This window comes from Ranitomeya variabilis, chromosome 2 (genome assembly GCF_051348905.1).
Source record: "Ranitomeya variabilis isolate aRanVar5 chromosome 2, aRanVar5.hap1, whole genome shotgun sequence".
Taxonomy (NCBI): domain Eukaryota; kingdom Metazoa; phylum Chordata; class Amphibia; order Anura; family Dendrobatidae; genus Ranitomeya; species Ranitomeya variabilis.
The window spans coordinates 754,149,897-754,438,254 of record NC_135233.1 but is presented as its reverse complement, the minus strand read 5'-3'; the positions used below and the strand labels follow the sequence as shown (position 1 = coordinate 754,438,254).

General features: G+C 43.7%; 2 protein-coding genes across 4 annotated transcripts; one reads left to right on the top strand and one right to left on the bottom strand.

Moving 5' to 3' along the window:
- Positions 1-60,346: 60,346 nt before the first annotated feature.
- USP45 (ubiquitin specific peptidase 45) lies at positions 60,347-245,627 on the bottom strand. Of its 3 annotated transcripts, XM_077289668.1 has the most exons (18): positions 245,332-245,627; positions 233,708-233,810; positions 223,228-223,397; positions 221,122-221,225; positions 219,584-219,684; positions 170,133-170,269; positions 154,350-154,442; positions 150,637-150,767; positions 100,879-100,966; positions 84,001-84,082; positions 83,620-83,711; positions 80,746-80,802; positions 79,241-79,366; positions 70,336-70,966; positions 69,257-69,354; positions 69,015-69,101; positions 68,275-68,428; positions 60,347-62,376 (listed from the first exon to the last, which is right to left on the bottom strand). In XM_077289668.1, the coding sequence occupies exons 2-18, from the start codon at positions 233,808-233,810 to the stop codon at positions 62,246-62,248; spliced, it is 2,385 nt and encodes a 794-aa protein (XP_077145783.1). In that variant the 5' UTR covers positions 245,332-245,627; the 3' UTR covers positions 60,347-62,245. The 3 variants fall into 3 exon arrangements, with proteins under 3 accessions (XP_077145783.1, XP_077145784.1, XP_077145785.1); XM_077289669.1 differs by lacking the exon at positions 223,228-223,397 and having other exon boundaries at positions 245,332-245,470; XM_077289670.1 differs by lacking the exons at positions 221,122-221,225; positions 223,228-223,397; positions 233,708-233,810; positions 245,332-245,627 and adding an exon at positions 216,791-216,932 and having other exon boundaries at positions 219,584-219,658.
- Positions 245,575-260,540, top strand: LOC143807761 (thiosulfate sulfurtransferase/rhodanese-like domain-containing protein 3). The gene is made up of 4 exons (XM_077289671.1): positions 245,575-245,763; positions 248,959-249,132; positions 257,710-257,869; positions 260,020-260,540. Exons 1-4 carry the CDS (start codon positions 245,676-245,678, stop codon positions 260,084-260,086), a joined length of 489 nt encoding a protein of 162 aa, XP_077145786.1. The 5' UTR covers positions 245,575-245,675; the 3' UTR covers positions 260,087-260,540.
- Positions 260,541-288,358: the final 27,818 nt, after the last annotated feature.

Here is a 288,358-nt window from a genome sequence, read left to right as displayed (position 1 = left end):
CAGGGTTGTTCATGCAGGGCTTGATGAGGGGTGAGCTGGAGTCAGAGGTGCTGAGTTCATTAAGAGACATCTGTCTCTTATTGAATCCTGGGGTGTCTGACATGTACTATGTGTGGACTGGAGTAGGACTTGTAGCATTACATATGCTGCAGCGCATGGCCATAGCTCCCAACCGTCCCTCATACTGCGGGACTGTCCCGATTTTGAGGCTGTGCCCCGCAATCCCGCACAAGAATCTACTTCTCCTGCCCAGCCAGCAGAAGTAGCCGACATGCCCCCCTGTATTAGGCCATGCCCCCTCCGTGTCTTCTTCCGGGCCGGTGGTTCAGAGAGGGAGAGAGGACATGCTGAGGTGTGTGTGCGTACACTGCACACATACATGCAGCTGGCCCTCCTCTGCTGTGCTTACAGTTCAAGGCATTATAACCAGGAGAAGTGGTAGCAGTTAGAGTAATCCAGTGCCATTATGCAGTATGGAGCATCATGTGTGGCCAGTATACAGTATGGAGCACTGTGTGGCTATTATACAGTATTGAGTATCATGTGTGGCCATTTTACAGTATGGAGCACTGTGTGGCCATTATACCGTACTGAGCATCATGTGGGGCCATTATACAGTACGGAGCACTGTGTGGCCATTATACAGTACGGAGCACTGTGTGGCCATTATACAGTATGGAGCACTGTGTGGCCATTATACAGTATTGAGCTTCATGTGGGGCAATTATACAGTACGGAGCACTGTGTGGCCATTATACAGTACGGAGCACTGTGTGGCCATTATACAGTATGGAGCACTGTGTGGCCATTATACAGTATGGAGCACTGTGTGGCCATTATACAGTATGGAGTGTTGTGAACTCTGTTTTTGGGCTCCCTATTGTGGTCACAAGTGGTACTGTGTGAGTGCTGTCTTTGGGCTCCCTCTGGTGGCTCTTTGTGTCATTCTGCAGGTCTGAGGTTGGATCAGCTGTCTCGTTATCTGGTTTCCTATTTAGCTCACCTGGACTATCAGTTGTTGCCTGCTGTCGATGTATTCAGTGCTATTTTGATCTCTCCTGAATTCCTTCGCTATCAGTCTCTTCAAGAGAAGCTAAGTTTTCTGTTCGGTTATTTTTTGCTCATCAGTGTTCAATTTGTTTCTTGGTTATTTACTTGTCCTTGTCCAGCTTGCTTATATGTGATTTCCTTGCTTGCTGGTAGCTCTGGGGGGCTGAGTTTCTCCCCTCACACCGTTAGTTGGTGTGGGGGTTCTTGAATTCTCGGCGTGGATATTTTATATAGGGTTTTTTACTGACCGCACAGTTCCCTGCCTGTCTTCTGCTATCTAGTATTAGTTAGCCTCATTTGCTGAATCTGTTTTCATTTCTATGTTTTGTATTTTCCCCTTACCTCACCGTTAATATTTGTTGGGGGCTTCCTATATCTTTGGGGTCATTTCTCTGAGGCAAGTGAGGTCTTACTTTCTCTATAGGGGTAGCAAGTTTCTCGGGCTGCGTCGAGACGTCCAGGAATTTAGGCACGTTCACCGGCTACCTTCAGTGTGTTTGGTTAGGATCAGGTTTTGCGGTCAGTCCAGTTACCACCTCCCTAGAGCTCGTTCTATGTTCAGTTACTTAGCTAGTTCATTCTGTGATCCTCAGCCACTAAGGATCATAACAATGGAGCATCATGTGGGGCCATTATACAGTATGGAGCACTGTGTGGCCATTATACAGTATGGAGCACTGTGTGGCCATTATACAGTATGGAGCGCTGTGTGGCCATTATACAGTATTGAGCATCATGTGTGGCCATTATACAATATGGAGCACTGTGTGGCCATTATACAGTATGGAGCATCATGTGGGGCCATTATACAGTATGGAGCACTGTGTGGCTATTATACAGTATTGAGCATCATGTGTGGCCATTATACAGTATGGAGCACTGTGTGGCTATTATACAGTACGGAGCACTCTGTGGCCATTATACAGTATGGAGCATCATTTGTCAGTGGCCATTTCTGTATGCAGCATCATGTGGGGCCATTATACAGTATGGAGCACTGTGTGGCCATTATACAGTATTGAGCATCATGTGTGGCTATTATACAGTATGGAGCACTATGTGGCCTTTTTTTCTGTTTATGATTATTGTTTATGAAACAGTGTAATCAGCAGTGCTAAATGGGTGTGGTTGGGGCATGGATATACTTGACTAGTTGTGAAATGGGTGTGGCCAGGGGGTGGCCTAAAATTTGCCGCGGCGCGTGCGCCGCTGCCTTTATCCCTCTTTGCCTTCTTCAAAAGTTGAGAGGTATGCGCATGGCTTTTACTCCTGCTCCAACTCAGCTCTGCCCACTTTGAGCCAATATGCCAAAAGTTGTAATATTTTTGCACAACCTCAAGCTGTACACAAACTTTGCAACTTGTGAAAGTGTTTTACTCCAGATTTCTGACTGAAAACCAACACTTTGATGAATCAGGGCCCATGTGTCTCTGTCCTCTAACATCTCCATATACTGTATCGTTAAAGGGAACCTGTCACTTGAAAAAAGCAATTAACCTGCAAATATGGGGTTCATTTGCAGGTTAAGTGTTCTGACACCATGCGGCGCTGGCATTTAGATCCTCGATGCTGGAGGAAATTAACTTTATTATCCCCGGCAGCATTCAGGTTTCAGTCACGGGGATGGCTCTGGTGCGGTTCAGTCACCGCTCTGTGTATCATATGCAGTGCCTGTACCTGTACCCGCAGCCCTGATTGACAGTAGGATCAGCTTGAGGCCATGTGCACACGTTCAGTATTTTTCGCGTTTTTTTCCCCTATAAAAACGTGATAAAAACGCGAAAAAAACGCTTACATATGCCTCCTATTATTTACAGTGTATTCCACATTTCTTGTGCAAATGTTGCATTTTTTTCCGCAAAAAAATCGCATCGCGGAAAAAAAGCAACATGTTCATTAAATTTGCGGAATTGCGGGGATTCCGCACACCTAGGAATGCATTGATCTGCTTACTTCCCGCACGGGGCTATGCCCACCACGCGGGAAGTAAGCGGATCATGTGCGGTTGGTACCCAGGGTGGAGGAGAGGAGACTCTCCTCCACGGACTGGGCACCGTATAATTGGTAAAAAAAAAAGAATTAAAATAAAAAATAGTCATATACTCACCTTCGATGGCCCCCGGAGTCTTCCCGCCTCTCAGCGGTGCATGCTGCCGCTTCCGTTCCTATAGATGGTGTGTGTGAAGGACCTGCGATGACGTCGCGGTCACATGACCGCGATGACGTCACGGTCACGTGACCGCGACGTCATCACGGTCACGTGACCGCGACGTCATCGAAGGTCCTGCACACACACACTATCTATAGGAACGGAAGCCGCTGAGGAGATCGGCTGTCTGCAGGTGAGTATAACCATTTTTTTTATTATTTTTAAACATTCTATCTTTTACTATTGATACTGCATAGGCAGCATCTATAGTAAAAAGTTGGTCACACTTGTCAAACACTATGTTTGACAAGTGTGACCAACCTGTCAGTCAGTTTTCCAAGCGATGCTACAGATCGCTTGGAAAACTTTAGCATTCTGCAAGCTAGATTCGCTTGCAAAATGCTAAAAAAAAAAAACGTGAAAAAACGGGAAAAAAACGCAAAAAAAAAAAAATGCGGATTTCTTGCAGAAAATTTCCGGTTTTCTTCAGGAAATTTCTGCAAGAAATCCTGACATGTGCACATACCCTTAGTGCCAGCTGTCTGTCAGTGCCGCGGGTGCGGTTACAGCCACTGCTGAAATCCCACCGATACCGCATGTTTTTTCATGTGACAGCTTCCTTTAAATTTAATACAGTTTTAGAATACTGCATAACGTATAAAAATATGAACACTTAGACATACATTACATAAACATGCACAGCACACATATGCTGGACAACAAATGCTTATTACTTACAGATCATATGGTCACTGTGCTGTTAGCTAATCTTTTCCAAAGACTTTCAGCCATTACAGACATTTGCCTAATGTTATATGGTTTAATTCTATTATCCATTCTATGTGTTGTACTTTGCTGCCATCTACTGGCCATTGTTATATTATGTTGGTCATGTATTTTTACTGTGTCATACCACCTTTGTGCAACTCCTCCTATCTTTATCTCACTTCCTTCACCTCCTTTCTTTTGGAAACAATGGTGCTATATAAATAAATAATAATAATTATAATTGTCATCTTGGACAACACATGCTTCAGAAATGGAGAAAGGAGTCTCTTGTTACCTCTAACTCCGTGCTTCTAATACCAACTCTAACCTCGTGCTTCTAATACCAGCTCTACCCTGCAGTTCTAACTTCTACATCATCTTCATCCCTTCACCTTCACTGATATCTCACCTCATCTTATCAAGATACTGTGAATAAAACCTGTTGAATTCTTCACATCCTTCCGGACTATTCACGTGCAGCTCATCAAGAATAGGAACACAAGTTAGCGAGTAACACTATCTGCCGTTGCTTATATAGAGATCCCCTGTTCACATCCCTCAGGCACATCTCACCTATGTACATCGGTGGCAGAATAGTCACACATATCATTCGCTGATTGGTCGAGGCCGCCTGGGCCTCGACCAATCAGCGACGGGCATAGCATGGCGACGATGATGTCATAATGGAAATCCCGCGTCTCTGATTGGTCGAGGCCGCCAGGCCTCGACCAATCAGCGACGGGCACAGTATCGACGTAGATGTCATAATGGTTGCCATGGCGACGATGATGTAAAAAAGGTTGCCTCGACCAATCAGCGACGGGCACAGTCGGAATCATCATTGTCCATATACTACGGGGACATGTGTTATGGTTCTCAATGGCAAGAGAACATAGCCCAGCAAACATACGAACTAGCTCTTGGAAGGATGGAAACTAAACTGACCATGAACTAAACCTGCCGCACAACTAACAGTAGCCGGGTAGCGTAGCCTGCGTTTTATCCCTAGACGCCCAGCGCCGGCCGGAGGACTAACTAATCCTGGCAGAGGAAAATATAGTCCTGGCTCACCTCTAGAGAAATTTCCCCGAAAGGCAGACAGAGGCCCCCACAAATATTGGCGGTGATTTTAGATGAAATGACAAACGTAGTATGAAAATAGGTTTAGCAAAATTGAGGTCCGCTTACTAGATAGCAGGAAGACAGAAAGGGCACTTTCATGGTCAGCTGAAAACCCTATCAAAATACCATCCTGAAATTACTTTAAGACTCTAGTATTAACTCATAACATCAGAGTGGCAATTTCAGATCACAAGAGCTTTCCAGACACAGAAACGAAACTACAGCTGTGAACTGGAACAAAATGCAAAAACAAACAAGGACTAAGTCCAACTTAACTGGGAGTTGTCTAGCAGCAGGAACATGCAGAGAAAGGCTTCTGATTACAATGTTGACCGGCATGGAAGTGACAGAGGAGCAAGGCTAAATAGCGACTCCCACATCCTGATGGAAACAGGTGAACAGAGAGGATGAAGCACACCAGTTCAATTCCACCAGTGGCCACCGGGGGAGCCCAAAATCCAATTTCACAACAGTACCCCCCCCTCAAGGAGGGGGCACCGAACCCTCACCAGAACCACCAGGGCGATCAGGATGAGCCCTATGAAAGGCACGGACCAAATCGGAGGCATGAACATCAGAGGCAGTCACCCAAGAATTATCCTCCTGACCGTATCCCTTCCATTTGACCAGATACTGGAGTTTCCGTCTGGAAACACGGGAGTCCAAGATTTTTTCCACAACGTACTCCAACTCGCCCTCAACCAACACCGGAGCAGGAGGCTCAACGGAAGGCACAACCGGTACCTCATACCTGCGCAATAATGACCGATGAAAAACATTATGAATAGAAAAAGATGCAGGGAGGTCCAAACGGAAGGACACAGGGTTAAGAATCTCCAATATCTTGTACGGGCCGATGAACCGAGGCTTAAACTTGGGAGAAGAAACCCTCATAGGGACAAAACGAGAAGACAACCACACCAAGTCCCCAACACAAAGCCGAGGACCAACCCGACGCCGGCGGTTGGCAAAAAGCTGAGTCTTCTCCTGGGACAACTTCAAATTGTCCACTACCTGCCCCCAAATCTGATGCAACCTCTCCACCACAGCATCCACTCCAGGACAATCCGAAGATTCCACCTGACCAGAAGAAAATCGAGGATGAAACCCCGAATTACAGAAAAAGGGAGACACCAAGGTGGCAGAACTGGCCCGATTATTGAGGGCAAACTCCGCTAAAGGCAAAAAAGCAACCCAATCATCCTGATCTGCAGACACAAAACACCTCAAATATGTCTCCAAGGTCTGATTCGTCCGCTCGGTCTGGCCATTAGTCTGAGGATGGAAAGCAGACGAGAAAGACAAATCTATGCCCATCCTAGCACAGAATGCTCGCCAAAATCTAGACACGAATTGGGTACCTCTGTCAGAAACGATATTCTCCGGAATACCATGCAAACGGACCACATTTTGAAAAAACAGAGGAACCAACTCGGAAGAAGAAGGCAACTTAGGCAGGGGAACCAAATGGACCATCTTAGAGAAACGATCACACACCACCCAGATGACAGACATCTTCTGAGAAACAGGAAGATCCGAAATAAAATCCATCGAGATGTGCGTCCAGGGCCTCTTCGGGATAGGCAAGGGCAACAACAATCCACTAGCCCGAGAACAACAAGGCTTGGCCCGAGCACAAACGTCACAAGACTGCACGAAGCCTCGCACATCTCGAGACAGGGAAGGCCACCAGAAGGACCTTGCCACCAAATCCCTGGTACCAAAGATTCCAGGATGACCTGCCAACGCAGAAGAATGAACCTCAGAAATGACTTTACTGGTCCAATCATCAGGAACAAACAGTCTACCAGGTGGGCAACGATCAGGTCTATCCGCCTGAAACTCCTGCAAGGCCCGCCGCAGGTCTGGAGAAACGGCAGACAATATCACTCCATCCTTAAGGATACCTGTAGGTTCAGAATTACCAGGGGAGTCAGGCTCAAAACTCCTAGAAAGGGCATCCGCCTTAACATTCTTAGAACCCGGCAGGTAGGACACCACAAAATTAAACCGAGAGAAAAACAACGACCAGCGCGCCTGTCTAGGATTCAGGCGTCTGGCGGACTCAAGATAAATTAGATTTTTGTGGTCAGTCAATACCACCACCTGATGTCTAGCCCCCTCAAGCCAATGACGCCACTCCTCAAAAGCCCACTTCATGGCCAAAAGCTCCCGATTCCCAACATCATAATTCCGCTCGGCGGGCGAAAATTTACGCGAGAAAAAAGCACAAGGTCTCATCACGGAGCAATCGGAACTTCTCTGCGACAAAACCGCCCCAGCTCCGATTTCAGAAGCGTCGACCTCAACCTGAAAAGGAAGAGCAACATCAGGCTGACGCAACACAGGGGCAGAAGAAAAGCGGCGCTTAAGCTCCCGAAAGGCCTCCACAGCAGCAGGGGACCAATCAGCAACATCAGCACCCTTCTTAGTCAAATCAGTCAATGGTTTAACAACATCAGAAAAACCAGCAATAAATCGATGATAAAAGTTAGCAAAGCCCAAAAATTTCTGAAGACTCTTAAGAGAAGAGGGTTGCGTCCAATCAGAAATAGCCTGAACCTTGACAGGATCCATCTCGATGGAAGAGGGGGAAAAAATATATCCCAAAAAGGAAATCTTTTGAACCCCAAAAACGCACTTAGAACCCTTCACACACAAGGAATTAGACCGCAAAACCTGAAAAACCCTCCTGACCTGCTGGACATGAGAGTCCCAGTCATCCGAAAAAATCAAAATATCATCCAGATACACAATCATAAATTTATCCAAATAATCACGGAAAATGTCATGCATAAAGGACTGAAAGACTGAAGGGGCATTTGAAAGACCAAAAGGCATCACCAAATACTCAAAGTGGCCCTCGGGCGTATTAAATGCGGTTTTCCACTCATCCCCCTGCTTAATTCGCACCAAATTATACGCCCCACGAAGATCTATCTTAGAGAACCACTTGGCCCCCTTTATGCGAGCAAACAAATCAGTCAGCAGTGGCAACGGATATTGATATTTAACCGTGATTTTATTCAAAAGCCGATAATCAATGCACGGCCTCAAAGAGCCATCTTTCTTAGCCACAAAGAAAAAACCGGCTCCTAAGGGAGATGACGAAGGACGAATATGTCCCTTTTCCAAGGACTCCTTTATATATTCTCGCATAGCAGCATGTTCAGGCACAGACAGATTAAATAAACGACCCTTAGGGTATTTACTACCCGGAATCAAATCTATGGCACAATCGCACTCCCGGTGCGGAGGTAATGAACCAAGCTTAGGTTCTTCAAAAACGTCACGATATTCAGTCAAGAATTCAGGAATCTCAGAGGGAATAGATGATGAAATGGAAACCACAGGTACGTCCCCATGCGTCCCCTTACATCCCCAGCTTAACACAGACATAGCTTTCCAGTCAAGGACTGGGTTATGAGATTGCAGCCATGGCAATCCAAGCACCAACACATCATGTAGGCCATACAGCACAAGAAAGCGAATAATCTCCTGGTGATCCGGATTAATCCGCATAGTTACTTGTGTCCAGTATTGTGGTTTATTGCTAGCCAATGGGGTGGAGTCAATCCCCTTCAGGGGTATAGGAGTTTCAAGAGGCTCCAAATCATACCCACAGCGTTTGGCAAAGGACCAATCCATAAGACTCAAAGCGGCGCCAGAGTCGACATAGGCATCCGCGGTAATAGATGATAAAGAACAAATCAGGGTCACAGATAGAATAAACTTAGACTGTAAAGTGCCAATTGAAACAGACTTATCAAGCTTCTTAGTACGCTTAGAGCATGCTGATATAACATGAGTTGAATCACCGCAATAGAAGCACAACCCATTTTTTCGTCTAAAATTCTGCCGTTCACTTCTGGACAGAATTCTATCACATTGCATATTCTCTGGCGTCTTCTCAGTAGACACCGCCAAATGGTGCACAGGTTTGCGCTCCCGCAGACGCCTATTGATCTGGATAGCCATTGTCATGGACTCATTCAGACCCGCAGGCACAGGGAACCCCACCATAACATCCTTAATGGCATCAGAGAGACCCTCTCTGAAATTCGCCGCCAGGGCGCACTCATTCCACTGAGTAAGCACAGCCCATTTACGGAATTTCTGGCAGTATATTTCAGCTTCGTCTTGCCCCTGAGATAGGGACATCAAGGCCTTTTCCGCCTGAAGTTCTAACTGAGGTTCCTCATAAAGCAACCCCAAGGCCAGAAAAAACGCATCCACATTGAGCAACGCAGGATCCCCTGGAGCCAATGCAAAAGCCCAATCCTGAGGGTCGCCCCGGAGCAAAGAAATCACAATCCTGACCTGCTGAGCAGGATCTCCAGCAGAGCGAGATTTCAGGGACAAAAACAACTTGCAATTATTTTTGAAATTTTGAAAGCAAGATCTATTCCCCGAGAAAAATTCAGGCAAAGGAATTCTAGGTTCAGATATAGGAACATGAACAACAAAATCTTGTAAGTTTTGAACTTTCGTGGTGAGATTATTCAAACCTGCAGCTAAACTCTGAATATCCATTTTAAACAGGTGAACACAGAGCCATTCCAGGATTAGAAGGAGAGAGAGAGAGAAAGGCTGCAATATAGGCAGACTTGCAAGAGATTCAATTACAAGCACACTCAGAACTGAGGAAAAAAAAAAAAAAAAATCTTCAGCAGACTTCTCTTTTCTCTCCTTTCTCTGTCAATTAATTTAACCCTTTTGGGCCGGTCAAACTGTTATGGTTCTCAATGGCAAGAGAACATAGCCCAGCAAACATACGAACTAGCTCTTGGAAGGATGGAAACTAAACTGACCATGAACTAAACCTGCCGCACAACTAACAGTAGCCGGGTAGCGTAGCCTGCGTTTTATCCCTAGACGCCCAGCGCCGGCCGGAGGACTAACTAATCCTGGCAGAGGAAAATATAGTCCTGGCTCACCTCTAGAGAAATTTCCCCGAAAGGCAGACAGAGGCCCCCACAAATATTGGCGGTGATTTTAGATGAAATGACAAACGTAGTATGAAAATAGGTTTAGCAAAATTGAGGTCCGCTTACTAGATAGCAGGAAGACAGAAAGGGCACTTTCATGGTCAGCTGAAAACCCTATCAAAATACCATCCTGAAATTACTTTAAGACTCTAGTATTAACTCATAACATCAGAGTGGCAATTTCAGATCACAAGAGCTTTCCAGACACAGAAACGAAACTACAGCTGTGAACTGGAACAAAATGCAAAAACAAACAAGGACTAAGTCCAACTTAACTGGGAGTTGTCTAGCAGCAGGAACATGCACAGAAAGGCTTCTGATTACAATGTTGACCGGCATGGAAGTGACAGAGGAGCAAGGCTAAATAGCGACTCCCACATCCTGATGGAAACAGGTGAACAGAGAGGATGAAGCACACCAGTTCAATTCCACCAGTGGCCACCGGGGGAGCCCAAAATCCAATTTCACAACAGACATGCATATTCTAGAATACCCGATGCGTTAGAATCGGGCCACAATCTAGTACATCATATATGTACTTAGTACGCACACGCTTTACAACAAAAGCTCAGCAGGTTCACATCATATACACCGGACATGCATGGTGGACAAGTGTACACACAGACACTACAGATGCCTCACATACAGGTAGCACACTCTGTGCTGCAGGGGAGGCTGATGTACAGCTCCTCCTGCTCTCAGCAGCACTGTCCCAGCACCTCCCCACTTCCTCCTTCTCTGTGGTGACTGCCAACCATGGACTGGAGCTGCTTCTTTAACTCTCCCCGGGAGGACACACACACACAGGTTGTTAGACTTATCTGGCAGCTTGGTTGCTGGCTCTCCCTCCTACTTTTCAGAGACCCACCATGCAGGAGGACAGGAACACTGGCCAAACAGATCTTCTACCTGTCTGTGGTGAAAGCGTTATTTGGCCACTGTTCTCTTGCAGGGCACACCTGACTTTTGAAAGGCTGAACCCACAGCAGAGAAGCAGCCACACTAAAGTTATAATTTTATGAAAGGTGCATCTACCCCCACCCAACCTGATATGAAGTGGCGCCATGAGCGGGTGGCTACCCCTCCTCCCAGGCCCAATTACAGAGAAACTTACAGCTGCAGCCTTCTTTTGTTCTGTCTCTGCAGTCAGTGAGAGATCTTCAGTGCCAGCAGGAGACGGCTGGAGGCGTAGTCTGTCATACTCAGGCTGGTGGACAAGACGGAGCTCAGCATACAAAGTGCTGAGGTCAGGATCGCATCTGCATTGTTGCTCACAGACCAGCGAGATAATAAGGACAGAGGCCAGGTGGCCCATTTTATCAGCGGCCTATCGGGGTTCTGCCCGGAGATGCAGATTGTCAGTCCGGGTCTGCACAGATAGCTGGTTACAATATCCAGGAGTTTGAACCCCTTTCATCTTGCAGGATTAATTTAATGGAATATCCCAGTGAGGCTGTTAAGTTTGTGTTATGAGCCTCATGGCGGGGTGTGTGAATCCAACCTTATATCCTTTCCCATATACAATATTCAGAGTCAGAGACTTCACAAGATCTCTGAAGATAAGAAAACATCAGCAGCAGAATGTCTGAAGGGTTGTTCTCATATTCTCTGTTGATCCTTCAGATACACGGGACTTTAGTGGAGTCCCCAGAGGCACCTTGTGTTACAAATCTCTTTATCTTATATTTTGAATTAATTCATGTCCTAACAAACAAGCTGAAAAAAATGCCCATTTTTTATTTCCACTTTGATCATTACCCTGGCCCTATATACAGTTGAAACTAGAAGTTTATATACAGTATATAAAAAGACACATATGCCTGTTTTTCTCAATATTGAACGTGAAATAAGAATAAACCTTTCCCGTTTTAGGTCAATTAGGATTACCATAATCTATATATATATATAATCGTCTAAGGTCCACTTCCGTCTGTTTGTCTGTTTTGCACTTCCGTCTGATTGTCTGTCACGGAAATCCCGGATCGCTGATTGGTCGCGGCCGGCTGGGCGCGACCAATCAGCGACAGGCACAGCCCGGCCACGAATTGGCCCCTCCCTACTCCCCTCCAGTCAGTGCCCCCTCCATACTCCCCTCCAGTCAGCGCCCACATAGCGTTTTAGCAGTTACCTGCGTTATAACGTGGTGTAACGCAGTCCGTTAACGCTGCCATTAATCATGTAAGTGTGACCAACTTTTAACTATTGATGCTGCCTATGCAGCATCAATACTAAAAACATATAATGTTAAAAATAATAATAAAAAAAATCATTATAATCTCACTTTCCGGCGTCCGCAGCAGCCTTTCCCGCTCCTCACGACGCTCCGGTCCCAAGAATGCATTGCGGCAATGACCCGTGATGACGTAGCGGCCTCGTGAGACCGCTATATCATCACGGGTTAATGCTGCAAGGCATTACTGGGAACGGAGCATCGCGAGGAGCATTGCTAAAGGCCTGGGCTGGATCCCGGGGCCGCCGGAAGGTGAGTATATAATTATTTTTTATTTTAATTCTTTTTTTTAACAGCGATATGGTGCCCACATTGATATATACTACGTGGGCTGTGTTATATACTACGTGGACTGTGTTACATACTGCGTGGGCTGTTACATACTGCGTGGGCTGTGTTATATACTGCGTAGGCTGTGCTCTACACTACGTGGGCTGTGCTATATACTACGTGGCTGTGCTATATACTATGTGGGCTGTGTTATATACTGCATGGGCTGTGCTCTATACTGCGTGAGCTGTTATATACTGCGTGGTCTGGGCTATATACTACACGGGCTGTTATATACTGCATGGGCTATGCTATATACTATGTGGCTGTGCAATATACTACGTAGCTGTGTTATATACTATGTACTGTAGCTGTGCTATATACTACGTGGCTGTGCTATATACTACGTGCCTGTGCTGTATACTATGTGGCTGTGCAATATACTACGTGGCTGTGTTATATACTATGTAGCTGTGCTATATACTTCGCGGCTGTGCTATATACTTTGTGGCTGTGCTATATACTACGTACCTGTGCTGTATACTACGTGGCTGTGCTATATACTAAGTGGGCTGTGCAATATACTACGTGGCTGTGCTATATACTATGTGGCTGTGCAATATACTACGTGGCTGTGTTATATACTACGTGGCTGTGTTATATACTATGTAGCTGTGCTATATACTACGTGGCTATGCTATATACTACGTGGCTGTGCTATATACTAAGTGGGCTGTGCAATATACTACGCGGCTGTGTTATATACTATGTAGCTGTGCTATATACTACGTGGCTGTGCTATATACTACGTGGGCTGTGTTATATGCTACGTGGGCTGTGTTATATGCTACGTGGGCTGTAACACTCTTTCGCCCGGGGCCCATCAAAAACCTGGAGCTGGCCCTGGCTTCACTGATTGGTCGCGCCTGGCCGGCTGCGAACAATCAGCGAAAGACGCAGTCCAGCCGCTAATTGGTGCGGGATTTGAACCACGCTTCGCTAATTGGTCGTGCCCGGCCGGCCGAATCCTGTGTATTCAATGTATTATTCTGAAATCTTCATAAATAAACTACATAAATATTCTAGAATACCCGATGCGTTAGAATCGGACCACCATCTAGTTGTTATTAATTGCCAGAATAATAAGAGAGAGAATGTTTTAAGGCATTTTTATTACTTTTTGCAACGTCAAAAGTTTACATACACTAAGATTACTATGCCTTTAAACAATTCTGGACTGCCCATATGATGATGTCATGTGTTTGGAAGCTTCTGATTGTTTTTTTGGCAACATCTGAGTTAAATAGAGACACACCTGTGGATGTATTTTAACTGAAACACACTGCTTCTTTGTGTAGCATCATGGGACAGTCTCAAGAAATCAGCCAAGATATCGGGAAGAGAATTGTGAACTTGCACAAGTCTGGCTCATCTTTGGGGACAATTTCAAGATACCTGAAGGTGCCTCGTTCATCTGTACAATCAATTATGCGCAAGTACAAACAAGATGGGAATGTCCAGCCATCATACCGCTCAGGAAGGAGACGGGTTCTGTGTCACACATCATGAGAAAAGAAGATTATGTGGCAATACCAAAAGCAACATCTCAAGACATCAGCCATGAAGTTAACCCCTTTACATCTGAGGGTGGTATACACGTTAATGACTGGGCCAATTTTTACAATTCGGACCACTGTCACTTTATGAGGTAATAACTCTGGAACGCTTCAACGGATTCTAGGGGATTCAGAGAATGTTTTTTCATGACATTGTACTTCGTGATAGTGGTAAAAATTCTTCAGTATGACTTGCGTTTATCTGTGAAAAAAAACTGAAATTTGGCAAAAATGTGGAAAATTTTCCAACTTTAAATTTTCATGCACTTAAATTACAGAGATATGTCACACAAAATAGTTAATAAGTAACATTTCCCACATGTCTACTTTACATCAGCATCATTTTGGAAACAATTTTTTTTGTTAGGAAGTTATAAGGGTTAAAAGTTGACCAGCAATTTTTCCAGCAAAAATGTACAAAACCATTTTTTAGGGACTACATAACATTTGAAGTCACTATGAGGGGTCTATATGATAGAAGATACCCAAAAGTGACATCATTCTAAAAACTGCACCCCTCAAGGTACTCAAAACCACATTTAAGATGTTTATTAACCCTTTAGGTGCTTCACAGAAATTAAAACAAATAAATAAACATTTAACTTTTTTTTTCACAAAAAAATTTACTTCAAATCCAAATTTGTTTACTTTTGACAAGGGTAGCAGGAAAAAATGGACCCCACAATTTGTGTAATTTCTCCTGAGCATGGTGATACCCTATATGAGGGAGAAAACCACTGTTTGGGTGCACCGCAGAGCTCGGAAGGGAAGGAGCGCCGTTTGACTTTTTGAATGCAAAATTTGCTGGAACAATTGGCAGATGCCATGTCGCGTTTGGAGAGCCTCTGATGTGCCCAAACAATGAAAACCCCCCGCAATTGACACAATTTTGGAAACTAGACCCTTTAAGGAATACTTTTTGATGTATGGTGAGCGTCTTGAACCACCAGGTGCTTCACAGAAGTTTGTAATGTTGAGCCGTCAAAATGATAACATCACATTTTCTCCACAAAAATGATATTTTGCATTTTCATAAGGGTAACTACAAATTGTATGGTGCAATTTCTCCTGAGTACGCCGATACTCCATATGTGGGGCAATACTACTTTTGAGGTACAGTGCAAAGCTCAGAAAGGATGAGGTGCCATATTGGAGTTCAGATTTTTTTGGAATGGTTTGAGGGTGCCATGTCACATTGGCAGAGCCCCTGAGGTGCCAAACAACTGAAACCCCTATATGTGAACTTATTTTACAAACTACTCTCCCCAATGAATTCATCTAGTGGTGCAGTGATCATATTCAAGAAGTATCGTTTCTCCTTGCGGAGAAACGATACTTCTTGGATATCGGTTGGACACCTCTCAATCAGCCAAACCAGATCTCCACTTTGCACTGATGAGGGGCAGTACCCCGAAACAGTGTCTGCACATTGAGATTCTGGTTTGGCTATTTTCCTAAGTCATGTGACAAGGCTCGTTAAAGGATCGACATTAGAGTTCTAGTTCTCTTCCTCTTTGAAGAGAATTTGCATAGTGATCATATTGACACAACATGTGCCTCACAGAATTTTATACCACTGATCGGTGAAGAAAGAATAAATTACATTTTTACCACTAAAATGTTATTTTAGCCTCAAGTTTTATATTTTTGTAAGGGTTAATAGGAATTTAACCCCTTTACCCCCAAGGGTGGTTTGCACGTTAATGACCAGGCCAATTTTTACAATTCTGACCACTGTCCCTTTATGAGGTTATAACTCTGGAAACGCATCAACGGATCCGGGTGATTCTGACATTGTTTTCTCGTGACATATTGTACTTCATGATAGTGGTAAAATTTCTTTGATATTACCTGCGTTTATTTGTGAAAAAAACGGAAATTTGGGGAAAATGTTGAAAATTTTGAATTTTTATGCAATTAAATCACAGAGATATGTCACACAAAATACTTAATAAGTAACATTTCCCACATGTCTACTTTACATCAGCACAATTTTGGAAACAATTTTTTTTTTTTTGTTAGGGAATTATAAGGGTTAAAAGTTGACCAGCAATTTCTCATTTTTACAACACCATTTTTTTTTAGGGACCACATCTCATTTGAAGTCATTTTGAGGGGTCTCTATGATAGAAAATAACCAAGTATGACACCATTCTAAAAATTGCACCCCTCAATGTGCTCAAAACCACATTCAAGAAGTTTATTAACCCTTCAGGTGTTTCACAGGAATTTTTGGAATGTTTAAATAAAAATGAACATTTAACTTTTTTTCACAAAAAATTTACTTCAGCTCCAATTTGTTTTATTTTACCAAGGGTAACCGGAGAAAATGGACCCCAAAAGTTGTTGTACAATTTGTCCTGAGTACGCCGATACCCCATATGTGGGGGTAAACCACTGTTTGGGCTCATGGCAGAGCTCGGAAGCGAAGGAGCGCCATTTGACTTTTCAATGCAAAATTGACAGGAATTGAGATGGCACGCCATGTTGCGTTTGGAGAGCCACTGATGTGCCTAAACATTGAAACCCCCCACAAGTGACACCATTTTGGAAAGAAAACCCCCTAAGGAACTTATCTAGATGTGTGGTGAGCACTTTGACCCATTAAGTGATTCACAGAAGTTTATAATGCAGAGCCGTAAAAATAAAAAAATCATATTTTTTCACAAAAATGATCTTTTCGCCCCCAATTTTTTATTTTCTCAAGGCTAAGAGAAGAAATTGGACCTCAAAATTTGTTTTACAATTTGTCCTGAGTACGCTGATACCCCATATGGTGGGGTAAACCACTGTTTCGGCGCATGGGAGAGCTCGGAAGGGAAGGAGCGCCGTTTGACTTTTCAATGCAAAATTGACAGGAATTGAGATAGGATGCTGTTGTGAAATTGGATTTTGGGCTCCCCCGGTGGCCACTGGTGGAATTGAACTGGTGTGCATCATCCCCTCTGTTCACCTGTTTCCATCAGGATGTGGGAGTCGCTATTTAACCTTGCTCCTCTGTCACTTCCATGCCGGTCAACATTGTAATCAGAAGCCTTTCTGTGCATGTTCCTGCTGCTAGACAACTCCCAGCTAAGTTGGACTTCAGTCCTCGTTTGTTTTTGCATTTTGTTCCAGTTCACTGCTGTAGTTTCGTTTCTGTGTCTGGAAAGCTCTTGTGATCTGAAATTGCCACTCTGATGTTATGAGTTAATACTAGAGTCTTAAAGTAATTTCAGGATGGTATTTTGATAGGGTTTTCAGCTGACCATGAAAGTGCCCTTTCTGTCTTCCTGCTATCTAGTAAGCGGACCTCAATTTTGCTAAACCTATTTTCATACTACGTTTGTCATTTCATCTAAAATCACCGCCAATATATGTGGGGGCCTCTGTCTGCCTATCGGGGAAACTTCTCTAGAGGTGAGCCAGGACTATATTTTCCTCTGCCAGGATTAGTTAGTCCTCCGGCCGGCGCTGGGCGTCTAGGGATAAAAAACGTAGGCAACGCTACCCGGCTACTGTTAGTTGTGCGGCAGGTTTAGTTCATGGTCAGTTTAGTTTCCATCCTTCCAAGAGCTAGTACTTATGTTTGCTGGGCTATGTTCTCTTGCCATTGAGAACCATAACAGTTTGACCGGCCCAAAAAAGGGTTAAATTAATTGACAGAGAAAGGAGAGAAACGAGAAGTCTGCTGAAGATTTTTTTTTTTTTTTTTTCCCCTTCCCTTCAGTTCTGAGTGTGCTTGTAATTGAATCTCTTGCAAGTCTGCCTATATTGCAGCCTTTCTCTCTCTCTCTCTCCTTCTAATCCTGGAATGGCTCTGTGTTCACCTGTTTAAAATGGATATTCAGAGTTTAGCTGCAGGTTTGAATAATCTCACCACGAAAGTTCAAAATTTACAAGATTTTGTTGTTCATGTTCCTATATCTGAACCTAGAATTCCTTTGCCTGAATTTTTCTCGGGGAATAGATCTTGCTTTCAAAATTTCAAAAATAATTGCAAGTTGTTTTTGTCCCTGAAATCTCGCTCTGCTGGAGATCCTGCTCAGCAGGTCAGGATTGTGATTTCCTTGCTCCGGGGCGACCCTCAGGATTGGGCTTTTGCATTGGCTCCAGGGGATCCTGCGTTGCTCAATGTGGATGCGTTTTTTCTGGCCTTGGGGTTGCTTTATGAGGAACCTCAGTTAGAGCTTCAGGCGGAAAAGGCCTTGATGTCCCTATCTCAGGGGCAAGACGAAGCTGAAATATACTGCCAGAAATTCCGTAAATGGGCTGTGCTTACTCAGTGGAATGAGTGCGCCCTGGCGGCGAATTTCAGAGAGGGTCTCTCTGATGCCATTAAGGATGTTATGGTGGGGTTCCCTGTGCCTGCGGGTCTGAATGAGTCCATGACAATGGCTATCCAGATCGATAGGCGTCTGCGGGAGCGCAAACCTGTGCACCATTTGGCGGTGTCTACTGAGAAGACGCCAGAGAATATGCAATGTGATAGAATTCTGTCCAGAAGTGAACGGCAGAATTTAAGACGAAAAAATGGGTTGTGCTTCTATTGCGGTGATTCAACTCATGTTATATCAGCATGCTCTAAGCGTACTAAGAAGCTTGATAAGTCTGTTTCAATTGGCACTTTACAGTCTAAGTTTATTCTATCTGTGACCCTGATTTGTTCTTTATCATCTATTACCGCGGATGCCTATGTCGACTCTGGCGCCGCTTTGAGTCTTATGGATTGGTCCTTTGCCAAACGCTGTGGGTATGATTTGGAGCCTCTTGAAACTCCTATACCCCTGAAGGGGATTGACTCCACCCCATTGGCTAGTAATAAACCACAATACTGGACACAAGTAACTATGCGGATTAATCCGGATCATCAGGAGATTATTCGCTTTCTTGTGCTGTATAACCTACATGATGTGTTGGTGCTTGGATTGCCATGGCTGCAATCTCATAACCCAGTCCTTGACTGGAAAGCTATGTCTGTGTTAAGCTGGGGATGTAAGGGGACGCATGGGGACGTACCTGTGGTTTCCATTTCATCATCTATTCCCTCTGAGATTCCTGAATTCTTGACTGAATATCGTGACGTTTTTGAAGAACCTAAGCTTGGTTCATTACCTCCGCACCGGGAGTGCGATTGTGCCATAGATTTGATTCCGGGTAGTAAATACCCTAAGGGTCGTTTATTTAATCTGTCTGTGCCTGAACATGCTGCTATGCGAGAATATATAAAGGAGTCCTTGGAAAAGGGACATATTCGTCCTTCGTCATCTCCCTTAGGAGCCGGTTTTTTCTTTGTGGCTAAGAAAGATGGCTCTTTGAGACCGTGTATTGATTATCGGCTTTTGAATAAAATCACGATTAAATATCAATATCCGTTGCCACTGCTGACTGATTTGTTTGCTCGCATAAAGGGGGCCAAGTGGTTCTCTAAGATAGATCTCCGTGGGGCGTATAATTTGGTGCGAATTAAGCAGGGGGATGAGTGGAAGACCGCATTTAATACGCCTGAGGGCCACTTTGAGTATTTGGTGATGCCTTTTGGTCTTTCAAATGCCCCTTCAGTCTTTCAGTCCTTTATGCATGACATTTTCCGTGATTATTTGGATAAATTTATGATTGTGTATCTGGATGATATTTTGATTTTTTCGGATGACTGGGACTCTCATGTCCAGCAGGTCAGGAGGGTTTTTCAGGTTTTGCGGTCTAATTCCTTGTGTGTGAAGGGTTCTAAGTGCGTTTTTGGGGTTCAAAAGATTTCCTTTTTGGGATATATTTTTTCCCCCTCTTCCATCGAGATGGATCCTGTCAAGGTTCAGGCTATTTGTGATTGGACGCAACCCTCTTCTCTTAAGAGTCTTCAGAAATTTTTGGGCTTTGCTAACTTTTATCGTCGATTTATTGCTGGTTTTTCTGATGTTGTTAAACCATTGACTGATTTGACTAAGAAGGGTGCTGATGTTGCTGATTGGTCCCCTGCTGCTGTGGAGGCCTTTCGGGAGCTTAAGCGCCGCTTTTCTTCCGCCCCTGTGTTGCGTCAGCCTGATGTTGCTCTTCCTTTTCAGGTTGAGGTCGACGCTTCTGAAATCGGAGCTGGGGCAGTTTTGTCGCAGAGAAGTTCCGATTGTTCCGTGATGAGACCTTGTGCCTTTTTCTCGCGTAAATTTTCGCCCGCCGAGCGGAATTATGATGTTGGGAATCGGGAGCTTTTGGCCATGAAGTGGGCTTTTGAGGAGTGGCGTCATTGGCTTGAGGGGGCTAGACATCAGGTGGTGGTATTGACTGACCACAAAAATCTAATTTATCTTGAGTCCGCCAGACGCCTGAATCCTAGACAGGCGCGCTGGTCGTTGTTTTTCTCTCGGTTTAATTTTGTGGTGTCCTACCTGCCGGGTTCTAAGAATGTTAAGGCGGATGCCCTTTCTAGGAGTTTTGAGCCTGACTCCCCTGGTAACTCTGAACCTACAGGTATCCTTAAGGATGGAGTGATATTGTCTGCCGTTTCTCCAGACCTGCGGCGGGCCTTGCAGGAGTTTCAGGCGGATAGACCTGATCGTTGCCCACCTGGTAGACTGTTTGTTCCTGATGATTGGACCAGTAAAGTCATTTCTGAGGTTCATTCTTCTGCGTTGGCAGGTCATCCTGGAATCTTTGGTACCAGGGATTTGGTGGCAAGGTCCTTCTGGTGGCCTTCCCTGTCTCGAGATGTGCGAGGCTTCGTGCAGTCTTGTGACGTTTGTGCTCGGGCCAAGCCTTGTTGTTCTCGGGCTAGTGGATTGTTGTTGCCCTTGCCTATCCCGAAGAGGCCCTGGACGCACATCTCGATGGATTTTATTTCGGATCTTCCTGTTTCTCAGAAGATGTCTGTCATCTGGGTGGTGTGTGACCGTTTCTCTAAGATGGTCCATTTGGTTCCCCTGCCTAAGTTGCCTTCTTCTTCCGAGTTGGTTCCTCTGTTTTTTCAAAATGTGGTCCGTTTGCATGGTATTCCGGAGAATATCGTTTCTGACAGAGGAACCCAATTCGTGTCTAGATTTTGGCGAGCATTCTGTGCTAGGATGGGCATAGATTTGTCTTTCTCGTCTGCTTTCCATCCTCAGACTAATGGCCAGACCGAGCGGACGAATCAGACCTTGGAGACATATTTGAGGTGTTTTGTGTCTGCAGATCAGGATGATTGGGTTGCTTTTTTGCCTTTAGCGGAGTTTGCCCTCAATAATCGGGCCAGCTCTGCCACCTTGGTGTCTCCTTTTTTCTGTAATTCGGGGTTTCATCCTCGATTTTCTTCTGGTCAGGTGGAATCTTCGGATTGTCCTGGAGTGGATGCTGTGGTGGAGAGGTTGCATCAGATTTGGGGGCAGGTAGTGGACAATTTGAAGTTGTCCCAGGAGAAGACTCAGCTTTTTGCCAACCGCCGGCGTCGGGTTGGTCCTCGGCTTTGTGTTGGGGACTTGGTGTGGTTGTCTTCTCGTTTTGTCCCTATGAGGGTTTCTTCTCCTAAGTTTAAGCCTCGGTTCATCGGCCCGTACAAGATATTGGAGATTCTTAACCCTGTGTCCTTCCGTTTGGACCTCCCTGCATCTTTTTCTATTCATAATGTTTTTCATCGGTCATTGTTGCGCAGGTATGAGGTACCGGTTGTGCCTTCCGTTGAGCCTCCTGCTCCGGTGTTGGTTGAGGGCGAGTTGGAGTACGTTGTGGAAAAAATCTTGGACTCCCGTGTTTCCAGACGGAAACTCCAGTATCTGGTCAAATGGAAGGGATACGGTCAGGAGAATAATTCTTGGGTGACTGCCTCTGATGTTCATGCCTCCGATCTGGTCCGTGCCTTTCATAGGGCTCATCCTGATCGCCCTGGTGGTTCTGGTGAGGGTTCGGTGCCCCCTCCTTGAGGGAGGGGTACTGTTGTGAAATTGGATTTTGGGCTCCCCCGGTGGCCACTGGTGGAATTGAACTGGTGTGCATCATCCCCTCTGTTCACCTGTTTCCATCAGGATGTGGGAGTCGCTATTTAACCTTGCTCCTCTGTCACTTCCATGCCGGTCAACATTGTAATCAGAAGCCTTTCTGTGCATGTTCCTGCTGCTAGACAACTCCCAGCTAAGTTGGACTTCAGTCCTCGTTTGTTTTTGCATTTTGTTCCAGTTCACTGCTGTAGTTTCGTTTCTGTGTCTGGAAAGCTCTTGTGATCTGAAATTGCCACTCTGATGTTATGAGTTAATACTAGAGTCTTAAAGTAATTTCAGGATGGTATTTTGATAGGGTTTTCAGCTGACCATGAAAGTGCCCTTTCTGTCTTCCTGCTATCTAGTAAGCGGACCTCAATTTTGCTAAACCTATTTTCATACTACGTTTGTCATTTCATCTAAAATCACCGCCAATATATGTGGGGGCCTCTGTCTGCCTATCGGGGAAACTTCTCTAGAGGTGAGCCAGGACTATATTTTCCTCTGCCAGGATTAGTTAGTCCTCCGGCCGGCGCTGGGCGTCTAGGGATAAAAAACGTAGGCAACGCTACCCGGCTACTGTTAGTTGTGCGGCAGGTTTAGTTCATGGTCAGTTTAGTTTCCATCCTTCCAAGAGCTAGTACTTATGTTTGCTGGGCTATGTTCTCTTACCATTGAGAACCATAACAGGATGCCATGTTGCGTTTGGAGAGCCACTGATGTGCCTAAACATTGAAACCCCCCACAAGTGACACCATTTTGGAAAGTAGACCCCCTAAGGAACTCATCTAGATGTGTTGTGAGAGTTTTGAACCCCCAAGTGTTTCACTACAGTTTATAACCCAGAGCCGTGAAAATAAAAAAAATTTTTTTCCACAAAAATTATTTTTTAGCCCCCAGTTTTGTATTTTTCCAAGGGTAACAGTTGAAATTAGACCCCAAAAGTTGTTGTCCAATTTGTCCTGAGTACGCTGATACTCCATATGTGGGGGGGAACCACCGTTTGAGCGCATGGCAGAGCTCGGAAGGGAAGGAGCGTCATTTGGAATGCAGACTTAGATGGATTGGTCTGCAGGCGTCACATTGCGTTTGCAGAGCCCCTAATGTACCTAAACAGTAGAAACCCCCCACAAGTGACCCCATATTGGAAACTAGACCCCCCCAAGGAACTTATCTAGATGTGTTGTGAGAACTTTGAACCCCCAAGTGTTTCACTACAGTTTATAACGCAGAGCCGTGAAAATAAAAAATCTTTTTTTTTCCCACAAAAATTATTTTTTAGCCCCCAGTTTTGTATTTTCCCAAGGGTCACAGGAGAAATTGGACCCCAAAAGTTGTTGTCCAATGTGTCCTGAGTACGCTGATATCCCATATGTTGGGGTAATCCCCTGTTTGGGCGCACAGGAGAGCTCAGAAGGGAAGGAGCACTGTTTTACTTTTTCAACGCAGAATTGGCTGGAATTGAGATCGGACGCCATGTCGCGTTTGGAGAGCCCCTGATGTGCCTGAACAGTGAAAACCCCCCCAATTATAACTGAAACCCTAATCCAAAAACATCCCTAACCCTAATCCCAACGGTAACCCTAACCACACCCCTAACCCTGACACACCCCTAACCCTAATCCCAACCCTATTCCCACCCGTAAATGTAATCCAAACCCTAACTTTAGCCCCAACCCTAACTGTAGCCTTAACCCTAGCCCCAACCCTAACCCTTGCCCTAACCCTAGCCCTAACCCTAGCCCTAACCCTAATGGGAAAATGGAAATAAATACATTTTTTTTATTTTTTAATTTTTCGCTAACTAAGGGGGTGATGAAGGGGGGTTTGATTTACTTTTATAGCGGGTTTTTTAGCGGATTTTTATGATTGGCAGCCATCACACACTGAAAGACGCTTTTTATTGCAAAATTTTTTTTTTGCGTTACCACATTTTGAGAGCTATAATTTTTCCATATTTTGGTCCACAGAGTCATGTGAGGTCTTATTTTTTGCGGGACGAGTTGACGTTTTTATTGTTGACATTTTCAGGCACGTGACATTTTTTGATCGCTTTTTATTCTGATTTCTGTGAGGCAGAATGACCAAAAACCAGCTGCTATTCATGGATTTCTTTTGGGGGAGGCGTTTATACCGTTCCGCGTTTGGTAAAATGGATAAAGCAGTTTTATTCTTCGGGTCAGTAAAATTACAGCGATACCTCATTTATATCATTTTTTATGTTTTGCCGCTTTTATACGATAAAAACTATTTTATAGAAAAAATAATTATTTTTGCATCGCTTTATTCTGAGGACTATAACTTTTTTATTTTTTCTTTGATGACGCTGTATGGTGGCTCGTTTTTTGCGGGACAAGATGACGTTTTCAGCGGTACCATGGTTATTTATATCCGTCTGTTTGATCGCGTGTCATTCCACTCTTTGTTTGGCGGTATGATAATAAAGCGTTGTTTTTTGCCTCTTTTTTTTTTTTTAGGGTGTTCACTGAAGGGGTTAACTAGTGGGACAGTTTTATAGGTCAGGTCGTTACGGACGCGGCGATACTAAATATGTGTACTTTTATTGTTTTTTTTAATTTAGATAAAGAAATGTTTTTATAGGAACAATATATATATATATTTTTTTGGGGATTTTATTTTTACACATGTGAATATTTTTTTTTTTACACTATAACATTGCCCCACATGGGCATCATGTTATAGTGTAAGATCGCCGATCTGACACTTTGCTGTGCACTGTGTCAGATCGGCGATCTGATGTGCACAGCTCCAGGCTTCCCGGCGCCTGCTCTGAGCAGGCGCTGTGAAGCCACCTCCCTGCAAGACCCGGATGCCGCGGCCATCTTGGATCCGGGCCTGCTGCAGGGAGGAGGAGGTAAGAGACCCTCGGAGCAACGCGATCACATCACGTTGCTCCGGGGGTCTCAGGGAAGCATGCAGGGAGCCCCCTCCCTGCGCGATGCTTCCCTATACCGCCGGAACACTGCGATCATGTTTGATCGCAGTGTGCCGGGGGTTAATGTGCCGGGGGCGGTCCGTGACCGCTTCTAGCACATGCACATAGTGCCGCATGTCAGCTGTGATAATCAGCTGACACCCCGCCGTGAGCGCGGCCGATCCCATATGACGTACTATCCAGTCGGTGGTCATACGGGCCCACTCCACCTCGACGGGATAGTACGTCTAATGTCAGAAAGGGGTTAACTTTTTACCACAAACTGAGGTCCATTTATTCCTGAGTGTGCCAATACCCTACATGTAATCGGGAGGATACAATAGGGAGCAAAGGATAAATGAGCCTTATTGCGATCTTTGGGAGACAGAATGAAAAAAATCAACAGCAGGTGAAGAACTGGTTTTATTTATTTTTTATGCCATTCCTCATGCGGTATAAGTGATTGGGCGACTTTATTCTTCGGGTTAGTGCAATTACAGCGATACCAGATTTATATTGGGTTTTTATGATTAGCAGCTGTCACACTAAAAGACGCTTTTTTATTGCAAAAAATAGTTTTTGCATCACCGTATTTTGAAAGCTATAATTTTTCATATATTGGCCCACAGAGTCATGTGAGGGCTTGTTTTTTGCAGGACGAGTTGACGCTTTTATTGGTACCTTTTCAGACACATGACATTTTTTGATTGCTTTCTATTCTGATTTTTGGGAGGCAGAATGAACAAAAACAGGCAATTCAGATTTTTTTTTAAATTTTTTTTTTTTTTTTGGGGGGGTGTTTTTTGTCGTTCCGTGTGTGGTAAAATTTATAAGGCAGTTTTATTCTTCGGGTCAGTACGATTACAGCGGTACCCCATTTATATTTTTTTATGTTTTGGCGCTTTTACACAATAAAAACTATTTTATAGACAAAATACTTATTTTTGCATCGCTTTATTCTGAGGACTATAACTTTTTTATTTTTCCTGTGACGGAGCTGTATGGTGGCTTTTTTTGCGAGACGTTTTCAGCTGTACCATGTTTATTTATTTCCGTCCTTTTGATTGTGTTTTATTCCACTTTTTATTCGGCGGTATGATGATAAAGCATTGTTTTTTGTTTTTTTATGGTGTTCAATAAAGGGGTTAACTAGTGGGACAGGTTCATAGGTCGGGTCGTTACGGACGTGGTGATACCAAATATGTGTACTTTTATTGTTTAGATTTTTTTCATGCAAATATTTATTTAGAGATACAATATCTTGTTTTTTTTAATGATTTTAGATTTTTTTTTAAAAAATGTACAATTATTTTACTTTTTCCCACTATGGGATTATCATTTTTAGCAGGCTGGTCGCTTCTACAGCATGGGGATCTACAGCATGGGAAGTAGCATCCCCATGTTGTACAAACTGACCGCTCTGCACTGACAGAGAAACTTGCTGATTGTGCACTACGCATAATCAGCATGTTTCCTACTTCTGGTGACCTGGATGTCATCATGATGACATCGGGTCACCACAGCAAAGATTGGGACCCCGCATCACGCAGTGGGGTCTACTATCCAAAGGCAGAGGGGCTGTCAGCCCTCTGCCGGCTCCTAGAATGCTGCGATCTCATTTGATACCAGCATTTTGGGGGTAAAAGAGCCAAAAGCGGTGCGAGACCACTCCTGGCACTTAGTGCCAGCTTTCTGAATCAGCTGACACCCGGCGGCAATCGCCCGTGCACCACCTGTGTACGCGGGAGATTGCGCACTCCTAATAATCCATCACTGGTCAGATAGACCCACGTTACATGGACTAATTATTACGTCTAATGTCAGAAAGCGGTTAAAGCTTGGGCAAAAATGGGTTTTCCAAACGGACAATGACCCGAAGCCTACTGCCAAAATGGTAACAAAGTGGCTTCAGGATAACAAAGTCATTGTTTTGGAGTGGCCATCACAAAGCCCTGATCTCAATCTTATTGATGGGCAAGGCTGAAAAGGCAGGTGTGAACAAGGCAACCTACAAGCCTGGATCAGTTACACCAGTTTTGTAAGGAGGAATGGGCCCAAATTCTGACCAACTATTGTGAGAAGCTTGTGGAAGGATATCAAACGTTTGACCCAAGTCATTCAAATTAACCCCTTCATGACCCAGCCTATTTTGACCTTAATGACCTGGCCGTTTTTTGCAATTCTGACCAGTGTCCCTTTATGAGGTAATAACTCAGGATTCGGAACGCTTCAACGGATCCTAGCGGTTCTGAGATTGTTTTTTCGTGACATATTGGGCTTCATGTTAGTGGTAAATTTAGGTCGATAATTTCTGAGTTTATTTGTGAAAACAACGGAAATTTGGCAAAAATTTTGAAAATTTCGCAATTTTCACATTTTGAATTTTTATTCTGTTAAACCAGAGTTATGTGACACAAAATAGTTAATAAATAACATTTCCCACATGTCTACTTTACATCAGCACAATTTTGGAAACAAAATTTTTTTTTGCTAGGAAGTTATAAGGGTTAAAATTTGAACAGTGATTTCTCATTTTTACAACAAAATTTACAAAACCATTTTTTTTAGGGACCACCTCACATTTGAAGTCAGTTTGAGGGTTCTATATGGCTGAAAATACCCAAAAGTGACACCATTCTAAAAACTGCACCCCTCAAGGTGCTCAAAACCACATTCAAGAAGTTTATTAACCCTTCAGGTGTTTCACAGCAGCAGAAGCAACATGGAAGGAAAAAATGAACATTTAACTTTTTAGTCACAAAAATGATCTTTTAGCAACATTTTTTTTATTTTCCAAAGGGTAAAAGGAGAAACTGGACCACGAACGTTGTTGTCCAATTTGTCCTGAGTACGCTGATACCTCATATGTGGGGGTAAACCACTGTTTGGGCGCACGCCAGGGCTCGGAAAGGAAGGAGCGCCATTTGACTTTTTGAATGAAAAATTGGCTCCAATCTTTAGCGGACACCATGTCGCATTTGGAGAACCCCCGTGTGCCTAAACATTGGAGCTCCCCCACGGTGACCCAATTTGGAAACTAGACCCCCCCAAGGAACTTATCTAGAAGCATAGTGGGCACTTTAAACCCCCAGGTGCTTCACAAATTGATCCGTAAAAATGAAAAAGTACTTTTTTTTCACAAAAAAATTATTTTAGCCTCAATTTTTTCATTTTCACATGGGCAACAGGATAAAATGGATCCTAAAATTTGTTGGGCAATTTCTCCTGAGTACGCCGATACCTCTTATATTTTGGCGTAAACCACTGTTTGGGTGCACGGCAAGGCTCGGAAGGGAAGGCGCGCCATTTGACTTTTTGAATGGAAAATTAGCTCCAATCGTTAGCGGACACCATGTCGCGTTTGGAGAGCCCCTGTGTGCCTAAACATTGGAGCTCCCCTACAAGTGACCCTATTTTGGAAACTAGAACCCCCAAGGAACTTATCTAGATGCATAGTGAGCACTTTAAACCCCCAGGTGCTACACAGAAGTTTATAACGCAGAGCCGTGAAAATAAAAAATTATTTTTCTTTCCTCAAAAATGATTTTTAGCCCGGAATTTTTTATTTTCCCAAGGGTAACAGGAGAAATTGGACCCCAAATGTTGTTGTCCAGTTTGTCCTGAGTACGATGATACCCCATATGTGGGGGTAAACCACTGTTTGGGCGCACGGCAGGGCTCGGAAGGGAAGGCATGCCATTTGGCTTTTTGAATGGAAAATTAGCTCCAATCATTAGCGGACACCATGTCGGGTTTGGAGAGCTCCTGTGTGCCTAAACATTGGAGCTCCCCCACAAGTGACCCCATTTTGGAAACTAGACCTTCCAAGGAACTTATCTAAATGTGTGGTGAGCACTTTGAACCCCCAAGTGCTTCACAGAAGTTTATAACGCAGAGCCATGAAAATAAAAAATAATTTTTCTTTTCTCAAAAATGATTTTTTAGCCCACAATTTTTTATTTTCCCAAGGGTAACAGGAGAAATTGGACCCCAAAAGTTGTTGTCCAGTTTCTCCTGAGTACGTTGATACCCCATATGTGGGGGTAAACCACTGTTTGGGCACATGTCGGGGTTCGGAAGGGAAGTAGTGACGTTTTGAAATGCAGACTTTGATGGAATGCTCTGCGGGCGTCTCGTTGCGTTTGCAGAGCCCCTGATGTGCCTAAACAGTATAAACTCCCCACAAGTGACCCCATTTTGGAAACTAGACCCCCCAAGGAACTTATCTAGATGTGTAGTGAGCACTTAGATCCCCCAAGTGCTTCATAGAAGTTTACAACGCAGAGCCGTGAAAATAAAAAATAATTTTTCATTCCTCAAAAATTGTTTTAGCAAGCAATTTTTTATTTTTGCAAGAGTAACAGGAGAAATTAGACCCCAATAGTTGTTGTCCAGTTTGTCCTGAGTACGCTGGTACCCCATATGTGGGGGTAAACCACTGTTTGGGCACACGTCGGGGCTCGGAAGGGAAGCAGTGACGTTTTGAAATGCAGATTTTGAGGAAATGGTCTGCAGGTGTCACGCTGCATTTACAGAGCCCTTGATGTGCCTAAACAGTAGAAACCCCCCACAAGTGACCCCATTTTGGAAACTAGACCCCCCCAAGGAACTTATCTAGATGTGTGGTGAGCACTTTGAACCCCCAAGTGCTTCACAGAAGTTTATAACGCAGAGCCGTGAAAATACAAAATCATTTTTCTTTCCTCTAAAATTATGTTTTAGCAAGCAATTTATTATTTTCGCAAGAGTAACAGGAGAAATTGGACCCCAATAATTGTTGCCCAGTTTGTCCTGAGTATGCTGGTACCCCATATGTGGGGGTAAACCACTGTTTGGGTGCACGTCGGGGCTCGGAAGGGAGGGAGCACCATTTGACTTTTTGAACGCAAGATTGGCTGGAATCAATGGTGGCGCCATGTTGCGTTTGGAGACCCCTGATGTACCTAAACAGTGGAAACCCCTCAATTCTAACTCCAACACTAGCCCCAACACACCCCAAACCCTAATCCTAACTCTAGATATAACCCTAACCCCAACACACCCCTAACCACAACCCTAACCCAACACACCCCTAACCCTAATCCCAACCCTAACCGTAATCCCAACCCTAACCGCAACCCTAACCCCAACACACCCCTAACCCTAACCACAAGCCTAATCTTAACCCTATTTCCAACCCTAGCCCTAATTCCAACCCTAACTCTAATTCCAACCCTAACCCTAATTCCAACCCTAACCCCAAGGCTATGTGCCCACATTGCGGATTCGTGTGAGATTTTTCCGCACCATTTTTGAAAAATCCGCAGGTAAAAGGCACTGCGTTTTACCTGCGCATTTACCGCGGATTTCCAGTGTTTTTTGTGCGGATTTCACCTGCGGATTCCTATTGAGGAGCAGGTGTAAAACGGAATCCGCACAAAGAATTGACATGCTGTGGAAAATACAACACAGCGTTTCCGCGCGGTATTTTCTGCACCATGGGCACAGCGGATTTGGTTTTCAGTAGGTTTACATGGTACTGTAAACCTGATGGAAAACTGCTACGAATCCGCAGCGGCCAATCCGCTGCGGATCCACAGCCAAATCCGCACCATGTGTGCACATAGTCTAATCTAACCCTAACTCTAGTTCTAACCCTAATTCTAACCCTAGCCCTAACCCTAGTGGGGGAAGAAAAAAAATAAATATATTTTCTTTATTTTTATTATTGTCCCTACCTATGGGGGTGATAAAGGGGGGGTTCATTTACTATTTTTTTAATTTTGATCACTGTGATACATTTTGATCACTGTGATAAAACCTAACTGGAACGAATCTGCTGGCCGGCAGATTCGGCGGGCGCACTACGCATGCGCCCGCCATTTTGGAAGATGGCGGCGCCCATGAAGAAGACGGACGGACACCGCGAGGCTCGGAAAGTATGAGGGGGGGAGATCGGAGCACGGGGGTGGATCGAAGCATGGGGGGAGCGGACAGGAGGACGGGGGAGCGGACAGGCGGACGGAGGGGAGCGGACCACAGTACGGGGCAGAAAGGATGACTGGGGAGGCGATCGGTGGCGGTGGGGGGGGGGGCAGATTAGGTTTTCCAGCCATGGCTGCTGATATTGCAGCATCGGCCATGGCTGGATTGTAATATTTCACCATTTTCATAGGTGAAATATTACAAATCGCTCTGATTGGATGTTGAAAGTGAAACAGCCAATCAGAGCGATCGTAGCCAAGAGGGGGTGAAGCCACCCCACCCTGGGCTGAAGTACCAATCCCCCTGTCCCTGCAGATCGGGTGAAATTGGAGTTAACCCTTTCACCCCATCTGCAGGGACGCGATCATTCCATGACGCCACATAGGCGTCACAGGTCGGATTGGCACCGACTTTCATGACGCCTACGTGGCGTCAAAGGTCGGGAAGGGGTTAAGGGCAATGGTACCAAATACTAATGAAATGTATGTGAACTTTTACTTTGCAGTAAGTAATAAAGATGTCTTGAAACATTCTCTCTCTCATTATTCTGGCATTTGGCAAATATTAATAATTTTGCTAATTCAAACTGACCCAAAATGGGAAAGGTTTATTCTGATTTCATGTCAGATATTGAGAAATACATGCATATGTGTTTTTTATATAGTGTATGTAAACTTCTAGTTTCAACTGTAAAATACTATTTTAAGGTAGTGGCCAATGTTAAATAGTGATCCTAATTATAGTATGTTGTGTTGGGGTCTCCCTCTATTTGTCTATTGTAAAATTTGTAACTACTTTACAGAAAATAACAAAAAATTAAAGGGAACCTGTCACCCCGTTTTTTCAGTATGAGATAAAAATACCATTAAATAGGGCCTGAGCTGTGCTGGACCAATAGTGTATTTTGCGTACCCTGATTCCCCACCTATGCTGCCGAAATACCTTACCAAAGTCGCCGTTTTCGCCTGTCAATCAAGGTGGTCTGGCCAAATGGGCGTGGTGAAATCGCTTCTTCTCCCCCAGATCTTGCTTATCTTTCCGTTGGTGGCGTAGTGGTTTGCGCATGCCCAACAGCGGAATGCACTGCGCAGCTGAAGAAAAAGAGCGCGATCTGCGCTATTCACCGCTTTATCGCTGGTGGCGGCCATCTTCCTGAGGCCGCGCGTGCGCAGATGGAGCGCTCTGCTGCCTGGGGCTTCAGGAAAATGGCCACGGGATGCCGCGCGTGCGCAGATGGAGATCGCGGCGGCCATTTTCCTGAAGCCGAGTTCGCATATCAGGGTACGCAAAATACACTATTGGTCCAGCACAGCTCAGGCCCTATTTAATGGTATTTTTATCTCATACTGAAAAAACGGGGTGACAGGTTCCCTTTAACATTGGGCTGTTAAAAAAAAATAGTGTCTGCATTTGTCTTTACAAACTCATAATATGTACTATTTTTTATGACGATTTAGCATTCCTGTCCACAAAATGTTTCTCCATTTCTCTTTAGGCCAGATGATGTCTGTCACAGTACTCACAGGTAACTTGAGACTGTCTTTGATCATCCTGGAGCTGATCATTGGCTGAGTCTTTGCCATTCTGGCTATGCTTCCGTCCATTTCAATCGTAGTGTTCCACATCTCTCTGGTTTGGCTTTCTATTTTAAAGAATTGGAGGTCATGTTAGCTCAACAGCCTATCATTGTCTGCACTTCTTTATTATTATTATTATTATTATTTATTGTTATAGCGCCATATATTCCATGGCGCTTTACAAGTGAGGAGGGGTATACATAATAAAAACAAGTACAATAATCTTGAACAATACAAGTCATAACTGGTACAGTAGGAGAGAGGACCCTGCCCGCGAAGGCTCACAATCTACAAGGGATGGGTGAGAATACAGTAGGTGAGGGTAGAGCTGGTCATGCAGCGGTTTGGTCGATCGGTGGTTACTGCAGGTTGTAGGCTTGTCGGAAGAGGTGGGTCTTCAGATTCTTTTTGAAGGTTTCGATGGTGGGCGAGAGTCTGATGTGTTGTGGTAGAGGGTTCCAGAGTAGGGGTGATACGCGAGAGAAATCTTGTATACGATTGTGGGAAGAGGAGATAAGAGGGGAGTAGAGAAGGAGATCTTGTGAGGATCGGAGGTTGCGTGTAGGAAAGTACGGGGAGATGAGGTCACAGATGTAAGGAGGAGACAGGTTGTGGATGGCTTTGTACGTCATGGTTAGGGTTTTGTACTGGAGTCTCTGGGCAATGGGGAGCCAGTGAAGGGATTGACAGAGGGGAGAGGCCGGAGAATAGCGGGGGGACAGGTGGATTAGTCGGGCAGCAGAGTTTAGAATAGATTGGAGGGGTGCGAGAGTGTTTGAGGGGAGGCCACAGAGCAGGAGGTTGCAGTAGTCAAGGCGAGAGATGATGAGGGCATGGACTAGGGTTTTTGCAGATTCTTGGTTGAGGAATGAACGGATTCGTGCAATATTTTTGAGTTGAAGTCGGCAGGAAGTGGAAAGGGCTTGGATATGTGGTTTGAAGGAGAGATCAGCGTCAAGGATAACCCCGAGGCAGCGAGCTTGTGGGACTGGGGAGAGTGGGCAGCCATTTACTGTAATGGATAGGTTCGTTGGGGGGGTCGCGTGAGATGGGGGAAAGTGTCATGGTTCCCAATGGCAAGGGAACGTCAGAGAACTTAAATAGCAGACTAGCTCTTGGGTGATGGAATCTCGAGCTGACCGTGAGCTAAACCTATCACACAACTAACAGTGGCCGGGTGACGTACCTACGTTTTATCCCTAGACGCCCAGCGCCAGCCGGAGAACTAACTAACCCTATTAGAGGAAAAAACAGACCTGGCTTACCTCTAGGGAAATTCCCCCAAAAAGGAGACAGAAGCCCCCCACATATATTGACGGTGAGTTCAGAGGAAAAGACATACGCAGTATGAAGGTAGGTTCAGCAAAGCGAGGTCCGCTTACTAGATAGTAAGAAGATACAATAGGGAACTTCACGGTCAGCTGAAAACCCTATTAAAATACCATCCAGAAATTACTTTAAGACTCATGTGTCAACTCATGACACCGGAGTGGTAATTTCGGCCCACAAGAGCTTCCAGCTACAGAAACATAACATAACTGTGAACTGGAACAAAAATGCAAACAAACTTAGGACTAAGAGTCCAACTTAGCTGATAGTAGTCTAGAAGCAGGAACATGCAACAGAAAGACTCTGGTTACATTGATGGCCGGCACTAGAATAACTGAGCAGCAAGGCTAAATAGGATACTCCCATATCCTGATGGAAACAGGTGAACAGAGAAAGTGAAGCACACAAGTCCAGTACCACCAGTGACCACCGGGGGAGCCCAAAAACCAAATTCACAACAGTACCCCCCCCTCAAGGAGGGGGCACCGAACCCTCACAAGAACCACCAGGGCGATCAGGATGAGCCCTATGAAAGGCACGGACCAAATCAGAGGCATGAACATCAGAGGCTGTCACCCACGAATTATCCTCCTGACCGTAGCCCTTCCACTTGACCAGATACTGAAGTTTCCGTCTGGAAACACGGGAGTCCAAGATCTTCTCCACAACGTACTCCAATTCACCCTCAACCAACACCGGAGCGGGAGGCTCAACGGAAGGCACAACCGGTACCTCATACCTGCGCAATAATGACCGATGGAAGACATTATGGATAGAAAAAGATGCCGGGAGGTCCAATCGAAAGGACACAGGGTTAAGAATCTCCAAAATCTTATACGGGCCGATGAACTGAGGCTTAAACTTAGGAGAAGAAACCCTCATAGGGACAAAACGAGAAGACAACCACACCAAGTCTCCAACACGAAGACGAGGACCAACACGACGACGGCGGTTAGCAAAATGCCGAGTCTTCTCCTGGGACAACTCCAAATTGTCCACCACCTGTCCCCAAATCCGATGCAACCTATCCACCACAGTATCCACTCCAGGACAATCCGAAGACTCCACCTGACCAGAAGAAAAGCGAGGATGAAACCCCGAATTGCAAAAGAAAGGAGAAACCAAAGTGGCAGAACTAGCCCGATTATTGAGGGCAAACTCCGCCAACGGCAAAAAGGCAACCCAGTCATCCTGATCCGCAGACACAAAACACCTCAAATAAGTCTCCAAGGTCTGATTAGTTCGCTCAGTCTGGCCATTAGTCTGAGGATGGAACGCAGACGAAAAAGACAAATCAATGCCCATCCTAGCACAGAACGCCCGCCAAAATCTAGACACGAACTGGGTCCCCCTGTCAGAAACGATATTCTCCGGAATACCATGCAAGCGAACCACATTTTGAAAAAACAGAGGAACCAACTCGGAAGAGGACGGCAACTTAGGCAAGGGCACAAAATGAACCATCTTTGAAAAACGGTCACACACCACCCAGATGACAGACATTTTCTGAGAAACAGGGAGATCAGAAATAAAATCCATAGAGATGTGAGTCCAAGGCCTCTTTGGAATAGGCAAAGATAACAACAATCCGCTAGCCCGAGAACAACAAGGTTTGGCCCGAGCACAAACATCACAAGACTGCACAAAAACTCGTACATCTCGAGACAGAGAAGGCCACCAGAAGGACCTAGCCACCAAATCCCTGGTACCAAAGATCCCGGGATGACCTGCCAACGCAGAAGAATGAACCTCCGAGATGACTCTACTGGTCCAATCATCAGGAACAAACAGTCTACCAGGCGGGCAACGATCAGGTCTATCCGCCTGAAACTCCTGCAAAGCCCGTCGCAGGTCTGGGGAAATAGCAGATAATATCACCCCATCCTTAAGGATACCTGTAGGTTCAGAATCACCAGGGAAATCAGGCTCAAAACTCCTAGAAAGGGCATCCGCCTTCACATTTTTAGAACCTGGTAAGTATGAGACCACAAAATTAAACCGAGAGAAAAACAACGACCAGCGCGCCTGTCTAGGATTCAGGCGCCTGGCAGACTCAAGATAAATCAAATTCTTGTGATCGGTCAATACCACCACCTGATGTCTAGCCCCCTAAAGCCAATGACGCCACTCCTCAAAAGCCCACTTCATAGCCAAAAGCTCCCGATTACCAATATCATAATTTCGCTCGGCGGGCGAAAATTTTCGAGAAAAGAACGCACAAGGTCTCATCACGGAGCAATCGGAACTTTTCTGCGACAAGACCGCCCCAGCTCCGATCTCGGAAGCATCGACCTCAACCTGAAAAGGAAGAGCAACATCAGGCTGACGCAACACAGGGGCGGAAGAAAAGCGGCGCTTAAGCTCCCGAAAGGCCTCCACAGCAGCAGGGGACCAATCAGCAGCATCAGCACCCTTTTTGGTCAAATCAGTCAAAGGTTTAGCAACATCAGAAAAACCAGTTATAAATCGACGATAAAAATTAGCAAAGCCCAAAAATTTCTGAAGGCTCTTAAGCGAAGAAGGTTGCGTCCAATCACAAATAGCCCGAACCTTGACAGGATCCATCTCAATGGAAGAGGGGGGAAAAATGTACCCCAAAAAAGAAATCTTTTGAACCCCAAAAATACACTTAGAACCCTTCACACACAAGGAATTAGCCCGCAAAACCTGAAAAACCCTCCTGACCTGTTGGACATGAGAATCCCAGTCATCCGAAAAAATCAAAATATCATCCAGATACACGATCATGAATTTATCCAAATATTCCCGGAAAATGTCATGCATAAAGGACTGAAAGACTGAAGGGGCATTTGAAAGACCAAAAGGCATTACTAAATACTCAAAATGGCCCTCGGGCGTATTAAATGCGGTTTTCCACTCATCCCCCTGCTTAATTCGCACCAAATTATACGCCCCACGGAGATCAATCTTAGAGAACCACTTAGCCCCTTTTATTCGAGCAAACAAATCAGTCAGCAGTGGCAGAGGATACTGATATCTGACTGTAATTTTATTCAAGAGTCGATAATCAATACACGGCCTCAAAGAGCCATCTTTTTTAGATACAAAGAAAAAACCGGCTCCTAAGGGAGATGAAGAAGAAGGACGAATATGTCCCTTTTCCAGGGACTCCTTAATATATTCTCGCATAGCAGCATGTTCAGGTACAGATAGATTAAATAAACGACCCTTTGGAAATTTACTGCCCGGAATCAGATCTATGGTACAATCGCAATCTCTGTGAGGAGGTAGTGAACCAAGCTTAGGCTCCTCAAAAACATCACGATAATCAGATAAAAATTCCGGAATCTCAGAGGGAATAGATGACGAAATGGAAACCAAAGGTACGTCCCCATGAGCCCCCTGACATCCCCAGCTTAACACAGACATTGCTTTCCAGTCAAGAACTGGGTTATGAGATTGTAACCATGGAAATCCGAGCACCAAAACATCATGTAGATTGTACAACACAAGGAAGCGAATCGTCTCCTGATGGTCTGGATTCATACGCATAGTCACTTGTGTCCAGTATTGTGGTTTATTACTAGCCAATGGTGTAGAGTCAATACCCTTCAGAGGTATAGGGACTTCCAGAGGCTCTAGATCAAACCCACAGCGCCTGGCAAAGGACCAATCCATGAGACTCAAAGCGGCGCCAGAGTCGACATAGGCATCCGCGGTAATTGACGATAATGAACAAATCAAGGTCACAGACAAAATAAACTTAGACTGTAAAGTGCCAATTGAAATAGACTTATCAACCTTTTTTGTACGTTTAGAGCATGCTGATATAACATGAGTTGAATCACCACAATAGAAGCACAACCCATTTTTTCGCCTAAAATTCTGCCGTTCGCTTCTGGACAGAATTCTATCACATTGCATATTTTCTGGAGCCTTCTCAGAAGACACCGCCAAATGGTGCACAGGTTTGCGCTCCCGCAAACGCCGATCAATCTGAATAGCCATTGTCATGGACTCATTCAGACCTGTAGGTGCAGGGAACCCCACCATAACATCTTTAATGGCATCAGAGAGACCCTCTCTGAAATTCGCCGCCAGGGCGCACTCATTCCACTGAGTAAGCACAGACCATTTACTAAATTTTTGGCAGTATATTTCAGCTTCAAAATAAAAAAAAAAATGTAACAAAACCAGCTCACCTACTAGGCATTTGTTGTGGGGAAGCCCGGATAACGTGCAGTCTTCACGTAAGGCAGTGGAACAAATAGAGGAGAAAATCCAGCTTCCAAAAATATCAAAATTTATTGAAGATAAAATCCAAGATCCAAAAACATGGTTCACAGGAGAAGATATGGCAGCATGCTACATGTTTCGAACAATAAGTTCTTTTTCAAAGCTGCTCACCATGCACCAGAATGAGGTTTAAATAACAGCTGTGACACATCACAGTGAATCAATCTACCACCTGATGCAACAGTGATTATATACAATAAAAACGCAAAAGTATCACAAAAAAAAAAAAAAAAACACAAAAAATATATAATGTGCACATATAAAAAACATACAATATAATTAAACAATGTAAATCTCTCAGTAATGAAACATAATTTCCTTGCGAGCATTTAAGCCCATGGGATAGCAAGTGTTAAGGCAGAACATCCAATAAGCTTCACGCGTCATTAGCCGTCTTTTCAGATCTCCTCCTCTGGGTGTCATTCCAAGCTTCTCAATACCAACAACCCGAAGGAATGCAGTGTTTCTTTGGTGACTGGTGATAAAATGCTTAGAGGCATAAGACACATTGCGATTATTATTAGTGAGAACAACAATATCAGTGATGTGTTCAGAAATACGCGTCTTTAACATGCGAGTGGTGCAGCCTATGTAGCTTAATTTACATTTAATGCATGTTATCATGTAAACTACATTCTTACTATTGCAGTTAATAAATTGCTGGATTTTATGTTCTTGTTTATCACTGCTATCAAAAAAAGAGTGCGTGACAGCAGAATGGGCACATGTGCGACATTTGGAAGCGCCACAATGATAAAAACCTCTATAATGTAGCCATGTGTGGGAGACTTTACTAGATTTGAATAGGCTGGGTGAAAGAATGTCAGACAAAGTCGTAGCCTTTTTTGCAATCACCTGACAGCCAGAAGACAAAATTTCGGAAAGAATCTCATCCTCATACAAAATGGGAATGTTTTTCAAAATAAGAGACTTTATGTCGTTGTATTGAGGGCTATATTTGATAGAGCAAAAAGTTTTTTGATTTTGATACAATTTATTCTCCTTATTTTTTGGTAACAGCATATCGCTGCGTTTTTTTTGTTGTACTATGTTTTTAGCTCTATCAAGAGACCACTTAGAATAGCCTCTTTTATCTAATTTTTTACAACACAAGTCAATCTCTTGCTTTAAGATACTAGTATCATTGCAATTCCTAGTTATTCTGGTGAGCTCGCCCACTGGTATGGACTTTATTGTATGTCCAGGATGGCTACTGGACGCATGTAAGATGCTGTTACCAGATAAGGAATGGAACATGATCCTAAGTAATTGCTCTATTCAGCTAATGCAATTAATTATGAAATATGAGGACACTAAGCGGAAAAATATCCAGTCAGAAATTAATGACATTAAAACTAGCTTGGTAAATAAAGACACTATCAAATTTAATGAGGAATTAAAAAATATTAAAATATCTCTATCGAAATCAGAAGATTTAATCATGAGTCGCAAGAAAAATAAATTTCAACGTGACTTAAGAGATTATCAAACAAATCAGGTATATGAATGGGGCAGATGGCAAAAAACATATAAAAGCCCTCGCCCAATCCTGAAACGTACTAATTCCTCTGATACATCCGAGCGCCAAGTTTCTTTCAGCTCCTCAGACATGGATTCTATGGACAACGGGTCTATTGAAACTGGTGGTAATGAAAATATCAATCAAAGTATGGACAACACCAATACCCACTACCGTAGACCAAGAAGATTCAATTCAAAAAACGCAAGAGGCGCGGGGGCCGCAAACACCGCAGGAAACTCTCGCATGGCTACCCGCAACAGGAAGTAACATCTTTTTCAGGTGACTTTTCTAATATTTTAAATATTTCTAGTTGTGATCTCTCAGTTGAACAATTGCAAGTGTTGTCCTTGGGACTTAAATATGCACCGGATCAACGGTTTGATTTATTTCATACACTGATGGATATCAACAGATTTATTCGTAATTTGACAGTCAAAAGACATTTTTTTAAACAGGAATCAACTGCCGCTGTGGATACTTCTGTTGTCAGGAATGAATTTTGTGACCTTATGTTTAATGAACAATGTATCTTGAGAAATCTGAATGACCTGAACGGTTCCAATGTATCCTTAATTCGAGATATAAATCAAGCTGACCAATTTATTACAAAAAATCCATCATTTTACCCCATTCAATCAAGAGTGGACTGTATGGACAGATTTCAAGCTGTCACTGAACGAGATTTGAGATCTTTAGACACACATGTCCAACAAAAAACATATAAAGGCAATTTAAATTGGAAACAGCGCAAGGCTCTCCAAGAAATTAAAAAGATGGATGAGATCACTATAAAGAAGGCAGACAAAGGTGGCCTGATCGTTGTCATGGACACATTGACTTATAAAGATCAAATGAATAATCTTTTGAACGATAGTACAACGTATAGAAAACTGCCTTCAGATCCCACATCGGTTTATAACAAGGAACTGCTCAGCTTGATTGATGATGGTGCAGCTTTGGGTGTTCTAACCTGAACACATATCGAGTACCTAAAGGTTGATTGCCCTACTATACCTACAATATATGGTTTACCCAAGGTACACAAAGGTACTACACCTCCACCTATGCGCCCTATACTATCAGGGATGGGCTCTCTAACGGAACATCTAAGTCAATGGGTGGACTCCCTTTTACAGCCATTGGTTGTGAGAGTTCCAGGTTTCCTGAGAGACTCAAGAGATGTTTTACATCAGCTCTCCAATACTGTATGGCGTGATGGATTTCAATGGATAAGTTGTGATGTCATCTCATTGTATACCTGTATTCCACAAAATATTGTTATTCAAGCACTTGAATTCCATCTGTATAAGTATAGTAATTACACTAGCGATTTGTGCAATTACATTATACAGGTTATCTTTTTCTTAATGACTCATAATTACTTTTCCTTTGATCAGCAGCTTTTTCTCCAATGTAAAGGAGTTTCTATGGGAGGTAAACACTCACCATCCGTTGCAAATTTGGTTATGTCATACTGGGAGGAATTGTTTTTTTATTCGGATTGTAACCCATTTCTGATGGACATATTCTGGTATGGTAGATACATCGACGATTTACTCATCATATGGAGTGGCGATGTATCTGCCATACCAGAGTTCCTTACCCATCGTAATTCTAATAATTTTAATCTTCGCTTTACATGTAGTCATAATCCACATGTGATTTCTTTTTTGGACTTGACATTGCGCAGCACTGTGGGCCATGTTAGTACCACCTCTACATTTCATAAACCCTTATCTGGTAACAGCATCTTACATGCGTCCAGTAGCCATCCTGGACATACAATAAAGTCCATACCAGTGGGCGAGCTCACCAGAATAACTAGGAATTGCAATGATACTAGTATCTTAAAGCAAGAGATTGACTTGTGTTGTAAAAAATTAGATAAAAGAGGCTATTCTAAGTGGTCTCTTGATAGAGCTAAAAACATAGTACAACAAAAAAAACGCAGCGATATGCTGTTACCAAAAAATAAGGAGAATAAATTGTATCAAAATCAAAAAACTTTTTGCTCTATCAAATATAGCCCTCAATACAACGACATAAAGTCTCTTATTTTGAAAAACATTCCCATTTTGTATGAGGATGAGATTCTTTCCGAAATTTTGTCTTCTGGCTATCAGGTGATTGCAAAAAAGGCTACCACTTTGTCTGACATTCTTTCACCCAGCCTATTCAAATCTAGTAAAGTCTCCCACACATGGCTACATTATAGAGGTTTTTATCATTGTGGCGCTTCCAAATGTCGCACATGTGCCCATTCTGCTGTCACGCACTCTTTTTTTGATAGCAGTGATAAACAAGAACATAAAATCCAGCAATTTATTAACTGCAATAGTAAGAATGTAGTTTACATGATAACATGCATTAAATGTAAATTAAGCTACATAGGCTGCACCACTCGCATGTTAAAGACGCGTATTTCTGAACACATCACTGATATTGTTGTTCTCACTAATAATAATCGCAATGTGTCTTATGCCTCTAAGCATTTTATCACCAGTCACCAAAGAAACACTGCATTCCTTCGGGTTGTTGGTATTGAGAAGCTTGGAATGACACCCAGAGGAGGAGATCTGAAAAGACGGCTAATGACGCGTGAAGCTTATTGGATGTTCTGCCTTAACACTTGCTATCCCATGGGCTTAAATGCTCGCAAGGAAATTATGTTTCATTACTGAGAGATTTACATTGTTTAATTATATTGTATGTTTTTTATATGTGCACATTATATATTTTTTGTGTTTTTTTTTTTTTTTGTGATACTTTTGCGTTTTTATTGTATATAATCACTGTTGCATCAGGTGGTAGATTGATTCACTGTGATGTGTCACAGCTGTTATTTAAACCTCATTCTGGTGCATGGTGAGCAGCTTTGAAAAAGAACTTATTGTTCGAAACATGTAGCATGCTGCCATATCTTCTCCTGTGAACCATGTTTTTGGATCTTGGATTTTATCTTCAATAAATTTTGATATTTTTGGAAGCTGGATTTTCTCCTCTATTTATTTCAGCTTCATCTTGCCCTTGAGATAGGGCCATCAAGGCTTTTTCAGCCTGAATCTCTAAGTTAGGTTCCTCATAAAGCAACCCCAAAGCCAGAAAAAACGCATCCACATTGAGCAACGCAGGATCCCCGGGTGCCAATGCAAATGCCCAGTCTTGAGGGTCACCCCGCAGCAAGGAAATTACTATCCTAACCTGCTGTGCGGGATCTCCAGCGGAGCGAGATCTCAGGGAAAGAAATAATTTACAATTATTTTTGAAATTCAGGAAACGAGATCTATCCCCGGAGAAAAATTCTGGTATAGGAATTCTAGGTTCAGATATAGGAGCATGAATAACAAAATCCTGTAAATTTTGAACCTTCGTAGCAAGATTATTCAAACCTGTAGTCGAACTCTGAGGATCCATTTTACTCAGATGAGATCAGAGCCATTCAAGGATTAGAAGGAGAGAGAGAGGCAAAGGCTGCAATTAGAGCAGAAATGCAACTGAGTAAACTATAGAGCAAGCTCAGAAGAAAAAAAAACAAAAAAAAAATCTGAAGACTTCTTTTTCTCTCCTTTCTTCTGCCAACGGTTTTAACCCTTGGCCGGCCATACTGTCATGGTTCCCAATGGCAAGGGAACGTCAGAGAACTTAAATAGCAGACTAGCTCTTGGGTGATGGAATCTCGAGCTGACCGTGAGCTAAACCTATCACACAACTAACAGTGGCCGGGTGACGTACCTACGTTTTATCCCTAGACGCCCAGCGCCAGCCGGAGAACTAACTAACCCTATTAGAGGAAAAAACAGACCTGGCTTACCTCTAGGGAAATTCCCCCAAAAAGGAGACAGAAGCCCCCCACATATATTGACGGTGAGTTCAGAGGAAAAGACATACGCAGTATGAAGGTAGGTTCAGCAAAGCGAGGTCCGCTTACTAGATAGTGAGAAGATACAATAGGGAACTTCACGGTCAGCTGAAAACCCTATTAAAATACCATCCAGAAATTACTTTAAGACTCATGTGTCAACTCATGACACCGGAGTGGTAATTTCGGCCCACAAGAGCTTCCAGCTACAGAAACATAACATAACTGTGAACTGGAACAAAAATGCAAACAAACTTAGGACTAAGAGTCCAACTTAGCTGATAGTAGTCTAGAAGCAGGAACATGCAACAGAAAGGCTCTGGTTACATTGATGGCCGGCACTAGAATAACTGAGCAGCAAGGCTAAATAGGATACTCCCATATCCTGATGGAAACAGGTGAACAGAGAAAGTGAAGCACACAAGTCCAGTACCACCAGTGACCACCGGGGGAGCCCAAAAACCAAATTCACAACAGGAAAGATGATGAATTCTGTTTTGTCCATGTTAAGTTTGAGAAATCTAGCGGAGAAGAAGGATGAAATAGTGGACAGACATTGAGGGATTCTGGTTAGTAGGGAGGTGATATCTGGTCCAGAGATGTAGATCTGTGTGTCATCAGCATAGAGGTGATACTGAAAGCCATGAGATTCTATGAGCTGTCCCAGGCCAAAGGTGTAAATGGAGAAGAGCAGGGGCCCTAGGACTGAACCTTGTGGGACTCCGACAGATAGGGGGCGAGGTGAGGAGGTGGTGTGTGAGTGGGAGACGCTGAATGTCCGGTCTGTTAGGTATGATGAGATCCAGGATAGGGCCAAGTCTGTGATGCCAAGGGATGAGAGGGTCTGTAATAATAGGGAATGGTCCACTGTGTCAAAGGCAGCCGACAGGTCGAGGAGGAGGAGAACAGAGTAGTGTCGCTTGCTCTTGGCGGTTAAGAGGTCATTGGTGACCTTAGTTAGGGCAGTTTCAGTGGAATGGTGTGACCGGAAGCCAGATTGTAAGCGGTCAAAGAGGGAGCAAGCAGAGAGATGGGAGGACAGTTCAAGGTAGACGTGTTGTTCCAGTAGTTTTGAGGCATAGGGGAGAAGTGATATAGGGCGATAGCTAGATACAGAGGATGGGTCAAGAGAGGGCTTTTTGAGGATAGGTGTGATGGAGGCATGTTTAAAGCTTGAGGGGAAAACACCAGTTGTTAGTGATAGGTTGAAGAGATGGGTTAGGGTTGGGATGAAGATTGTGGTGAGGTTTGGGATGAGGTGGGATGGGAGCGGGTCAAGTGCACAGGTGGTGAGATGCAATCTTGAGAGTAGAGTGGCGAGTTGATCTTCTGTAATGGTGGAGTAGTTGGTTTTGGAGGTGGAGGGTAGGGAAGTTGGGAGGAAGAGCTCTGGGGCTTGTTGACCAAAACTGTCTCTGATGTTATCAATCTTCTGCTTGAAGAATGAGGCAAAGTCTTCAGCAGAGATAAGTGGGGAGGGAGGAGGTGCTGTGGGACGGAGGAGAGAATTGAAGGTGTTGAATAACTGTTTAGGGTTGTGAGACAGGGAGGATATGAGAGATGAGAAGTAGGTTTGTTTAGCTGTGGCGAGTGTGGTCTTGAAAGTAGTGAGGGACTGTTTAAATGCGATGAAGTGCTCTTTGGAGTGGGATCTTTTCCATCTGCGCTCAGCAGCCCTGGAAGCTCGCCTCAGTTCTTTGGTCAGGCTGGTGTGCCAGGGTTGTCTGTTGATTTTGTGAGCTTTGGTATGTGTAAGTGGGGCAGCAGATTCCAAAGCTACAGCTATTGTGGTGTTATATAGAGCGGCAGCGTCATCTGCATTGTGTAAGGAACTTATGTCTGTGAGAGGGAGGAGGGATTCAGAGAATTAATGTAGGTCAAGATGTTTAAGATTTCTGCGAGGGTGTGAAAGTTTGTGGGGTGGGGATTGTAGACATGGAGTGGAGAGGGAAGAGAATGTGAGAAGGTTGTGGTCAGAGAGAGGAAGAGGTGAGTTAGAGAGGTTAGATAGGGAGCAGAGGCGGGTGAAGATGAGGTCCAGTGTGTGACCATCTTTGTGAGTGGCTGCAGAAGACCATTGAGTGAGGCCGAATGAGGAAGTAAGAGATAGAAATTTAGTGGCAGCTGAGAGGGAAGTGTCAATCGGGATGTTGAAGTCGCCCATGATGATAGTGGGGATGTCCGCCCATGGATTGGAATGGATCCATGGGCTCAAATATTCGTGAAAACATATATACAGTATATATATGTCAGTGAGACACACATATATATATTTCATACAGAGCTAGATAGCAGAAAAGCCGGCAATTGAATTACCGGCCCGACAGGATATGAGACATGGTTTACATACAGTAAACCATTTCATATCCGTTATATTTTTACATATCCCTCACTAATAATGTTAGTAGTTTGTGTGTAAAATTTGGGAGCTCTAGGTGTTCAAATAAAGGGTTAAATCACGGAAAAAACTGGAGTGGGCTCCCGCCCAATTTTCTCCGCCAGAGTGGGAAAGCCAGTGACTGAGGGCAGATATTAATAGCCTAGAGAGGGACCATGGTTATAGGACCCCCCCGGCTAAAAACATCTGCCCCCAGCCACCCCCAGAAAAGCCACATCTGTAAGATGAGCCTATTCTGGCACTTAGCCACTCTCTTCCCACTCCCCTGTAGCGGTGGGATATGGGGTAATGAAGGGTTAATGTCACCTTGCTATTGTAAGGTGTCATTAAGCCTGGTTAATAATGGAGAGAGGTCAATAAGCCACCTATGCATTATTAATCCAATAGTAATAAAGGGTTAAAAATACACATACACATGATGAATAAAGTAACTGACGACCCTCGTCTTCTGAAAAAAAAGGAAAATAAAAAAGCAACAATATCCCATACCTGACTGTACGGCGGACATGTCCCACGATGTAAATCCATCTGAATGGGTTAAATACATTTACAACCAGGAGCCTGCTAATGCAGCCGCCCCTGACTGTAAAAACTGGGGAATGAATGGAATACAGCGCTCAGCTGTGATCAGAGGTATAACACATTTGCCTCCGGTCACTGGTGTCAACAGATAGGACTACTGCTCCCATCATCCGACGCCTGATGCCGCTAAAAACAGCGAGAGCAGGAGCGGCTGATGGGAGTATTCATCAGCCAGCTCCTGGGCTGTAAATAATTTAAAAAAACTGGAGTGGGTTTCCCTGTATTTTTGATAACCAGCCAGGCAAAACTGAGAGCGCGGGGCTGCGACCCTAAGCTGTCAGCTTCATCAAGGCTAGTTATCAAGAATAGAGCGGTCCCCACGCCGTATTTTTTTAACCCCTTTCTGACATCGGACGTACTATCCCGTCGAGGTGGCGTGGGCCCCCATGACCACGGACGGGATAGTACGTCCAGCGCGATCGGCGGCGCTCACGGGGGGAGCGTGGCTGATCGCGGCCGGGTGTCAGCTGCCTATCGCAGCTGACATCCGGCACTATGTGCCAGGAGCAGTCACGGACCGCTCCCGGCACATTAACCCCCGGCACACCGCGATCAAACATGATCGCGATGTGCCGGCGGTGCAGGGAAGGATCGCGCAGGGAGGGGGCTCCCTGCGGGCTTCCCTGAGCCCCCCGCAGCAACGCGATGTGATCGCGTTGCTGCGAGGGTCTTACCTCCCTCCCTGCCTGCTCCAGACCCGGATCCAAGATGGCCGCGGATCCGGGTCCTGCAGGGAGGGAGGTGGCTTCACAGAAGCCTGCTCAGAGCAGGCACTGTGAAGCAGCCTGCACTTCTCGCAGATCGGTGATCTGTCAGAGTGCTATGCAAACTGGCAGATCACCGATCTGTATTGTCCCCCCCTGGGGCAAAGTAAAAAAGTAAAAAAAAAAATTTCCAAATGTGTAAAAAAAAATAAAAAAAAATATTCCAAAATAATGAAAGAAAAAAAAAAATATTATTCCCATAAATACATTTCTTTATCTAAATAATAAAAAAAAAACAATAAAAGTACACATATTTAGTATCGCCGCGTCCGTAACGACCCGTCCTATAAAACTGGCCCACTAGTTAACCCCTTCAGTAAACACCGTAAGAAAAAAAAAAAAAAGAGGCAAAAAACAATGCTTTATTATCATACCGCCGAACAAAAAGTGGAATAACACGCGATCAAAAAGACAGATATAAATAACCATGGTACCGCTGAAAGCGTCATCTTGTCCCGCAAATAACGAGCCGCCATACAGCATGATCAGCAAAAAAATAAAAAAGTTATAGTCCTGAGAATAAAGCGATGCAAAAATAATTATTTTTTCCATAAAATAGTTTTTATCGTATAAAAGCGCCAAAACATGAAAAAATTATATAAATGAGGTATCACTGTAATCGTACTGACCCGAAGAATAAAACTGCTTTATCAATTTTACCAAACGCGGAACGGTATAAACGCCTCCCCCAAAAGAAATTCATGAATAGCTGGTTTTTGGTCATTCTGCCTCACAAAAATCGGAATAAAAAGCGATCAAAAAATGTGACGTGCCCAAAAATGTTACCAATAAAAACGTCAACTCGTCCTGCAAAAAACAAGACCTCACATGACTCTGTGGACCAAAATATGGAAAATTTATAGCTCTCAAAATGTGGTAACGCAAAAAATATTTTTTGCAATAAAAAGCGTCTTTCAGTGTGTGACGGCTGCCAATCATAAAAATCCGCTAAAAAACTCGCTATAAAAGTAAATCAAACCCCCCTTCATCACCCCCTTAGTTAGGGAAAAATAAAAAAAATTTATTTATTTCCATTTTCCCATTAGGGCTAGGGTTAGGGTTGGGGCTAGGGTTAAGGCTACAGTTAGGGTTGGGGCTAAAGTTAGGGTTAGGGTTGGGGCTAAAGTTACGGTTAGGGTTTAGATTACATTTACGGTTGGGAATAGGGTTGGGATTAGGGTTAGGGGTGTGTCAGGGTTAGAGGTGTGGTTAGGGTTACTGTTGGGATTAGGGTTAGGGGTGTGTTTGGATTAGGGTTTCAGTTATAATTGGGGGGTTTCCACTGTTTCGGCACATCAGGGGCTCTCCAAACGCGACATGGCGTCCGATCTCAATTCCAGCCAATTCTGCGTTGAAAAAGTAAAACAGTGCTCCTTCCCTTCCGAGCTCTCCCGTGTGCCCAAACAGGGGTTTACCCCAACATATGGGGTATCAGCGTACTCAGGACAAATAGGACAACAACCTTTGGGGTCTAATTTCTCCTGTTACCCCTGGGAAAATACAAAACTGGGGGCTAAAAAATAATTTTTGTGGGAAAAACAAAGATTTTTTATTTTCACAGCTCTGCGTTATAAACTGTAGTGAAACACTTGGGGGTTCAAAGTTCCTAGGGGGGTCTAGTTTCCAAAATGGGGTCACTTGTGCGGGGCTTCTACTGTTTAGGTACATTAGGGGCTCTGCAAACGCAATGTGACGCCTGCAGACCATTCCATCTAAGTCTGCATTCCAAATGGCGCTCCTTCCCTTCCGAGCCCTCCCATGCATCCAAACGGTGGTTCCCCCCACATATGGGGTATCAGCGCACTCAGGACAAATTGGACAACAACTTTTGGGGTCCAATTTCTCCTGTTACCCTCAGGAAAATACAAAACTGGGGGCTGAAAAATAATTTTTGTGGGAAAAAATTTTTGTTTTATTTTTACGGCTCTGCATTATAAACTTCTGTGAAGCCCTTGGTGGGTCAAAGCGCTCACCACACATCTAGATAAGTTCCTTAGGGGGTCTACTTTCCAACATGGTGTCACTTGTGGGGGGTTTCTACTGTTTAGGTACATTAGGGGCTCTGCAAACGCAATGTGACGCCTGCAGACCATTCCATCTAAGTCTGCATTCCAAATGGCGCTCCTTCCCTTCCGAGCCCTTCCATGCGTCCAAACGGTGGTTCCCCCCCACATATGGGGTATCATCGCACTCAGGACAAATTGGACAACAAATTTTGGGGTCCAATTTCTCCTGCTACCCTCGGGAAAATACAAAACTGGGGGCTAAAAAAATAATTTTTGTGGGAAAAAATTTTTGTTTTATTTTTACGGCTCTGCATTATAAACTTCTGTGAAGCCCTTGGTGGGTGAAAGTGCTCAAAACACATCTAGATAAGTTCCTTAGCGGGTCTACTTTCCAAAATGGTGTCACTTGTGGGGGGTTTCAATGTTTAGGCACATCAGTGGCTCTCCAAACGCAACATGGCGTCCCATCTCAATTCCTGTCAATTTTGCATTGAAAAGTCAAACGGTGCTACTTCCCTTCCGAGCTCTGCCATGCGCCCAAACAGTGGTTTACCCCCACATATGGGGTATCAGCGTACTCAGGACAAATTGTACAACAACTTTTGGGGTCCAATTTCTTCTCTTACCCTTGGGAAAATAAAAAATTGGGGGTGAAAAGATAATTTTTGTGAAAAAATATGATTTTTTATTTTTACGGTTCTGCATTATAAACTTCTGTGAAGCACTTGGTGGGTCAAAGTGCTCACCACACCTCTAGATAAGTTCCTTAGGGGGTCTACTTTCCAAAATGGTGTCACTTGTGGGGGGTTTCAATGTTTAGGCACATCAGGGGCTCCCCAAACGCAACATGGCGTCCCATCTCAATTCCAGTCAATTTTGCATTGAAAAGTCAAATGGCGCTCCTTCGCTTCCGAGCTCTGTCATGCGCCCAAACAGTGGTTTACCCCCACATATGGGGTATCGGCATACTCAGGGCAAATTGTACAACAACTTTTGGCGTCCATTTTCTCCTGTTACCCTTGGTAAAATAAAACAAATTGGAGCTGAAGTAAATTTTTTGTGAAAAAAAGTTAAATGTTCATTTTTATTTAAACATTCCAAAAATTCCTGTGAAGCACCAGAAGGGTTAATAAACTTCTTGAATATGGTTTTGAGCACCTTGAGGGGTGCAGTTTTTAGAATGGTGTCACACTTGGGTATTTTCTATCATATAGACCGATCAAAATGACTTAAAATGAGATGTGGTCCCTAAAAAAAAATGGTGTTGTAAAAATGAGAAATTGCTGGTCAACTTTTAACCCTTATAACTCCCTAACAAAAAAAAATTTTGGTTCCAAAATTGTGCTGATGTAAAGTAGACATGTGGGAAATGTTACTTATTAAGTATTTTGTGTGACATATCTCTGTGATTTAATTGCATAAAAATTCAAAGTTGGAAAATTGCGAAATTTTCAAAATTTTCGCCAAATTTCCGTTTTTTTCACAAATAAACGCAGGTACTATCACAGAATTTTTACCACTATCATGAAGTACAATATGTCACGAGAAAACAATGTCAGAATCACTGGGATCCGTTGAAGCGTTCCAGAGTTATAACCTCATAAAGGGACAGTGGTCAGAATTGTAAAAATTGGCCCGGTCATTAACGTGCAAACCACCCTTGGGGGTGAAGGGGTTAAATTATTTAATTAAAAAAAAAACGTAGTGGGGTCCCCCCCCATTTTTGACAACCAGCCTTGCTAAAGCAGACTGCTGGGGGTTGGTATTTTCAGCCTGGTAAGGAGCTATAGATATTGGCCCCCCAGCCTAAAAATAGCAGCTCTCAGCCACCCAGAAAAGGCGCACCCATTAGATGCGCCAATTCTGGTGCTTTGCACGGCTCTTGCCACTTGCCCTGAAGCGGTGGCAAGTGGGTTCATATTTGTGGGGTTGAAGTCACTTTTGTATTGTTCGGTGATATCAAGCCCATGGATTAGTAATGGACAGACATCTATAAGACACCTCACCTACCCATTACTAATATTATAGTCACATGGTAAATAAAGACACAGCCAGAATAAAGTTCAGAATAAAGTTTTTTATTTGAAATAAAACAAAACTTTTACTTTTTTATTTAAAAATAACAAATACAGTTATACTCACCTAATGCCTAATTCCATCAAATCCCTCGACTCCTGTAAGAAGACAAAAATATAAAACAACAATATCCTTCACCTCTCTGTTGTTCTGTCCCACGCCATAATATATGTCTGGGAGATAAACAGTTTTCAACCTGGATGGTAACAAGACACTTCCGTGTGCCCAAACAGTAGTTTTCCCCCACATATGGGGTATCAGTGTACTCAAGAGAAATTGCACAAATTATATGGTCCATTTTTTTCCTGTTACCTTTGTTAAAATGGAAAAGTTGGGGCTAAATCAACATTTTTGTACTGGAGAAGTATACGGCACTCCCTGGTTTGGAGTTCAGGTGCCCGATTGCAATTCCAGCCCGTGTGTAAGTGAGGAACTGGGCACTCAAATTTGCAGTGAAACATTCTTTTTAATGGCAATCCAAATAGTCATAATTGACGTTTCGGTCCTAGGATCGGGACCTTCAGAATAGTTTGCTGTTTGGTGTCCTCTTGTATTCAGCCAGTGTGAAACACGGATGGGAACACGACATGCAGCACTACAGAAATGCACTTTTCCCACATTTTGTGGCAAAGTGTTCATTTTTAACTTCCACACTTCTTTAATTTCTTTGAAGTACCTGAACGGTTAACAAATGTCTTGAATGTGGTTTTGAACACTTAAGAGCGGTGTCACGTTTGGGTATTTTCTGTGGTATTGGCCCCTCAAAGTCACTTCAAATATGATTTGGTCCCTAAAATTGGTTTTGTAAATTTCGTTGGAAAATTGAAAAAATTGTGGATTAATTTTTAACCGTTCACACAATGTTTGCTGAGATCACTTTTTTAAATTTCTCAGTGCAAGTCTGAGACTTAGAATAAGGCTTCGTAGGTTTAATCTGAGTCTCATACGACAAAGTAACCCCTCTCCACACAGTAGGCATTGTGTGATGTGGCAGACTACAAATGCGGTCACATGACGCTAGAACAGACCGAAGCACCGCTGAAAATGGCAGTTGACAACAAACGGTGAGCATGTTACTACTCATACATACTCACAAACTTCTACAAAATGGAGAAATAAAAAGTTACTGAAGCGATTCTTTAGGCTAAGTGCACACGTTGCAGAATTGCTGCGGAAAATTCAGCGGCAATTCCGCAACTCATGCCGCGGGTATATCGCATGCGGAATTAGCATGCGTATTCCTGCTAAACACTAGCGTTTTGCAAGCGTAATTAGCTACAGATCGCTTGGAAAACTGATTGACAGGTTGGTCACACTTGCCAAACACAGTTTGACAAGTGTGACCAACTTTTTACTATTGATGCTGACTATGCAGCATCAATAGTAAAAAGATCTGTTAAAAATAATAAAAAAAAAATTTAAAAAAATGGTTATTCTCACCTTCCAACGGCCCCCGATCTCCTCAGCGGTGCACGCAGCGGCTTCCGTTCCCCGGGATGCAGTGTGCGGAGGACCTGGGATGACGTCACGTGCCACGCCGCTGGGAGGCAGGAGGGATCCGACGGCCATCAGAAAGTGAGTATATCACTTTTTTATTTTAATTCTTTTTTTTTTTTTTTTTTAACAATTATATGGTGCCCAGTCCGTGGAGGAGAGTCTCCTCTCCTCCACCCTGGGTACCATCCGCACATGATCCGCTTACTTCCCGCATGGTGGGCATAGCGGGAAGTAAGAGGATCACTGCATTCCTATGTGTCTGACTTGCGGTGGACACAGCGTCCTGCCTTCCTTCTCCCTCCCGCAGCCTTTTCTGTGATTTGATTGGCCATTCTACGGCCCTCCACTATATTACCATCATTTTCTCTTATATCCCTTATGCTGATGCAAATGGCCTTTATAAGGTTTTACAACCCTACACACCCATTCTTTGCTATCATTAGCACACTGATGAAGGTCCTTGCAGACCGAAATGTATGTGACTACTGTATGTATTAAATACCCCCATTTTTGCATCACATTTATGGAGTGTGCTAAGTATAATTATTTCAGAGAGCCTGGTGACACTTGTGCATGGGTCTTTAATCTCAGTAGGTGTTGTGTGTATACATGGTGAACTCTGCGAGAACCCGACAGTGATCTCATTTGTTACTCCCTGCAGGGAAATTAAACATGTGGTGGGGGTAGTGAAGACCCTTCCATATGGGGCTGTCCTGGAAAGGGATTTGCCCCTCTTCTGGTCGCCATGGAAAACTAAAATTAACCCTCCCTGGGTAAATGTTATTCTGGTTGCAGAACCCAAAGATCACGAATAAGGGATAACTGCCGTAGGGGTCGCCAACCTAGGGACAGAGTGTACCCCCGATAGGTTTCCCCTAGAGGCATTGGCAGGAGAGGTCAAGGAGACCCCATCGATCCCTGAGCTGGAAGTGTCCCCGGGTACGTTTGGGACAGCTCAGCTCCAGGATCCCACTCTGATCCTGGCATGAGAAAGAGTAATCGAGGTAAATGGAGTGGCTCAGCAACCGGGTGCGGAGACGGTGTTCCCACATATGGTCATCAACCAGGTGTTACTATGAGGGATTAATAAAATCTGGGACGAAGTGGTAGAACTGGTAGTGCTCCAATCCTACCATCAGGCGATGCTCAAAATGGCTAACACCCATAAGCTGGGAGGGCACGTGGGGCAAAAAAGATTTGGGGTCACATATTGCAGCATTTTTTGGCCTGGGGTATATGTTGAGGTATAGAAGTATTGCAAAACATGTCCTGAATGCCAACTAACCTCACCCACCACAAAGGCATTATAGAGGTACCTTTTGAGTGGATTGCGATGGATCTGGTAGGGCCGATAGTAAAATCTGCCCAGGACCACCAACACATAGTAGTGTTCGTAGACTGCGCCACCCAGTACCCAGAAGCCATTCTGTGTTGGCACACCTCGCCTGGGAGTTGTTTGCCATGTTCTGTCGCTTTGGGCTACCGAAGGAGATCCTTACTTTTCAGGGGACTCCTTTCATGTCCAAGGTGACGAAGGAAGTGTGCAAGCTTCTAAAAATAAGACAGTTGCGCACATCTGTGTACCAGCCCCCGACTGATGGACTAGTCGAGCGCTTCAACAAAAACCTCAAATCCATGTTGAATAAGGTAGTGTCCAAGGATGGAAGGGACTGGGACATGTTGCCCTATTTGATGTTCGCCATTCGCGAGGTACTGCGGACTTCCATGGGATTTTCACCCTTTGAGCTACTGTATGGCAGGCATCCTAGGAGTCTGCTGGACGTAGCCAAAGAGATGTGGGAGCAGGAACCTACGCCACATAAGAGTGTCATTGAGCACGTGGCCAATATGCAGGACCGGATTGCAGCGGTCATGCCTTTAGTAAAAGAGCATTTGTTGGATGCTCAGGCAGCGTAGGGCCGCGCAAATAACAAAAAGGCCATTGTCCGCTCCTTTAAAGCAGGAGATCAGGTTTTAGCCTTGGTACCCACCGCCGAAAGCAAGCTTATGGCCAAGTGGCAAGGGCCACATGAAGTTCAGGAAAACTTGGGGGGAAGTAAACTACCGAGTTTACCGGCCTGGAAAAGAAAACATGAACAGCTGTATCATGTCAATCTGTTGAAAACGTGGAAGGACTGGGAGTGTATGCTTATGGATGTGACTCCAGACATACCATCTGGGGACCCTCCATATCGGGCCGGACGGAGGCCGAGAGAGAGAGGTAAAGATAGGAGACACGCTCTCGAAACAGCAGCGTCGAGAGGTGCGGAAATTCGTACAAGAGAATAAGGATGTATTGTACTACCCAGTCGCACCTCTGTCATCCAGCATGACATTGTCACTAAGCCTCATGTAAGGGTACGAATGAAATCATACTGTGTGCCTAGGTCTGGAGACAAGCCATTGCGAGTAAGTTAAAACAAATGCTTCAGCTAGGAGTAATTGAGGAGTCCTGGAGTGACTGGACTAGCCCCATTGTGCTAATCCCAAAGCAGGACGGATCATTACGATTCTGTAATGATTTCCGTAAGTTAAACAAGGCGTCGAAATTCAATCTTTATCCAATGCCCCGGGTGGACGAGCTGATCGAGTGACTGGGTCAGGCCCAGTACTTTACCACGCTTGATCTGACCAAGCGTTATTGGCAGGTGCCTCTTACGGAGTCAGCAAAAGAAAAGACCGCCTTCATAACACCGGAAGGTCTGTACCACTAGGTCTATAAAGGTACAGATGATTGACCTCGTGGAGACCAAAACATCCAACACCGCGGAGACACCATCATGTGTTTCTCGTGAGAAACACGTGATGGTGTCTCCGCGGTGTTGGATGTTTTGGTCTCCACGAGGTCAATCATTTGTACCTTTATAGCCTTTTTACTAGGCACTGCTCCTAATAGCCAGTTTCCTACTCCACACTGATGAGGAGCAAAAACCCCGAAACAGCTGTCTGTGGATGGATACCATGCTTGGCATAGGTGGTTTTCCTTTATTGGATGTTTTCCTTTATCGGATGCTGCCCTTCCCGTGGTTGTTCCTTCCCGGGGAAAGGCCTGGCTATTCAATGCTTACGTTGAGAAACACGTGATGGTGTCTCCGCAGCTACTCTACATGCATTTGCATATTGGGGCAGTGTTCTGGATCACTGCGTAAAATGAGAAACATGTGATGGTGTCTCCGCGGTGTTGGATGTTTTGGTCTCCACGAGGTCAATCATCTGTACCTTTATAGCCTTTTTACTAGGCACTGCTCCTAATAGCCAGTTTCCTACTCCACACTGATGAGGGGCAAAAACCCCGAAACAGCTGTCTGTGGATGGATACCATGCTTGGCATAGGTGGTTTTCCTTTATTGGATGTTTTTCTTTATCGGATGCTGCCCTTCCCGTGGTTGTTCCTTCCCGGGGAAAGGCCTGGCTATTCACTGCTTGCGTTGAGAAACACGTGATGGTGTCTCCGCAGCTACTCTACATGTACCACTATGTCGTCTTGCCCTTTGGACTACATGGGGCACCAGCCACGTTCCAAAGCCTGATGGACATAGTGCTAGAACCCCATCGGAAGTATGCATCAGCGTACTTGGATGACATCATCTTTAGTACTGACTGGCATACCCACTTTTTCCAGGTACAAACGGTAGTAGATTCTCTCAGAGCCGCGGGCTTGACGGCAAATCCCAAGAAATGTGCGATAGGGCTGGAGGAAGCCCGGTACTTAGGATACGTGATCGGGTGTGGGGTTATCAAACCTCAAATAAATAATATCGAGGCCATACAGAACTGGCCCCGACCTGATACCACCAAACAGGCAAGAGCACTTCTTGGCATTGTTGGGTATTACTGGAGGTTTATACCTAATTCCTCTGAGAGAACAACACCGCTAACCGATCTCCTAAAGGGGGAAAAAAAAAAAAATGGTCACGGTGCGGTGGAAGCATACCAGTCTATGAAAATGGCGCTGTGTGGACAGCCCGTCCTCATCAGCCCCAACTTCAAGAGAGACTTCACTGTGTAGACGGATGCATTTAACATTGGCCTAGGAACGGTCCTGTCGCAGGGCAGGAGGTGAACGGAGAAGAACATCTGGTCACCTACCTAAGTAGAAAACTCACACCGGCCGAGAAAAGTTATAGCGTAGTGGAGGAGTACTTGGCCATTAAGTGGGCCTTGGAGTCCCTATGCTATTATTTGCTAGGTGGACCGCTTCACTTGGTGACAGATCATTCATCCTTGGACTGGATAAGAAGTGCCAAAGGGAGGTATGCTCGGGTCACCAGATGGTTCCTGTCCTTGCAAAATTTCAAATTCACTGTGGAACATCGCGCAGGGAAATGTGGATGCCCCGTCACGGGCCCCCTTTATGGTGACAAGTGTTCAACCCTGCAAGTTTGAACGGGGGGGTTGGGACATGTTAGGCAGTGAGGGGGATCATATGCGAGGGTCGATATGTATCCCCCAGGATGCGCATAGAAGCATATTGAGGCCACTGGAGTGCATTGCAGTCACGGGCATAGCTGTGATTGCATTGCAAAATAATAGTTTGGACTAGGGCAAGTTATTTGCCCAAGGCAGATTTAAGAAAACCCAGCATGGGCTTTTATTTTTGGAGCAAATTTTTTGGTAGTGGGGCAGTTCGCTCCCTCCAGACTGGATCTTACAAGTGGGCCCATGGCCGCTGATTCTATTTAAAAAACCCTGCAGCAAGGGTTGGGTGTGTCAGTTTTGGTTTGCAAACTACAGAGCAGGTGGCTCTGCAGCATCCAGCTGGTGTGAGGTAACATGGAGCCAAGTGAAGCAAAAACACCTCGTATCCTTCAACATGACACGGCGGTGCAGTCGTCACAGGAATTGGTTTCTGATACGGACTGTCTTGACTCCCTGGCTGTGATCCGATGGATACCATTTGTTTTTCATTTGTAAGTTTTGGACATTAAAGACACTTTGCTTTGAACTTTCCTGTGGTCCCTGCCTTTCTGTCGCACTGCACCAACCCCGCTGTACTACAGGTCTTTCATATTTTTACAGCTCCTTGCTTCAAAATTGTATCCAACTGCTGCATTTGTTGGGCTAATAACAAAAATTGCCTTCCTAGATTTTGAGGATATTTGTAACTTTACATGTTGGAATTCCTGTAGAAGTGATTTTTCACATAGAATAACTCAGGCTGGCACAAGGTATATGTACCCGATTATTGACTGATCATGCACAATAGTGACAGACTGAGTAAATTAACTTAAGTAGAGTAAAATCCAGCTCCATTATGCCAGAATACTTTGCAATGACTGCAGCGGTGTCTGTTCATTACAATCGAAGGAGCAGCACTGGAGCATAAATTGCATTTTTATAGACTAAAAAACTGTGTAAAGAAAACCATTATCCATTTGCACATTAAATTATTTAAATGGAGATGTATTTTAAAGGGAGTTGGTTAGCACTGAATGACTATTAAAACCAAGTACAAGTGCTCAGTGCACCCTTGGCATAGCCAAACATTTAAGTGCATCTTTCCACCTACTTGTTTTCCATATCTCTCTCCTTTCTTTGGCTCTATAAAACCGGAGCTGTCAATCAAAAGGGAGGGGTAGAGATAGAGGGAAAACAAGTAGGTGTGAAGGTGCACGTAAATGTTTGGCCACACCAAGGATGCTCCGAGCGCCTGTACTTGGTTTCAACAGTCAATCAGTGTTGACAGGGACCGTTTGAGGGTTTGTGACTACAAGATTCTTAGGTCCATGATTTTTAGCCTGTAGAGCTTGATGATTTAGCTTGATGATTTGGCTTGGCTCTTCTGACCACCTGGTCTTATCTCACTGATAAGAAGCTATATAATCATGTACTACTAATGGATAGATGATTTAACATTTTGACTATATCACTTTTTTTTATGAAGACAATTGTTAAATTTATTGTAAACTGTTAGGACATAAGGAAATCAGAGAGTGGAGAACAACTGCTCCTGTGGATTCATTATCTGCCATGTGATGCTCTAATTCCTCAGCAGATGATTACTGGTGTTTCTAAAGCTGGATATCAGTGATCTGCTGACCACAGGACCACCTTCAATACCTAAAACAGAAGTCAAGATAAGCAATTCAAAATACCAAGGCCGAGAAAGGCTACAGTCTTGCTCCCAAAATAGATGCATAAATTACATGAGCTGATGGAATACTCCCATATATATGAAAACCAGAAGAAATGGACTACATGAAAACCTTCAAGAGTATCAAAATCCAAAAAGTTTTATTAAACAAAATTACATACATGAAGAATAAGCCATACATACTGGCAGAAGGAGGGGAATAGGTGTAGAGACAGAAAGGGAGCGAGACATACACAAAATAGTAACCAGAGGAAAGTAAGGTCACAACCCATGTAAAAAAAGTATAAGACCATAGGTAGTAATCCACCGCGGTTAGTCCAGCTTACCCATTGTATCTGGTAGTGTCAGTGCGTCCCCCTGCTGATCCCCTAGGGACTAACGGCGGTGGATATACGAGTCTGGTGTTCCATTGAATTCTTCATTTTTTGACTATTCACCAGTCTCTGCACCTTTTGCTACCTATGTTCTTATACTTTTTTTTTTTTTTTTTTACAATGGGTTGTGACCTTACTTACCTCTGGTTACTACTTTGTCTCTGTCTCACTCCCTTGCTGTATCAGCATGTCTCCACACCTATTCCCCTCCTTCTGCCAGTATGTATGGCTTATTCTTCATGTATATAATTTTGTTTAATAAAACTTTTTGGATTTTACTACTCTTGGTGGTTTCCATGTACTCTATTTCTTCTGGTTTTCGGCTTCAATACTGAAAAGTCTACTTTTCACCACCTTCTTTCTTCTCAGGTGGTGAAAAGTAGACAAAACAATGGACTACTTTTAGACAGGATTAGAAATAAAACACATTGCAAAAATGGCAAGGATATTGATTTATTTTTGTCTTGTAAAAAGTTTCTAAAATGGCTGCCAAACAAAAATCCCTGTTGCTTTTTTTTCTCCCTGTTCCCCAAGCTGAATTTTGTTTTAAAAACTGCAGGGCGCTTTACTCACCCTCCACAGGTCCTGCGATGAGTCTCCGCCACTTGTAAGCGCTGCAATGTCTGCAGCGCTTACCTGATGCCACCAATGCTGCAGCCAATAACTGAACACAGCGGCCTCAGTTGATTACACAAGTTGAGGAGCTCAGTTAGAGGCAGCACAGTGCTGTCGACAAGACATCAATGGTAAAGACATCAATGCTGCAGACAATAGTCACTGGGAGCAATTGTGAAAACTTAGCACTTGATCCAGCGACAGTGAGTAAAAGCAAAGTTTGTTTTTCTACAAAAAACAGCAGCCGATGAAAGGAGTTTTGGGCCACCAGAAAACCCCTCTAAGGATTATGATACCAAGATCCTGCAAAAATGTTCAGCCTCTGCTGACATAAAAAAAAAAGAACACATCACAACCTTTCAAATGAGAACCATACATCAGATTTACTTGTCAAATATAGAATTTTATTTACACATTGGCGTCTGTTGTATTTGCGTCATGTGACACGTCAAGAAAAAACAGCAAATTAGACAACAATGTAAACACAGAATTTGCAAAGTTTACAAACCACATCTAAAAATAAATAGCACTTTTGAGATAATTATATTTAGTTTCAAATAAAATATCAGTTCTTAAAAATACAGCAGTTTTCATTGTGCAGGAATAACATTGCTTACAAATTACATCTCTTTCAGTTTAAAAGGATTAAGGCGGAATCAACATCCTGGGGAAACCCTACTGGACAATATAAAAGGGTTCCCCTGCTTAGGAACCCAATTAGTTAGCCAAAACAGTATTTTCTAGCAGCACTGCCCATGGTTCCACACTGCTTTTGTGCTTTCCAAAGAAGATTAAGTTTGGCTCAGAACATCAGGAGGCCAATTCAAACTATTTTTGCCAATTCTGGTGTAAAACGGTTTTAAATATTTCTGAATAGAGAAATCTTCTTGTGGTGGTAGCAAACTTATTAAGAGGCACAGTCTCTTCATCAGAGTGAATCTATCAGTAGGATCAACTCACCTAAGACTTCTATTTGATCATGCAAGACAAAAAAGGTTGAATAAGATGATACCTTTATATTTGCAATCTGATGTAAATGCAAATGAGCAGTTAAGATCAACAGGAGCAACAGAAATCTTCCCAAGAGTCTGCCTTTGGGGGTGTGTACTTCTCCCCCCTGTATGACATTGACCAATCATAAGAAGGCAGCAACATGCAGTAGAAAAGACAACAGCAACTACATTAGCCTAAAGCAGGTATCTTAGTGTGATCTATGATCTGCTGGGAAAAGAGGAGAGAGGAATGGGACAGTACAGCAGAGCTGAGGTCACTTCTATGAGTTATCCACCAATAGTGCTGTCAGCTGTACTACCTCTCTAGCCCCCACAAAGGCTTTTGTTATGAAAGCTGAAAAAGTGTTAGTAATGACACTTCTTTCCAGGCACTTTGTAATAAAAAAAAGTTCTGCAGTGAGGAGAGTAAACGGTCATTAAATGTCTCACAGTAAGGAACCTGCTCTAAGCTATTGTGGTCAGGTGGTATTCTTTCCCTTGCATGTTACTGCTCTGTGATTGGTCAACTTCATACAGTGACAAGAAGTACATGCAGTCAGAGGTAGACTATAGGAAAGATCTGTGGAATAAGACATCAGAGTACAGATTTCAAAGTATCATCTTATTCAGCTTCCGATGATCTGCATACCCATATAAATGGAGGGTAAATCATTGTTTTTTCCTCTAGTGCTTCTACATGTAAAATCCATGTACAAACCAGAACAAAACCGGCTGAACCTGATGATTTCAGTGGGACCAGCAGACCCTCTAATATGAATGGAGGCCTACTGACTCTCCCTCAACAAAGATCTTATTATAGAGATGGCAGAATTTTCTCCACAACTATAATAAATGTGGAGGATGTTGAAGATTTTTTAATACAGTATAAATTAAAGGCAGCAGGCAGAACAATTAATCCCACGGCACATACTGTGTGATAGACTTTGTGTTTTTTGATGGACAATTAGGGTACATTTACTTACAGTAAGCCAAACGAACGTAGTGTAAGTCAGTATTTTACACCAAAATTGGCGTACACAGCACTAACATCTGGTGGATTTTAAGACAAAGCTTAGCCACATCCCTCGGCTCTAGTCCAGTGCGAAACGTGTATAAAATATATAAATTTCTGCACAGCATGAACACGGATTTCCACATTTCTGGCATATTGACCATAGTGCACCTGCCCCATTGTTTCATGCGGTCAGATGATCAGCAGCCTTTTTCCCTTCTTTTCTTTGCCTGTATTGTAAGGTGCACACCAGGATATGTAATATGTAACACTAATTTTAACACAGTCTTTCGTAAAATAAAAGATATGCTTGTGAGCTCAGAACTCTGGATTCAGAAACCACTTGTACATGTGTATCGCTGACATACACCCACTGGCTGGAAGGTGACGTAGCTCCGTCCTTTGATACTACAAAGCAAAGAAAATGGCAGGTAAAACTTTATTCCTCATTTTGACACAAACAAAAATGAAGTTCTACGCTGGCATATACTGGGCATATGAAAAAGTCTTTAGTTTCCAAAATATAGTACAATATTGACACATCTAAGAAATGCCTTCCTGTGACATCACACTAGCGCCTTGTGGCAGCCCTGATTGACCATACATTTCTCTTGCATGTGTAGCATTACATGCCTGTTAATCAAATTGAAAACATATTCAAGATAAATGCATAAGCTGTGCCTAACAGAGTGAAAGCAGCTTTTACGTTATCCCTGTGGCTCATGTAGGGTCAAGCATAACATCGATTTGCATTTTCCGTTAAGACAGCCACTTTCAGAACCTGGGTGTCACAACTCTGCTGTCTGGTATCCCAGGACCAGGGGCTCCTTCCCTCTCCCTAACGCTATGGGCGCCCTAGCTTGCCCTGTTCCCCAAATTACTTGTGATGGCGAAGACACCAGGGCCATGTACCTTGCTTTAGCGCTTGAATCCGCCCCCAGTCTGTACTCTTCCACCACCCAGGGAAGAGGGGGTAGTAGTGTAGCATAATACATTAACCAGACTAACAAGGTAATACGAACAGGAATAACGGAAAATACCCATCATACAAATATACACACACACATACAACAGAGGAATGCACCAGGGAGTGGAGGATGGGGTAAAACTAAATTAGGACAGGAAGGCAAATAGCACAAACCCAAAACCTAGCAACAGACTCGCAAACGCCTTCTCAAACAACAACAACAAACCACCATCTCCTAAACATGCCGCATGAAACTAGCTCCAACAATGAGTGCTTGCCAGGGCCCAGATTATATAGGAGGTGGGAGTGGCAAACAGTGAACAGCTGAGCCTTCATGCAGGAAAGTTTCCAGGAGCTCTCAACTGAGCAGAATAACCCTTGTACTGCTAAAAGAAATCTGCACCATTTATTATGAAGGAGAAGTTCTTCTAGTCAGTGCAGGAGTAGGAGAAATCAGACCCAGCGGTCTTCTGGCTCCTCTCTGTCGTGGTAAACCCGTGACACTGGGCTGGTTAACATTTCAAAAGAAATGGCCAGATCTATTATATATGTAATAATATATATAAGATCCCCTTCTATGAGCCAGAGTGACAAAATAAAAGATGCCCTCACTCTGTCAGACACAGCCGCCTGTGTATCAGAGGATTTGCTCTCAATATTCATAGCAAGTCAAATAAGAACGCGGAGGCACCAAAAACGGCTAAATGATTATAGCATGTGCATTTTAATTATTTGCTATTTTTCTGTTAATTGTTAATAAAGAATAATTGATTTTAGAAGTATGGAGGTGCCACATTCCTCCATTGTGAAGGTCTATAACAAGGTTGGCACACATTACACTGCTAGAAATACTGGAAAATCATAGATGTGGTAAGTCTATTTTCCCTCTTTTCCTACACTATTTTCTGTAACAAAATTATTCTAAAAGGTTCCCTTTAACCCCTTAACGACCGCCGATGTGCCTTTTAATGGAGGCAGTTAAGGGTACTTAATCTTCCGCGCCGCTTTTTAACGGCACTGAGAAATAAGGTTATAGCGCCCCCAGCGTTGGAAATTCTCCAGGTTCTCGGCTACCAAGGGTAACTGAGATCCCAGAAAACATGATTTGGGTGGGTTTTTACCAAACCCAGTGTTGCGATCACCGTTATACACGGAATAACGGTGACTGCAACAAAAAAAAAAGTCTTATTTCCTATTTAATTTCTCTCTCCTCTGACATGATCTAGCACATCAGAGGAAAGAGAAATAAGGTCCCCCGAACCCCTCCCGGGACCACCGGTGTCCCAGGACCCTCCTGCATCCCCCTGCCCTGTCCCCCGGCCGTCGGTGTCTTCTTCCAGGAAGAAAAAGGCGGGCGCATACGTAGTGTGCCCGCCGAGATCTGCCAGCCGGCACCCGGACAACAATAGTAAATTTTTCCTATTGGTTCATTTTGATCACTGCGATAGACCCCATCACAGTGATCAAAATTAAAAAAAAAAGGAAATCAAACCCCCTTTACCACCCCCTTTGTTAGGTAAAAATAATAAAATAAAAAAAAAATATTTATTTCCATTCTTCCATTAGGGTTAGAGTTCGGGCTAGGATTAGGGTTGGACTAGGGTTTGTGTTGAGGTTATGGTTGTGGTTACGGTTGGGATTAAGGTTAGTGTCGGGAATAGAGTTAGAGTTGTGGTTAGGGTTGGGATTAGGGGTGTGTTGGGGATAGGGATTGAGTTAGAATTGGGGAGGTTCCACTGTTTAGGTACATCAGGGGGTCTCCAAATGTGACATGGCGCCCACTATTGATAACAGCCAATTTTGCGTTCAAAAAGTTAAAATCCCATCTGAGCTCTGCCATGCGCCCTAACAGTGGCTTTCCCCCACATACTGGGTATAGGCATACTCAGGAGAAATTGCACAACAAATTTTGTGGTCCATTTTCTTGTGAAAATAAAAAAAATTTGGTTCCAAAGTAAATTTTTTGTGAAAATAGTAAAATGTTCATTTTTTCTTTCCACATTGCTTTAGTTCTTGTGAAGCACCTGAAGGATTAATAAACTTCTTGAATGTGGTTTTGCGAACCTTGAAGGGTACAGTTTTTAGAATGGTGGTACTTTTGGGTATTTTCTGTTACATTGACCCCCCAAACTCACTTCAAATGTGAGGTGGTCCCTAAAAAAAAATGGTATTGTAAATTTTGCTGGAAAAATGAGAAATCGATGGTGAACTTTTAACCCTTATAACGTCCTAGCAAAAAAAAAGTATGCTCCCAGAATTGTGCTGATGTAAAGTTGACATGTGGGAAATGCTATTTATTAACTATTTTGTGTGACAACACTCTCTGATTTAAGGGTACAGAAATTAAAAGTTTGAAAATTGCAAAATTTTTGCCAAATTTCCATTTGTTTTTCATAAATAAACGCAAGTTATATCAAAGAAAATTTACCACTAACATGAAGTACTCACCAAATACAGTTGTGCAACAATGCTGAAACACACAAGAGCAATGAAAACCTCCAGGCTGCTGCTCCACGTGGAGAGCTAAATCTAGAGCAACCCCTGGAAAACCAGTAGTAAATGTGCATAGGAGACACAGGAATGTGTGGGCGCTGGTGATATTGGGGATATTACTTTGAATTTTTAGGATACTGCTCATTAAAAACATATTTTCTGCTACAAAAATGATAACGCAGTTCCGACCCAGTTTGGATTCTTCAGTTAATTACGGTACCTATAGGAACCAAACTGACTCCAAACTTGTATTTTTGTGCAATGAAATACTTGTTTTAATGACAGTTACCTGAAGAAGGAATCTGACTAGCTCCAAAGCGCGAAGTACTTTTGTGGATTATACACAAATCTCAAGGCAAGGTATACATATGAATAAATAAATAAATCAGAAAAAAATCAAAAACACAGAGAAAGATTTCTCAACCATCACCACTATGTATACCAAAATGGACAAAGTGACGGACAACTCGGCTATTGCAAGCAAAGGAACGAGAACAAAAGAACCGAAATAATGCCCAATAATTTGGTGAATAGTGATATTTATTAAGGATATGGAACAACATAGGGTAGGGGGGAAAACACAATACCAAAATGAGGGCACTATGCCAGGGGACGAACAAACCCGATTACAATAGACTGTGGTAACACAGAAAACTGAATTGATTAAAGTATTTAATTAAAGGCAAATTCATGTCACTCATTGATTATTCCCATATATAATAATAATAATAATTTTTATTTATATAGCGCCAACATATTCCGCAGCACTTTACAATTAAGCGGGGACGTGTGCAGACAAATTCAATACAAGTTAAGACAATTTAAACAGTGACATTAGGAGTGAGGTCCCTGCTCGCGAGCTTACAATCTATAAGGAAATGAGGGGGACACAATAGGTCAAAAGTGCTTGTTATTTCAGGTCTGGCAATTATAATAAATAGGGATTTTCATATATTAAGCTGCATGATCTGGTCATCAGCCCGTGTGTTTATGTGCAATAGTCAAGTATCAAGTGCAGTTATCGTGTGCATGGAGGGTGCGGAGACAGATGAATAGTAGGGTGCAGATTCAGAGTAATATTTGGAGGGAGGGAACAGGGCAAAGTTAGTTTACTGAGTAGTTGATGTGGTAGGCTTGTTTGAAGAGATGGGTTTTTAGAGCGTGCTTGAATAGGTCGGGGCTAGGTATCAGTCTGATCGTCTGGGGAAGTGCATTCCAGAGAGCTGGCGCAGCACGAGAGAAGTCTTGGAGACGGAGGCGCGAGGTTCGGATTACAGGGGATGTTAGTCTTAGGTCCTTTGCAGAACGGAGGGCACGTGTAGGGCGATAGACAGAGATGAGAGAGGAGATATAAGGTGGTGCAGAACTGTGGAGAGCTTTGTGGGTAAGAGATGAGTTTATACTGGACCCTGTAGCGAATGGGTAGCCAGGGTAATGACTGGCACAAGATTGAGGCATCGGTGAAGCGGTTGGACAGAAATATGACCCTGGCTGCCACATTCAAGATGGATTGGAGAGGAGAAAGTTTGGTAAGAGGGAGACCGATCAGAAGAGAGTTGCAGTGGTCCAGACGCGAATGAATAAGAGCGACAGTAAGAGTCTTAGCAGTTATAAATGCCACAGTTGAAATCAGAATCAATGAAAGAGTGGTATAACAGGTGTATCTATTAGTGCATAGATAGGTAAAGTGCTGGTGCAATCATGCTGGGGGCCTAAGCAGCCAATTCACAAGCAAGCAACAATGAAGTACATACAATTATGTGCTGCTGACTAATAATGAGTCACATATGAGGCCGCATCTGCCTTCGTCACCCCCTGATGAAGGCAGACGCCGAAACGCGCGTCGGGGTAGGGCGCATCCAGGGGACGGCTCCCATACAAACAACAGGTAACTATCATGCGGCCTCATATGTGACTCGTTATTAGTCAGCAGCACATAATTGTATGTACTTCATTGTTGCTTATGAATTAGCTGCCTAGGCCACCAGCATGACTGCACCAGCACTTTACCTATCTATGCACTAATAGATACACCTGTTATACCACTCTTTCATTGATTCTGATTTCAACTGTGGCATTTATTTATTTATATATGGGAATAATTAATGAGCGACATAAATTTGCCTTTAATTAAATATTTTAATCAATTCATTTTTATGTGTTACCAGTTTATTGTAATCGGTTTTTGCTCGTCCCCTGGCATAGTGCCCTCTTTTTGGTATTGTGTTTTCCCCCCTACCCTACGTTGTTCCATATCCTTAATAAATATCACTATTCAGCAAATTATTGGGCATTATTTCGGTTCTTTTATTCTCATTCCTGTACTTTTGTGGAGTATAGGACTTTTTAAGCGTGATAAGTATAATAAGCAACATCCTCGAAATCAGCAATGCACAGACATCCCTGCGTTTCCAATGAAAATGTATTACTGGCTTGTTATTACCTTTTAAACTACAAAAGCTCTAAGATATTTGTCTGAAGGGTCAAATGTAACATCTTAACATGATGGAGACCTCACAAGTGAAGGGACTCCCCTTGTATTAGGCTGTATCTGGTCACATTCACATAATAGGTTTATAATTCTCCACAAAGGGTAACGTTTCTCTTTGTGGATAGTGACAAGCCAAGAGTGAGGAGACTTACAAGCCATGCTGATAGATGCTATGTCTATGGAACCTGATAATCTATGACAGACCCTGCTTTAGGGAAAACACACATTACAAATGGGGGTATTGTGAGAAAATTGTTTGATTGCTGCTTTATCCTCAGCATGCACACTTTGTAAGGTTTAATAACCATATTATAGTGGCTGTGGGGTTCAATAGTCGATTTGGATGTATACTGACCAGAAGAATACTTGACGTCACTAATGTTATCCAACTCCCTTTTGGAAGGTATCCGGATCTTCACATATGCAACATAATGTCCTCCTTTCATTGACCCGCTGTGCTCTACTACTCCATAAAGACTGTACTGAACCTGTTTTTCTTCTGAAATATTCTATATAGTTGCAAAGATAAAGGTTAGCTCATGAATAAACAAATCACTAAAAGCATCAATAACGGGAAACTAAATGCTAATAAAGGTGCTAATATGTGAGACACTTGTAGACAGGCTGTTTAGTTTCTGGTAGCTTTCCCACACAATACATTGTGCCTTCATGATACACCACTGATCGGACATGTGATTTGGCACCAAGAAGAAATTTACATCACTTTTGCACTTGTTCCTGGGGTGATCCTTAATTTTTTAACCACAATATCTGGATATGGGATTGTTAAAAAAATTAAAAAGTCCAACTAAAATCAGTTTTATGTGATCCAACAGTGTAAATTACTATTTAGTCATAGGTCAACGCCTATAAACTCCTTATATGTTCAAAAACTGCATATATTCACCAATATCAGGAACGTTTTTTGGGGGGTCAAAGACAATTAAAAAACAAGACAATTTCAGGAAACTCAAATTCTAGTATCCTCTTTTTCCATTGTAGGGCAGTGTGTATCCGACATAGGTGCCATATTTAGATATTTAGTTACCACTGCCTAAAATTACAGACAGTAGGTAGATGCTAAATATGCCATACCTTGCAAGTCACAGAACAAAATGGAGCCAGGTCTAATATAAAAGGAAAGTCCACATGCCTATTGATTTTACGGAGCGTTAACCCATTCTGCAACAAAACAAAATGTCATTCCTTGTTAGTTTCAAAGGAGGAACAATTTAAAAGAAATCCGATGATGTACAAGCTACACTTTGTTTGCCGCTACAATTATACCAATATATATTAAGGTGTGTGCTCCACTGTATCCAGAGACTACATCTTACCTGACAAAACCTTTTCATGTGCAAAATGAGATTGGCCGGCACTGCGGATATTAGGAGCTGTTTTCGAGCATTGGTATACACACTATCACGCCTCTCGTCTAGAAGATGTGAAAAAAAAAAACTTCGGTCAGACAAATGATTGTGCACATTCAAAATGCATACTTGTTAAGAGAAAAAAGTCTCCCCGAGACCCAATATTCTGTAGAAGTTGTGCTCATCACAAAGTTTGGTTTACTCTATGAAGAGCATATGGGTTTTTATTTGTATGCTAGAAAGTCATGGAAAGGGAACCTGTCAGCTAATTCATGCATCCCAAACCATGGGCAGCATGAATCGGAGCCAGGCATGCTTTTCTCAAAACCACTCTGATGACGTTTCAGAGAAAACCGTTTATAGACCCCTGCATCATTCTAGTTGATAGACTATTTCTTCCTACGTTCACACAAGGGAGAAAAGTATCAATCACATGGAGCAGAGAAGAGTGATCTTTAAAGTAGGTTTTCTCTAAAACGCAAGAACATTAAAGCGGAACGTGTGCAAACAGGCTCCGGTTCATGCTGCATGTGGTTTGGAACATATGAATCAACAGACAGGTTCCCTTACATGAGATTTTCTGGGACCTGGATATGGATGGGCTATCTTTATGAGTAGGCCATTAATATAAGATTGGTGGGGCTGGGGTGGGGGGGTTCCTGGCACCATTTCAGATCAGCTGGGTGTTACACCGAGACCACCAAATTTCTTATTTTTTTCAGTGATCGTTTACCAGGCAAAACTCTACATTTTGTAGCCCAGCAGTGCTGGGCGGGGAATAGAGCTGGAGTGACAGAGGCTTCATATCTACAGCATCATTTACATATCAATTCAAACATGGATTTCTCAGTAACAGAGGAACCGACTGGCCATATAAAGTTGTTGCTGGAACTTGTCGATGAAAAAGCTACATGCGCTTGTAAATAGTTTGGGGGGTGAGATTCCCTTTAAGCTTTATTTATAAATCTGGAAATCTCTACTCTAGAACACATGGTTTGGCAGAATTGAGAGCAGCTCTGTAGGGCCCTGTGACGCAGCCCCGTTACCTGCAGAGGGAGCCTTCCTCGGATCTTCCATCCGGCTTTCAGCGCACGTCTCACACAGCAGCTTGTTGTTCCCCATTAAGAGCTCGACAGATGTGAACTGGTAGAGACAGGACTGGACAGAGCATTCTTTGGAGCTGGTTACGTAGGCCTGGGAGAGTGTTTGGAAGGCATTTTGTGGGTTCGGGGATGGCACACACTTTGCATGTGAACAAGGCTGATGGTTTGTGCTGATCCCATCTTTACAGGATTCCAAATTCTCTGCCATTTCATTAAGGTTGAACTTGGCTAAAGAGCCTGTGACTGCACCAAGGCCAACGTTGTTATTAGTGGACTGTGGACTCTCCACCGATGCACGCGCTTTACGATTATTACATTCCCGCTTTGCATCCGTCTGAATGAATGACATTTCCCAGTCTGAAGCCTCACTATCCGCATCTCCACTGCTCTCGCCATCCCTTTCACCGCCATCTGACTGGCTGCCAGTCTGTACACTCCTGGAAGAAGAGTTTAGTTCTGGTAATAAACCATCTCTTCCATCCCGCTCAGACTGATCATCGCCTTCCTCGGTATAGTTACTGTGGCTGTTCTCAGAACTACATTTTTGTGACGCTTTCTGTTCTTTTAAGTTATTCTAAAGATAAATTAGATACGGTGAATATTAGCAAATTTCTTTCAAATCAGAACACAAGTGCAACCATTAGGGTACGAACATTTTTACATAGCCCGAGGAATGCATTTACGTCAAACTAAAAGAGGAGGTCAGCCGACAAGCATATTTAAAGGGAACCTGACCTGATGTAGGGGCAGACTGCAATGTGTCACTGGGCTGCTTGCTGCACTGTTTTCTCCACTGAGCCCTGACACCACTGACTGGCAGCTTTCTACCTATATAGTGTGTTCATGAAAACAAATATGGAGGACTACATGACAGCAAACTTATTATTCCTCTAGTAATAATCTCCTGCTGATTTGATTTTTACCAAAACTATAGCTGGGATCCCAGTAAGTGACACATCACTTGAATCAGGGTCGCTGTGTCTACATTATACAACAATCAAATTTAGTGGCAAAAACTTGGTGACAGATTCCCTTTAAGTAAATACTTCAGCTCCACCTACAAACCATATACCGTAATTGGTCTACTACAATCCACAACAAATTTTATATTATTCAATAAAAATATTTAAAACACTAATTTTAAAAATGATAAAAAAGCAGTAAAAAATAGAGAATTCAAGGATTCATAAGCACACCTGCACAACCAGGATTGAGTTTAGGGATTCAAGTCACTTAGTATAAAAAAACAGTAATTCCCCAAAAAATAATCTGGTATAAAAAGGCAATGTCAGGGCTAAAGTGTCCCAGAGAGTACAATCAAAAAATATAGTTCTTACCGATAACGGTATTTCTCTGAGCCCACGACGGCACCACGGAGAGAGGGGATCCAACCACCAAGGACAGGAAACCTACAGATAAAAAGGCGGTACCTCTCTCCTGCATCAGTTTGTTTACTAGAGAACGATGGGAGACTATGAACAGAGACTTGTTTTAAACATTACTTAACGACTGAATTTGAGATACCGCGTAACTATTTACACTATCAGCATAAGGCACTAAAATAACGTGCACACCCAAGAAGTGAAGGGAGGGAATGTACGGGTGCCGTCGTGGGCTCAGAGAAATACCGTTATCGGTAAGAACTATATTTTTCTCTGACGCCCACGACGGCACCACGGAGAGAATTGCAGAGATTTGTACATTAGGGAGGGACCACCGCTTCCAGAACCCTTTTACCGAAGGCAAGGTCTGAAGAGGAGATAAGGTCCAATCTATAGTGCCTATAGAAGGTGGACGGTGAAGACCAGGTAGCAGCTCTACATATCTGCTCAATTGTAGCTCCGGCCTTCTCTGCCCAAGAGATTGCCACCGCTCTCGTTGAGTGCGCCTTGATATTTCCCGGGACGGGTACGCCACTCGATGAGTATGACAGGCTGATGGCTTCTGTAATCCATCTCGCCAGGGTGCTCTTAGATGCTTTCTTCCCCTTCCGGGGACCCTGGAAACATACAAAGAGAGAGGAATCCTCCCTACTCTCCCTAGTGGCTTCTATATAATGCATCAGGCATCTCCTCACATCTAATGTATGTAATGCCTCCTCATCCTTGTTTTTGGGGTTAGGACAGAAGGAGGGCAGGGATATTTCTTGTGTCCTATGAAAACGGGATGCCACTTTTGGGAGATATGCAGGGTCAGTTTTTAGGATGACTCTATCATCCAGGATTTGCGTGAAAGGGGGGTTGGCGGATAAGGCCTGGATATCACTGACCCTACGTGCGGAAGTGAGCGCGACGAGCAAGGAAGTCTTAAGGGATAAAATTTTAATTGAAGCATCCGCTAAGGGTTCAAAGGCAGGTTTAGATAATGCCCTGAGAACTAAATTTAAATCCCACTGAGGGGTAGATTTCACGGGTAGAGGCCTTAATCTACCGGCTGCTCTGATGAATCTAGATATCCATCGATTTCCTGCTAAATCATAGTTGAATAAAGCCCCTAAAGCCGCTACATGGACTTTCAAGGTGCTTGTGGCCAAACCCAACTCTAATCCATTCTGCAGAAATTCAAGAATGGCTTTCAGGGGGACGCCCTCCCTCATTTTGGCACCTGAAGATGAAAGGAATTTTTTCCATACTTTCCCGTATTGTCTGGTTGTGACGGGTTTTCTACTTTGTAGCAGTGTAGATACCAGCCCTGGGGAAAACCCCCTGCTTTCTAGTAACTCCCTTTCAAATGCCAAGCTGTCAAGTGCAAACTTGCCACCTGTGGATGAAGAACTGGGCCCTGGGAGAGAAGGTTCGGGAGATCCGGCAGTACCCATGGATCGGAGATGGACATTCTCATCATCCAAGAAAACCAAGGCCTCTTCGGCCAGAACGGGGCTATCAGGATTATGTGAGCCCCGTCCTCCCGAATTTTCCTCAGCACCGCTGGAATCAGAGCAATAGGGGGTAAAGCATATGCTAGTGGATGGTTCCAGGATATCAGGAACGCATCTAGGGAAACAGGGTTCCCCAACGGCGTTATTGAGCAAAAGGTGTTCACTTTTTTGTTTAGATGGTTTGCGAAGAGGTCTATGTTTGGTGTGCCCCATTTTAATGAGATCTGAGCGAATACTGACTGATTCAGCTCCCATTCCCCTTGTTTTAAGCGAGTGCAGCTTAGGTAATCTGCCCTGTAGTTGTCCACCCCCTTTATGCAGGCCTGATAGGGATTCAAGGTTGGTTTCGGCTATGTGGAAGATTGATCTGGTTATCTCCATCAGACTCCGAGAACGGGTACCCCCTTGGTGGTTTAGATATGCTATCACCACTTTGTTGTCCGACATAACTCTGACATGGTGAGACCGGAGGGGCCCCAGGAACTCTAATAGTGCAAATTTTACCGCCAGAAGTTCCTTCATATTGGAGGACACTTTTCTCAAATATGGAGGCCAAGCCCCCTGGGCTAGCAGGTCGTTCAGGTGAGCCCCCCACCCGCTGGGACTCGCATCTGTTGTTACTATCTGAGATACTGGAGTTACCCACGGGACTCCTTGAGCAAGATTGTCTTGCGAGGTCCACCAATCTAGTGACTGAATCGTGTTTGGAGATAAATTTAGCCGACCTTCTAAATTTCCTTTTAGAGAGACTTCTTCTGACAAGATCTGCCATTGAAGCTCCCTTGAGTGTAATTGAGCCCATTGGACTGCCGGGAAGCAGGCCGTCATGGATCCCAGGAGGGACATTGCTTGGCGCAGGGTTATGGCGGGGTTGTCTCGCCTTCTGGATACCAGATTTATGATGTTTTGAATTTTTTCCTCTGGAAGACGGCATACTTTGATTTATAGAGTCCAGAGTGAGACCCAGGTACTCCTGGATCTGGCACGGTAACAACCTGGATTTTTTTAAGTTCACCAACCAGCCCAGTTTTTCCAGTGAATGTCTGATTGTTTTCAGCTGTTCCTCGCAATGTTGTGGAGAGGAACCTATTATCAAAAAATCGTCGAGGTACGGCACTATCAAGGTATCTTGCTCCCTCAGGTGAGCCATTACCTCTGCAACTAATTTCGTGAAGACCCGTGGGGCTATAGCCAGCCCGAAGGGTAGGGCCAAGAATTGAAAATGGTATATCACCCCCCTTATGTGGACTGCTATTCTGAGGAATTTCTGATGATCTTTGTGGACAGGGACGTGATAGTAGGCATCCCTTAGATCCAGGACTACCATAAAACACAGTGGAAACAACATTTTTATCGAGGTTTTTATTGTTTCCATTTTGAATGGCTGGATTTCTAGAAATTTGTTTAGGCCCTTCAGATTTATAATAGTCCTGAAGGAACCGTCCGGCTTCTTCCTCAGGAACAGAGGGGAGTAATACCCTTGACCTCTTTCTTGTGGGGGAACTTCCATGAGAACCCCTTTGTTTACCAGTCCCATGATCTCTTTTTCTAGTGCTAGTTGCTCTTCCTCCGAAGATTTTAGCGACGTTGTCATGAACGAGGGATGAGGGGGCTTTTGGAATTTTAATTTCAGTCCTGATCTTATTATGTTCAAAACCCAAGGACTGCTGGTAATTTTCTCCCAGGCTGAGAGGAAGAGGGCCAGTCTCCCCCCCACCTGGGGCAAGCATTCATTGTGCGGGTTTTTTGTTGTCGTTAGGGTTTTTGTTGAATATGAAACCCTTATTTTTGTTTCGCCTGTCCTCCCACCTATCCTGGTTTTTCCCCGGCTTCCTTCGGAAGCACCTCTTGCTCCGAAAGGGCCTTCTATATGAAGGGAAACCCAGGGAGGGAAATGACTTCTTTTTATCTCCCACTTTCTCCAGTATATCATCTAGAGTGGGCCCGAAAAGGAACTCTCCTTCACAGGGGATGGTACACAATTTAGACTTCGTCTGGAGGTCTCCCGGCCAGCATTTCAGCCAGAGGGCCCGCCTTGCAGCATTAGAAAACACTGCTGACCTGGCAGATAGTTTGATTGAATCCGCAGAGGGGTCAGCCAAGAAGGCGGCAGCTCCACGCATAACAGGTAACATTTTTAAGATTGAATCTGGGGATGATCTGTCTTTGAGCTGGCTTTCTAATTGGTCTAACCATACCATCAGGGAGCGAGATGTACATGCGGCAGCGACTGCCGGTTTGAGGCCTCCACCAGCCGCTTCCCATGAACCTCTGAGGAAGCCATCTGCCTTCTTGTCCATTGGGTCTTTCAAGACCCCCATGTCCTCAAACGGAAGGGCATATTTTTTTGGATGCCTTAGAAATTGCCACATCCAGTTTGGGCGCCTTATCCCAGAAGGAACAGGATTGATCATCAAACGGATACTTCCTTTTCTCAGTGAGTAGTGACTTCCTTATAGGCTTTTTCCATTCTTTCTTAATCAAAGCCTGGATTTTTTCATTAAGGGGAAAGGCCCTTCTCTTTTTTTTGGTCAAGCCCCCCGAACATTATATCTTGAACGGATCTTTTTGGGTGAGGGTCTGCCAGCCCCATAGTGTTCCTAACGGCCTTAACCAGGCTGTCAGTTTCTTCTATGGGAAAGCAACTACGGCCCCCCGAGGAAGAGGATGATGATGACGAGGATGATGAGGAGGAAGAATTGGATGTGTCTGAATCCATATCTTCCCCTGAATCACGAGATTCAGGAGACGGAGATCTATGCTTAGTCTTCCTTCGCTTTTTTCCTCCTTTGAGGGATTTAAAGGTCTCTTCTACCTGGACTTTAATCAGATTTTTGAGGTCTGCTGCGAACCCAGGGAGGCCTTCTGACACTGTCTGCTGAATACAGATACTGCACAGTCTTTTTTCCCATGAAGATGGAAGATCTTCTTTACATAAGGCACATATGTTATGTTTGGTTTTACTTGTGCTTTTCTTCCCCTATAGTAAAAAGACACAAAGATAGGCCCTCACTATCGCTAACTTTCACGAAGATCACTTACCACCTTATGGACCCATAAATACCGGTTGGGAACGATCTATGTTTGTTGTCGATTTATCCCTTGAGCCGGACGTCACGCTGGACCCTTTGCTACGCAGTGATCCAGAATGCCCTTTCCCGATAGAGTCCTGGTGGCCTTTCTGGGTTTGTCGCTTCTGCTGCTGCTGTGGAGATGCCCTGGGTAGGGGGGATACTTGCTCCACATCGCTCAATGGTGAGCACTGGCCGGTCTCCATTTGGAAGCGTTCTTTCCCCCCAGGTGCTCGCTAAAATAGCGGTGGAAGGCGCCATTTTTTTTTCTCCTTTGCGCATGCGCAGTCAAACTCCGCGCCCGAAATCCCGCGCCTGCGCAGTTTGCATCGTGCGCGAAATCCCGCACCTGCGCAGTCTTCCAGAGGCTGTGCGCACAGGGCAGGGATCGCAGTGCTTGTGCACGCGCCCTGAAATCTCGGTGTATCCCGCGCGTGCGCAGACGGGGGCAATATGGCGCCGCGCACCGCCGCATGCTGACTCCTCGGAACTCCCGGGAGCTGCAGCCTTCAGACTGACGCCAGGGAGCAAGACATCGGCTCCTGTCCATAGAGGGACCCCCCTGGACATGGCTGCTGCTGGTGAGTCTTACCTAGAGAGGCGGCCGTTGGTCCTGCCACCTCTCCCCGCGCACCCTAAAAGGCCCACTAGCCCCTAGCGGTGGCGCTTCGGGTCACCACATCTAGCCGAGGCAGGGGGGCCCCCGCTGCCTGGATCGGCTGATTGGCCCCGGAATTCCCACGAAGAATCTTTTTTCCTCTGATGGAGGTGAATCTGTAGGTCTCCCATCAAGGACAGGAAACCAACTGATGCAGGAGAGAGGTACCGCGTTTTTATCTGTAGGTTTCCTGTCCTTGGTGGGCGGATCCCCTCTCTCCGTGGTGCCGTCGTGGGCGTCAGAGAAATAGTATTCTACGGAGTATAATAAATACCATGATTTGTCCACTTAGAAACCAGTTGAATAAGTAACCATGACTGTGCATGACAGAATGACTAAGTGGTTGACCCATACTATTAGTTGATTCCATTCAGCCCTTACCAATCAGAGAGTACTAGTGCTGGACCTGAAGGTTAACTACAAATAAATATTAATTAAGTACAAATTTCCCATGAAATATCTACCTATTACACCATTTGTTTACAATGGTTAGACTGTTCCTCTTCGAAATAAAGGATAAACTGACAAATGGGTGTTCCCATTCCATAACTATGTCAAAAGGGCATAGTTCCATACACTCTGTCACTGTCTAATCAGCAGCAGAATGTTGGCACTATATAAATTGGCATGTGTAAGTATTCTTCCTCCCACCACGGCATTTTTCATGTTTTGCTACCTCACAACCTGTAATCTCACTTGTTTTTTTGGAGGGTTTGCATCAGTTCATGAAAAGAACATGCCTACAACTGTGAACATTTGGTTTTCTTTTCATTGTGAAGCAAACAACAAATAGAACAAAGTAAATGAAAACTTCAGTGTGCATAACTATTCACCCCCTTAAAGTCGTTACTTTATAGAGCCTCCTTTTTCAGCAGTTACAGCTGCAAGTCGTTTTGGGAAAGTCTCTATGAACTTTCCACATCTGTCCACTAGGATTTTTACCCATTCGTCAGAGCAAAACTGCTCCAGCTCCTTCAAGTTAGATGGTTTCCTTTGGTTAACAGCATTCTTCAAGTCCGACCACAGATTCTCTGTTGGATTAAGGTCTGGGCATTCACTAGGCCACTCAAACATTTACACGTTTCCCCTTAAACCACTCAAGTGTTGCTTTAGCAGTATGCTTTGGGTCATTCTCTTGTTGGAAGGTGAACCTCTGTCCCGGTCTCAAATCACTGACAGACAGGTTTTGCTTAAAAATATCCCTGTATTTTGCACTATCCATCTTCCCCTTGACTCGGGCCATTTTCCATGTCCCTGCTGCCGAAACATGTTTTGCTGTGGAGACGGGGTTCTTGGGGTGATGAGCTGTGTTGGTTTGATGCCAGACATAGTGTTTACCTTCGTGGTCAAAAAGTTCAATTTTGGACTCATCTGACCACAGCACCTTTCTCCATACAAATGTCTCCCACGTGTCTTTTGGCAAACTCAATATGAACCTTACAATTTTTGGTGTAAGGCTTTTTTCTGCTCACTCTTCCATAAAAGCCACCTACGGAGTGTACAGCTTATTGTGGTCATATGGACAGATACTCCAGTCTCTACTTGAGAACTTTGCAGCTGCTTCAGGGTTACCTTTGGTCTCTGTGTTGCCTCTTTGATTCATGTTCTCCTACCCTGGACTGAGAGTGCTGGTGGGCGGCCCTCTATAGGTGGGTCTGTTGTGGCACCATGTTCTTTCCATTTGATAATAATGGATTTGATGGTGCTCTGGGGAATCATCAGAGATTGTATTTTTTTTCTTTTACAACTCAACCCTGACTTGTACTTCTCAACAACTTTGACCCTGACTTGGGTGCACATCTCCTTGGTCTCCATGGTGTTGTTTGGTTAGTGGTGCATCTTGCATAATGGTTTTGCAACCTCTGTGGCCTTTCAGAAAAGGTGGGTATATACTGACAGACCATATGACACTTTAATTGCACAGAGGTGGACGTCCTTTTACTAAGCATGTGACTTATGAATGTAATTGCTTGCAACAGATATTTTTAGGGGCTTCATCGCAAAAGGGGTGAATACATATACACATGCCAATTTTTAGTTACCGTACTTGATCTCATAAATTGAATTTATAACGATATTTTTCTCAGTTTACTAACTTAGACTATTTAGTGCTGATGTATCGCACACAAATCGGATAACAAAAATGTCTAAACATAGGTTGCAATGTAACAAAATAGACAATAAACCAAGGGGGAGAATGTATAGAAAACGTTGTTATACAAAGGTATGAGATATCCTTACATTGTTATTCACTTCAGGGTCTGTCTTGTGCATCCTCTCTGGTGAGTTGTCATTACAAGGATATGATATACTATCTTGAGTCATTTTGGCTTTCTGTCCTTTTCCAAAGATTACAGGTTTGGAGACCTAAGTTAACATCATAAGAGAGAAATATAGTTTGCCGTTCACTGAACAAAAGCGAAGAGTGAGAAGAGTGGATTGGCATACTCTGAAGACACGTGGTACTAGAAAAGTGAGGACAAAAATGACACAATGGGCTTATAAAGAAAATAATGCACTTTTAAATTAAAAACCCATTTTTGGCTGCACTCCTGCAGTGTTCCTGGATAGACTCACATTGACTTCTGCAGGACAGAAAGATGGTGATGCTAATGTAATATTAACTGCAGCTCTAGGCGATGAAAATCATACTGCACAAGTTGTTGCAGAGCTCTTCTATGCCATAGAGGTACACTTGTTATGGCTACAGGTGGTGTTAGACGATGTTGAAGCATCTTGGTTATACAGCATACCTGAGTGAGGCCCTCTATTTTACTCAGTTTGCTTTCTCTCTAAGTACAGCTCACTTGGTGCAGTACCCGTGCCCCCGGCCTGCCTAGTCTCTCTTCACCGATGCTTCCAAATTCGGCCTACAAGCAGCCTCTATCCACTTTTTCTCCTGTAACGTCTCAGGGTTCCCGTTAACCCGCACCTATACCTCTTGGACCTCCGGGTCAGGACCATGGAAGCTGAGCTTGACTGTCTGTTTCCAGACTTTCTCCTCTGACTACCCAGCTGTATTCGTATCCAGACAGCCACGTGTTCTATCCAGTTGCAGGCTTGCTATCTGTATCTTGTTTACACACACACACAAACTGCAGTCTAGTCTGTCACGCTCCCCTTATCTAACTTAACTCTAGTTAATGGCCGTTTGCGAATGATCCGGTACAATGAGACGGCTCCCATCTATGAACCATTGGAGCAGGAACCCCAGTGAGAGCTACTTACTGCCTCCGAATGGCTCCCAGTGGGGTAAAATGACAATGATCAGCAGACAAAACTCCGCCAACCCAGCCATTTCATTGGTTAGCTGTAGGTGGAAGGGACTTCAGTCACGAGTGAGGGTGGGTTCCGAGGGTGTTTGTTTGTGGTGAACACATATGGGCAGCACGTATCAGGTACTGGCTGTGCTAAGTCAGCCAGGTAAGTTTGACTCTGAAACACTACGGTGTTTGAGAGAAAAACATACATAAGAGCTGCTGGTGACTGAGCGGTGCTATAGAATAGTCAGACAGGTGGGTCCCTGGCGGCTTCTCCCAGTCCAGTGCCCTGGATTAACAGGGCTCCGTCTACGTGTGCATACATACAGAGACCTGTCAGTCCTGGCCTGTGGGCAGTGAGTAAAAAGCCACAGCGCATCAGAGCTTCCCGCGGATTGGACAGCACATATCAGCTGACAGGTTCACATTACGTAACATTTGCTAAAATACACCACACGGTGGAAATGAATGAAAAGTTTCACTTACCCTTCCCTCTATAATTGGCAGAGAAAGATCAATAAATGCCTCTTTCACAAAGGAAATCTAGAGGAAGGAAACCGCGAATCGTATTTATAATCTTCTACTCAACGCTCATTTGCAAAACTGATTTCAGCAAAATACATAATAAATATGGTTACTGTTCATTTCATACTTCTAGACAATACTCGGCTTTACTTGTTAGGAAAATATAATTTAGCACTAGACTCAGGTTTGTTACTTGTTTTCAAGAAGTACAGTCCAGAGTCAAATACAAACCACCCCAAAAAGTGGGTCATTGCCCCCTCGTAGTCCCGTTGTCACTCTGATGGTACATCCTGTGGGGTAGATACTGACTGGATTCTCCACTGCTTATTACAGTAGCTACAAAATCTCATACACACTGCAGAAAAAATCCACAGATTTAAAGTGGGTTTCCAGTTTCAGAAAACCCCTGTCCTAAGGAGGTTTGTTTAAGGAAAAAACCCACAACCAAAACGGTGCTTTGTTCCCCCTCGGTCACTGCTCCTGGTGTATGTTACTGTCTGGCCTGCTGATGTCACGCTAACAGCGCTGCAGCCAATAACCGAGCCTGATCCAGGAAGTGGGATGGGGGGTAGTGTAGTGGGGTGACGTGCTGCGGAGCGAAAATTTGCATCATGTCAATTTATGAATAGAAGTAACCAAAGTCTATGCCAATATCAGACAGTCAACACATACATTCCATGGAATTCATGACCAGAGCCTCACATAGCCCATGTCCCAACACAGCCTTATACGTGTGTTATGGGTGGTGTCGATGGTTCCTGAGGCAAAGTTATTTTAAGAAGACCATTTACCAAATTGTTCATGTTGAACAGGACACACAATCTAACAGTGGTCACAGAGCAGAATAAAACCTTTTTTTTACTTTATTTTTTTTATTTTGCCTATGCGTTGTAGATATATTGGCAAGCAAATTATTTGACACCTAAACAGTTAAAGGGAACCTGTCACCAGGTATGACAGATATGCGACATGGCCACCACCTTTCAGGCCTGATATACAGCACTCCATAATGTTGTACACAAGTACTCACCTGTGGGGTGGTTCAGTCCGAGGGGTATTGCTGGTCTTGGCCCGGCGCCTCCATTCTTCTCGCAATGCCGTCCTCCTTCTTGCTTCGTGTGGATGACGTATCCCTGTGTCATCCACACAGTCTCCCCGATATTGTGCTCCTGCAACAGTACTTCTCTGCCAGGGCTCTTTGACCTTTCCAGATGCATGTGTACTGCAATACATTGCTCGGACCTCGTCAGGGCAGAGAAGTATGCCTCCACAGAAGCGTGATGCCAGGGAGACTGCAGATGATGTAGTGACGCGTTATCTAGCACAGCAGACCTGAGTGTGACTAACTGACAGCTTTCAGTGATCATCCCTGGAGGTCAGTGTTGGAAAGAGGGGCAGTACTGCAGAGTTGAGTCTCATTACAAACACTTCTAGTAGCTCTCATCTCAAATACAAGTGATCTTTATTGTCAGGATCAAATACACATTAGCATTGCTAAAGCAAGTAAACTGCTGAACTGCCCCTCCCTGCACACTGACTGCTGTAGATTAAAGTTGTCAGTTCATCAAACTCCGTTCTGCTGTGCTTCAGCACATCACTATGTGTCACACAGAACTTATAGTGGGGTGGGGTGGGGGGGTGTTCTTTTTCCCCTTGTATGTGGATGCCTGCTTATGATTGGCAACGCTGGCACTATGAGAGGAGATCTACTAGAAGTGGTTGTAGTGAGACTCATCTCTGCAACACTATCCCTTCCCCCACACTGACTGCTGGAGAGGAGAGCTGAAAGCTGTTAGCGAAATGGAATCTGCCAGCAAGTTTTTGTTATGGAATCTAGGAGCTGCATAATATAGGGGCATAGAGGCTGATTCCAAAGATGTATCACTTACTGGACAGCTTGGCGTAGTTTTACTAGAATCCCTGTTTTCTCTGCTGCAGATGTAGCAGTAGTCAGGATTCTAAACGGTCTTTAACCCCGCCCACACCACTGATTGGTATCTTCCTGTGTACACTATGCATTCTCAGCAAGTTGCCAATCAGTGGTGGCAGCGAGGTTACACAAATCAGCCTAACTGGTCTGCAAGTAAGACCTAATCTGGCAGTGATAATCTCCTGCTGATAAAACACTGATAGCATTGAAACTACAGCAAGCTGCTGAGCAAGTGACACATCCATGGAATCAGGCTCTCTGCCCCTACATTTATGCTGCTCTAAGATTGAATAACAAAAACCTACTGACAGGTTCTCCTTAACATTCAAGTCTGCTGTGCTCCAGCATGTCGTCACTATGCAGTAAGGAGAGCAATGCTTTGGCGGGTGTGTATTCTTTCCACATTGTGATTAGTCAGTGTCAGAAAGAGGAAGGAGTACACAACATAACTTAATTACACTGGTAATATTTACCTGGATTTAGATAACAACTGTTGAGGTGCCAGATACTTTGATTGCAAATATCTACGCAACTGTATCAAAACTAATGTAATAATTAAAAAAAAAAAATTATTCTGCTCAGAAGCACCTATTACATTATGGGCTCAGTTCAACATGAAGTTTGGTGAAAGGTCCTCCAAGTCTTTAAAATACTGTAGCACTGATGGTCTATCAGAAAAGGGTTCGATCACAGTAGTCATGGACAAATGGAAGCCATAATGCTAACCTATAACGCGGATGTCGCTATCAAGCTCAGGTCCATTGCTGATATAATGTCATGTATGGCTACAGAAAGTAGCTTGTGGCTCTGGGCATTATGTCCTTTTCCATACCAAGTTATGCAGTCATTACTCACACTTATGAGATGTTCCTCTCTGTTTCTCACACAGAATGAGATGTACTTACATTCTCGCATTCTTCACACATGACTGTGCTGGTTAATTCTCCCACAAATATTCTGTCAATAAAATTAGCTCTGATGCCTTCTCTTCCATACGCTAGAGATGCACAAAAATACTGGTGGTCAATAGCATAGAATATCTGCAATACTATAGTATAGATTCACATTATGTGTTCCAGAAAGTCTGGGCACTAACCACTAGATGGCACTAAAGAATCACTAGCCCACGTCCAGGAAGCTATGCCAGTTCCAAAAATCGGAAGGTATCAAACCGACTACAACTTGGAAGTGAATCATGAAAAGCAGCAAGTCAACGATGTCATCCTGGTAGTGACAAATAACTATATATATGTGTGTGTGAGGGTTTTATTCAGATGACACAGTACCTTTGACTTTTCTCTTTGTATCCTCATCTGCAGTTTTAGTAGTTGGGTTGTTAAATGCTTTCAAAATACCTGATTGTATACGCTGCAAAGTCAAGAAAGTGCTGGTGAGGGTATGCTCAAAGTAAAACACCTTAACATAAGACGTCAATTTAAAGCATGGAAGTGTGCAAAACTGTTCATTTTGGTCATCATTTTCTCATAAAAGGTGCCAAGACATTTAGAAATAGTGCTGCTCGCCCCAAGTGATTCTCTGTAGGTTTACTGCCAGCACTCTCAGTCCCCATTGGCTTGTGTTTTCTTATGCCATCCTTGACACATCAGAAATGACAACTCGCCCACACAATGGCCACATTGACCCACCTAAGCCAGTGACTAGCTGAGCAAACATTTCCGGTCTGTTAAGGATAGGACCAGGTAGCACAGACTAGCACGACCACCAGATTGGGACTTCGAGGGATATCTTATTGTGCAGATTATTTCTTTTATTATTTATAATTGCTCTAAGCTCTATTATGAATAAAAATTGTTAAATGGAAAACCCCTTTAAACAGGTGGTTAAGGTTTTGCACAAAAGTCGGCAATCAATTTGTGACTGCAGACTTGAAAATCCTCACAGCACGCACACACAATGTGCGCTGTCAGGATTTCCTGGTGTGAGTGGTCATGTGATCTCAACTATGTCCGACTAGACGTGTGCAGCCTCGCTCAATAAAAGTGAACTGAGCCAGGCCCTGCACAATCGGTCAAAATGTGGATGAAAGGATGCATATCGCATACTTGTGGTCACATGACCGCCTGGTCTTGCTGCTGGCACCGGAGAATCTTGACAGCGCACACTGTGTGCGAGGTGAGCAATCACAAGTCTGCAGCTGCATAGAGTGACTGTAAACTGTAATGCCAAACCTGGACAATCAACTTAAGTATTTCACCCTTTATACTGAAAATATATACAGTGCAGTATTCCAAATGGGTCCCTTATCACCACCTGCATAAAACAGGTTTCCTGACTGGCCATGGCGGTCTCAAGCCCCCGAGTTGGGATGTCACTGCTGCAGCAGACGATAAAGGCAGTTTGGGCATGGGAAATCTGCAGGTAATTAGCGTTTCAACGCTGCCCGGCCATCTTATTGTGCAATTGACAGCTTGATCTGTTACAGATGTGCTGCTGCACCCTCTGTCAATCAAGGAGCTTGGGAATGCTTACAGCCGCTGCTCAAAGTATTGTGACCGATGATTGTAATCGCCATTTACCTTGAAAGTAACACTCTCTCTGCAGGTAAAGAGCATTTTCCAAGATGACAGGCTAAAGTAATGTGTGCCCCTTTCATCATGTCATGAAGGCTCGAGACAATACTGCAATGTCACAGATTTCGATTAAGTCTACCTGCATTCAGGCCACATTAACTGTCGGGAAAGTATTTTTAGGCATTATTCAGACATCCATGCTTGTTCACAAAAATTGGTATGAGTGCCATCAGTATCGAAGTTCCATCAATGCTTGGTCAGTGGCAGTTTTAGTGTTCATTCAGACATCAGCGACATTTTAGCAGTATTTCTATGCCTAAACCAGGAGTGTCTCCAAAGCACAGAACAGGGGTGAATCCCTCAATTATCGTTTATCTCTGTAAGTTCCAGTCCTTGGTTCGGCCTACAAACGTCTGAATGAGCCCTTACCATCATTGATTTTCACGTCTGGATAAATTACAAGCTGTTTCTATCCTTTGCAATGTTAATCATGAATATCATACGGATGGCACATTGATGGCATATGTGTGCAGTCCGTGATTTTCACAGATGTAGTTTTAATCCGTGCGGCTGTTAAAAAAAAAAAAAAAATGAACATGTCTCCATGATTTTTGCTTGGAAATGCTTTCTGCAAAATAACACGGACATTTGAACAGTCCATAGACTATAATGGTTTTTTGTTCAATCTGTGAAAATCACAAATCAAACACATACATTTGAAACCAGAAGTATACATACACTACATAAAGAGACACATACATATGTTTTTCTCAATATCTGACATGGAATCAGAATAAACCTTTCCCGTAGTAGCTCAATTAGAATTACCATGATTATTAATATTTGCCAAATGCCAGAATAATGAGAGAGAATGTTTTAAGGCATTTTTATTACTTACTGCAAAGTCAAAAAGTTCACATACATTTCATTAGTATTTGGTACCTTTGCCCTTAACCTGAATGACTTGGGTCAAATATGCTTGGGATATCTTTCCACAATATTCTTACAATAGTTGGTCGGAATTTGGGCCCATTCATCCTGACAAAACTGGTGTAACTGATCCAGGTGTGTAGGTCGCCTTGCTCTCACCTGCCTTTTCAGTTTTTCCCTATACATTTTCAATAAGATTGAGATCAGGGCTTTGTGTTGGCCACTCGAAAACATTGACTTTGTTATCCTTAAGCCACTTTGTAACCATTTTGACAGTATGCGTCAGGTCGTTGTCCATTTGGAAAACCCCTTTCCGCCCAAGCTTTAACTTCCTGGCTGATGTCATGAGATGTTGCTTCAGTATTGCCACCTCCGGTGTTTCACAGTTGGGATGGTGTTCTTTGGCTTCCAAGCTTCTCCCTTTTCCCTCCAAACGTAACAATGGTCATCATGCTCAAAAAGTTCAATCTTCGTTTCATCAGACCACAGGTCAGGTCTCCAAGAATTAAGGTCTTTGTTCCTGTGTGCATTTGCAAATATTAATCTGGCTTTTTTATGTTTCTTTTGTAGTAACAGTTTCTTCCTGGCAGCGTGTTCTTTCAGCCCATGTTAATACAGTACTCGTTTCACTGTGGATATTGACATAATCTTACCAGCTTCCGCCATCATCTTCACAAGGTCTTTTGCTTTTGTCCTTGGGTTGATATGTACATGTCGGACCAAAGCACATTCATTTCTGGGACACAGAACTCATCTCCTTCCTGAATGGTATAACGGCTGGACATTCCCATCTTGTTTGTACTTGCATATAATTGTTTGTACAGATGACCGAGGCACCTTCAGGTATCTTGAAATTGTCCCCAAGGATGAGCCAGACTTGTGCAAGTTCATAATTCTCTTTCCGATATCTTGGTTGATTTCTTGAGACTTTTCCATGATGCTACACAAAGCAGCACTGTTTTTCAGGTGTGCATTAAAATACATCCACAGGTGTATCTCTAATTAACTCAGATGTTCCCAAAAAACTTATCAGAAGCTTCCAAACACATGACATCATATGGGCAGTCCAGAATTGTTTACAGGCATAGTAAGGTTAGTGTATGTAAACTTTTGAGTTTGCAGTAAGTAATAAAAATGCCTTAAAACATTCTCTCTCTCATTAGTCTGGCATTTGGCAAATATTAATAATTATGGTAATCTTAATTGACCTAAAACAGGAAAGGTTTATTCTGATTTCATGACAGACATTGAGAAAACCATGCATGTGTATTTTTATATAGTGTATGCAAGCTTCTATTTTCAACTGTACTTGAAACACAGACGTTTGACTGAGATCTTAGGGACATCTTTGTCAGTGAATTTTGTGTTATTTTTTTCAATTTATTTAGTTGTTAAAGTTGGAAAGTCTTTTCTAGCAGAAATGCCTCAAGGACTGAAGTGCTTCTTTTCCACATGAATCTCCCCCCCTCCCCAGCACATAGTGCATTTCAGACACAAGGAAGCTTATTCAGTTAGCATTAGAGAAGAATTTGCAGTAAAAATCCATGTAATAAATTCTGTGCGATCGTGAGCTTATATTGCTGTAATGTCTATTGTCTGTACAAGTCCCCTCTATAATTTGTAAAGCGCTGCGGAATATGTTGGCGCTATATAAATAAAATTATTATTATATTATATATACACACAGATACTGTATATAAACACACACATACATATACACAGTGTATATCAGATACAACTATTTTTCTTTAATCCAAAATCTTAGCAAATGATTTTGATGCATCAATATAAACAGATCCACAAAGAATATACAAACATAAAGGTATGGCAAATGATCAACATATCCACGTTAATGTTTTGTATTCTGATTCAAAATTATGCCTCCAGGACAAAACAAACAGTTAGAATATATATATATATATATATATATATATATATATATATATATATATATATATATATATATATATATATATATACACACACACATTTATTTTAGTTCCGAAACAAAACAGACACAAATTATAGGCCTGTTTCAGACCTCTTTCTAATCTGGCCAGTGCAAATGCACAGTCCTAAATTAAGAAAAAGTGTTGCTCAGTCTTCCAATCCCCCACCTTGTTCCGGTGGTCTCCACCAGTACCGTACATGATAATGTCAACAAATTAGTGGGCTCAGCGTTCAGATGACTAATGCAAATAGACGTATCAATTCTAGATTTGGATGAGGCCTCTTGAACAGCAGGGAATTGGAAAGAAATGTAACTGAGCATTCCATGTATATAATGATCCCCTCTACCTAGTCAGTTTTGAAAAAAGGAGTGGAAGCCCCTTTAACGCCTTAAAAATTACAATGTACAACTGCACGTGGTATGAAAAATTAAATGCAGACTGATGACACATCCATCACAGAAAGATACCTGATATAGCGCTCTTATTACATCATAGTGGTAGATCCCCTTGAAAGGTCCACACCTTCATCACATATTTCATCATTTTTATGAAAAATAAATATTGTGGTATTCTGCGCCTTTATGAAAATTACGGACACAATGAAGAAAACTTGACATAGTGCATTGTATTCAACTACAATGCAGTCTGTCAAATCTATGATGGAGGTGTGGACCTTTCAAGGGGATTTACCAATATGATGTAACAAGAGCGGTATATCAGGCCCCAAATAACTTTAGAAATCATGTCTGTATTACAAGTAACTGGTAGTAAAAGAACAATGTTTAATCCCGATGCCAATGAACCGAGACTGGTCCTGGAGCGCCACCACTCATCCCTGCATTTTGTTTCCATCATGCCCACAGCGGTATGATTGACAAACAGTGGGTGCAGGGAGAGCATGGATGAAGAATTCCATCTTCTCTTCCTCTCTGATCACATTGGTTTGTCAATCATGCCGCTGTCATTGTCATACAAGCAAAATGCAGCAATGAGTGATGGCGCTTCCAGACCAGTCTGGGTACATAAGCATCGGGATTATACATATTGCAGTTCATGAAAAAAAATAAGTAAATAAAATGGTAAGCTCCCTTGTTACGAGAAGCGTGTAGAGCAGTTACCAACAATAACTATGGCTCTGGAGCCCTATCCTGCTGTGCCATATTGTAAGAAACAAGATTTCCTTGATCTGCTGATCAGGACGAATCCCTGAGGTGAGACGCCACCGATCAGCAAGTTATCAGCTACCCTGGATGTGGGTGAAAACTTGTTTTCACTAGACAACTCCATTATTACGAGCTTACATATTTCGGCCAGAATATAAACTAATACCTCACATATTTTTATATGTGTTTTTTGCATTTTTTCGGGGTGCAGTTGGGCCCACTCTGTCTTGTAAACTGTGGTGTCTGTTCACATGGGATGCATCTTAATAGCGCTGGGCAGCCCGCCTGAGCTAATAGAAGGATGTCACTACTAGGCTGTTAACCTAGATGCTGTGCACTCCCATTGTGTGAACAGCGCCACATACAAGTCTGTGCAGTCATATGCCAAGCAGCCACCCCCTCCATTAATTTGGTAGGTTTTGAGTGGCTGCCTTATTGGTATTTCTGCACCTGTGTTGCCGCCATCTTAACCACATGGGTCCACTGCATCCTGATAATGCATTTGTTCGGAGGCCTAGGCAGGTAAGCATCTCTGCCTTTTTTGCTATTTTTTGGAATTTTTGGAGGATCTCTGAATCCTTTTTTTTGTGCTAGCAACTCCATTATTCCTACAAGGAAAAAACAGTAGGTAGCAGGGCTTTAATGGTTGTCGGTGTGTGGTGGGCAGAAAGCCTACAGTGGCATTAGCACTTGTATTCTATGTTCCAGAACCAAAGAAAATCTCTCCCATTACATACACACGAGATCATTAAACAAATTAGCACACAATAAAACTAATGCCTATATGTTCATAAATAATGACCATTAAAAACTGGTGGCAATTTCACCGTAATGGAGTGTAGTTATTCCATCCAAAATAACTAATCTATGTGAAGCTCATATTGCTTCACCCACTCATTCACTTTCCCTAGAATCTGACCATTAACCATTTTACTACTGGTAGGAAATATCCATAGAAGGTTTTTTCCTCCCAAAGTAGTCTGACCCAATGCTTTGAACATCTGCAGAAGCAAAGAGGCAGCCATATCCGGCCACTTTGTAAGAGAATCTGAGAGCAACAAAATTGCTAAATGACATTTACGACCCCAATCGCCAATATCATCAGTATCGCCTTACTTGAGAAGCCTTCAGACTGGCGAAATTTCGAAACGATTTGCTATACCTGAACTACCTTCCAATCTGAGCAGACAGAACAGAAGACTAGTAACGCACAATGCTAACCTCGTGCACTCGAGATCTTCACAAGATGAAGCAGAGGAGGAAACCTTGTGTCACAGACTGTTTCAAGACCTATTCCATGGTCAGTCTTGTGAATCTTCAAAGCAAAATAGGGTCGCACAACATCAAGTAAAACAATAGATTTTCTAAGGTAAAATGTAGCAGAGCAACTAGTCTTAACTGCAATCTAAGCCTTCTTCAGAGAAGCTCTTACACTTGTGTGACAAGTGGCCTCTGCAGTGCGTATAATAGCTTTACAAGTAAGACATAGAAACAGAACAGGCATGTGGAGTTTCAAGGAAAGCAATTATTTAGTGTTATGTTTGGTACAATACAGCTAAGGGTCAATTGTCACTTACATTTGAAACCTCAGGTCTCAAGGTCTGACACCTGGTTCAATTTGCTTATTTGTAAAAGGGAAGACCTCAAGACCTACACTTGGAAATAAAAGGGATGCTAAATGAAATCAGAATCTGCTTGTCCTCGTGCATAGAGGTGTATGCCAGACATGCAATCTTCAAAATTGGAGTTTTGGTATAGAAAACCATCCTTTATTAAAGGAAATTGCCTGTCTTGCTCATAAAGTAAAGTGCTGAAAATACATATAAATGGAGTGGTAGCTGATTGTACTGATAAAGAGAGGATTATATGTAGCTGCAATATGTCACAGCATTGTATCTGCCCCTACCAAACATTGCCAGGTAACGTCAGTGTAATAAGTACTAAGCACATTGGACCCAATCAGAAGAGTTTTCTCCACATTTCTGGCAGAAAACACTTTGTAAAGGTCGCAAAAATTTAGAAACTTTTGGAGAATGCTGTTGTTTCTGGATTGTGTAAATTTTCACCCAAGTCCCAGCAAGAGCTGCCAAAATGGGTGGAGCACGGGCAGCTCGTGGCGAAGCTCACCCGCCTCACAAAGTTTCCAAAAGTTACATCACCATAGTGGAGTAGCTTAAGCCTGAAATGAACTCCAATCCCTCACTGGTGAGGCACATGCCAATGGTAAGTTGTGTTTAAACCATTAAAGAGGTTACGTGGGACTTATTTTTTCTACTATTGGGTTAACCAAGGAAAATAGTAGAAAACTACCTATCTGTTCTGTTGTGTGCTGTTCCTGGGTCCGAGCAATCACAGAAACTGCTCCTGGTGACAAATCTTTCACTTCATGTGATGTCACGACAGAGCAGTTTCTTCTCTTCCGCTCTGCTCTGTTGATGGGCAGTCAATGCTGATGTCAAGTTGAATGACAGCCAGCTCCCTGCTGTGACTTACACTACCTGAGCTGGCACATCAACAGTGCAAGGAACTCTGCACATGACTTATTCTGAGGGCCTATGCAAGGTATCAGTGTCACTAGCAGATTTATCCCACTACAATTGCCCATGCAATTTAAACTACACTAATTTAGCATGCCTACGCTGAGTTAGGCAGTGGAGAGCCAGTTGTCAATCAACATGATTTATGCAGTGATGCCCCTTCGTCAGAGAAGAGCAGAAGAAATGAGACCTACAAGAAAATTACAGGGATTTTCCGGGCACAAAACAAAATCTGGCTATTCTTGTCATGAGTCCCCAAGCCCACATTACTTACAAAGATATGTTTTGGGGTGATTAGCTCCCCTTCAGGCCTCCTTGTGAACAGTTATGGTTTACAGCCTGAACTTCCAGACAGCTCTCCCTTTGTGCTCACACACTACCACCCTATGCGTCCAACCCACTCCACTTAAATTGAACCATCCTGAGACTCTTATATAGTCTCATGATGGATAAATCACAGATTCTCCTTCCTAACATTCCTCCCACTTGACCTAATATGTACTGCTATGACACTCCCACAGTCAATAATATTCCAGGTGCTGGAAATAGCACCACACAGACTCAAAATACTGTAGGGAAGTAATGAATCAGAGTATTCATGCATTCCAATGCACTCTGGCATTTTGAAAGCCCGGCCCCATCCCCTTTGTCCAAGTCTAAAGTTGATAAGATTACCTGTTCTATGTAGAGCCTGCAATGTTTCTGTGCTCTCCCTCCCTGTACATTATACCAGCTGGTGAGGATTACTGACCATGTCCCCTAGACATCACTGTTTAGAGCTCACTGCAGAGCTGTTGGCTTAGGCATTCATAGAACAAACACAAAATCCTTAAACGGACTGTTGCAGAAATTAAAGATACGGACCACTACTTTAACATTGATGACCTACCCTTATTGATTTGAATAGAGAGCAGATGTGCAGTACCGGGCTGCAGCCACTATCAGTTGACGGAACAGATCAATAACTGCACTTCCAGCAGCCACCGGCACCTAGAACCAGAGGTGTATCTAGGCTGTCACCGGGGCAAGATTCACTTTGGTGCCCCCCCCCCAATGCCCCAAGCACATCTGTGATTTGCACACTTAGTCACATACTGATGAGCTGTTCTTCATAATTCTCTCAGTGTTAATGAAAAATTGAGATAAGCACGAAGACAAGCTAGTTGCCACATGACCGTAAGATTGAAAATCGCATATGAGTGAAGTGGCCATGTGATGACTGATAGAACCAGCAAGCAAGAGCTGAATCCGGACAGTGACAATTTTACACGCTGTTAGGATTGGAATCCTTCTCCCCCATATTGTGTTGTTCCTTCCTCGCTCCCCAAATTTGTGTCCTCAAATCTTTCCCCATTACACTAAATCTCCCGCAGCCCCGTTACACCTCCCACACACAGTAAATCTCCTCCCCCACACACACAGTAAATCTCTACCCTCCCACACGCAGCAAATCTGTACCCCCCCCCCCACACGCAGTATATCTCCCCCGTTACACTTAATCTTCGGTGTCTTCAGCTCCACTAGTATGGAGCACTTACCAATATCCTTAGTGCTTCCGCATGTCGATGAGTGATATCTGCAGCTTGATCACATAAGTCTGATCACGCTGCTGACGTCGCCCTGACCTGGTGGTCAGAGCTGCAATTGTACTCGCATCTTAAAGACATGAATACAATTGTTTACTGGGACTGGCTGTCAGTTTGGGGAGCAGAGAAAGGCTGACTCCAGTCCGGGGGATGGCAAAATGCAAGACAATTTGGACCGCCGCTTTACGCGACCCGACAGCCCCCCAGAAACACCTCTGCCTAGAACAGATGATTGATGGGGTTCTAAGTGTCACACCTTCACAGATCACAGATCATACGTTTATGGCCTATCCTAAGAATGTTAATGTTAAACTAGTGGACAACCTCTTTAAGGAGCTGGAGGTCACATCATCAAATGTCAGAACTCCGTATCAGAGTAAGTAAATTATGAAGCTTCTTCATATGTGACAGGCTTTACAATGTTTTAATAATCTATGTGACTAGAAAACCCCTTTAAAAGAAACTGCCACCATTGCGATACTTTTCTGCTTCTATACTTGCCAAGGCTGTATGTACTAGCCCTAGCCCATGGCAATTATTTCAGTTTAAAAAAAATAGTGTAAACTGCTTAATGACTTCAGTTTGTGTGTTTTTTTTCCTCAACTTCTTCCAAGAGACATTTTTTATTTTTTCCATCGACATAGCCATATGTGGGCTTGCTTTTATTTTGTGGGACAAGTATCAAGTTTTGAGCGACACCATTCATTGTAACATTCAATATACTGGAAAGCAAAGAAAAAAAATTGGTGCAGTAAAAATGGCATTATGCCATTGATATTTGTGGTTTGTTTCTTACGGTATTAACTCAGGTCAGTACGATTACAGCAATACTATACTTGCAAAAAAATTAAATACATTTTTATTTATGTGGTTAAAAAAATTGATATGTCAAGTAATACCAAAGTATCTGGGCAGACAAAGAAGAATAGTTCAAAAATAGATTAGATTAGCTTTAGGTTATCAATTGCAGGAGAGGGAGATAACTAGAAAAGAAAAATTATTTAATAATAATAAAAACAAACAAAATGATGACACCCTTTAAATATGCAGAGCAGCGATGGTAAAGTAACTCTTCTCATATGTTTTGCTGGGAGTCATGGCCCATTGGTGGATAACTTCCTTTCCTCTGGTTTTAAAGTCAAAAACTACCAGGGATACAAATCGATAGCCAAGTCACTAAGCTGAACATTAATGGGGTTTAGGGCTATAATTAACTCCCTCTGGTGGGATTAGGGAGTTAAACCATTTATTTAGGTCAAACACAAAAAAAGCTTTTGAATAGTAATGGGGGAGGGAGAGACGTGCAGCGGTAACAAATATAGTCCATATGAATGAAAGCGGTAAGGACAATACACTGGTGACAGGAGTCGTCCATAAACCCTAGTGTCATCTGTCGGGCTGGAACATGCTGTCACCATATAAGCAAAGACAACATTGAGTCACACAGCAACACAAGGACAACGCTATATATGGGAAAATCAAATGCAAAATTTGTGAATTAGCATAAACCGTACACTTAGCTTTACACATTGGATAGATTTTCATATTTGATGAAGAATAAGTTGGTATGGGAGCTTACGGGTTACTAAAGGCAGCACGACGGCCTCATATTATATTAACAAAAAATGTCATTATATCTAACAAACAGGTAAAGCATACAGGGAAACTTGAAGGGAGTTGTCGACTAATAAAGTCTTCTCCTACCCACAATATAGGTGATAATTTGCCGATTGGTTGGTGTTTCACCACTTCGACCCTCGCTGATCGGCATATCGGGGTATTTGATGCATTCTACTTAAAATTCTGGGAGTTGCTCAAACTTTTAGGTCTCATTCACACATCCGGTTTTCTTCATCTCATTTGTGAAAAAAGATAATTATTTCTTCAGGGTGGCAGATGCATTTCTTTTGGACAGTGTTTCAGTTTTTATCTGTTTTTTTGCACATGAAAAATTATGAACAATTTTCAAAACTTTTTCAACCAACTTCTCAGTGAAACATGGGCAGCTCTAGGATGACACACGGATGGCACCCAAGTGCTGTTTTTTCTTTTATTCATGTTTTAAAAGGTCTATCGGATTGGTAAAAAGAAAGCAGATAAAATAATAATAAAATAAATAAATAACCATCTTGCTGCCAAAGGAATATACCGGTCAGCACTGGCATTTTAATTTTCATACCATTAACTTGCCCAATTAATGCAGTGATCCAATAACACACAATTATAAATTCTTTAAAGAAATAGAAAATGATTCTGAGGTCATATTAAATCTAAGTACATTATTTCCAAGGTATCAGCCATACTAATGATTAAGTCTCTACACTCTGCCACTAACATTGTAAAGCGAGCAAATAAAACAATGGTAAACTACACTACATGACGGTAAATGTCTCTAAAAGCATCCTGGTGGCAGACATATTGCTGTGGGCATTGTTACATCAAGTAACACATGGTCCTGACACTCCACTACAATTGCATGGTTCACAGCTGTGGATTTCCCATGGAAGACAATGCAGCCACAGCCAAGGTACTGCTGGGTAAGATCGACAACTGTTAGTGCTTAAGGGCCCCAGACCCCCAGACCTGACATCCTAATTTTGTCACATAGTCTATTGCCATGAAAAGGGGGTTAGGCGGGGAAAAAAAATTAAGAGCAAAGCTGAGCTTTCAATAGTGCTGCTCCCCTGCTGTGCTGCCCTGGGGGGATACAGAGGATGCTCATACTAATGTACCATTATTGTAAAACAGGCTCTGTAATTGTGGCAGAGGGTGGAATCCAACCCTTATCTGACCAGTATTGGCAATGTCTCCAACACACGCACAAAGCCCCCTTTCAAATGACTCATACACGGGTGAGTGCAGAAGTTTAGCATGTAGTTTTCTGACAGACGTCAAGACCACTGGAAGCATAAATGGGGTCACCAGCAGTTCTTTTCCGCAAGTTCATAAAGCGTGGAGGTGACCTCTGTATAGTGGGTTTATACAGCTATTAGCATGTCTCTTGTCAGATCACAGAACGCAGCCAGATGATAAAACAGGTGTATTTATTCACCTAACATGTCATCATGGGTAAATACTAACTACTGGTCTGTGCGACGCAATTACATATAGATTTGGGGGGTTCAAAAAGTAGCAAATGTAGAATATATTAACTTTACACCAAGGCTGTGGAGTCTGTGTCCAATTTGATGGAGTCGGAGTCAAAGTTGGTATAAAATGGACCGACTCCTAAAATATACACTGCTGAAAAAAATAAAAAAGGGAACACTAAAATCCCACATCCTACAGTTGTGGCCAAAAGTATTGACATCACTGCAATTCTGTCAGATAATACTCAGTTTCTTCCTGAAAATGATTGCAAACACAAATTCTTTGGTATTATCTTCATTTAATTTGTCTTAAATGAAAAAACACAAAAGAGAATGAAGCAAAAAGCAAAACATTGATCATTTCACACAAAACTCCAAAAATGGGCCAGACAAAAGTATTGGCACCCTCAGCCTAATACGTGGTTGCACAACCTTTAGCCAAAATAACTGCGACCAACCGCTTCCGGTAACCATCAATGAGTTTCTTACAATGCTCTGCTGGAATTTTAGACCATTCTTCTTTGGCAAACTGCTCCAGGTCCCTGATATTTGAAGGGTGCCTTCTCCAAACTGCCATTTTTAGATCTCTCCACAGGTGTTCTATGGGATTCAGGTCTGGACTCATTGCTGGCCACCTTAGAAGTCTCCAGTGCTTTTTCTCAAACCATTTTCTAGTGCTTTTTGAAGTGTGTTTTGGGTCATTGTCCTGCTAGAAGACCCATGACCTCTGAGGGAGACCCAGCTTTTTCACACTGGGCCCTACATTATGCTGCAAAATTTGTTGGTAGTCTTCAGACTTCATAATGCCATGCACACGGTCAAGCAGTCCAGTGCCAGAGGCAGCAAAGCAACACCAAAACATCAGGGAACCTCCGCCATGTTTTACTGTAGGGACCATGTTCTTTTCTTTGAATGCCTCTTTTTTTCTCCTGTAAACTCTATGTTGATGCCTTTGCCCAAAAAGCTCTACTTTTGTCTCATCTGACCAGAGAACATTCTTCCAAAACGTTTTAGGCTTTTTCAGGTAAGTTTTGGCAAACTCCAGCCTGGCATTTTTATGTCTCGGGGTAAGAAGTGGGGTCTTCCTGGGTCTCCTACCATACAGTCCCTTTTCATTCAGCCGCCGACGGATAGTACGGGTTGACACTGTTGTACCCTCGGACTGCAGGACAGCTTGAACTTGTTTGGATGTTAGTCGAGGTTCTGTATCCAACATCTGCACAATCTTGCGTTGAAATCTCTTGTCAATTTTTCTTTTCCGTCCACATCTAGGGAGGTTAGCCACAATGCCATGGGCTTTAAACTTCTTGATGACACTGCGCACGGTAGACACAGGAACATTCAGGTCTTTGGAGATGGACTTGTAGCCTTGAGATTGCTAATGCTTCCTCACAATTTGGTTTCTCAAGTCCTCAGACAGTTCTTTGGTCTTCTTTCTTTTCTCCATGCTCAATGTGGTACACACAAGGACACAGGACAGAGGTTGAGTCAACTTTAATCCATGTCAACTGGCTGCAAGTGTGATTTAGTTATTGCCGACACCTGTTAGGTGCCACAGGTAAGTTACAGGTGCTGTTAATTACACAAATTAGAGAAGCATCACATGATTTTTCGAACAGTGCCAATACTTTTGTCCACCCCCTTTTTTATGTTTGGTGTGGAATTATATCCAATTTGGCTTTGGGACAATTGTTTTGTGTTTTTTCATTTATGACAAATTAAATGAAGATAATACCAAATAATTTGTGTTTGCAATCATTTTCAGGAAGAAACTGAGTATCACTGAATGAAATATCCCAGTTGTAAATCTTTATTCATTACATAGTGGAATGTGTTGAGAACAATAAAACCTAAAAATTATCAACGTAAATCACAACTAATATCCCACGGAGGTCTGGAGTTGGAATGATGCTCAAAATCAAAGTGGAAAATGAAGTTACAGGCTGATCCAACTTCAGTGGAAATGCCTCAAGACAAGGAAATGATGCTCAGTAGTGTGTGTGGCCTCCACGTGCCTGTATGACCTCCTTACAACGCCTGCGCATGCTCCTGATAAGGTGGCGGATGGTCTCCTAAGGGATCTCCTCCCAGACCTGGACTAAAGCATCCGCCAACTCCTGGACAGTCTGTGGTGCAACGTGATGTTGGTGGATGGTGCGAGACATGATGTCCCAGATGTGTTCAATTAGATTCAGGTCTGGGGAACGGGCGGGCCAGTCCATAGCTTCAATGCCTTCATCTTGCAGGAACTGCTGACACACTCCAGCTACATGAGGTCTGGCATTGTCCTGCGTTAGGAGGAACCCAGGGCCAACCGCACCAGCATATGGTCTCACAAGGGGTCTGAGTATCTCATCTTGCTACCTAATGGCAGTCAGGCTACCTCTGGCGAGCACATGGAGGGCTGTGCGGCCCTCCAAAGAAATGCCACCCCACACCATTACTGACCCACTGCCAAACCGGTCATGCTGAAGGATGTTGCAGGCAGTTCGCTCTCCACGGCGTCTCCAGACTCTGTCACATGTGCTCAGTGTGAACCTGCTTTCATCTGTGACGAGCACAGGGCGTCAGTGGTGAATTTGCCAATCCTGGTGTTTTGTGGCAAATGCCAAGCAACCTGCATGGTGTTGGGCTGTGAACACAACCCCCCATCTGTGGAAGTCGGGCACTTAGACCATCCTCATTTGTGCAGACACATGCACATTTGTGGCCTGCTGAAGGTCATTTTGCAGGGCTCTGGCAGTGCTCCTCCTGTTCCTCCTTGCACAAAGGCTGAGGTAGTGGTCATGCTGCTGGGTTGTTGCCCTCCTACGGCCCCCTCCACGCCTCCTGGTGTACTGGCCTGTCTCCTGGTAGCGCCTCCAGCCTCTGGACACTACGCTGATAGACACAGCAAACTTTCTTGCCACAGCTTGCATTGATGTGCCATCCTGGATGAGCAGCACTACCTGAGCCACTTGTGTGGGTTGTAGAGTCCGTCTCATGCTACCCCGAGTGTAAAAGCACAACCAACATTCAAAAGTGACCAAAACATCAGCCAGAAAGCATTGGTATGGAGATGTGGTCTGTGGTCCCCACCTGCAGAACCACTCCTTTATTGAGTGTGTCTTGATAATTGCCAATAATTTCCATCTGTTGTCTATTCCATTAGCACAACAGCATGTGAAATTGATTGTCAAACAGTGTTGCTTCCTAAGTGGACAGTTTGATTTCACAGAAGTTTGATTTACTTGGCGTTATATTCTGTTGTTTAAGTGTTCCCTTTATTTTTTTGAGCAGTGTATGTATAATACATATAACAATAAATAATAATAACATTGGGTTTGGTAGTTCAGTGCAGGATGTGCTGTAAATGTTTTCATAATTTGGGAAAGTTCTGAAATGTCCTATAAATGTCTGTTCTGTTACTGATCTAAGGATCTGGGCTTTTAGCGAGAGATCAATCTGTGCTGCACTTTATGTCCATGCTCAGTAGTGACCAGTGCTGTGGAGATGAATCTGTGCTGCACTTTATGTACATGCTCAGTAGTGACCAGCGCTGTTGGGATGAATCTGTGCTGCACTTTATGTACATGCTCAGTAGTGACCAGCGCTGTTGGGATGAATCTGTGCTGCACTTTATGTACATGCGCAGTAGTAACCAGTGCTGTGGGGTCAGGAAAACTGAAGAGTTGGAGGTTTGGCTTACCGACTTCACAGCCTTGATTAACACAATTCTCTCTATCCAAATCGGTGGCGCATTATCCGTTAGTTATTGACAGGACTCAAACATGGGACTAAACAGGACATTACATAGTAACAGTCTTTATTAATATATATTTGAAGCTTTATCATACTGTTTTTCTATTTTCTCCAGCCATATTTACTCCAGTACTACAGATACTAAATATGAGCTATAATCGTAAAATTAAAGTCCATTTACACGGACTGACACGACCGCCAATCAGTAAAATTCTACAGATCGACGGTCATGTAACTGCCTGTTTATATATTCATACCAAAGCAAACAAGGTGCACTGAGTGATCTATACTAGATAACTTGGTGTACATAGGCCGCCATGGTTCTCAGCAGCGTGAGTCCTGTTTACACAAAACGATGCACTACCATTAAAATTATCTTTTATGATGTGCAAAAAATCACTATCGATGAATGAGCGGTTTTCTTGATCATTGGGTGATGACAGCATGATATACATTGACATGATCTTAACAGCACTCGTTATTATCCTGCAGTATAAATACCCCTTCACTAATTTTGCATAAGCTTCTATCCGCATGTAGCATAAATCATTCTGTCTTGTGATCTGTAAACTGATCAATAACAATCCGACAATTAATGGGCCTTTATGTACGAACCCCCCAAAAAAGCCACTTACCTTTGTTTCTTCCAGACGCAAAGCATCGAGCAAATAGTGAAGCAGTTCTTGGCTATCTTGCTGCTGGAAAGTTTTAAATCGAGGAGTCCTATATAAGAGAGAAAGGTAGATTGTGCTACATCAAGAGTATGCGTGATGTATTTTATAAGAACATAAAGATCATCACAAATGTTAAAGATTTTTCAGCTGTTGTACAGCTGCAGACATCAACATGCTGGAGAGCCAAAATATTGCAGTCAAATAAAATAATAGTGTAAAAATGAAAGAATTAAATACAATCTAAAAACAAAGATTTTTCAAAACTGTATAAATAAACATTCACATTAAATTAAAACTTTCCTGGTGGTCTATGGTACAAGTGTGTGTGTGTGTGTGTGTGTGTGTGTGTGTGTGTGTGTGTGTGTGTGTGTGTGTGTGTGTGTGTGTATATATATATATAATGTTAATAATTATTCCCAGATGGTCTGGAATAATAGTGGAAATTAATACCTGTTGGACTATGAAATGGGAAGGGTGTTTATTTTCTGCTTTCAAGAGTTAGGCTAGGTTCACATTGCGTTAAGTGCAGTCCGTTCAACGCATGCGTTGAACGGACTGCGCAACGCAAGTACCTTTTAAAGATCGCGTTATGCGATCGCGCTAGTGCAGATGCTCCATCTGTGCTAGCGGTGACAGACCCAAAAACGCTGCAGACCGCGTCCGAGGGTCCGTCACAGAATGACGGCACATCACTAACGCATGCCGATTATGACATGCGTTAGCAATGCGCTACATAATGGCAGTCAATGGGTGCGCTAACGCATCCGTTACATAGCGTTAGTGCCGCTATGTAACGGATGCAGTCAGCGGATTGCCATTAACGCAATGTGAACCCACCTTAAGATAGAAGCTCATTACCACATAGGATCAAAAAGATCCAAGGGAACCTGGTCCAGAGGCCTGTCCTGCTACCCGCCGAAATTCCCAGCTTCTCTTGGATTTGTATGGCAGGTGCAACATCACTGTTGCAGTCACGCCTGCACACATAAGGTTATCAGAATAGGTGTTAGGGAAGTGGACACGTAGAAATAGGTATTCTGGGCTGTAGTCCTTACCCACGCGCTACAAACGTGGCTGCTGGACCAGAGTCCTGTGAATCTGATCATCTCTAATTATTACATGTTCGTCTAAGACAAGGAACAGCAACCGGTGGTTCTACTGAATGCCCTGACAGTTGCATGGTAAGCTGGTTGTTGTCAGAGAAAGCTGGGAGTTGCTTTTATACAACAGATGGAGTGGTTGTTGGCCCTAGGTCTAGGGTGTATCAGAGGGTTAATATGATGTTCCCTTTCAGTCAATTTCCTATTAGATTGTAATCTTATGAGCAGGGCCTTCTCGCCTTGCTATTCTGTAACGTCAGATATTGTCTTTATATGCACCCTCTGACTTGTAAAGTGCTGCAGAATATGTTGGCGCTATATAAATAAAAATTATTATTATTAAGGGGATGATGCTTTGGGTTCTGGTGCTTTACGTATGACCCAAGGCTCAAGCAAAGTGTCATGTGGTGTCCTGACTTTGTGTTCCCTCCGTAAAGTGCACATTGCCTTCCAATTCCTCTCCTGACCTGCACCGATCATACATAAGTTATGGATAGAGCACTTCTGCCCAATCATTGAGGAAACAGATAGAGGTGTCTGGTACCCCTGATTGCAAGCCATAAGACGCATACCATCTTAGCAATGTCTCTTGTATACCGTATTTTACAGATTAGAAGACACACCATACTATAAAGACGCACCCCAAATTTTGAGGTGCAAAGTAGTATAAAAAAAGATTTGAACCCCTTCAATCTCTTCACACTCTTCAATCTCTGACAGCTGCATTTAACATGCACACACCGGAAGCGCGTCACTAACCCCGCTCACCAGCGCTCATGTCACATGTTTTAGGAGACCCTCGTTCTCATCATTGCAGATTTGGCCAACGTTCATATCAGATGAGCATATCTGCTACAAAAAGCAGTGCTGAAGCCCTGCTATGTGTAGCACAAGCGATCAGGAGAGTGCAGCTTCAAGTCTCCTAAGGAGACTATTGAAGCAAGTAAAAAGTGAAAAAAAAAAAAAATGTTTTTAAAAATATATAAATATAAAAAAAAAGTTCAAATCACCACCATTTAAAATAATAAAAAAAATACACATATTTAGTATCGCTGTGCTCAGAAACGAGAAAAAAAAAACAAAAGAGAACACCAGAATTACTTTTTTTGGTGGCTGCAACATTGCAATAAAATGCAATAACGGGTGGTCAAAAGATTGCATCTCAAAAAATTGTATCGATAAAACCGTCAGCTCGGCGCACAAAAAATGAGCCTTCACTCAGCCCCAGAATCCAAAAAAAGAGATGCTATGAATCTAGGAAAATGGCTTTTTTTTTTTAAACAAACTCTGGATCTTTTTTTCACCACATAAATTAAAGAACCTATACACGTTTAGTATCTACAAACTCAAAATGACCTGTAGAATCACATTGCCATATCAGTTTTAGCATTTAGTGAACATGGTAAAAAAACAAACAAAAAAAAAAAGTAAAAAAAATTGTGGAACTGCACTATATAATTGTGAACTTACACCATATGGTAAAACCACTGGTGTCGATGGTGACAGGATTGTTGTTACCCTTAAAATTATTCCAGAAAATGAAGCACGGTCTGTCTCCCAGAAAATTATTGCAATTCCAAATGTTTTGTTATACACATCTTTTACTATCTTTGTGTGTATTGGAGAAAAAAAAAAAAAAAAGGCAAATTGGACAAAATTTCACACAAAATGCCAAAAATGGGCTGGACAAAATTGTTGGCACCTTTCCAAAATTGTGGGTAAACAACTTTGCTTCAAGAATGTGATGCTCATTCAAACTCGCCTGTGGCAAGTAACAGGTGTGGGCAATATGAAAAACACACCTGAAACCAGATGAAAAGGGGAGAATTTACTCAATATTTGCTTTGGAGTCCATCAATGCTAGCTGACTATTGCTTAACACTAAGGCTATGTCTCCAAGTTCAGGATGGCCGGCGGTATCGCCGCAGCGGCGAAGCCGCTCGGCGCTAAGCCCCGCCCCCTTTCTGGGACGCGATCATGCCGGATGTGTTAACTCTTCACATCCGGGATGATCGCTCTCTCCCATAGCGCCCTGTGATATGCCTTGCGGGGACGCTGCGTCCCCGCAAGGTGTACGGGCATGCTGCGATCTGAAAAGACGCACAGCATGTCCGGAGTCGCAGGGCCGCCGCGTGCGGGTTTCCACGCATAGTGGAGACGGGATTTCATAAAATCCCCTCCACTATGCTGGAACATCTGGACGCTGCTTGTTTGACGCTGCAGCGCTGCGCAGCGTCAAACAAGCAGCGTTTCCTGAACGTGGAAACATACCCTAATACAGGATGCACCAGACATTGAGTACAAAGGAAAATCAGCAGCAAACACTTTTGGTTCAATTGAACTGATGCTGTGGGTAACATTTAAATACTTCAGAAATTGGTAAAACACACCATCTCATGTTTCTCCAAATTTCTACGCAACACAGACAATCCGAAATTATATTTCTGCTTAGCTTGAATCAATTTATCATAATCACCTTAAATTTTCAAGGAAGCAAAACTTTAAAAAAATTGTTGACAAGTATAGATGGAAGAGACGAACCCCATTTTGGGGATTTTGTGTGAAATTATGTCCAATTTGCTTTTTTTCTCTTTGTGTTTTGTGTGCTGTTCCAATAGACACAAAGGAAATAAACGTGTATAACAAAACATGTGTAGTTGCAATAATTTTCTGAGAGAAATACTTAATTTTCTAGAACAATTTCAAGGGTGCAAACACTTTCGGCCACGACTGTTAGGCCTTCAGTGATAACAGCACTTGTGCAACAAAAGTGTGTGACGCAGCCAATCATCAATACTTACAGACAAGCCGTGGGCCAGAAGTTCGGGGTCAAATACCAAGAGTGTACATCAAAGTCAGAGGGACAGGACAAGAGAGTGAACAGGTCAGTCCAAGGTCAGAAGTCCAAAACTTCATGAATTGAGACAAAGGGGCTATGTAAATGAATAGTCAAAGGCAGGGTCCGAAGTCAGGCAGCAAAATATCAACACAGCAGAACACTAAAGTACAAGGAACTCACTAAGCCAAGTAAAAGATAAGACAGATAATGGTCTGACCATTACCAGCCATCGAAATAGCCAGGGAATGACCCTGAAAAGGTGGCTGGGCTCCTGGGCAATCCTAAATTTGTACAGGGTCAGCCCAGCATGCCCCAGCTCCTGATTGGGTGGTTGGAATATCCCTAATTAGCATGAGGACAGTCAGCATGCCCCAGCAAGCTATCTTTCCTGATAGAGCGGCTGGCTTATCCCATACACAATACTGACAAGCCCAGCGCGCCCATGCCATCTGGGCAACTGAGCCGTCAGTCACTGTGCCCCTAGGAAACAGGGAGCAGGGGTTTCGTGACAAATGTATACATAAGTACAACAAACATACGCATAAGTTCTCCTATGTTTAGACTAGCTCTTCTGCAGAAAAACAACTAGTGAAAGAATGACAGTCAATAATAAGTGAGGCAGTGAGCACAGGACAATGGATTCTACTTGCATGCTCCTCCTGCGTCTATCATATTTTAGCTTCAATGGTTTAGTGAGAAATATGAAACACAAAATCATCACCATGGCGTCATTTCTCTGTATGACTACACCACACTGCTATAAAAGATGAACGATCGCACTTGTAGAAGAATCGAAGATACCATAAATCATCATGAACTAAATATTACAGATTTTTTTATAGCAGACTAGAGATTCTAAAGAATAGATTCTGAACATTAAAAATGTTCTACAGATTTTAAAGGGTTGTCCTCTCAATGTAGTCGTGAGAAGAACCAGACACCTCCCAACACAAAAGTAAGTTGTGTCTCCACATACAATACCTGATGATCGAGCGAGCTTTCCTATTGATATCTGTAGATGTGACGGAAATGGACGCTGCTCTTCTGATGCTGAAGTGAGAAGGGACAAACAAACATACTATTTCCTGAATTAGTTCAGAAAAAGACTACTTGTTGCAACTAATTGTTCTCCAGGGAAGATTCATCAAAATGAGCTCATGGCAAAGAGGAGCAGTTGCCTCAGGTATCTAAGGCCACTTTGACTTGTCGAGGAAAATTTCCATTTCAAATTTAGATTGAATTTGCCACATAATTCGTATCAACACTGTGAGGTCTTCAATAAAATGGAAAAATTAATAAATAGATAAAAATATATCATTAGCTTTACGACAAGACACAATAGTTCATTTTAGGCTTTGTTTCCAAACGTAACATCCCATGTTGGGTTCTGTACACCAGCCTGTGTCAGGGATAGTACCAGACAGTATTAGCTGTGATTTGCAGAATCCTGACAGCTAAAAGATGTGCTCTCTTCTCTCCTTGAAAATATGCTCCAAGCAAGATGCTTGACAAGACTGGACTGCTGGGATGGTGGGCGAGTTGACCGCTCACAGATGTGAGGACATATGGGAGCCAGTGCCAGTAAGCTACAACCTGTTGTACAGTGTCAGCAGTATAATGACAGAACAGGTTGCACCGCGTCTCATGGTGACACGAAGTGAAGGGCGAACGTCATTGAGAAATGCATGCTACAGTCTCTACTCATGTTAGAAAGTCTATTAAAGAAGCACTCCCATCAAAGTTTTTATCCTTTTACTATATTACAATCATCAAATTTATGGCACTGTGTACTTAAAATTGCTCATAGTGCTTTTCTATCCTGCTAATTCTTCTGCTTTCTCTGCTTTATAACAAAAAAAATTGGGTCACAAGGGCCCAAAGAAAATGACCTACACGTCCGTATGGAACAATATATAAAAAACATATATCTTTATTAATTCAAACACTTAAATACACAAAACACAGAAATACACAGGCGTGTGAGCATACTAGGGGCGCAGGGATCCCGGGACATACACACCCTCATTAGTAAATAAATAGTTTGAACAACAAGAGGTTAATGCTCATCATATACAATCTTTGCAATATATGCATAGTAGAAAGAGCCATAATCCCAGAGTTCTAATCTACACACAAAAAGTCAATTACCTCTTAATAGCAAGACGGGTGAAATGTCCACGGGGTCCGTGCGTCCTCCCCAACGCACGTTTCGGTTGTCACACCTTCTTCAGGGGGCATGATGGGAACCAGCAAAGCTAGTAGTTTTATACCATTTCGTACCGGAAGTGACCGGGAATAAACCGGAAGTGACTCATCGTCACTATGGTAACCAAGCTGCGCTACCCTTTCACCATAATCGGTAGGTATACAAACCAGGTGGCCAAGTGCCCTGATGTGAATCGGCGGGTGTGCCGCACATCGCCGACCGCCAGACAAACACAGGGCCCTGTGAAGTCTGGCGGCGGACGCGCAACCAACACAAACGCCGAGAGGGCACAAAGCTAGGTGCGCATGCGCAGTAAGGCGCGCCATACATCGGTCGCCATCTTGGAAAGGGGAACACAGCAAGAGCAGCCCAAACAAAAAGAACATATGCACAATATCGAAAAAATACATACACAGACTGCTCAAGTACACATGACAGCATGTGGGCACATATATAGCATATCAAAACAAAACAAAATAGGTCTATAACTGCCTAACTAAAACAGCTGGGTGGAAAAGACGGAAATCGGCATAACTAGAAAACTCCTCCTTGTGGAATAAAATGAGCCATATGACCTTAGTCCATTGTCCAGTTATGTATGTATTTTCATGGTCAAGGCTACTGTTGATAAATCCATAGTTTGAGGAATGTCCACCAATTATGTCTTCCAGAAGTCATAAGGACAATAATTAAGCTAGAGAGTCATACAGTACGTTTGTACCAAATGTTGCTCCATGGTACAAACCACATCCAGCTGAATAGCGAATGGCGTAGTAGAGACCAAACGTGTCCACATGTCCACAAACTCCGAACAACGAAAAAGAAAAAACAACTATGCTTAACCTAAAACAGAAAATAACATAAATTAATAAAAAACAATTAAAAACAAAGATAAAAATGCAAACACACAAAAATCCTCTGCAGTGACGCGCAAGAATGTAAAGCAGGTGGGGATCACAAAAAGGACGAGAAACTCAAATGCTCATTGAGGCCCCGTGGGTGGACTGTGCCCAGGGTCCAAATCCATCGGGACTCTAGCTGTGCCAAACGTTGGGAAATATTTCTCCCCCGAATCCCCAAATCAATAGTATCAATACCTTTAACACGTAATCCCTTGCTGTTACACATATGATGTGTCCTAAAGTGTCTAGGTATTGTTTTCAGGAGGGCTACATCCTCCTGGTCACTGGCCGCCTGAATGCCACGTACGTGCTCCCTGACCCTCACCTTAAGTTGACGTGTGGTAAGTCCAACGTAGATCAGGGAGCACAGACAAGTGGCATAATAAATGACATTCTTGGATGAACAAGTAATAGACTTTTCAATTTTAAAGTTCTTCTGACCCGAAGAGTCAGTAAATTAATCACTGTAGTCAATATTTATACAGGCGACACAGCGACCACAAGGCCTGCAGCCAACCCTGACTGGGATATCATTAAGAAATGTTCTGGGGGGAGCCCTGTTGTAGTGGCTACGTATCAGGCGATCGCGCAAATTTCTGGCACGGTGAAAGGTTATAGCAGGTTTATCAGGTAGAATTTTAGCCATAGTTGTGTCAGTCATCAAAATAGGCCATGCCTTCACAAGAGCAGCACGCACTGACTCAGATTGGAGTGGTGAGATTTATCACCAATTTTAACACTCAGAGTCATTAGTGCCGGTATTCGTCTTGTAAAGCAATGAATCCCTTTGTGACCACTTAGCTCTATGATAGATTATTATCTATTATTATAAAAATACAAGGAAAAAAAGTGATAGCAAGTAAAATATGGTATTGCAAAAAAATAAAAAAAAAATCTGCATCCTGATGGCCCATAATAGGCCCCGTTATTAAAGGGTTACTGTATCAGATATTTAGCTGAAGAGAGGCTTGAAAAAAAATCAGCGTTCGAGGGTTTTGCTCCAATTTGCTGAAAGTCGACAGCTAAAAGATGTGCTCTCTTTTCTCCTTGAAAATATGCTCCAAGCAAGATGCTTGACAAGACTGGACTGCTGGGATGGTGGGCGAGTTGACCGCTCACAGATGTGAGGACATATGGGAGCCAGTGCCAGTAAGCTACAACCTGTTGTACAGTGTCAGCAGTATAATGACAGAACAGGTTGGACCCCGGCTAATGGTGACATGAAGTGAAGGGCGAACGTCAGTAACATACATGAGAGCAGCTCTTCATGTTCTTTTTGGAGAAAGAATCCAAAACTCCATTACTTAAAATCTACAGAAGAAGCAAGTGTAAGAACGGCGCCAGTAGAAGAATTTGATTACATTTAAGCCATGAATGAGAAAGCAATGATATCTGTTAGTTCTCGCTTAGGAGTATTATACTAAATGTGTCTAAAGCTAGGTTCACATTGCGTTAAGGCAATCCGTTTAGCGCTAGCGCTAGCGGATTGCGCTAACACAATGTTTTTTAAGGGGCCGCGTTAGGGGTCGCGTTAACGTCCCCGCTCTCGCAGATCCCCAATCTGCGAGAGCGGGGGACGGACCTCGGGCGCGCCGCGGACGCTGCAAGCAACGTCCGAGGCGCGCTACAAAAGAACGGCACATCGCTAGCGCGAGCCGAAAAAAGGCACACGCTTGCGATGCGCTAGAGGGAAACTTCACATTGCTGTCAATGGGCACGCTAACGGACCCGTTGCACGGCGTTAATTGCGACATTTTCGCCGTGCAACGCTGTCCGTTAGCGTGCACACATTAACGCAATGTGAACCTAGCCTAACATAACTGGCTTCAAATGGTCAATTAAACAGAATGGCACTTCTACGCCAAGTAATGCAAGACAAAACAATATTTTTATGTTTTATTTATATAACAAAACTAAACACACAATATTCTGTGTCCTATAACTATTTTAGGTCAGTCCTGGGATGGATCTATAGGTTTTATTGCTACCAGTATAGTGTGCATACACTAAAGTATATGTCATATTTTTATGTAAATTGTGACTCCTGAGCTCTCGCTATACAATTAATTCCACCTTCAAATCCAGCATTGTCAGGGAGCAATAATACAATTAAGTCCTTACAAATGTCGCCATTCCACGTGCACAAACCCATACAGCGGGGAGTGGTTCTAGAAAAGGCCAAATTTTACCCCACGTAGAATAGTTAAATGTTTCTTACCCAAGCGTAAAAGGAACTGAAAACTAACTAGAAGTAAAATTAGAAGTTCTACAAATTACATTTATCACCTATCCCCCAATATCACCATTCCTTGTACATGTAATTGAAACTGAACTAGGCAGCATGGTCACACATGCACTCTACGATTCCATTTATTGTAGATGGAATTAACAAAAATAGCCGAATGCACTACCCGCCTGTCTCCATCAGAAAGCAGCTGCTAAAATACCATGTCCCCATAAGGCCTATAATTATAATATAATAAAAACACAAGACACTTTATAAAGTTTGGAATAAATGGCCGTGAGGTTTTATTTTGAGTTACAAATTCCATAAAATTTAACTAAATAACCAATGAATAATAACCATAAGTTTATAATTCCAAAATTCCATCAACTTCCATAAACCAAATCCACCCAAGGTTGGGTGATTTTTTACCCACAAATAAAACCAAACGACAGGAGAAAATGACAATATAAAGGGAGGGAGGGCGGGATCTTCTTTTCTTCAAGCACCGGCGAACTGAGTATCCGACGCCGGTGCCCCAGTATATATAACAACTAAATCTGCCCAGCAACTGATTGACAACCAATCAATCATCAAAATTTAGGCGGGCAAACAAGCCAGTCAGAACCAGATCTGACTGCTTTAACATGAATACATAACCAAATCTGCCCGGCAACTGATTGACAACCAATCAATCACGGGCAAGAAAGCCAGTCAGAACCCAAATCTGGCTGCTTTTACATGGAGGAAAAAACCTTGACCTTAATTTGACCCCTAGCATAAAACAACTTGCCAGGCCTATGAGGACATGGGACCCCCGCTATATTTCCGCTGTCTGAGCGGGGGGGCTTACATTACTAAGCAGCAAACAAGCATTTCAAGCTGCTGGTGCCTCTGGAGTCCCACAAACCTCAAGGTATAGGATCTGCGAAAGGCTTGCTGTGGTGCATAAACCTACTATTCGGCCACCCCTAAACAGTGTTCACAAGCAGAAATGGTTACAGTGGGCCCAGACACACAGTCAGACAGATTTTAAAACAATCTTGTTTTACTGACGAATGGAGTTGGATGGCGATGGATGGAGTAGTGGATGGTTGGAAGCTGGCCACCATGTCTCAATAAGGCTGTGACATGAGAAAGGAGGAGGCAGAGTAATGTTTTGGTCCGGAATCATGGGGAGAGAGCTGGTAGGTCCCTTTAGAATACCCGAGGTTTGTGAAAATGACCTCTGCAAAGTATTTAGGCTATGTGCACACATTGTGGATTTTGCTGCGGATCTGCAGCTGTTTTCTATGCGTTGCACAGTACCATGTAAACGTATGGAAAAAAAAATCCGCAGTGCTCATGCTGCGGAAAAAAACGTGCGGAAACGCAGCGTTGTTTTTTCCGCAGCATGTCAATTCTTTGTGCCGATTCCACAGCGGTTTACACCTGCTCCATAATAGGATTCTGCAGGTGTAAAACCGCAGGTGGAATCCGCACAAAAACCACGGTAAATCCGCGGGTATTCCACAGTGCGGTTTACCTGCGGATTTTGAAAAAACAGTGTGGAAAAATCCGCATACCAATCCGCAACGTGTGCACATAGCCATAGAGTTTCTGAATGACCACTTTCTACCATGATGCAAAAAGAAGAACCATGACATTCATAGCAAAATCATCTTCATGCATGACAATGCACCATCTCATGCTGCAAAGAATACCTCTGAGCCATTGGCTGCTATGGGCATAAAAGGAGATAAACTCATGGTGTGGCCACCATCTTCCCCTGACCTTAACCCTATAGAGAACCTTTGGAATATCATCAAGCAAAAGATCTATGAGGGTGAGAGGTAGTTCACATCAAAACAGCAGCTCTGGGAGGCTATTCTGACTTCATGCAGAGAAATACAAGCAGAAACTCTCCAAAAACTCACAAGTTCAATGGATGTAAGAATTGTGAAGGTGATATCAAGGAAGGGGTCCTATGTTAACGTGCAACTTGGTCTGTTAGGATGTTTTTGATTGAAAGTGCTGTTGGTTTCAGTAAGAGTGACCTCTTTATGCTGCAAGTTCCCCAAATGGCCATTTTCAGTTCTTTACAACCAGCGTCGGACTGGAGCACCTTGGGCCCACCAGAGAAAATCATTCTTAGGGCCCACTATGTAGCTACATAGAAATAGATAGAAGACCACCAATTGTGGGGTAATAAGGTAGTTCACGTCTTAATCATGTAGCAAGGGTTGGGGTAGCCCCCCTCACAGAATATAATGTAGCCCCCTCATAAAATATAATGTAGTCCCCTCTCATAGAATATAATGCAGCACCCCACAAAATATAATGCAACCCCCTCAGGTATAACGCAGTCCCCACCATAGAATATAATGTAGCACCCTCATAGGGTATAATGCAGCCCCCCTCATATAGTATAATGTAGCCCACCACAGAATATAATGTAGTCCCCTGAGAGAATGCAGCCCCACCACAGAATATAATGCAGCCCCCCATAGAGTATACTGTAACCCCTCATATAGTATGATATAGCCCCCCATAATATAATGTAGTACCCTGAGAATAATGCAGTCCCCCACAGAATATACTGTAGCCCCCTCAAAGTATGATGCAGCCCCTTTCCACCCCCATCATTGTCCTCATCACCACCTCCATCATTGCCTTCTCCCCCTCCACCTCTATCATTCTCACCCACCACCTCCATCACTGCCCATTCCACCACCTGCATCATTGTTTCCTCCCCACCATCATTGTCCATTTCAGCACCTCCCCCCACCACCATCATTGCCCATTTCATCACCTCCATCATTGCCTCCCACCATCATCATTGCCCATCACCTCCATCATTGCCTCCCCCACCACCATCATTGCCCATCACCTCCATCATTGCCTATCACCACCATCATTACCCATCACCTCCTTTATTGCCTCCCTCACCACAATCATTGCCCATCACCTCCATCATTGCCTCCCCCACCACCATCATTGCCCATCACCTCCATCATTGCCTCCCCACCATCATTGCCTATCACCTCCATCATTGCCCATCACCTCCATCATTGCCTCCCCCACCATCATTGCCCATCACCTCCATCATTGCCTATCACCTCCATCATTACCCATCACCTCCATCATTGCCTCCCCCACCACCATCATTACCCATCACCTCCATCATTGCCTCCCGCACCACCATCATTGCCCATCACCTCCATCATTGCCTCCCCACCATCATTGCCTTCCCCATCATTGCCTATCACCTCCATCATTGCCCATCACCTCCATCATTGCCCATCACCTCCACCATTGCCTCCCCCACCACCATCATTGCCCATCACCTCCATCATTGCCTCCCGACCATCATTGCCTATCACCTCCATTGCCTATCACCTCCATCATTGCCCATCACCTCCATTGCCTGTCACCTCCATCATTGCCCACCACCTCCATCATTGCCTCCCCCACCACCATCATTGCCTCCTGACCATCATTGCCTATCACCTCCATCATTGCCCATCACCTCCATCATTGCCCATCACCTCCATCATTGCCTCCCCCACCACCATCATTGCCCATCACCTCCATCATTGCCTCCCGACCATCATTGCCTATCACCTCCACTGCCTATCACCTCCATCATTGCCTATCACCTCCATCATTGCCCATCACCTCCATCATTGCCTCCCCCACCACCATCATTGCCTCCCCCACCACCATCATTGCCCATCACCTTCATCATTCACCACCACACACACACACACACACACACCTCACCGCAGCAGCAGCTCATCACACACACACACTCTCACACACACACACAGGCACACACACAGGCACACACGCAGGCAGGCACACAGCAGAGCTCACCGCCCCGCAGCAGCAGCAGCTCATTCAGCAGCCTCTTCCTTGCTGGAAGCTTTCTGAGTGCGACAGCACGCTGGATGATGACGTCATCCAGCTGGGCTGTCTCTGTCTCAGACAGGAAGCAGGACGCCGGGAGGTGAGCTGCTCTGTGTGAATCTGTGTGCCTGCTTATGTGCATGTGTGCGGTGCTGTGTGTGTGGAGCAGTGATGGGGCTTTACATGCGGGCAGTGTTAAAGAGAAATGGTATTCACACCTCTCGACACCCATAGGGGCGTGGGGAAGCGTGAATATTCATTTTGCTTTAGCAGCGGGGACAGGATCCTGTCTCCAGCTGCTGCTACTGGCACAGGGCAGGCCCCCTTGACTCAGGGGCCCCATAGCCACTGGCTGGGGGCCCCTGGAGCAGTGGGGGCCCTAGGCAGCTGCTGGCCAGTATGCCAGCAGGTGTCAGTGCCTGGGCCCACCGGAGAATCCTCTGGTTCTCCGGTGGGCCAATCCGAGCCTGTTTACAACCTATAAAATGTTTGGAAACTCTGTTGGGGATAATAATTTGGAAGAGTGCATTTTGAGTTTTTTTAGTTTTTTTAAAAAAAAATACTGTTATTATTGGGAGATTTGTCTAATAAAATTTGATTTATACTCTAACGGTTGATGATTAGAACACTAAACGGATTAATTTTCATTGATCATTTACGGAAGTTAAAGAAAAATAGCAATTGGATAATAATTTTGAATGTGGTTTATGATGGTTATTTCTGCGAAAACCACTTTTATACTAGGTTGTTTAATTTATACCATCAAGAATTGCAACCAAATACATTCAGTATATGAAGATCAATATTTTTTGCTTTTCTTTGCAAATTTGCTGCAATTCAGAAGTAACAGTTTTTTCCGCATTAATTGCCTTTTTATGTTTTTACAACAACAGCTGAATGGGGCTCCAATACTTTACTAATGGTATGTTTCCTTTCAGTCATCCTGTAACGTACATTTTCTGTCACTATTGACAATGGAGGAACATGAGATCAACGCCCCCCAGAAAAATTGAGCTCTTTTAATTAACCTGATTAAATGGACAGTGTTGTACACTTGCTTTCCCCTTTTTTCACATCTATATATATAAAAATGAGTATGAGTGTGTGTGAGTGTATATCGGCCATGCCCACTCCACATAGCAACCAATCACTAAGCATCTTTAATTTCTCCACAGCTCTTTATAAGAAGTGGAGCTGTGATTGGTTGTTATGAGCAACAGTTTCCCTTGTATACAGTTGTGGTAACTCAGGCCTATTATTCTTATTTCTATGGTGTTATCGTCCTTCTGTAAAGCTGGAAATAAAAATTTATTACTGCGCCGACACTGACCACCCTCTGAAACAAACGGTAGGGGGAGCCCAGTATCACACAAGATAGGATTAATACACAGCCCAGTATCACACAGTATAGGATTAGAAACACAGCTCAGCAGACGGTATCACACTGGATAGGATTAGATACACAGCTCAGCAGACAGTATCACACAAAATCGGATTAGATACACAGCCCAGTATCACACAAGATAGGATTAGATACACGGCTCAGCAGACTGTATCACACAGGACAGGATTAGAGACATGGCGCATTGCACAGTATCACACAGGAGAGGATCAGATACACGGCTCAGCAGACAGTATCATACAGATTAGAATTAGATACACAGCTCAGCAGACAGTAACAGGATAGGATTAGATACACAGCTCAGCAGACAGTAACAGGATAGGATTAGATACACAGCTCAGCAGACAGTAACAGGATAGGATTAGATACACGGCTCAGCAGACAGTATCACACAGGATAGGATTAGATACACGGTTCAGCAGACAGTAACACACAGGATAGGATTAGATAAACGGTTCAGCAGACAGTATCACATAGGATAGGATTAGATACATGGCTCAGCAGACAGTATCACACAGGATAGGATTAGATACACAGCTCAACAACAGGATATGCCAAAGGAGAGGACCTTTTCATTCCAAGAATTCCTCTCATTCCATCTGATTTGCCTTTTGATTTTAAACGCGTCCAGTTTCCACTTCGACTGGCATTTGCAATGTCCACTAACAAGGCTCAGGAACAGTCCTTGAAAGTAGTAGGGATCGATTTGCAATCTCCATGCTTTTCTCATGGTCAACTATACGTGGCCTGTTTAAGAGTTGGAACTGCCAAAAATCTGTTCATCTTTCCCCCGGAAGGAAAAACCAAAAATTTTGTTTATCCAAAAGGCTCTTGAATGAGTTGAAAATACTATCGGGGCGTGGTTTGCAGGGGACAGGAGCAGACATGTTCTTGCAGAGCTCCTGGAATTCCCTGATATGAAGCTACTATTGACATATGCAAAGTGGAATTTATTAACTAAAAGTCTTGGAAATTCATCTGGATCACACCAGCAACTATGAAAATGAAGAGTAAAGTGGATTTCACAAAGAAAACAGGTTCTGCAGCTACCCTGTCTGCTGTTAGGCCACCAGGCAATATGGTCGCCACACAGGAAGACCTGAGAGGAAAACGCCACGGAGACGCCATCACCCCCTGGAGCAAAGAAAGCTGGAGCTCTGAAGCATTTGGTTCCCACAGGATAAGCTACACAGACCTGTGTGAAGAGAGCTCCTTCTGCTCCGGTGTCAGGGAGGAACTCAGGAGTTCCCCCTGACAGTCGGGACTCAGGATGGAGAAAAGGCAGTGGCCGCGCTGAGTCATCGTCTGCTGCTGTGAAGGAGAGGTGCCGGGTGACGTCAGCAAAGACACCGGTGGACACTGAGGACCAGATGAACGGGATCCAGTGTGATGTGGAGATATCCCCGCCGACTGCCGGTGAAGACAGAAGAGGCCAGGCAAGTACTGCGGTGTCGGCAAGGGAGGAGAGCGTCTTGTCGCTACGGGACCAGCAGGGGCGGATTTCCCTCTGCTCCGGTGGAAGGGAGTTTCTTTGGGGCTCGGCCAGATCGCAGAGACAGGAGTGAAAATTTACCTCATCATGAGGCGGGTGCAGTGGGGGAAGGAGAGGATCAGAGTGGTGTGGATATGCAGCTGCTGCTGGAGGTGATGAGTAGAACACCGCTACAGCCATATGACGCCACACAGCCTCTTTCTATTTTAGGGAGGTGTGCCACCCTTAAACCTCCTCATATCAAACCAAAAATCACTGGGGAAATACATGGTGACCCTGACAATAAGGGGCAACCAAGCAGAAGCCCTTCTGAGAATGGGGCTTTATTAATACATTGGAATGGCTGCGACCAGTACTCTTGTACACCAAGGGATTGTGCCACCCCTAAAGCTGCAAATATTATCCCCAAAACTAAAGAAAGGCAATACCAGAGAATGACCAAAGACATGGGACTATGCAACAATTTGGATGACTCTCCTACTGATAGTACTCAGCTAAATACTAAAACTTTGGATTATAAATCTATGCCCTCTATAAATGAAAGCGACCCTTTTAAACAAAAGTTGGCATATCAAAAATCCATAACAGATTGAAACCAGGCTACTCTGTGTTAAAACCTTTGAAGAATGAATTAAAAAAAAATCTCCTAATTCTACCTGTACTATGGAACCAGTTAATAAAAATAGAATAGACATAGATGATCAAACAGATCAGCTGGATTTAAATCATGACACAGATAATTCTTCTAATCCAATGGAAGGGCTAGAGAGTGTCCACTCAGAAGAGTTTACTGAAATGTAGGGTTCCTCTGAATACGGGGATAGTGATTTTACCACGGATACAGATTCTGACAAAATTTCATTCCAACATTCTTCCTCAGAGAATTCTATTAGTCATGAGATTCATGAGCCCCTACTTCAGCCAAATAAAATTCATTTGGGTCAAGAAGAATTTGGAGAGGGACTTGGGGACCATATCTCTAATATTTCTTTAATAGACAACATACCAGCTTCTGACGACTACCCATCAGAGTGCTTTATGATTAATATCTGTAGAGCCCTTTTAACACCGGCAAATATCTTGGGAAAGGGTACTAATATATTTGAAAATGAATTCAAAATAGCCAATCCTCAACAAATACAGTAAAAGACAGTCTTTTATCAAGAAGCTCTTTAATGATACATTATATTATATTTCATAGTTAAAGACTTTAACAAACTCTACCACGGTCTCTGATGTCCTTCTTCAAGATCCAAAAATCATCAGATCTCACCTTGTATTCATGCTCAAAGTCTACCCATACTCTAGGATTCTCTGGAGAAGATTCAAAAATACATCATCTGCTTTAGAAACTGCATGGCTAATTATGAAGATTTTAAAAGGAACAACAATATAAAAATCAGGGGAATTCCGGAGTCGGTCCATCCTTCTCAGCTAAAGGACTATATTTCTATAATGATTCTTCACTTACTACCTAAAAAAAAAACAAAAAACAAAATCTGATTGAGAAGGTTTTCAGAACTCGAAGGCCGCTCTCTCTCCCTATTAACATTGCTCGAGATGTTATTGTGTCTTTTTATCCTATTGGGGTAAAGAATGATCTCCTTATGCTGACAAGAGACTCAAAACTTCTTCCATCTCCGTACAACAATTTCTCTTTTTTCAAGGACCTGTCTAGAGATACCCTACAAAAACGGAAATCATTCTCTCAAACCACACGGGAACTCTTATGTGCTGGGATATCTTACCAATGGACTATGACTTCCAGTCTACAAGTGAAATTCACGTCAACGTTGTTCACTCTCTTAAAAGAACAATAATAACATCTTCTACGGCCTCTCGTCTCTGTTTTCATTAAACATATATCCCACTTGAAAGGATATTTATTCCACTTGCTATAATACTAAAAGAACCGGACTTTTCCCTCCAACTAGTCTTAGGCTCACCTTAAGGTGTTTCCAGACGCGACAGGCTCTGATGTTTACTCGATATATGTATATTACTCATATATTTCATAATACTCTGTACTTTATGTAGATTTTGCATCTCAATCTTTGTATTATTATTAATACCTGTTTTGATTTTAGGTGCTGAAATATCAAGCTACGCTTAAATATGTGTATTTCTCAAATGTTTGTTTGCCTGTCTATCCCTTTTTTTCTCCTCCTTATTCCTTTTCGCTCTTTCCCTTTTCCCTGTTTCCCCTTCCATTCCCCCTCCCATGCTTTGAAATATGTTGAAAGTTCAATAAAAAATTATTGGAAAATAAAATACTATCAATACTTGGGTAATCTGTGTTGTGTTGCAAATCTGTAGTGTGGAGAATATGATGTGAAATGTTTTTATGTGCAATATAATCATTACAATTTGCTATAACTAACCACAGTTAGTTACTATACCCGGGCAACGCCAGGCTCTTCAGCTAGTACTATTATAATAAGCTGATCAAAGAATGCATGGATGCGGAGACCACCAGATATCAGGTTTAATCTGTAAGGAAACACAGTAAAGGGAGTTTGATTTCCTGAAGTGACACCACAAGTGAAATACAATATTAAACAGTTCTCATTTAAATGAATGGTCAATCCTGTAATGCCTCCTCTCCAAGTGTGTCCATCTTGTGTCTCACTTCTGTATTTACAATAGTGATTTCTGCACCATCCTGAATTCGTGAGCACTAACCTACACTCAAGAATATAGTCTAAACTAGGACACCAAATATTCAGTTATAGTAGGTTAAATGAGTAGTCTTATTAAGACATCCCAGCCTGGCCATAAGCCCCCTTATTGTACAAACTAGATAACGATGTGGCCCGCTACTGGGGACTTTCCAAACCACTAGCATGTCATTGGGTTTAGCAATACAAACATTCCCATGTAAGAGATGCTAGTTTCAGCAACAGGTAGTAAAAGATATACGGTATACATCACTGAGATTAGTATGGGGGAAGATATATACCTCTATATATAGATATATATATTCGTCTAAGGTCCACTTCCGTCTGTCTGTTACGGAAATCCCGCGTCGCTGATTGGTTGCAGCCGGCTGGGTGCGACCAATCAGCAACACGCACAGTCCGGCCGCAAATTCGCCCTTCCCTGCTCCCCTCCAGTCAGTGCCCCCTCCATACTCCCCTCCAGTCAGCGCCCACATAGCGTTTTAGCAGTGCATTAAACGGACTGCGTTACACCGCGGCATAACGCAGTCCGTTAACGCTGCCATTAACCCTGTAAGTGTGACCTACTTTTTACTATTGATGCTGCCTATGCAGCATCAATATTAAAAACATATAATGTTAAAAATAATAATAATAAAAAAAATCATTATATTCTCACCCTCCGGCATCCGCGGCAGCCTTTCCTGCTCCTCATGACGCTCCAGTCCCAAGAATGCATTGCAGCAATGACCCCAGATGACGTAGTGTGAGACCGCTACATCATCACGGGTTATTGACACAAAGCATCACTGGGAACGCACCTGGCGGGAGCATCGCTAAAGGCCTGGGCTGGATCCGGGGGCCGCCGGAAGGTGAGTATATAACTATTTTTTATTTTAATTATTATTTTTTTTTAACAGGGATATGGTGCCCACATTGCTATATACTACGTGGGCTGTGTTATATACTACGTGGGCTATGCTATACACTACGTGGCTGTGCTATATACTACGTGGGATGTGTTATATAATGCGTGGGCTGTGCTATATACTACGTGGGATGTGTTATATAATGCGTGGGCTGTGCTATATACTACGTGGGCTGTTTTATACACTACGTTGGATTGTGTTATACACTACGTGGGCTGTGTTATATACTGCGTGGGCTGTGCTATATACTACGTGGGCTGTGATATATATTACGTAGCTGTGCTATATACTACGTGGGCTGTGTAATATGCTACGTGGGCTGTGTTATATGCTACGTGGCTGTGGTACATGCTACGTGGGCTGTGTTATATACTACGTGGGTTGTGTTATATGCTATGTGGCTATGCTATATTTCTCTGCTGTATCTGTGCATCATGAATCGTGGTATGTGTTAAAGAGGGGGGCCCATTGAGACTCTTTCGCCCGGGGCCCTCAAAAACCTGGAGCTGGCCCTGGCTTCACTGATTGTTCACGGACGGCCAAGCAATCAGCGACAGGCCGCAAATTGACGCAGGATTTGAACCACGCTTCGCTAATTGGTTGCGCCCGGCCGGCCGAATCCTGTGTATTCATTGCATTATTCTTAAATCTTCATAAATAAACTACATACATATTCTAGAATACCCGATGTGTTAGATTTGGGCCACCATCTAGTGTGGGCAGCACGGTGGCGCAGTGGTTAGCACTGCAGCCTTGCAGCGCTGGAGTCCTGGGTTCTAATCCCACTCAGGACAACATCTGCAAAGAGTTTGTATGTTCTCTCTGTGTTTGCGCGGGTTTCCTCCGGATACTGATAGGGAATTTAGATTGTGAGCCCCATCGGGGACAGTGATGATAATGTGTGCAAAATTGTAAAGCGCTGCGGAATATGTTAGCGCTATATAAAAATAAAGATTATTATTATTATATATATATATAGAGAGAGAGAGAGAGATTGCCTTTGGACAGTTTGGGACAGTATTCTTGCATTCCATTAACAGGTTGGAAGGGGGAAAAAAAACACCCGAGTTGGCTCTTCTTTCTCAGTCTGCGCAGTCAGGCAGGGATAAAACAGCCTCTACTGAAATGCTGTGGCCCATGCTGTGATACTGTTTTCAACCTATGTAACTATGTATCAAAGACATGGGTCAATCAAGTTCAACTTTTCTCCACCAGTTATACATTCTCTAGATTATTTATAACCTACAATGCCATTGGTTGTGATAAAAGCATCCAGCCCTTTTTGAAAAGCTGTTATAGTGTCTGACATTACTGCCTCTTGTGGTCAGCATTCCAGTGTCTGACTGCTCTTAAGGCCCCGTCTCACTTAGCGACGCTAAAGCGATCCCGACAACGATACGACCTGTCAGGGATCGTTGCTGCGTCGCTATGTGGTCGCTGGTGAGATGTCAAACAGTGAGATCTTCCCAGCGATCGCTGCTGCGATCTCACTGTTTGACATCTCACCAGCGACCTGTAGCGACCTGTACAACGATGTCACATGGGAGCTATTATGACGATTCAGTGTCTGAGTCGTCAACGAGGTCGTTGGTAAGGTGTCAAACACAGCGATGTGTGCTACCCAGCGGGACCTCAACGATCAAAAAAAGGTCCAGGCCATTCCGACACGACCAGCGATCTCACAGCAGGGGCCGGGTCGCTGCTACGTGTCACACATAGCGAGATCGTTACTGAGGTCGCTGTTGCGTCACAAAACTTGTGACTCAGCAGCGATCTCGCTAGCGATCTCGCTTAGTGAGACGGGGGCTTTACTGTATTCCTATTTATCTGCCAGACTCGCCTTTCCTCCATAAGTAATGAATAGGCCCTGGTCCTCTGTACGGTCTTTGGAAGGAATAAATCATTGGCCACTTCTTTGCATTGACCGCACATGTATTTCTGCATATAAATGAGATCACCCCTGATGCTTCTTTTTCTAAGCTAAACAAGCCCAAATTTTCTAACCTCTCATTATAGGAGAGGCCTTCCATACCTCTTAATAAACTAGATGCCCAACTTTGAACTGATTCCAACTTCCCAATATCCTTTTTATTGGACCCATTATTCAAGACGTGGCTTTACAAGTGATTTATAGAGGGGTAATACAATTGGATCACAGGATTTTCTCTCTCTTAATACAACCTAAAATCTTGCTTGCTTTTGCAGCTGCTGCTTGGCATTGACTACTGCTGCCCAGCTTACTTGTAACCAAAATACTCAAGTTTTTCTCCAGTTCTGTAATGCCTAGTATTCTTCCATTTAATGTATATGCGGCAGTCTGATCATTCTGTCCTAAGTGCAAGAGAGATCCCCAATAATTTATGTATACAGAAATGAGAACAAGGGGTTAACAGCATCAGCTGGATAGAAAAACTTATGGCAAACAATAATGATCACCTTGGTTGACCTTTAAATCATCCAATGTTTGTGGTTCTATTGTGCAATTAACCTTGAGATCTCACTAGGTGGCCCAGTGGCATTGTCTCTACACCTGATCACCTCTTCTTTCTTCTCTTCTTCTACGCCTCTTCAGTTTCCTGAATATATATATGTAACACACACACATATACAGGTGCTTCACACAAAATTAAGATGATCTAAAAGTTAATTTCAGTTCTTCAATACAAAACGTGAAACTCATATATTATATAGAGTCATTACCAACAGATCGATCTATTCCAAGTGTTTATTTCTGTTAATGTTGGTGATTATGGCTTATAGCCAATGAAAATCCCAAAGTCATTATCTCAGTAAATTAGAATAAAAAAGGTCCCTTAGTCAGTATCTGTAGGCTCCACAATCATGGGGAAGACTGCTGACTTGACAGATGTCCAGAAGGCAGTCACTGACACACTCCACAAGGAGGGTAAGCCACAAAAGGTCATTGCTAAAGAAGCTGGCTGTTCACAGAGTGCTGTATCCAAGCATATTAATGGAAAATTGAATGGAAGGAAAAAGTGTGGGAGAAAAGGGTGCACAATCAACCGGGATAACTGCAGCCTTGAAAGGATTGTTAAGAAAAGGCCATTCAAAAATTTGGGGGAGATTCACAAGGAGTGGACTGCTGCTGGAGTCACTGCTTCAAGAGCTACCACACACAGACGTATCCAGGACATGGGCTACAAGTGTAATAATAAAATAATAATAATCTTTATTTTTATATAGCGCCAACATATGGCGCAGCACTTTACAGCTTGCACAGATTAGCATCGCTGTCCCCGATGGGGCTAACAAACTAAATTCCCTCGCTGTATGTCTTTGGAATGTGGGAGGAAACCGGAGTACCTGGAGGAAACCCACGCAAACACGGGGAGAACATACAAACTCCTTGCAGATGTTGTCCTTGGTGGGATTTGAACCCAGGATTCCAGTGCTGCAAGGCTGCAGGGCTAACCACTGAGCCACCGTGCTGCATTTCTTGTGTCAAGCCACTCACGATCAATCGACAAAGCCAGAAGCGTCTTACCTGGGTCAAGGAGAAAAAACTGGACTGTTGCTCAGTGGTACAAGGTGTTGTTTTCAGATGAAAGTAAATTTTGCATTTCATTCGGAAATTAAAGTCTCAGAGTCTGGAGGAAGAGTGGAGAGGCCACAATCCAAGCTGCTTTAGGTCTAGTGTGAAGTTTCCACAATCAGTGATTGTTTGGGAGCCATGTCATCTGCTGGTGTAGGTCTACTGTGTTTTATCAAGATAAATGTCAGCGCAGACGTCTACCAGGAAATTTTAGAGCACTTCATGCTTCCCTCTGCCAACAAGCTTTTTGGAGATAGAAATTTCATTCTCCAGCAGGACTTGGCACCTGTCCACACTGCCAAAAGTACCAATTCCAGGTTTAAAAACAACAGTATCACTTGATTGGCCAACAAACTCCCGGACCTTAACCCTATGGGGTATTATCAAGAGGAAGATGAGAGACACCAGATCCTACAATGCAGACGAGCTGAAGGCTGCTATCAAAGCTACCTGGGCTTCCATAACACCTCAGCAGTGCCACAGGCTGATCGCCTCCATGCCACGCCGCATTGATGCAGTAATTGATGGAAAAGGAGCCCCGACCAAGCATTGAGTGCATTTACTGAACATATATTTCAGTAGGTCAATATTTCAGATTTTAAAATCATTTTTCAAGCTGTTATAAAGTATTCTAATTTACTCAATGATGACTTTGGGGCTTTAATTGGCTGCAAGCCATAATCATCAACTAACAGAAATAAATACCTGAAATAGATCACTCTGTTTGTAAAGACTACATAATATAGGAGTTTCATATTTTCTATTGAAGAACTGAAATAAAATAACTTTTTGATGATATTATAATTTTGTGAGCTGCACATATATATGTATGCATCATGTATGTAGATGTATGTATGTGTGTATAATATATATATATATATATATATATATATATATATATATATATATATACATACACATACACACACACATACACACACACATATACAAACCTATACATACACTCCTCAGCACAGATTGATGTCAAGAAAACAAAGAGGCTTGAAATGAGAATAACAGGGTTGGCATGCATGTTAAAGATATGCAAATGATGAAAAGAATGGATACTAAATTTTCAAAAATTATTTATATAGTATGAAGTATAAGCGTCTCATGCAGATATGGACACATATATGCTTCCGAATGCTATCAGTGAGATTATATAAGTGGTTATCTGAGGACAGTTTTGCCATGCTGAACACATTTGGGCACACATCATCAACTTCTCTTTGTAATTACTGACCAATGACATTCCAAATGTGCTCAATTGGAGACAAGTCCGAAGAAGCTACAGGCCATGCAGTGGCGTAGGAAGGGGGGTGCGGGCCGCCCCGGGCGGCACAATGCCGGGGGCGGGTCCGACCCAGAGAGGAGGAGGAGGAAAAAAAAAAAAAAAGAGAGAGAAGCGGGCCCTTTAAATCTTCGGGAGGCGCCGACCGCCGCCACGACCAGGGTCCCCCCCCCGATGCCAGCGCTGGCATTGGGCCCCCCTTCTACAGCGCTGGCATTGGGCCCCCCGTTCTAATACTCACCTCTCCTGGTTCCTGCGGCAGCTGCAGCGTCTTCGGCGCCCTCTGACTCTGCGACGTCTCAGGGCAGAGGGTGCGATGACGTCATCACTGCGCGCTCAGCCTCTCTGTCCTGAGCTTTGCAGAGCCGGAGAGACGCTGAGTACACCGGACCTGCGCTGGGAACGGGAGAGGTGAGGATTTAACTTTTTTTTTTTTTCTTTATGTCTGACTCAGACAGACTGGGGGTAATATGCTGGACACACTGGGGCAGATAGATTGCTGGACACACTGTCTGGGGGCAATGCTGGACACACTGGGGCAATGCTGGAGACCCTGGGGCAGATTGCTGGACACACTGGGGCAATGCTGGACACTGGGGCAGATTGCTGGACACACTGGGGGCAATGCTGGACACAGAGGCAGATTGCTGGACACACTGGGGGCAATGCTGGACACTGGGGCAGATTGCTGGACACTGGGGCAGATTGCTGGACACACTGGGGCAATGCTGAACACTGGGGCAATGCTGAACACTGGGGCAGATTGCTGGACACACTGGGGCAATGCTGGACACTGCGCCTGTGCGTCCGCCCTGCTTGTGAATCCCAGCCCCGCACTCTGCATAATGCATAACACACTGCGGGGCTGGGATTACCGAGTGGGTGGCCGCACTCGCCGCACAGGCGCAGTCTGCAAGCCTGGCTGTGACGTCAGACGGCCAGAGCTCTCTGCGCCTGCACCAGACAGCGATACACAGCGCAGGCGCCGGCTTTCATGGGTAAACAGCGCTGAGGGGGAGGTGCCAGGCGTTGAGTGACGGCAATGGGGGGGGGGACGCCAAACTCGGGAACAGTCCCGGGCGGCAAAAGCTCTAGCTACGCCAGTGAGGCCATGGTAGCACATTTAGGCCAAGCAGGCAGCTCACAGTAGCACCAGCAACATGTGGCCTAGATTTGTCATGTTGAAAAAAAACCACTTCTAAGTCACTCATGTTCCCTCGTGAAGATCTCTTTATGGCGTGCCCATGTAGTCTCTAGATCAGTCCCTGGTAGAGATGAGCGAACGGGACACCTAGTGTCCGGTTCTGAACTCCGAACATTAAGTTCTTCTGGAAGACAGTTTTAGGAGAGAGAGAGGGACAGAGAGAGAGAAAGTTTGGGTCCTCATTAATTTCTATGGGTTCGGGTTCAAGTCTGGTTAGGGAGGACGAGGGAGGGAGAGAGAGAAAGATAGAGAGTTCGGGTCCCCATCGACTTCTATGGGGTTCGGGTTCAAGTTCGAGTAGAGTTCTGGTACCTGTTCTGAACTTTGGACTAAAGTTCACTCGAACCCGAACATCCCCAATCTCTGGCTATAACTGCATCCAAGGCAAAAGCGGGATTCATTGCTGAAGAGGACAAATCTCTATACCATCCACCATTGCGGTCTTGCTCTCCACCATGGCCTTTAAGAGCTGTGGCATGAGGTCAATAGAACACCTGTACATGGACATCTGGCTAGTAGCTTAAAGTGTAAATGCTTTTTGATGGCTTGACGCATTAGGTTTTTTTATGTGATGTCTAATTTCAATTGATTACAGACTAGATCACTATGTGCCGTTATTCCAATTTGACAAAGCCTTATGTGCAATGCTGTTGATGAGACGTTCCTGAAGGAAGGTCACATGGGTCCTACTCCCAGGATTTTAGTGCGACTTACCATAATTTATGGTAATTGGACCCCTAACTCTTCCTACTAGGTACAGTAGCAGCTCAGCATTAGATTGATTTGGCGGTGGAAGTCATATTATGGCCATTTCTCTAAGGCCGGTTTCACACGTCAGTGGCTCCGGTACGTGAGGTGACAGTTTCCTCACGTACCGGAGCCACTGACACACGTAGACCCATTAAAATCAATGCATCTGTGCAGATGTCATTGATTTTTTGCGGACCGTGTCTCCGTGTGCCAAACACGGAGATATGTCAGTGTTCGTGGGAGCGCACATATTACACGGACCCATTAAAGTCAATGGGTCCGTGTAAAACACGGACCACACACGGACCTTCTCCGTGTGCAGTCCGTGTGGCGTGCAGGAGACAGCGCTACAGTAAGCGCTGTCCCCGCCACATGGTGCTGAAGCCGCCATTCATATCTTCTCTGCAGCAGCGTTTGCTGCATAGAAGATATGAATAATAGTGTTTAAAAGATACATCTATGTGTCCGCCGCCCTCCCACCCCCTGTGCGCCCCCCCGCTGTTCTGAAAATACTCACCCGCCTCCCTCGCAGTGTTCTGTGCTGGCCGCCCCTTCTACTGTATGCGGTCACGTGGGGCCGCCGATTAGAGTCATGAATATGTGGCTCCACCTCCCATAGGGGTGGAGCCGCCTATTCATGACTGTAAATGAGCGGCCCCACGTGACCGCATACAGTAGAAGGCGCGGTCAGACCAGGAAGCATCGACAGCCAACAAGGGAAGCGGGTGAGTATTTTCAGAACAGCGGGGGGGCGCACAGGGGGTGGGGGGCGGCGGACACATAGATCTTTCTTTTAAACACTATTATTCATATCTTCTATGCAGCAAACGCTGCTGCACAGAAGATATGAATCGCGGCTTCAGCACGATGCAGTGTACCACACGCGTGGGTACCACACGCTCCGTGTGGTACCCACTCGGCACACGGGCGGCACACGTGTGCCGCACGTATGGCCTACTGTTGTGAATTTGGATTCTGGGCTCCCCCGGTGGCCGCTTGTGGAATTGGATTTGTCATCCTCTTTCCTGTTTCACCTGGTTCCATCAGTAGTGGGTGTCGCTATTTAAGCTCATTTCTCTGGTGGTTTCTTGCCGGTCAACAATGTTATCTGATGCCTCTCAGTGCTTGTTCCTGCTTCTAGACAACTACTAGATAAGTTGGACTTTTGTCCATGTTTCGTTTTGCCTATTTGTTCCAGTTCACAGCTGAAGTTTTGTTACTGTGTCTGGAAAGCTCTCGTTGATCAGGGATTGCTACTCTGGCGTTATGAGTTAATGCCAGAGTTTAAGGTAATCTCTGGATGGTGTTTTGTTAGTGTTTTTCTGCTGACCATGAAAGTATACTATCTGTCTTCTGCTATCTAGTAAGCGGACCTCAAATTTGCTAAGACTATTTTCCTGCTGCGTTTGTTGTTTCATCTGAACTCACCGTCATTATATGTGGGGGGCTACTGTCTTCTTTGGAATATTTCTCTAGAGGTGAGCCAGGTCTTATATTTCCCTCTGCTAGCTATTTAGGTCTTAGGCCAGAGCTGGGCATCTAGCGATAAATAGGAAATGCTACCTGGCTATTTCTAGTTGCGCGGCAGGCTTAGTTCATGGTCAGTATAGTTCCATCTTCCGAGAGCTTGTCCCTCTATAGGCTTGCTATGATCTCTGCCTGCAGAGATCATGACAGTTTGACCGGACAATAAAGTGTTAAAGACCCAGGTTGAGAAAGGAGAGTTATAAGAAGTCTGCTGGAATTTTTTTTTTTTTTTTTTTTTTTCCTCCAGTTTGCCTTGCTGCAGTCTTTTTTTCTCTCTCTCCTCCTAATCTCTGTATGGCTCTGTGTGCACCTGACAATAATGGATCTTCAGAGTGTAACTGCGGGTTTGAATAATCTCATCACGAAAGTACAAAATTTACAAGATTTTGTGGTACATGCTCCGGTATCTGAGCCGAGAATTCCTTTGCCGGAGTTCTTCACAGGGAATAGAGCTAGCTTCCAGAATTTCCGAAATAATTGTAAGCTTTATTTGTCCCTGAGGTCTCGTTCAGCTGGAGACCCTGCTCAGCAGGTTAGGATTGTGATTTCCTTGCTCAGGGGTGACCCTCAAGATTGGGCCTTCTCATTGCCAGCAGGGGATCCTGCGTTGCGCGATGTGGATGCGTTTTTTCTGGCCTTGGGCTTGCTTTATGAGGAACCTCATTTGGAACTTCAGGCAGAAAAAACTTTGATGGCACTATCTCAGGGGCAAGACGAAGCTGAAGTTTACTGCCAAAAATTCCGTAAATGGTCTGTGCTGACTCAGTGGAATGAGTGCGCCTTGGCGGCAACTTTCAGAGAAGGTCTCTCTGATGCCGTTAAGGATGTTATGGTGGGGTTCCCTGTGCCTGCAGGTCTGAATGAGTCCATGACAATGGCTATTCAGATTGATAGGCGTCTGCGGGAGCGCAAACCGGTGCACCATCTGGCGGTGTCTATGGAAAAGACGCCAGAAAGTATGCAGTGTGATAGAATTCTGTCCAGGAGCGAGCGACAGAATTTTAGACGGAAGAATGGATTGTGCTTCTATTGTGGGGATTCTACTCATGTTATATCAGCATGCTCTAGGCGTACAAAGAAGCTTGATAAGTCTGTTTCCATTGGCACCATTCAGTCTAAGTTTATTTTGTCTGTAACCCTGATTTGCTCTTTGTCATCCATTGCCACGGACGCCTATGTTGACTCTGGCGCCGCTCTGAGTCTTATGGATTGGTCCTTTGCCAATCGTTGTGGTTTTGATTTAGAGCCTTTGGAGACTCTTATTCCTCTGAAGGGGATTGACTCCACCCCATTGGCTAATAATAAACCACAATATTGGACACAAGTAACCATGCGTATCAATCCGGATCACCAGGAGATTATTCGTTTCCTGGTGCTGTATAATTTACATGACGATTTGGTACTGGGATTGCCATGGTTGCAGTCTCACAATCCAGTCTTGGACTGGAGAGCAATGTCTGTGTTGAGCTGGGGATGTAAGGGTATTCATGGGGACTTACCTTTGGTTTCTATTTCGTCGTCCATTCCCTCTGAAGTCCCTGAGTTCCTCTCTGATTATCAAGACGTCTTTGACGAACCCAAGCTTGGGTCGTTACCTCCGCACCGTGAGTGCGATTGTGCCATAGATTTGATACCGGGTTGCAAATATCCAAAGGGTCGTTTGTTTAATCTGTCTGTGCCGGAACATGCTGCTATGCGGGAATATATAAAGGAGTCTTTGGAAAAGGGACATATTCGTCCATCTTCTTCTCCCTTGGGAGCTGGGTTTTTCTTTGTCTCAAAAAAGGACGGCTCTTTGAGACCATGTATTGATTATCGGCTTCTGAATAAGATCACTGTTAAGTATCAATACCCATTGCCATTGCTTACTGATTTGTTTGCTCGTATAGAGGGTGCTAAGTGGTTCTCTAAAATTGATCTTCGTGGGGCGTATAATTTGGTGCGGATCAGGCAGGGGGATGAGTGGAAGACCGCATTTAATACGCCCGAGGGCCACTTTGAGTATTTGGTCATGCCTTTTGGTCTTTCTAATGCCCCTTCAGTTTTCCAGTCTTTTATGCATGATATTTTCCGCGATTTTCTGGATAAATTTATGATAATATATCTGGATGATATTCTGATTTTTTCTGATGACTGGGACTCTCATGTCCAGCAGGTCAGGAGAGTTTTTCAGGTTCTGCGGTCTAATTCTTTGTGTGTGAAGGGGTCTAAGTGCGTTTTTGGGGTCCAGAAAATTTCCTTTTTGGGGTATATTTTTTCTCCCTCTTCCATTGAGATGGATCCCGTCAAGGTGAAAGCTATTTGTGACTGGACTCAGCCCTCCTCTCTTAAGGGTCTTCAGAGATTTTTGGGCTTTGCCAACTTTTACCGCCGATTTATTGCTGGTTTTTCGGATGTCGTTAAACCACTGACTGATTTGACCAGACAAGGCGCTGATGTTGCTAATTGGTCCCCTCATGCTGTAGAGGCCTTTCAGGAGCTTAAGCACCGTTTTGCCTCTGCCCCTGTGTTGCGTCAGCCTGATGTGAATCTGCCTTTTCAGGTTGAGGTTGACGCTTCGGAGATCGGAGCTGGGGCAGTGTTGTCGCAGAAAGGTTCCGACTGCTCCGTCATTAGGCCTTGTGCCTTCTTTTCTCGCAAATTTTCGCCCGCAGAGCGGAATTATGATGTTGGGAATCGGGAGCTTTTGGCCATGAAGTGGGCGTTTGAGGAGTGGCGCCATTGGCTAGAGGGGGCTAAGCATCAGGTGGTGGTATTGACTGACCACAAAAATTTGATTTATCTTGAGACTGCCAGGCGCCTGAATCCTAGACAGGCGCGCTGGTCTTTATTTTTTTCTCGCTTTAATTTTGTGGTGTCATACCTACCGGGTTCTAAGAATGTTAAGGCAGATGCCCTTTCTAGGAGTTTTGACCCGGACTCTCCTGGTAATTCTGAACCCACAGGTATCCTTAGGGAGGGAGTAATTTTGTCGGCCGTTTCTCCTGATCTGCGGCGGTCCTTGCAAGAGTTTCAGGCGGATAGACCGGATCGTTGTCCGCCTGATAGACTGTTTGTTCCGGATGATTGGACCAGTAGAGTCATCTCTGAGGTACATTCTTCTGCATTGGCAGGTCATCCCGGAATTTTTGGTACCAGGGATTTGGTGGCAAGATCCTTCTGGTGGCCTTCCCTGTCACGAGATGTGCGAGTCTTTGTGCAGTCATGTGACATTTGTGCTCGGGCCAAGTCTTGTAGTTCTCGGGCTAGCGGACTGCTGTTGCCCTTGCCTATTCCTAAGAGGCCTTGGACACACATCTCGATGGATTTTATTTCAGATCTGCCTGTTTCCCAGAAGATGTCTGTCATCTGGGTGGTCTGTGACCGTTTCTCTAAAATGGTCCATTTGGTTCCTCTGCCCAAGTTGCCTTCTTCTTCTGAGTTGGTTCCTCTGTTTTTTCAGAATGTTGTCCGATTGCACGGTATTCCTGAGAATATTGTTTCTGACAGAGGTACCCAATTTGTGTCTAGATTTTGGCGGGCATTCTGTGCTAGGATGGGCATAGATTTGTCTTTTTCATCTGCTTTTCACCCTCAGACTAATGGTCAGACCGAGCGGACTAATCAGACCCTGGAGACATATCTGAGGTGTTTTGTCTCTGCTGACCAGGATGATTGGGTTGCTTTTTTGCCATTGGCAGAGTTCGCCCTCAATAATCGGGCCAGCTCTTCCACCTTGGTGTCCCCGTTTTTCTGTAATTCGGGGTTTCACCCTCGATTTTCCTCCGGTCAGGTGGAATCCTCGGATTGTCCTGGAGTGGATGCGGTGGTGGAGAGATTGCATCACATCTGGGGGCAGGTTATGGACAATTTGAAGTTGTCCCAGGAGAAGACTCAGCGTTTTGCCAACCGTCATCGTCGTGTTGGTTCTCGGCTTTGTGTTGGAGATTTGGTGTGGTTGTCTTCTCGTTTTGTCCCTATGAGGGTCTCTTCTCCTAAGTTTAAACCTCGGTTCATCGGCCCTTATAGAATATTGGAGATTCTTAATCCTGTTTCTTTCCGTTTGGACCTCCCTGCGTCCTTTTCCATTCATAACGTTTTTCATCGGTCGTTATTGCGCAGGTATGAGGTACCTGTTGTACCTTCAGTTGAGCCTCCTGCTCCGGTGTTGGTTGAGGGTGAGTTGGAGTACGTTGTGGAGAAAATTTTGGATTCTCGTGTTTCCAGACGGAGACTCCAGTATCTGGTCAACTGGAAGGGTTACGGCCAGGAGGATAATTCTTGGGTCAATGCATCTGATGTTCATGCTTCTGATCTTGTTCGTGCCTTCCATAGGGCTCATCCTGGTCGCCCTGGTGGATCTGGTGAGGGTTCGGTGCCCCCTCCTTGAGGGGGGGGTACTGTTGTGAATTTGGATTCTGGGCTCCCCCGGTGGCCGCTTGTGGAATTGGATTTGTCATCCTCTTTCCTGTTTCACCTGGTTCCATCAGTAGTGGGTGTCGCTATTTAAGCTCATTTCTCTGGTGGTTTCTTGCCGGTCAACAATGTTATCTGATGCCTCTCAGTGCTTGTTCCTGCTTCTAGACAACTACTAGATAAGTTGGACTTTTGTCCATGTTTCGTTTTGCCTATTTGTTCCAGTTCACAGCTGAAGTTTTGTTACTGTGTCTGGAAAGCTCTCGTTGATCAGGGATTGCTACTCTGGCGTTATGAGTTAATGCCAGAGTTTAAGGTAATCTCTGGATGGTGTTTTGTTAGTGTTTTTCTGCTGACCATGAAAGTATACTATCTGTCTTCTGCTATCTAGTAAGCGGACCTCAAATTTGCTAAGACTATTTTCCTGCTGCGTTTGTTGTTTCATCTGAACTCACCGTCATTATATGTGGGGGGCTACTGTCTTCTTTGGAATATTTCTCTAGAGGTGAGCCAGGTCTTATATTTCCCTCTGCTAGCTATTTAGGTCTTAGGCCAGAGCTGGGCATCTAGCGATAAATAGGAAATGCTACCTGGCTATTTCTAGTTGCGCGGCAGGCTTAGTTCATGGTCAGTATAGTTCCATCTTCCGAGAGCTTGTCCCTCTATAGGCTTGCTATGATCTCTGCCTGCAGAGATCATGACAGCCTACGTGAGCTCACGGGCACACGGACACGGATAACTCCGGTACCGGAATTATCTGGACGTGTGGGACAGCCCTAAAGTGTCCCAGGAACCATTTTGAAACACAACGCCAGGCCGCATGTTGCTCGTGTTACTATGAGCAACCTGAGAGGCTGAAAAGTGCTACCATAGCCTACGCCGTCTCCAGACTTGTCTCCCATTAAGCACATCTGGGGCATCATTGGTCTTCAATTGCCAAGTGAGCTATAAGTATCGGATGTTGATAATTTGCGTGCCCAAATGCATTCACTGTGGCAGAATATTCCTCAGACTTTTCCTTCTTGGTGTTGGAATTCCAATATTAAGGAGTGTATTAGGAGTGTAGTGGATTATTTTCTTATATACTGTTTGAATATGGGATTTATAGACTTTCTTGCAGTAAGCGTTTGTTAACCACTGATAAATGTGACTTGTCTTATACAATGGAACTGTGATTAGTAATCTATTATTCAAATCACCTTAAGGATTGTCGCTATGCAGCGATTTTGACCACGATATGTTTAACAACTACGGTAAATAAAACGATATTTGAAAAAAAAAAAAAAAATCATGACAACTGTTATAGTCATACGAGTTATTGCATTGTCTACTTTCTTTAAAGGGAACCTGTCACCCCCAAAATCGATGGTGAGGTAAGCTCACCGGCATCAGGGGCTTATCTACAGCATTCTGTAATGCTGTAGATAAGGCCCCGATGTTACCTGAAAGAGGAGAAAAAGACATTTCTCCTCTTTCAGGTAACATCGGGGCCTTATCTACAGCATTACAGAATGCTAGATAAGCCCCTGATGACGGTGAGCTTACCTCATCATTCATTTTTGGGGGTGACAGGTTCCCTTTAAAAGCCAGAGCAAATTAAAAGAGCAACAGTACAAGTCAGTTATCTAATTAATTATTAAGATATAAAACCATAATGGTGACTAATTGATCCTGTAGGTTCCATATTCAGATCGTTTCCATATTCCTAATCACAATAGATGTATATTTAACCCCTTAGTGACGGAGCCAAATTTTTGAAATCTCACCAGTGTCAATTTATGTGGTAATAACTCTGGAACGCTTCAACAAATCCCAGTGATTTTGAGATTGTTTTTTCATGACACATTATACTTTATGATAATGGTAAAACTAGGTTGATATGTTTTGTGTTTATTTATAGAAAATTGAGAAAAATGTTAAAAAATTTGCAATTTTCAAACTTTGAATGATTTTCCCTTTAATCCAGATAGTCATGCCAGAGCAAACCATTAATAAATAACATTTTCCTCATGTCTGCTTTGCATCAGCACCATTTTTAAAATGTTATTTTATTTTGTTAGCATTTTAGGAGGTTTAAAAATGTAGCAGTAATTTTTCATTTTTTCAAGGAAATTTACTAAATTTATTTTTTACGGACTTATCCATGTTTGAAGTGACTTTAGGGGTCCCATATATTGGGAAACCCCCAAAAGTGATACCATTTTAGAAACAGCACCCCCTGACATATTGAAAACTGCAGTCAGATAGTTTATTAACCCTTCAGGTGCTTTTCAGGAATTGATGCAAAGTGGCATGACAGAAATGAAAAAAAATATTTTTACCACCTAAATGCTTTACTTCTGAACAGATTACTACAGCCGTCAGACTCTAAGGCCGCAATTTGGTCATGAATTGCCATGGCAAACATCAGGACCACACAATCATGATCTGAGGGCACCAATTGGGATAAAGAGGAAGCCCCCACACTCTGTTAACCATTTATAATGATGTAGTCACTTTTGACAGCAGCATCTAAGGGGTTAAACAGATTTGGACGCTGCAAACACTGATCGTGGCTGATACAGCAAGTTGTCAGCTATAGTGTACAGCCGACAGATGCTGGATTGTCACCTGTATGGGGAGGCTATTCTCTTATATCTCAGGTCAGTTAAAAGACGTATTGGCTGTCATTAAGGGGTTAAATGCAATGTGTAAAGAGGAATTCCGTGTTGTGATTAATTCATACTAGGAGACAGAGGCATATTTTAACATTATTAGTCTTGCCTGTATTCCATTTAAGGAAGCACTGGTATCAAAAGTTTTATTCTCTTAATACATTGCAGTCATCATATTATATGGCACAGTGTACTTACAATTGCTCATTTTGCTTTTGTACCCAGCCAATTCTTCTCTTTTCCATTAGGCCTATGACATCACGTGATTAAAAACTTACTAGGTGAATCATTCTAAGCTCCATGTAGAAACAGGAGGTAAATTTTCCCTGTCATAAGTCACAGAGTAGAGAAAAGAGAAAAAATAGCTGGGTAGAAAAGCAAAATGAGCAATTGTAAGCACAAAGTGTCATCTAATATGATGATTGCAACATATACGAATTTATACAAATGACACAAAGGATATGCTTTTTTTAACGTGTCGTTGACGATATTTGTGATTCTTTAAACAAAAAAAGACTCCTCTTTTACAGAATGTTACAAAAAGAAGTTGTTTGTTTCTTTAAAAAAAAAAGAAAGAAAGAAAAAAAAAAAGATTTTGCAACTTTTGCAATTCTTAAAAACAGCCGAATCATTAAACCCTGCCCACAAGGCAGGAAAATCAAACAAACACAGGAGAGCACAAATAAACTGCAAAAAATGCAAGTAGAATATTGAATTGGGTGCAAACAAAAAAAAAAGACACAAATCAAGCAAAATGAGACCAAAAAAGGAGTAAAGGCAATGATGAATTGAGTAGAGTAGATAATGATCCCCCATCTCACACGGAAAAAAGAAAAATTGTCATTAAAGTCATGTGGGACATCATACAGCAGTACTGAGCAGTGTTGTTCCGAATCCAGCACTGTGCAGCAGTGTCTGTGCTTTCCTTTCTCTCGCAGCAGCTGCTCCCTCCTTCAATATTCTCTAACATCTATAAGAAGCAGCTGTAACCTGATCGCTAAGTGAGTTTGAAAACCAGTCTCATCTCTGCCTCTATCAATATTGATTTTACCAGTGAAATGAAATAAACGATCAATGCAGGAGGCAGAGGAAAGTTAAGAATAAGAGGAATGCTTCTGTAATAACTTAAGTTAACCGTTTTTGAGTTACTCTTTAAAGTCAAAGCAACTTTTGGGCTCACGTCAAACACCAGGACATGGCTGCAACTGCTCTGCAACCTACGATCCCTAATGTTTTTCCAAATGTGCAAAGTTTTTCATATTTATCAAACTGTCTTTGGAAGCCAATTATTGAAGTTTTCCAAATAAATATTTTAAGACAACGGAGGAGCTATCATCACAGTAGGGGAAATTTGGTAGTACATGGTGACCAATCTAAATTATGGCTGCACTTGTATCAATGAGTCTGGTGGAACAGAAGCCCTTGTGCAAAATTCTGGCTCAGAGCGGAGGGTGCCAAGTATGAAACCCCACACTATGTTGTCTGAAAAAAAAAACAATTGTGCATAAGAATGGGATGGCCTATATAAGACAATGCCTGTCATCCTTGGGCCATACCATTAAAAAAAAACACTTTTCAAAGCTCCCTTGTCCATCGCATCTTTACAGTTGTCAAATAAGGAGTTCTGATTAGACTACATGGCTTGAAGAATGAATGGATTTGTACAAAAAAGTCAACACATTTGGGCTGCATTAACTTTACCTTTTAATCAATTAAAATGTATAGTAATCGTGGGTTTAGGTCTTAGTTGGCTCACAGCATGAAAAGGTTAATATATGTCAAGCACTATCTCTCCATATAAGTTAAAATGAAAATCTGCGTTCCTGATATTCAGAGCAGTGGAAAACAAACAGACGGGCCCTGTAGCGATATATCCAATCTGTCCCAGCAAAACGTCTGACAGCTGCAACACTAACAAAATTAACAGTGGATGAATTAGTACCAGACGCTAAACAGTTGCCATGGAGAGAATCATCCTCCTAGTTTTAGGTTCCAGCATGGCAGGGAGTAGGAGCAGAAAATCCATAGAGGAAAAAGAAAATTGGCTCCCTTAATGATGTCTTCATCCATCGAGTGTGTGGGACTGAGTATTTGCAGCCCATGTAACAAGACACTAAAATCTCAGTCTTATTTCAAATGTGTAAAATAATTACATTATTGCTATATTAATTAACAGTCTTCAGCAGAATTACTGAAGAAGCTCAATATGAATACCACACAACTTGAAAACAAATCACTAGACCCACTTTTATTCAGAAACCTGATATTTTCCCAATTATGACATGATCTAGATTATCAGATGGTCATAGAAAAGTTTATAAAACTTACTGATACAGGTAGACACTCCATGATTCAATGACTTCCTAAAAAATGTTTGTTTTGTTTTTAGTAGACCTGCCTGATTAGAAGAAGATCCCATCTTTGGTACCGATACCCTACTAGAAAAGTAGAAAGCAAGTAACTCTCGGCTCTTTCCCTATGTCTTACTGACTTCACTGAAGAATGAAGTGGTTGGGAGTTTGGAGCCTGCACCCATCAAGCATCCATAGCAACATCACATCTAGCATGGAAGTCCCACAGTTTGGTCACTGTACAATCTCCTGCTTCTCACCAACATAATATCAGGGTTAAAGCTACCAGAGAAAAGGAATTTTACTGCATCTATTTTAGTCTTCAAGTAGCCAAATCGGGAAGTGAAATCTGATAAAAGAAGCATCAGGGAACAAGTGGATTTACCAGCTCTACTGAAGGGGTTGGCCTACTTCTAGCCATATTCCTACAATGCCATCAACTGTTGCGTCCTGAACTAAGCAATCAGAAATGTGCCCACTGTTTACCGCATGCCCCCAGATCAGTAAGGTCAATTCTGGACAGCAATGTTTAAAGCAATTATGCTACCGATGGGCATGAGATTTACTCAAATGACCTCTTCTCTGAATCCGTCCGCTCCTAGGTGATGAAATACTTTGGTGCATTCGCAGATATCTGATCAATCATGGATCACAATCATTGGCCTACACTGTCTCATACTTCCTGCTTTCACCACTGAACCCAGCAATCGCTTTAAGCATATGTAAACAATGAAGACCAATGTAAGCATTGCTTAAGGGACCCGACAGCTGATTTAGAAAGATTCTACAGGCAAATGGAGTCATTTGCCCCGTTCACATATAAAGCACCATGGAATGAATGGAGCTATAAAAATGTATAATAATAATAATAATAATAATAATAATAATAATAATAAATTGAAAGATGTGGTCTAACATTTCAATAAATATTTTTGAGACATGAATACTTGTCATAAAATACAAGAAAGATATATATTTTGGTACCTTGTTAGCCAGTGGATAGAAAAATATTTAGGATTGAGAGTCCTCAGTGGTTGATACCTTTTAATGGCTAACTGAAAAGATGGTAACATATTGCAAGCTTTTGAGACTACTCCGGTCCCTTCGTCAGGCATAGACTAATAGAAATTCTGAAGAATCACATTATTTATGCACAACACAGCACAGAAAAATGCCATCGATAAGACAGGTGACATGAAGCAGAATTACCATTATGTGAGGGATAAACAGTTATGTCCATAAATATTGGAGGAGTTCATAGATAAGGAGCATGAATGTTTTATTGTCCTCTGATTGGGGTCTGGTTCTGTGTCATGACATATAATAAACGGAGGTAAACTCACAGGTTAGCACCACCACAGCTGGCTCTGGAGGTCTACGCCGGCTTCGAAAGTGATGTCTAATTCCTACAGTGGTCCTGGTGACTTCTGAATAAAGAAGAAGTCACTTTAAGAGCCAGATCAGACCTCAGTAGCCAATGGATGTGCAGGGGTGCTGAAGGGCAAGAGTATTTTTATGTTTATTATTTTAAAACCATGTGTCGAACCACACCTTTAAATATATATATATATAAAAAAAAAGAAATGTTCAGGAGTTATTTTCAAAATAACTGACCATGGGGAGCCCATCAAACCCAAGAATAAGGCTCTGCTGCCTCATCTTGAATGAAGTGGAGGTGTGCGTGCTCAAATTCTGCTCCATTCACGATCTATAGGAATGCCAGAGCCTTGAAAGTTTAAAGAGTCGGGGAGGTCTGCTTATCACTCCGCAAGGACATTTTTAATATCCTCGTAGAGATAACAGCTGCAAAGAGTCTATGCAGCCGCGAGACAGACAGATTGAAGACGGTTTATTATGGCCTCTGCCTGCCTGACCGCTGTATACACATAGCTGAATGAGCGATATGTACACAGGCCTGAGCGAGTAATAGTGCATCCGTACCCCATCCCAGTGATGATATGATAGCAGGCTGCCAGGAAAGTGCAGTTTCTCAGTCTTCCCATAGCCAGATCAGCACTGACAAGAATACAGGAGGTGAAAATTGCCCTGTAACTAATATGCCAACTCCAGTTACAAGGGAAATCAGCAACTTGAGAAAATACATTGTGACGTTGAAATGCACCCCAAAAAATCCCTACCTTTTATAAACTTATGGGAGGTACTCTATTTGCAATAAAATGAAAAAATAAAAACAAAACAAGAAAAAGCCTCCGTGAGCCAAAAACTGCAGTTTCTAGCTCTGACGATAAAAAATAAACAACTAAATATCCCATATATAAAAACATTTTACTGGAAAGGGTTATTAGGGGTATTTTAGTTTTAACTTGATCCATAAAAAAAAAAGAAGACTACATGCATGTTTAATTTTTTTTCTTTACATTTGTACTCAATTTCGCCAACAAAATAAAAATATTTATATAACAATGACAGAAATTATTCTTAAAAAAAAAATAGGCATAATGTATACAAATATCTGAATAAGCAAAAAAAAAAAACATTTTACAGGTCCTAAAACTGCATGTACGTGAAAAACAAAAATGAACAGAGATTAATGCTCCAGTCTTGAACTAAATAAGGACTGCACAGAGCTCGGATTTTGTTGAGCGTTTTACCTACGTGGGCAGCACAGTAGAATTTTACATGTTTTGAGCGGCTTTGTATTTCTCATGAAATATAAATCTTTCCTTCTAAATGGCCCATAGACTGTCTTGTTCGTCATGCATTTAGATCCACCTTTACACTTAACAAAAGAGCAAACGCTATATACCTTCTTAGTCACAATGATATTATACCACTCAGTCATAAAATCAAAGGCTGTAAACACTGACGAAACGTCAGAATCTGAAAATTGTTAATTAATGTTCGTTATACAACACAATATAGATGCCAAGACTATCTCTGCTGCTTTTCCCTCACGACAAGTAAAGGCTCTCGCAACACATTGCCTTCATATACATGGCTAGTCCCTCTGGTATACAAGGAATGTAATGCTTCAGCAGCTAGTGAAAAAAAATATGTATGCCTCCAAAGGCCGAGGAGCAACAGACTGGCATTTGCTGGCCAACTTCTATCTAATGTGAGCAGGCGGAAGTAATAAAACCTCCTGCTAACCCTGGTGGGGACTGCAGCTTGCTGTGGTGGGGGCACTGTCACTGTGCCATTTCACCGCGGTCTGTTCAGCATTGGCATCAGACAGGCCTGGTGTGCAGCTTGAGACTTGTTCAAATCAAAGATACAATTTTGAAGAGACCAGTTGCAACATACCACTCATATGGGTGACAGGGTCACAACAGGACCAGGGCTGATAGTATTAATGTAATTACTCAAATCTTGTAACAAAGATTACATCACACCATTATCACTTATCAATTCTGCATGAACAAACTAATGTAGTGCAGTAGAGCATGGGCAACGAGGCCAGGACTGCGCCTGTGCAGGCAAAAACGGACATTCTCAGGAATGGCGGGCATCCCAGAAGACTTATCCCCATTGATTAGATAGCGATAGCATATCTTGGCAATGTGACATTTCTTTAATGGGAAAACCCACATTAAATTTCTAATGAAAGATACAGGCTACTTTAGCCATAACAATGAAAATCGTACACAAAATTCTATTCTGGCATACACAATGTCAATACAGAGTAAGGACAGGGCTCCCCATAGAGAATGCAGATACGGTTTAATATCATCTCTGCCTTCATGATTGCGGTACAAGGGCAATGTATACAGATTATCACAGCTTTCTTCTTCAGTCCCAGCAATCATGTTATTGTCAGGCCCAGAGGGAGAAGTCACAACTAACCTAAGGCCTGTTTCACACGTCAGTGGCTCCGGTACGTGTGGTGACAGTTTTCTCACGTACCGGAGACGCTGACTCACGTAGACACATTAAAATCAATGTGTCTCTGCACGTCAGCGTGTTTTCACGGACCATGTGTCCATTTGAAAAACACGGAGACATGTCAGTGTTCGTGGGAGCGCACGGATCACACGGACCCATTAAAGTCAATGGGTCCGTGTAAACACGTACCGCACACGGATGCTGTCCGTGTGCCGACTGAGTACCACACGGACCGTGCAGCAGACAGCGCTACAGTAAGCGCTGTCCCCCCCAGCGTGTGGTGCTGAAGCCTCCATTCATTCCTTCTCTCCAGCAGTGTTCGCTGGAGAGAAGGAATGAAAAATCAATGTTTTTTTAAATTATTTTTGTGTTTAAAATAAAGATCCTTGTCACCTGCCGCCTCCCACCCAATGTGCGCCCGCCCACTGGCATTAAAATACTCACCCAGCTCCCTCGATGCTTCCTCTCAGCGCCGCAGCTTGTCCTGTATGAGCGGTCACGTGGTGCCGCTCATTACAGTGATGAATATGCGGCTCCACCCCTATGGGCTGCTGGAGAGAAGGGATGAATGGTGGCTTCAGCACCACGCTGGGGACAGCGCTTACTGTGGCGCTGTCTCCTGCACGGTCCGTGTGGTACTCAGTCGCCACACTGATGTGCCACATGAGCTCACGGACACACGGATAACTCCGGTACCGATTTTTCCGGTACCGGAATTATCTGGATGTGTGAGACTGGCCTCACAGATCCAGATGAATACCGATGTGCAGCAGCAGGCCGAATTTACTTTGTAAATGTGGCTAATAAACCAGCCCCAGTTACAGGGGAAATCAGCAATATATACATGTATTTAAATGTTGACATGAACCAAAAAGTTTATGACGACCTTATGAGGTGTGATAATGTGTGAAGTGAAGTTAATGTACAAAACATGTTTTTAGTGGTCCTTGGGGGGTCATCCCCAAAAAAATATCTAAAAAAAAAAAAAAATCTGTGATAAACAGACATTTATTTCCTTTTTCTTTATAATTTTCTTAGATATTGGCAAGTAAAAATTGAACTCTTAGCTTACTTTTTCCTCCTTTTAGACGAAACTGAAGTGTAACTGTCACTTTATAAAACGTTTTATATATTATAGGCTCGGTATATTGCTGCTGATTAGTTGGGGTCCAGGTCCCTCCACAGAGTATTGTACGGGCTGAACAGAATATCTATGGGTCCATCCATTCATTCTCACAGAGCTGTGTATGGAACCACATACAGCACTTACTATTAAGCCCGTACACCACACTGTACGCGCTGAGCATATTCCGAGCCTATAAAATATATACACTACCGTTCAAAAGTTTAGGGTCACCCAGACAATTTTGTGTTTTCCATGAAAACTCATACTTTTATTAATCAAATGAGTTGCCAAATGAATTTAAAATCTAGTCCAGACATCAACAAGTTTCGAATGATTTTTATTTGAAATAATTTTCTCCTTCAAACTTTGCTTCCGTCAAAGAATGCTCCCTTTGCAGCAATTACAGCATTGCAGACCTTTGGCATTCTAGCAGATAATTTGCTGAGGTAATCTGGAGAAATGTCACCCCATGCTTCCAGAAGCCCCTCCCACAAGTTGGTTTGGCTTGATGGGCACATTTTGCGTACTATACAGTCAAGCTTCTCCCACAACAGCTCATTGGGGTTGAGACCTGGTGACTGCGCTGGCCACTCCATTACAGATAGAATACCAGCAGCCTACTTCTTCCCTAAATAGTTCCTGCATAATTTGGAGGTGTGCTTTGGGTCATTGTCCTGGTGTAGGATGAAATTGGCTCCAATCAAGCTCTGTCCACAGGGTATGGCATGGCATTGCAAAATGGAGTGATAGCCTTCCTTATTCAACATCTCTTTCAGCTTGTATAAATCTCCCACTTTACCAGCACCAAAGCAACCCCAGACCATCACATTACCTCCACTGTTGTGAACTATACTTCTTGGCTCCCTCTTGTGGTCACTAGTGATTTGGCACTTGGATTGTCTTTTACCAGGTTGGTACTCACCTGCTTCGTTAGGCCTGGGGTGTTGCTATTTAAACTTCCTGGATTCTCAGTCCAGTGCCTGGCATCGTTGTAATCAGTTCATTTCTGTTTGCTCCTGTCTTCAGGTCCTGGTTCTTTGCAAGATAAGCTAAGTCCTGCTTTCTTATTTTTTGTTATTTTGCTTTGTTCATATTTTTGTCCAGCTTGTACAATATGTGATTCCTGATATTGCTGGAAGCTCTAGGGGGCTGATATTCTCCCCCCTCACCGTTAGTCGGTTTGGGGGTTCTTGGATATTCAGCGTGGATATTTTGCAGGGTTTTTTGCTGACCATATAAGTCATCTTACTATTTTCTGCTATTAGTCTGTGGGCCTCTCTTTGCTAAAATCTAGTTCATTCTTACGTTTGTCTTTTCTTCTTACCTCACCGTTATTATTTGTTGGGGGCTTGTATTACTTTGGGGTCTTTTCTCTGGAGGCAAGAGAGGTCTTATTTTCCCTGATAGGGTTAGTTAGTTCTCCGGCTGGCGCGAGACGTCTAGGATCAACGTAGGCACGTTCCCCGGCTACTGTTAGTGTTTGTGCTAGGATCAGGTATATGGTCAGCCTAGTTACCACGTCCCTATGAGCTGGTATTTATGTTTGCAGACTTTTGCTGTAATCTCTGAGATCCTTGCCATTGGGATCATAACACTCCACCATGCTTGACAGATGGCGTCAGACACTCTTCCAGCATCTTTTCAGTTGTTCTGTGTCTCACAAATGTTCTTCTGTGTGATCCAAACACCTCAAATTTGGATTCATCTGTCCATAACACTTTCTTCCAATCTTCCTCTGTCCAATGACTGTGTTATTTTGCCCATATTAATCTTTTCCTTTTATTAGCCAGTCTCAGGTATGGCTTTTTCTTTGCTACTCTTCCCTGAAGGCCAACATCCCGGAGTCGCCTCTTCACTGTAGACATTGACACTGGCGTTTTGCGCATACTATTTAATGAAGCTGCCAGTTTAGGACCTGTGAGGTTTCAATTTCTCAGTTGTGCTCTCCTCTGAAGGGAGTAGTTCACACCATTGTAGGAAATCTTCAGTTTCTTGGCAATTTCTCGCCTGGAATAGCCTTCATTTCTAAGAACAAGAATAGACTGTCAAGTTTCACATGAAAGTTCTTTTTTTATGGCCATTTTGAGATTTAATGGAACCAACAAATGTAATGCTCCAGGTTCTCAACTAGCTCAAAGGAAGGTCGGGTTTATAGGTTCTCTGATCAGCCAAACTGTTTTCAGCTGTGCCAACATGCTTGCACAAGGGTTTTCAAGGGTATTCTAACCATCCATTAACCTTCTTACACAGTTAGCAAACACAAAGTACCGTTAGAACACTGGAGTGATGGTTGTTAGAAATGGGCCTCTATACACCTATGAAGATATTGCATTACAAACCAGACGTTTGCAGCTAGAAGTCATTTACCACGTTAACAATGTATAGTGAGTATTTCTGAATCATTTGATGTTAGCTTCATTGGAAAAAACTACGCTTTTCTTTCAAAAATAAGGAAATTTCTAAGTGACCCTAAACTTTTGAACGGTAGTGTATATATAATTCCGTGCCCCAACATGTCCGGTTATCCACCACATTTGGATCCTTCAAAAGAAACTTGAAAACCCACCTCTTCAAAGAAGCTTACAGGCTATAATGACCACACGGCCACCTCAACATAATCAAAGCTACCACAACCCTTGACCTACTGTCTCCTTCCCCATAATCCTGTAGAATGTAAGTCTGCAAGGGCAGGGTCATCTCCCCTCTGTATCAGTCTCATTGTTAGTTTTGTTTACTGTAAGTGACACTTGTATTTTGATGTAACCCCGTCTAATGTACAGCACCATGGAATTAATGGTGCTATATAAATAAATAATAATAATATATACACACACACACACATACATACACACACTGTATATATGTTTTAGTAGAAGAAAAGAAATTGCGACCCGCACCAGAGTATAAAATTCAGAGACTATTTTTAAACACAAAAGTAACAGCAAAGTAGTGAATGGCATAGTCCTATGTACGAACAAAAGCTGTTTCGCACCGAGAAGGTGCTTCTTCCTGGTCTCTGGCTGTTGTCCGTATATCAGAGTATGCTATTCACAAACAACCTTTTACATTTATCTATTTAGAAATAAAGTCTCTGAATTTTCTGCGCAGATGAGTGCTGTGATTTCTTCTCTTCTACAATACTATTGGACTTTCTATGTATTCATTGCTGAGCACCATCAAAAGGGAATGTGATAACATGGTTTTTGTGAAGCAGTGATATTTTTTCTTTCTATTGAACGTATAAGTATAAATTCAATGATGTATCATCAAAAATGAGGAGTATAGACACAACCTGGGAAAGGGCTAATGTCTTCGATTATGCCCCTGTGAAGATATGTGCATAATAAAGTTACAAATGCCAATTCCTACCTCCTATATTGCTTGTATACAGGAACATAAGGCCATATATGTATTAATTAATCTGTCCTGTCCTAAATCAACAACATTGGGTACTTCGTAAACACTGTTTTTGATAATAAAAAAACAAAAGGTGTAAAAGCATTTTACATGAATACCAACCAACTTGTACTCCATTTTTTTTTCAGTTTAGTTTTAGGTTTCTGCATTTAGTGCAGGTTAGGGTGTGACACTCCTTCCTTTGAGCTGGATATTACATTTAATAGAAACTTTTTTTTCCGCTTTGTTTCAGTTTAACAGCCTTGCCCCATTAAGAGTTGGAAAGTTTCTTTTAGACTGGTCACAAACTTACTCTGTGATGCTACCAGTTTCTTACATGAAGCAACACGTCTGCAGTAAGCAGCTATGTGGGAAATCGGTTTCTGAACAACCTGCTGACTGAACGATCGTGAATGGTTACCCTTGGAATAAGAACTTCTGATATGGCCTTCCTATATGAATGCTACCAGGACAAATAGGATTCTAAGTGATGCCCAGAATGATTGGGTCACTGCTTTCATTTCATCAGGGAGATCTCTACCCATGAATATCCACCTCCCAATTAAAGTCAATCAGCGAGAGCCAAGAGGCGACTTCTCATACACAAACACTTTCCTAATTTTAGTGAGGACCTGGAACCATTAGTTGAGGACATCAGTGGAGATTCCAGTTTAGAAGATCTTATTGTGGAAATAGACGATTAAGCTTCTTAAATAATTTCTAGTTAAAGCCACTGATTATTCTGAAGACTACTGTTACCATTATGTTAATTTTTTTTGCCTGTAATTTTAGCAAAGCACACCCCAAGTGCACAATTTATTAGCAGCAGTAATTTTTAAAAGAAGCTATCCGCACAGTGTCACTTGACCTGAACCAAACAAGCACCAATAAAGCACTATTGCTTGGCAGCAGAACCTCTTAAGAGAACAAAACGTCCCACTCGGTCAGGAAGAACCACATCTGTGTGCCGGCAGAGCACATAATTAGGTTGGTGATTAAGTGATTAGCCATCTTCTGCCCAGTTTTGTTGAAATAATAAATTAGGACTAACAAGCAGAATGAACTCGGTACACAAGCTACAGAAGAGCTATTCAATGACTACATGCTCTGGTAGTTTACATGAAATGATCACCACCAGGTCTGGCCAAGGAAAAAAAATCAGAAGCTGACATTTACACAGTACTTTACAAGGTATTTAGTGCTAACATACAATCACCATGCTACATGCTACACCATGTTGTAAATGTGGAAGGGAGTAGTGATGAATACTGTGGAGAGTTGCTTACATAAGAAGTATTCAGACAAGCACTGTACAACTCAAATGTGTTTCATGCTCAATCAGTTATGAGTCTGAGCTTGTTCTGTTTTTCACAGACTCAATGCGGAAGACAAGTACGAAAATTGGGCAAAGGTTGTGATTCTCTGTACATGGAAACACAGTCCAAGCAGAAAATAATGAATTGGTTCATTGAATTTCAAGGGAATCAGTCACTGGATTCATGGTGCCTGAACCATAGGCAGCATAGATCAAAGCCTGGCTGTGAGATAGATGCCAATTATATTTTGTTTGGAGACACTGCAATGTTCAGAGAAAAGATACTTTGAAAAGCTGACTGGGGACTTTAGGGAGAGACCTGACTAGTCTGATGAAATTCCTGTATGGTGTTCCCCACAGGTCTCGCCCATGTGTATACACAGGGAAAGTCCAGTCAATCAACTGGAGTGGGGCAGGAAGAAGCAGACTGGGGACATCACGTCTCAACCCATGGTCCCCAACCAGCTTTACAAACTATGCTTTCAGAGGAAATATACATGGAGCAATCATGTAGCCAGGCTCTAATTCATGCTGCTCATGGTTCGGCAGCAAGGATCCAGTGACAGGTTCCCTTTATTTGGTCTGTTCTGTATTTCACATACACCAACTCTGTAGTCACACCACAAGAAAAAATGATTCAAATGCTAATCTAATAGGGTCCAATGGCTAGTTGGATTATGTACCATAACCATTTGCCATTAGATTACCGTATTTTTCAGACTATAAGACGTACGTTTTTCCTCCAAAAATGTGGAGGGAAAATGGGGGAGTGTCATAGTCCAGATGTACCCGCTTTGGCTGTGGTGAGGAGGTGGGGGAGCGGCAGCAGCGGGTCACAGGAGGCAGGAGCCGGCGGCTGCAGCTAACTCCTGTGCCTGCTGCTAAAGAGAAATTAATATTCTCTGCATTCCACGCCCAAGGGCTTGGAGGACAGTGGATATTCATTTCTCTTTAGTAGCATCCTGGTATGGATGGCCGTGTTATAGAACCCCCCTGCACCCAGAATATGTTGTGCAGTCATATGTATGTATAATAGGTTCTATATGAGATTCATGTCCCTAATGCATCAGACCACAGGCTGCGCCCCTGGGCAGAGGGGACAAGATATTCTCCTTCTGACGTCCCCCACCTTTGTCATTCCCACAGTAAATATCGGCAGGCTCCGGCCACCTGCGGCTATTGTAATGTATGTCTGGCCTGCCACTTTTGAATTGGCCTGCCCTCTGTATCTGTTGTGATATATATATTCTGTGTCCTGTGAGTAAAGAGTTGTCACACTGGAAATACGTGGAGAAGCAGTGATATTTTATATGCGCTCATGTAATGAAGCCATTCCAGTCAGCGTCCTTCATTCAGAATCCAGCCAAAGCAGAGTGGACCTCCTGAAACACGGGGTGGTACTAAAGAGGTACTCCAGCACAGCAGACTCCGTTACAGCCCCATCCTTATCCTGGTATGATTGACTCCATCAGAAAAACATAAAAAAATTGAAAAAATTACACTTACCTTCCTGCGCTACCTCGCAGCGTCTTGTTCCAGTGCCGGCAGCAGCATTATGCTTGTAAATAGTGCATGGCAGTGACGTCATGAGTCCTTACAAGCCGACAACAGCTGCTGGAGTATTCACTGCTCTGCATGCCGGGACTATGTGCGTGGAGGGCAGTGAGTATTCATTGCTCTTTAATAGCGGGTACAGCGTCAGCCGCAGGCTCCCTGCAGCTGCCAGGCTTTCACGGGTCCCCGTTACTAAAGACAATGAATATTCACTCCATTCCAATCCCATAGGCGTGGAATGCAGTGAATATTCATTACCTTAAAAAAACGGAACAGCCCGGCGTCCAGAGCAGTGAGTATTCCGGCAGCTGTCCTTGGCTTGTAAGCAGCGCATGACGTCACTGCCATGCACTGCTTAAAGCAACTGCTGGAACCGGATTAAGATGCTGAGAGGGAGCGCAGGAAGGTAAGTAGGATTTTTTTTTGTTTTTGCTTTTTTAAAATATTTATTCATACCGGGATAAGGATGGGGCCAAACATACCAGAATGTGGATAGGGCCAATCATATAAGGATAAGGATGGGGCCATGCATACCAGGACGAAGGTTGGGAGCCCTGCATACCAGGAAAGGGATGAGGGGGACCATGCACACCAGAATAGGGATGAGGGGGCCATGCATACCAGGATAATGATGGGGCCATGGATACCAGAATGTGGATGGGGGCCAAACATATCAGAATAAGGATAGGGCCATGCATACCAGGACAAAGATTGGGGGCCCTGCATTCCAGGATAGGGATGAAGGGGACCATGCATACCAGGATAGGGATGAGGGGGCCATGCATACCAGGGTAAGGATGAGGGGCCATACCCAGACCAGCCAAATGCAAGTGTGAACCCAGCCTAAATCTGCTGCATAAGTAGTCCCTGAGTCGGCACAGCCTGTTAGTCTGTAGTACAGCAAAAGTGGCTTCCAACTCCATTTTTACATACATTCTCTCAACAGAAACCAAATTGTCAGCCGAAGGAACAACTTGTAAATTAATTTAGAGAGGACTTGCAATTGGAGGCCTAATGCACGCTTCACGTCATATTTCATTATCTGCTCCTAATCATGTATGTATACTCAGATGATGCTCGTAACATATGTGGGTGGAAAGGCTCTTTACATAATTACTTACTTTTGACAGAGCTGGCTGAAGAGCATTTTGGGAGTCAAGGGTTCTTTTCCAGGCTGCTTCATACTGTGCAAGAATAAGACCACTGCTGATGTGAGAGGACCAGGACTAGGGAGGGTGATCACTAACGGATCCTGAAGGGAAAAATATTATTGAAACACTGTAGTGAATATTTTGTTTGTATATCATCTGATGTGCATTGAGAAGGGTATGCTAATTACTGTACGTTTGCTCTCATTCATATATTGATCGACTGATAGTCTTGGCCGAAAGTGTGTTGGCACCCTTGAAATTGTTCCGGAAAAGGAAGTATTTTGCCAGAAAATTATTGCAATTACACCTTATTTTTATAACAGGGAAAAAAGGCAAATTGGACATAATTTCACACAAAACACCCCAAATGGTCCTGACAAAATTGTTGGCATCTTTCCCAAAATTGTGGGTTAACAACTCTGTTTCACGCTTGTGATGCTGGTTCAAACTCACCTGTGGCAAGTTACAGGTGTGGGCAATATGAAAAACACGCCTGAAACCAGTTAAAAAGGGGAGATATTGACTCAGTCTTTACATTATGTGTCTGGGATCCAAGAAGTATAGTTTCTCCTTGCGGAGAGTGACATGATAAGCATGTCGAGGTGAGGAGACTTAAAGCCACAATGCTTTCTGGGAAATATGCAAATTGTCTCTTCAGAGAGGTAGAGGACTAGAACTCTAGTGCCACCTATTGGAAGTAGCAATCCTAACAGTCAATGTCGACACTTTATCGAGCCTCGTCACGACTTCACCTCGACATGCTTATCATGTCACTCTCCGCAAGGATACTTCTTGGATCCCAGTCAGACGCCTCTCAATCAGCCAAACCAGATCTCCACTTTGCACTGACGAGGGGCAGTACCCCGAAACACAGTGTCTGCAAATTGAGATTCTGGTTTGGCTATTATCCTAAGTCATGTGACAAGGCTTGTTAAAGGGTCGACATTGACTGTTAGGATTGCTACTTCCAATAGGTGGCACTAGAGTTCTAGTCCTCTTCCTGTCTGAAGAGACAATTTGCATTATGTGTGTGTGTTCCACAGTAAGCATGTCGAACAGAAAGACGAGAAGAGAACTGTCTGAGGACTTGAGAACCAAAATAGTTGAAAAATATCAACAATCTCAAGGTTACAAGTCCATCTCCAGAGATATGATGTTCCATTTTCCACGGCGCATAACATAATAAAGATGTTTACAACCCATACCACTGTAGCTAATCTGCCTGGACATGGAAGGCAGAGAAAAATTGATGAAGGGTTGCAACGCAGGATAGTCCGGATGGCGTATAAGCAGTCCAAAACAAGTTCCAAAGAAACCTTATTATTCAAGGTTTTCTATCCCTTATTATTACTTATTTAACCTTATTCAAGGTTTTCTATCCCTTATTATTACTTATTTAACCTCTCCCTGACATCCGCTGCATATATACTGCGCTGCATGAGCTGCGTTACCGCAAAAGCGCAATATATATACAGTGCCGTTATTTCCGATGTGACAGAGTCACTGGTGAAGTGATGGAGGGGAGATTCTTGTCACTGCGCATGATGGCGTAAGTGATGTAAAATCAGAATTGTTTCCTCCAGAACACTATGTGTTGGGTCAGTTTACACTGTGTGCAGAATTATTAGGCAAGTTGTATTTTAGAGGATTATTTTTATTGTTGATCAACAACTATTTGCATTCCTCTGCAAGACATCTCGCAATTTTGGACTTTTCAGAGCCTGTCAAATCTCTCTTCTGACCTATTTTGCCAAAGGAAAGGAAGTTGCCTAATAATTACGCACACCTTATATAGGGTTTTGATGTCATTAGACAACACCCCTCCTCATTACAGAGATGCACATCCCCTGATTTACTTAATTGGTAGTTGGCTCTCCAGCCTGAACAGCTTGGAGTAGGACAACATGTATTAAAAATGTATCATGTGATCAAAATACAACTTGCCTAGTAATTCTGCACAGAGTGTATTGAGAGTTATGTTATGGGCTGGTTTTGGTGGACCTCCATAGAGCGGGTGGGAGGGTGTCTGCCGCATCTCCACATGAAGAGTCCTGACAAGACCTGTGTGATGTCGGGATCATGTGATCAGTCACATGATGTAGAGTCACATGGTCTGGCTTTAAATAACTGAACTCCAGGGTTAGTCTGGGCTGTTGAGGGCCTGGAGAGGAAGACTCCAGGAGAGTGTTTGTGCACATAGTGCAAGGACATTGTTAACCCTGATTGGGCTGACCCCTACTAGTGCAAGGACTGAAGGAAGTGCTACCATTTTTTGATTTGCCCAGAGGGCCATTGTTGTTTTTGTGCTTAAAACCTTGGATTATGCTGTGCTAATAAACCAAGTGCATCCTTAAAGGCGCAGTGTCCCATTGACTACCTCCGTGTGCAACCGAGTGAGCCAATCTACCACACCGATCACTGCGCTTCATCACGCGGTAACTCAGTTAAGATGTATGAGGTTATATCCAAAATAGAAAAAAGACAGCGCCACAATGGACAGTGATGTTAGTCTTACGTTTTTAATCTGCCTCCTGCGGCGTTGTTTCGGTCCAATGACCTTTATCATGCCTGATAAAGGTCATTGGACCGAAACGTTGCCGCAGGAGGCAAATTAAAAACGTAAGACTAACATCACTGTCCATTGTGGCGCTGTCTTTTTTCTATTTTGGATATGGACTTGATACCGGGTTGGACCCCCTGGAATTGACGTGCGTCTACATGCACATAGAGGCTGTATGGACATAGGGTGCGGTTTAACTTCTTTTAAGATGTATGAGGTTGTCCCTACAGATCGCCCCGGGTTGCTGTACCATCCCCCTGCATCGGCAATTGCCGTGATTGGCTGGTCAAAATTGATCAGCCAATCACAGCAATGTTACAATAAAGTTTGAAAAAAAATCCATGTGACATGCTGTGATTGGTACTGTTTGAAATTGCACCAATCACATCAGTCACAGTGGATGGTGTGATCGCGACGTTACATCAGCTGATTAACCCCTTGGCGCTGATTGGCTGAACAATAGTTACTGATCAATCAGTGCCAAAGGGGTTAATCCAAAATAGCAATCATCACTCTGCACGCCATCGTTACCTCAGAGCTGGTGTGCCGAATGGTTGTATACCACCTGTTACCTGAGAGAAAGAAAATAATTGGCAGCCAGTGTGATCCTCATGCGATCTGTCTCCAGCCTCACGCGATTTGTTTCGTGTGCTGGCTGCAGTGTCACCGATCTGTGATCACAGTAGCAGCAGTTCCCTAATCCCGGTTCCAGTTCCCCCACCCCCAATCCCCCCACACTCCCATTTATATTTTGGGCACACTTTTTTGTGCGACATCCTGCACTGAGCATTCATGCTCTCCCAGTGGCCACAGCTATCTGATTAGTATAGCTGCTAATCAGTCTGCACTAAGGGACTTTTTCTTTTTTAGATATAGTTAGAGTAGCGGATGTCGCAGTCTTCGTTGCGTTAGATTTTTTATTTATTTTTTTTTAAATAGTACAGTGTATACAATATGGGACCACAGAAAGCAAAATAGTGTATGGGCGCTGAACGGAGAAGCAGAGCGCATGCAGCCATCATGCTCAGCTTAGTCTCCTAGTAAATATTTTGGACAGCTCACAACATTAATAATACACTGGGACAATGAGGTCACAGCAGAATATCATTGTAAATAGATTTACCAAGGTTTCTTCATTAAGGCAAATCTTCAATTTTGATTCCTTTTCTTTCATTCCAGACAGCGCTTCTGTTAACATGTGTGTATGGGCAAGATTCTGCAAAGAGACAGAAGTCGGCAAATGATCTGCAAAGCTTTCTCTCAATGACTGAAAAGTAATCTTCCTTTTAAAAAGGTCATTAACATGTTTTTTAAACAAATCTTAAAAATGCCAGCTCACAGGGAGACTGACCACTGTACATTCTGTGTATATTATATATATATTTACTAGCTGTACTACCCGGCTTCGCCCGGGTTAATGACTGCTGTTAGCAAAATAGAATGTCTTAACAAAAATTTATTCTGCACACAAAAACAACAAAACAAATAGATAGAAATGTAATTATTAAAAGGCAAAAACTAAGCTAATAGAAGAATTTCACAACATATATTAGCTTTGTTATACTGAGAATGTCTTTGTTGCCTATATTAACCAATCAGAGCTCAGGTTAATTAACTGTAGCAAAATAGAAGCTGAGCTGTGATTGGTTGCTATTGGCAGCCTGGTAAATCCCCAGCCAACAGGAAGCCCTCCCCCTGGCAGTATATATTAGCTCACACATACACATAATAGACTGGTCATGTGACTGACAGCTGCCGTATTTCCTATATGGTACATTTGTTGCTCTTGTAGTTTGTCTGCTTATTAATCAGATTTTTATTTTTGAAGGATAATACCAGACTTGTGTGTGTTTTAGGGCGAGTTTCATGTGTCAAGTTGTGTATGGTGAGTTGCGTGTGGCGACATGCATGTAGCGACTTTTGTGAGATGAGTTTTGTGTGGCGACATGCGTGTAGCAACATTTTGTGTGTCGAGTTGCATGTGACAGGTTAGTGTAGCAAGTTGTGTGCAGCAAGATTTGTGCATGGCGAGTTTTGCGCGTGGCGAGTTTTATGTGTGGTGCGTTTTGAGTAACGTAAAAGATCTACGTTTTTTATGGTCTAATCCGCTGAACATTATTTCCTGTCTGGAAAGTTGTGTTTTAGGCTCTTCCAGGCCCATCGTACCCATGACCGATTTAACTAATTTATCAACCCAGTCCAGAGGTAGACAAAATCGGCCAGAGTCCTCTTCTGATGAGGAGGAAGAGGGAATAGAGCCATAGGAACCTTCTTCTCTTTCTTCCTCCGAAGAATCAGAGATCAAGGGAGCCTTATGTTTTGAACTTCCCGCCTGGGATAGAGACCGCAGGGATTCCCTTACTTCCATATGGATCATCTCCTTTAAATTAGCCGTACTCGCAGATTCTTCCGCTACCTAGGGAAGGACAATAAGGGTGATACCTTCTATCTGACCTGATGTCACTTAACCCCTACCACTCCTGTAGACCTCACAGTCTGCTGTATACAGGGGGCACATAATTTTTTGGGATAAGAATCTGGTAAAGGGATTCCACATAGGGCGCACTCCTTATGTTTCGTCTTTGTACTTTTCTTCCCCTAGAATGACAAAGTATAAGGGGCCCGCGTCACTGAGTGAACATTCACGTAGATCACTTACCAGCGTACGCCAAAAAAAGGTACCGGAACACGAGGGGGTTCTTTCCCAGTCGATGCTCTCGATCCCTGCTTGGATGAGCTCTTACGGCTGGATTGGTCACTTCTGACATGCTCCTTCTCCATGGGCTTCTGTCGCACTTCATCCAGCAGCTGAGGCTGCTGCTCACCATCACTCTCCATGATGAAGATGTGGCAAAAAGCAGGGCTCTAAATCCAACACCTGCTTAAATCCCCCTGAATTCCGGTCAGCAGGCTGCCTGGCGTCACTCTCATTGGTCCCTGCTGTTTCAGGCTGCAGCTGGGAGGTCAGCGGGGTTTTTGAGGAATCCGGCGTCCAGGATCGATGGGCGCCGCCATCTTGGATAGACTGCGCATGCGGCGACCCTGAAGTGCCTGCTGACTCCGCCCCCGACGTCACCGCACCCGGAAACGCTCCAGCACACGCTGAGAGCGGTGCAGGACGCCGGAAAAACATGCAGCAGCGCTCCGGACGGCGTACACCTCCTGCCACCGGTACCTCACCACCCCGCCGCACCCCGCATGGACCGAAGGAGCGGCTATACTTACCGGCGCCGGCGCAAAAAGGAGATCAGGAATCCTCCGGACTCTGCTCCCTGCTGCAACACGCCACCGACGTGCAGTCCTGCTAGGACCACCGTGGCGTCTCCAGGGACTCCCGCACCGGCCGAGGTAGGAGACCCCCTCGCTACCTGATTCGCCCGGCCGGCCTGGGTCCTTTAGGATTTATCTGTAGGCATCTGTCCCTCCAGGAACAGGAAACCAACTGATGCATGATGCCGCCCTTTTGTATCTGTAGGTTTCCTGCTCCTGAAGGGCGGATCCCCTCTCTCGTAGTGCTGTCATGGGAGTCCGAATAAATACTTCATTTTCAGGAACAATTTCAAGGGTGCCAACACTTTCAGCCATGACTACATATGATAACTTCTCTGAGGCATCTCTCCTTCTGAGCTAAGCAAGCCCAACTTTTCTAACCTCCCATCACAGCAGAGGCCTTCCACCCCATGGCAGTCTTTAAAGGGAATTTATCACTACGTTTTACCACCCCAGCTGAAAGCAGTATAATGTAGGAGCAGAGAGTCCGACTCCAGTGATATTCACTTACTGGGCTGCTTGCTGTCATTTGATAAAATCACTGTTTTATCTTCTGCAGACCTATCAGCTCTCTGAATTTTCAGCTCCGTATAACCCTGCACACACCACTGATTGGCAGCTTGCTGTGTTTACTGTACATAGGCAGAAAACTTCCAATCAGTGGTGAGAGCAGAGTTATGCAAAGCTCATGAATATGCTTGAATACCTGGCAGCAGGCTTATTAGTCCTCTAGTGATAATCTCTTGCTGATAAAACTGTGATTTTATAAAAACTGCACTAAGTAAACCAGCAAGTGACACATTGCTGGAATCATGGTCTCTGTCTCTATCTTATGCTGCTCTCAGATTAAGTACAAAAAGCTGGTTAAAGGTTCCTTTTCAACTGATTCAACTTCTCAATATCCTTTTTGGAATGTGGGGACCAAAACGGAATCCCATATTCTATATGTGTTCTTACATGGAATATATTAGAGGAGCAATAATACATTGCTATTACGGATTTTTACCTGTTTTTTGATACACCCTAAAATCTTGCTTGCTTTTGCAGCTGCTGCTTGACATTGAGTACTGCTGCTCAGCTTACTTGTAACCAGAATACTCAAGTCCTTCTCCTGCTCTGCAATACTTAGTATATCTTCAGTTAACGTATACGCAGCAATCGGATTACTCCGTTCTAGGTGCATTGCTCTACATTTATGTCCATTAAACCTCATCTGCCTTTGCAGACATTTTATGCAGACATTTTATGCAGACAGTCATGTAATATTACACTGTCAAGATCAGTTGTTAGTATTCTGCATAGTTTTATTTATCAGCAAAGACTGAAACACACTCAATCCCACCAGCAGTGTTTTTTTACAGTGTTTCTTCAAGTACGCAAAAAGATGGTACAAGTGTCATCAGTGTTTTGGCTCCGATATTCATCAGTTTGGGCAGTGTCCGTTTCTACCAGTGTTTTATCAGTGATTTTCACATGTGGATAAATTACTTACAAAGCTTCTCCTATTCATTACAATAGTAATCATGGACAGAACATGGATCGTACAGTGATGTCAACCATGTGCTGTCTAGAACTTTCACAAACTTATAAACTTGTATTGGTACTAAATAAAAATGCACTTGTCGCCAGGATTTTTCCAAGTATGCATGGTACGTGAACGGCCCTATAGACTATAATGAGAACATGCTCTGTGAAAATCACAGATAAAAAAACGTGAATAATGGACAGCTGAATGAGGCTTAATAAAAAGAGATTAAATTGATCTTTGTGGTACTAGCCCCGCGAGAGAATGTGCCACTTACAACAGCTCTTTATTCCAGTGTCCCTAAGGCCTCATTCAGACGTATATACGTGATCTTTATAATCTATGGAGCAGTTTATATCTCAGTGGGGGGTTTTTTGCAGAGAGTATATCTGTTTTTGTCATAGATCATACAGTTCGAGGAGTCCGTGTATAATAACAATGCAATCCATGTGGTGTTCACTTTGTATAGGAGACGCTTTTATTTTACTTGCTAAGTCGCCATTTATCCCAGACATTATCATCACTGTCCCCATTGAGGCTCACCATTTAAATTCCCTATCAGTATATCTATGAAGTGTGGGAGAAAACCGCAAAACCTGGAGGAAACCCATGCAAACAAGGGAAGAAAATACAAATTCCTTTGGTTAGACACAAATCTTAGTTTAACAGTAAAAATGCATCACTTTTGCCTTGCAGATCTCCAACAGTCCATATAAAAAGGTTGCCCTTTCTATCGCCTTTTTAGCTTCGATCACATTGAACGTTCATCTTGCAAAAAGTTACCAGTATTTTATGGTGTAGAGAGAAAGGATTAACCAGCTGGCAAAATAACATTTCCAGGAAACGTTTTACATTTTAGGAAATCATGAGCAATCTGGTCATGAAGGTGACCTAAATCACAGCACTCGGTTTCTCCCAGGATTGTACCACCTAGGTACTCTAGCACTCTGCGCCCCTCGTTATCATAGTATCATAGTTATTAAGGTTGAAGGAAGACTTTAAGTCCATCTAGTTCAACCCATAGCCTAGCATGCCCTAACATGTTGATCCAGGGGAAGGCAAAAAAACCCCATGTGGTAAGAGTAAGCTCCACATTGGGGAAAAAAATTCCTTCCCGACCCCACATACGGCAATCAGACTAGTTCCCTGGATCAACGCCCTATCAAGGAATCTAGTGTATATACCCTGTAACATTATACTTTTCCAGAAAGGTATCCAGTCCCCTCTTAAATTTAAGTAATGAATCACTCATTACAACATCATACGGCAGAGAGTTCCATAGTCTCACTGCTCTTACAGTAAAGAATCCGCATCTGTTATTATGCTTAAACCTTTTTTCCTCCAGACGTAGAGGATGCCCCCTTGTCCCTGTCACCGGTCTATGATTAAAAAGATCATCAGAAAGGTCTTTGTACTGTCCCCTCATATATTTATACATTAACATAAGATCACCCCTTAGCCTTCGTTTTTCCAAACTAAATAGCCCCAAGTGTAATAACCTATCTTGGTATTGCAGACCTCCCAGTCCTCTAATAACCTTGGTCGCTCTTCTCTGCACCCGCTCTAGTTCAGCTATGTCTTTCTTATACACCGGAGACCAGAACTGTGCACAGTATTCTAAGTGTGGTCGCACTAGTGACTTGTATAGAGGTAAAATTATGTTCTCCTCATGAGCATCTATGCCTCTTATAATGCATCCCATTATTTTATTTGCCTTTGTAGCAGCTGCCTGGCACTGGCCACTGAATATGAGTTTGTCATCCACCCATACACCCAGGTCCTTTTCATTGACAGTTTTACCCAGAGTTTTAGAATTAAGCACATAGTTATAAATCTTATTACTTCTACCCAAGTGCATGACCTTACATTTATCCCCATTAAAGCTCATTTGCCATTTATCAGCCCAAGCTTCTAGTTTACATAAATCATCCTGTAATACAAAATTGTCCTCCTCTGTCTTGATTACCCTGCAGAGTTTAGTGTCATCTGCAAATATTGAAATTCTACTCTGAATGCCCCCTACAAGGTCATTAATAAATATGTTAAAAAGAAGAGGGCCCAATACTGACCCCTGTGGTACCCCACTGCTAACCGCGACCCAGTCCGAGTGTGCTCCATTAATAACCACCCTTTGTTTCCTATCCCTGAGCCAGCTCTCAACCCACTTGCACATATTTTCCCCTATCCCCATTATTCTCATTTTATGTATCAACCTTGTGTGTGGCACCGTATCAAAAGCTTTTGAAAAGTCCATATACACTACATCCACTGGGCTCCCTTGGTCCAGTCCGGAACTTACCTCTTCATAGAAGCTGATCAAATTAGTCTGACATGAACGGTCCCTAGTAAACCCGTGCTGATACTGGGTCATGAGGTTATTCCTCTTCAGATACTCCAGTATAGTATCCCTTAGAATGCCCTCCAGGATTTTACCCACAGTAGAGGTTAAGCTTACTGGCCTATAATTACCGAGTTCAGTTTTTGTCCCCTTTTTGAATATTGGCACCACATTTGCTATATATGCGTGTGTACCGCATGATTAAGGCTACTTTCACACTAGCGTTAACTGCAATACGTCGCAATGCGTCGTTTTGCCGAAAAAACGCATCCTGCAAAAGTGCTTGCAGGATGCGTTTTTTCTGCATTGACTAACATTAGCGACGCATTTGCGACGCATTGACACACGTCGCATCCTTCGTGCGACGGTTGCGCCGTGTTGTGGCGGACCGTCAGGAGCAAAAAACATTACATGTAACGTTTTTTGCTCCCGACGGTCCGCTTTTTCCGACCGCGCATGCGCAGCTGGAACTCCGCCCCCACCTCCCCGCACCTCACAATGGGGCAGCGGATGCGCTGGAAAAATGCATCCGCTGCCCCCGTTGTGCGGCGGAGACAACGCTAGCGTCGGTGACCTCGGCCCGACGCACTGCGACGGGCCGAGCCCGACGCTAGTGTGAAAGTAGCCTTAGTGCGCAAGAATCCTGCGCTAATCTTACCTATGCCCACACAATGGCTTCAAGTGCGCCAATACTTCACATTTCATTGCTAGCTAGAAAGGAATTTGCTCATTTACGACATACAGAACAAGTAGGCATGTTCATCTTGATTCAGCATGCAATGATTGATGTGAGGAAGAAAAGGTCGCCCTAAACAGCATAATGCACGGCCTAAGTAACAGAATTACATATTCATGGACCACTTTTACTGTTTTTACTTAGGATTTTACAAGAATACAAAATTCAGGTTAGTGTGCAATATTCTGAACTCTCAATATTATGTACAATTCAATGTTTAATAAAGAGAAAAGATTAAACGGGGGTAGTATGTATGAGGGGGTTTAAACTACAAAACAAGGGATCAGTAACGAGGGGATTGTTAGGTTAAAAGGTATCAAGGAGGGTGGTGTTATGGTTGTGACTCCATCAGGGGTCTTAGAAACTGGTTATGGCATCAGATGTCCCAGGAATCCTGATGTGCACAAATTGGATCGATGTGTTGCCGAGGAAGGCCGTAAGGTGATCCAGTGAGCAGCCTTCAGTAGCTCATATAGATCTAGACAAAATGGAAGGGGGGGGGGGGGGTCTGTTAGTTTCCAAGCTCTTCCTATCAGAGACTTAGCGGACGTGCAAAAGTACATAACCTGGCTGACCCCTTTCCCCAGGGGAAAATATCTACATGCCGTGAGAACGGATCAGGATATCAACATGCCAACATATATGATATACATGTCCTTCAGCGGCATCAAGGCTTCAGTTTTTGATTTAAAGGGAGTTGTCCACATTTGGGGCCAATTTTCTTCTTTTACTTAAATGCATGTATTGTGAGCCAAGAATCATTTTTGTTATTGGCTTTAATACAAATTTGTCTTTTAGAGCCTCTATGTTTGCTATTGATAGGTGCAAAATGAGTTAAATGACAATCCATCATTCTGACTGGGAGTTTGTAATTCTTTAATTTCTCTTTTCATGAACTTGTTTTTCACAGATAGCACTCATACCTATAAAAGTGAATGGGGCCATGATTTCTTCCTCCACATGATCCAAGGAAAATTGCAGAGACCACGTTGGATATTAATCAGAGTGTCGGATCAATATCAGCAAGGCAAGCCAATGGGTCCGTGAAAAAAAATTAGACAACAGTTGGATGCCACCTGATTGCAATCCTATTTTAACGGACTAGTACATAGGATACGCTTTTTTTTTCTTTTTTTCTTTACATACACTGAAAACTGATGAAAATCTAACAAAAATCACTGATGAAACTCCATCCGATTTTCTTGTACTTGATAAAACTTACGACTGACTGAGCCCTTACTTTACATTTTATATAGATTTCAAGAATGCTCCAGACTTACAATATATGCAAAACACGTTTTATTTTTAACCAAAGTTTGCCTACACAGTAACTTTTCTATTTTATGTTCAAGTGGAGTAGTAGAGGTAATTTTTTGCTGTATACAATACTGTAATAATCATCGTAATTAATGCTCATCAATATCTCGTCACACGCATTCATGAATAATCCCTTGGATGATGTGGTTAAAGGATTATAAAACATGAATTAGGTGACATCACATTCCCAAATCTAAAGTAGTAGAGTATATAGAAATGAACTGCTTAGGCTTCAAGTATCTTTCAATTCACTGATATTATGGATTCTGCTTTGTCCAGTGCAGCCTAATAGTCCCAGGGGCAGACACAACATTGGTGCAACTGCACAGGGGCCCAAGAGGTCAGGGGGCCCATTTCCACCTTCAATGCAGGAGGAATTTTGTATTATGGTGAACTATTGAACTGCAAAGGGTCCATATATTGTTCTTGCACATGGGGACCTCTTCTGTGTGTGTCCTCCAGTGATTAATTCAAAATGTGGCTATCTGTCCCTACATTGGGTATATATACAGTGGGGAAAATAAGTATTTGATACACTGCCCATTTTGCATGTTTTCTCATCTACAAGGAATGGAGAGTTCTATAATTTTTATCGTAGGTACACTTCAACTGTGAGAGACAAAATCTTTAAAAAAAAATCCACCAAGACAGAACACAGGAGGATGTTACCCCTTTCCCAATAGGAACAGGAAATATCAGAAAGGTTAAATAACTCTTCCCACATCCTAAAGGACCAGAGGAGTAGGAATGCTTCAAATTATATTTTTATTCTCTTTATCTGAAAAAAAAAAAAAATTAAGCAAAGGGAGGGTTTTATCTGTGCTGTCGTGGTGGGTTACTAGAAACCGAATCATGGTAAGTCTACTTTTATTTTCTCTAGTAACCCCCCACAACAGCAAACCGGAGCAGTACCCAAGAGAGAGGGACTATAGCCTGGAGGACTTTTCTCCTGAAGGCCAAGTCCTCTGCAGACTTCAGGTCTAGACTGTAATGCTTGGAAAACGTATGGCCAGAGGACCAGGGTGCAGCTCTGCATATCTACTCAATGGAAGCACTGGCTTTCTCAGCCCAGGAGGCAGATGTTGCTCTGGTATAGTGAGCCGTAAACTTCTCTGGCGGTGGAAGCCCCTGGATGTGATATGCCTCAGAGATTGCACTCTTGATCCAGTTCGCGGTCGTGGATCTGGAAGTCTTCTTCCCCTTATTCTGTCCTCGAAGATGAACAAACAGGTTTTGACCCTTCCTAGTTTTTCCATCTCCTGATGATAGTGGAGTACAGTTCTCCGAACGTCCAGAGTGTGGAACTCCTCTTCTTCCTTACTTCCCGGGTCTTGATAGAAGGAGGGAATAATTATCTCCTGAGACCTCGGGAACTCTGAAACCACTTTGGGAAGAAAAGACGGGTCCAGTCGCAGAATAGGTCGGTAAGATTCTCATGTAAGGTTCATTGATCGAGATAGCCTGTAATTCACCCACTCTCCTGGCTGTAGTTATCTATACCAGTAAGGCTGCTTTCCAGGAGAGTCGGTCTATGTCTATGGATGACAAGGGCTCAAAGGGTGGTAGTATGAGCCCTTTTAGGACCATATTGAGGTCGCAGGAAGGTACTAAATTTGTAGCTCTTGGACGTAGGCGAGCTGCTGCTGTCATAAAACTTCTTATCCATTGGTGGTCGGCTAACGTCTGGTCAAAATATGAACTTCGAGCTGCCACCTGGACTTTGAGGATGCTAGGTCTGAGATCCTTCTCTAGTCCTTCTTGCAAAAAATCCAGGATCTGTGCCAAGTTAGGTTGGTGCGGGTCAGGCTGTTCGGGTGCACTCCATGAGATAAAGGTCTTCCATATCTTCTGGTATATAGAGTTTGCTACTGCTTTTTTGTAGTGTCCTAAAGACCCTTTCTGATAATCCTCTGGTCTTCAGGATTGAGAACTCAAAAGCCAGGCACTCAGATGTAACCTCTTGGGATCTGGATGTAAGATTGGTCCCTGGTGGAGGAGGCTTCTGTACGGGGTGGTAGTGCTACCGGTCCCTCTATCCTCAAGTTGGAAAGGGTACTGGGCCTGCTTCTTTTGTGCCAGAATTGTGCCACCAGGATTAGCTTGACATTTTCATTGGTAACGGAGGGAAGGCATAAGCCAGTCTGAATCTCCATGAGTGGGCCAATGCATCTACACCTAAGGATTGGCTGGATTTAGTGAAAAATATTGATCCACTTTTGCGTTCTGTCCACCTGAAAAAAGATCTACCTCTGGATGGCCTTACCTTCAAGGTCAGTATCTGAAAGACCTCGGAGTCTAGACTCCATTCCCCTGGATGAATTTCTGTTCTGTTCAGAAAATCAGCCTGTGTGTTTACCGCTCCCTTTATGTGTACAGCGGACAGGGAGGGAAGGTGTTCTTCAGATGAGAATATTCTGGATGATATTGCCTTCAGGTCCTTGTGCCTTGTACTTCCTTGAAGACGAAGGTGGGCAACTGTTGTCTGAATATATTTTGACATGGGTGTCCTTGACTAGGGCTACTGCGGTTCTGAGTACTTCCTCTACTGCCTTCAGTTCCCTGAAGTTTGAGGATCGCTGGCTTATCTCGTTCCCTGGAACACGTGTTGGAAGACCATGGCTCCCCATCCTTTCCCGATGGCGTCTACATTTATAGTGATTACTTGGTCTTATGTCCAGGGGACATTTCTGCTCAAATTCTTTGTTTTTAGCCACCATGTCAACAAGGTTTTTATGTGAGGTGGCATCAGGATTTTCTTACTAAACAAAATCCCATTTAAATCCAAAGGGGATAAAGAGGGATAGGCAAAAAGTATACTAAAATATAATATTTTATTCAGAAATAAAAATATGAACCAAGGGATATTCTTAAAAATAGCTAGGTGTGGACGGACAAAGGCCAGGGACATTATCTAAAGGCAGCCCTATATTAATTAACATTGTTTCAAAACACATCCTGTAAATCAATATATGTTATAGGGGGTGGCATTCACCAGAATTTAATGAAGTGCAAAGTGCCAATACAATTCAGGAATGCCATCACCTACAACTCCATAATCACAATCATAACACAGTATATGTAAACAGATTAAACCATAAAGTGCATATATACAAAGCTGCCAAATAAGCCAGAGACTCATTCTACTCACATTAGTGCACATCCCGGCCACAAGCACACCTTAGCTAAACCCAGACAGCGCCATTTCGCCTGACCGGCTTTCTCAAATGGGGGCATCAGGATCTTCTTGTCTAAGGATTCTGTGGATCTGTCCCAGTTTGCCAAAATGTGCGTCTGAAGCGTTCTGGTATGTGCCTGTGCCCATGCTACCATTTGGATGCAGGACATCATGGATCCGAGAACCAACATGGCCCATCTTAAGGACACCACTTTCTTGCTCTGTAGTATCTTTATCTTGGATTTTAACAATATCTGTTTTTGTTTGGGCAAGAAAGATGTTTGGCTGTGTGAGTCTAGTAGGACTCCTAGGAATGTCTTTGTTGTTGCAGAAACCATGTCCGACTTCTTGAGGTTCACTTTACAGCCTAGAGATGATGAGATCTGGGTCGTCATCTGTAGATGTTCCTGTAACATGGGTACAGCAGGAACCACCCACAGAAAATCGTCGAGGTATGACACTATGGATATGTGTGACTGTTGACCACTGATGTATGCCATGACTTCTGACATGATCTTTGTGAAGTCCGTGGGGCAGAGGATAGACCAAATGGGAGGACACTGAACTGATAATGGACTGTGTGTTCTCCCTGGGCAATTGCAAACCTTAAAGAATTTCCAATAAGCTGGATGGATCGGGATATGGTAATATGCATTCTGTAGGTCTATTGTCGCCATGATGAAATCCTGCCCAATCAGAGGTACTGTTGACCTGACAGATTCCATCTTGAATCTTCTGTACATTATGTATCTATTCAGGGGTTTCAAATTGATTATAACCCAATGGGCCCCGTTGTTTTGGTTTTTTTTCCCCCATCAGGAACAGGTTTGAATAATGTCCACTGTTTCTTTCCCTTTCCGGGACTATGGAGACTACCTTTGTAGATAATAGGCCCTTTACTCCCACTATCAAGGTGGACTGTAGCTCCGGAGAGGAGAGTGGCTTTGTCTTTAATGTCTTTGGAGGATACAAGGCAAATTATCTTTATTCCTTCTCTGACTGATGTTAGAGTCCATTGGTCTGAACAGATCTTATGCCACTGTGGAAGGAAGGTTGAGATGCGACCTCCTACTGTGTTGGCGCCATGGTTTATTTTGTCTCTGGGAATGGGGAAGAAAAAAAAAATCCTGCCTTTTCCCCATTTTGGATAGCTCAGCAACTTGATTTGCCCTTTCCCTTGTACTGAGGTGTATCTTCTTGTGGGGGACGAAAGGGCCTTTTCCTAGTATTCCTAGGTTCAGTTAAGGTCTTCTTTTTATTTGAAGCTTTCTCTAGTGGTTTGTCAAGGGTAGGACCAAACATGTACTTCCCTTTGAAGGGGATAGAACACAACTTCATTTTTGAAGTCATGTCACCACTTCAGGATCTTAGCCAGAGTGCTCGTCACACAGAGTTCAATAATCCTGATGTTCTTGCTGCTATTCTTACGGATTCTGCAGAGGCATCTGCTAAGAACCCTATTGCCTTCTGGAGAAGAGGTAGAGAAGCCAGGATGTCCTCTCTAGGAGTACCTGTGGACAGGTGTTCCTCCAGCTGTCCTAGCCAACGGTACATCGATCGAGCCACACAGGTGGATATGGCATTTGTATTTAATAAAGATGTCAATGTCTCCCATGATTTCCTCAGTAGAGCACCCATTTTGCGTTCCAGAGGGTCCTTCAACTGTGAGGCATCCTCAAATGGTAGTGTAGTCTTTTTAGTTACCCGCGCAATCTGGACGTCAACCTTTGGAATCTCTGACCAGGATGTTGCCGTTTCGTCATCCACAGGGAACCTGTCCTTCATCTTCGCTGGAGTGGTTAACCTTTCTTTTTTTTTTTTTTTGGGGGGGGGGGGGGGTTAGGACTTCCACTCCTCCAGCACCAGGTCCCAGATGTTTTTATGAATGGGTAAAACCTGCTTCTTCCTAGAAAGGAGACCCCCAAACATCTCTTCCTGTACCATCTCTGCAGTCTTCTCCTTCTCCATGGTCTTTCTTACTGCCATGAGGGATTCCTCAATATTCCCTGAGGATAAATAATATCTCTCCTGTTGGGAGATCTCAGGGTCCAGGATTAATTCGCCTTCTTCCAGAGGTTCGTCTGGGTGCGACATTTCATCCTGAGAGTCATCATTCCCTTCCTCCTCTAGATTAAGCTTCCTCCTTTTAGCTTCTGGAGGGACAGTGGGAAAGGGCATGGGCTGGAAAAAGGTGGCCAGGGAGGTTTTTATCTCCTGTTGGATTAGGCCTTCATTTCTTCCATTAAGGAAGGTTGCTCTTCCCTGATGACGTTCTCAGTGCACTCATTTACACAATGTCTTCTTGTATGAAGAGGCCAGCTGTTTTGTACAGACTGCACATCTCCGTGAAGTCTTGGACTTGCTTCCTGGTGCAGGTTTCTTGTCCCCCTACACGAAAGGGGAGAAAGAATAATAAGGCTCTAAAACCTGCAGACAGGGAATGGACACCCAATGCCAGAGCATTTACTGGGACCGGGAGGGTGCTAGAATCTGCAGACGCAGAGCAAGAAAAACCCGACATCCCCATGTTGTAACCACAAAGTGGTCCTACCTTAGATGTCTTCCTCGTCCTGGGCTCCTATACGGGTGACTGGACTTCCAGCACCTGTCCTCTAATTAGAGGACCTCCTCCCTTCCAATGTCCAGGTGTGGTGGGGGGAGGGGCAGCCAACACCATCTGCGCTGTTTTCCGATGCGTTCCAGCGTGCAACGCAAGAATGCCTGAATCCAGTATACTGAAGCTGGCTGGCGTGTGATGTCACTTCCTGCTGCTGGCTCCAGACCCGGAAGTTCTCACGCGCGCATGCCCAGCGCGACGCGCTGTCTGGATACAGCAACGCCAGATGAGGCTGGAGAGCTCGGCGAGGCCTCCAGCCAAAGAACCCCCCAGACCTTGCCCAAAGGGGCTGACTGAAAACAAGGCAAACAGAACAGTATAGAAATGAAATCATAATATAAGAAGAAAAATATCCATATAAAAGAGCCTGTGCATGGAAATGTGTGGGACACACTGAACTAACTGAAAATGAAACCACTAAATAAAACTAGTGCCATTGTCCAAAGTATATGCAAATCATGAAAAGTTTATTATAATTACAAAACAACAAAGATTGTGGGCATAAATATGGGGGGTACGTAACAACATAACACATGGAAGCAAAAAGTCAGGCGGTAGCCACTACATATAACTAAGGTATGTGCTGCCAGATGGTACATAGCGGGCTAGATAAATACCAAGGTCTATACAAACAGTAGTACAGTAAGTTAATCCAAGTGGGAAACAAGCCATGTAGCGCAGCAATATGAACATACCGGTATATGCAGGGAACCACGCCGACTTGAACCCACCCCGACGCGCGTTTCGATATCGTCCTTCTTCACGCCTCTTCAAGCTACATGACTTGTTTTCCACTTGGATTAACTCTTACTGTGCTACTGTTTGTACAAACCTTGGTATTTATCTAGCCCGCTATGTACCATCTGGCAGCACACACCTTAGTTATATGTAGTGGCTACCGCCTGACTTTTTGCTTCCATGTGTTATGTTGTTACGTACCCCCCATATTTATGCCCACAATCTTTGTTGTTTTGTAATTATAATAAACTTTTCATGATTTGCATATACTTTGGACAATGGCACTAGTTTTATTTAGTGGTTTCATCCAAAGGGGCTGACTGTAGGGGGGTCCTGAGTCCAGACAGAGATGGGAGCAACGCTCAGGGAGGAGAGGTAAGCCTACTCGGTCACCTGCTGCCCGGTTTGACTCTATTTTTTCCTCTTGTGACTGTGGCCGCCACAGCACACCGTGGATGATATCTTCATCCCAAATAGGGACAAAAAAGAACACTGAGCGGGAGGTTGTGGGAGGGGTTATTTAACCTCTTTGATATTTCATGTCCCCATTAGGAAAGTGGTAACATCCTCCGGTGTGCTGTCGTGGGGGGTTACTACAGAAAATAATCTAACTTTACACAAGTACATTAATAAATTATAAAATCCATGAAAGATCCTCATCTTCAACAGATTTTTGGCGATTGGGACCATAGCAGGTTGACACGGAGGTCCCTACATGGGTAAGCAACTTGTTGGTAGCACTATTTTCAGCACTTTACTTATGTTTGATTTTGTGGATCTGTCTCATTTCCCAGCCTGATTGGGGTAGTAGGATTAGTGCCCCTGGGTTTATTTCACGTTTCTTTTATGACTGCATTAGTGAATGTTTCATGAACCCACCATTACTCTATAGATTTGCCGCCTCTAGCCTGTAGTGTATTTTTTGTTGATGCCACTAAACACCTGCAGTTACCCAGTGTCCCTGTATTTTGTTGTCACCTTCTTTACCCATTTGTGCTATGTATCTCTATTTAACTTTTTGATATGTGTATGCTGTTAATAAACTTTTTGACATATTTACAATGAGCCAGTGTCTGTCCATTTTATATAGCTAGTTACTTAGGCATAACACATTTATGTTTTCTTTTAGAGCATGTAACTCAGGTTTCGCTGTAGGTTCCCAGATTTTTGGCAATTGTTCAAGCACTCACCTGCATGACTGCATTAAAGAAACAAGTGTTGCCCAAGTTTGTTATTCCTTTCACAGGGACAGACGTTATATGAATCGCTGATTTCTCTCTAATAATTTCACCACTTTGTTCTTGTAAGCGAATGACCTTTGAGGAGCCTGAAAGTAAAACATAACGTTCTTAAGAGCAAATACACAGACAAATACATAAAACTTACATAAAGATCTGCGCACGTAGGTCTTCCCCACGTCCAACAGCATCCCATTACATCAAGTGCAAAAATCTCAGGCAGAGCTGCCTGGAATACCCCAGTTATACATAGCTTTGTGCGAAAATTTAGCTCACATTTGGAAACTTTATTTTGCTCATTAAAATATTTCTATAAACGTAAATAAATTCAAACATACTGTACGTTTCACACAGAAACTTTACATGGACGCATCAAATTATCTGAGGGATTGCTCTGTAGTTTACGTGTTCCAGTCACTACATAATATGTATTGTAGAAACGCTGCTATGGTTGTAGCATTGTTTTCTATTCAGGCAGAAGAGCGGAGGACATGCCGGTAAGACGCAAGAATGCTTGTTTTCCATGATGTCAGTTGCAGAGGTTTTTGCTACCTCATCTGAGAGCAGCATAATGTAGGCAAATGTAGGCTAAGAGAAGCTGAATCCAACAAAGTATTCCTTAGATTACTGGGTGCAGCCGTTCTCACAAAATCGGAGCTTTTAGATTTAGCAATGTAGCAGAGCTGAGAAAGCTAGCCCCGCCCACACCAGGCCTTGTATGTACATTGTCTATAGACAGTGAGCTGATTATCACAGAAGGGGCAGAGTTGGACTCGCCTCACTCACTGCTGTGCCTGAGCAATGATAAGCTCCTAGTGCAAACCATCATTACAAGTAAATAACAGGACTTTGCTCGATAAGAGAAGCAAAGCTGAAATCTATGTTTTAACCCCTAACTCATGCAGTCTTCAGATTACATAGGAAAAACCTGCTGACAGATTCCCTTTAATAGCATAGCATTGTTATTTGATCAGATTATAATCAGGCTTGACTTGGTTGACTACACACATTCCCCGTAAACCACCACTATATGATGTAGATGTATTTTACGCTAGTATAATTGTGCCACTAAGAGTAGACAGAGAATACACCAGTGACACATCTGGAAACATCACAGCATCTGGAGCACCAGATGTCCCTGCATTTTTACTGTGCCAGCAGAATATCATTGTATGGTTATGTGCACAAAGGAGCAACACGTACAGCAAAGTGTATATGATACAAACTAATACATTACGGTTTGTGAATAGAAGCAGAAAAAGAGGGTCAGTCTACAAGAAATCTAGATTAACGGCTTGTTCACATGTTGAGTTTTTGCCATTTGCAGTGCTTTACTGTGTCGCAAAGGGAATGTGATTTCTGAAATCTTATGCGCATGCTCCTTATTTTTCCTTGTGCATTTGAACCAGTAAAGCGTTTTGGTTTTTTTTATCCCCATCTTCAGCATAACACTTCTTTCAGTGTTTGTGCAACGTTTTCACCCATTCAAATGACTAGAGAAAACACGTAAAAACTCATAAAAAATTTGCAGATTTTATGTAACAGGTTTCCTGACAAATTTTTTTTTTGCTGCTGAAAAATCTGCTACAAAAATTTAATATTATAGTTTATAATAGCATGACCATCCCCCACAATGAAGCGCAACATGTGAAACGTGCGTCGGGGACTTAGGGGTGCTCTCCTTACTGACACCTGCTTTGGTGCTTGTTATTATCAGTATGCTAACTTCCAATTTCTGATATCTGCATATTTATCCAACATATATTTGCAGATATATGTTCACTATGTATTTAACACTATGTAGTCATGATGATTAACTATTTCATAGCATATCAGATGGTATCTATTGCATACCTATGACCCTCCCCCACAAGAAGATTTAATCTCCTTAGATTTAGGATTAGAAGGTTATAATTATTTGTGGGTATGGGATATTCGATGTGCATTGTGACTTTTTAACACCAGAAACTCGGTCACTTTTTCTTTTGCTGTGACCACTTCTCACTTTGTTTTTATGTGTTTTGGGATATTATCCACTGTAGCATTTAAAGACTCCACGTGTTCTCCTTTTCTACATGATTTAATATGGAGTTGCTTCCTAGGCCAGGTGTGGCAAATTATGCTGTGTCCAATTCTATGACGAATTTGTACCCAGTGAATTTGGGTTTACTAGTTTATATCGCATACAGAACTCTCTGAGGGACCTTACATGTATCTTGCATACATATATGGAGGTGTATGCTTCTTTGGGGTTGCATCATTTTCCATATATTACAAAACATTAGACTGCCCTACATCCCCTTATGAAGACATAATAAGTGATGAAAGCAGCAAACAAACCAAAAAGAACAAACAAGCTTTGTAATGTGAAAAAAAGAACAAAAACACAACCAGTGGAGTCTAACTAGTATTTCTCTTCCAACATATTACATATGCACATTTATTCAATTGTTGGAAATGTGGACATTTGAGCCACAGTCTCATTAACTTATAGCCTAGAGATAACAGAAATTAAGATACTCCTTGCAGTCTCCGATTCTACTGGCAACTTCCTTGCTGTCGCTATCATTGCATTAAATAAGAACATTAGTGACATATTCAGACTAGGAAAATATTGATTAGCACAGCATGTCAATGCAAACGAGTTATGGACTTAATAAATGCCAGGAATGGGGACTCCTGAAATGTAGATTTTTGACATATGAGCTCACATTTGCACTAATGAGTTAAAGAGCGAGTCTCATTAAAGTGTTCTGGGGACATGGCAGGGACCAATTTACGTTAATAGAATGTTTATGCCAAGGGTTCTGCTGCACTGAAGAGCAGGGCGAAGGAGCCTCCTCCACAGGGAGTTCTCCTGAATTTCCTACATCAACCAAACACAAATGCGTAATTAAAGTTCAAAAAAGCTACATTTAATTAAAGAGGAATAAAACAAGACTGACAAGTCGCACAAAATATTTTCCGGCACACTGATCAGATCCGGCTGTCCAGGCAGACACATTTTCCCAGGTTACAGCTGCATCTCCATAATACCGTTTTAAAGGTGCACTAGAATTTGGAACAGATTATTATTACAGAGCTTCATAGTTGCTGGCGGTGTGCAGCAGAAAAATGTGTTTTTACAAAAAGAAAAAACAAAAAACACACTTTCAACTAACTTAAAAAACACAGAATTACAAGTAAAAATCCCTTAATAAATAATGGATGAAAATTAAAGGAGCACTTCCATCTTTTTTTTCCCAATAATAATAATAGTGCAGTCATCATATTATATAGTACTGTGCACTTACAATTGCTCATTTTGCCTTTCTACCCAGTTAATACTTCTGTTTCTGTTAGGTCTATGACATCACATGATTAAAAACTGACTAGCTGAATCATTCTGCGCTCTATGTAGAAACAGGAGGTCAATTTCCCTGTATGAGGCATGAGTCACTGCAAAAATCCCTAGCAGTGTGGAGGAGCAGAGCACCTGGGGAACGATTTCTGCAGGGACAAGAGCCTTCCAGCTTCTACAAAGAGCAGAGAAAAAAGAAAAATTAGCTGGGCAGAAAGGCAAAATGAGCAATTGTAAGTACACAGTGTTATATCATATGATGATTGCAATATATTGAAAGCATAAAAACTTTGATGGGAGGAGGGCTTCTTTAATTCTTTCTATTTTTGGTATTAACATGGTAAAGCAGATCTGGCACCAGGATCACTACACCAGAAGCAAACATTATTATGAAGACCTCTTGGACTTTTGAGGCTGATGTACTTGCTTTGAAAAAGAACATGAGAGAATGGCTGCGTAATCTTTATTTTAAAAAAGTCCAGCCACAGTTGGACTTATAGACTGCCCTGTTGAATATCAGGACTATATAGCCATTTTGACATGGATGTATAATTAAAGTAAAAACATCATCAGGCCTGAGAGATCTATACAATAATATAAGCAATTTGTACTGTAAAATTTGATGGCGGATCAGTTTTAAAAGATATGTAGCAGTGATTTTTCCCGTTGTCTTAATTGTGGTATAGACAGATCAGTAATTTAAGCTACAGATCCAAAAGCTCCTTCGCTTAAAAGTCTCCAAGACAAAACCTTATTTTCTCATACTGACATACTGTGTAGCTGGTACGTGATGGTGATTTTTTGTCACCGCCAAACACTAAGAGCAGGGGTGGAGACACGACAGAGGACGGACGAGGAAGGCGATTACTGTGCGGCAGCCAGGGCCAGCATTGTCTGAAAGGGAACAGTCCTACACACAAAGCATAAGGAGCTGCCACTATAGCCTAAACCAGTAAAAACATCAGATTGTGTATTTAAGGGGAAGCGAATATCAGAAGAAAAAAAATACATCACCAGTCTGAATCACAGATCCTAGCACGCCCATGTAAAAAAACAAATATGCTCGATATCTAAAAATCATTTATAGCAAAAAAAGAACATAATTCAACATGTGTTTACCAGACGTATGTTGTTGTAAAAAATAAGTAAACAGTTAAATATAGACCCATATTCACAATTTGTATGTATAAATCTCCCTGACCTCCACATAAGGCGGAAAAACAAATGGCAGAAAAATTAAGCCCCAAATATATCGCAAAATAAAAAAAAAAAAAAAGGCAACAGCTATTTGACTACCCGAACGAGAACAGTAAAGTAAAAAATGTGCCTGTGTTACTTTATAGTGTTAGGTTTTGATATTCTAGATCTACAGTAGTCAAACTAATAAAGAACACGTAAAATAATCACAAAAAAGTATACAAATGTAAATATATAAAAAGAGGTTTACCTGTTCCATACTGTTATTTACAGATATAGGAGAGAATTAAAAGTGTGTAAGTAATGGCAAACATCAGTGTAACACAGTTGTGGCCTCATCTCCATTGGCATTTCACAAACATCTGGGAATGTATCTTAAAGGAAACAATGTTCAGGAGCCATCTGGACAAAACCGCAGGCAAAATGAAATGTGAAGCATATGGAAAAGCAGATTTTTCTCTTCCCTGCAGCAGTACAGGATGACAAATGTCAGACTCCGATGTGAGCACGCTTGACTGTGCTGTGCTTTGCAGCACCACCTGGCTCTCCTTGCCTGGCCACCAAATATGGACAGCCTTGCCACAGCGGACCATGTCTTCAGGGGAAACGCAATAAACGCATTTCACTTCATAGTTAAATGGCAGCTTCACACAAGTACCAACATCCCATTTGTCTTCCCTGATGTGTGAAGCAATGAGGAAAAAACATACTAATGAAAGCCTTTATTTTCTATATAGATCTACTAAAATGTATTATTTTCCTCAACTGCATAGGAAATATTTATGAGATACGTGTCCATTTTCCTTTCTTGGTGTATACAGGACCTGTTTAATAAATGGTATAAAATTACTAATATACATTTATATACCATGATGGCTTGGTGGCGGTTTCAGGCAATGTTGCATTAATCTTTGAGGTTATATGCAGGTGGTCATTTATTGGATGTAAGCAGGGCCTCAAACATGCGGCCCGCAGGCACCAGGGCTCCCGTGGTGATCGCGGCTCGGTCCCGGGCCACAGATGTCAACGACTCTGCAGTTAAATGTGCGTCCTTGGACGCACCATCTCTCTGCGCCACAATATCAATACCAGCCACTGGCCATAGGCTGGCAGGACTGCTGACGTCGGAGGGCCGGTGCGGACAGCATGTGACGTCACTGTCATGCACCACCCACGCTGCGGAGGAGAAGTGAACGCTGTTCATTGACATAGCTGAGGTTAGATGAGAGGGATTTTATTTGTGTGTGTATGTGAAGGGTGGCAGAATTGGGGAAATTACTACAAGATGGTAAACAGGAAGAGAGCATTACTATAAAAGATGGGGTCTAAGGGGTAACGTTTCTCCTTATGGAGAGTGACATACCAGCTGGCTTGTCAAGGTAAGGAGGCTTATTCGCCGTGCAATGCTCCTCTGGGAAATTAAATATGCAAATTGCCTCTTCTGAGAAAAAGAGGACTTAACTCTATAGCGCCACCTGTTGGAAGTAGCGATCCTACAAGTCACAATCAACCCTTTAACGAGTCGTGCAATATGACTTAGGATAAAAGCCAAATCAGTATCTCAATTCGCAGACACGGTGTTTCGGGCTGTTGGCCCTTGTCAGTGCGAAGCATGAGAACGGATTTGGCTAGGTGAGAGGCTCTGGACTGGGGTCTAAGGGGTAACGTTTCTCCTTATGGAGTGTGACATACCAGCTGGCTTGTCAAGGTAAAAAGGCTTATTCGCTGTGCAATGCTCCTCTGGGAAATTAAATATGCAAATTGCCTCTGGCGCTATAGAGTTAAAGGGGTTGTTCACTACTTTCAGTTAACACCCCCCAATGTATCCCCCCGGGGCCCCTGATGAATTGTGCAAATACCTTCCGTTGCCGTTTTCGCCTGTGAGCGGCGCGATGCTGGCGGCTGAGTCCGGGTCACGTGACCCCCAGGCTGCAGCCACCGCTTATTTCCGCCGACGTCACGTCAATTTCCAGACTCTGGAAATTGACGTGACGTCATGAGCAGGCGTGACCAGCCTCACAGTCAGCAGTCACTCATCAAGAGTGACTGGGCTGTGGGCGGGGCTGCAGGGCTGTGCTGGGGGGAGGGCGGGGCTGTGCTGGGGGGTGGGCAGGGATGTGCGGGCGGGGCTAGGCAGGAATGATTGTGTGGGCCGGCGCCGGTATGTGCGGGCCGGCGCCGGTATGTGCGGGCGGTGCTGGGGTCTGCTGGCCGTGCTGGGGTCTGCTGCGGGGCTGTGCGGTGGTGGTGGCGGCGGGGGGTGTCTCTGTGTGCCATCGGGCTCTGCCTGCTACAGTGACAGTAAGTGACACATTAGCCAATGATGGGACAGTAGTAGTCCCATCATCCGGCTAATGTGTTGAATGTAAAAAAAAAAACACACACATATACACTACATACATACATACATACATACAACACACACCATGTGACATGTAACATGTGACAACATGCGACAACATGCGGCGACATGCACCATGCGATGACATGCGACAACATGCACCATGCGACAACATGCACCATGCGACAACATGCACCGACATGCACCATGCGACGACATGCACCATGCGGCGACATGCAACATGACATGCACAATGCGACGACATGCAACATATGACATGCACCATGTGACGACATGCACCATGCGACAACATGCGACATGCACCATGCGACAACATGCAACATGACATGCAACATGCGATGACATGCAGCATGCAATGACATGCGACGACATGCAACATGTGACATGCACCATGCGACGACATGCACCATCCGACGACATGCAACATGCACCATGCGACGACATGCAACATGCACCATGCGGCGACATGCACCATGCGGCGACATGCACCATGCGGCGACATGCACCATATGACATGCAACATGCGATGACATGCAGCATGCAATGACATGCGACGACATGCAACATGTGACATGCGGCAACATGCGATGACATGCAACATACGATGATATGCAACATGCGACATGCAATGACATGCGACGACATGCACCATGCAATAACATGCCACATACAGTACGTGCATACAGTACATACATACAACATACATACAGACATATAGTACATATAACATAGAGTACATACTCACCATTACTTGTCACTTTGATCCCCGAAGCCAGTGTCATCTGTAAAAAAATATTAAAATAATAAACAAACACTATACTCCCTGATCCGCAGAAATCCAATTAAAACGAGTGCCCCTCGACGATCTCCCGTGGAGAGCAGGAGCATCAGCAGATGCAACCACTCTCCAGGGGCTCCAGGAATACAATGATGGAAGGTATCCTTCCACAATGTATTCCACACAATGTATTCCTACACCCCTGTGAGAAAATAGTCCCTAGTCTCACTTTATGCCATTGCTGTTTGAGAAATTTTCCCAGGCAGCAATTGCCATAAAGTGAGACTTTGTCCTAAGGTAACCTCAGTGATGCACTGCAGGAGCCATTGTCTCCTGTCAGTGTGTCAGTGAGGGTCCTATAGAGCAGTGACATCACCCGATGTCACTGTTCTATAGGGGAGATCGTCGTGGGACACTCGTTATTAATTGGACTACGGCGGACAGGTAGTATACGGTTTATTATTTTACGTTTTTTGCAGGCGCTGAAGTATGGTAAGTATGGTTAAATGAAGAATATTAAAATACTTTTTTCCTAATGTGCGTTTGTTTTATTAACCCTTTACTAGTATTGGATTAATAATAACTAGGCGTCTTATTGACGCCTCTCCGTTATTAACCCGGCTTAATGTCACCTTACAATAGCAAGGTGACATTAACCCCTTATTACCCCATATCCCACCGCTACACGGGAGTGGGAAGAGAGGGGCTAAGTGCCGGAATTGGCGCATCTTTGCGCGATTTCCGGGGCGGCTGCGGACTGGTATTTGTAGCCGGGGGGGGGGACCAATATCCATGGCCCCTCCCTAGGCTATGAATATCAGCCCGCAGCTGTCTGCGTAGCCTTTCTGGCTATAAAATATAGGGGGACCCCATGTCATCTTTTTTGGGGTCCCCCTATTTTAACAGCCAGTAAAGGCTACGCAGACAGCTGCGGGCTGATATTCATAGCAGGCAACAAATATTGGCCCCCGGCTTTCCTCCTCTGGCGCAGAAAATTGCGCGGGAGCCCACGCCGTTTTTTTCCGTTTTTTTTAAATTAAATTCAACGCTCATTAAGGCCTCTTTCATACTTGCATCGGTACGGGTCCGTCGCTATGCATCGGGCCGACGTACCGACGCACATTGTGAAATTTGTGCACGACGTGGGCAGCGGATGCAGTTTTTCAACGCATCCGCTGCCCATTCTGAAGTCCGGGGAGGAGGGGGCGGAGTTTTAACCGCGCATGCGCGGTAGAAAATGGCGGACGCGACGGACAAAAAAACGTTCACTTGAACGTTTTTTCATGCCGACGGTCCGTCAAAACGCGACGGATCCGTTGCATGACGGACACGACGTGTGGCCATCCTTCGCTAGTACAAGTCTATGGGTAAAAAACGCATCCTGCTAGCACATTTACAGGATCCGTTTTTTTCCCAAAAAGACGGATTGCAACGGATTGCTAAAAACACAAGTGTGAAAGTAGCCTTAGGCTACTTTCACATTTGCGGTCGGCGCCGCAGCGTCGCCGCATGCGTCATGCGCCCCTATATTTAACATGGGGGCGCCTGGACATGCGTCGCACTTGCGTTTTGCGCCGCATGCGTCCCTGCGGCGCCCGCGTCCAAAATCAATGAAAAAAAGGACGCATGCGGCGCAAAACGCAGCGTTGTGCATGCATTTTGCTGCGTTTTTGTTTGCGTTGTGGCGCCGACGCTGCGGCACACAACGCAAATGTGAACGTAGCCTTAGAAACATCGGCCTTTCTATTATATATCTATGGATATATCTATCTATAGATATATTTATAGATAGATATATCTATAGATACATAGATGTATCTATCCATATATCTGGCTGCTTTCACACATCAGGTTTTTGCCGTCAGGCACAATCCGGCGAGTTTTGTAAAAAACTGATCCATTTTTTTCCGCCGGATCTGTTTTTTTTCTCATAGAGTTGTATTAGCGCCGGATTGCGCCTGATGGCCACACGTTTCTTCCGTTTTTTGCCGGATCCGTCAAAAAAAGCTGTTTCCGCCGGACGGAACACACATACAGATGAACGATTTTTCTGTCCGGCAAAAAAACGCACAGCGACGGTTCTAGCAAAAAACGTATGAAACTGAGATGTGAAATGATGAATCCGGCCTCCAAATCCGTTTTTTCATTCATGTTTCCATTCAAATCATGCACATTTTCCGTTTATTTATTTCCAAAAACTGCATCAAAACCACGCAAAAACCACACCAAAAACAGCATCAAAACCACCAAAAAATTCATCAAAACTGCACCAAAAACTGCATCAAAACCTAGTGCAGTTTTGCAGTTTTGGTGCGGTTTTGATGCAGTTTTTGGTGCGGTTGTGATGCCGTTTTTGGTGCAGTTTTGATGCGTTTTTGATGCAGCTTTTGGTGTGGTTTTTGCGTGATTTTGATGCAGTTTTCGGTGCGGTTTTGATGCAGTTTTTGCTGCGGTTTTGGTGCGGTGTTGATGCAATTTTGATGCCGTTTTGATGCGTTTTTGCGCGGTTTTGATGCAGTTTTTGGTGCGGTTTTGGTGCAGTGTTGATGCAATTTTGGTGCGGTTTTGATGCAGTTTTTGGTGCGGATTTGATGCTTTTTATGCAGTTTTTTGCGCGGTTTTGATGCACTTTTTAATTAGCTTTTGGTGCAGTTTTTGCGTGTTTTTTATGCATTTTGGTGCGTTTTTGAAAGCTAAATAAAGATGTATTATTGAACAAAAAAAAAAGATTTGTGATGTCATTATTGTCCAACCTCCTCTTTTATATTTGTCTAACCCACACTCAATTACACACAGATAGACATATAGATGATAGATGAAATGGATAGACAGATCTACATATAGATAGATCTATAGATGCATACATCTATCTATTCCTATATCTATCTATAGATATATCTGGATAGATATATCTATTGATAGATGTATGGATAAGGAAGGGTGTGTGTCCACTGTCCAGATTACAGCCGAATGAGCTGCAGATTGGATGCTGCGTACTTGTAGTCCCATCGGATGATGCCTGCACACACACCCCAAAAGACCCCCCGCACAGCCCTGCACAAACCTGAACAGTCCCGCACCCACCCGAACAGCCAGGCACCCACCCGAAAAGCCCCGCACACACCCGAACAGTCCCGCACCCACCCGAACAGCCAGGCACCCACCCGAAAAGCCCCGCACACACCCGAACAGTCCCGCACACACCCAAACAGTCCTGCACACACCTGAGTAGCCCCGCACACACACGAACAGTCCCGCACACACCCGAACAGTCCCGCACACACCCGAACAGTCCCGCACACACCCGAACAGTCCCGCACACACCCGAACAGTCCCGCACACACCCGAACAGTCCCGCACACACCCGAACAGTCCCGCACACACCCGAACAGTCCCGCACACACCCGAACAGTCCCGCACACACCCGAACAGTCCCGCACACACCCGAACATTCCCGCACACACCCGAACAGTCCCGCACACACCCGAACAGTCCCGCACACACCTGAACAGTCCCGCACACATCCGAACAGCCCGCAGACCCAGCACACACATACACGCACACAGTCACCGCCCACTTTCCGCCCACACACTTCCCTCCTCCTTAACTGCAGCGTTTCTCGGACCCACATCCGCAGCACAACTGCAGATCTTTTTTACATCTGCGGTTTTGCTGCGGATGTGCCCGACTCAATGCAAGTCTATGGGTGCAGAAACACTGCAGTTCCGCACAAGAAGTGACATGCTGCGAGAAAAAAAAGCTGCGTTTCGGTGCGGCCTTTTCCGCAGCATGTGCACAACAAGTCTGCGGCTCCCATAGACTTACTTTGGTTGTGCACTACACTGCGGATTTGATGCAATTCTGTGCAGCAAAAAACCCTGTGGATCTGCAATCAAATCCGCAACGTGTGCACACAGCCTTAGTATTTAGTGAACCTAGCAAAAAAGCCAAGCAAAAAACAAGTGTGGGATTGCACTTTTTTTGCAATTTCATTGCACTTTGAATTTTTTTCACATTTTCTGTTACACGACATGGCAAAACCAATGATGTCGTTCAAAAGTAGAACTTGTCCCGCAAAAGATAAGCCCTCACATGGCCATATTGACGGAAAAATTATGGCCCTGGAAAGAAGGGGAGCGATAAACGAAAACAAAAAAGCTCCAGGGGTGAAGGGGTTTAGAAACATGGATATGGACATATCTATGGAAAAAAAATAGATATATAGATATATCTGTATGTATTCATCTATCTATCTATTTGTTATCTATCTATCTATCTATCCATCCATCTATCTGTGTGTAATAGAGTGTGGGTTGGACAAATGTAAAAGAGGAGGTTGGACAGAAATAATGTCACAAATCTTTTTGAAGCTAGAGGAGGGAGAGGAGGAAGGGGTTTGGGTGTGTTTTGGAGTGGGTGTGGTAGGTTTGCGCTTAGTGGCCAGTGCAAAGCATCATGGAACTTGTAGTATTAGAGCACAATAACTCAGGAGAAAGGAAGTTGTCGATTAACCCCATGAGAGCTGGATCCAGCACTAAAGATGTGCTGCTACAGCATGATAAAAGGTAATATTGCTAAAATAAACACAGTAGATGTTTTCAGTGGCACATAATAGCAAGATTTATGAAAAAAAAAAAAGTAATCGTAGTGGACAACTTCTTTAAGTCCTCTTTTTCTTAGAAGAGGCAATTTGCATATTTAATTTCCCAGAGGAGCATTGCACGGCGAATAAGCCTTCTTACCTTGACAAGCCAGCTGGTATGTCACTCTCCATAAGGAGAAACGTTACCCCTTAGACCCCAGTCCAGAGCCCCTCACCTAGCCAAATCAGTTCTCATGCTTCGCACTGACGAGGGCCAACAGCCCGAAACACCGTGTCTGCGAATTGAGATACTGATTTGGCTTTTATCCTAAGTCATATTGCACGACTCGTTAAAGGGTTGATTGTGACTTGTAGGATCGCTACTTCCAACAGGTGGCGCTATAGAGTTAAGTCCTCTTTTTCTCAAAAGAGGCAATTTGCATATAAAAGATGGGGACATTACTACAAGATGAGGACCAGGATAGGACATCACTACAAGATGCGGACCAGGATGGGGACAAGGATGGAGACATTATTAAAAGATGGGAACCAGGATAGGACATTACTACAAGTTACTGACTAGGATGGGGACAGTATTACAAGAAGAGGACCAGGATGGGAACATTACTTCAAAATTGTGACCAGGAAGGGGACATTACTACAAGATGGCAACATTACTACAAGAAGTGGACCAGGATGGGGGAAACTAGTACAATATGGGAACCAGCATGGTGACCTTAGCAGAAGATGGGAGAAACTACTACAAGATGAGGACATTACTATAAGTTGTTGGTCACAATTGTAATAGTGCTGATTGTAAGACAAAATTACTGTTAGGCTACTTTTACACTTGCCGGGTTTTTTGCGGCACGTTATTGCAGGCCTTTTTTCGGGCCGTATCGCCGCAAAAAAAGCAGTCTGCCGAAATAACAGACCGCAAAAAACTTGTGGATCGCCATTTTTCAATACTATGGAAGAAGTATTGGAAAAAAAAAATGGCGTTCCGCAAAACCGGAAGAGACGGTGCACTGCAAAAACAACTTCTGTTGCTTTTGGGGCACCCATTAATTTTCAATGGGGACCGTGTCTGTACACTGGGAACGGCTGCAAATACGGCCCTCACGGCCATATGGCGCACCGTGGAATTTTTGCTGGCCGATTTTGCGGCCCCATAGAGATCTATTGGGGCTGCAAAAACGGCCAGGAAAAACACGGTAAGTGTAAAAGAAGCCTTAGGGGGGCAATTAGGGGGCACAAAAAGGAAATAAAAATGATAAAAAAGTAAAAAAAAAAAAAAAAAAAATCAAAATAAAAGTCTGAAATATTTTTTTTTTTTTTACACTAAAAATGCTGTTTTATGTATAAACCAAGTAACGAAAACAAATGCACGTTTGTGATCATCATACCCGTAATGACCCAAGCTGTAAAACTATACCATAACCCATACAAAAAATGCCATTTAAAAATTAAAAAAAGCCACAAATGTTTAAAAAAATGATCAAAAGGTGTGTAGAAAAAAATGATATTGTATCACTGAAAATGTCATCTTGTTCTGCAAAGAATGAAGCCCTTCAAATTCACATTTTTTTGTATGTGTGGCCCATACACCCAGCAGAGTTTGAGACCCCTGATCTAAAGCAGGAATAATCTTGGTGCACCTTCGCTATGTTATCTATATTATAGGAAGGATTGATGATAATGTAATGCAATATTCTGAAAAAAAAGCGTAATTTATAAGGATATGCTTGAGAAGTTATGCTTGCCTTACACTGCTGCCGGCCAGGAACACATGGTGTGTAGATGTCATTCTAAGTGAGGATAAAAGGTTTTTCAATCCAGCAAAGTGAATTAAAAGTAAACAATGTTATTGTGACCATTAAAATAGTATCAAATAGAGAATAACTGAGCACTAAGAATTCTAAGCAACAGAATAGTGACAACTATATTTAGGCAATACAATTGCAATATATATTTGACGTTTCGCTCCATTGCACTGCATCTGCTGCAACTATCCCATCTACAGCAATCAGTTGCTTTCTGAAGAAGGTCCTTAAAGGGAACCTGTCACCCCCCCCTGGCGGTTTTAACTAAAAGAGCCACCTTGTGCAGCACTAATGCTGCATTCTGTGAAGGTGGCTCTTTTTTTGGGGGTCCCTTTCAAGGCTGCAACATTACTTTTTATAATTTGCCCACCATACCTTTAGTCTGTCCGGGGGGCATGTCTTTTCCCCCCGGACACAAACGCCTCCCACCCATCACTCAGGGCCTCCGTGCGCCGCCTCCTCTGCTTTCAGTAAAGTTCCCGGCGCCTGTGCTGTAAGTTCCTTTCTCGGGCATGCGCAGTTTGCGCTGCCCTTCGACTCATATCAAATGATGTAATTATCCTCGAACCTGCGTGTACACGCAGCCCGAGATCCCGCCCCACAGTGTGAATAACTCAGAACACACTGGGACATTAATGAAGCCAGAGGAGGCGGCAACCGGGGCACGGAGGGGATGAGTGATGGCTGGGAGGCGTCTGTGTCTGGGGGTAAAAGACATGCCCCCCGGAAAGACTAAAGGTATGGCGGGCAAATTATAAAAAGTAGTATTGCAGCGTTGGAAGGGACCCCCCAAAAAAGAGCCACCTTCACAGAATGCAGCATTAGTGCTGCACAAGGTGTCTCTTTTAGTTAAAAACGCCAGTTGCTATTGCTCAACCCCCGAGCGCTGAGTTTTTCTCTATTTATTTTTATGGTCTGGATCCCTACTAGGGCACTGCTACACTAACGGAGTGACATAATACCAGGGCTCTGGAGTCGGAGTCGTGGAGCTGGAGTCCATTTTGATGGAGTCAGAGTTGGTATAAAATGGACCGACTCCTAAAATGAATAATAAATTGGGTTCAGTAGTTAAGTGCAGGATGTGCTGTAAATGTTTTCATAATAATTTAGGAAAGTTATAAAATGTCCTTATCAATGTTTGTTCTATTCCTGATCTAAGCTTTTTGTTGAGATGAATCTGTGCTGCACTTTATGCTCAGTAGTGAGGCAGTGCTGTGGAGTCGGATTTGGGGCCGTGGAGTTGGAAGTCAGAGAAATTGACAAGTTGGGGTCAGAGTCGGTGGTTTGGCTTACTGACTCCACAGCCCCGTATATTACTATACAATATTCATTAAAATAGTAGCATGTTGATAAAAAAAATATCTGACGCATTTTGATTCTAGCTGACTCTTAACCTTTCACGACATTTCCATTTCTGATATTTCCTCCCCTTCTTCCCCAAGGACATAACTTTTTACATTTTTCTGTCAACATAGACACATAAGGGCTTGTTTTTGTTTAGGGAGGAGTTGTACTTTTGAATTACACCATTCATTTTAGCACACAGTGTACTGGAAAACAGGGAAAAACTCCAATTGGGGACAAAATTGTGAAAAAAAAAATCAATTCTGACATTGTTCTTGTTCTTTGGGAATTGTACAATCTGTGGTACATTTTGTGTGTGTACATTTTGCGGTACAAATGACCTCGCAATATGATTCTGCTCATCAGTACGATTATGGTGATACCAAACAAGTCTAGCTATTTTATTATTTTGGCAGTCAAAAAATAAACATGTTTATTAAAAAAAAAATTTGGGGAAGTTGTGTCGCCATTTTCCAAGACCTGCAACATGTTTATTTTTTTTGTTGATTGAGCTGTGGGATGGCTTGTTTTTTTGAGTGGTGAACCCAAATTTTTATTGATACCATTTTGGGATAGATGTGCTGTTTTTAATCGCTTGTTGTAGCAGTTCAAAGCGACAAAAAAAAAACCCCGCTGTAATTTTGCCATTCTTGATTTATTTTTTCATTTATGGTGTTTATCAAGAAGGTTAATAATGGTTGTATTTTGACAGATTGGACTAAATACGGTGAGTGTACAGTGAGTGTATAAAGCATAGGGACCGATTCCAACCCAAATTTATATAGTAGCAAATTGGGTTATCAGGAGTTGTAGGCCAAAATCATCAGTATTAAACAATAAAAGACCTGACAAATTTCAGTTGGTGGATAATGAATCTATAATATATGAAAGTTTAATTGTAATCATTACATTATGGTAAATAATGAAATTTAACACTATATGCTAATTTTTTGAGAAGGACCTGTATATATATATATATATACACACACACATACATACATACATACATGCATACATACACACACAGGGGTTGGACAAAATAATGGAAGCACCTGGAAACATCAACAAAAGTTAGTTTAATATGGTGTAGGTCCACCTTTTGCGGCAATTACAGCCTCAATTCTCTGAGGTATGGATTCATACAAGGTGTGAATTGTTTCCAAAGGAAGTTTAGCCCATTCTGCAGATAGAAAACACCCTCCAGTTCTTTGAGGGACGATGGCAGCGGAAATCGACGTCTAACTTGAATCTCTAAAATCGACCATAAATGCTCAATGATATTGAGTTCTGGGGATTGTGGGGGCCAGATGAGATGCTCAACTTCATTAGAATGTTCCTCGTGCCATGCTTTAACGATTCTAGCTGTATAAATTGGTGCATTATCATCCTGAAAGATGGCATTTCCCTCCGGGAACAGTGCTTGAACCACTGGATGCACTTGGTCGCCCAAAATGCCTAAATAATCTCGGCTGTTAATTCTTCCATGAAGAGATATCATTGGCCCGGCAGATCTCCACGAAATAGCACCCCAGATCATCACAGAACCTCCGCCATGTTTTACGGTTGGGAGAAGGCAGTCTGGATGGAATGCTTCTTCAGCTGTCTCCAAACGTACACTCCAGCCGGAGGTCGGAAATAGGGTAAACGATGATTCGTCTGAGAATATCACGTTTCCACTGCTCGAGGGACCAATTCTGGAGGTTTCTACACCACTCTAAACGCTTGGAAACATTTGTCATTGAGAGCAGCGGTTTTCTAATTGCAGCTCTTCCGTGGAACCCAGATTTGTGCAGCTCCCGATGAACAGTTTTCGTGGAAACTGGGTTCTGTAGGTGTTCATTGAGCTCAGCAGTGATTTTCAGAGCCGTGGTCTTGCGATCCTCTCTCACAATTCACTTAAGAGTCCGACGGTCTCTCTCAGTCAACTTTGACTTTCGGCCAGACCTGTGCTTTGCTGCGGACGTTTTTCCTTCTTTTTCAAATGCAGTCATTACTTTGGAGACAGTACCCCTTGACACGCCAAGCATTCGGGCACTTTCTGTTACACTAGCGCCTGCCATACGAGCACCAACAATTTGGCCTCTTTGAAAATCCAAGAGGTCTGCCATTGGTATCAGGTTCTCATCAATGTTCTTACAATTGTGCAAAACAAACTGTTAATTTACATACACATAACACAAATAATCAACTACAAAACATTACCATGTCACGGCTTGCATGTTTATCACATGTCCGAAGATTATGATGCCTAAACGTTAGGTGTTTCCATTAGTTTGTCCTATATATATATATATATATATATATATATATATATATATATATATATATATATATATATATATATATATATATATATATATATACACTCACCGGCCACTTTATTAGGTACACCTGACCAACTTCTTGTTAACACTTAATTTCTAATCAGCCAATCACATGGCGGCAACTCAGTGCATTTAGGCATGTAGACATGGTCAAGACAATCTCCTGCAGTTCAAACCGAGCATCAGTATGGGGAAGAAAGGTGATTTGAGTGCCTTTGAACGTGGCATGGTTGTTGGTGCCAGAAGGGCTGGTCTGAGTATTTCAGAAGCTGCTGATCTACTGGGATTTTCACGCACAACCATCTCTAGGGTTTACAGAGAATGGTCCGAAAAAGAAAAAAAATCCAGTGAGCGGCAGTTCCGTGGGCGGAAATGCCTTGTTGATGCCAGAGGTAAGAGGAGAATGGGCAGACTGGTTCGAGCTGATAGAAAGGCAACAGTGACTCAAATCGCCACCCGTTACAACCAAGGTAGGCCTAAGAGCATCTCTGAACGCACAGTGCATCGAACTTTGAGGCAGATGGGCTACAGCAGCAGAAGACCACACCGGGTACCGCTCCTTTCAGCTAAGAACAGGAAACTGAGGCTACAATTTGTACAAGCTCATCGAAATTGGACAGTAGAAGATTGGAAAAACATTGCTTGGTCTGATGAGTCTCGATTTCTGCTGCGACATTCGGATGGTAGGGTCAGAATTTGGCGTAAACAACATGAAAGCATGGATCCATCCTGCCTTGTATGGAGCATCTTTGGGATGTGCAGCCGACAAATCTGCGGCAACTGTGTGATGCTATCATGTCAATATGGACCAAAATCTCTGAGGAATGCTTCCAGCACCTTGTTGAATCTATGCCACGAAGAATTGAGGCAGTTCTGAAGGCAAAAGGGGGTCCAACCCGTTACTAGCATGGTGTACCTAATAAAGTGGCCGGTGAGTATATATATATATATATATATATATATATATATATATATATATATATATATATATATATAAAATATATATATATATATATATATATATATATATATATATATATATATATATATATATATATATATATATATATATATATAAGGCCCAGAGAAAGGCCCAGTCTGAGCCGAAACGTCACCCAGACAAGTGGGTTGATTAAATCCTGCACGTCTAACACTGCAATGATGGAGTGCTGCCTCGTTTTTTCTAAATATTGACTAACCTGGATATATGGACTATTATCCTGGGGGCCCTGCACCCGAAGATGAGTAGAAAGTGTGCTGTTCCTTTTCTTTATATATATATATAATATATATATATATATATATATATATATATATATATATATATATATATATATACACATACATATATATATATATATATATATATATATATATATATATATATATATATATATATATATATACACATACATATATATACATACATATACATACACACACACATACATACGGTATAAACACCATGTAACAGAAAGTGCAATGTGCAGAAATGGATGCAACATCCAATGTCATGGTTCCCAATGGCAAGGGAACGTAAAAAACACATAAGTAACGAACGAGCTCTCGGGTGATGGAAACTCGAGTTGACCGTGAGCTAAATCTACCACACAACTAACAGTAGCCAGGGAGCATACCTACGGCTTCCTATATGCCACGCGCCAGCCGGAGGACTAACTACGCCTGGTAGAGGAAGAAACAGACCTGGCTTACCTCTAGGGAAATACCCCAAAAGATGATAGCAGCCCCCCACATGTAATAACGGTGAATTAAGAGGAAAAGACATACACAGTATGAAAGTAGATTTAGCAAAGAGAGGTCCACTTTCTAGATAGCAGAAGGATACAAAAGAGGACTTCACGGTCAACTGAAAACCCTTTCAAAAAACCATCCTGAAATTACTTTAAGACTCCTGTGTCAACTCATGACACAGGAGTGGCAATTTCAGCCCGCAAGAGCTTCCAGCTACAGAGAATCACAAAAACTGCAAACTGGACAAAAGGTACAAAACAAAAGGACAAAGTCCACTTAGCTGATCAGCAGACTAGTAGCAGGAACATGCAACCGAAGGCTCTGGTTACAATGATGACCGGCAAGGAAATGACTGGAGAGCAAGGCTAAATAGGAAACTCCCAAACACTGATGGAAGCAGGTGAACAGAAGAAGCAAAGTGCAAACAAGTCACCAGTACCACCAGCAACCACCAGGGGAGCCCAAAAAGCGGATACACAACAGTACCCTCCCCTTAAGGAGGGGGCACCGAACCCTCACAAGAACCGCCAGGGCTATCTGGATGAGCCCTATGAAAGGCACGAACCAAATCCGAGGCATGAACATCAGAGGCAGTTACCCAAGAATTATCTTCCTGACCATAGCCTTTCCATTTAACCAGATATTGAAGTCTCCGTCTGGAAATACGGGAGTCCAAGATCTTCTCCACGACGTACTCCAATTCACCCTCCACCAGCACAGGAGCAGGAGGTTCAGTAGAAGGAACCACCGGTACCTCATATCTCCGCAACAACGACCGATGGAACACATTATGGATAGCGAAAGATGCCGGGAGGTCCAAACGAAAGGAAACAGGGTTAAGAATCTCCAAAATCCTATAAGGACCGATGAACCGAGGCTTAAATTTGGGAGAAGAAACCCTCATAGGGACAAAACGGGAAGACAACCACACCAAGTCCCCAACGTGAAGGTGGGGACCAACACGACGATGACGGTTAGCAAACTGCTGAGTCCTCTCCTGGGACAATTCCAAATTATCCACCACTTGTCCCCAAATCCGATGCAACCGATCCACCACCGCATCCACTCCAGGACAATCCGAAGATTCAACCTGACCAGATGAAAAACGCGGATGAAACCCTGAATTGCAAAAGAAAGGAGAAACCAAAGTGGCAGAACTAGCCCGATTATTAAGAGCAAACTCCGCCAACGGCAGAAAGGCAACCCAATCATCCTGATCCGCAGACACAAAACACCTCAAATAAGTCTCCAAAGTTTGATTAGTTCGCTCCGTCTGGCCATTGGTCTGAGGATGGAATGCAGACGAAAAGGACAAATCAATGCCCAACCTGGCACAGACTGCCCGCCAAAATCTAGACACGAACTGGGTACCCCTGTCAGAAACGATGTTTTCCGGAATACCATGCAAGCGAACCACATTTTGAAAAAACCGAGGGACCAACTCAGATGAGGAAGGCAACTTAGGCAATGGCACCAAATGAACCATTTTAGAAAAACGGTCACACACCACCCAGATGACAGACATCTTCTGAGAAACAGGGAGATCCGAGATAAAGTCCATAGAGATGTGCGTCCAAGGCCTCTTCGGAATAGGCAAGGGCAACAACAACCCACTAGCCCTAGAACAACAAGGCTTGGCCCGAGCACACACATCGCAAGACTGCACAAAAACACGCACATCTCGAGACAGGGAAGGCCACCAGAAGGATCTAGCCACCAAATCTCTGGTGCCAAAAATTCCCGGATGACCTGCCAGAGTAGAAGAATGAACTTCCGAGATGACTCTAGTGGTCCACTCGTCAGAAACAAACAGTCTACCAGACGGACAACGATCAGGTCTATCCGCCTGAAATTCTTGCAAAGCACGTCGCAAATCTGGAGAGACAGCAGACAAAACCACTCCATCCTTAAGGACACCAGCAGGTTCAGAATTCCCAGGAGAGTCAGGCTCAAAACTCCTAGAAAGAGCATCTGCTTTCACATTCCTAGAACCCGGTAAGTACGAGACCACAAAATTAAACCGGGAAAAGAACAACAACCAACGTGCCTGTCTAGGATTCAGGCGCCTGGCAGACTCCAAATAAATTAAATTCTTGTGATCAGTCAAAACTACCACCTGATGTCTGGCACCCTCAAGCCAATGACGCCACTCCTCAAATGCCCACTTCATGGCCAAAAGCTCCCGATTACCAACATCATAGTTTCGCTCGGCGGCCGAAAATTTTCGCGAAAAGAACGCACAAGGTCTCATCACTGAGCAGTCGGAACTTTTCTGCGACAAAACCGCCCCCGCTCCGATCTCGGAAGCATCGACCTCAACCTGAAAGGGAAGAGAAACATCAGGCTGGCGCAACACAGGTGCAGACAAAAAGCGGCGCTTAAGCTCCCGAAAGGCCTCCACGGCAGCAGGGGACCAATTGGCAACATCAGCACCCTTTTTAGTCAAATCCGTCAGAGGTTTAGCAACGCCAGAAAAACCAGCTATAAATCGACGATAAAAATTAGCAAAGCCCAAGAATTTCTGGAGACTCTTCAGAGAAGTAGGCTGCGTCCAGTCGTAAATAGCCCGAACCTTGACAGGGTCCATCTCAATAGAAGAAGGGGAAAAAATATACCCCAAAAATGAAATTTTTTGAACCCCAAAAACACACTTTGAACCCTTTACACACAAAGAATTCTCCCGCAAAACCTGAAAAACCCTCCTGACCTGCTGAACATGAAACTCCCAGTCATCAGAAAAAATCAAAATATCATCCAAGTACACAATCATAAATTTATCCAAATATTCCCGGAAAATATCATGCATTAAGGACTGAAAGACAGAAGGTGCATTAGAAAGGCCGAAAGGCATTACCAAATACTCAAAATGGCCCTCAGGCGTATTAAATGCGGTCTTCCACTCATCCCCCTGCTTAATTCGCACCAAATTATACGCCCCACGAAGATCAATCTTAGAGAACCACTTAGCCCCCCTTATGCGAGCAAACAAATCAGTCAGCAAAGGCAACGGATACTGATATTTGACTGTAATTTTATTCAGGAGACGATAATCAATACAAGGCCTCAGAGAGCAATCCTTTTTAGAGACAAAGAAAAAACCGGCTCCTAAAGGTGATGAAGAAGGACGAATATGTCCCTTTTCCAGGGACTCCTTAATATACTCGCGCATAGCAGCATGTTCAGGTACAGATAGGTTAAACAAACGACCCTTTGGAAATTTACTGCCAGGAATCAGATCTATGGCGCAATCACAATCCCTGTGAGGAGGGAGTGAACCAATCTTAGGCTCTTCAAAAATATCATGATAATCAGACAAAAATGCCGTAATCTCAGATGGAATAGATGACGAAATGGACACCATAGGAGTGTCCCCATGAGCCCCCCGACATCCCCAGCTTAACACAGACATAGCCTTCCAGTCAAGGACTGGGCTATGAGACTGTAACCATGGTAATCCAAGCACCAAAACATCATGTAAATTGTACAACACAAGGAAGCGAATCACCTCCTGATGGTCTGGAGTCATACGCATAGTCACTTGCGTCCAGAACTGTGGTTTATTACAAGCCAAAGGTGTAGAATCAATACCCTTCAGAGGTATAGGGACTTCCAGAGGCTCTAAATCAAACCCACAGCGCCTGGCAAAGGACCAGTCCACATAGGCATCCACGGTAATAACTGATAATGAACAAATCAAGGTTACAGACAAAATAAATTTGGACTGTAAAGTGCCATTTGAAATGGACTTGTCAACCTTCCTAGTACGCTTAGAGCATGCCGATATAACATGAGCAGAATCACCACAATAGAAGCATAACCCATTTTTACGCCTATAATTCTGCCGCTCGCTTCTGGACATAACTCTGTCACATTGCATTTTCTCTGGCGTCTCTTCAGAAGATACCGCCAAATGGTGCACGGGTTTGCGCTCCCGCAAACGCCGATCAATCTGAATTGCCATTGTCATGGACTCATTCAGACCTGTAGGCGCAGGGAACCCGACCATAACATCTTTAACGGCATCAGAAAGGCCCTCTCTGAAATTTGCCGCTAAGGCGCACTCATTCCACTGAGTAAGCACAGACCACCTACGAAATTTTTGGCAGTATATCTCCACTTCATCTTGCCCTTGAGATAGGGCTATCAAAGCTTTTTCAGCTTGAATCTCCAAATTAGGTTCCTCATAAAGCAACCCTAAAGCCAGGAAAAACGCATCCACATTGAGCAACGCAGGATCCCCTGGTGCCAATGAAAATGCCCAATTTTGAGGGTCACCTCGCAGCAAAGAGATTACAATCTTAACCTGCTGGACAGGATCTCCTGAGGAGTGAGGTCTGAGAGAAAGGAATAATTTACAATTATATTTGAAATTCAAAAACCGAGATCTATCTCCGGAAAACACCTCTGGTGTAGGGATTTTAGGTTCAGAAATAGGAGCATGTATAACAAAATCTTGTAAATTTTGAACCTTCGTAGCAAGATTATTTAAACCTGCAGCCAAACTCTGGACATCCATGTTAAACAGCTAAGGTCAGAGCCATTCAAGGGTTAAGAGGAGGTAAGAAGCAGCTAGACAGCAATTAAGGGCTAGGCAGCAAAACTCTGAGGGAAAGAAAAAAAAAAAATTTCCCTTCAACACTTCTTTTTCTCCTGCTTCAGCCCAAACAATTAACACTTTGTTGTCCGGTCATACTGTCATGGTTCCCAATGGCAAGGGAACGTAAAAAACACATAAGTAACGAACGAGCTCTCGGGTGATGGAAACTCGAGTTGACCGTGAGCTAAATCTACCACACAACTAACAGTAGCCAGGGAGCATACCTACGGCTTCCTATATGCCACGCGCCAGCCGGAGGACTAACTACGCCTGGTAGAGGAAGAAACAGACCTGGCTTACCTCTAGGGAAATACCCCAAAAGATGATAGCAGCCTCCCACATGCAATAACGGTGAATTAAGAGGAAAAGACATACACAGTATGAAAGTAGATTTAGCAAAGAGAGGTCCACTTTCTAGATAGCAGAAGGATACAAAAGAGGACTTCACGGTCAACTGAAAACCCTTTCAAAAAACCATCCTGAAATTACTTTAAGACTCCTGTGTCAACTCATGACACAGGAGTGGCAATTTCAGCCCGCAAGAGCTTCCAGCTACAGAGAATCACAAAAACTGCAAACTGGACAAAAGGTACAAAACAAAAGGACAAAGTCCACTTAGCTGATCAGCAGACTAGTAGCAGGAACATGCAACCGAAGGCTCTGGTTACAATGATGACCGGCAAGGAAATGACTGGAGAGCAAGGCTAAATAGGAAACTCCCACACACTGATGGAAGCAGGTGAACAGAAGAAGCAAAGTGCAAACAAGTCACCAGTACCACCAGCAACCACCAGGGGAGCCCAAAAAGCGGATACACAACAATCCAAGATGCAATTAGAGAGTAGCGTCCTCTCCGTACCATTTACTACAGAGACTGTGATACCTGCATATACAGTATATGATGGACTCTGTCAAAGAGAGAGTCACCCTAATCAAAAGGTACCAGCACCATTTAGTGGTCACTGTAACGCTGGTTGAAAAAGTAGGTGAAAAAATGGACCCCGGGCACGAAGCAAAATGAACGAATGTTAAAGTAGACAACAGCCAGTGCCTCGTGTCTAGCAATGCCACACTGACATAGGTTAAAAGCCAGTTTAGAGGACTGATATGTATCATTTAACTGATGTATCTGAGGATAGGTTTGAAGCCAGGGCTGATTCAACAGCTCCACAGTTATGGATCAATTTTCTATCATGGGGATCAAGTTGCGATCCCTCGTGTGAGAACATCAGAAATGCCTATTAAACTTGTAATGTTTGTTTGTTCTTTGAAAATTTAAATAAAGAATGGAAGAAAAGCATTAAGCTACTTACAGGTAGCGGCATTTTTCGGAGGCCCATGACAGCACTACGAGAGAGGGGATCCGCCCTTCAGGAACAGGAAACCTACAGATACAAAAGGGCGGCACCTCTCCCTATGCATCAGTTGTATATTAGAGCCTGAGAGGACTACCGCGGTTAGTAGCACACAAATATTATATACAGTTTATATACAAAACTAATCCAATGCAAATACCACACGTGAGATCTATATATATCTCATTATATACATTATAGGAAGTGCAACCCCCACGTGAAAAAGGGAGGGAACTAAGGGTGCTGTCATGGGCCTCCGAAAAATGCCGCTACCCGTAAGTAGCTTAATGCTTTTTTCGGACTCCCATGACAGCACTACGAGAGAATTACAGAGATGTAAAACTACCTTAGGGAGGGACTATAGCTTGTAGCACCCTTAACCTGAAGGTGAGATCAGAGGAGCACCCCAAGTCCAACCGATAGTGCTTGAAAAAGGTGGAAGGGGACGACCACGTAGCTGCCTTACATATCTGGTCGATTGATACTCCAGATCTTTCCGCCCAGGATGTAGCCATGGCCCTGGTGGAATGCGCCCTCAGATTCTGCGGAGCCGGACCTCCACCTGCAGTATAAGCCAGAGAGATAGCCTCCCTAATCCACTTCGCTGGTGTGTACTTCGAAACTCTAAGCCCTTTCCTAGGACCTTGGAAGGATAAAAATAAAGCATCCTCTCTCTTCCAAGCGTTAGTGACTGTGATATATTCTAACAGGCATCTCCTAACATCTAACGTATGGAGTAGTTCTTCCTTAGTATTAGAGGGGTTAGGGAGGAATGATGGTAACACTATCTCCTGTGATCTGTGAAAATGTGAGGCGACTTTTGGCAAATAGGCGGGGTCCGGTTTTAGGACTACTCTGTCCTGTAGAAACTCTGTATACGGGGGGAGTCTAGAGAGCGCTTGTATGTCCCCTACCCTACGAGCAGATGTTATTGCTACCTAAAATGCTGTCTTGAGGGACAATAATTTAACTGAAGCCGAATGTAAGGGCTCAAACGGTTCTCTAGTCAAGGCTGACAGGACTAGGTTGAGATCCCAAGGTACCGACCTGTTCTTGTGTATAGGTCTAGCTCTACTAGAAGCTTTTATAAACCTTGATACCCAATAATTATTAGCAATGTTACAAGAAAACAGGGCCCCCAGGGCTGAGACTTGTACTTTTAGCGTACTTGTAGATAGGTTTAGCTCTAACCCTTTCTGCAGGAATTCTAAAATTTGGTTAATTGGTAACCCTTCTTCGATTCTAAAATCTGAAGAGGCCAAGAACTTCCTCCAAGTTCTAGAGTAGATCTTTGTTGTTATATTTTTTCTACTCTTCATAAGGGTATCAATTAAACTTGGGGAAAAACCTCTGTTCTTTAATAATGACCTCTCAAACTCCATGCTGTCAAATGGAGCCCCTTCACCTGCGGATGGGTGATCGGACCTTGATGGAGTAAATTTGGAATGTCCGGGAGTACCCAGGGGTCTTCCACCGACATGGTCCTGAGCCAAGCGAACCAAGCCCTCTTGGGCCAGAAAGGGGCGACCAGTATGACCCTTGCTCGGTCCTCCCTTATCTTCCTGACCACCAGAGGTAATAGGCCCAGCGGGGGGAACGCATAAGCCAAATGGAAGTCCCATTTGATCAAGAAGGCATCCACTGCCAACGGATTCTTCCTGGGATTCAGGGAACAGAACTTTTTTGTTTTTCTGTTGTCCCTGGTGGCAAACAGGTCCACCTCTGGATGACCCCACATGTGGACAATCTGACTGAAGATGTCTCTGTTCAGGGACCATTCCCCTTGTTTCAAGGTGTTGCCCTGTAGACCTCACCGTCTGCTGTATACAGGGGGCACATAATTTTTTGGGACAAGAATCTGGTAAAGGGATTCCACATAGGGCGCACTCCTTATGTTTCGTCTTTGCACTTTTCTTTCCCTAGAATGACTAAGTATAAGGGGGCCCCGCGTCACTGAGTGAACATTCACGTAGATCACTTACCAGCGTACACCAAACAAAGGTACCGGAACACGAGGGGGTTCTTTCCCAGTCGAAGCTCTCGATCCCTGCTTGGACGAGCTTTTGCGGCTGGACTGGTCACTCCTGACATGCTCCTTCTCCAAGGGCTTCTGTCGCACATCCAGTAGCTGAGGCTGCTCACCTTCACTCTCCATGATGGAAATGTGGCCAAAAGCAGGGCTCTAAATCCAACACCTGCTTAAATCCCCCTGAGTTCCGGTCAGCAGGCTGCCTGGCGTCATCCCATTGGTTTCTGCTGACCAGACCGCAGCTGGGAGGTCAGCGGTGGCTAATGAGGAATCCGGTGTCCAGGATCGATGGGCGCCGCCATCTTGGATAGACTGCGCATGTGCAGTCACCCAGGAACCCGGAAGCGCCTGCTGACTCCGCCCCCGGCGTCACAGCACTCCGGAAATGCTCCTGAGAGCGGTGCAGGACGCCGAAGATGTACAACAGCGCTCCGGTCGGCGTTCCTCTCCTGCCACCGCTACCCCACTACACCGCTGCACCGCCGCATGGACCAAGGGGGACGGTTATACTCACCAACGCCGGCACAGAATGGAGATCAGGAATCCTCCGGACCCTGCTCCCTGCTGCAACACGCCACCGACGTGCAGTCCAGCTAGGACCACCGTGGCGTCTCCAGGGAGATCCGCACCGGCCGAGGTAGGAGACCCCCCCCGCTACCAGATTCGGCCGGCCGGCCTGGGATCCATTACGAGGATTTTCATCTGTAGGATCCTGTCCCTCCAGGAACAGGAAACCAACTGATGCATAGGGAGAGGTGCCGCCCTTTTGTATCTGTAGGTTTCCTGTTCCTGAAGGGCAGATCCCCTCTCTCGTAGTGCTGTCATGGGAGTCCGAATAAAAGAAAACTGCCTGTTAAAGCTAAAATTATCTTACACATAGTGACGCCATATTCATGAACACTCAAATGATGTATGTATAGGAGGCAAGTGCAGAAGAGGATAGCTATACAATAAACTCATCCTATTATAGTACAGTTACAGCAGAAAATAATAGGATTATGATGTCCAAGAAATCATTTACATAAAAAACCCTCAATAGAGGACAGTAACACCATTTAAATCTGTGTCTTGATAATCCTCAATAAATAAAGTGGTACAGGAAACATATATATCTTTGTACCGTGTTAGCCAGTAGGTAGAAAAATATTTAGAATTGAGAGTCCTCAGCGGTTGATACCTTTTAATTGCTAACTGAAAAGTTGGTAACAAATTGCAAGCTTTCGAGACTACATACGTCTCTTCATCAGGCAAAGACTAAAAGAAATTCTGAAGAATCACATATTTATGCACAACATAGCATAGAAGAAAAAAAAAAAAGGAAAAACCATGGATAAGACAGGTGACATGAAGCAGAATTACCATGAGTGATAAACAGTTATGTCCATAAATATTGGGCCAGTTCTTAGATAAGGATTGTTTTATTGGGGTCTGGTTCTGTTGTGATGACCCCTCATAGTCTGAGGGGCAAGTTCCTTAGTTGATGTAAAAAGACATAAATCCATGCGACACATTCATTCAGTTTATATTCCCATACTCTTCTGTCTCTCTTAGTTTTGAAGTTACCTTTTAACACAAGTAATTTCATGTCCATAATGTTATGATTTGGGAGACAAAAATGTATTGCCACAGGTAGATCCATTATTTTTTCTCTTATTGTGTAGCAGTGAGAATTCATTCTTGTTCTAAGCTTTTGCCCTGTCTACCCCACATACAGACCCCCAGTTGGACATTTAGTACAAATGATTACGTACACCACATTAGAAGTGACGCAGCTGAAAGTACCTGGGATCTTGTAGTCCTGATGTGAATTGGGGATCTTTATCTTGTCCGTGGTCATTATAAATGTACAGGTTTACATTTTTCTGTTTGCAAGGAAAGGTACCTGCAGCTGTTGGAGAGGACAGGGAGCTCTTGACAATGATGCTTCTTAGATTTGGGGGCTGACTAATCGTATATGTTCCAACCCAATGGACAGGGATGAACACCTTGGTCGCCTCAGAAAGACCTTTTTGAATCAGGGCTACCATCCAAGAACAATTGAAAACCAGATTACAAGAGCCATCAGAATATCAAGGAATCACCTGCTACATTAGAAAGCTAAAGAAGAAAATAACTGGGTACCTCTAGTAGTGACCTACAATCCAAATCTGGAGGTGCTAAGGGGAGCTGCACGGAAATTACAACCTTTACTGCAAAAAGATGCCCGCTTACAATCCATTTTTCCAGACCCCCCCACTACTGTGTTTTAGGCAGCCCCCAAATCATTGTCAGAAGCTCCTTGTCCTCTCCAACAGCTGCAAGTACCTTTCCTTGCAAACAGAAAAAATGTAAAACCTGTCCATTTATAATGACCACGGACAAGATAAAGATCCCCAATTCACATCAGGACTACAAGATCCCAGGTACTTTCAGCTGCCTCACTTCTAATGTGGTGTACCTACGGTAATTATTTGTACTAAATGTCTAACTGGGGGTCTGTATGTGGGGGAGACAGGGCAAAAGTTTAGAACAAGAATGAATTCTCACCGCCACACAATAAGAGAAAAAAGAATAGATCTACCTGTGGCAATACATTTTTGTCTCCCAAATCATAACATTATGGACATGAAATTACTTGTGTTAAAAGATAGCTTCAAATCTAAGAGAGACAGAAGAGTATGGGAATATAAACTGATGACGACCTTTGACACTCTCACTGCAGGAATGAATGTGTCGCATGGATTTATGTCTTTTTACATCAACTAAGGAACTTGCCCCTCAGACTATAAGGAGTCATCACAACAGAATCAGACCCCAATAAAACAATCCTTATCTAAGAACTGGTCCAATATTTATGGACATAACTGTTTATCACTCATGGTAATTCTGCTTCCTGTCGCCTGTCTTATCCATGGTTTTTCCTTTTTTTTTTTTCCTTCTTCTATGCTATGTTGTGCATAAATATGTGATTCTTCAGAATCTCTTTTAGTCTTTGCCTGATGAAGAGACCTGTGTAGTCTCGAAAGCTTGCAATTTGTTACCATCTTTTCAGTTAGCCATTAAAAGGTATCAACCACTGAGGACTCTCAATTCTAAATATTTTTCTAAATAGAGTGGAACATTCTCACCGCTTCCATAGGGCTGTATCTTCTATTGCATACAAGTTGCCCTGTTGGCTATCATGATCCATGTTCCCCAGTAGAGGTCTCTTGATGCGTTTCCTCAGGTATGATTCATCAGGGGAGTACAGAAAAACAGGGAACCTGCCATTTTCTCTGCATGTGTTAGACAGTGCTGCCTCCATTTAAATTGTTGCACGCGCTTTGTGATTAACCACACGCAACGTGCTTCCAGTTCTTGGACCGCATAATTACAGCTTGGGCCGCACATCCGGCCGGTGGAACATAGGAAGTCAGCTTGGACCGGATGCATCACACCTAGCTGGAGCGCTACAACATTAAGTAATAATAATAATCTTTATTTTTATATAGCGCTAACATATTCCGCAGCGCTTTACAGTTTGCACACATTATCATTAAGTGTGGTGCCAAGTGCTCGGAGTCATCAGGGGAGTGGTACTGCCCTGCACCAATGCTGACAAAGCCTAACAGATGTATCATCATCACAAATTGCGTTCTCGATAATGTTGAAGAGCTTAACAGGGTTCTTTATTTTAGCCCTGTAAATGACCTTCAAGGGCTTAGTGTAGAATCATTGGCAAAGAGATATATTTCTGACAGGTTAAAAGTTTTTCTACTATAAGGAGAAGAATGTGACAGAATTTCTACGACGCAACACAATGGGCCTTGGGTTAGAGGGGCAATGAGGAAAGAGAGGGTGGGGGGTCAATCAGTCCCTGTTATTGGACTGGACTATACTGCGCATATGGCGCCCCGACTCGACAACAGCTATCCCTAATAATTACTCTCCCTAATGAACACCTACATTACAGGAATGGGGAAAGGTCAGAGTGGAGTTTACACTGATGCTGTCTGTTGTAGCAGGGTGTTCAGTCTGTTACACGGTGCAAGCACAGCTTTTGAGCCCGAACCATCCCCATGCCATAATCATACTACAGCACTGTACAGGAACCACTGTATGGGTTTCCTGAACAGATCCATTCTGAAGAAGCTCAGCAGTTTGTATAAGTAGAAATTATGTATACAATCTGCTACAAACTCAATTAAAATACTGGTTCTTTTAAGTCACTGCTTTGTAATTCCAAACATTCCACTGGTAAAAGAAAATTCCAAATAAAATAACATATTGTTGTTCAAAATCCTGCGTCCATGTCTACAATACACTTTTCATATTCTTATATTGACATTCCATATTTAGAGAATGATTATATATTCTGTCCTTGTGCTTTTTTTTCCAGATAAAGAAATAAACTGCTGCATCAAGGGCAAACATAATGCTATTGAGCAGACCTACGCAGAAGGTCAGCTTCGTAACAGCACAGTTAATAGTTTGTCTTGTGTTCTATTTAGCCATCGCTACATACTTCAATTGAACAAAGAATTTACTTGCTCCATATAAAAAATATACAATAAGCTACCTGAAGTCTTAACCCATGAGTTGGAGAAAAATGTTATTCAAAAGGCTAATATTCTAATATTTGTCAGAACTATGTTGCCACTGTTTGTGAAAATCTCAGACTCTTGACCACGACCATGCTAGAGAATTTCTGTCAGAGTCACATCGTGCTGGACAAGAGGCCATTGTGTTACAATGACAGCAGGGTTTAGTAGATACTCCTAGCAAGGAATGATGCCAGCACCACATTTAAATCTCACCACTGCAGCTTATCACAGTGATTGGCTGCAGCAGACATATACGCTGTGGTCCTGACTTCGCGGTTCGTGCTTGTGAACATTCACAGGCAGCAGTGGCGTAGAAAAAGCGTTAGGTAAGTAACGTTCTTTGTTATTCTAAATAGGAGCAAGCTGATAGGTCTTAAAAAAGTATAGCCCTTTAAAGGGAATGCATCAGGTTCCCTTTCACTGCCCAAGTGTCCCCCTGAAGTCATCAGTATCTCTGCAATCTGCCTATGGTCTCCTGGATGTCTCCCGCCTACCAGCAGTTTCCAGCATTTCGCCTACTTGTCTATGGTTTCCAGGACTTTTATTCGCCTTCAACTGTCAGCTTGCAGTTTCCAGAACCTTATTAAAATGTTAGTTTTCCTTCTACGCGTCTGCCTGCTTGCCTATGGTCTCCTGGACATCCCCCGCTTGCCTACAGTTTCCAGCAACCAGCATTCCACTTAGCTGCCTGTGCTTTCCAGTCCCTCAATTGCCCGTGTTCCATATGCTTCACATAGTTACGGCACCAACTTCCGTGGTCCCTGTGACCACCCGAACCTTGGTCTTAGAGGATCCATCTCAACTAGTGAGCCTACTTTACGTAACAACAAATTATGAGAACATCAACAGTACATGGACTGTCAGTCATGCCCAGGTGGCATTTTCACTTAGGGGTGTACTCAATTTTGTTGCTAGCAGTTTAGGCATTAACGATTGTGTGTTTCGTTGTATATAGGGCACACCAGATTTACATTGTTATACAATCTGTACACTGACTACTTTGTATTGTATCAAAGTGTTATATCTTCAGTGTTTTCCTATGAAAAGATATAATAAAATAGTTACAAAAATGTGAGGGGTGTACTCACTTTTGTGATATACTGTACAGCACATAGGATACACTGGGGCTGGATCATATACATCACATAGGAGAGACACTGCGGCTGGATTAAAGGAAGATGAAATCCAAAACTACAGGTTGATGTGTGAAAAAGTGATTGCTGCCCCCCCCACTTAACGCATAAATTAACTGTGGTTTATCACATCTTTGGGAAGCTAATTTAAATTCCCTAGTCACACTCAGGTCGGATTACTGCCACACCTGTTCTCAATCAATCAAGAAATCACTTAACCTACATACTCTAGTATAAGCCGACCTGAGTATAAGGCGAGACCCCAAATTTTGCCACAAAAAACTGGGAAAACTTATTGACTCGAGTATAAGCCTAAGGTGGGAAATGCAGCAGCTACTGATAAACTTCAAAAATAAAAAGATACCAATAAAAGTAAAATTAATTGAGACATCAGTAAGTTAAATGTTTTTGAATATCCATATTGAATCACGAGCCCCATAAGATGCTCCATACAAAATATGCCCCATATAATGCTCCATAAAGTTCATGATGGGCCCCATAAGATGCTCCATACAAAAATATGCCCCATATAATGCTGCACAAAGGTTAATGATGGCCCCATAAGATGCTCCATATTAAAATATGCCCCATATAATGCTGCATAAAGGCTAATGATGGCCCCATAAGATGCTCCATATTAAAAAATGCCCCATATACACTGTGTTCCAAGTTATTATGCAAATTGGATTTAAGTGTCAAAACGATTTAATTGCTTTGTTTTTCAAATAAACTCGTGGATGGTATTGTGTCTCAGGGCTCAATGGATCACTGAAATCAATCTTAAACACGTGATAATTAGTTTTCCAGGTGATTCTAATTAAAGGAAAACTACTTAAAAATGATGTTCCACATTATTAAGCAGGCCACAGTTTTCAAGTAACATGGGAAAGAAAAAGGATCTCTCTGCGGCCGAAAAGCACCAAATAGCGCAATGCCTTGGTCAAGGGATGAAAACATTAGATATTTCTTGAAAATTTAAGCGTGATCATTTTACTTTTAAGAGATTTGTGGCTGAATCTGAACACAGTCGTGTTTGTGCTGATAAAGGCATAATGAGGAAGGTTTCTGCCAGGCAAGTTCATCGGATAGAGAGAGCAGCTGCTAAAAAGCCATTACAAACCAGCAAACAGATATTTGAAGCCGCTGATGCCTCTGGAGTCCCTCGAACCTCAAGGTGTAGGATCCTTCAAAGACTTGCTTTGGTTCATAAACCTACTATTCGGCCACCCCTAAACAGTGTTCACAAGCAGAAACGGTTGTAGTGGGCCCAGACATACATGAAGACTAATTTTCAAACAGTCTTGTTTACTGATGAGTGTCGAGCAACCCTGGATGGTCCAGATGGATGGAGTAGTGGATGATTGGTGGATGGCCACCATGTCCCAACAAGGCTGCAACGTCAACAAAGATGTGGAGGAGTCATGTTTTGGGACGGAATCATGGGGAAAGCACTGGTAGGGCCCTTTAAGGTTCCTGAAGGTGTGAAAATGATCTCTGCAAAGTATATAGAGTTTGACTAACAACTTTCTTCCATGGTATAAAAAGCAGAAACGTGCCTTGAGGAGGAAAATCATCTTCATGCATGACAATGCACCATCTCATGCTGCAAAGAATACCTCTGAGTCATTGGCTGCTATGGGCATAAAAGGAGATAAACTCATGGTGTGGCCACCATCTTCCCCTGTCCTCAACCCTATAGAGAACCTTTGGAGTATCATCAAGCAAAAGATCTATGAGGGTGGGAGGCAGTTCACATCAAAACAGCAGCTCTGGGAGGCTATTCTGACTTCATGCAAAGAAATACAAGCAGAAACTCTCCAAAAACTCACAAGTTCAATGGATGCAAGAATTGTGAAGGTGATATCAAAGAAGGGTTCATATGTTAACATGTAACTTGGCCGGTTAGGATGTTTTGGAGTTAAATGGCTTTTTTGTTCAGTGAATGTGACCTCTTAATGCTGCAAATACCACAAATGAGCATTTTCAGTTCTTTAAAACATACCAAATGTTTAGAAATTCTACTGTGCCTAATAATTTCGAACAGTGCATTTTGAGGTTTTATTCATTTTGGAGATTATACTGTTATCATTGGGAGGTTTCTTCAATAAAATTCGATGTATACTCTAAAGGGTGATGACTTTTATTAGACTGACTGTCATTTGGACCGACCATTTAGGAAAATCCGAGAAAAATATAATTTGCATAATAATTTGGAACATAGTGTAATGCTGCATAAAGGTTAATGATGGCCACATAAGATGCTCCATATTAAAATATGCCCCATATAACGCTGCTGAGGCGATTAATAAAATAAAAAAAATAAAAAATGACACTCACCTCTCCTCAGCATCGCCAGCTCTCTGCAGTGACTGTTTAGGCAGAGGACGCACACTAACCACGTCATCGCACCCTTTGACCTGAACGCTACAGCCAGAGGACCCAGAAGACACAGCGCGGCGGTGGAACGGGGACAGGTGAATATCGCATGGCTCGCCCTCCCTCAGTCCTACTCACCCTCCTGGCGCTGCATATCAGTCCCTGCATCTCGGGCGCCGGCATCTCTCTTCCTGTCTTCCTTCCTGTGAATATGTAATGAATATGTGCTCCACACCTATGGGAGTGGAGACGCGTGCATATTCATTACTTTAATGAGCGCTACCACGTGACTGCTCAGCACAGGAAGAGATGCAGGCGCCCGAGATGCAGCAATGACACCAGGAGGGTGAGTATGATGTCTTCTGCTCCACCACCCCCTCTCCCCCTCTGGCAATGACTTGTGTATAAGCAGAGAGGGGCGTTTTCAGCACAAAAAATGTGCTGAAAATCTCGGCTTATACAAGAGTATACACGGTAAATAGGACCTGCCTGACAAAGTGAAGTACACCAAAAGCTAGACATCATAACGATATCCAAAGACATTCTGGAACAAATAAGAAACAAAGTAATTGAGATCTATCAGTCTGGAAAAGGTTATAAAGCCATTTCTAACGCTTTGGGACTCCAGCGAACCACAGTGAGAGGCAATATCCACAAATGGCGAAAATATGGAACAATGGTGAACCTTCCCAGGAGTGGCAGGCCGACCAAAATTACCCCAAGAGCACAGTGACGATTTATCCAAGAGGTCCCAAAAGACCCAAAAACAATATCCAAAGAACTGCAGGCTTTACTTGCCTCAATTAACTTCAGTGTTCATGACTCCACCATAAGAAAGATTGGGTAAAAATGGCCTGCATGGCAGAGTTCCAAGACTAAAACCACTGCTGAGCAAGATGATCATTAAAGCGAACCTGTCAGCAGGATTTTGCTAAGCAAACTACAGGCATTGCTACGCTGATTAAAATGATACCTGGGGTGAAGAAATCCATCTTGTGGTTCTCGTGCAATCAGTGTTAGAAGTTTTCAGTTAATGAGATGCCCGTGCTCCAGGGAGGGACAGTAGGCAGAGTTTTATCTTCATGCGCTAAGCCAGAGAAACCAAGAAGAGACCTTCCCACAGGCCACCGCGAAGCACAAACATGTTCCTCATCATAGAGACAGAGAGAAAAAGTGACATACTGTTTGTGCTTTGGGGTGGCCTGTGGGCAGTTCTCTTGGTTTCTCTGGCTTAGAGCAGGAGGAGAAGATTCTGCCTACACTGCACTTGAGTTATGCAGCAAGACAATGATCCAAAACACACCAGCAAGTACTCCTCTGAATGGTTTAAGAAAAACAAAAATAAGACTTTAGAGTAACCTAATCACAGCCCTGACCTTAGTCCGATTGAGATGCTGTGGAATGACCTTAAAAAGGCTGTTCATGCTTGGAAACCCTTCAATGTGGCAGAATTACAACAATTCTGCAAAGATGAGTGGGCCAAAATTCCTCCACAGCATTGTAAAAGGCTCATTGCCAGTTATCGCAAACACTTGATTGCAGGTGGTGCTGCTAAGGGCAGCCCAACCAACCAGTTATTAGGTTTAGGCACAATCACTTTGTCACACAGGGCCCTGTAGGTTTGGATTTCTTTTTCCCTTAATAATAAAGACCTTCATTTAAAAACTGCATTTTGTGTTTCCTTGTGTTATCTTTATCCAATATTTAAATTTGTTTGGTGATCTGAAACATTTAAGTGTGACAAACATGCAAAAGAATAGGAAATCAGGAATGAGGCAAACACTTTCACACAACTGTCACATAGGAGATGCTGGGGCATATAGATCACAAAGCAGATGATGGGTCATATACATCCTAAAGGAAATGCTGAGGCTGAAGCATATATAGATCACATAGGAGAGGCTGGGGCACATACATTACATAGGAGATGCTGGGGCTGCTGTCTTCATGGGTGGGATGAGAGCGTAGAGTGTGCAGATTCCATGTACAAAGTATGTTATTATACATCATTGGTCCTGAAAATATAATAACACCAATTTGTATTAGGGGCCCACTCCCAAATTCTTAGGATAACAGAGTGGACACAAATAGAAATTCTACTTTTTTATTATATTGCCACCATTAAAATCATAGAGTAAACATTAATAAGAAGAGTGCAGAACAAACAGAAGGACATCAGACCCAAAAATAGAGTAAATTTGCTATGCGGTAAAGAAGACAAGACCTACTAGGTAATATCTCTTATGAACTCCCCCTTTAAGATGGCCGAGTGCAATGCAATGCTGGGCACCTATAAATATCAATAGTATTTGTCACAGTGGTACACTAAATATGATCATAATAAACTTATTGTCATATTGGTACTCTAATCATCACTCAGTGTCCCAGCATGCGCTGCAATCACTCATACGCATCCTCATTGACAGATTAAGAACATGGTCATAATAAAAGGGTAGCTCCAAACAGACTATCCAACAAAATAAAGTGCAATAAAAGGATATTTTGCAGAAAGTCCTGACAACTTTACCCAGATCCCCATAGGGCAGAGGGACGGGACCCACTTCCCTCCAATACGTTGTTAGGATCTAGGTAAAGTTGTCAGGACTTTCTGCCAAATATCCTTTTATTGCACTTTATTGTTTCGGTTAGTCTGTTTGGAGCTACCCTTTTATTATGACCATGTTCTTAATCTGTCAATGAGGATGCGCATGCGTGATTGCAGCGCATGCTGGGACACTATGAGTGATGATTAGAGTACCAATATGACAATACGTCTATTATGATCATATCTATCCGTGCTTATATTTAATGTACCACTGTGACAAAGGTTATTGATATTTATAGGTGCCCAGCATTGCGTTGCACTCTGCCATCTTAAAGGGGGGAGTTCATAAGAGATATTACAGAGTAGGTCTTGTCTTCTTTACCAGACAGCACATTCACTCTATTTTTGGGTCTGATGTCCCTCTTTGTTTGTTCTGCACTCATCTTATTAATATTTACTCTATGTTTTTAATTTTTGGCAATTTAATAAAAAATTGATTTTTAGAATTTCTATGTGTGTCCGCTCTGTTATCCTTTGGTGGTACAAAGTATGTTCTAATGCAGGCACTGGCAAGCGTGATGATGTAATCCTTCATTGTAGTAGTGAACGCTGCGTGTTAGTGCTCACAATGTAAGGAGCAATAAAAGAGCCGGCAAAGCGGGGCTTCCGGCCTAAGCATTGCGGTCACCGGGAATCAGTCTAGGGCCGGGGAAAGGGACATCATAGCTTGTAAATGTCCTGCAGGTTGAGGGTACTCCACCACTGATTCAGCAAATCCATGCCCATCTCTAACTAGCACCCTTATCTTAATAGAAGAATTTGGGAAATATTCTGGGTTACAGATCAACCATGTTACATCTCATACTCCCTTTGGACATCTTACCCAGAACTCTACATCTGACTTGTCTTTACAGTGATGTGATGTAGCTTAATTAACTATCGTACCTTGGAAGAGAGATCAGAAGAAATATCCTTCATTACTATGCTCTTAAGACACAACACGTTGGATCCAAATATGTAATTTGGAAACTAACTAACCTCTGCTTAGCCCATTATTTATTTTCTAAAATTTTTGAAATTTTTGCAAAACATTTTATGCTATCCAGCAATCTCTCATATCGGAAATACACATTTCGGCAGAGACTTCATTTTGTAGTCATTTGGATGTTTTCTAGGTAGATTTAAATTCACATGGAGAATTATGCAAAAAGATTTAAGGGGCAAGGGTGCCCAACCAAGGCATATTCTTTGGATCTATAGACCATTAATTTCTATAATTGGATGTGTTAAAAAAAGAGTGTTCCGTGCTGAGATAATCTCAAAAATGTGCCCCCCCCCCCCCCCCGCAGTCTACTGTGTAATGTCTGCGTGTGACTGTGCAAGAACATGATGTGAACATTCCTTCCCACTCCAGGAGTGGTAGCAAAAGAGAGTATACAGCCAAAACAGCACAGGATCGCAGATGCTGCTTTCTGTAAGGTAAAACACTTCCCTGCATGCTTTAAAACATGTTTTACCTCATAGAAAGAATCAGCAGTGACCCCATGCTGTCCTGTCTGTATACTGTATCCTCCCCTGCCCAGGAGCTGTGGTATGATAAGACCCTGTTCCTGTACGTTCAGACACGGCCATTACACAGTACACAGCAGGGGCACATTTATAAGATTATCTCAGCACAGGAACATGGTTTTTTAACACCTCCAATTGTGGAAGTAATTTTTTTCCCAAGATGTATTAATTAAAACCTACTTTGTTCATGGCACAATCCTTTTAAAAGGGAAGGTGCCACAATTTTTATCTTTGTATTAATAATTGATTATATAATCAATTACTTTTAGTACAAAATTAAATTCACTGTTTTAACTGGTTTTTTTTTTGTTTGTTTTTTTAATTATTTTCTGCAGCCACTAGGGGCTGCCACTTGCATTTGTTGGCATGTAGCATGTAACGACAATTACACACCTCAAATACGGAAGCAGCCTGTACCTAGGAGTCTGTGGTCGCTCTCCGACCACATCTCCTACACTGTGACTGGCTGTTGCTGTGACCTGGACAAGCCCCTTGGGGCTTGACTTCTATGTACGCTCCTGGTGATACCACCTAGAGCCGTGTATCTAACACCCCTAACATTACATTACACCAGTGCTCCCGTAGAAGTAGACAGAGCGGGGGTCACACATTTCTAAGGGAGCAATAGTGTAATGTGTGACACTGCTCTGTCCACTTCGTGGGAGCACTGGTGTAATGTGTGACCTCGCTCTGTCCACTTTTACGGGAGTAGTAATGAAGTGGACAGAGCGGGGTCACATTACACTACTGCTCCCATACATATAGACAGAGCGGGGTCACATATTACACAACTTCTCACATACAAAAGGCAGAGCGGGCTCACACATTACACCACTTCTCACATAGAAGTGGACAGATCAGGGTCACACAATACACCATTGCTCATATAGAAGTGGATGGAGTGGGGTCACCCATTACATACATTGGAAACTGCATATCTAATCCCATCCTCTGTGATACACTCCGCTGAGCCCTGTATCTAATCCCTTCATGTGATACACTACACTGAGCCCTGTATCTAATCCCAGCATGTGTTACTCCAGTCATAACTAATCGCAGCACATGATACACTTCACGTATCTAACCCCAGCATATGATATGGTGAGAAGCACCAACTAACAATCGGTGCTGCCGGCCGTCCTCGGTGACACCGTCTAGTTGTCAGTATCACTTTGTTGAATTTTTTAATGGGCTTCCATTTATGCTCAAGGTCATTAGTAGTCAGTACACAGCGGCCATAATTTTTAATTTTCACCCTCAAATGTTTTCAGTTTGTTTCTCAGTAGATTTGTACAGATTACAAGTAACATTAAAAGGTGCCAAAATTTCTGAGATTATTCTTCTTGGTATGGTTTTTTTTACATGAGAAAAATCTTGCATTTTAACAGGGGTTTTGGAAAGGAAGTTATAACATCAGTCTAATAACAGTAGTTTAATTTTACAATTCACATGATTAACACTACACAAAGGACTATGGATAGTGTTATTGCGGACACCTTGGCCTGGTAAGCCCGAGCTTCTAAGCTTGGTAGAATGGTGTTTTGTGGCCAGGCTGGACATTCCCTATTTACCATAGGGAGTGGGGTGTGTCACACTAGTCACTTTTCATGGCCAAGCCGTGAGTCAGAACAGTCAAGGAGTCCAAGGTCAGAAGCCAGGAGGGTACGTCATAAATAGAAGGAAGAGAAAAGCGTGGTCAGGTAACATTCTGAGGTCAGAATACAAGGAGGAAAACAGAGCAGAAGGGGTTAAACAGATGGAGGTCAGGACAAGGTCTAAGGTCAAGCAATGAAAGATCAAGCATACAGAACTCAAGGCACAGAGCGAACAAACCTCACATAGCTTTAATGTACATCTGGCAGAGGTCTGGGAGAAACAGCTCAGTTAAGTAGCATGACAATCACAAGGGATAATGAATAATGAACACGAGACAGCCAGCACCTCCAAGTCTCAGACTGGATAGACAAGCTATCAATCAACACACTGTACTAGACTGTATAACTGAACTATAAATACCTGCATCCCAGACACACTGGGGGTGGACCCGTGACAGGATGGTTGGCTGGAAGAAAGAAGGTATTTAAAGGGAACCTGTCAACTGTTTTGGCCGCTATAAGATGCGGCCACTGCCTTTCAGGGCTTATCTACAGCACTCTATAATGCAGTAGATAAGCCCCTGGTCCATCCTGAAAGATAAGAAAAATAAGTTTTATTATACTCACCGGGGGGCGGTCCGGTCCGATGGGTGTCACAGGTCCACGTCCTGCGCCTCCCATCTTCTTGCGACGCCGCCCTCCTTCCTGATTCATAGCTCCCCGGCATCGTGCTCCTGCGCAGGTGTACTTCTGTGCCCTGTTGAGGGCAGAGTAAAGTACTGCAGTGCGCAGGTGCTGGGCCTCTCTGACCTTTCCCGGCGCCTGCGCACTGAAGTACATTCTTCTGCCCTTAACAAGGCAGATAAGTATGCCTGAGCAGGAGGCTCATGAAGCAAGCAGGAGGGCAGCGTTGCATGAAGATGGGAGGCACCAGACAGGACCTGCGACACCCATTGGACCTGACCGCACCGGACCGCCCCTCCAGGTGAGTATAATAAAACTTATTTTTCTTATCTTGCAGATCGGATCAGGGGTTCATCTACAACATTATAGAATGCTGTAGATAAGCCCTGAAAGGCAGTGGCCGCATCTTATAGCTGCCAAAACAGCTGACAGGTTCTCTTTAAAATATAAGGTGCTTGCCAAGTTCACAGTCAGCCTTTCAAACCTGTGATTTTAAATATTGCCATCTAAGCCGTCCAGGAAACTTGAACCCAAAACCAGTCATACAGAAGATGGGCTACACAATGGAAAGGGGTTCTGCATGCGGGGGTCAGCCAGAGCTTAATGTGATCCATAATACCCTTCTCCTACCCTCCAGAAAAACAGAAGAATAACTTTAGATGGAAACATTTAGGCATTTTTGTTGTTTCTCCGTTTTCATATTATAACCATTTTGCATATTTGTGTTTCGCTTTATTTTTCACAAATTTTCCTTTTATTGTGAGCACTGTATTTTTAATATTAAATCTTAAAGCTTTAATAAGTTTGGTGCTTGTATGCTCTAAAGAATCCGTAGCCTTTAAGAAAGTGTGGCCTTCCGACTGTCAAACCGTAATGTATATTTCAGGGACTTAAACCATGTGTTTGAGGAGTGGTCATAGCATGTTGTATACTGGGTCGGACTGGCCTACCGGAGAACCGGAGAAAGATGCGGGTCCAGTGTGTGAGCCCTCATCAAAGTCAGGGACACGACATATGACCTAACTGTGTCATATTATATGAAGGAATTAAAACCTTTTCACATACAGTTATTCACTTATGAATGTACAATATATAGCTGCGATGTCCCTGTATCACATGCCAACACTCAGTCATGTGGCCGTGCTGCTGGAGTTGATCTCCTGCTTGTTTGATGCCTCCTATTCCGAGTATTGGCTATGTTCTATCTTTGCCCTCCCTGTAGTACAGAAGGTTACACATCACATATTTCTTAAAGGGGTTGTCCACTATTAGGACTACCACTTATCACTCTGAATGTTTGAATCATTAAAATAAAAATACCTATGCTCACCTCCAGCGGTGGCGCAACTCCGGCGGTGGCGCCACTCGTGTTTTCGGGGCTCATGGAAGGTTATGTCATGTCATGTGAGCCCTGCACCCAATCAGAGCTGGCATCACCATAACCGCCTTCAGACATATAAGTAATCAAGGGGAAGTAAGCAGCCAGCCGCAGGTCTGACTTCCTGTTGATTACTTAAATGTTCAAAAGGCGGGGAGAGCGACGCCAGCACTGATTGGGCGCAGGGCTCATGTGACATAACCTTACGTGAGCTGTGTACCGATACCATTGGAACGGTGTCAGAACTGGAGGCGAGTATAGTTATTTTTAATGAAACAGGGGCAAGCATTCAGCGTGAGAAGGGGTTGTCATAGTAGTGAACAACCCCTTTAACTGCACTTTCTGGTTCTCCTCTTTCTTCCCAGTCAATGGAAGGATTGTGTTTCACGTGCTGAGCAGCAGATACAGGGGAGTTAGTGACACCTTACAACTTGTAATAAAGGGACATGCAGACAATTATTATTAGGAGCTGTTACTGTGTGTCTGAACAAAGGCTTGGCACAGAAATATTATAAATTTGAAAACGTTGGTTTAACTCCCCTAGCACTGAAACGAACTTGATCTAGGAATATAGCAAAATAGATGTACAGCTTTAATATCTCTATCATTGCTACGTATAACAAATTATTTGAAGGTTTACTCTGGCTGTGCCATCCATGATAGCCATATAAACTTAAGATAGGACGTATTCTAGATTGAATATAATTGTGTATGCTGTATCGGGGCCTCACATTCACCGAGTATTGGAGACTGTAAAGAAGTGTAACAGATAGAAACAAGCAGGTGGCACACTGTGTGCCTGACAAATGAACACGTCCATGTGATGTCCCATGACTGCCAAAACTCTAATTACACCCGCCACTCCCTGAAAAGCATCATGGGCAGTTAAGCTCATGTACAACAACTTCCTGGGTGGCTCTCACTAGAAAGCAATCTTGCATTATTCTTCTAGTGCGACAGACATGCTCCTGCTCTCAGTATGTATGGATTGGTGGGCCCGGAAGCCCACGGGATCAGCTGTGAGTCTCACAGCTGCAAGCATTCTTTTGGGAACCCAGCACTCGTTTTCATCCCTGCCGCTTAATGTAATTACTGAAGTCTCTCACGCAGCACTAATGTCATTTGCACATTTTTACAGCTGAAGGGAAAGGAATGGCTGAAATGCTGGGACCCAGCTTCCTTTTACCAATGTCAATTTCTGATTTTTTAACAATGGCAAGGCCTGATTTGCTATTAAATAAATATATTAAAAACTAATAATATTTGCAATTTATAGATTTAAAAAAATAACAAAATGTTTTGCATTAGAACATTAAACATACTGAGAAACGAGACCAAATATTTACACTCCGATACCTGTTTACAAGCTACATCAAATTTTAATAATGATTTCAACCAAACCAATAATGTTCATAAACCGCAGCACTCTAAAACGTTCTCAATTCTGCAAGATGAAAATGTCATGAATTGAGTATAATTAAAGGGGGTATTACACTTTCAGCAAACAAATGTTATTTCTCATATAATGAACAGCTGCACAAGTTTCCAATAACATTATATGGAGAAAAGTATTGAGCCACATACACATTACACCTGCAGGAGCTTTTAGGACATCCCTTTCTAAATTCATAGGGAATAATACGGAGTTCTACTCAAACAGCTTCTATTTCTTTCTTTCTTCTTTATTTTTTTTTTTTATTCTTCTGAGAAGGGCTTCTTTAAGATTTTGGAGTGTGTGTCTGTGGGAATTTTTGCCTATTGACCCAAAAGATTATTTGTGAGGTCAGACATCAAAGTTGGATGACTGGACTTTGCTCACAATCTCTGTTTTAGTTCAATAGGGTTGAGGTCAGGGCTCTGAGCGGCCAATCAAATTATTCAACACCAAACTCACCCAACCGTGCCTTCATGGAACTTTATGCACTGTGGCACAATAAACTGTTCCCACAAAGTGAAAAGCTTGCATTTGTTCAAAATGTCTTCAAGCATTAAAATTTCTTTACACCAAAGCTAAAAGGACCAAGGCCAACCTCCGAAAAGCAACCCTATAGCATTATAGAATTAGAACTTCTTCTAACCCAAACTTTACAATTGGCACTTGCAGTCAGGCAGGTAATGTCCTTGTGAATTTCATCAAAACCCAGACTGCCAGATATAGAAGCACAATTTGCCACAGCACATAACATGTTTCCACCGCTCTAGAGGCATCCGTCTCACACTTGGCATTGTGCTTAGTGATGCAAGGCTTGCATGTGGCTCATAGCAGTCCATGCCATGTAGCCCTTACTTCAGTTTTGCGCTGATGTTAATGCCAGAGGAGGCTTGGACTCTACAGATGAGTCCGCAGAGCACTGGCGACTTTTATGCACTATGCACCTCAACGATCGTGACCTCTCTCTGAACCTTTATGTGGTCTGCCACGTCACGGCCGAGTTGCTGTGGTACCTAAATGCTTCAAGTTTTCAATAATAATGCTCACAGTTGATCATAGGAGTAAGGTGGAGGGAGACAAGCCAGGTCTGGCATGTCAGTATGAGGAGACAAACACCTTGCCAAATCAGATATCATACTTTGCACTGCCGGGGGGGGGCAATACCCCAAAAAAACGTGTCTTGCAAATTGCGATTCTGCCTCGGCTTTTATCCCCAGACATATTCAAAAAATAATAGTAACACCTTTTAGGATAGAATATATATCAATATATATAAAATATGATAAAATATAAAGAAATATATAAAATAAAACTACCTGATGTACTAGAAAACGATTGAGTAAATAGTTACTCACAAAGTGCAAGGAACCAACACTATGGAAAACCATAAAAAGTTCCCGGACAATAGAGATAATGATATAAAAATGTCTTTATTGATACAAATGACAGTAGTGTAATAATTAAAACAATTAAAAAATGTGCACACAATAAAATGAAATTTCAACCAGACTGAGAATGGAATTAAATAAGATAATATATATATTACGACCAAAATATCGCTTATTGGACCTAAGGTATATCGTAAGGAATGGAATATACCCAATAATACTGCCTAAAATAAAATGGGCAGAAAGAAAGGTGCTATAAAAATAAACATATAAAAACTGTGCAATTGTGCAAAGAAATGTATCACAAAAAAGTATCAACCCAATCAATTTTTTTCCATATAGGAATGCAGTGCAATGTGAATAGTAATCACAAATAGGCTAGAGACCAAGAAAAAAATCGTGCCATTAAGGTAAAGTGTGAACAAGATACATAAAAAGGGGAGAATATACAATTGGGGGATATACCTTTAAGGTCGGTCTGGTCCAAGTACTGTGCGCACCCCATTTTTTTCCCCAGACATATTGCAAGGCTCGTTAAAGGGTCGATATTGACTTGTAGGATTGCTACTTCCTATAAGTAGCACTACAGTTCCTGTCCTCTTCCTCTCTGAAGAGACATGGAGTTGACTTATAACGGTGGCCTCCTATAACAGTATCACACTCAAAAAAGCTTTTTAAAATGGAGACAATTTTTCATCAATATTATAAAATGCAGACTGGCTAGAGACTAGACTGAATGACAAACCTGATGTTAATGATTAACCCCTTAGTGACGGAGCCAAATTTTTGAAATCTGACCAGTGTCAATTTATGTGCTAATAACTCTGCAACGCTTCAACAAATCCCAGTGATTTTGAGTTTGTTTTTTCGTGACACATTATACTTTCTGATAACACTGGTCAACAGCATTTTTGGTGCCAAAGATATTTCATCGAATTTAGGATATTTTTGGGGTGCTGATTCTGAATATGTCATCAGTTTTGCCAGATTGGCTCAAGTTTTTGAGATTTTTGGTATCTTATTTATAGCACTTGTTGGTAAAGGCGACGCATCATCTCCTTAATTTCTTTGGATTAGTACTTGAACTGAGCAGTTCTCAATATAGTTTTGTGTTAATTAGTGTTCTAAAAGTTTGTTCATAGCTTGATTTTTGCACTAACTTTATGTTGTTGTCTGTTTTCCAGTGAAAAGCATGAACTCATCAAGAAGAAGTTGTCTTAACGATCCAGACTCATTCTGTTACATTTGTGGTGAATACACACTGCCAAAACATAGAAGAAACATAACAGACTTCGTAAAAAAAGTGTATTTTGCCTATTTTGGGGTTATGCTTGGGGACCAAGACAAGTTTTGGGCACCACACATAGTGTGCAAAGCATGTATCGAATTATTACGAAAATGGAGCAAAGGACAAAGAAAAAGCTTCAAATTTGGTGTTCCAATGGTGTGGAGAGAGCCAAAAAATCATCATGATGACTGTTATTTATGGTAAACACAGGTACAGGCACATCTTCACAATGAGGGACAGGCCTTCTTGCAGATTCCATGTTACTCCCATTTTCGTTTCTTATGCTTATTGAATCCTTGCACTTGCACTGCACAGAAATAACAGTCATCATGATGATTTTTTGGCTCTCTCCACACCATTGGAACACCAAATTTGAAGCTTTTTCTTTGTCCTTTGCTCCATTTTCGTAATAATTCGATACATGCTTTGCACACTATGTGTGGTGCCCAAAACTTGTCTTGGTCCCCAAGCATAACCCCAAAATAGGCAAAATACACTTTTTTTACGAAGTCTGTTATGTTTCTTCTATGTTTTGGCAGTGTGTATTCACCACAAATGTAACAGAATGAGTCTGGATCGTTAAGACAACTTCTTCTTGATGAGTTCATGCTTTTCACTGGAAAACAGACAACAACATAAAGTTAGTGCAAAAATCAAGCTATGAACAAACTTTTAGAACACTAATTAACACAAAACTATATTGAGAACTGCTCAGTTCAAGTACTAATCCAAAGAAATTAATGAGATGATGCGTCGCATTTACCAACAAGTGCTAAAAATAAGATACCAAAAATGTCAAAAACTTGAGCCAATCTGGCAAAACTGATAGCATATTCAGAATCAGCACCCCAAAAATACCCCAAATTCATTAAAATATTTTGGACACCAGAAAAATTTTTTTTTTTTGTTGACCTGTGTAATAGTAAATTTCGGTCAATATGTTTTGTTTATTTATAAAAAATATCAAAAATTTGAGAAAAATGTTAAAAAATTAGCAATTTTCAAAATTTGAATGATTATCCCTTTAATCCAGATGGCCATACCACAGCAAACCATTAATAAATAACATTTCCCACATGTCTGCTTTACATCAGCACCATTTGTAAAATGTTATTTTATTTTGGTAGAATTTTAGGAGGATTAAAAATGTAGCAGCAATTTTTAATTTTTTCAAGAAAATTTACAAAATTTATTTTTTTAGAGACTTATCCATGTTTGAAGTGACTTTAGGGGTCTCATATCTTGGGAAACCCCCAAACGTGATACCATTTTTAAATCAGCACCCCCTGACGTATTGAAAACTGCTGTCAGGTAGTTTATTAACTCTTCAGGTGCGTTACAGGAATTAATGCAAAGTGGCATGACAGAAATGAAAATGTGTATTTTTATCACCTAAATGTCTCTAACTTCTGAACAGATTACTACAGCTGTTAGATTCTTAGGCCACTATTTGGTCATGAATTGCCATCGCAAACATCAGGACCACAAAATCATGATCTGAGGGCACCAATTTGGATAAAGAGGAAGCCCCCATACTCTGTTAACCATTTATAATGATGTAGTCACTATTGACAGCAGCATCTAAGGGGTTAAACAGATATGGACGGTGCAAACACTGATGATGGCTGATGCAGCAAGTTGTCAGCTATAGTGGACAGCCGACAGCTGCTGGATTGTCACCTGTATGGGGAGGCTATTCTCTTATATCTCAGGTCAGTTAAAAGATGTATTGGCTGTCACTAAGGGGTTAAGAATGGAGTCCCAATACTTTTGGCCATATAGTGCATGCCCTGGCATTTGGAGAGAGCTTTGTCTAAGACATTCAACACTTTCAATGTATAATTAATTACTACTATTAGAGCAGGATGGTTTAGAAAAAATATGCAGGTGTGATGAAGCAGGTTTCAGTAGAATACTGCTACATTTTAACAAATAACTAAAAGTTGTGACAATTAGTCTGAGTTTGTTACCTTTGTCAGAGCGTGATGAGTGTTTCTGGAGAAAGTCCAGCATCTGAGCAAGAGCCTTCTTGTTGCAGTGAGTTGAAAGCTCCTCATCACATTCATAGCAACTGAAAAAAAAACAGAAGACAAACCACAATATAAAACTATGATAACTGAAATCTTAGTGACAGAGGTGCTTATTTGTCAACCTAATGTCATGTGGAGTTCAAAACCTGGAAACTCGAAATATGGCAGCCCATGTTACTATTTGACCTCTTATGGTTTTGTGGAAAGAACTGGAGATTTTTAGCCACAATTATGGGATACGAATTAAAATAATTAGACACAAGTTTAAAATATAGGCATAAAAAACAGTGTTGACCTTAAAAGGGGTTGTCCACTACTAGGACAACCTCGTTCTTGATCTAAATGTTTGGCTCCAATAAAATAAAAAAGCCTATACTAGCCTCCTGTGCTGCCGACTTTCCAGCAATGTCAGCACTCGCGGACCCGGAGCTTATGTGCGGTTGTTGTGACATGTGAGCCCGGCGCCCAATCAGAGCTGGCGTCACTGTTCCCACCTTCAAACGAACTGAACATGAAGGAAAGTTCGGGCTGCAGCTGATCTCTGACTTCCACTTCATGTTCAATTCGTCCGAAGGTGAGGGCAGGAATGCCAGCTCTGAATGGGCGCTGGGCTCACATGTCATACCATCTGCACGTGAGCCCCGATACAGCGAGTGAAAACACCGATGCAACGGCACGGGAGGCTAGTATAGGCTTTTTTATTTTATTGGGGCCAAACATTTACATCAGCAAGGGGTTGTCCTAGTAGTGGACAATCCCTTTACACATTTTTCTAAGAATATGATGGACTATCTTTAGACTAGGCCTTTTGGATCATATTGGTGGCACTGAGCAGGATGGAAACATGTAGGCACAAGTTAGTTTCAATCTTTCCAGCCTCTGAGCCTGTTCTGTACATCTCTCTTGCAAATCTGTATAATAAATATGAAGCCCTAAGTAAGGTCAACCCCACTAGCATTGAATACATCATATAGTCTAGTCCTTGACGTAGTCGTAAAGAGCAATTGTCCTGCCGCTCCTCACCAGACAGCCGCATGTAAGCAACCTAGCGACCAGTCACAGATTATGTGATTGACAGGAACAAAATAGCAATGTATACAGTGCCAATTTTTCCTGTGAAAGAGAATGACACCTTGATGGTTGCCATTATAATTTATTGGGCTCTCATGGGTACCACTAAGGTCCCGGATTCACAGACCTTCCGTTTTAAACAGAAGTCACGACACAGGTGTGAACAGAGGCTACAAGAAAAACAAAGAAAAAGTTGGCTTCATAAATCGAGCTCCACACCGATACCATGTATTCAATGCAGGCGGTGTACCACAGATTATTGCTTCCCCAACATGTTACTTCAATTTGTAATCCCTTTTACTACTCTAGGCTGATGTGTTGAAAGTAAAAAAAAGTCTTTTAATAGGAGGAACTTTGAAAAACTAATATCACAAGTGTTTTTTTAAGCAAACCAATTTACTACTTACCAAATAACCCACGTGCTGAGATTAACTGCAATGCAATGAGGCTGATTGTGTGGAGATCGAAAATGCTTCAAGGAGTGCTGGCATTCAGAGGTAGCACTACAGCCCTAAATGTACAAAATTATATTCTCAGTTATATGGTCCTGCCAACAATATTTCATTAATATTGGCTGGTTGAGTAACAGAAACAAGCCAACGGACCTATCCTTTTATTATACACCACTGACAATAAGAAGCTGGTGGCTAGAAGGACCTGGGCTGACATCTCAACATTGAGACACAAAGTAAGTTTCCCTTATGCTCACTTTAAACACAGTAAGCCAACCTCTTTAGTGGCAATAACTCACTCGAATTGTCAGGATTTAGGTGAAGCTAAGCTTCAATGCCTATGATGTTTTCTCAGAATTACATCTACAAGGACAGTTCCCGAGAAGCACCAGTGCATCGTATTCCAGACATACATACTGGCCAGACTGCTGGCCCAAGTACTCATGCTGACTGCTACACAGATCCCTGAAGCGGGCAGCTTGGGTGCTTAGATACTCCGTCAGGTCAGAACTTGCTGACTTATCACAGGCACAAATGCTTCTGTATTACCCTCATTTGAAATATGCAACAGTAAAATATTGCAATAGTTTTGGAAATAGTTTCCAGCATCCATATACACAGTAACATAAACATGTAATATCAGATATGAGGCCAATAATGGAAGTGTCAAAGAGCAACATAAATAGAAGTGCGTGGAAGGTATGAGACCTACAAACAAGGGGTATCGGCCCATCGGTGGAGGTTACAGATAATCACCTAAAACATTTCATGTAGAGTGCTTGTAAAAAGACCGAGAGCGGCTTAGTGTACATTACAATTTGGAAAATTACACAGACTTTAAATGCTTTAGAATTTAAAAAAAAACTTGAATATCTTTCTTGCACAACTGAAAATTGAAGTCAAATCATTAAGCTCCACTGTTGGAGAATCTGATTTGTCAAGTATAGTGCAGTCATGAAGATCTTATGTGGATCAATATCCCCAAACACAACATGGCCCCGATTCATAAATGCAATTCAGCCAGAAATATGGCACAAATTGCTTTGAAAAAAAAAATAATTGCTACATTTTTACACAACAAGTTGTGCAAAAAATTTTCGATTTTGGAGTTTTCATGCCAATTTCTCCCAATTCCGCCAAAATGGGTGGAGCTGGGACGACACACGATAACTTATCTAATTCATGACAAGCTGAGGCAAGGCCTGGATTAGGTTTTCTGGCGTGGCACATGGAGGTGAACACATGGAGATGAATACCACTCGTCAGACTCTCACGATTCATGAAGATGGCTGCGCGTCTTAATAAATGAGGAGAACCAAGACTAACTCCAACAAGCCATTTCTTCAAAACTGGGGTGTCAAGAATTATTTTATAAAATAGGGCACATAAGAATAGTCGTTACATTTTTCTATTTTAACTGAAGTACATGTATAATTCTATAGAAAATATGCAGGCATAGCCGATTTTGTTTGGCTAAAACCCAGCAGCTCGGCCATGCAGAGGACTCTTTCATCAGCTCAACAGACACTATATTCAGGAAACAATGTGCATGCGACTAAAAATTCATGGATGTTTAACTATAATAGATACAAGGGGTTGCTGTAGCACCCCCAGAGCACATGGGGCCCAATAGGTCCTCTGGCTTATATGAGAAGACAATTAAACACATGATAGTCGGGAACCCTTTTGGAGATTTGGAATCGGGGCCTACGAATTTCGCGTCTTGCTGCAGGAGCAGATTATAGTTGTAAATTAGATCATATGATCTAAAGGTGGACATTCATAAGATAGAAATACATTCTCTGCGTATTGCTCGAGAAATGAGAAAAAAGTGCATTTTAGCCACAGGTCTGAAATAGAGATCACAGCACACTTTGGGGTTATTGTTTCTGGCAGGCATAATACAATGAATGAAAACCCATAAACCATAAGTCAGTGCAAAATAAGTAAATGAAAGCATATTTCGAACAAGAAGCTGTACTTTAACTATTACAGAAATGGTGAATCCACAAGTGCACAGAAAAATATTTAGAATCCCCAAGTGCACGGAGTCATTTTCACCTGATGGCCGCATTTAAGGCAAAGCCAAACATCCACTGGAGGAGCAAACTCTCCATCCGTCGTTCTTCTCTCCTTCATGCAATCTGAGCATGAGCACCATACATTCTGAGACACGGCTTTCTTAACCTGAGTCACATCTACTGCTTGGCTCACATGATGGCAGGTAAGACCTGTAAAAGGAACAAGACATTTTCAAGAGCCACCCAACAAAACCACATTAATGATGTAATGATTAACACAAACTGTAACAGTGCTGCATTGTTTTCATTCATGCAACTTCAAGACACATATTACCTCTATTACAAGATCTGTTTTGGTGCAGCTGTAAGGAAATGTTCCTGTGCCAAGATAATCTTGTTAAATGCTGTTGGCTGGGGGCGTACCATTATAATAAAATCAGGAAGCAGTGATTTCTTCCAGGCACTGCACACCTCGGAGCCTGGAAGAAATCATTAGCATATAACATTATAAATTAATTTCTCAAAACCTATACCGCAGCTTTCAAGTAGACCTGGTTTAACCATTCTGTTACCTGTTTGCCCATAGTAATAGATCAAAACTGTCCAGGTGGTGACAGATTTCCTTTCATGTGCCCCTGCTGTGTACTGTGTAATGGCTGTGTCTGACCGTGCTGGAACACGGTCTACACATATCACATCTCCTGGGCAGGAGAGGATGCAGAAGAGTATACAGACATTACAGCAGGGTATTGCAAATTATCCTTTCTTTGAAGTAAAACTAGGAGTTAGTCATACCGGTAACGGTATTTCCAGGAGTCCATCATGACAGCACCACAAGGAAAATAATGGGTGCTGTCATGATGGACTCCTGGAAATACCGTTACCGGTATGACTAACTCCTAGTTTCCAGGTCGTCCCTCATGACAGCACCACAAGGAGGTTGCTCTTCATATCCTTGATAGGGACAGGAACACAGAATAGGTTAAATAGCCCCTCCCCACCTCCACCCTTCAGTGATTTTACAAAGTACCACACCAGGATAGATACAACACAATTTTATTGAACTTCCTCTCTATACATGTTTATATCACACATCAGACAGGAGTTCAAGGGAGGGAAAATAATGGGTGCTGTCATGATGGACTCCTGGAAATACCGTTACCGGTATGACTAACTCCTAGTTTCCAGGTCGTCCCTCATGACAGCACCACAAGGAGAAATACCAAATAACTTCTATTTAGGGCGGGATAACAGCTTGGAGGACTTTCCTCCCAAAGCCAGTCTGTTGATTTGACAGAACGTCCAGCTTGTAGTGTCTGCAAAAGGTATTTGAGCTACACCAAGTTGCCGCCCGGCAAATTTGGTCCATGGATGCACCCGCACTCTCTGCCCATGAAGCAGATATTGCTCTCAGAGAGTGGGCTTTTAGATGTTCTGGAGGAGATTCACCGGCTGAAGTATACGCAGCGCAAATGGTAGATTTAATCCATCTGGCTAGAGTTGCTTTTGAGGCTTTTTTGCCTCTACTCTTCCCAGACATCTGGATAAAGAGGTTTGAATCAATTCTCCAGCCGTCTGTAAGTTTTAGATACTGCAATACTGTTCTCTTAACATCCAGGGAATGGAGAGAACGTTCTTTATCGTTGTTGTAGTTCTGACAGAACGTAGGCAAAATAATTTCCTGGTTTCTGTGAAAGTCCGTCACAACTTTTGGAAGAAACGAAGGATCCAACTTTAGAACGATGCAATCTTCTTGTATCTTTAAGTATGGATCTGTTATGGACAGGGCTTGGATTTCGCCTATTCGCCTTGCTGACGTTATTGCGACCAGGAAGACAGTCTTGAATGTTACAGACTTCAGGTCTGCCTGATCAAGTGGCTCGTATGGAGCTTTCTGTAATTCATTTAGTACCAGGGTGAGGTCCCATGGGGGTACTGAACTTCGTATTGTTGGTCTGATACGTTGCGTAGCTTTGATGCACCTCACTATCCAGGGATGATTTGCTAGTGGATAATCATAAAAGGCACTTAAAAGCTGAGATTTGTACTTTTAGCGTACTAGGCCTCAAGCCCATATCAAAGCCTGCTTGGAGGAAATTTAAGATTTGAGGAATATCTGGTTCTTGGAGAACAGATATTGGAGTGTTGCTCTGTGCATAAAATTTCTTCCAAATTTTTAGGTATATAGCCGAAGTCACCGGCTTTCTGCTTTTTTTCATAGTTGAGATGACCGACTCCCGACAGTCCTTTTGATCTCAAGATCTCCTTTTCAAGATCCATGCTGAGAGTTGTAGCATCTTTAGATTTTGATGGACCAGCGGTCCCTGCGTTAGAAGATCCCGCCTCAGTGGTAGTAGAACTGGGTCTTCCACCGCCATCCACTTCAGCAGAGGAAACCAGCTCCTCTTGGGCCAATATGGCACTATTAGGATCACTACTGCTAGACTTTCCTGAATTTTCCTCAAAACTCTGGGAATTAAGGGCTAGTGGAGGGAACGCGTATGCAAGTTCCATGTCCCAATGTTGAGCCAAGGCATCTATGCAAGTTGGATTGTCTCCTGGATTTAATGAAAATAATTCTTTCGTTTTTGTATTGTTCTTTGAGGCGAATAAATCTATTTGCGGAGTGCCCCATTGTTGAGTTAGCTGAGTAAAGACTTCTCCGTTTAGAGACCACTCTGACGGATGCACTTTCTCTCTGCTGAGAAAGTCCGCTATTTGGTTCTGTGAACCTTTTAGATGTACCGCTGTGATGGACTTCACGGTATCCTCCACCCAGGAGAATATTGTTTCTGCTAGTGCTTGAAGTGGACGGTGCCTCGGTCCTCCCTGATGTAGGAGAAAAGCTACCGTGGTCGAGTTGTCTGAGAAGACTCGGATGTGGTGTCCCTGCATCTCGTATTGGCACCTTTTTAGTGCCTCCCAGACCGCTCTGAGTTCCCTGTAATTGGAGGAACTGTCGCATACCGATGATGGCCATGTCCCCTGAAGGTATCGTCCTTCTATGTGGGCTCCCCAGCCCATTGAGCTTGCATCGGTGGTTATGTTTACGCATGGAGATATTCTCCATGGTTTTCCTCTTTTGAGGTTTTTTATGTTGATCCACCATGAGAGGGACTGTTTTACCTCACTGGGTAACCACATCTTGTTGTCTAATGAATTTTCCCTTCCGTTCCATACCGAAAGAACTTCCCTTTGAAGCGTCCTGGAGTGAAACTGGCTTCACTGTACGCTGGGGATACATGAGGTCATCAGTCCTAGAATCCTCATAGCTTTCCTGATGGAAATGTATTTGCGTTTCTTTATTGTTTGAAGCTCTTTTTTGATTGACCGTTGTTTTTGGTCTGGTAGGAAGGAGTATTCCAGTTCGGAATCTAGCAGTACTCCCAGAAATATTTTCTGTGTTTCTGGTTCGAGTCTCGACTTTTTTGAATTTATTATCCACCCCAGACGCTTCAGGAGTGACATGGTAATTTTTAAGGATTTTTCCATCTGTTGAGATGAGTCTGCTATCAGCAACAGATCGTCCAGGTATGGAGCGATGAGAACTTCTTTTTCTCTTAAATGGGCCATGACCTAAGTCATGAGTTTTGTGAATATCCTTGGGGCAGAGGAGAGACCGAATGGTAGACACTGAAACTGGAAATGAAGTATCCTCCTGCGGTTTCTTATTGCAAATCTGAGGAATCTCTGATGTGAGGGATGGATGGGAACATGATAGTATGCATGTTTGAGATCTAGCGTGCACATTACCGAGTTCTTTTTTATTAACGGTATAATTGATTTGAGAGATTCCATTTTGAAGCGTTTGTACGCCACCCATTTGTTTAATGGTTTTAAATTTATTATTGTACGGTATTCTCCGCTTGTTTTTTTTTTTATGGAGAACAGACTGGAGTAATGCCCCTGAAAATGCTGATGATGGGGTACCGGGATTATGACCTGTAACTCTAAAGTTCCTGTATGTCTGTTAGCAGCCTTTGACACAGACGGAGTTGTCAGCAGTACATCAAACAGAATCTCTTGGGGTGTAGATGAGTAAACGCTATCTTGTACCCCTGTGCAACTGTCTGTAGAATCCACTGACTCTGAGTAATGTTCCGCCATCCTTCCAGGAAGTATTGTAGTCTTCCCCCTATATTGTTGGCGTCATTGTTTGCTGGGTCCTGCTGATTGTTCTCGAAAGGAACCTCTTCCTCTGCCCCCTTTAGGGTAGCTCCATCTGCCGGACTTCCCTTTCCCTCTGTAGTCCTGTCTTGGGTGGGAGCGAGTTTTCCGAAAGAATTGTGTTTTCTTTGGATTCTCTTCAGGGAAGCCTTTTTTCTTATTGGACGCTTTCTCGAGTAGCTCGTCAAGGACTGGACCAAAGACGTGAGATCCTGAGAATGGAATCGAACACAGCTTGTTTTTTGATTGGGTATCTCCCGTCCACGATCTCAGCCATAAGGCCCCTCTTGCTGCGTTTGACAGTGAATTATTTCTGGCAGCAAAACGCACTGATTCCGCTGAAGCATCCGCCATGAAATCAGTCGCCATTTTCAGAACTGAAAGAGATTTTAGGATTTCTTCCCTTGGAGTTCTGTCTTTAATATGACTCTCCAGCTCGTCTACCCAAAGACTCATGGACCTTGCTACAGAGGTAGCCGCTATGTTCGTCTTCATAATGGCAGCTGACGATTCCCAGGCTTTCTTGAGAAGATCTTCTGACCTTTTATCCATTGGGTCCGTTAACCCTGATGAGTCCTTCAAAGGGAATAGCTGTTTTCCTTGTGACCTTGGCCACAGGAATATCAATTTTTGGAACCGATTTCCAGACCTTAGTTTCTTCTGGATCAAAGGGAAGACGGTACTTGAAGTCTCTCGGGACTACTAGCTTTTTTCCCACGTCTTCCCACTCTTCCATTATCATTGCTGTTATGTGGTTGTTGACTGGAAAAACTCTATTTCTGCGAGTTCTTAGGCCCCCGAACATTTCGTCTTGAACCGATAGTGGCTCAGACGAGTCCTCTATTTTCATAGTGCTCCTAACTGCTTTTAGCAGCACATCCGTATTTTCGGACGAGAACAGGTATCTCTTCCGTTCTTCTGGAAACGCAGCCGATGGATTACCCTCTTCATCTGAGCCTGGATTGGAGTAACCTGAGACCTCTCCTTCCTCAGAACTTAAGTCCATATCCCATCTAGGCCTTTTAGGCCGTGGAGACTGGGGTGTAGACACCGTAGCTTGGACTTCGTCTCTAATCATGGTTTTGATATTATCTAATAACGAAGCCTGTTCGTCCTTTAGAAGTTTAGCGATGCATTTTTCGCATAACTTCTTTTTATAGCCATCTGGGAGCTTGGTGGTGCACAGCGGACATCTGATAGTCCTTTTCTTAACAGTTGACCTTTCGGGAATGTCCTTATCCTGTAAATGTAAAGGAAATCCCTGTAGCTATGGATCTAAAGCCCTGTAATGTATCCCATACCACGTACTACTCACATGGTCCGTGGGTAGCTCTAAGGATTGGACGTCTGGACGACTAGCACCTTCCATCTTACTGAGTCAAGTGTGCTGTCAGTTGTCCGTCATTAAATGGTCAGTCTTACCCAGCTTCAAGACATCTGATTCGTCCTCCTTCCGAGCTCAGCTGCTGGCCTCCACGGTGATTCCAGGTCCCCCAGCTGTACTGCGCATGCGTCATCCGGAACGCAAGCCGACCAGCCTGGGACCTAGATCCTGGCGCATAATCCGCTCGCCATCCTGTTCTGGCCTCTGCTTTCCCCCGCAGCTTCCCGGCGTACCCGGAAATGCTTCGGCGCCGCCGACCCCGGGAATCCAGCCACGCCCCCCGGAAGTCGTCACCTCAGACCGGAGCGCCGGACCGGAAGTCCGGGAAACGACGCCAGCACCGGCCCCACATGGAGCCCGAGGGAGCGCCGGACACCGCAGCCGCAGCTGCTGTCTCAGAGCCCCTTTTGTGAGGGGATGAGGCAGCCCATGGGAGCACACAGCTCTACCTAGTTGCGGAGGGACCTAATCGGTATCCAGCAACACTGGGGAGTCTTCACTGCCAGACTCTCGCAGCCAGAGCCCCCTCCAGGAGGATGGGACCGCACTAAGGAGCTCCTGCTCTACCGAGACCTGACTTCGAATCAGGTAAACTCAATCTTCTGGAGATCTCTCTCCTGCATCTGTCCCTGATAGGGACAGGAAAAACACTGAAGGGTGGAGGTGGGGAGGGGCTATTTAACCTCTTCTGTGTTCCTGTCCCTATCAAGGATATGAAGAGCAACCTCCTTGTGGTGCTGTCATGAGGGACGACCTGGAAACTAGGAGTTAGTCATACCGGTAACGGTATTTCCAGGAGTCCATCATGACAGCACCCATTATTTTCCTTGTGGTGCTGTCATGAGGGACGACCTGGAAACATTGTTTAAAAACAGGCAGGGAAATGTTTTACCTAACAAAAAGAATCCTCTGTGATCTCCTGCTGTAATGTCTGTATACTCTTCTTTTGCTTCCTCCACTGCCCAGGAGCTGCGGTATGATCAGACCATGTTCCTGTTCGGTCAGACACGGACATTACACAGTACACAGCAGGGGCACTTTTAGAAGATGATGTCAGCACAGAGACATTTTATTTACATTAGTTTTCGGACTATATAAAGCACTTTTTCCACCAAAATTTTGGAGGAAAGTGGGGGGGTGCGTCTTTTAGTCCAGAGAGGGTCACAGGAGGCTGGAGTCAGTGGCTGCAGCTAAGAGGTGTGCCCGCAGTTAAAGAGAATGAATATTCACTGCCCTCCACGCCCATAGTCCCTCCCACCTCTATGCACTGAAGCAGGCGCCAAGAAGGAGGAAAGTGGGGGGGTGCGTCTTTTAGTCCAGAGAGGGTCACAGGAGGTTGGAGCCAGTGGCTGCAGCTAAGAGGTGTGCCCGCAGTTAAAGAGAATGAATATTCACTGCCCCCCACGCCCATAGTCCCTCCCACCTCTATGCACTGAAGCAGGCGCCAAGAAATGGGAGGGACCATGGGAGTGGAGAGCAGTGAATATTCATTCTCTTTAATGGCGGACACACCTGATCACCCAACAGCTGCAGAAAGCCGGCGGCTGCGGCTAACAGTGTGCCCGCTATTAAAGAAAATGAATAATCACTGCTCCCCACTCACAGTCCCGGTTGTGGGGAACATTGAATATTTCGGCAGCTGACCTCTCTGTGTGGGGGCGAATGGCAGTGATGCCATGCGCTGATTACATCAGCAGCTGGCATCAGAACAGGGCGCTGCCACACTGCGATTGAGTGAAGGGAACGCAAGTACAAATGTTTTTATTTTTTTTTAATGTGTGCAGTGTGATGGGGGTCATACATACCATGATGGGGGGAGCAACGTATACCAGGATGGGGATGGGGGAAGATCATGTATACCAGGATGGCGATATGGGGGCCATGTAGAGTGAGGAGCAAAAGGGTAACAATGTTTTGAACTTTTGACTTTCAGGCTCCATATCTCACCATCCACTACAGCTTCAAACGTATGACTACCATAATTTTAAAGACAAGAATCCTGGCTATCTCATACATAAATTTGACTCAATTATTATGCAAATGGGGCGGAGGCGAGTCCCAGGAGATCCGGTCTGCATTACGGTGGGTAAATAGTGGCTTATACTGCACCTTTCATGGATTAACTATTTGGTTACTGGTGCCATAATGGCGATGAGTGGTATTTGCTCACTATAGGAATTGTGGCAGCGCTAATCATTTCGTAATAGATGCCTTCCGTTATTTGCAGTAATAGTTATAATATTATGCTTGCTTAATTAGCTGTAATATCTGAACAATGATTGGTGATTATTATTAGATCCCTGGGTACAAAAACCTCCTGCTGTTTTTGCACAATATCCTTGTATATACAACTTTGTATTGTCATCTCCATTCACCTTTTGTCTTAATGATTTTAATAATAAAGTTGTTATGGTTTGATACTTTATTAGACCTAGTATCATCTTTTTTTTCTTGTGGTGGTATTGTAAATATGATGATGGGTCCAAAGGTCCTTTGATATACAGGTACAATATAATGAATATATGTACCATGCTGAAACGCCATATAAGTTGCTATTTTGCAAATGATTAGCATATGATGGGCATCGTTGGTCTGCGCCTCCTCTATCAGCAGAATCACCATCCTGCCTTAAATTATGTGGTACATAAGTCCTACGTCATATACAGATCGCCACAAATTTTGCACACTTTGGTGCATCTATCAAGGGCAGAGCAAAGTCCCGGTCCGACAATCTGAGCATGTGCCGTCCCCGACGACCATTTTCCCAGTAGGCCACCGCATTGCAACAATGGATGTGTGGGGGCCTCCGGGCTTTCACAAAATGCCAGAGCAGCCCCCCCCCCCCCGCCCCACAGAGCACCGCCGAACAAGTCTGGGATAGGAGTCATATCACCGGACCACCAACACCCCCTGTGACCACGCTCCACCAGTGTTGGCGATCCCGCCCCCCGGTAAGCTGAATTCGGACTGTAAGACGGACCGCCATTAGACACATTAATTATTTCCCTATTTTCCTTCTGAAAATTTGGGGTGCGTCTTATGGTCCAGTATGTCTTATAGTCCAAAAAATACGGTAATTGGACAAATGAACTTTACCATATATAAAATTTTCATTTTTAAAACTTTGTAGAGAATCTTTTGTAGGCAATGAGTGCCTGAAGTCTGGAAGCCATGAAACCAAACACTGGGTTACGTCTTTGTGATGCTTCGTCAGGACTTTACTGCAGATGACTTCAGTTGTTGCTTGTTTGTGGGTCTTTCTTCCTTAACTTTTGTCTGAAGCATGTGACATGCATGCTTGATGGTGTTGAGATCTGATGACTGACTTGGCCATTGCAGAATATTCCACTTTGTCTTAAAAACCCCTGTGTTGCTTTTGCAGTATATTTTAAGTCATTGTCCATCTATACTGTGAAGCATCGTCCAATCAACCTTGCTGCATTTGGTTAATCTGAGCAGAAAGTACAGCCCTTTACACTTCAGATTTCATCCAGCTGCTTCAGTCTTCAGTCACATTATCAATAAACACTAATGACCCAGTGCCATTGGAAGACATGGATACCTACCACGTTTTACAGAGGATGTGGTGTCCACTTTCCATGTAATAGTCTCCAGGAAAATGGACACCGAAGGTAGTGCATGTATGGATAGACATCTCGGCACCTATATCTCGTCTCCCGAAATCTCAATTACGCATGTGTTGCCTCTGGCGGCCATTTTTCCAGAGTCCACAGCAATGAAAAGCATGGAAAGTGAAAGGAATCCAGGCTTTCACAAAATGTCGTCGGAGAGCCGTTTATTGATCGAATTAAATCTTTTTATATATTGACAGATGGGGCGAATCTGAAAGCAGTGATACCAAATATGTGTATTTTTTATATATTTTTAACGGTTGTATTTTGAATGGGGAAAATTGGAGGGGGGATTTAAACTTTTATATTTTTTAAAATCTTTTTTTTTTTTTTTTCCTCTTGCTTTAATAGTCTTGCTTCATGGGACACTATAAGCTGCAATCATCCGATCGCTCGTGCTACAGAGCAGGGCTTCAGCCGTGCATTGTGTAGCAGAAATGTTCACCTTCTGTAAGCGCCAACCGTTGGGCGACGCTCGTAGCAATCCGGCCATGACAACCACAGGGGTCTCATGCAGGCCCCAGGTTGTCATGCCAACCCATCAGAGATCCGCGGCCATGTGACACGGGTGCTGATGGGTGGGATTAGTGAGCCTCTTTCGGCGCGAGCATATTACATGCCGCTGTCAGAGATCGACAGCAGCATTTAACATGTTAAGAGCCGCGGGTGGATCGTGATTCCACCCACGGCTGTTAGGAGCACATATTAGCTAATGAAATCAGCTGACATGCGCCGGAAAAGGTGTGGTCTCATCACTGGAGCCTGCAGCAAACGGGGAGCCAACATTAGACGTACCTATATGTCTAAGGTTGGAAAGGGGTTAAAGGCAATCTGAAAGCAGGTTTTTGCTAAGCAATCTGAAGACAGCAGGAGACAGAGGCTGAGACACAGATTTCAGGGACGTGTCACTTGTCAAAGTGCGTGCTGTTTACAAATTGTGAAGGATTTATCACTAGGAGTAACATTGCTGGACTACACTAGTCTGACAACGCCCCCTCCTGTGATAAGCAGCTCACTGTCTATAGACAATGTACATACAGAGCCTGGTGTGGGCGGGGTTAGCTTTCTCAGCTCTGCTTCATTGCTAAATCTAAGTATTCTGATTGTGTGAGAACGGCTGCACCCAGCAAAGTAAGTGATACATTGTTGGATTTAGCTTCTCTTTGCCTACATCATGTTGCTCTTAGATGAGGTAGCAAAGACTGGGTGACAGACTCCCTTTAACAATTATACATAAACAGCGCTACTCAGTCTTTTTCACTTTATTCTATATTGGTCTTAGAGTTATCATTCAACTTGTGGCTATTGACTCTTATACGGTAGAACTTTGCTCATACCAATAATGTCATCTGAGGAATCTTCATCAGGGGGACGACTGGTCCGCCTACTCCTCCTCGTCTTTTCTGAGCTTCCCAGAGAACATGGCTCCTTTACTCTCATCTGCAGGTTTAAGACAAAAACAAAAAAGAACTTCAATTATTTGTCCACACAAGTAGCCACATGGACACATTTACTGACAGATTGCTAGTTCTTCATGACAATAAATGATGCTCATTAGTAGTGAGCGAACATGCTCGGATAAAGTGTTATCCGAGTATCTTGGGCGCGTGCGAATAATATGTTCGAGTCCCTGCGGCTGCATGTCTCGCGGCTGTTAAGACAGCTGCAACACATTTGGGGGCAGCCTGTTTCTTAGGGTACCGTCACATAGTGCCATTTTCATCGCTACAACGGCACGATTCGTGACGTTGCAGCGTCGTAAAAGTATCGCTCCAGCGTCGTATACTGCGGTCACACGTTGCAATACACGGCGCTGGAGCGATAATTTCATGACGTATTTGCGATGTAGAAGCCGTTGGTTACTGTGCGCACATCGTATACAACCTGTGTCACACGATGCAATCATGCCGCCACAGCGGGACACTAGACGACGAAAGAAAGTTTCAAACGATCTGCTACGACGTACGATTCTCAGCGGGGATCCGGATCGCAGTAGCGTGTCAGACACAGCGATATTGTAAATGCATCGCTGGAACGTCACGAATCGTGCCGTTGTAGCGATCAAAATTGCACTGTGTGACGGTACCCTTAGGCAATCCTCGCATGTACTGAGGCTGTCAAACAGCTGCGAGCTGTCCACAGGGACAAGAACATATTATTCGAGCACGCCCAAGATACTCGGATAACGCCTTATCCGAACATGTTCCCTCATCACTAATGTTCATACAAGTCCCTATTGAGACAGTCACCAAGGTATTACAGGTTATGGACTGGTTTATATTCTCTGACTACTTACTGATTTTCGGCGCTCCTTCAGAAGGAAAATATTTTTAAAAACGCAATACTTAGAAAGAATTGTCCCATTAGCACAACCCTTGCCTAGTGATATATAGTGGATATCTGCAGGAAAGCATTTAAACTGTGTGCCAACTCTGTGCCACTATGTATTTCATTAGTCAGCCATTATATTCTCAGTCCTTGCTAGGAAATAAAGTTGTAAATATGTAAAACCCTTAAGACATTATATAAAATAAGCATGCTCCAGCACATATAGTGCTGAGAGAGTTATCAGGCTATTCCAGGGCCGGGTTTTACAAGAAGTCGTAAGAGATGGGTGGAAATGACTGCTCACATATCCCAACCCCCGGAGCATGGTTTGGCAGATAAAATGGAGGCCGAATGTCTCATTTAGTGTCTGCAGCTGGAGATGTGTGGATCGCCTGTGTTAAGGTCTAAAGAACTGGACCCTATCCTGAGTGGGTGGACCCGCTGTACGTTGTATGGACTTTTTCCTTTATGCCGGAAAAGGCTGTTCTTTTGTTTTGCTATCCTTTGTGGTTTATGTACTTTGAATAAACCTGCCTGGACATTGCAGCAATACCGCTTCCTGTGCCTACCTCAACCGCAGCCAAGTGAGTACAAACCGCTACTACACACACACACACAGGTGAGGTGCTTCTCACATAATTAGAATATCATCAAAAAGTTAAAGTATTTCAGTTCCTCAATAAACTCATATTATATAGAGTCATTACAAACAGAGTGATTTATTTAAAGTGTTTATTTCTGCTAATGTTGATGATTATGGCTTACAGACAAAAATGAGTTTCTTTCTCAAACTGAAAAACTGAAATAAATTAACTTTTTGATAATATTCTAATTTTGTTAGAAGCACCTGCGCATAAGCATATATATCTTTGTATAATGTTAAAATTTAACGACACAAACTTAAAAAAAGATGGCAGCAATAATGCCAGACGTAATAAGCTGTCTTCAGTGAAAAGAGATAAGGTATTACCCATGAATTGAGAATTTTGAAAATGAATGAGCAGTCCTGGCCGAGAAAGAAGCAGACTTTTCTGATCAAATATATTACTAAGTTACTTAATGATTTATGAATTAAAAAGATAATTACTCTTTAATGCTAATGGCTCCATGATGGATATATATGCCATGCTGATCGAGCAGTCAATGCCTGTGTGAGGAGTTGCAGGATCCCAACCGACATAGATGCATGAAAATTTGAGGGTCAATAAGAACAGCGTTTAACTCCTTTAATGCAGTGGTCATTAATGCCAATGGTAGCGTTCAGCATATCGACTCACTGCACTACAGTCTATTGGCCAGGTCAGTGATCTATTTTAGAGAAGACGTAAAAAAATAACTTTTACTTACTGTAGTTATCAATATAAAAAGGGTTTCAGTAGCCCTCATAAAAAACGGTGCTCGCGATATAAATATATACAAACTAGATGGTGGCCCGATTCTAACGCATCGGGTATTCTAGAATATGAATGTCCACGTAGTATATTGCACAGTCACGTAGTATATTGCCCAGTCACGTTGTATATTGCCCAGCCACGTAGTATATTGCCCAGCCACGTAGTATATTGCCCTGCCACGTAGTATACAGACTTAAAATAAAAAATAAACATATACTCACCTTCCGAAGGCCCTTTGAAGTCCTGGCCCTGTGTGCGGTGCACGCGGCAGCTTCCGGTCCCAGGGTTGGCATGAGCGCAGGACCTGTGATGACGTTGCGGTCACATGACCGTGACGTCATGGCAGGTCCTTCTCGCATACCATCTTTGCCACCGGACCCTGCCGCTTGCATGCGTAAGCGTCGCGAGGAGAGGCAAAGGCGGCGGAAGGTGAGTATATAATGATTTTTTTTTTTTTTTTTTTTTATTATTTTTAACATTAGATCTTTTTACTATTGACGCTGCATAGGCAGCATCAATAGTAAAAACTTGGTCACACAGGGTTAATAGCGGCGGAAACGGAGTGAGTTACCCGCGGCATAACGCGGTCCGTTACCGCTGGCATTAACCCTGTGTGAGCAGTCACTGCGGGGAGTATGGAGCGGGCGCCGGGCACTGACTGCAGGGGAGTAGGGAGGGACTAATCGGACTGTGGCCGTCACTGATTGGTCGCGGCAGCCATGACAGGCAGCTGGCGAGACCAATCAGCGACTTGGATTCCATGACAGACAGAGGCTGCGACCAATGAATATCCGTGACAGACAGAAAGACGGAAGTGACCCTTAGACAATTATATAGTAGACGTGGACGCAAAATATTTTCTCCACAAAAAAAGGTTTGTGAGGGTTAACTTGTTTTTCTTAGGCCCAGAACCTTGTTTAGATATTTTGGTGCCAATGTTATTACCACTCTACAAACCCATTTGAAATGGTATAATAACGTTCCTGGTGGTTTCCATACAGAGGGTAACAGGGTTACAATTAAGGCTCAAGAGATGCTGCACAACCATCTAGCATATTACAGACTGGAAGAAATATATAACCACATATTTTGTACGGTTTGCTCTTTATCTCATTAGCTAAACCACTTTGATACCTTAAAAGGGAAACCAGACATTAATCTGGTACCCCTTTAACCCCTTCATGACCATGGGATTTACAGTTTTTCAGTGTTCGTTTTTCGCTCCCCTCCTTCCCAGAACCATAACTTTTTTATTTTTCCGTCAATATGGCCATGTGAGGGCTTAATTTTTGCAGGACGAGTTGTACTTTTGAATGACACCATTGGTTTTACCATGTCGTGTACTAGAAAAACGGGAAAAAAAATTGCGAAATTGCAAAAAAAGTTCAATCCCACATTTGGGTTTTTTTTGGGCTTTTTTACTAGGTTCACTAAATGCTAAAACTGACCTGCCATTGTGAATTCTCCAGGTCATTACAAGATCAGAGACACCAAACATGTCTAGGTTCTCTTTTATCTAAGTGGTGAAAAATTTTTCCAAACTTTGCTAAAAAAAAAAAAAAAAAAAAAAAAATTCTCAATTTTCTGATATCCATAGCGTCTCCATTTTTCGTGATCTCGGGTTGGGTGAGGACTTATTTTTTGCGTGCCGAGCTGACATTTTTAATGATACCATTTTGGTGCAGATACATTCTTTTGATTGCCCGTTACTGCATTTTAATGCAATGTCGCGGCGACCAAAAACTTAATTCTTGCGTGTCGATTTTTTTTTTCGCTACACCGTTTAGCGATCAGGTTAATCTTTTTTTTATTGATAGATCGGGTGATACCAAATATGTGTATATTTTTTTATTATTTTATTTTGAATGGGCGAAAGGGGGGTGATTTAAACTTTTATATTTTCTTTATTTTTTTCAATTTTTTATTTTTTTTCCCCCTCTTTTGCCATGCCTAAATAGCCTCTAAGAGAGGCTAGAAGCTGGCATAGCCTTATCGGCTCTGCTCAGATCGCTCCTATGTAGTAGAATTGCTGCATTGCTATGAGCGCAGATAACAGGGTGGCGCTCACAGCAATCCGGCATCAACAACCATAGAGGTCTTTAATAGACCTCTGGTTGTCATGCCGACGCATCGATGACCCCCGATCACGAGACGGGGTCAGCGATGCGCTCATTTCCGGCCCAATGGCTGGAAGCTCTAGTTAAATCCCGCTGTCAGCGTTTGACAGCGGCATTTAACTAGTTAATAGCCGCAGGTGGATCACGATTCCACCTGCCACTATTGCGGGCACATGTCAGCTGTACAAAACAGCTGACTTGTCCCGGCTTTGATGTGGGCTTACCGCCGGAGCCCGCATCAAAGCGGGGGTTCTGACCTCGGATGTACTATCGCTTCCGAGGTCAGAAAGGGGTTAATAATGCAAGGGTCACGGGAAATGCAGCACAACGTAACGTCAGCCATGCGTGCCAGACTGCTAACAGGCAAGACTTCAGTGTCCTCACCAACAGGACAACTGACCATGCTGTCCTCCTCCTCCCTGTCCTCAGGCCATCCATGCTGAACAGACGGTATGACAGTTGTGCTTGTAGTACCATCTATAGCGCATGAAAGTAGCTCCTGATCTTCCTTATTGTCTACCAATCCACGTTGGGACATGAGGCTGGGCTGTGTGTAATCACCCTGTATGGTTCCTTGCTCCATGTCCACGTACTCCGCCTGCAATGCATCCTCTTTCATTGTGAGCAGAGAGCTTTTCAGAATGCAGAGAAGCGGGATGGTGATGCTAATTATGGCGCCATCGCCACTCACCATCTTGGTGGAGTCCTCAAAGTTTTGTAGGATGGTACATATGTCTGACATCCATGTCCACTCCTGAGGTCTTGTGTGTGGAGTCTGAACTGAATATCAACAGCCTTGTTGATGCTGGTAATTAACAACTGCCCTTTTCTGCTCACAAATCCTTTCCAACATTTGCAGTGTAGAGTTCCATTGCGTGGGGACATCACACACCAGTCGGTGAGCCGGAAGCTGCAAACGCTGCTGAAGCACGGTAAGGGCGGCTGAAGCTGTAGCTGACTTTCACAAGATCCTGCAGCTCCAGGTAGCTTTTGAGAAAGTGTTGAACAACGAGGTTAAGCACATGGGCCAGACGTGGTACATGTGTGAGCTCGCCTCAGAGCCGCCAACAGGTTCCAGCCATTGTCACACACGACCATGCCTGGCTGTAGGTTCAGCGGTGTCAGCAACAAAAAATTGACTGCTGTTTCAGAGCTGTCCACAACTCTTCAGCATTGTTCGGTTTGTCACCTAAGCAGATTAGCTTCAGCATAGCCTGTTTCCGCTTGGCTGAGGCAGTGCTTCTGACTGATGTGCTCATTTCAGAGATGGGGCTGAAGAGGAGGTGCTGGAGCTGTAGACTGTGTGGGCAACCCTGATAGATGTAGGGCCCGCAATCCATGGCGTCGGGAGGACGTGTTCCATCTCAATGTCCGACTGGGTCACGGCTTCCACTATATTAACCCAGTGTGCCACCAGTGAGATGTACTGTCCCTGCCCACAAGCACTTGTCCACATGTCCGTGGTTAGGTGAACTTTCCCAGTAACAGCATTGTTAAGGGCATGGGTAATGTTGTGGGACGCGTGCTTGTGTAATGCCGTTACGGCACACCGGGAGAAATAGTGGCGGCTGGGGACCGAGTACCTTGAGACGGCCGCCGCCATCAGGTTGCAGAAAGCTTCCGTCTCCACGAGCCTAAAAGGCAAATTTCGAGCGCAAGCAGATGAGAAATGTGTGAATTTAGTACTGTGGCCTGTGGGGCGTTGGCTGCTTATTTCCACTTGCATTCCAATGACTGGGGTATGAAAAACTGAAAGCTGCGCTGGGACAAGGACGTGCTTGATGATGGTGCTAGTTGCGGGCAACAACAGGTGCAGGGCACAAGGCATCTTCGCATGCACCGTGGACAGGGGATTGGCTTGCATGAACAACAGTGGAAGAAGCAGTGGGATCACCCGCAGACACTGTTCCGGGAGCCTGGGGTTCGGCCCACAAGTTCGGGTGCTTTGCTGCCATATGCCTGATCATGTTGGTGGTGGTCAGGCTAGAAGTTTTGCTACCCCTGCTGATGCGGGCATGGCAGGTGGTGCAAATGGCCCGTTTGGGGTTATCAGCAGAGTCTTTAAAAAACAACCAGACTCGGGAAGACCTAACAGTTGGACTGGAAACTTCCATCATGTTGGTTTTACGGGGAAGGGATGCATGCCTTCTGTCTGCGGCCACCACAATCCTTCTTCCTGCCTGTTGGGGTGCTATGCATCCTTCCAAATGTGTACTGCTGTCCTCACTCTGCATGTCCTCCTGCCAGGTTGGGTCAGTTACTATATCATCCACCACCCCATCTTCCACATCTGCATCCTGGTCATCCTCCTCACTTTCTGGCAATTGTGTCTCATCATCGTCCACCTCGTGACACTTTCCCACAGTCGCCTTTGTGTGACCGTGGCTGCTCAAATATCTTTCTTCAGTATGTTAGGTATTCATTATGCAAACTAGGGGGCAGGTCAGTGAGGGATCAATGACCTGTCAGCAGTCTGCATTATGAATATATAACCAGAGCACCACATACACCAACCCCGCCCTTAGGGAATGAGAATCTCATTAACTACAAACTGAAAATAAACATTAAACACAACCACAAGATGGATTTCATCAACCAAGGTACCATTTAAATCAGTATAACGGCGCCGACCTGACACTGTCTGTAGGTTACTGTGCACAATCCTGCTGACAGGTTCCCTTTAAAGATAAAAGAATAACAGCATGGTCCCTTCCTCACCTAACCTAAACCCTGTGAGAACTTGTGGGCCCTTCTTACACGGGAGATTTAACCCTGCTGTGGAACCATAAAAAAAAAAAAAAAAATCACTGCTTTGGTACCGTGGGGTCTATATGACCTGTCTCAAAATCGTCATATTTCATTAAAATGAACATGCTGGCTGTTCAGAATAATCAAGTTTTATTCTGTCATCATTTCAGAACACAGTTATGAAATCAAACATAACTTTGAAGTGATTTATTTGTTAACATCAAACACAAACAAATTTATACCAAAATGCTTTATTAAGAACTAAAGTATTCAAATTCAATAAAAAAAATGCACAATAGCTGCAAATGTGTGGATTTTAGTAAAAACATAATAACGAATGACCCGGCAATAAATTTAGCCCTTGCAATCACTGCACGTCATAGTGCCATGTTCTTCACAAATGAACTTCTTGCAGTCATTGCAAACAAATCTCGTCTTTTTGTCCTTCGATCGAGGACAAACATAGCACCATTTGCACTGTCCTGTAAAACTGCTAGTGTCACTTGGAAGTGACTAGCCATTGTTTATTTACAATTATATTACAAAACCTGTGAATAAACAGAAAATATTCAACAAAAAAAAAAAAGGTCAGACAATAAGGGTATGTGCACACGTCAGGATTTCTTGCAGAAATTTCCTGACAAAAAACGGACATTTCTGCCAGAAATCCGCATGCGTTTTTTCCGTGTTTTTTGTGCGTTTTTTCCAAATGCATTAAATAGTGGGAAAAACGCAAAAAATCCGCAAAATTAACGAACATGCTGCTTTTTTTTACCGCGATGCGTTTTTTTCGCGGAAAAAAAGGCATCATGTGCACAAAAATTGCAACATGCATTCTAAATGATAGGATGCATATGTATGCGTTTTTATCGCGAAAAAACCTGAACGTGTGCACATACCCTCAATGTACTATGGGGTCAGGAGAGTCCCAAACACAGAAAATTGAAAATAACTTTGTAACAAAATTGAAAAACAAATTCAAAATATCATCAACATAAGCAGAAATATGACACTTGAAAATACATAGAAGGTCAATGTCTGAGATTGACCAGTTTTAGAAATATTTCAATGTATTCAGCACTGGGGTCTATATGACCCCATGGTTCCACAGAAAGGTTAAGCTATGTTCACACGTTTTTATGCACATTTTAAGCTGCGCTTTACAGTACCAGCAAAGTCTATGAGATTTCAGAAAACTCATGCACACACATTAGTTACTGTAACATGTCACTTCTAAGGCTACTTTCACAGTAGCGTCGTTTTGCCTACATCGCAATGCGTCGTTTAGGAGAAAAAACGCATCCTGCAAAGCTGTCTGCAGGATGAGTTTTTTCCCCATAGACTTACATTAGCGACGCATTGCGACGTATGGCCACACATCGCATCCGTCGTGCGACGGTTGCGTCGTGTTTTGGCGGACCGTCGGCACAAAAAAAGTTCCATGTAATGTCTTTTTGTGCGTCGGGTCCGCCATTTTCGACCGTGCATGTGCGGCCGAAACTCCGCTCCCTCCTCCCCGGACTGCAGAATGGGCAGCGGAGGTGTTGTAAAACTGCATCCGCTGCCCATGTCTTGCAGAAATTTCACAGCATGCGTCGGTACGTCGGCCCAACGCACTGCGACGGGCCCGTACCGACGCTAGTGTGAAAGTAGCCTTACAGCGTTCTTTCACTGACAGGAAACAATGAGTAAATGCAAAACACAACAAAAAACACAGGTGTCAGTTTTTGCTGTATTTGGTGTTAAAACCTTAAGGCTATGTGCCCACGTTGCAGAAATGCTGCGGAAATGTCGGCAGCATTTCCGCAACTCCCTGCCGTGGGTAAAACGCATGCGGAATTCGCATGCGTTTTACCGCAAAAAACAAGCGTTTTTAGCTTGCAGAATGCTTGCGTTTTCCAAGCATCGCTTGGAAAAGTCATTGACAGGTTGGTCACAAGCATAGTGCTTGACAAGTGTGACCAACTTTTTACTATTGATGATGCCTATGCAGCATCAATAGTAAAAGATAGAATGTTAAAAATAATTTAAAAAAATATGGTTATTCTCACCTTCCAACGGCCCCGATCTCCTCAGCGGCGCTCCCAGTACGTTCTGTTCCCAGGGATGCTTTGCGCGAAGGACCTTTGTGACATCATGGTTGCATGACCGCGACGTCATCCCAGGTGATTCACGCAATGCATCCCTGGGAACAGAAGCCGTCGTGTGCACCGCTGAGAGGCGGGAGGACTCCGGGGGCCATCGGAAGGTAAGTATTTCCCTATTTTTTATTTTCTTTTTTTACAGGAATATTGTACCTAGGACCTGGAGGAGAGTCTCCTCTCCTCCAAACCCTGGGTACCATCCGCTCATGAAGCGCTCACTTTACGCATGGTGGGCATAGTCACATGCGTAAAGTGAGCGTTTCAATGCAATCCTATGGCTGCGGAATCACCGCGATTCTGCAGAAATAATGAACATGCTGCAGATTTTACTGATATTCGATTCTGCAGCAGGAAAATCGGCAGCATGGGCACAGCAACTGCGGAATCCCATAGGATTGCATGGGAATGCGGTTTTTAAGCGTTTTTATGCGTTTCCGCTGCGGCAAAAGACGCGGCAGAAACTTATAAAAAACGCAATGTTGGCACACAGCCTAAGAAAGTTGCATCATGAATTCTAGGGGGGGGGCACTAAACTTTATTAGCAGGTACAAGAGAAAACAAAAGCGCAGCAAAACCTGCTTTTTGTAAGCAGCTTTTTTTTACTGCCACGAGAGCAGGTTTTGCCTGCAGAGGAAAAAAAAACGCAGCACAAACGCAACGTGTGAACATAGCCATACAGTGAGTGAAGGAAACCCGTACACCTTCCTGAACAGGATCTAGGAGGCTCTGGTTGGTGCTGTCAGAATGTAACACCGAATAATGTGTGAACTTACACTTCGGTCTGAACATAAGCTTCCTGATCCAAACTTGACAGCCTTATATATGTGTTAGAGGCTGTAAAGTTCATGGCAGGAGACCCACGGCTGGTGCCAGACACCACACTGTGAAACATGGTTATGTGGATCCAGTCTTTGCTTGGTTCATGCACACAGAAGGGTCCTGTATCTGCAGCCCGTCCAGATCCTCAGGCCCGGCCCTCTGCAGCCCGTCCAGATCCTCAGGCCCGGCCCTCTGCAGCCCGTCCAGATCCTCAGGCCCGGCCCTCTGCAGCCCGTCCAGATCCTCAGGCCCGGCCCTCTGCAGCCCGTCCAGATCCTCAGGCCCGGCCCTCTGCAGCCCGTCCAGATCCTCAGGCCCGGCCCTCTGCAGCCCGTCCAGATCCTCAGGCCCGGCCCTCTGCAGCCCGTCCAGATCCTCAGGCCCGGCCCTCTGCAGCCCGTCCAGATCCTCAGGCCCGGCCCTCTGCAGCCCGTCCAGATCCTCAGGCCCGGCCCTCTGCAGCCCGTCCAGATCCTCAGGCCCGGCCCTCTGCAGCCCGTCCAGATCCTCAGGCCCGGCCCTCTGCAGCCCGTCCAGATCCTCAGGCCCGGCCCTCTGCAGCCCGTCCAGATCCTCAGGCCCGGCCCTCTGCAGCCCGTCCAGATCCTCATGCCCGGCCCTCTGCAGCCCATCCAGATCCTCAGGCCCGGCTCTCTGCACTGCTGTATAGGCGCGATATTCTCCATGTGATATATATTTTTTCCTCTAATGGTGCAGAATCATACAGAACAATACCTTGTGAGTGACTATGATCCTAAGAGGGTGCCCAGGGCTTCCTTAGGGTACTCTCTGTAAGTGGCCTGAAAAAGTTCTCAAACTGTAGAAAGCACGACTATACGCACTGCAATGTAACCCTGACTTGCTGCTCATATCCTCAGTTCTTTGGCTACTTTTAACCATTTCACTTTTCCAAAGGCGACAAGTGGTTACAAGAAGTCTCTTGACCGTTGTTCTGGCATTTTCTGCTCGGAAGCCGCTTGCTATTTTATACATCTCAAGCTTTAAAAAAAGAAAACTGTCAGCAAAGACATCGCAAAAAACAACTGAAAAGTTGCAAAAAAAAATGGAAAAAAAAAGGATTTGGGAAAAATAAGCACCAGCGTCTCCTGAGCGCTCTTCTGCGGGTACGTAAGATGACTTGGGCACATACCCACCTTCTGCCCACGGTGACACTAAATGGCCAGGAATGGGTGGGCACGGATTTACAGGCGAAGGGGCCTAAAGGGGAAAACTGTCAAAAATACAGCACAGAGGACATAATCTGAGGCAATGTCCCCCTGTGATTACAGACAGGCTGCAGTGCCTAGAATGAGCAGCTATTACACATGGCATTCCCTGCGCCCCCATAACCTCTGGGGGTCTCCACCCTCTGAGAACTAGGAGCAGGAACCCGGGCACAGCGCCTACTTACAGCACAGCAGTCCGCTCCCGGCTGTGTACCGCCGCCACCCACGTGTCCTCCTGGGGAAGCGTCCACACTGCAGCAATAACACGGCTACGGAAGCCGGGAGGGGCCGCGCCTCACAATGGAGCTGATGTATTTAGCTTTGACATTTCCCTGCCGGTGATAATAATAGCGCTGTTCGGTATGGACAGGCGTCCCCTGTAAGTTTCCGAGAAGCGGGGCCGGTGCTGGGTTATTACTGTCTAGGGCTATGGCTAACGTGACGGCGTGCAGGAATTTCCGGGGCGCTCCCCTCCCTCTCTGCAGCAGGACGTTTCCGCCCGGTGGAGGTGACACCAGTGACCGGCACTATGTCTGCTTGGCTCGGGCGCTTGTGTGTGGCAGTGAGAGCTGTGAACAGAGCTGGCACCGTACAGAGGGCAGCAGCAGCTCGCCAGGGTGAGATCTCATGTATCATGTGCTACAAGTATGTGCTAGTCCCAGTGCCTGGCTTAGTATTGAGCACGAAGCCCCGGTGCCGGCACATCCTTCCCACCGCCCAGAAAGCCCCGGTGCCGGCACATCCTTCCCACCGCCCAGAAAGCCCCGGTGCCGGCACATCCTTCCCACAGCCCGGAAAGCCCCAGTGCCGGCACATCCTTCCCACCGGCCAGAAAGCCCCACTGCCGACACATCCTTCCCACCGGCCAGAAAGCCCCACTGCCGACACATCCTTCCCACAGCCCGGAAAGCCCCAGTGCCGGCACATCCTTCCCACCGCCGCCAGAAAGCCCCGGTGCCGGCACATCCTTCCCACCGGCCAGAAAGCCCCACTGCCGACACATCCTTCCCACCGGCCAGAAAGCCCCAGTGCCGACACATCCTTCCCACAGCCCGGAAAGCCCCAGTGCCGGCACATCCTTCCCACCGCCGCCAGAAAGCCCCGGTGCCGGCACATCCTTCCCACCGGCCAGAAAGCCCCAGTGCCGGCACATCCTTCCCACCGCCCAGAAAGCCCCGGGGACGGCACATCCTTCCCACGGGCTAGAAAGCCCCGGTGCCGTCACATCCTTCCCATCGCCCAGAAAGCCCCGGTGCCGGCACATCCTTCCCACCGCCCAGAAAGCCCCGGTGCCGGCACATCCTTCCCACCGCCCAGAAAGCCCCGGTGCAGGCACATCCTTCCCACGGGCTAGAAAGCCCCGGTGCCGGCACATCCTTCCCACCGCCCAGAAAGCCCCGGTGCCGGCACATCCTTCCCACCGGCCAGAAAGCCCCAGTGCCGGCACATCCTTCCCACAGCCCGGAAAGCCCCAGTGCCGGCACATCCTTCCCACCGGCCAGAAAGCCCCACTGCCGACACATCCTTCCCACCGGCCAGAAAGCCCCACTGCCGACACATCCTTCCCACAGCCCGGAAAGCCCCAGTGCCGGCACATCCTTCCCACCGCCGCCAGAAAGCCCCGGTGCCGGCACATCCTTCCCACCGGCCAGAAAGCCCCACTGCCGACACATCCTTCCCACCGGCCAGAAAGCCCCAGTGCCGACACATCCTTCCCACAGCCCGGAAAGCCCCAGTGCCGGCACATCCTTCCCACCGGCCAGAAAGCCCCAGTGCCGGCACATCCTTCCCACCGCCCAGAAAGCCCCGGGGACGGCACATCCTTCCCACGGGCTAGAAAGCCCCGGTGCCGTCACATCCTTCCCATCGCCCAGAAAGCCCCGGTGCCGGCACATCCTTCCCACCGCCCAGAAAGCCCCGGTGCAGGCACATCCTTCCCACGGGCTAGAAAGCCCCAGTGCCGTCACATCCTTCCCACCGCCCAGAAAGCCCCGGTGCCGGCACATCCTTCCCACCGGCCAGAAAGCCCCAGTGCCGGCACATCCTTCCCACCGGCCAGAAAGCCCCAGTGCCGGCACATCCTTCCCACCGCCCAGAAAGCCCCGGTGCCGGCACATCCTTCCCACGGGCTAGAAAGCCCCGGTGCCGTCACATCCTTCCCATCGCCCAGAAAGCCCCGGTGCCGTCACATCCTTCCCACCGCCCAGAAAGCCCCGGTGCCGGCACATCCTTCCCACGGGCTAGAAAGCCCCAGTGCCGTCACATCCTTCCCATCGCCCAGAAAGCCCCGGTGCCGGCACATCCTTCCCACCGCCCAGAAAGCCCCGATGCCGGCACATCCTTCCCACGGGCTAGAAAGCCCCGGTGCCGTCACATCCTTCCCACGGGCTAGAAAGCCCCGGTGCCGGCACATCCTTCCCACCGCCCAGAAAGCCCCGGTGCCGGCACATCCTTCCCACCGCCCAGAAAGCCCCGGTGCCGGCACATCTTTCCCATGGCCAGGAAGCCCCACTGCCGCCACATCTTTACCATCACCCAGTAAGCCCCACTGCCGGCACATCTTTCCCACCGCCCAGAAAGCCCCACTGCCGGCACATCTTTCCCACCGCCCAGAAAGCCCCGGTGTCGGCACATTCGTCCCACAGCCCAGAAAGCCCTTTCCATTGACCTGGATTTTCCACTACTGATTGTTTCATGCTCACGGCTTATATCACATGGATTCCAGAAATTACACCTGCAGACATCTATGGGCTCTGTGTACCCCCAATTATGTATAACGTGTAAATTGTTGAGAAAAACTGCAAGTCATTTATGATTGTTTGTGCTCATAATTTTGTATTTTATTGGCATAAATGCCTAATGTATTTATTACACTATCCCGCAGCACATCATAACAGAATGGAGGATATGGCACATAAAGGCCCAGAGATGTCAGAAATGTGTCAGTCATTCAATCATGTGGATCATAAGCCTTTAGTCTTTTTAATATGGATTTCCAATCAATAAGAATTGATTTTTAAGAAGTATGGATGTGCCGTGTCCTCCTTTCTCCTATGACGTTTTGAGTTGAAGGTCCACAACAGGATTGCACCTATGTTCTCTACAGATCAGTGTTCTTTGAAAAGGACAATTACAGAAGTTGGAGGGCCTATTTTTTTCCTTTGTACATACGCCAAAACGTTTAAATCACTTGATGTGAAGTTTGACTTATTTATGAATGCATTTCTGCTTAAAATTGGCATATTCTAGACCGCTCGTAGCTTAAAAAGGTGTGGAACATCTCGAACGGTACACGTCAGGGGTGTCACTGCCTATGCAGAGCGCAAGACTCAAGATGAGCTTGTCTTGGCTTGCAGCACTATGCACAGACAGTGACTTCATCTTGCTGAGATCTTTTGCATATGGATTGCTGCCTAAGCAGATCACAGCAGCTGATGAGCATCTCATCTCGACTGCTGCACTCCTCAGAGGCAGGACCTAAGGCCGGAATCACACATGCGAGAAACACGGCCGAGTCTCACATGTTAATACCCGGCACTCAGGAGCAGAGCGTGCAGCCGCATAGCAATACATGGAGCCGCACACTCCGCTCCCGAGAGCCGGCGGCTGTGCCGGGTATTAACATGCGAGACTCGGCCGTGTTTCTCGCATGAGTGATCCCGGCCCAAAGACTACTGGGACTTTACCATAGGTTCGCGGTATAGGAACTTGTGGCACCAACCGAAGTGTCAAACCAGCCTTTGGCAGCTTTACAAGTTCTAGATCATGCTATATATTAATTTCTGCTCTTTATCTTGTGTCCTACATCTCAGCCTGGAGTCCACAATGGCTTGCTGTCCGCAGCGTTTCTGTCAGCTCTGGCACAACCATCAACTATGAAGAACTGAAAAACTTGCTGAAAAAGGATGGCGTTGTACACATAGATGTTCGGGAGCCATGGGAAATTAAAGAATATGGCGTTATTAAGGGATCAATCAACATCCCATGTAAGTACGGTCATTTAAAGAGTAGGACATTTTGACACAATCACTTCTTTAGTTTCATGGACTTCACATGTAACATGGTTGTGCAGAAAGATGTATGCGGAAAAGGAAAACCAATTCTTTATCAATTTCTGTGGAGGAATCCCAGCCACTATGACAGTGCTCTAGTCATCAACAGTTGTCAGATGGCACATACAGCTCCGCTAAGAGTACGCCTCAGAGAGAAAGGTATTTTATGGTACCATTGAAAGAAAAAATAATTCAGCAAGAAACGCACCCTCATATGGTGACATAAAAAAATAACGTGGATTATAAATATATCAAATGTATTGGAAGGAGATGGTGCCGAAAAAAATGTGTCCTAAGAGGTTTTGTGTCTTTAAATCTGACTTTGGATAAGTATCTCTCTTGCCCCTCTCCTTCCATACACGTGAACTTTCAGCTCAGCCGAGCATTCACATCTTTTCAAGGAGAGGGCCGCTGTCAGTGGTGAGTCGGGGGCTCATCGCATGTTCATCCTGTATCTGCACATTCAGCCAACTTTAATTAAAATGGTTGACCTTAGGATAAATAATCAATATATTAAGCTTAGTCAGCCCCCAGCTAAACATAATAGTAATTTGTGTTTCTATAGCGCCAACATATTCCAGGGCACTTTCCATTACAGAGGAGACTTGTACAAACAATAAAGGCATTACAGAGTAACATATAATTCATATACCTTGAGGAGTGCGGGTCCTGCTGGCCAGCTACAATCTATGGGTAATTAGGGGGGCAGGAAACTTATATGGTAAACTGTGCTAATGTACGGTCCGGCCATCAGTATAATAAGGTATTAACATAACTCTGCATGAGCCGTCACCAGCCGGGAACTGGACAGTACAGACACGGAGGGCTAACAAGTGCATGGAGGGGGTGAACAGATGCTACAAGGGACCAGATTCTGAGGGAAACGTTGGAAGAGCATAAAAGGATTATTATAATTATATTAGTGATGTGAGATGATGGGCCAGTCTAAAGAAATGTGTTTTTTAGGGCACGCTTAAAACTGAAAGTGCTGATATTGGACTACTATGCATATCCTAATAGCGGAGGTTCAGCACACAGCACTCTCACCATCAGCTTTCTCCAGCCCTGATGGCGGCTGGATATAAACAGTGTTTGGAGCCGGACCAGCACAGCTCTGTTCACTGTATGTTGTAGTAGTGCTGAGCAGGGCTGTGTCCATAAGCCAAGCTTCCGACTTCTCAATTTCAGACTCTCCACAGCACTGGTCACTACTGAGCATGTACATAAAGTGCAGCACAGATTCATCTCCACAGCACTGCCTCACTACTGAGCGTGTACATAAAGTGCCACGCAGATTCATCTCGCCTCCGACCCCACAGCACTGGTCACTACTGAGCATGGACATAAATGATAATTACTTACGGGTAATTTGATTTTCCAGAACCATGACAGCACCGCACGTGAGAGATGGCATCCGCCCCCAGGAACAGGAAACCTGTAGCAGAGATAAAAGAATGGGGCGGCCACTCTCTCCTCAGTTTGTTTCAGAGTATGGAAGATGACCGCTTTGTTAGTACACATTCATATATCATATTTACATTGTATAGCTGTATATTAGCTTTTATCTATATGTCAAGAGTACGTGTATATATATATATATATGACGCATCTTAACCAAACTAATGACCTTAATATGACTTTTACGTCCGTGTTTGGGGGAGAACGTCTGGAGTTCTTGGACGTCCTTGTAGAGATAAGAGAAGGGAGTATTTGTACTTCCCTGTATCGTAAGCCGGTGTCGGCGAATACTTTGATGCACTACAATAGTTATCACCCCGCACACACTAAACGAGCCTTACCATACAGTCAATTTTTAAGAGTCAGTAGGGTCAATAATACAGAGGAAGGATTCATCCGTCAGACTGGCGAGATGATGGGTCGATTTAGAGAGAGAGGTTACCCGGAGAGACTGTTGACATCAGTCCTGGATAGGGTGCATAATGAAAGAACCATACAATCTAGTGTCCAGTCATCATCCCCTCGGAGACATAATAGCAATAGGAGGTTTAATTTCTGTTTCAAGTTCAGCAGTATGGACCAGCAGATTAGGCTGGCCATAAAAAAGAACTGGCATTTACTGGAGAGGGACAAAGATTTGGTTGAGGTGGCTGCTAGAGGGCCCATTATAGCGAACAGGAGAAGTATTAGGTTACGGGACAAATTGGTGAAAAACCGTATCACTCAACCTAATGCTAATTGGCTTAAGGGGAATTTTAAGTGTGGCCACTGTGCGTATTGTCAACAGCACCTAATTGATCGCTGCCTTAAGGTACCGTCACACTAAGCGACGCTGCAGCGATAGCGACAGCAATGCCGATCGCTGCAGCGTCGCTGTGTGGTCGCTGGAGAGCTGTCACACAGACCGCTCTCCAGCGACCAGCGATGCCGAGGTCCCCGGGTAACCAGGGTAAACATCGGGTTGCTAAGCGCAGGGCCGCGCTTAGTAACCCGATGTTTACCCTGGTTACCAGCGTAAAAGTTAAAAAAACAAACAGTACATGCTCACCTGCGCGTCCCCCAGCCTCTGCATCCTGACGCTGACTGAGCTCCGGCCCTAACAGCACAGCGGTGACGTCACCGCTGTTGCTTTCACTTTCAGTTTAGGGCCGGCGCTTTAGTGTCAGGAAGCAGAGGCTGGGGGACGCGCAGGTGAGTATGTACTGTTTGTTTTTTTAACTTTTACGCTGGTAACCAGGGTAAACATCGGGTTACTAAGCGCGGCCCTGCGCTTAGTAACCCGATGTTTACCCTGGTTACCAGTGTAAAATATCGCTGGTATCGTCGCTTTTGCTGTCAAACACGGCGATACACGGCGACCTAGCGACCAAATAATGTGCAGACCTTCTAGCAGCGACCAGCAATTTCACAGCGGGATCCAGATCGCTGCTGCGTGTCAAATACAGCGATATCGCCATCCAGGTCGCTGCAACGTCACGGATTGCTGGCGATATCGCCTAGTGTGACGGTACCTTTAGAATGGGAGCGGTGTCACATGTAGTCAAAGATTTTATCACATGTAAGACGGATCATGTGGTATATGTCATATTTTGTACCTGTAGATTTTTCTACATTGGTAAAACCATTCGCCCCATGTACGTTCGTTTTCGTGAGCATTGCAGATCTGTAGCGTCAGGTAAAGGAGTTCCACGGTTCATCACACACATGAGAGAAGTGCATGGTGGCAGAACAGACTGCCTTACCTTTGCTGGAATCGAAAGGGTGGTTTTACCGATCCAAGGAGGCGATCTGGACAACCTGTTGCTGAGATGTGAAGCCAGGTGGATCCTGCGCAGTAATGCAATGGGTCCGCTTGGCTTCAACGACAGGGTCGATATGTCCATCTTCCTATAGAGGGCACTGTATTGCTCGGTCGATTGTATTGAAGTATGTGTCGGCTTTGTAGACATATGGTATTTGGTAAGTTTACCTGTTTTTTCTTTTGTAGAATGGAAAGTTACCCCTCGTTTGCACTTATATTCCGCTAAGCCTGGTTACCAACAAATGCTATTGTTTTTAAATGTATGTTTTTAATATGTGTTCATTGCATCGGTCCGGTTTGTGGGAGGGTTTCAGTAGTGGGGTGTGGCACTACAGCACACTATATCCGCTGCAGGCCCCATACACAAATTGACCCGTAGAAGCGCAGGACCGCGCGAAACGGCCGTCGTCGTTCTCCTCTGCTCACACGGGCTGAGGCCCCCTCTCTTTCCCCCGGCCATATCGGTTCTCTGGATGTAATTTTGCAAATAAAGGAATAATTTTAATGAAGACGGGTGAGTGCCCTCATTATTCGTTCTTACAAGATATATATATATATATATATATATATATATATATATATATATATATATATATATATACACATACACTATCTATTTATTTATATATATATTTTTTTTTTTTTTTTTTTTTTTTTTTTGTGAATCACACAACCATCACCAAGATAGGGCGGGAATTAATGCGGTGCTGTCATGGTTCTGGAAAATCAAATTACCCGTAAGTAATTATCATTTTTTCCCTTCACCATGACAGCACCGCACGTGAGAGGAAGAAATAGTAGACTCCTTAGGGTGGGACAACAGCAGATAACACCTTTCTCCCGAAAGCCAAGTTTGAAAGACCTAAGTCTAGCCTATAATGTCGGAAGAAGGTAGAGGGTGAGGACCATACTGCCGCCCTACAAATCTGCTCCACCGAAGCGTTTGCCCTTTCTGTTTTGTGGCGAACAAGTCTACTTCCGGAATGCCCCAGTTGGCACATATTTTCCCAAAGACTTCCTGGCTCAGGGCCCACTCCCCTTGATGTAATGGGTGACGGCTTAGGAAGTCGGCTACTTGATTTTCTGCTCCTCTTAGGTATGTCCCAGTTAGAGAGAGAAGGTTGTTTTCGGCCCACAAGAAAAGTTCTTTGGCTTCTGTCATCAGGGATGGTGATCTTGTACCCCCTTGGTGATTTATGTAAGCTATTGTTGTGTTGTTGTCGGATAACACCACCACATGCCTTCCTTGTATTCTTTCTCCTATTTGAAGAAACGCTTGTCTCACCGCTGACAGTTCCTTCAGATTGGAAGACGCTTCTGTCATTGAGGGCTCCCATTGACCTTGTAGGACTTGATCCCCCACATGCGCTCCCCATCCCCATGGGCTCGCATCGGTGGTGAGGATTACTGGATTTTGCAATGACCATGGTACCGCTTTGCTTAGATTTTCTGGTTTTAACCACCATTTTAGCGAGTCTTGGACCCTTGGAGATAGGAGAATCTTCCGATTCAGATTGTAAGGGTTTCTTGCTTGCTCGGCTAGTACCTGCCATTGCAACTCTCTCGTGTGGCTTTGGGCCCACCGTGTTGCTGGAATTGTCGCCGTTAGAACTCCCAGGAGCGACATTGCATTCTGTAGGGAGATAGATTGTTGCTGCTGAAGAAGTTGCACCTTCTGTTGGATAGACTGAATCTTCCTCTGTGGGAGGATACACTCCTGCTTGATGGAATCTAGTAGGATCCCGAGGAACTCTTGAGACTGTGTTGGGACAAGTCTTGATTTCTTCAGATTTATCATCCACCCCAATCTTGTTAACACGTTTATAACTGTTATGACTGCTTTTTCGCAATCTTCTTTGCTGTTTGCTACTACCAAGAAATCGTCGAAATAAGGCACCAGTAATATGTCTTGTTTTCTGATGTAGGACGCCACTTCGGAAATAATTTTGGTAAACACGCGGGGTGCTATGGCTACCCTGAATGGAAGACATTGATACTGTAGGTGGGTGGGAGTTTTTTCGAGGTTTACTAGCAGTCTGAGATATTGCTGATGTTGGCTTGCGATTGGCACATGGTAGTAAGTGTCTGTAAGATCGATTACTGCCATATAACAGCTTGGGTTGAGTACTTTTATCGCCGTCCTTAGAATTTCCATTTTGAACTTCTCTATTTGAATGTACTGATTTAAGGCCCTCAAATTGAATATTACTCTTAACGAGCCGTCTGGTTTTGGTGTTAGGAATAGGGTGCTGTAGAACCCCTTCCCTATTTCCTGATGAGGAACTCTCACTAATACTTCTTTTTGTATGAGGAGATGAACTTCTCTTTCCAGTGTGGCCTGATTTTTTTCCCCCCACCTGGGTCGTTTTCAAACGATTTGGTGGGAGGCTGGAAAATTTGAGTTTCAAACCTTCCGATAATAGGTTGGTTATCCACTGAGAAGCCGGCAGTGCCGCCCAGTGGTGGACGAACCACCGGAGTCTTCCCCCCACCGGAAAACTGGCGTCATTGGTGTTTCGGGTCAGATTTAGGGGGAGGCTTGTTGAAAAGGAATCCTTTCTGTTTCTGATCTCTCCAAGGTCTGCCTCGGCCAGACCTGTCATCTGAACGGCCGCGGGCCCCCCTGTATCCAGATCCCCGAAAGGACGAACGGGAAGTCTCCCATCGGCGCCTAGGAAAGGAAGGAGGTGGAAACCGCTTCTTTTTGTCAGATGCTTTTTCAAGAATCTCGTCCAGAGCTTTACCGAAAAGGTATTGCCCTTCACAGGGTACTCCGCAGAGTTTGACCTTCGACTGGAAATCAGCTGCCCAGTTCTTTAGCCATAATGTTCTACGCCCAGAGTTGGATAAAGCACAAGCACGTGCGGCCCCCCTGACCGAATCAATTAATGCATCCACCAGAAATTTTGCGGCACCTTGTAGGGAGGGCAATGCCTCCAGTAGTTTATCTCGCGGGCATTTATTCTTGATTTGGTCACTTAACTCTTCCAGCCACTTGACCATAGCACGAGCCGTGCAAGTGGCCGCAACCCCGGGCCTAAACGACCATGTTGATGCCTCCCAAGCCGACTTTAGAAAGGCATCCGCCTTTTTGTCAAGAGGGTCTTTTAGGGCTCCCATATCCTCAAAAGGCAATGCTACCCCTTTAGAGGTGCTGGCTATGGCGGCGTCTAATTTAGGAGCCTTTTCCCATTCTTCACATACCGCTTCATCAAAGGGGTACTTTCGCTTTAAGGCTTGAGGAATGGAGATCTTTTTATTTGGCTTTTTCCACTCTTTCTTAATTAAATTAAGTCTACTATCATGGAAGGGAAAGACCTTTCGCTTCTTCCCCTCCAAGTTACTGAACATGCTATCCTGTACTGAACGCGGCTCCTTTGGGGTTTCCACCCCCATAGTTGCTCTAACGAGTTTGAGCAGTTTTCCAATGTCTTCTGACTGGAAATACGGGTGGCCATACTCCTCATCCGAGGAGTCTAAGTCTGAGGCATCAGAGGGGGTTAACACTCCCGGCTCATCCCCTGAATTAATGTCCGACCCCTGCTCACTTGCTGGGGGAGGGGGGTTTTCTTTAGCCGCCTGATGTTTCAGCTGCTCTTTGACTGTAGATTTGACCTCTTCCCGTATTATTGACCTGATGTTCTGTAATAAGGAAGGTGATTCTTTTGCGATTGTTTTATCTATGCAGGCTCGGCAGATTCTTTTGGTATATAGTTTGGGGAGTGTCGCTTTATATAGTGGACAAGCCCTATTCTTTTGTTTGGAGGTGGCTTTCCTTCTCTAAAAAGACACAGTATAGTGTATCAGTGTGTGTGTGTGATTTTGCCTTACAAAGGCACTCACCCCTCCAGGACCCTGGATACCGCGGTAGCTTGCGTCTCCTCAGACATTCCGGGTACAGGCATCTCCGGATCCATCGCTGGTTCGGTCATGCTAGCAGGCAACTGCGTGCTGTAGAGGACCAGCGTCTAATTCGTTTGCCCCCAATATATAGAAGGAGCGGTGCGCGCGCCTCTGGAACAGCTTCCGCCCGGAAGTGTCCAGCACACCGGCTCCTTCGGCGTGTGACGTCACCTCCGGCGCGACCGGAAGTCGTCATCCTTCACTTCGGCGGCCGGTGTCAGTGAAGGACACGCCCCCTGCCCCGGACCTGCCTCCTGCCCAGAGCGGTCGCCGGGGAGTCCAGCGAGGGAAAAAGGCACGGTACAGCAGCCCCTTTCACCCGGACAGCACCGCACGCAGTGCCGCCGAGCATGGCTGCTCACCCCCGCGGACCTCGGCCTCCGGACCGGAATCATCAGAGGGTATCCCTCCGGAGGTAGGAACTCTGCAACAGGCGTCCACCTGCAGGAACAGGAAACCAAACTGAGGAGAGAGTGGCCGCCCCATTCTTTTATCTCTGCTACAGGTTTCCTGTTCCTGGGGGCGGATGCCATCTCTCACGTGCGGTGCTGTCATGGTGAAGGGAAAAAAGTGCAGCACAGATTCATCTCCACAGCACTGGTCACTACTGAGCGTGTACATAAAGTGCAGCACAGATTCATCTCACCTCCGACTCCACAGCACTGGTCACTACTGAGCATGGACATAAAGTGCAGCACAGATTCATCTCACCTTCAGCCCCACAGCACTGGTCACTACTGAGCATGGACATAAAGTGCAGCACAGATTCATCTCCACAGCATTGGTCACTACTGAGCATGTACATAAAGTGCAGCACAGATTCATCTCGCCTCCGACCCCACAGCACTGGTCACTACTGAGCATGTACATAAAGTGCAGCACAGATTCATCTCAACTAAAAGCCCAGATCCTTAGATCAGGAAAAGAACAGACATTTATTAGCGTTTATCCCATGTTCTGTGTTCTGGAGCCTCCCGGATTCCTGTATGCCGGAGGGTGATGCATTTCTGTTAATTGACAGTTCACTGTTGTATCGCCGAGCTGTGCACTCCCCGACGCCGCAAGCAGAGACAACTTTGTCTCTGCAGCATCAGAAGGGAGAGCACAGGGGCCCCAAAGCTGGCCCTACAGAAGAGTCTGTAAGCTCTGCACTCCTTGCTGCTGATAGACGGCAGAGGTGGTCATTAACCTTGGCAATGTGCAGTACATTATAAGTCACATTTCCTCTGTTCTTGAGAACAGGGCGGATTTTTAATAAGAGGTAAATTGGAAAGTTTCCAACGGTAGATTACTTCTGTCATCTGTATGCTGATAGTCATGATTACCTTTAACCATTTTTGTTTGTTTAGTGGGAGAACTAGGGGACGCACTTCAAATGACTCCAGAGGATTTTGAGAAGAAATATGAAAAGAAGTTGCCAGAGAAATCCAACCCCTTGGTCTTTTCTTGTCTTGCTGGTATTCGAAGTGGAAAAGCTTTAGGTGTAGCAACTTCACTTGGTTACAGTAGGTAAGCGGATCTTCAGGCGGGAAAAAAGCTTTTTGTGAAATTCCACAAAACACCTCAAAAGATAGAAATAAGCGTCACTGTAAAGGGTGTATCATAATGTGGTCAGCACAAATTGCTGGTGCTGACCGCTCACCCATGTAGTTCCTGCCGCTCAGGGTTGGGGTGCTAATTGTGCCACTGAACACTTCACGATGAGGGGCCATTTCCGTTTTTTTCCTCACCTTCTTCTAACACTTTCTATTTTTCTGTCCGCATAGATGTGAGGGCTTGTTTTCTGCTGGACGTGTTGTACTTTTGAATGACACCATTCTTTTTACCACAATGTACTGGAAAATGGGAAAAAAATTTATTCCTAGTGAGGAGAATCTGTGAATATAATGCAATTCTGGGAATTGTTTATACGGTGTACGTTGTGTGGTAACAATGACCCCACAATATGATTCTGCTCATCGGTACGCTTACAGCGATACCCAACATGTCCATCATGTATCTTTTAGTTCTCGCCAGTTGTCAGAGGCAGGAAGATGGGCGAGCCCTCCACCAGAGCCCACTTCCAACTTGCGCCATAAGATATGGAATTGGAACTGCACTGCTGCTGTAGAAAGCCTGTTAGAAAGTGAAGGTACTCAGCGCAGGAATTGGCCAATTTATGTGAGCCCAACAGCCAGCTTTTATCCCAGGAGAGGCACCATGTAAGGTTTAGGGCACCGACCAAGGGGTACACCTTGTCAATAGCGGTTGGGCTCACATGAATTGGCCAGATTGTGCGCTAAGTACCTTCAGTTTTTAAATGGTCCCTTTAAACAGACCAATCACAGTTGTATGGCACAGAATAGTTAATATGAATGAACATTTCACTTGTTTGTTGGGTGTCTGCCAGCCAATAGGAATGAGCGCTCCTATGAATACTCTTTTCCTGATTATTGGCTCATCTAAATAGTCCCTATGTCTTGATATTGCATGGAACGGCATGCTTAGGATCTAAAAATGTGTGTACTACTGGGTCCATATTATTGAAGTATTATACCTCAGTAATGCAGTTAGCAGACTTAAAGGGAATCTGTCACCAGCTGTTTGCCAGCTAATCTATGAGCAGCATGCTGAAGAGACAGAGACCCTGATTCCAGGAAAGTATCACTTACTGGGCTGCTTGCTGTAGTTTTCATAAAATCACTGTTTTATCAGCAGGACATTATCATTAGAGGACTAGTAAACCTGCTGCCAGGTAGCCAAGCATATTCATGTGCTCCGTATAATCCAACCTCCACCTTTGTTCTGGCAGCTTTCTGCGTTCACTCAGCATTCATAAAACTTTTGGATTTGCAGCAGATAAATGACAGCTAGCAGGCCAGTAAGTGACACATCACTGGAATCAGAATCTCTCCCCCTACATTATGTTTCCCTCAGCGTGCCCTAGGGGCAGAGACCCTGATTTCAGCGATGTCACTTACTGGGCTGCTTTCTGTCATTTTGATACAATCACTGTTCTGTCTACTGTAGAACTAGCAGTGCTCAGAATGCCGAACCCTTTATAATCCCGCCCACACTACTGATTTGGCAACTATCTGTGTACACTGTACATTGACAGAAAACTGCTAATCAGTGGAGGGGCTACACAGAGCAGTTGACTAGGAGGCACAACACAACTAGTGATAATCTGCTGCTAAAACACTGATTTGTTTTTTTTTTTTTGTTTTTTTTTTAAATGGCAACACACCGCCACCACTGATTAGCAGCTCTCTGAGCACTGCTAGATCTACAGTAGAGAAAACAGTGATATCAAAATGACCCCAAACAGGCCAGTAAGGGATACATCACTGGAATCAGGATCTCAGCCCCTACATTAAGCTGCCTTCAGATTACCTTTATTAAAAATAAAAAATAACCAAAGCCCTGATTCATTGGCGTGCCATACATCCGTGTTAATGGGGGGCATAAGATGTCGAATTAATTAAGGGGCGCACACCATTTAATGAATTTGGTGCATCTTACCAGTGGCGCGCAGCTCTCCAGTCAGTAGTAACATTAGGTTTCTCTCCAGTTTTCTGGCATAAACACTTTGATGAATCGGAGCACAAGTGTTTTATCATATACATGGCACTAGCCAGTTCCTCGTACGATTTCTTACAAGAAATTCTTTCTTTTTTTAGTGTTCATCACTATACGGGAGGCTTTGATGATTGGACAAGGCATGAGTTGCCAGAAAAACAATCCTGAATTTTCTTACTTCAACCACATCAACAATAAAATGTATGACGGCGTGTGTGAAATATTGCACTAAGGTTGATTATTCATTTCATGCTCCACCCTTGTATGAAAACAGGAGAAGACGTTATAGAAATCTTTTCTCAATATGAAATGGAACATGTACAGAAGATCCGGGTTTGTGACACTTTCCTAATGGATTATGTAGCTGGCTCTATTACTTTTTTTGAGTAGGATTTGCAGATGTACCGTAACTTTAAAAATGGCATCAGATCCCAGCGGGGAAGTGCAGGAAAAGGGAAATCTTCGCAAAGTGTAATTATTGTAAAAGGTTGCAATTCTTATATGTGTGTCTTTCTATAGGACAATCTGTCCTGGTATTGTGGTGCACATAGCAGGACGCGGTTTATCAAAAGACCGCTCCGATAACTACTGTGATCGTCACATCGCATGGACAGATTTGTATCCGCTGAAAGTAAAGTATAAAAAAATAATAATAAAAAAACCTCTACTGGTTCCTTTACACACAGCGACTTGCAAAACAATTGTTGCATTTTTAGTGACCTATTTTGTTCCAAAAATGCTGCTGCTTAATTTTTGCTAGGAAACGAGAATATAAAACACAGTAATTACAAAGCATTTTTTTACTTTACTTGTATTTGTCAGTGATAGCGCCTTTTTTGAAAGTCAAAACAGCATCATTTCCTTTTTCTGCCATTTTTTTACAGTACAAAGTCAAGTGATTTTACAAGGAATCTCTGATTCATATGATGTATAAATCACATGATTTGTAATGTTAAAAATGTATCTGAAAAAAGATCACCAAATTAAAATCCACAAAAGATAGTAAAAACAGAATACCATTTTTTTGTTATTTTTTTAGTCATGCCATGAATTTCACCCATAAGCCTTTTTTGCTATTCATTACATTGGTAGCATGTTTTTTCTCCCTGTATTTTTTTACATTCTCTAATTAAACTTATAAGGGAGATGTGCTACAAATGGCCACCCCCAAAACTTGCTTAATTTTAAAAAAAAAGTAATGCTTTTCTTATTTTCATATCCACTTTGATGCAACATTCAGCAACAGCGTTTTTGGGGCAGTGAAAATGAATGAAAAACTGTGTCGAACCATCCTAAGGCTGCATTCACACATCGGTGTGAAACTTCTGTGTGCTGATTTTTTTTTTTTTTTTTTTTTTTTTAAATCGGCCAGCACAAAGACCAGTGACATTGAATGAATCTACAGGGTGGGCCATTTATATGGATACACCTAAATAAAATGGGAATGGTTGGTGATATGAACTACCTGTTTGTGGCACATTAGTAAATGGGAGGGGAAAACTTTAAGATGGGTGGTGACCATGGAGGCCATTTTGAGGTCGGCCATTTTGGATCCAACTTTATTTTTTATAATGGGAAGAGGGTCATGTGACACAAACTAATTGAGAATTTCCCAAGAAAAACAATGGTGTGCTTGGTTTTCACGTAACTTTATTCTTTGAGTTATTTAGAAGTTTATGACCACTTACAAAATGTGTTCAAAGTGCTGCCCATTGTGTTGGATTGTCAATGCAACCCTCTTCTCCCAATGCTAGCACAGGCTTCCAGTATCCGTTGTTTCAGATGCTGCACATCTCGTATCTTCACAGCATAGACAGTTCCCTTCAGATGACACCAAAGATAAAAGTCTAATGGGGTGAGATCGGGAGACCTTGGTGGCCATTCAACTGGCCCACGGCGACCAATCCACTTTCCAGGAAACTGTTCATGTAGGAATGCTCAGACCTGACACCCATAATGTGGTGTTCACCATCTTGCTGGAAAAACTCAGGGAATGTGCCATCTTCAGTGCATAAAGAGGGCAACACATCATCATGATGGTCGTCGTGGGACTTCAAAATGGCCGCCATGGTCACCACCCATCTTGAAAAGTTTTCCCCCTCCCATATCATATACTAATGTGCCACAAACAGGAAGTTGATATCACCAACCACTCCAATTTTATTTAGGTGTATCCATATAAATGGGCCACCCTGTATTTATACCTTTGTGATAATCCATATGTCAAACCAGTGAGACCCTGAGCAGCTGCTATTCTAATCTGGGTTGGAGATTAGACTCGACTATACAAGTTAATGAGGATCTATGAGACTTTGCTTTCATGTCTTATGGATCTGTTGCTTACGGATAAATATTTTAAAATATTGACTTCCAAAGTGCCTTTTTATTGGCTAGGTAACAAGCACATATCTGCACTGAAAAAAATAAACTGATGAGGAAAAAAAAACTAATGCAACTGGAATGACACCTGAGGAAAAAGAAAACTGTCCATTTCTCACTGATGGTAAAATTCACAAGGATGTGTAAAGATAGCCTAACTAAAGGAGGAAAAAAATAAGGTTTTTATACTTGCCCAAATTTCATATTGTACTAACCATGTGTAATGTATTAAATATATTGTCATGTCACAATGTGTTTGAAGTTATTTGCCTTAAAGGGAATCTGTCAGCAGGATTTCACACCCCAAACTATTTATATGCACATGTAGCTCTTGCAAAGACAAGTCCAGCAATACCTTTTATATGGCCAGTCTGTTTCTCCATTATTAAAAAAAATCAGCATTGGAACTGATATGTAAATGAGGCTGTAGATCTGAAGCCTCTGTCACTCCAGCTCTATTCCCCGCCCAGCGCCTCCTGTTTGACTGACAACCTCTATTATGTGACTTCAGGCAAAGGAGCCATCACACAAGCAGGGAGATGCGGCAGTGGGCGGGGAATAGAGCTGGACTGACAGAGGCTTCAGATCTACAAATAGATCTTCACCTCCAATTCAAATGCAGATTTCTCAGTAAAAAAGAAACAGACTGGCCATGTAAAGGTAAAGAGCTACATGCACATGGCGATAATTTGGGGGGTGAAATCCTGCTGATGGCCGTTAAACTGTACTGTAGTTGTCGACTTTAATGGTCACACAACTGCTACATACCGCTTATTTCTGTCTGGCATTATTTGATTCCATTTCTTAATGAAGACAATAGCAATGTAACAAACCTTTCAAGAAGAACCTTTTTCCTTATTGTGTATGACAGACATGTCTGTCTTTGTTATTCGTGCATACAACTATAGCTTGGAGAGGCTGATGTTTTAATATTCAGTAGGATTGGCTAGCTTCCAGAATGTGTTTGTAAACCATGCACCGATTTTGTTAGTAACCACTAATTCCAATATTTTAGATCCTTTGTGTCTTTTTGTATCTCAAATTTTTTCTTGTTCACAACTGATGATTTGCACACTTTTTTACTGTATTTAATATTCACAATTAAAGACTTTGTGAAGATCAATTTCTGGAGCAACTTTTGGGCACAATGCGAAGTCTTAATATACTTTCATTGTTGAGACTTTCTGGCCTAAATTCATTATTTGTTTCTTATGTCTTGATATTCATTGCCGTTTCTTGTGCCAAATTCTTCAAAATGTCACACATCAAAGATGCTTTTTTTTCTTGTGTTTCCATTTTTTCCGGCAATACTGAGTGCTCTCCCGTGCTAGTAACAGACGTCACTTTGCCTATACAGCATGGAAGAATCACAGGGGCACTGAAGCAGGCTGGATCCAGTGATTCCGCACTGGCAGGTTATGAAGCATGGCGCCTGCTAGCCGCGAGTGCTCCTTGCTTACATAACTGGCCACTCCGACTGAAGGATGGCCGGCAACAAGCCGTAACCAATAGAAATAAAAAATCTTTGTTCCCAAGATTGGAGAGGATTTTAACCCCTTAAGCCCCGAGGGTGGTTTGCACGTTAATGACCGGGCCAATTTTTACAATTCTGACCACTGTCCCTTTATGAGGCTATAACTCTGGAACGCTTTGACGGATCTTGGCGATTCTGACATTGTTTTCTCGTGACATATTGTACTTCATGTTAGTGGTAAAACTTATTCGATATAACTTGCGTTTATTTGTGAAAAAAATTGAAATTTGGCGAAAATTTTGAAAATTTTGCAATTTTCCAACTTTGAATTTTTATGCCCTTAAATCACAGACATATGTCATGCAAAATACTTAATAAGTAACATTTCCCACATGTCTACTTTACATCAGTACAATTTTGGAACCAAAATTTTTTTTTGTGACGGAGTTATAAGGGTTAAAAGTTGACCAGCAATTTCCCATTTTTACAACACCATTTTTTTTTTAGGGACCACATCTCATTTGAAGTCATTTTGAGGGGTCTATATGATAGAAAATACTCAAGTGTGACACCATTCTAAAAACTGCACCCCTCAAGGTGCTCAAAACCACATTCAAGAAGTTTATTAACCCTTCAGGTGTTTCACAGGAATTTTTGGAATGTTTAAATAAAAATGAACATTTAACTTTTTTTCACACAAAATTTATTTCGGCTCCAATTTGTTTTATTTTACCAAGGGTAACAGGAGAAAATGGACCCCCAAAGTTGTTGTACAATTTGTCCTGAGTACGCTGATACCCCATATGTGGGGGTAAACGACTGTTTGTGCGTATGGCAGAGCTCGGAAGGAAAGGAGCGCCATTTGACTTTTCAATGCAAAATTGACTGGAATTGAGATGGGACGCCATGTTGCGTTTGGAGAGCCCCTGATGTGCCTAAACACTGAAACCCCCTACAAGTGACACCATTTTGGAAAGTAGACCCCCTAAGGAACTTATCTTGATGTGTGGTGAGCACTTTGACCCACCAAGTGCTTCACAGAAGTTTATAATGCAGAGCCGTAAAAATAAAAAATCATTTTTTCACAAAAATGATCTTTTCGCCCCCAATTTTTTATTTTCCCAAGGGTAAGAGAAGAAATTGGACCCCAAAAAATTTTGTGCAATTTGTCCTGAGTACACTGATACCCCATATGTGGGTGTAAACCATTGTTTGGGCACATGGCAGAGCTTGGAAGGGAAGGAGCGCCATTTGACTTTTCAATGCAAAATTGACTGGAATTGAGATGGGACGCCATGTTGCGTTTGAAGAGCCCCTGATGTGCCTAAACATTGAAACCCCCCACAAGTGAAACCATTTTGGAAAGTAGACCCCCTAAGGAACTTATCTAGATGTGTTTTGAGAGCTTTGAACCCCCAAGTGTTTCACTACAGATTATAACGCAGAGCCGTGAAAATATATATTTTTTTTTCTCAAAAATGATTTTTTAGCCCCCAGCTTTGTATTTTTACAAGGGTAACAGAATAAATTGGACCCCAAAATTTGTTTTCCAATTTGTCCTGAGTACGCTGATACCCCATATGTGGGGGGGGAACCACTGTTTGGGCGCATGACAGAGCTCGGAAGGGAAGGAGCGCCATTTGGAATGCAGACTTAAATGGATTGGTCAGCAGCCGTCACGTTGCATTTGCAGAGCCCCTGATGTACCCAAACAGTACAAACCCCCCACAAGTGACCCCATATTGGAAACTAGACCTCCCAAGGAACTTATCTAGATGTGTTGTGAGAACTTTGAACCCCCAAGTGTTTCACTACAGTTTATAACGCAGAGCCGTGAAAATAAAACATCTTTTTTTTTCCCACAAAAATGGTTTTTAGCCCCCCAAATTTTTATTTTCCTAAGGATAACAAGAGAACTTGGACCCCAGAAGTTGTTGTTCAATTTGTCCCGAGTACGCTGATAACACATATGTTGGGGTAAACCCCTTTTTGGGCGCACGGGAGAGCTCGGAAGGGAAGGAGCACTGTTTACTTTTTCAACGCAGAATTGGCTGGAATTGAGATTGGATGCCATGTCGCGCTTGGAGAGCCCCTGATGTGCCTGGACAGTGGAAACTCCCCAATTCTACCTGAAACCCTAACCCAAACACACCCCTAACCCTAATCCCAACGGTAACCCTAACCACACCCCTAGCCCTGACACACCCATAATTCTAATCCCAACCCTAATCCAAACCGTAAATGTAATCCAAACCCCAACCCTAACTTTAGCCCCAACCCTAACTTTAGCCCCAACCCTAACTTTACCTCCAACTCTAGCCCTAACCCTACCCCTAACCCTAAACGTGACTGAAATACGTGGCACTGAAATACGTGGCACTGAAACATGTGGCACTGAAATACGTGATACGTGGCACTGAAATACGTGGCACTGAAATACGTGCAACTGAAATACGTGGTACTAAAATACGTGGCACTAAAATATGTGGCACTGAAATACGTGATACGTGGCACTGAAATACGTGATACGTGGCACTTAAATACGTGGCACTGAAACACGTGGCACTGAAACACGTGGCACTGAAATACGTGGCACTATGACTGTCAGAAAATGTTCATTAAACGGTTAGGGGTGAGGTTAGGGGTAGAGTTAGGGTTAGGGTTTGGATCTCTATCACCTTGATGGTGGTGGGTGGCTTTTCAGTGTGTTTTCTGTTTTTTTTAGATAAAAACGCATGCGTTTTTAACGCAAACAAACGCATGTGCTTAAAAACGCAAGAAAATACTGCAGGTTGTATTTCTGAAAATGAACGCATGCAGAAAAAAAAGCATGCGTTTGAAAACGCGACCAAACGCGTACAAAAAAACGCATGCGTTTTCAATGTTAAATAGAGGGAAAAAACGCATGCGTTTTTTGTGCAAAAAACGCTGCAGACAAAAACGCAAGTGTGAAACCAGCGACACTTTTTATAGCAAAAAAGTTTTTGCGTCTCCACATTTTGAGACCTATAATTTTTCTACATTTTGCTCCACAGAGTCATGTGAGGTCTTGTTTTTTGCGGGACGAGCTGACGTTTTTATTGGTAACATTTTCGGACACGTGACAGTTTTTGATCACTTTTTATTCCGACTTTTGTGAGGCAGAATGACCAAAAACCTGCTATTCATGAATTTCTTTTGGGAGAGGCGTTTATACCGTTCCGCGTTTGGTAAAATTGATAAAGCAGTTTTATTCGTCGGGTCAGTACGATTACAGCGATATCTCATTTATATCATTTTTTTATGTTTTGGCGCTTTTATACGATAAAAACTATTTTATAGAAAAAATAATTATTTTGGTATCGCTTTATTCTGAGGACTAACTTTTTTTTATTTTTTTGCTGATGATGCTGTATGGCGGCTTGTTTTTTGCGGGACAAGATGACGTTGTCAGCGGTACCATGGATATTTATATCAGTCTTTTTGATCGCGTGTTATTCCACTTTTTGTTCGGCGGTATGGTAATAAAGCGTTGTTTTTTGCCTCGTTTTTTTTTTTTTTTTTTTCTTACGGTGTTTACTGAAGGGGTTAACTAGTGGGGCAGTTTTATAGGTTGGGTCGTTACGGACGCGGCGATACTAAATATGTGTACTTTTATTGTTTTGTTTTTTTTATTTAGATAAAGAAATGTATTTATGGGAATAATATTTTTTTTTTTTATTATTATTTATTTAGGAATTTTTTTTTTTTTTTTTTACACATGTGGAAAAATTTTTTTTTAACTTTTTTACTTTGTCCCAGGGGGGGACATCACAGATCGATGATCTGATAGTGTGCACAGCACTCTATCAGATCACCGATCTCACTTACATCGGTGCAGGCTTACCAGCGTCTGCTCTGAGCAGACACTCGGTAAGCCACCTCCTTCCCTGCAGGACCCAGATGCCGCGGCCATCTTGGATCCGGGACCTGCAGCCAGGAAGGAGGTAGGAGACCCTCGTAGCAACGCGATCACATCGCGTTGCTCCGGGGGGTCTCAGGGAAGCCCGCAGGGAGCCCCCTCCCTGCGCGATGCTTCCCTATACCGCCGGTACACCGCGATCATGTTTGATCGCGGTGTGCCGGGGGTTAATGTGCCGGGGGCGGTCCGTGACCGCTCCTGGCACATAGTGCCGGATGTCAGCTGCGATAGGCAGCTGACACCCGGCCGCGATCGGCCGATCGCGTATGACGTACTATCCCGTCACCGGGAATTAAGTCCCAGGTCACCTTGACGGGATAGTACGTCATACGGGATTAAGGGGTTAAGAAGAGTTAACCTGCAAAGTTGTAACCAAAAGCTGGAATAATAAACCCATAGTAAATTAATACGATAAACCCATAAATAGCCTAGATTTGTGACACTTCTACAATTGTATTATCCAAAAAAAATAAGGAAGCTTATGCCATAAAATAACAATTTGAAACATGTATTTATAAAGTTTAAAATTAGTACAGGGACACAAATGCAAGCATAAAGCCACATTTATAAGGAGTACACCAAATATAGTTGGACAAGTGTCATAATACAAGAAAATCACTTTAAGGCTATGTGCACACGTTCTGGATTTGTCACGTTTTTTCGGCGGCTTTCCGCTGCTTAAACGCTTACATTAAGCATACCATCAATTTTAATAAATTCCGCAATTTTTGTGCACATGTTGAGTTTTTTGCCGTTTAAAAAAAAAAGCATCGCGGAAAAAAACGCAGCATGTTCATTAATTTTGCGGATTTTTTCGTAGATTTGCCGCTATATTATTGCATTGGGAACCTCCGGAAAAATCCGCAAAAACTGCAAGCAGATTTCCTGCAAAAGCAGTCTGGATTTGCTCAGGAAAATTGTGCAAACTTTCCTGAACGTGTGCACATAGCCTAAGTCCTCTCTCACATCCATGTCTCCGGTACGTGTGCTGAGAGGTTTCACACCTACCGGAGACACTGACACACGTAGACCCATTCAAATGAATGGGTCTGTGCACATGTCACGGCCCCACGCTTAGACATGTCAGTTTTTTACCTTCAGCACGGGTGGCAAAACGTCCTGCACACGTGCAAATGGAACACAAATTGATGTCATCCGTGTGACATGCATCGACACCGGGGAAGATCGGCGCGAGCAGAAGTGAATGATGAGTTATATTAAAGCCAGAATGATGACAGAAGGTGGGAGCTTTTGGGATTCTTCGGCCTCTTTCACACTTGCGTCGTGTGACGTCACAATCCGTCGTTTTGGGAAAAAAAACGGATCCTGCAAATGTGCTCGCAGGATGCGTTTTTTCCCATAGACGTGTATTGCCGACAGATTGCGATGTATGGCCACACGCCGTGCACTGGATCCGTCGGGATTTGGCGGACCGTCGTAGCGAAAAAAACGTTCAAGTGAACGTTTTTTCGTACGTCGCGTCTGCTATTTTCTACCGCGCATGCGTGGTCGAAACTCCGCCCCTCCTCCCCGGACTTTAGACTGGGCAGCGGATGTGTTGAAAAACTGCATCCACTGCCCACATCGTGCCACATTTTCACAACGTACGTCGGCCCGACGCATAGCGACGGACCCGTACCGACTCTAGTGTGAAAGTAGCCTTACTCCCATCATCTGACACGCTGCAGATTACAGTGACAGCAGGATCGGATGATCGGGGTATTCCTCAGCCGCCGCCTGCGATATAACGAAATGAATGAAAAACCCGACATGGGTTCCCCCCTATTTTCTTTAACCCCTTTCTACCATTGGACGTACTATTCCGTCCATGTGGGGTGGGCCCTACTTCCCAAGGACGGAATAGTACGTCCAGAGCGATCGGCCATGCTCACGGGGGGGGAGCGCGGTCGATCGCGGCTGGGTGTCAGCTGACTATCGCAGCTGACATCCGGCACTATGTGCCAGGAGCGGTCACGGACCGCCCCTGACACATTAACCCCCGGCACACTGCGATCAAACATGATTGCAGTGTTCTGGCGGTATAGGGAAGCATCGCGCAGGGAGGGGGCTCCCTGCGTGCTTCCCTGAGACGATCGGTACAAGGCGATGTGCTCACCTTGTACCGAGCGTCTCCTCCCTGCAAGCCCCGGATCCAAAATGGCCGCGGGGCTGCATCCGGGTCCTGCAGGGAGGTGGCTTCACAGCGCCTGCTCAGAGCAAGCGCCGGGAAGCCTCCCTGCTGTGCTGTGTGATCGCCGATCTGACACATTGCACAGCAAAGTGTCAGATCGTCAATCTGCCACTTTACTGTGATGCCCCCCATGGGGCAAAGTAAAAATGTTAAAAAAAAAAATTACATGTGTAAAAAAAACAAAAAATTCCTAAATAAATAATAATAAAAAAAATATTGTTCCAATAAATACATTCCTTTAGCTAAATTTAAAAAAAAAGTACACATATTTAGTATCGCCGCGTCCATAACGACCCAACCTATAAAACTGTCCCACTAGTTAACCCCTTCAGTGAACACCATAAAGAAAAAAAAAAAAAAGAGGCAAAAAACGCTTTATTATCATACCGCCGAACAAAAAGTGGTATCACATGCGATCAAAAAGACGGAAATAAATAACCATGGTACCGCTGAAAACGTCATCTTGTCTCGCAAAAAACGAGCCACCATACAGCGTCATCAAATAAAAAATAAAAAAGTTATAGTCCTCAGAATAAAGCGATGCAAAAATAATTATTTTTTCCATAAAATAGTTTTTATCGTACAAAAGCGCCAAAACATAAAAAAATGATATAAGTGAGGTATCGATGTAATCGTACTGACCCGAAGAATAAAACTGCTTTATCCATTTTACCAAACGCGAAACGGTATAAACGCCTCCCCCAAAAGAAATTCATGAATAGCTGGTTTTTCTGCCTCACAAAAATCTGAATAAAAAGTGATCAAAAAATGTCACGTGCCCGAAAATGTTACCAATAAAAACGTCAACTCGTCCTGCAAAAAAAAAGACCTCACATGACTCTGTGGACCAAAATATGGAAAAATTATAGCACTCAAAATGTGGTAACGCAAAAAACATTTTTTGCAATAAAAAGCGTCTTTTAGTGTGTGACGGCTGCCAATCAAAAATCCGCTAGAAATAGTAAATCAAACCCCCCTTCATCACCCCCTTAGTTACGAAAAATAAAAAAAATTAAAAAATGTATTTATTTCCATTTTCCCATTAGGGATGGGGCTAGGGTTAGGGCTACAGTAGGGTTAGGGTTGGGGCTAAAGTTAGGGTTGGGGCTAAAGTTAGGGTTTAGATTACATTTACGGTTGGGATTAGGGTTAGGGGTGTGTCAGGGTTAGGGGTGTGGTTAGGGTTGCAGTTGAGATTAGGGTTAGGGGTGTGTTTGGATTAGGGTTTGTTATAAATTGGGGGGTTTCCACTGTTTAGGCACATCAGGGGCTCTCCAAACGCGACATTGCGTCTGATCTCAATTCCAGCCAATTCTGCGTTGAAAAAGTAAAACAGTTCTCCTTTCCTTCCGAGCTCTCCCGTGTGCACAAACAGGGGTTTACCCCAACATATGGGGTATCAGCGTACTCAGGACACATTGGACAACAACTTTTGGGGTCCAATTTCTCCTGTTACCCTTGGGAAAATACTAAACTGGGGGCTAAAAAATAATTTTTGTGTAAAAAAATATATATATTTTTTATTTTCACGGCTCTGCGTTATAAACTGTAGAGAAACACTTGGGGGTTCTAAGTTCTCACAACACATCTAGATAAGTTCCATGGGGGGTCTAGTTTCCAATATGGGGTCACTTATGGGGGGTTTCTACTGTTTGGGTACATCAGGGGCTCTGCAAATGCAAAGTGACTCCTGCAGACCATTCCATCTAACTCTGCATTCCAAATGGCGCTCCTTCCCTTCCAAGCTCTCCCATGCGCGCAAACGGTGGTTCCCCCCCACATATGGGGTATCACCGTACTCAGGACAAATTGGACAACAACTTAAAGGGTCCAAATTCTCCTGTTACCCTTGGGAAAATACAAAACTGGGGGCTAAAAAATAATTTTTGTGGGGAAAAAAAAGAATTTTTATTTTCACGGCTCTGCGTTATAAACTGTAGTGAAACACTTTAGGATTCAAAGCTCTCACAACACATCTAGATGAGTTCCTTAGGGGGTCTACTTTCCAAAATGGTGTCAATTGTGGGGGGTTTCATTGTTTAGGCACATCAGTGGCTCTCCAAAAGCAACATGGCGTCCCATCTGAATTCCAGTCAATTTTGCATTGAAAAGTCAAATGGCGCTCCTTCGCTTCCGAGCTCTGCCATGAGCCCAAACAGTGGTTTACCCCCACATATGGGGTATCGGCGTACTCAGGAAAAATTTGTACAACAATTTTTGGGGTCCATTTTCTCCTGTTACCCTTGGTAAAATAAAACAAATTGGAGCTGAAGTAAATTTTTTGTGTAAAAAAAGTTAAATGTTCATTTTTATTTAAACATTCCAAAAATTCCTGTGAAACACCTGAAGGGTTAATAAACTTCTTGAATGTGGTTTTGAGCACCTTGAGGGGTGCAGTTTTGAGAATGGTATCACACTTGGGTATTTGCTATCATATAGACCCCTCAAAATGACTTCAAATGAGATGTGGTCCCTAAAAAAAATGGTGTTATAAAAATGAGAAATTGCTGGTCAACTTTTAACACTTAACTCCCTAAGAAAAAAAAATTTTGGTTCCAAAATTGTGCTGATGTAAAGTAGACATGTGGGAAATGTTACTTATTAAGTATTTTGTGTGACATATCTCTGTGATTTAATTGTATAAAAATTCAAAGTTGGAAAATTGTGAAATTTTCAAAATTTTCACCAAATTTCCGTTTTTTTTCACAAATAAACGCAGGGAATATCAAAGAAATTTTTGCCACTATCATGAAGTACAATATGTCACGAGAAAATGTCAGAATCACCGGGATCCGTTGAAGCGTTCCAGAGTTATAACCTCATAAAGGGACAGTGGTCAGAATTGTGAAAATTGGCCCGGTTATTAACGTGCAAACCACCCTTGGGGGTAAAGGGGTTAACCAACCAGGCAAAACTCACAGCTGGGGGCTGCAACCCTCAGCTGTCAGCAAGGTTGGTTATCAAGAATAGAGGGGTCCCCATGCTGTTTTGGTACCCCCCATTTTTGACAACCTTGCTAAAGCTCACAGCTGGGGGCTGGTATTCTCAGGCTGGTAAGGAGTCATTGATATAGGTCCCCCCAGCCTAAAAATAGCAACCCGCAGCTGCCAAGAAAAGGTGCATCTATTAGATGCGCCAATTATGGCGCTTTGCCTGGATCTTCCCACTTGTCCTGTAGTGGTGGCAAGTGGGGTAATAGTTATGGGGGTTGATGTCACCTTTGTATTGTCAGGTGACATCAAGCCCATGGCTTAGTAATGGAGAAGCGTCTATAAGACACCTCTCCATTACTAATCCTATAGCTATATGGTCATTAAAGACACAGCCAGCATAAAGTCCTTTTATTGAAAAAATGACACAGACTCCTTTAATAATCTCAATTAAACAATACTTACGACCTCACCTAATTCCACCGAAGCCCTCAATCTTCCTGTAATATAACAAAAATAAAAAACACTATCCCTCACCTGTCGGTCGTTCTGTCCCATGCCATAATCCATGTCAGGGGGAGAAATAGTTTTCAACCTGGAAGGTGCCAAGATGCGATCGTCCAGGCTGAGAACCACTGGTGAATGAGCTGCTGTGAGAGTCAGTGACCGATGGTAACATCATAGAGGTTACCGCCAGTCACTGAGGCTGCGTTCCCAGCCGGGTTGAACTGCGGTGAGCTCCGGTGAGATCACCGCTAACACAGTGAGCGAAATGATGAGAGCAGTGTTCAGCACCCGGCGACAGGGAACAGCGATTACTGTAACACCTCTTCCCTGGCGCCGATGCGTGGCACACGAATGACACAGACCCATTCACTTGAACAAATGGATCTACATGTGTGCGTATCCCTGGTAGGTGTGAAAACTGCCACCACATGTACCGGAGACACTGACGTGTAAAAGAGGACTACATTTGGCATCACTGTAATCGCACCGACCCGAAGAATAAAGTCACCTAATCACTTAATGCCGTAAAAAATAAATAAGACATTCTTCACATGTTGTTGATTTTTTTTCATTCTGCCTCCCAGAGATCGCAGTAAGGCTCGGCGCACATTTATCCTGCGCCGAGTGCTTGCATTGGGCTTTCCTTGTAAATCTTTGAAATACGTGATTCAGACAGAGCCCCTGGCAGAAGATTCCCTATAGTGAGGCAGATGGAGGCACTGTGGACGCCAAGTGACCTGTGGTCTGGCGGTGTCAGTCTTTTTAGGATTGCATAAAAGTGCCGTCGGCCACAGTTTTGTGCACTTCTGAAAAGGACACCACTGAACAGAGGCCAGACGGAGTCCAGAGTAACTCTGCTGCCTCACTATAGTGAAAGGATCCCTCAGGGGTTTTACCTGAATCACGTCACTGATTTAGATGTAAACCCCAAAGTAAGTGCTCAGAGAAGAGTGTCGGATAAATGTGATCCCAAACATTATGTAAAATGTTCCCAATAAAAGCTTCAACTCAATCCACAAAAAAGCAAGCCCTCAGGTACGCCATCTTTAACAGAAATATGGGGGGCTTCCACGTTATTGGTAGCACAAGGGCTCTGGAAAAGCGAAATGGCTCCTCACCCTCAAAAAAAATTCTGCAAATTCTCAGCTCCCAAGTCCAAATGCGCCCTCCCTTCTGAGCCCCACAGTATACCTAATCCACATATTGCGTCCATGTTTGGCATTTCTGAAGCGATGAGAGCCCGCCTAACTTACAGGTGCATGCCTCCGGCGGCACGAGTTGGGCATAATGTACTGGTGACTGCAACGTACTGGTCACTAGAGCGTACTGCTCACTACAACAGCAGTTCCAGTTTTGCTTCATTTGTACACAAAAAAGAATTTCCAAGCTTCTGTGGCTTATTTATATTGTTTTGAGTATCTTTAACCCCTTAACGACCGCCGATACGCCTTTTAACGGCGGCCGCTAAGGGTACTTAAACCACAGCGCCGTTAATTAACGGCGCTGTGGAAAAAGTGAATAGCACCCCCCAGACTCGGATTTTCTCTGGGGTCTCGGTTACCGGGGGTAGCCGAGACCCCAGAGAACATGATTCGGGGGTTTTTTTACCAACCCCCAAGTTGCAATCGCCGGTAATTAACAGTTTACCGGCGGTCGCAAAAAAAACAAAACCGCGATTTCCCATTTAATTTCTCTGTCCTCCGATGTGATCGCACATCAGAGGACAGAGAAATGGGGTCCCCGATCGCCCCCGATACTCACCTGTCTCCCCCGGTGCTCCTCGTGGCTCCCGATGGGCGCTGCCATCTTCTTCCGGCAAAAAAATGGCGGGCGCATGCGCAGTGCGCCCGCCAGCCGGCACCCGGGAGATCTTTGGGGTCTCGGCTGCTGGGGGTAGCCGAGACCCCAAAGAACATGATCGGGGTCGGTTTTTACCGACCCCTGTTTTGCGATCGCCGGTAATTAACGGTTTACCGGCGACCGCAAAAAAAAAAAAAAAAAACACGATGTGTAATTCTCTGTCCTCTGATGTGATCGCACATCAGAGGACAGAGAAATAGGGGGATTCGGGGACCCTGTTATACTTACCGGTGTCCCTGGGTCCTCCTGCGTCCTCTCCTACCAGCCTAGTTGTGGGGTTAGGGTTGCGATTATCCTTAGGGTTGTGATTAGGATTATGGATCGGGTTGGCATTAGGGTTAGGCCTCTTTCACACTTCAGTCTTTTGGCGTTAGTCTGAAACCTCCATTTTCGTCAAATAGCAGATCCGCCATTTTTTTGGGCGGATCCGCTATTTTCCCATAGACATGCATTAGCGACGGATTGTGGCGGATGGTCGTCCGTTCCATCCGCCATGCGACGGATCCGTCGAGATTTGGCGGACGTCATCTAGACATTGACGGCCATTGTAACGTTTTTTGTCTGCGCCGAAATGGCGGTTCGCGACGGATCCGTCGCGTTCATCATTCCATAGAATGGCCGCCTATGGGCAACGGATCCGTCGTTACCATCATTTCGGCGGATCCGTCGCCCCAATCCGCTTTTTCAATTGCGCATGCTCCAAAAAGTAGATACTTTTCCCAGACAACCCCCAAGTAACGGATCCGTCAAAAAAACGGATCCGTTAGAACCGTTTTCTCAACAATTGTGACGGATCCGTCACTATGTCGGAGCTGACTGACGCCAAACAACTGAAGTGTGAAAGAAGCCTTAGGGGTGTGTTGGGGTTAGGGTTGGAGTTAGATTTGGGGGGTTTCCACTGTTTAGGTACATCAGGGGGTCTCTAAACGCCACAGCCAATTTTGCGCTCAAAAAGTCAAATGGTGCTCCCTCCCTTCCGAGCTCTGCCGTGCACCCAAATAGTGGTTTACCCCCACATATGGGGCATCAGCGTACTCGGGATAAATTGGACAACAACTTTTGGGGTCCAATTTCTCCTGTTACCCTTGTGAAAATAAAAACTTGGGGGCTAAAAAATCTTTTTTGTGGAAAAAAATATATTTTTTATTTTCACGACTCTGCATTATAAACGTCTGTGAAGCACTTGGGCATTCAAAATTCTCACCACACATCTAGATAAGTTCCTTGGGGGCTCTAGTTTCCAAAATGGGGTCACTTGTGGGGGGTTTCTACTGTTTAGGTACATCAGGGTCTCTGCAAACGCAACATAATGCCCGCCGACCATTCTATCAAAGTCTGCATTCCAAAATGGCGTTTCTTCCCTTCCGAGCTCTGCCATGCGCTCAAACAGTGGTGCCTCCCACACTTGGGGTATCAGTGTACTCAGGACAAATTGGACAACAACTATTGGGGTCCAATTTCTCTTGTTACCCTTGTCAAAATAAAAATTTGGGGGCTTAAAAATCTTTTTTGTGGAAAAAAAATTTTATTTTTATTTTCACGAGTCTGCATTACAAACTTCTGTGAAGCAGTTGGGCATTCAAAGTTCTCACCACACATCTAGATAAGTTCCTTGGGGGATCTAGTTTCCAAAATGGGGTCACTTGTGGGGGGTTTCTACTGTTTAGGTACATCAGGGGCTCTGCAAACGCAACATAATGCCCGCAGACCATTCTATCAAAGTCTGCATTCCAAAACGGCGCTCCTTCCCTTCCGAGCTCTGCCATGCGCCCAAACAGTGGTTTACCCCAACATATGGGGTATCAGCCTACTCAGCATAAATTGCACAATAAATTTTGGGGTCCAATTTCTCCTGTTACCCTTGAGAAAATAAAAAATTGCAGGCTAAAAAATCATTTTGAGGAAAAAAAAAGGATTTTTTATTTCTCCTGTTACCCTTGTGAAAATAAAAATTTGGGGGCAAAAAGATCATTTTTGTAGAAAAAATGAGATTTTTTATTTTCACGGCTCTACGTTATAAACTTCTGAGAAGCTCCTGGGGGTTTAAAGTGCTCACCACACATCTAGTTAAGTTCCTTAAGGGGTCTAGTTTCCAAACTGAGGTCAGTTGTGGGGGGTTTCCATTGTTTAGGAACATCAGGGGCTCTCCAAACGCGACATGGCGTCCAATCTCAATTCCACATTGAAAAAGTAAAACGGCACTCCTTCTCTTCCAAGCTCTGCGGTGCGCCCAAACAGTGGTTTACCCCCACATATGGGGTATCAACATACTCAGGAGAAATTGCACAACAACTTTTGTGGTCTAATTTCTCCTGTTACCCTTGTGAAAATAAGAATTTGTGGGCGAAATGATCATTTTTGTGTAAACAAATGCGACTTTTTATTTTCACGGCTCTACTTTATAAACTTCTGTGCAGCACTTGGGGGCTCAAAGTGCTCACCACACATCTAGATAAGTTTCTTAACGGGTCTAGTTTCCAAAATGGTGTCACTTGTGGGGGGTTCCCACTGTTTAGGCACATCAGGGGCTCTCCAAACGCGACATGGCATCCGATCTCAATTCCAGCCAATTTTGCATTGAAAAAGTCAAACGGCGCTCCTTCTCTTCCAAGCTCTGCGGTGCGCCCAAACAGTGGTTTACCCCCACATATGGGGTATTGGCGTATTCAGGAGAAATTGCATAACAACATTTATGGTTAAATTTCTGTTTTTACACTTGTGAAAATAAAAAAAAATGGTTCTGAAGTAAAATGTTTGCAAAAAAAAGTTAAATGTTCATTTTTGCCTTCCACATTTTCAGTTCCTGTGAAGCACGTAAAGGGTTAATAAACTTCTTGCATGTGGTTTTGAGCACCTTGAGGGGTGCAGTTTTTAGAATGGTGTCACACTTGGTTATTTTCTATCATATAGACCCCTCAAAATGACTTCAAATGTGATGTGGTCCCTAAAAAAAAAATGGTGTTGTAAAAATGAGAATTTGCTGGTCAACTTTTAACCCTTAGGGTATGTGTCCACGTTCAGGATTGCATCAGGATTTGGTCAGGATTTTCCATCAGTATTTGTAAGCCAAAACCAGGCGTGGGTGATAAATGCAAAAGTGGAGCATATGCTTCTATTATACTTTTCCTCTGATTGTTCCACTCCTGGTTTTGGCTTACAAATACTGATGGAAAATCCTGACCAAATCCTGATGCGATCCTGAACGTGGAGACATACCCTTATAACTCCCTAACAAAAAAAAATTTTGTTTCCAAAATTGTGCTGATGTAAAGTAGACATGTGGGAAATTTTATTTCTTAACTATTTTTTGTGACATCTCTCTCTGATTTAAGGGAATAAAAATACAAAGTTGGAAAATTGCAAAATTTTAAATTTTTTTGCCATATTTCCATTTTTTTGATAAATAATCGCAAGTAATATCAAAGAAATGTTACCACTAACATGAAGTACAATATGTCACGAAAAAACAATCTCAGAATCAGCAGGATCAGTTGAAGCGTTCCAGAGTTATAACCTCATAAAGTGACAGTGGTCAGAATTGTAAAAATTGGCTCGGTCATTAAGTACCAAATTGGCTCTGTCACTAAGGGGTTAAGTCAAATTTTGTAGACTTTTGGGTCAATGGAAGTGTGTTGGAGTGTGGGCGTGGAGACCTTCAGTATTTAGTATGTTCCTTATGCAAATTCAGTGCCTTCTGCTACTAAATTTTGCTGCATTTCTTTTGCAGTCACTCAAGGAGTTTCAAATACCTGCCTCCTCAGTAATCTGGTGGCAGCCATGGCTTCCTCTTTCTGCCACAACCAGGTGCTCTAGAGAGTGTTTCTTTAAGGCTACTTTCACACTAGCGTCGTACTCGGTCCGTCGCAGAGCGTCGGGCCGACGTACTAAAGCTAGCAGTGAATGCGCCGCACAACGGGGGCAGCGGATGCTGTTTTTCCACGCATCCGCTGCCCCATTGTGAGGTGCGGGGAGGTGGGGGCGGAGTTCCGGCCGCGCATGCGCGGTCGGAAATGGCGGTCCGTCGGGAGCAAAAAACGTTACATGTAACGTTTTTTGCAGCCGACGGTCCGCCACAACTCGGCGGAACCGTCGCATGGCGGTTGCGACGTGTGGCAAAGCGTCGCAATGCGACGCTAATGCTAATCAATGGTGAAAAAACGCATCCTGCAAGCACTTTTGCAGGATGCGTTTTTTTCAACCAAACGACGCATAGCGACGTGCAGTGCACGACGCTAGTGTGAAAGAGGCCTAACTTTAAAATTACACTTTCAACTGTATCTAGAAATATTCAATGCCTTTGTAGCTTTTAGTTTTCTTTTTCTTATTTGTGCAACACAAGGATCATTTACCTTCTTGGACCAGCTACATTTCTAACATGCAATCGAATGTTAAAGGGAACCTGTCACCTGAATTTGGCGGGACCGGTTTGCAGTCATATGGGCGGGGTTTTGGGGTGTTTGATTCACCCTTTCCTTACCCGCATGCGCGTGCGCACTATGTCCCGGAAGTATTTCGCTGTGTTCCAGGACATAGTGCGCCGGCGCACTAATGCTTTTCGGCTTTGCCCGCAGTTGGGCAAAGCATACCGTGCGTGCGCAAGGCAAGATTGCCTTGCGCAGGCGTGTACTTCGGAGGACACAGCATGAACTTCAATCCAATATTGCGGCCAGCATGCAGCCAACGGGTAAGGAAAGGGTGAATCAAACACCCGAAAACCCTGCCCATATGACCGCAAACCGGTCCCGCCAAATTCAGGTGACAGGTTCCCTTTAAAGGCAACAAACCCCTAGCCAGTCCAGGTATTTATCTCAAGCACACACCTGATGTAACTAATGGAGTCCTGACCAAATCTTATTAAAAGTAGTAATCGATCGTAACTTGACTTTTAATCATCAGGTCGTTTCTGGTAATGTTTATTGAGATGTATTGGCCACTTGGTGAGCCTTGATTGGTGACTCGCTAGTATATCTTTATTGTTACCTGCTGTTTGTTATATGTAAAAATTTAATAAAAAGAAATTTAAAACAAAACTAATGGAGTCCTTTCCTTGATTACTAGCCTATGGTGTTCTTGAGAAGGCACCCGATTTGCAAATGTGTGCTTTTATGAGGGATTCCGTTCAGGAGTTGAATAAATCTGAGATTGCATTAATCAATAAAAGTGGCATTTTGTGTTTAAAGGGATAGTTTGGGTATATGATTTGATGATCTAACTAAAAATAGGTGATTAATCGATTGGTTGAGATTTGATGCTTAGCGCCCCAGCAATCAGCTGATTTTTTATATTGGGCATGTGTATGTAAAGACCTTGTATGGAGCTGTGCATAATTTGACATAAAAGGAAAAACTGACTGTGACGCCAATGGGTTAATTGTGTAACGATAAAAATTGTAGTTACTTACCGATAACGGTATTTCTCTGATCCCATGATGGCACCACGGAGAGAGGGGTCCGCCCCCAGGGACAGGAAACCTACAGGTGAAAAAGGGCGTACCTCTCTCCCACATCAGTTGGTTTACAGAGCCTTATACAGAACTTTCAGCTGCAACTCAACGTTTTACAAATTAAACTTAATTAAATTAACTTAACAGAGGCACCGTGACTAAAGCTAATTATTAATACATTATAATGTGCACACCTGTGTGTGTGAAAAGGGAGGGAATATATGGGTGCCATCATGGGATCAGAGAAATACCGTTATCGGTAAGTAACTACAATTTTCTCTATCCCCATGATGGCACCACGGAGAGATTTGCATAGATTGTAACTCTTAGGGAGGGACCACTGCCTCTAGAACCCTTCGCCCAAAGGTGAGATCAGAGGAGGTCAAGTCTAAACGGTAATGTTTGAAAAATGTAGACTGGGAAGACCAAGTGGCCGCTCTACATATCTGTTGTATTGAAGCGCCAGCTCTCTCCGCCCAGGATGACGCCACTGCTCTGGTTGAATGAGCCTTTATATTCTCCGGGATGGCCGTCCCGCTAGATGAGTAGGATAGGGCGATGGCATCTCTTATCCATCTCGCCAACGTGGCTTTCGATGCTTTTTGTCCCTTCCGCGGACCCTGGAAGCAGACAAACAAAGCCCTATCCTTCCTGCACTCCCTAGTGGCTGAAATATATTGGGCTAGGCATCTTTTTACATCTAGGGTATGCAGTGTTTTTTCCCCCTCATTTTTGGGGTTGGGACAAAATGAGGGCAGAGAGATCTCTTGTGTCCTATGGAATTGGGACGCGATTTTAGGGAGGTAAGCCGGATCAGTTTTAAGGATGACTATCGTCGAGGATTTGAGTAAAGGGCGGACATGCAGATAATGCTTGTATATCGCTGACGCGGCGGGCCGAGGTTAGGGCCACTAGGAGTGCGGTTTTTAGAGATAAGATCTTTAAAGGGACATCAGCCAGGGGCTCAAAGGGAGGTTTGGTCAGAGCGTTTAAAACAAGGTTTAGATCCCATGGGGGAGCATTATGAAGAGGGATAGGCCTGGACCTACCCGAGGCTTTAATGAATCTCATGATCCAGCGGTTTTTGGCTAGATCATGATTATACAAAGCTCTCAAGGCTGCTACCTGAACCTTTAGAGTACTTGTAGCTAGGCCCTTCTCCAGCCCCTTCTGCAGGAACTCAAGAATCTTCCCTATTGGGATTTCCCTAGATGGATCTGTGCCTGATACGGACATGAACTTTTTCCACACTTTTCCATATATTTTAGTGGTTACGAGTTTTCTACTCTGTAATAAAGTAGAAACTAGGTTGGGTGAGAAACCTTTATCACTCAGTAACTTCCTTTCAAAAGCCAAGCTGTCATGTGTAGGCTCTTTACACTGGGGTGAAACACTGGGCCCTGGGATAAAAGACTCGGAGTGTCTGGTAGAACCCAAGGGCTTGCTATGGACATTTTTCTTAGCCAAGAAAACCATATTCTGCGGGGCCAGAATGGAGCTATTACTATTACTGTTGCCCCCTCCTCCCAAATTTTCCTCAGTACTAAGGGGATAAGGGATATCGGAGGGAACGCGTAGGCGAGGCGATAGTTCCAGGGAATTGTAAGAGCATGCAGAGCTACTGGGCCCCCCCGGGGATCGATTGAGCAGAATGTTTTTACCTTCTGGTTTTGACTGCTCGCAAATAAATCTATTTCTGGCTGTCCCCAACGTTTTACGATCTGGTTGAACACCGTTTGTTTTAGCTCCCACTCCCCCTGTTTCAAGCGCGTCCTGCTCAAGAAGTCTGCCGTTTGGTTTTCTGAGCCTTATATGTAGAGAGCTGTTAAGGATTTCAGGTTGTGTTCTGCTAAGTGGAAGATGGATTGGGTCACCTCCATCAGGGCTCGAGACCTGGTGCCTCCTTGACGGTTTAGATATGCTACCACTACCTGGTTGTCTGAGAAGACTTTTACGTGGTGGGAGTGAAGGAGATTTAGAAAGTGCATTAGGGCCAACTTTACCGCTAACAGTTCTTTCATGTTTGAAGAGACTAGCTCTTGGCTTTCACTCCAATTCCCTTGTGCTACTTGATCGTCTATGTGTGCGCCCCACCCCCAGGGGCTTGCATCTGTCGTCAGGATTTTCTCCGTTGGTAGTGCCCAGGGAACCCCTTTGGTTAAATTAACCAGGTCTGCCCACCACCCTAGGGAGTGTATCGTGCTTGATGAAATGTTTAACTGCCTGTCTAAATTTCCGCGCAGAGATAGGCTTGAATCTAAAGTCTCCCATTGAAGGTCCCGGGTATGACACTGTGCCCACTGCACGGCCGGGATGCAAGCTGTCATGGAGCCCAGCAGGGACATTGCCTTTCTGAGAGTGGAGACATTGTCAACTGTGACACAGCCTGTGTCATTTTTTGAATCTTCCCCTGAGGAAGGTAGCACGTCTGCGCGGTTGAGTCTAGTACAATCCCTAAGTACTCCTGTACTTGGGAGGGCACTACCCTGGATTTGGGCATGTTCAACAGCCAACCTAGATTCGACAGTGAAGTCATGACCAGATCCAACTGTTGCTTGCAATGTTGGAATGAGGACCCTACCACCAGGAGGTCGTCCAAATAGGGAACTATTAGAACATTCTGTTCCCGTATGTGGGCCATCACTTCTGACATTATCTTTGTGAATACCCGAGGTGCGATAGCTAACCCGAAGGGGAGAGCCCGGAATTGGTAGTGTTTTACTTCCCCCTGGATATTCACTGCAAGTCTGAGATACTTCTGATAATCCCTGTGAATAGGCACATGGTAGTATGCATCTCGTAAGTCTAGAACAGTCATGAAACACAAGGGAAAGAGTATTTTCACGCAAGATTTTATTGTCTCCATTTTGAAATGTGGAATCTCGAAGAAACTGTTTAATCTTTTGAGATTTATGATCATCCTGTATGATCCGTCTGGTTTCCTCCGAAGGAAGAGGGGCGAGTAGAAGCCCATGCCTCTTTCCTGATATGGAACTTCCTGTAAGACTCCCTTCTGAATCAAGTTCAAAATTTCTCCCTGGAGAGCTGACTGTTCGTGCGCTTGTCTCTGTGGTGTCACCATGAAGGAATTGCTCGGTGACCTGTGGAATTTTAGTTTGAGACCTTCTCGTATTATCCCTAATATCCAGGGACTGTTTGAAATTTTTTCCCAGGCTGGAAGAAAACTGGCTAGTCTCCTTCCGACCTGGGGAACACCTTCATTGTGTTTTCTTGTTATCGGGGGGAGTTTTGTTAAGCAAGAATCCTCTGTTTTTATTTCTTTTGTCTTCCCATGCCTCCTTATTCCCTTTCGGGGGGTCTCCTCCGCATGAACTTTCTGTTCCGAAAGGGACGCTTGCAAGACTGGTTGGGGAACCCGGGAAAGGACTTCTTTTTATCCCCGGCTTTGTCGAGGATGTCATCTAATGTGGATCCAAACAGAAATTCGCCCTCGCAAGGTATTGAGCAAAGTTTCGTTTTTGTCTGCAGATCCCCTGGCCAACACTTTAGCCACAGGGCACGTCTTGCGGCGTTCGAGAAGGAGGCTGACCTGGCTGCAAATCTGGCTGAATCCACCGATGCGTCAGCCAAAAAGGCTGCTGCACCTTTCATCACAGACACCGATTTTTGGATTGTCTCTCTTGCCACTTTCCCCTTTAATTGAGAATCCAGGTGTTCGAGCCATACCATCAGGGCACGGGCCGTGCAGGTGGCCGCAATGGCTGGTTTCAGTCCTCCCCCTGCCGCTTCCCAGGAATTTTTCAAGAAAATCTCAGCTTTCTTGTCCATTGGGTCTTTTAAGGTACCCATGTCCTCGAAAGGCAGGGCGAATTTTTTGGAGGCCTTTGCTATGGCCACGTCTAATTTTGGTGCTTTACTCCAGGATAAGCAGGCCGGGTCGTCAAAAGGGTATTTTCTTTTGGGAGTCAAGAGAACTTTTTTGTCCGTTTTTTTCCACTCTCTCTTAATTAGGGAGTGAATTCTCTCATTTATTGGGAACGCTCTTCTTTTCTTTTGCTCCAACCCGCTGAACATTATATCCTGCGCCGTTTTTTTAGGACGTTCATCTACCAGGCCCATTGTTTTCCTGACGGCCTTTACCAAGGCGTCAGTTTCTTCGATAGGGAAGCAACTGTCCCCCCCTTCAGAGGATAGTGACGAGGTGTCGGAGGCTGATGAATCGCCAGAGTCGGATATTTCACTTTCCGACTCCTCTGTACTAGGTTCAGGGGATCTATGACTTGTTTTACGTTTTTTCTTTGATGTTTTAATGCCTTTGAGGGCACTCTCCACCTGACTTCTAATTAATGTTTTTACGTCTGAGGCAAATGTCGGAGACTCTTCCTGAATTGTCTTCTCTATGCAATTACTGCATAGCTTCTTCTCCCATGAGGAAGGTAACTCTTCCGGGCATATAGCACATATCCTGTGCTTTAATTTGGTTACACATTTCCTTCCCTAGAAGAAAAAAGTGACCATATATCAAAATCCGAACTTTCACGTAGATCACTCACCCTCCTGTGACCAAGAGATACCGTCTCGGGCCTGGGAACTATATCCACTGCTGGGTTCGCCACAGACCGCGTAGTTTTCGCAGAAGCTCGGCTGCGTTGTGACCCTGAGCGTCCACTGCTGCTGCACTGCTGAGAGGAAGTACCCTTGCGCTGATGCTGTGTGCGCTGCTGCCGCTGTGCTTGCGCTTGCTCAGGGGATAGCTGTATCACCTCCTGCGCATCCTGCTGCTCCTGGTCGCTCATGGTCCTGCACTGTTTAGTGAAGGTAGCTGAGCAGCGAATCCCGGCTGCTCAGCTGTTTAAATTTGCCACCCATATTGCTTCACTTCCGGTTTCTGCGCCGAATCGGAAGTGCTCCCATCGTGCCTGCGCTTTAACTTGCTGAGAGGCGCGCGCGCAATGCTGGTCATCGGCTCCCGGGGTGTCGAACGCGCCGCCGCTGTTACCGGTAATTCATTTTCGGCGGCCGCTGCCGCCGTCCTCAATGCTGTAGCCGCAGCTTTCTTTAGGGCAGGATTCTCCTGCCGGCGCCCGCTCTCACTCTCCGGCGATGGTGGCGCCGGCGTTCAGCTGCCCCGTGTCCGGCCTCAGGCGTGCGGTACTTGTATGGGGCTCCATGGTTAGGTAGCCGCCGCTGCCCCCATGCGCTGTTTAAGCAGCGATGCGGAGGCTATGATGGTGACTGCCGTCACCTCCTCCTTCTTCCCCCTCTCTTTTTTTTTTTTTCCTTGGGGGAGATAGGCTCAATCCTCTTCACTGCCCCCCCCCCTCCTCACTCACCCTCCAGGTCCGCCGACCTCAGCGGTGGTGCTTCAGGGAAGGAGAAAAAAGAAGGGGAGAGAAAAAACCTGCTGAACCCAGCCGTGTCAGGGCGCCCCCTGCCAGGAACCGAACTGGATCAGCCCCTGGATCTTCAGTACGTGCTGTAGGTTCCCCGTCAGGGACAGGAAACCAACTGATGTGGGAGAGAGGTACGCCCTTTTTCACCTGTAGGTTTCCTGTCCCTGGGGGCGGACCCCTCTCTCCGTGGTGCCATCATGGGGATAGAGAAATTATAGATCTAAATCTACTACTTCTACTTTAAAAAACAAGTTCCATAACTGGTCTGGTTTCTTTTTCAGGTATAAACCATAATTTAACAATCATTTTAAAGGGAACCTGTCACCCCAAAATCGAAGGTGAGCTAAGCCCACCGGCATCAGGGGTTATTTACAGCATTCTGTAATGCTGTAGATAAGCCCCCGATGTAACCTGAAAGATGAGAAAAAGAGGTTAGATTATACTCACCAAGAAGCGGTCCCGCTGCGGTCCGACAGGCAGCGCGGTCCGGTGCCTCCCATCTTCTTACGATGACGTCCTCTTGTCTTCACGCTGCGGCTCCGGTGCAGGCGTACTTTGTCTGCCCTGTTGAAGGCAGAGCAAAGTACTGCAGTGCGCAGGTGCTGGGCCTCTCTGACCTTTCCTGGGGCCTGTGCACTGCAGTACTTTGCTCTGCCCTCAACAGGTCAAAGTATGCCTGCGCCGGAGCCGCAGCATGAAGACAAGAAGAGGACGCCATCGTATGAAGATGGGAGGCCCCGGACTGTGACGCCCATCGGATCGGACCACCCATGGGTGAGTATAATATAACCTTTTTCTCATCTTTCAGGACACATCGGGGGCTTATCTACAGCATTCCAGAATGCTGTAGATAAGCCTGATGCCGGTGGGCTTAGCTCACCTTCGATTTTGGGGGTGACAGGTTCCCTTTAAGGTGCAAAGTTCACAATGTCAGCAAATTAAGTCACATGACTAATCAAACTACAAATCATTCTAGTAGCACATATAAATATAAAATGTATATAGAATAATTGCATGGAACGCTATAAAATATATAAATACTAATCGTATAATAGAAAAAAAAAAACATAAGGAATACTACATAATCAATATCAATGAAAAGGAAAAACTAATGTACAAATGCACAAGCTGCAGAGCGCATTACTCCCAACAGAATTAACCAATGTTATCGGCACATTCATTCAGACCTTTTGGCAGAAGTGTTCACATTTTAAAAATCCAAAAGGATTCTTTATAAGCCAAAAACATCAAAAATGGTTAGGTAGTTTCCCAGGGACAGACTTGAGAATAGTTCATTTTAACCCTGTGGAATGTCAATTGTGTACAGAAAAAAAATGTTTGGGGATACTATGGGTCTGTAGTCCATTATATCCATTTAGGATTTTTCTGATTGTCTTGTTCTACTATTTTCAATCCACCTAAAGATTAAGTTGTGTGCCCATCCCATTATTATCTAAATGATACCTACTCTTCAACTGATCAAAGAGTGACCGCCTATAAAAAGGTGAAAAATATGCCGATCCTAAGTATACTCCAGACAAGTCTACAGTCTGGGCCCAAGAGAATCTCAGGCAGTGGCAGATTGTCGCAAATTGGTGTAAACATGCATGAATCACATCGAACAATTACTCGAGATTACCTTTAATCACCTGCCCCAATTCGAAAGACTCAGAAATAGTCGTAAACTTACCACAACATTCGATTTAACAACGAATTCCATTAACCCCCGGAGCTTTTTTCAGTTTTCGCTCCCCTTCTTCCCAAAGCCATCACTTTTTTATTTTTCTGTCAATATGGCCGTGTGAGGGCTTGTCTTTTTGCGGGACAAGTTGTACTTTTGAACGACACCATTGATTTTAAATATATATTTTTCACTTTTGACATGCTTCAATAGTCTCCATGGGAGACTGGGAGCTGTCACAACCCAATCGGCTCTGCTACATAGGGGCGATGATCAGATCGCCTCTATATAGCAAAATTACTCACTTGCAATGAGCACCGACCACTGTGAGGCGCTCACAGCAAGGCAGCAGTAACAACCAGAGGTCTCCAGGAGACCCCCAGTTGTCATAACACACTAGCGATCACTTGACACAGGTCACCGGTGGGCGGATTTCCAGCGCGATTGCCGGAAGCGCTTGTTAAATACCGCTGTCAACGACAGCGGCATTTAAAGGGTTAATAACCATGGGTGTATCGCGATTCCACCCGCAGCTATTGCGGGGGCTCATCGCCACAGCCCACATCAAAGGCAGGGAGTCCGATATCAGCGTAAATTTATGACCGATGTCGGAAAGGGATTAAAACGCTCAAATGGCTCTAGTCAAGGGGTGTGCATTTAATTTTCCCAAAGGGCCACAAG

What these genes read in the sequence shown, in the direction of transcription:
- USP45 (XM_077289668.1), bottom strand. Translation starts at nt 233,810, where the DNA reads ATGAGAGTAAAGGAGCCATGTTCTCTGGGAAGCTCAGAAAAGACGAGG. An exon ending in GCCTTAATGAAGAAACCTTG is followed by an intron (nt 150,768 to 154,349) that starts GTAAATCTATTT and finishes TTTTCCCTTCAG; the next exon opens with GATCCGTTAGTGATCACCCT. An exon ending in ACCCTGAAGTGAATAACAAT is followed by an intron (nt 70,967 to 79,240) that starts GTAAGGATATCT and finishes ATTTATCTTTAG; the next exon opens with AATAACTTAAAAGAACAGAA.
- LOC143807761 (XM_077289671.1), top strand. Translation starts at nt 245,676, where the DNA reads ATGTCTGCTTGGCTCGGGCGCTTGTGTGTGGCAGTGAGAGCTGTGAAC. An exon ending in GGGATCAATCAACATCCCAT is followed by an intron (nt 249,133 to 257,709) that starts GTAAGTACGGTC and finishes TTGTTTGTTTAG; the next exon opens with TGGGAGAACTAGGGGACGCA. An exon ending in ACTTCACTTGGTTACAGTAG is followed by an intron (nt 257,870 to 260,019) that starts GTAAGCGGATCT and finishes TTCTTTTTTTAG; the next exon opens with TGTTCATCACTATACGGGAG.